Here is a 288358-nt window from a genome sequence, read left to right on the forward strand (position 1 = left end):
TTTTTCTTAATAAAGTATAAAAATTACCTAAGAGATCAGAATGCTACATGTCAAGTCCTAAATAGGATGGTTTGTATCTGTGATGAAATCGAAGCCCCAAACAGATGTGAGGATGGAAATGCTGACATAGTGGGGCAGGCTGAATCTCAGAAGAGGGTGATGGTTCAAGTGTGACAGGAGCCTGGAGTAGACGGCCTTAAAACAAAGAGACTTCTGCAGCTACTGGCAAAAGGTTAAGCAGTAAGACCCTATCTTTCCTGTTTAAGGGAGAAGTCCTCACTACCTTCTAATCAACCCCACAGTCCAGCTCCAAAGAACATGGACACCCGGTTTCAAACCCTGTAAGGACATCATGAAGCATTCCCTGATCCCCATCCCGATTCTGCCTAGCAAGGCCCCACACATCTTCAAGAGCCAACCTTATGCCCATCCCTCCATCCCCGCTCGTAGGCTCTCTCCTTTAAGCCCTAGGCACTGTGTTTCTTTATTTCTGACTTTTGGCCTCCGTTTTGAGTATGTATTTGTCTTATCCTCACCCTTCTGCCCAGAGAGCAACTTGAGTAAACGACTGCACGTTGTCCTCTACACCCACAAACCAGGTGCCATGTAAATATTTGCTGAATATTTTTTAAAGTCAATGTTTTATTTTAGAACAGTTTTGGATTTACAGAAAAATTGGGAAGATAGTATAGAGAGTTCCTATACACCCCACACCCAGTTTCCCCTATTCTTAACATCTTATATGAGTACAGTATGTCTGCCCAGTTAATGAACCAATATTGAACATTATTATAAACTAAAATTGGCCAGGTGTGGTGGCTCATGCCTATAATCCCAACACTTTGAGAAGCTGAGACAGGAGGATCACTTGAGCCCAGGAGTTTCAGAACAGCCTGGGCAATATAGGGAGATCTTATCTCTAAAAATTAAAAAAGTAATAATAGGCCGGGCGCGGTGGCTCAAGCCTGTAATCCCAGCACTTTGGGAGGCCGAGACGGGCGGATCACGAGGTCAGGAGATCGAGACCATCCTGGCTAACACGGTGAAATCCCGTCTCTACTAAAAAACTACAAAAACTAGCCGGGCGAGGTGGCGGCGCCTGTAGTCCCAGCTACCCGGGAGGCTGAGGCAGGAGAATGGCGTGAACCTGGGAGGCGGAGCTTGCAGTGAGCTGAGATCCGGCCACAGCACTCCAGCCTGGGTGACAGAGCGAGACTCCGTCTCAAAAAAAAAAAAAATAATAAATAAATAAATAAATAATAATAATAAGTATTAACTAAAATCTATACCTAGAATCTTAATTTCTACCTTCCTTCTTCAGAAGCCCATCCAGGATACTGTATTACATTTAGTAATCGTGTTGCAGTTTCTCAGACTTTGCTTGTTTGAGATAGAATTCACATACCATAAAATCCACCCTTTTAAAGTGTACAACTCTGTGATTTTTCACTATATTCACAAAGTTGTACAACCAGTAGCATTATCTAATTCTAGGACATTTTCATCTCCCCTAAAAGAAACTCCACCTTGGCCGGGTGCGGTGGCTCACACTTGTAATCCCAGCACTTCAGGAGGCTGAGGCAGGCGGATCACGAGGTCAGGAGATCGAGACCATCCTGGCTAACACGGTGAAACCCCATCTCTACTAAAAATACAAAAAATTAGCCGGGCGTGGTGGTGGGCACCTGTAGTCCCAGCTACTCGGGAGGCTGAGGCAGGAGAATGGCGTGAACCCAGGAGGCAGAGCTTGCAGTGAGCCAAGATTGCACCACTGCACTCCAGCCTGGGCAACACAGCGCGACTCCATCTCAAAAAAAAAAAAAAGAAACTCCACCTGTTAGCTGTCACTGCCCTTTCCCTCCTCCCAGCAGCTTCGGGCACCACTAATAATACCTTGTCTTTATGGATTTGCCTGTGCTGGACATTTCACACAATTGGAATCACACATTATGTGTCCTTTTGTGTCTGGCTTCTTTCACTTAGCATAACATTTTCAAATTTCATTCACCTTGTAGCATGAATTAGTACCTCATTCCTTTTTACGGCTGCATAATGTTTCACTATATGGATAAACTGCATTTTGTTTATCCATTCATCAACTGAAGGACATTTAGGTTGTTCCATGTTGGGACTGTTATGAATAATACTGCCATGACATTCGTGGGCAAGTTTTTGCATAAACATAATGTTTTCATTTCTTTTGGATGTACTTAGGAGTGCAATTGCTGGGTCATTTGGTAACTCTATGCTTAACTTTTGGAGAAAATGCTAGTTTTCTAAGTGGCTGCATCATTTTATATTCCCACCAGCAATGTTAGGAGGGTTCCAATTTTTCCACATCCTCACCGACACTTGTTGTTGTTGTTTTTCTTACAGCCATCCTAGTAGGTGTGAAGTGGTATCTCCTTGTAGTTTTGATTTGCATTTTTTAAACGACTACTGATGTTGAGCATTTTCTCATGGGCTTATTGGTTAGCTATACAACTTCTTTGGATAAATGTCTGTTCAAATCCTTTGCCCATTTAAATATTGTCTTTTTTCTTGTGAAATCAAAGTTATTTTCACATTCTGAATACTAGATTCTTCACATATGTGATTTGCAAATATTTTCTCTCATTTTGGGAGTTGGGTTTGTACTTTCTTATTTTTCTTTATAATGACTTTATTGAAATATAATCCACATGCCATGTAATTCACTCATTAAAATGTAACAATTTGGTTGTTTTTAGTATTTTCAGAGTTATACAACCATCACCATCATTTTCTTAATAGTGTCCTTTGAAGCACAGAAGTTACTAATTTTGATGAGGTCCAATTTACCAACTTTTCTCTGGTTGCTTGTGCTTTTGGTGTCATATTCAAGAAACTACTGCCTAATCCAACAACATAAGGATTTACTCCTATGTTTTCTTCTAATAGTCTAATTTTACCTCTTATATTTAGGTCTATGATCCATGTTGAGTTCAATTTTGCATATGGTGTGAGGTATGGATCCATCTTCATTCTTTTGCTTGTGAATATCTAGTTGTCTCAGAACCATTTGTTGAAAATATTATTTTCCCCATTGAATTATCTTGGCACCCTTTTCAAAAATCAATGGCCTGGCCGGGCGCAGTGGCTCACGCCTGTAATCCCAGCACTTTAGGAGGCCCAGGTGGGCAGATCATGAGGTCAGGAGATTGAGATCATCCTGGCTAATACAGTGAAACCCCATCTCTACTAAAAATGCAAAAAATTAGTTGGGCATGGTGGCGGATGACTGTAGTCCTAGCTACTTAGGAGGCCGAGGCAGGAGAATAGCATGAACCCAGGAGGCACAGAGCTTGCAGTGAGCTGAGATTGTGCCACTGCACTCCAACCTGGGTGACTCCGCCTCAAAAAAAAAAAAAAAAAATCAATGGCCCATAATACATGCATGGGTTTATTTCTAGACTTTTGATTCTATTTCATTGATCTAAATATTTGTTCTTATGCCAGTACCACACGGTCTTGATTTCTAAAGCTTGTAGTAAGTTTGAAATCAGAAAGTGTTAGTCCTCCAAATTGGTTCTTCTTTTTCAAGATTATTTGGGCTATTCTGGAACCCTTACAATTTTATATAAATGTTAGAATCATCTTGCCAGTTTCCACAAAAGACTGAGCTAGGGTTTTGATAGAGATTGCATAGAATATGTAGATTAATGTGGGGATTACTGCCATCATAACAATATTGTCTTCCAATCCACCGACATAAGATGTCTTCATATTTATTTAGGTTTTCTATAATTTATTTCAGTGATGTTTTGCAGTGGGGTCAATCCCCAACTGAGCCTTTAAATGACTTCACTTTAGCCCTGGTTGTCACTTTGAAGCCTTTTGAGAGACCCTGAGTGAAAGGAGTCAGCTAACTGCCTCCATATTCCTGACCTACGAAAACTGTGAGACAATAAATGTTGCTGTTTGAAGCTACAATGTTTTGAGGTAATGTTATACAGCAGGAGATAATGAAGACAACCAGGAATATTCCCCTCCTAACTTTCCACCTCTCCAACTCCTTTGAGTCTTCAGTTCTCAGATTTAAATGTTGATTCCTCAGGGATGACTTTCCCTTTCCCTGACAATCTCCCCCATACCAGCAGGCCTCTGATAATACATTCTAACAGCATCCTCTTCTTCTCTTTTGCAGCACTCATCACCATGGCAATTTGTTCATAATATGAGTATTTGTTTCATGCCTGTCTTCCCTCAAGACTGTCAGTTCCATAACTGAGCAGGCTATATTTATTTCATCCACACTGAATTCCCAGCACCTAATGTGGTGCCTAGCACAGAGTGGGGACATAGTAATTGTAGAATAAAAAATGTAAACTTAAGAATGAATTAATAAATAAATACATCTAAGCCTCATAGTTCAGAAAGGAGGGAGAGAAAAGCCTAGTAAAGATAGTTACAAAAGTCTCATAATTCCAGGATTTTCTTTTTAAAAAATACTTATTAAACGGGCCGGGCGCAGTGGCTCATGCCTGTAATCCCAGCACTTTGGGAGGCTGAGGCAGGCGGATCACGAGGTCAGATCATCGAGACGATCCTGGCTAACACAGTGAAACCCTGTCTCTACTAAAAATACAAAAAATTAGCCAGACGTGGTGGCTGGTGCCTGTAGTCCTAGCTATTTGGGAGGCTGAGGCAGGAGAATGACGTAAACCCGGGAGGCGGAGCTTGCAATGAGTCGAGATGGCGCCACTGCACTCCAGCCTGGGCGACACAGTGAGACTCCATCTTAAAAAAAAAAAAAAGACTTTTTAAACAAAACAGGAGGTGCAGTGGCTCACACCTATAATCCCAGCACTTTGGGAGGCCAAGGCAGGCAGATTGCTTGAGCTTAGGAGTTCGAGACCAGCCTGGGAAACATGGTGAGACTCTGTCTCTGCAAAAAATACAAAAATTAGCTGGGTGTGGTGGTATGTGCCTGTGGTCCCAGCTACTCAGGAGGCTAAGGTGGGAGGGTCACCTGAGTCCAGGAGGTGGAGGCTACAGGGAGCCATGAATGTGCCACTGTACTCGAGGCTGGGAGCCTCTTTGACAGAGCGAGACTCTGTCTCAAAAAACAAACAAAAAAACCATGTCAACATATTCTAGTTAAAAATTTGTTATAACAGAGTTTATTATAATCTAATTCTTCACTTTAAAAAAAAGGCCAACCAGGGTTAGCCGATAGTCCAGGAGTTGACGTGGGTAATAAAGGATGAGAGGGTAAAGACAGAGTGCATGTTTAAAAAGGCTGCCCCAATATCAACAGGCTGGAATTGATGTTCCTCTGCCCTGGTTATTGAATCTGGGAAAGGTGTCCAGTTTTTCTATGAAACTGAATGCCAAAAGGAGGATGTTGGAGTCTGAGGATAAACCTGTGGCCTGGCAAATTTAGTCCCATCGTTTCAGGTGACTAAATTCTGTACCCTTACAAGACTTTTAAAATGATAGTATTATATAATCAACAGCTCTGTATTCCATCTAGCGAATTCGTTTTATTAGTGATTCTTTATCTTCACTGCCTACCAGATAACATCCAACTCACTCCCTAGCTGGATGTCTAGGACTCTGCTGACCTTTCAGGCCTGCCTACTGCAGACACCATGCTCTTGGCACTCCGCAGTCACAGGGTCCACTTTCCCAACTCTGTGCCTTTGCAAGCGCTCTTCCTCTAACTGCAAGTTCCCTTTCAGTACCACCGAATCCCTCCAAAGCTAAGTTCAAATCAGAACTCTCTTGCTGCCCTCAGAATTGACTGCTCCATGGCTCTTTTTGAGGCACTTTGTGTGTTTATCACTTCTGTGGCTAATAATATATTTAATATTATATTGTGATGATGTATTTTATTTATCTTCTCTGCTACATAGACCTGGAGGATATTGTCTTTGTCTTCATCTTTTTTCCTACATAGCATAGTACATGGCTCTGGATGGAATAGGGGCTTAATATATATTTTTTGTTGAATGAAAGAATGAATGTTAAAAGGCTTCTAAATGAATCTGATATAGTTTAAATCCCAATGTCAGTAATAACAATAATAATATAGTCATAGAAAGAAATTAAAGTTAAAAAGTATTAATTTGCCTTTTTGATTATGAAGTTCTGTTTTCCCGTGTACCAAAGAAGACATCTCATAAGGCAAAAATGAACTTAGAAATGAACAAACAAGACCAGGTGCAGTGGCTCACACCTGTAATCCCAGCACTTTGGGAGGCCGAGGTAGGCAGATCATTTGTGGTCAGGAGTTGGAGATTAGTCTGGCTAACATGGTGAAACCCTCTCTCTACTAAAAATACAAAAAAATTAGCCAGGCATGGTGGCGCACACCTGTGATCACAGCTACTTAGGCTAAAGCAGGAGAATCGCTTGACCAAGGTGGAGGTTGCAGTGAGCCGAGATCACATCACTGCTCTCCAGCCTGGGCTACAGAGCAAGACTCTTGTCTAAAAAAAAAAAAAAAAAAAAAAAAAAATTCGAAAAATAAACAAACAGAATGTTCCTTCACTAGTACACTAGAGCACTGACTAAATGTTCTAATACATTACTCTTAGTAGTCACATAGAGCTCAAATAAATAAATAAACAATAAAGTAAACTACTAAAAATAGGAAAATGAGCTTTTCAAGAGCTTTCAGGAATTCTTTGTCTGCTGTTCAACTTTTAACCAGACAATCTGAAAAATTTTTAAAGCTTAATAATAACGAATAACCATCTTCTATAAAGTCAAAGTAGTTTACTTGAGATACGGGGACTTATCACAGAAATGGAATGTACCAGGTTACTTAGGGCATGATGTTTGAGAGGACAGTGTCCTCATGACCAAGTCCAGTGTATCCTGAATCCTTGTGTTATTTGTCTCCATCAGGGAAGGATGTCTCCCAAATGATTTTGTGTTTTCTTCTGGATCAAGGGGGTGAAGCGTATGGGGGTTGAATAGACATCGAGGCTCCCCCAAGATGCCAACTCTGTGAAAAGAATTATTGGGACAGCTGAAGTGGCGAGGCCAAAGACTGATGTGGAGAGTTGCGACTGTGATTGTGGTTGTGTGTGTGTATGTACACTAAAGCTAAGATACACTCTCTCCCTTTTTAAAAACTTTCCCTGTTTCCATGAACTACTACTGTAGTCTAATATATGAGTCCAAAAGTAAATCCTTAGCAAGATTTTGTAGTAGGGCTTCCCACATTTCTCAAAAATGATTCTACTAACAGAAAAACCTCAGCCTTAAAAAAATTCAGTTACAGGGCCAGGCGCGGTGGTACACACCTATAATCCCAGCACTTTGGGCGGCCGAGGCGGGCAGATCACCTCAGGTCAGGAGTTTGAGACCAGCCTGACCAACATGGAGAAACCCCATCTCTGCTAAAAATACAAAATTAGCCAGGCGTGGTGGCGTATGCCTGTAATCCCAGCTACTCAGGAGGCTGAGGCAGGAGAATCACTTGAACTCAGGAGGCAGAGGTTGAAGTGAGCCAAGATTGTGTCATTGCACTCCAGCCTGTGCAACAAAAGAGGGACTCTGTCTCAAAAAAATAATAATAATAATAAATAAATCAGTTACTCACTCCTCGAAACTAGAACTATTTGGAGTCTAGCACCACTTTCTAGCAATTTTTTTTCTGGTCTAGATAGGTGTACCTCAAGATTCTCTAGAAAGGAAACTAGAAGGGGCCGGGCGCGGTGGCTCAAGCCTGTAATCCCAGCACTTTGGGAGGCCGAGACGGGCGGATCACGAGGTCAGGAGATCGAAACCACCCTGGCCAATACGGTGAAACCCTGTCTCTACTTAAAAATACAAAAAACTAGCCGGGCGACGAGGTGGGCGCCTGTAGTCCCAGCTACTCGGGAGGCTGAGGCAGGAGAATGGCGTAAACCCAGGAGGCGGAGCTTGCAGTGAGCTGAGATCCGGCCACTGCACTCCAGCCTGGGTGGCAGAGCAAGACTCCTTCTCAAAAAAAAAAAAAAAAAAAAAAAAAAAAAAAGAAAGGAAACTAGAAGGGCAGCAGGGCAAAAGTAAGAAAACGGGGGCTGTCATCATGGCTCAGTTCCCTGGCAGAGGGCCCCTGCCCCTTCCAGCCCCACCTGGGATGCCACCTCAAGGCACTGTTTCTCTTGCTAAGCCACTTACACTGGCATGGGCACAGAGTCCAGAGTTCCCACATGCTTTTGCATCTCAGCTGGGAACCTGACGTCTACTTGATGATACTTTTTCTCAAAGACGTTTTGAGCTTTTTCTCTGAGAGATGGCAGCAGAGTAGACATGACTGGAGAACGCATGTTGATGGCTTTTTTAATTGCTGGGCGTTTTGCCATCATTCTTCTGTCGGGGAGGAAGGTGACATTTAGGTCATACAACCCTGTTTTCTAGAAATGTTCTTGAGGCCAAGTGCAGTGGCTCATCCCTGTAATCCCAACCCTTTCAGAGGTCAAGACGGGAGGATCACTTAAGCCCAGGAGTTCGAGACCAGCCAGGGCAACATAGCAAGACCCCCATCTCTACAAAAAATTTAAAAAATTAGCCAGGCGAGACAGCATGCCCACAGTCCTAGCTATAGGAGGATCACTTGAGCCTAGGAGGTTGAGGCTGCAGTGAACTATGATCATGCCACTGCCTTCCAGCATGGGTGACGGAATGAGATGCTGTCTGAAAAAAAGAAGAGGAGGCCGGGCGCGGTGGCTCACACCTGTAATCCCAGCACTTTGGGAGGCTGAGGCATGTGAATCACCTGAGGTTAGGAGTTCGAGACTAGCTTGACCAACATGGTGAAACTCCGTCTCTACTAAAAACACAAAAAATTAGCCAGGCGTGGTGGGGCATGTCTGTAATACCAGCTACTTGGGAGGCTGAGACAGGAGAATTGCTTGAACCAGGAGTTGGAGGTTGCAGTGAGCCAAGCTTGTGCCACTGCACTCCAGCCTTGGCAACAGAGCAAGATTCTGTCTCAAAAAAATAAAATAAAATAAAATAGAGGAGAAAAAAGAAAAGAAAAGAAAGGAAAGGAAGAAAGGAAGAAAAGAAATATCCTTGAGCATAGGAAAGTCAAAAGGTCATACCTGAACTGAACAAAAGTCATGCGTTTCTTTTCCCCTCCTGATTCCTCATCTTCACGCCTCCTGCGAGGAATGTTGAACATATTGGTACGAAAGAGTCTCCCTACTTCTTCTTCAATCTCTGTCAAGTGTTGACGTCGGAAGACAATCCAAGCCACATATGTACAGAAAGTGTAAAAGGACTACAACAAAAGATAGACAAGAATCACAATCCTCAGCTATGAAATGGAAAACTCCCACCTGTCTGTGTAACACAGCTAAGCAGACACAAACCCAGATGACCCAATTTCCCAATATCCCTGAAACACTGTGCAAAATTACACATGTACTCACTTTTGCACGAGGAAAATCAGACCAACAATTTAAGGTATAGCACATAGCTTGTTAGCATCCTTTTTAGAAAGGATAGTCGCTAAAAATAAGTGTCTGACAATTGTCATTGGTTGTTGGTATAAATTGTTTCATATCAAAAAGCACCAAAACATAAGTGACTCACCTCAAAGAACTTCCAGTCTTTCTGTGTATCTGATATTTTCTCCCTGTAACATAACAAGTCACAACTATAGGTTGAGAGGGAAGTTCAATCTTTCAGGGACCTAGTCCTTATCTTCCTCTAAAGTTAGGGTCATTATCTTGGCCCCAAGATTATTTTCAGCTACACAAATGCTATCAAAAGGCCTGGATAAAGAGTCTCAATACTTTCTTCTTCAACTTCCTATGTTACCCAGATCAAAATCCCTAGAATGGTAAAAAGTTAATCGATATAAATTTGGGGTAAACAAACCAGTGAGGAAATGTATTCTTCCAAAGACTTCTAGAAATTTGAGTGTTGGGGAGGTAAGGAGAGTGGAAAGGTGATAAAGAGGAAGCAGAGAACTAGAAGATAAGGCTGCAATAAAGAAAAGGAAAATAATTAGCAAACAATAGTTATGGCTATTGGGTACAAAAAGAAACAGAAACAAAATCCACAAAGATCTATGCCAAAACAACCAATAGACTGAGAACAGTAGTGTGCTCCTCCTTTTGATGGGCATGGGCAAACCTGAGTCTTCTCTCTTACCAGGAGTCCTTGGAACACAAATTCAATGTTAAGAATACTATACTTGGCCAGGCGCAGTGGCTCATGCCTGTAATCTCAGCACTTTGGGAGGCCGAAGTGGGAGGATCACTTAAGGCCAGGAGTTTGAGACCAGCCTGGCCAACATGGTGATACCTTGTCTCTACTAAAAATACAAAAATTGGCTGGGTGTGGTGGTGAGCACCTCTAATCTCAGCTACTCAGGAGGCTGAGGCAGGAGAATTGCTTGAACCTGGGAGGCAGAAGTTGCAGTAAGCCGAGATTGTGCCACTGCATCCCAGCCTGGGTGACAGAGCAAGACTCCATCTCAAAAAGAAAAAAAAAACATACTAAACTGGCATGGGCATAATTAGTGAACATGGCCTCCCCTCCTAACAATTCTGATTCTGACTCCCAGCATTAGGAAACCAGACCTGGTCTGGGGAGCCGTTGAGAGTTGATTGAGGGGGCTATGCATCTGCAGTCACTCGATCAGTCACGGCGGCCAAGGCCAGACCCTGGACATTTCAAGGCTGATCCTGGTTTTGCTTCTTTTTTAAGACAGAGCTGGAGTGCGGTAGTGTGATCATAGCTCACTACAGCCTCAACCTTTTGGGCTCAAGCAATCCTCCCACCTGCCAATCCTCCCACCAGACTGTAGGAGTTCAGGATGGTTCTGGAGAGCCTGGTACCCACCTCAGCCTCACAAGAAGCTGGGACCACAGGTATATACCACCACACTGGCTATTTTTTTTTTCTTTGATACAGGGTCTCACTCTGTCACCCAGGCTGAAGCACAGTGGCATGATCACGGCTCACGGCAGCCCTGACCTCCCCAGCCTCAGGTGATCCTCCCACCTCAGCCTCCCAAGTAGCTGGGACTAAGGCACACGCCACCATGACCAGCTAATTTTTGTATTTTTTGTAGAGACGGGGTTTCACATATTGGCCAGGCTGGTCTCGAACTCCTGAGCTCAAGCTATCCACCCATCTCACCGTCCCAAATTGCTGGGATTACAGGCATGAGCCAAGGTACCCGACCTGCTTCTGCTTTTGTTGGAGCCTTCCTTGGAGGAACTGTGACTCTGAGGATTGGCCTTGGTACCAGGCTCTCCAGAACCATCCTGAACTCCCACAGTCTGGGAAAGATGACCCAAACCTCACAGGACCTTCAGCCTTCTCACAAGGACTTCCTGGTCTGAATGGGCCCAAACTAGCCCTTCACTTGGGGGATGAGGCCGAAGAGGTGGTTACTGGGGCCTGCCCCTCCCCTCCTACAGACTCTCTTCATTATATATTGGTTTCTTCATGTGCAAGTCTTCAGTAAAGAACTGCGGCAATAGCAATTACAGTGAACATGGATTAAGTATGGAGTATGTGCCAGGTACCACGCTAAGCCCTTTACATGTATGATCATATCTAGTTTTCATAACATCCTGCACCATGCTAAGCCCTTTACATGTGTTATCATATCTGGTCTTCATAACATCCCTACGGTATAGTCAACATTATTATTCCCAATTCTCAACTGAGGAAACTGAAGTTGAGACGTAAGTCCAAAGACATATATTTAATTAGGGGCAGATCCTGTACTAAAAATCAGGCCTGTCAGATACCCACATCTGTCCTCATAACTGGAATGTGAGGAGAATAAGCTTTTTTCTTTAAAATAGTTTGCAGAGAAACATATTGAACAACAGAGCTCAGCGGAAACTTTTCGGAGCAACCCTCAGCATTTCTCTTCTGTGCCACCTGAGGCCTCCACCTGAGGGGTGTGCTGATGTGAAATTTCTGCCCTTTCAAAGCTCCTCTTCCGTAACCAACTGTAAATCTTCTGCCAGCTGAAACCAGAGACCATGAACACCTGCCAAGCTGAAGCAAGAAAACCAGCCAAAGTCTGTTTTGGGAATAAAGTCAGCTTGCATTCTGGGAGATCTAGAGCAGAGCTCACATCAGCACAAGGCAAACCAGCACCATCTTAGCACGGTTTTGAAATGAGAGTGATTGCCCAGGAAACACACTTTCCTTTTCTTTCTGGGTTCTTTTTTTAGACATTAGAAGAGAAGGTAAGGCTGGGCGCAGTGGCTTACGCCTTAATCCCAGCACTTTGGGAGGCCGAGGCAGGTGGGTCACCTGAGGTCAGGAGTTTGAGACCAGTCTGACCAACATGGAGAAACCCCATCTCTACTAAAAATACAAAATTAGCCGAGCGTGGTGGCAGTTGCCTGTAATCACATCTACTCAGGAGGCTGAGTCAGGGAGAATTGCTTGAACCCAGGAGGTGGAGGTTGCAGTGAGCCAAGATCACATCACTGCACTGCAACCTGGGTGACAGAGCAAGATTCCATCTCAAAAAAAGACAAAAAAAAAAAAAAAAAGAAAGAAGAAGAGAAGGTAACATGAACCTCTTTCCACTTTCTCAAGTTGCCATACACATTGGAACTCTTTCTCTCTTTTTTTTTTTCTTTTTTTTTTGAGACGGACTTTCACTCTTGTTGCCCAGGCTGGAGTGCAATGGCACGATCTTGGCTCACCACAACCTCCGCCTTCCAGGTTCAGACGATTCTCCTGCCTCAGCGTCCCAAGTAGCTGGGATTACAGACATGCACCACCATGCCCAGCTAATTTTGTATTTTTAGTAGAGATGGGGTTTCTCCATGTTGTTTAGGCTGGTCTCGAACTCCTGACCTCAGGTGATCCACCTGCCTCGGCCTCCCAAAGTGCTGGGATTACAGGTGTGAGCCATGGTGCCTGGCCTAACTCTTTCTCTCTTAAGCAAACTGATGTAACCCATGCTGCAAAAATTAAGTACAGAATGTCATGGGTTTCTTCTTACCATTCTGATTTAGCCCTGCATATGAAATAGAAATGTGCCCAGGAAATGGGTGCATACAATGAATACATTTGGGGACTTCAAAGTTAAAAGCTCGACAAATTTATTTCTAGCTGGTATATTTTGAGTTGTTTTCCTGTCTTTTTTGGTATTTTATAATTTTTATATTAAGTACATATACTTAAATTGATTATAAATTTAAAATTTTATTGATTATAAAATAACAAAATTGGCTGGGCATGATGGCTCACACCTGTAATTCTAGCACTTTGGGGGGCCAAGGCAGGAGGATCACTTGAGCTCAGGAGTTCAAGACCAGCCTGGGCAAGATGGCAAAACCCGATCTCTACAAAAAAATACAGAAAAAAAAAAAAAAGCTGGGAGTGGTGGCACACACCTTGTAGTCCCAGCTACTTGTGGGGCCAGGTGAGAGCATTGCTTGAGAACAGGAAGTTGAGGCTGCAGTGAGCCGAGATAGTGCCACTGCACTCTAGCCTGGGTGACAAAGTGAGATTCCATCTCAAAAAAATAAAAAATAAAAATAAATTTAATTTAATTTAAAAAAATTAAAATAACAAAATTTAAGCCTCCCAAAATTGTCTGCAAATAGAAATGGGGTTTAAACAATACATTCCATGGAAATATAATACAAGTCATAAACGTAATTTTAAATTTTCTAGTAGCCACGGTGAACAGAAACAAGTGAAGCTAATTTAATAATATATTTTATCCAAACCCCCCAAAACATTATCATTTCAATATAGAAGCAATATTTCTAAAGTACTGAGATGTTTTATTCATTTTTAGACTTTCTGTGTACAGTGCTTATTTTTCACTTACAGTATGTTTCAATTTGGACTATCTACATTTCAAAGTGCTCAACAGCCACACGTGGCAAGTGGCCACCATGCTGGTGAGCACGGATGCCATGCATTCCATGTTTGAGGACACAACCCAAAGGAAAGAGGGGAAAGCCAGCCTGGTAGTAAATCTAGAGATTTTTAGTGGCCTGTTATGATGTTTTCTTTTTTTTTTTTTTTTTTGAGACGGAGTCTTGCTCTGTCGCCCAGGCTGTGGTGCTGTGGCCGGATCTTGGCTCACAGCAAGCTCCGCCTCCAGGGTTTATGCCATTCTCCTGCCTCAGCCTCCCGAGTAGCTGGGACTACAGGTGCCCGCCACCTCGCCCGGCTAGTTTTTTGTATTTTTTAGTAGAGACAGGGTTTCACCATATTAGCCAGGATGGCCTCGATCTCCTGACCTCATGATCTGCCCATCTCGGCCTCCCAAAGTGCTGGGATTACAGGCTTGAGCCACCGCGCCCAGCCGATGCTTTCTTATTCCTTCTTGCTAACTTAGATTCTTGGCTCCAAATCAAAATGAAGAAAGTATATTTTATGATTTGTCATTCCTAAAGGGAAACAAAGTTTAGTCCCAGACTTCTGGGCTGGGAAGAAAAAAAGTTGTGCTCCCCTACTTGCCCCTGTACCTGCTGCTGTAGGTACAATCAGGTTTCAATGAAGGGCAAGGTCTGCTCTATACAAGCCAGTATCAAAGGGATGTATTTTAGGGGAGGGGAAAGAGGCTTTGGTGCAGCATGTGACGGGGGGTAAAGGTAGAGTAGAATAGGGCTTAGGGATAATTTATACACCTGAGTTTCAAAAAGACTCCCGTTTTCCCCGTCAGCCCCACCGCTAGCCTCTCTGGTCGCCCATCAAGTGACAGCTGCACTGAGAACAGTGGAAGAAGGTATAAATGCTAGGGTCGAGGTGGGGGTGGAGCCAGCATTGGCTATCACCAAAGAAAAGATCTAACTATGGCATGTGCCTGCCACCAAGGAGGTTTTCATATCTTAACTTGGAAAACACAGAGAACTTTTATTGAACATGTTCATCAAAATTCTGCCAAAGCTTTTGGGATGTCAGGGTCCCTCAGACATTTAAAGGCACATGCTTCTACTTCTCAAGAGACATGAAAGCACTAAATTAACAGCACCTAAACTGCTGGTTCTACTAAAATCTTTAATCCTAGAGATAAATAGCATAACGTGTTGTAGTCCAATATTAAGTGTGCATGAGACAAAACAGGGACCAACCCCCCTACACTTAGGGATCTGCCACCCCACCCCCACCCCCAAACATGGAAATAAAGGAAAGCCTTGAGTTCCTTGAAGGGAAATTCCAGGCACCTAGCTAGCTCTGAGAAGTAAATGAGCAACTTGATAAGCAAGAAGGTAACAGTAGCTTAAAAGACAGCCAAGGAAGTTAGAGTCACAAGATGTTTGGTTCTCTATATAAAGTAAAAATAACATTTTAACATACGTCCCTGCGTTGTTTTTTAGAAACTCAGACCCCCACCAAATGGGTCCACTGGCATGTAGACCTCAGATTAGGGGAGATTAAGGACTGAACTCTGACTGCATTCATTGTTCTAAAGTTCTTCCTGAGAGGCCTAGAAGAAGTCATGTTCACGAGCCAGACCTAACACATCTTCCTACAGACCCCAAGTTTTTTAAACAAAGTTGCTCTACCTTAACCAAATCAGAAAATCTTTGAATCTGCTTATGACCTGTAAGGCCCCGCTTCAAAATATCCTGCCTTTTTAGTCCAAACCAATATATAACCTCCATGTATTGATTTACAATTTTGCCTGTAACTTCTGCTTTCCTAAAATTTACTCCTGCCTTTAAAAACCCCTGCTTGCAAGCCATCAGAGAGGTCAGGTCTTAAGCGAGAGCTGCCTGATTCTACTTGCTTGGCGACCTGCAAATAAACGCTCTCCTTTCTCCTGATATTACAAACCATGGTGTGAATGTTTCACCTGACTGCATCAGGCAAGCAGACCCCAGTTCACTTCGGTAACACATATCTGAGAGAGAAAAATCAGAAAATACACACGCAAATATTAGCTTACTGAAATCGGAAAGAAGTGAAATGTTAAAATGAGTTAATTACCATAACTGGCAAAAACATTGTCCTCATCTCCTTCTACGTAAAAGCCACCAAAAGAACAATATAAACTTCTGAATCATGGCAAAAACGTGTTCCAGTCTGTCTTCTATGTCCTTTGTTCAGCGTCTGACCTGTATGGAATTTGTTATGTGGGTGGTGAGATCTACGCTCATTCTTCTATAAACTGCTATCCAGCAGGCAGAGGAAACGTGGATTATGTCGCACACAGTGGAAAAATGACCAGCACCATCTGGAAATGAGCTAGTGCTAAACAGAGGCCATCACCTACTTTCAAACATATGCGTTCCTTTAAAGGTTTATGTAAAAATTGCCTTGGAAAAAGTACAATTACTTCAGTGGAGGTTCTATGCTGAGAACTAAAAAATATTATAAATTCTCTAATTGTGGTATAATTGTTTATAGTTTGCTTTTTATCGCAACATTAGTTTGCAATGTATATGTGTTTTTAAAGATTAAACATTAAGTATGAGAAATTAAAAAAAAAATTTTTTTTTGAGGCAGGGTGTTGTTCGGTCACCCAAGCTAGCGTGCAACAGCACGATCACGATACATTGCAGCCTCAAGCTCCCTGGCTCAAGCAGTTCTCCCAGCTCAGCCTCCCAGGTGTCTGGAAATACAGGCATGCACCACCATGCCCAGCTAATTTTTTAATTTTTTTCTGGAGAGAGGATCTCACTGTGTTGCCCGGGCTGGTCTTGAACTCCTGGGCTCAAGTGATTTTCCTGCCTCAGTCTCCCAAAGTGCTGGGATTACAGGCATGAGCCACTGTGCCTGGCGAAAATCATTTCTTAAGAGCAGGTTTTTGTTTTGTTTGTTTTTTTGTTTATTTGAGATGGAGTCTCACTCTTCCCCCAGGCTGGAGTGCAGTGACGCGATCTCGGCTCACTGCAAGCTCCGCCTCCCAGGTTCACACCATTCTCCTGCCTCAGCTTCCCGAGTAGCTGGGACTACTAGCGCACGCCGCCACGCCTGGCTAACTTTTTGTATTTTCAGTAGAGACGGGGCTTCACCACGTTATCCAGGATGGTCTCGATCTCCTGACCTCGTGATCTGCCTGCCTCGGCCTCCCAAAGTGCTGGGATTACAGGAGTGAGTCACCGTGCCCAGCCCAAGAGCAGGTTTTTTAACTTTAAATCCTAGTTTTCTAACTAGAAGTGACACTTTAAAGACAAAAGAAATCAGTGTCAATAGTGATGTTGTAAATGATTGAGTAGGAAATTGTAAAGATGACTGTAATTTTATCATAATGCTTTTCTTAAAAACTTTGTCAAGGGAAAACACTACTTATTTCTAAACAATGAAGTCTACAGCAAGCTGAACCTCCACCAACAGCCCTAGACACTGGCAAAAGCTTCCTGTTTTTGGATCACAGAAAGGTATTTTTGATGCTGAAACATCCCCAGCTTCTAAGTATCTCTATGTTATATCTACTACTATATCCCACTCATCAGAGATATTAAATGTAACAATTCCATTATTTTATATATGCTCTTGTCCTTTTGGGTTTCTTTTTTCTTTTAATTTTAGGTTTGGGGGTACATGTGAAGTCTTGTTAAATAGATAAACACAAGTCACGGGGGATTGTTGTACATATTATCACATCACTCAGGTATTAAGCTCAGTACACAATACTTATCTTTTCTGCTCCTCTCCCTCCTCCTACCCTTCCCACCTTAAGTGGACCCCAGTGTCTGTTGCTTCTTTCTTTGTGTTCATAAGTTCTTATCATTTAGCTCCCACTTATAAATAAATGAGAACATGCAGTATTTGGTTTTCCGCTCCTGTGCTAGTTTGCTAAGGATAATAGCCTCCAGCTCTATCCATGTTCCCACAGAAGGCATGATCTCATTCTTTTTTATAGCTACAGAATATTCCAAGGTATAAACATACCACCTTTTCTTTATCCAGTGTGTCACTGTTGGGCATTTAGGTTGATTCCATTGATTCCATGTGTTTGCTATTGTGAACAGTGCTGCAATGAACATTCACATGCATATGTCTTTATGGTAGAATGCTTTACATTCCTCTGGGTATATACCCAGTAATGGGAATGCTGGGTCAAATGGTAGTTCTGCTTTTAGCTCTTGAGGAATCGCCACACTGCTTTCCACAGTGGTTGAACTCATTTACACTCCCACCAACAGTGTATAAGGGTTCCCTTTTTTCTGCAACCTCGCCAGCATCTGTTATTTTTTGACTTTTTAATAATGGCCATTCTGACTGGTGTGAAATAGTATCTCATTGTGGTTTTTATTTTTTACTGTAACCCACAGAAAGAAATATATTTAATAGAGTCCCCAATACACACTGAAACAAAAGCCTCCTAAAACAATACTTACTTTTACTTTTTATGATGTACTCTGATTTTTAAAGTTCTAGTCTATTCTCTTCAAGACTTACTAAATTGATTTCGAGATCCATTAATGTGTTGTAACTTGTACTTTGAAAAACATTGGTTTAGGAACATTATTGTAAGAAAGAACAACAGGCTGTAGAAAGCTGAATGCATAAAAGACGAGGACTGACTGTACTTTTAAAAGACACAAAAAGCGCGGTGGTGCATACCTGTAATCCCAGCACTTTGGGAGGCCGAGGTGGGTGGATTACCTGAGGTCAGGAGTTCAAGACTAGCCTGACTAACATGGTGAAACCCTGTCTCTACTAAATACAAAAAATTAGCCAGGCGTGATGGCAGAGGTTGCAGTGAGCCAAGATTGCACCATTGCACTCCAGCTTGGGCAACAAGAGTGAAACTCCGTCTCAAAAAAAAAAAAGTCCAGTTGTGGTGGCTCACGCCTGTAATCCCAACACTTTGGGAGGTCAAGGCAGGCGGATCACGAGGTCAGGAGATAGAGACCATCCTGGCTAACATGGTGAAACTCCATCTCTACTAAAAATACAAAAAATTAGGGCATGATGACGGGCGCCTGTAGTCCCAGCTACTTGAGAGGCTGAGGCAGGAGAATGGCGTGAACCCAGGAAGGGGAGCTTGCAGTGAGCTGAGATTACGCCACCGCACTCCAGCCTGGGCGACAGAGTGAGACTCCGTCTCAAAAAAAAAAAAAAAAAAAATAGTAATCATGGCAGCAAAGCTTAAAAATGCTATGATGTTGGATATGTTATCAGAAGCAGACACCAAGACAGGACTAGACATGAGATTTATTGGAGAAAACGATGGTGACAGAAAATGAGAGAACTGGAGAAGGCAAGGAGCGCCGTCACACCTCACTGCATGTCTGACCCTGTGAGAGAGGAAAGGCAGGAGGGCCTGGGTAGGAAGGAACTCAGACAGTGGCAAAGCTCTAGGAAAGTTTTGACCAGGCCAAAGGGGAGTCCTCGAGCTGAAGCTGTCAGTCAGAGGAGTCCCGCAACTGTGAGGAATGGGCCTGCTGCACTCAGACACTGGCAGGAGGCAGTCTATGGGAATGGTGCAATGGGCTGAATGTTTGTGTTCTCCCAAAATTCATATGTTGAAATCCTAACTCCCAGTGTGATGGTGTCAGGATGTGAGGCCTTTGGAAGTAATTAAGTCATGAACATAGAGCCCTTATATATGAATTAGTGTTCTAGAAAAGAGACCCCAGAAAGCTCTGTCATCTTCTTTCTGCCATGTTGAGGATACAATGAGAAGCTGGCAGTCTGCAACCTAGAAGAGGGCCCTCACCAGAGCCTGACCATGCTGGTATACTGATCTTAGACCTGCAGCCTATAGAACTGTGAGAAATATATTTCTGTTGTTTATAAGCCACCCTGTCTATGGTTCTTGGCTATAGCAACCCAAACAGGCTAAAACATATGGCCTCAGTGCAGACCTGGTGGTGGATTCAGGTGCAACAGCTGGGGCCACTGCTCAGTTACACTCCCTGAGTGCCACATTTTCATGGTCCCATGCTGGAAAGCAGAACCAAACTTGTCAACTCCATAAAAGAACTGCAGCAGCAAAAACTTGAAACCTGCAGAACGGAAGTAGTAGAATAAAGAATGGGTGTTGTCAGGGATACACATTAAGAGTGTATTCCCAAGTCATGAAAAATCACACACACATGGTGAATCGAATCACACAGATGGTGGGCCTTGGAAGTGGATCGAGGACATCTACTACTATAGAAACAGGGGTGTGAAAGAAGAGAAATGGCCAACAATGCCAAGAAACAACCAAAAATCAAAGAAAGTGAGCCTGAACTGAAAGTATATCGATGCAAACATCAATAAATATCAAGTTCCAGCTGAGAGAAACTTCATATGTATATCTGTTTTTTAACTTTATAAACTAATATAGCTCCTTATGAATAGCCAAGAAGAAATTAGAGAATATATGCCTGTGTCCCTCAGACCCTGGGTAACTTGGAAAAAAATCTACCCAACTAAAGAATGAATTAGGGCCGAGTGCCGTGGCTCATGCCTGTAATCCCAGCACTTTGGGAGGCTGAGGTGGGTGGATCACCTGAGGTCAGGAGTTTGAGACCAGCCTGACCGATATGATGAAACCCCATCTCTACTAAAAATACAAAAATTAGCCAGGCTTGGTGGTGTGTGCCTGTAATCCCAGCTACTCAGGAGGCTGTCAGGAGAATTGCTTGAACCCAGGAGGCAGAGGTTGCAGCGAGCAGAGATCGTGCCACTGTACTTCAGCCTGGGCGACGGAGCAAGACTCCATCTCAAAAAAAAAGACTGAATTAGCCAAATACAGTCTCTGTCCTGCCTTTTCTTTTCGTAGGTAGGCAGAAAAGATTGGAACATCCAGAAAAAGTGAAAAAAGAAAAAAAAATTGCAACCACATCTCATATTTGTAAAGTTAATTATATGGGAGGGTAGAAATTGATGCTCAAATGCAAGACATTAAAACATGGATTAAGCAAAACTTTTAGTAAGAGTTGGGTAATAAGAAAAAATAAACTGGAAAAACAGGGTAAGAACAGCAAAATATAAACACAGAATTTCATGAAGCATTTTCAATTACCAAGACTAACCCAAAAAAGGGACCTCAAGTTATGTTTTTCCATTTATCTTTTGTCATAGCAACATGTGTTCTTGAATAAGACTCTTAAAATTTACACATGATCTATCACATTTAAATGTGCATACTATTTGACTCAGGAATTCTAGTTTAAGGAATTTATCTTTAGGACAAACTAGCAACTTATCTCAAATAGGCAAAATGTCCAGATAGAACATTTCCAAAGATAAGAGGAGTGACTCTTGTTATCAGACGTTAAGTCACACCCTTTCCTGCCTGGCTCCCACCTATGCTCCTCAGTCAAGTGTCCCTGAGGGACACTCCTCACTCTCCTGCTACGGGTTCCCATTATCTGTCTATGCCGCTATTGTACTGATCAGCAATCTCTGCTTTCCTTACTTGATCACTCCTCCATTAGACTGTACACACTCCTTGAAGACTGTATGTTCTTTGCACCCTAGCACCTGGCACCATAACTACCACATAACAGGCACTCAACGTGAGTTGAATAAATTAAAGAAAAATATCAACCATATAGTTCTGTACTTATAACAGAAAAACTGATCAATAAAACTCAATAGGAATTCCCCAAATTGGGTTAAAATATTAGAAAAATTCAACACCTAATAAATAAGAAATGTTACAGAATGTGGAGACTAAAATCACTAAGTATTGGAAAGTTGGATATTAGTAAAGACAAAATGTCTTAAGATTCATAACTCTTCTTATATGTTGTAACAAATCTCAAATAGATCAAAGATCAGCATTTTTTTAAAAACCTTTTTGTTTAAAACTAGGAAAGAAAGGTAAATAGTTTAACCTAGGAATGGCAAGAACTTGCATGACTCTCGAGTAGCATCAGAAACAAGGTAGACGTATTCAAATAAATAAAAATGTGAAACATTTCCCTAATATGTAAAAACATAAATACCAAAAAGAAAGCAACAAACGAGAAATACAAATGACCAATCCTTGCTAGGGATACATATTTTAAAATTATACAAATTTTCGGCTGAGCACAGTGGCTCATGCCTGTAATCCCTGCACTTTCGGAGGCCAAGGCAGGCAGATCACTTGAGCCCAGAAGTTTGAAACCAGCCTTGGCAACATGGAGGAACCCTATCTCTACTAAAAATAGAAAAATTAGCTGGGCATGGTGGTGCACATCTGTAGCCCCAGCTACTCAGGAGGCTGAGGTGAGAGGATCACCTGAGCCCGGAATACAGAGGTTGCAGTGAGCTGAGATCACACATTGTCACTACACTCTAGCCTGGGCCACAGAGCAAGACCTGTCTCAAAAAAAAAAAACAAACTTATACAAATTCCCAGTCTCCATTTAATAGATGGTTAAAACTTAAATGAACAGGCAGGCAGCAAATTATTTTACACAGAAAGACCACAGCCTCCACCATCATAAAAGATACTCAGTCAAAGCCAGGCTCAGTGGCTCACGCCTGCAATCCCAGCACTTTGGGAGGCCGAGGTGGGAGGATCACCTGAGGTCAGGAGATTGAGATCAGCCTGACCAACATGGTAAAACCCTATCTCTACTAAAAATACAAAAATTAGCCGGGCGTGGTAGCAGCACCTGTAATCCCAGCTACTCAGGAGGCTGAGGCAGGAGAATTAGTACCCAGGAGGCAGAGGTTGCAGTGAGCCAAGATCGTGCCATTACACTACAGACTAGGGGGACAAGATTGAGACTTCGTCAAAAATAAAAAAAAGATACTCAAATAAAACATCTTTAAGCTTTTTATATACCTTTAAACTATCAAAAATATTAAAGTAATAAAATCCAACGCAACCAGATATACGTACTGCTGATGGTAATACAAAATGTCTTAACCTTCTTAGAGAACAATCTAGCAGTATGTATCAAGAGCTACAAGACTGTTTGTGGCCTTCTAGGTAAATATACTGTGGAAAATAAGCCACAAGGAAATAGTCCAAATGAACAAAGCAGTTTGTATAAAGCTATTCAATGCAGAAATATTATAACACACAAAAACTAAAATTATGCAAATGTACACAAAAAGAGTGGTTAAGCAAATATGTATGTTACATAACAGAATCCTATTCAAAGTGGTAAGTGAAATCATATAATCAGAATAATAAGAGAAAGTACCCCAGAAATACAGAATACAAAAATGTACATACCAACAACTGTGTAAGTATGCTCATTAACAAAGCTGGTCTTTGAAAATGTGGAGAATGTAGAAAGAGACACATCATATACTAGGTTCTTTTCCTATGGAGGGGAAAATTATTTTCCTATAGGGGAAAAAAGCTGTTCTGGCTGACATGGTGTAGATCTGGGGCCTGTTGTGAAACTCAGAGAAGGAGATTCTGAGTTAAGGGTTGATGCTTTCGACCTTGTGATCCCAAACCTGTGATGAGACTCCTCTTTAAGTTTTAATTACAGTGGTGTAAAAATAGTCATCCTAAGGTAAAAACGATCTTCCCACAAAAAACCATCTTAGAATCCACACCTCAGCAGCTCCTACTTATTGTTGCTGCTGCAAAATAAGCAGTGAAAGGGTAGGGAGACACCTAATCCCTCTGCACTACCAGCCCCACAAGGCCTCCTGCCCAAGGGAGCCAAGTCTGGCAGCAAGAGCCCTTCATGGTTGAGAGCAAGATTTCACTGAGAGACCATGTCATTCAATCTCAAGCAGTGGAAAGTTTTAAAAATATCAGCTGAGATTCTGAGATTTCTTCCACATGCACTTCGCTCTCTCAAAGGAGACATTACAAGGGTTTGGGACAGATTCTCACCTGAGCCCAATTACTCTGGACAACAGAAAAAGGAACATTTTCTCAAGTTAACCAAAGCCAAATGGAAGCATCTTAAGGGTGTGGGTCTATGATGGAGTGATGATCTAATGAAGTGTAAATGTGTGCTTACTTTCCACAGCACATGTGATGTTTATCCGGCATTGCCAAGCCCAGCACAAGGATACAGTACTTCTGCGCCAAGTACCTCTGTGCTGCTTCTAATTCACTTAAAACCAATTCCATTTCTTTTTTCTCTACAAGGCCTCTGATGGGGGAGACAAAAAAAAGAGAATTTGGGTTAATTTTCATAAATGCCTATATTAACTAGCAAAAAGTCAGAATTATAAACTTTTTTTTTCTTTTAAGACAAGGTCTTGCTCTGCTACCTAGGCTGGAGTGCAGTGGTGCAATCATAATTCACTGCAGCCTCAACCTCCAGGGCTCAAGCAATCCTCCTGCCTCAGCCTGCTAAGTAGCTGGGACTATAGGCACACACCACCATGCCTATCTAATCTTTTTTTATTTTGTGTAGAGGCAGGGTCTCACTATGTTGTCCAGGTTGATCTTGAACTCCTGGACTCAAGTGATCCTCCTCTTGGCCTCCCAAAGTGTTGGGATGGCAGCGTGAGCCAGTGTGCCCAGCCATAAACTATTTTGAAAGAAATACAAGTGAGTCAACAGACTTCACTTACCAATGAGTTTATTTTATTTATTTATTTATTTATTTATATTATTATTATACTTTAAGTTCTAGGGTACATGTGCATAACGTGCAGGTTTGTTACATATGTATACTTGTGCCATGTTGGTGTGCTGCACCCATCAACTCGTCAGCACCCATCAACTCGTCATTTACATCAGGTATAATTCCCAATGCAATTCCTCCCCCCTCCCCCCAAGTTTATTTTATTTAAGCAGTGATATAGGAAAATCCTTAAAGTCCCTTCGTATTTAATCAATGGAATCAGCATCTCAAGTTTACGGTGTATTTTTGCTTTTTTTTTTTTTTTTTTTGAGACAGAGTCTCGCTGTGTCACCCAAGCTGGAGTGCAGTGGCATGCTCTTGGCTCATTGTAACCTCCACCTCCCGGTTCAGAGAATTATCCTGCCTCAGCCTCCCGAGTAACTGGGATTACAGGTGCCTGCCACCATGCCTGGCTAATTTTTGTATCTTTAGTAGAGACGGGGTTTCGTCATGTTGGCCAGGCTGGTCTCAAACTCCTGATCTCAAGTGATCCACCCACCTTGGCCTCCCAAAGTGCTGGGATTACAGACATGAACCACCACGCCCAGCCTATTTTTGCTTTTTTATTAGATTATACTTCATGTTATGTACCCTCAATTTTATATGCAGGTAGTCCTAATTTATACAGAACAGCTCAACTAACAAATTATCTATACTGGTTGCTGAGGCAGTTAGCAGCCTACTTTCCTGCTATTTTCCTAAAACAACCGTGGAGGCTATGTACCTCAGCTTCCCCTGTGTTCTCTATGTCACTACTGAGTTTGGGGGCTCAGCATGTGAACAAGGACCACCTCTCAGTTCTGAGTGTAGTTGTGTTTACTAAGGAGGCATCTGTGGACTACTACTCTGGGAACTGTGGCATCAATTACAATAACACTGCTTCCCTGTGAAACCAGCCGCAGTTCCAATTGAATTGCAAATGAACTTTCTCAAAGACAAACTGTTCTTAGGTTACAGCATGTCTGAAGCCAAAATTTAAGTTTCTGCTGTACAATACAGTAGGAAACAATATTGCTGATGATACATTCCAACATTATTGAAAAGTAAGTTGTACTCTTATTGAAAAGTGAGGTGTCACTAGACACCAAATGATATTTACTCTAAACAGGGACAAATGACTGCCCCTTCTGATATAACCATTAGACTGACTCCATGAAGATATGCCATGAGGGGAAGGGGGTGTATTTAAGGATAATATAAACATTTCAAAGCAGAAAATGTTATCACATGTGATGAAAAGGCTTATGAGTCATTGGAATAAAATGGATTTCTGGAATAAAGTGAGCTCCAATGTTAAGTGCCCAAATGCCATATAACCCAAACACACCCCTCCAGACGCACCCCAGTGGCCACACCCCTGTGCCTGTTTCCTTCAGCAGCCCCACCCTCACTGGTCACCCTGCTCTGCCAGAGCTGCCAGTAGCTAATATTCTTCTTTTGCTGTAGAAAACAACTAAATCAAACTACAACCACCAAGGAATGCCTTGAAGCTTTTAGGCCAATGCTTTTCAAGCTTTTTTTTTTTTTTTTGAGACAGAGTCTCGCTCTGTCGCCCAGGCTGGAGTGCAGTGGCGCAATCTCGGCTCACTGCAAGCTCCGCCTCCCGGGTTTATACCATTCTCCTGCCTCAGCTTCCCGAGTAGCTGGGACTACTGGCGCACGCCGCCACGCCTGGCTAACTTTTTGTATTTTCAGTAGAGACGGGGCTTCACCACGTTATCCAGGATGGTCTCGATCTCCTGACCTCGTGATCCGCCCGTCTCGGCCTCCCAAAGTGCTGGGATTACAGGCTTGAGCCACCGCGCCCGGCCGCTTCTCAAGTTTTAATAAACCTATGAATTATGAAAGAATCACTGGGGATACTTGCTAAAAGTACAAATTCCCAGTGCAATCCTCTCTCCAAGATTCTGGCTCAGGAGTCTGGGTCTAGCCCAGGAAATTTAAAATAATCTTCCCAAATGATTCCAAGGCAAGCGGTCCCTAGACCACATATGCACATATACGTAAAGGACTGATGTGTTGAAATGGAAAAAAAGGAAAAAGCTATGAAAAAAAAAATACTCAAGAGAAGCTAACCTATATACAAAACTCCAGGCAGAGGTGGCCTGCTTGCACCACATTTCTGTGTCTGGAAACCATTCCCCCATACTGTTTTCATCTAATTTTGTAAAACTGCCTTAAATACAAACCCAGTTAGTGGTTCATTTTTAAAGCACATTCTTTAAAAATGCAAACAATAATGCTGACAAAATTTTGCTGAAATGGATGTGCTTATGCATTGCTTGTAAAAGAAAATTGGCATAATCCTTTGGGAAAAAAACTGAAAATAATTTCAAGAGCCATAGAAATTATTATAAATTTTGATCCAATATCATCTCTCCTGGAAATTTATTCTTTTAAAAAAATCATCCAAAATTAGGAGGAAATTTTTATGCATGAGGACATTCAATGCAATCATTATTTATATATCAGAAAAACTAGAAATTGCCAAAATATATAAAATAGAAGGTGATATGGTTTGACTATGTCCCCACCCAAATCTCATCTTAAATTGTAGCTCCCATAATTCCCATGTGTCATGGGAGGGACCCAGTGGGAGGTAACTGAACATGGTGGCAGGTCTTTCCCGTGCTGTTCTCATGATAGTGAATAAGTCTTATGAGATCCGATGGTTTTATAAGGGGTGTTCCCCTGTGCACGCTCTCTTGCCCGCCACTATGTAAGAAGTGCCGTTGCTCCTCATTTGCCTTCCACCATTATTGTGAGGCCTCCCCAGCCATGTGGAACTGTGAATCCATTAAACCTCTTTCCTTTATAAATTACCCAGTTGGGTATGTCTTTCCTTTATAAATTACCCAGTTGGGTAATTTCCTTTATAAATTACCCAGTTGGGTATGTCACCATGAGAACAGACTAATACAGAAGGATAAAGGGAGCAGCAATACAGTCAGATATTGTTTAAGGACTTGATGCTAATTAACCTAACTTATGAGTGAGTCTCCCACAAGATGTAGCCCAGGCATCAAAATCTTTACCCTTAACCACTACAATATACTGCCTCTTAGTAGGTAAGTCAATGCACACACATTGGCTTGATGGAAAACTATGCTACCATTAAAAATTATAATTATGAAGATTATAATAACTTGAAAGTACATATGATATTATGTTTAAAAGTACATACAGGCTGGGCACAGTGGCTCAGGCCTATAATCCCAGCACTTTGGGAGGCTGACGTGGGTGGATGACCTGAGGTCAGGAGTTCAAGGTCAGCCTGGCCAACATGGTGAAACCCTATCCCTACCAAAAATATAAAAAATTAGCCAGCCATGGTGGCACATGCCTGTAATGTCAGCTACTCAGGAGGCGGAGGCAGGAGAACCACTTGAACCCAGGAGGTGGAGGTTGCAGTGAGCCGAGATTGTGCCACTGCCCTCCAGCTTGGTTGATTGAGCAATACTCTGCCTCAAACAAACAGACAGTACACACATAATTGTTCAGAAGCTAAAAATTCTAATTATGGACAGATAAACTCTGGAAAACAGTGCAGTTGACTGGTGGGAAGTGCTGGGCATGTTGTGCAGTGGTTCAGGCACAAGCCTTAGAGTTAAACAGACCTGGGTTCTAACATCAGTTCCACCTAGGAACTATAATGTAATCTCCTAGGTATAGTACGTAATCCCCAACAAACTATTTAACCTCTGTGAGCCTTAATTTCTTCACCTGTAAAACAGGGATAAGACTTCTTCTTCTGGAAGTAGGGCTTTTAATCACCTGACATCATCTAAGTATATCTTTGCCATCCATCTTCACCCTTTTCTGCTTTCCTCTCATGGCTGTAGGCTTTCTTCCCAAGTGCCATGCACTGGGTTAAGAAACACCGTCTCATCTACTTCTGTATAATAACTCTGTGAATTAAATGCTATTACTATCCCTATGCTCTATCTTGGTATTTGAAATCAATTTTTTTCTTCTGTGCAGATACCTCAATGCAATCAACATTTAATTCTATTATAGTAAGTAAACCAACTGACCACAGGAAGCCTGAAAATAAAGAGTTGTAATTTTTATTTTTAGAATCACACCATAAAATCCGTACTTTTTTTTTTTTTTTAAGGCGGAGTCTCGCTCTGTCCACCAGGCTGGAGTGCAATGGTGCCATCTCGGCTCACTGTAACCTCTGCCTCCCAGGTTCAAGCGATTCTCTTGCCTCAGCCTCCTGAGGAGCTGGGATTACAGGCGTGTGCCACCATGTCCAGCTAATTTTTGCATTTTTAGTAGAGATGGGGTTTCACCATGTTGGTCAGGCTGGTCTCGAACTCCTGACCTTGTGATCCACCCATCTCAGCCTCCCAAAGTGTTGGGATTACAGGCGTGAGCCACCACGCCCGGCCAAAATTCATACTTTTAAGGCTTTGATTGGTTTGTTTTTGTCAATCTGAGTAAATGATTCCTTCTACAGAACAGTCTACCTTATACCACTGTGTTCTAGTATGTTTGTTTGCATCTTTAACTAGAAAACCTGTCTTATTATCCATTCTTATCAATTAAGAAAGTAGGCCAGGCATGGTGGCTCACACCTGTAATCCTAGCACTTTGGGAGGCTGGGGTAGGCAGATCACCTGATGTCACGAGTTCGAGACCAGACTGGCCAACATGGTGAAACCCCATGTCTATTAAAAATACAAAAATTAGCTGGGCGTGGTGGTGGGCACCTGTAATCCCAGCTACTCAGGAGGCTGAGTTGGGAAAATCGCTTGAACCTGGGAGGTGGAGGTTGCAGTGAGCCGAGAGTGCACCACTGCACCCCAGCCTGGGTGGCAGAGCGAGACTCCATCTCAAAAAAAAAAAAAAGAAAAAAATTAAACAAATCTTTTTGCTAGATTAGCAATAAGCCTCAGAAGAGGAAATACCATAAAAAATATAATAAGCCAACATGCCAAAAATGTCTAATAAGCTTCTATTTGGAAATAGAAGAATCTTCAAACCTTCTAAGTCCACAGCTGGCTTTAAACCCTTTTGCTTGCTACCATAGAAACATTTCATGCTCTGGCTGCCCTGTTGTGAAATACAGTCCCAAAATAACACTGATGTTGTATATTATGATGGTTTTACAGGAACAAGAGTTTTTAAATTATTTATTTGGTTCTTTACAAAACTGCCATCCAGATACATTTATTCCGTCCATAAGATGTTTTTCCAACTGCTTGACTGTATACAGGGTTTTGTGTTTTGAAAACATCCTGCAGCAACAAGTTAATTACTCTACCCAGCATTCCTAACAGCTAAATCATTGGGTTGGTTCCACACTTACTGGGGAGGGCAGCCTGGCACGTGGAAAGTTCCATGGTTTGCAAAAGGTCACCAAGGCTGAGAGGCATTGTTCTGCTCTGTACTCTGAGTTCCCAGATTCTTGCCCTGGTGTACACCTCTGTGCCACTTCTGCCTAAAGCTAAAGCATTTAAATTCTTTATAAGTAGCCTAAGAAACCTTGGATTTTTTCCTGTGATGTGGAATGCCACTTTGGCCAAATCTATGAATTTTTTTAATTCTTAGATGTTTTTTAATTGGATGCTTACAAGCCCTTTAGCAAGAACTTTGTAAGCATAAAAAGCACACAAACAACAACTATATCTGCACCATTCAAGATGGCTGCCACTAGCCACATGTGGCTACTGAGAATGTGTCTAGTATGAATTGAGACATATTATAGGTATAAACTAGATACCAGACTTACTACAAAAAAGTAACATATCTCATTAATAACTTCCTAATATCAACTTCTGTTGCAATGATAATATTTTTGCATCATTGGGTTAAACAAAAGATACTATTAAAATTAATTTCACGTGTATCTTTTTACATTTTTAAGATATGTTTACCAGAAATTTTAAATTACATACATGGCTTTCATTATCTCATTATTGTGCAATGCTAGTCTGTATCAGTTGGAATATTTTATTACTGGAATACACATATAAATTATCCAGTGAGCTTTAAAAACTGACACACTCTTCCCATGTAAAATGTCTCAGTATGTCTCAAAGATTTAAAAATTTCCATCATCTCTTTATCCTAGACAAAAGTTACTTTTAATACTGGCAGTGAAAAAAACTCTAAAGTACACTATAAAATCTTACTTACACCATATAGCTTTTGGGTTTCTTTTCCAGTGAGTTTTTTTCCAAGTAACGAGCTAAGTAGTACAATAATGCCATGAGGAAATTATCAAGATTCTTATTCCTATGGGGATATTTGAAACAACAAAAAGAGTCAATGCTAACCTACTTCAAACATAAGATTTCTCATAAAAAAAAAATTGAGTACACAACACAAGAATAAATAGAAAACCATGTTATCATGCCTATCAAAGAACTAATTTACCACTTAAAATTCTATCTACTATATATTTAAAGATTTAAGAAATCTAGCTTTTGTAAGTAAAATTTTTGGAGAGGTCAGACACTAAATTCTTATAGTTGTGCTTACTAATTAATTTTCATTTTTAAAAAGTTATTATACAACATATTTCCATTGTTTAAAAAATATAGAGAAATGTATCAAGTAAAAAGTTCTCTCCTCCTACATCTGTCACCATCCTACTCCCTAGTGGTTACCACTATTAAGAGTTTGGTATGGGCCAGGCACAGTGGCTCATGCCTGTAATCCCAGCACTTTGGGAGGCCAAGGCAGGTGGATCACTTGAGGTCAGGAGTTCGAGACCAGCCTGGTGAAATCCCATCTCTACTAAAAATTACAAGAATTAGCTGGGCGTGGTGGTGCATCCCTGTAATCCCAGCTAGTTGGGAGGCTGAGGCAGGAGAATCGCTTGAACCCAGGAGGTGGAGGTTGCAGTGAGCTGAGATTGTGCCACTGCACTCCAACCTGGGCAAAAGAGCGAGACTCCATCTCAAAAAAAAAAAAAGAGTTTGGTATGAATCCTTTCTAAACTTTCTAAAACATAGACAATCACATATAACATCCTCCTCATCCTCCTCCACCAACATATACACATGTATAAGATTACATGCCTTAAAAATGTTTTTTGGTGGCCAGGCGTGGTGGCTTATGCCTGTAATCCCAGCACTTTGGGAGGCCAAGGCGGGTGGATCACGAGGTCAGGAGATTGAGACCATCCTGGCTAACACAGTGAAACCTCGTCTCTACTAAAAATACAAAAAAAAATTAGCTGGGCGTGGTGGTGGGAGCCTGTAGTCCCAGCTACTCGGGAGGCTGAGGCAGGAAAATGGCATGAACCCGGGAGGCGGAGCTTGCAGTGAGCCGAGATCGTACCACTGCACGCCAGCCTGGGCAACAGAGCCAGACTCTGTCTCAAAAAAAAAAAAATGTTTTTTGGTAATAAGTGGGGTAATACTATATATACAATTCTTTGCAACTTGCTTTTGTCACTTCTCTGTGTAGCATAGACCTCTTTCTATGATATTATATGTAGATTTTCTTCATTCTTTTAAAGAGCTGAATAGAATATTCTATACTTCATATGTAACTGTCTTCTATTGTGGGTAGTTTTTTAAAAAAAATATTATAGACAGAAGTGAAATTGCTACCACAGAGTGTATGTGCCTCGCTCTCTGAAAAGGCTGCACTGATTGACAATGCTGTCTCATTTGTTTTTTAACTAGAAGTCACTGTTTTCTTTCTAAATATTTTTTCAAGACTTTTGCTGCCTTCTTTGTGGCCCCAAATGGAAATTATTTCTCCGGCACTGCTTTCTTGAACTATACCTAAAGAGCAGGATGAGGGTGAGCATTACAGATTTTCTTTTCAAGATATTAATAACTCCCTGTCTCAGGTTGGGTTTCCCCAGCAACAGACACTGGGCCAAAGACTTTAAAGTGAACAGTTTAGTTGGAAGTGATCTCAGGAAACATCAGTAGGAAAGTGGGGAAATGAGGCAGGAAAGGAAGCCAACAAAGAGGGTGTTAACAAGTAAGTGGAGCTCAGTCCTGTGGGGACTCTGGGAGACAGTGTAGAAAACATCTCAAGAATTTACCTACCAACTCCTCCTCCAGCAGGGCATTGAATAAGGGCTGCTTCTAGGGCACTGATTCCCTAGCTCTGAGCTTGCCCTGCAGTCAGGCTGAGTGTGTGCCTGTGGTGGAATGAAGCCTTCAGGCGGAGTCTCAGGCAGTTGCCACAAGCAGCCTGCATGTGTATGCTGAGGGAATGGGGAGGGGTGCAAATGGCATCAGGCACCCAACTCTCACTGAGCGTTCGTGGTGCAGGGGCCACGTGAGGCACAGCCACGCACAGCCATACAAAGAGGACACAATTACACAATTACTTCCCAATTTTGTAGCTGAGGAGACTGAGGCTTAGAAAGGTCAAGAAACGGTCACGCCTGTAATCCCAGCACTTTGGGAGGCCGAGGCGGGTGGATCACGAAGTCAGGAGATCGAGACCATCCTGGCTAACACGGTGAAACCCCGTCTCTACTAAAAGATACAAAAAACTTACCGGGCATGGTGGTGGGCGCCTGTAGTTCCAGCTACTCGGGAGGCTGAGGCAGGAGAACGGTGTGAACCCGAGGGGGCGGAGCACCACTGCACTCCAGCCTGGGCGACAGAGCAAGACTCTGTCTCATAAATAAATAAATAAATGTCAAGAAACTCACCCAGAGTCACACACCTAGCACATCCTGGGGCTGCCAAACATAACTAGTAGAGAAAAGTGATCTTCAGTAAATGGGTAGATCTTTTTTTTTTTTTTTGAGAGGGAGTCTCACTCTGTCGCCCAGGCTGGAGTGCAATGGCACAATCTTGGCTCACCGCAACCTCTGTCTCCCAGGTTCAAGCAATTCTCCTGCCTCAGCCTCCCAACTAGCTGGGATTACAGGCGTGTGCCACCATGCCTGGCTAATGTTTGTATTTTTTTTTTTTCTGAGATGGAGTCTTGCTCTGTCACCCAGGCTGGAGTGCATTGGCGCAATCTTAGCTCACTGCAGCCTCCGCCTCCCAGGTTCAAGTGATTCTCCTGCCTTCAGCCTCCAAGTAGCTGGGATTACAGGCGCCCACCGCCACGCCCGGCTGATTTTTGTATTTTTAGTAGGGATGGGGTTTCACCACGTTGGCTAGTCTGGTCTCGAACTCCTGACCTTGTGATCGCCTGCCTCAGCCTCCCAAAGTGTTGGGATTACAGGCGTGAGCCACCGCACCCAGTCAGCAAATGGGTATATCCTTTAACTATTATATAAAAATAGCACAGTCCATGTGAGACACTGACAGCATGCTCTCCATACTACTTGCCCTGGGATTTTATTTGGGGTTTCTATGATTTCTGGCTTCCTCTCTCCAACTCTTTGGTCGAAGTCTTTGTGACTAGGATGGCTTGCATAGAGCCAGTCTCACACTCTTCCTCTAAAAATCAGATTTGTCATCACTTATCAGATGAAGTCACTGAAAAATAAAGGATAAAAAATCTAAAATGCCTCATAAGCAATATATACCTCATAAATGTTGTAAAAGAACAGATCCGCTGCATCTCAGTATCTTGTAGCAAAAGCAAAGCAACAACTGAAAAGAGGAAATGGACAACTGAGAGAGGGACAAAGAGCTGCCTTAGAGAGTCACACAAGATATGTTTACATATGGATGTTGTATATAGATGGGTGGATGTTTATGTACGGATAGATGAATGGATGTTTATGTATGCATGTACAGATGAATGTTTATGTATGGATAAAGAAACAGTTACTCACATTTAACATCATCCAGTGTAATGGTGCCCTGTTGACCTCGTTTCTCTAAAGCTTTAGCTGACTTATCATCTCTTGCAGCAAGTCTTTTATCTGTCAACCTGTTTTGGAATATAACAGTTGCCAGTAGTGGTTTAATATATTTTAGTTGTATTCAATCTATCCTGAGATGCAGAAAGCATTTATTAAAAAGTAATAAGAGCCTGAGTGTCATACATGGGTTTTGTTTGATGTAAGATCATTTTGGAATGCTTTTTATTAAACATTTTATTTACTATGTTAAGGCAAAAGGGATGTTCACTGCCTGATATAAAATGTTTATACAAATACCATCCAAAATAGATCATTTATATCATCTGTTCTGGTGTACCTATCATTTTCAAACTTTAAAAAACTGTAAAAAGTTGAAGATGTAGGCCGGGCGCAGTGGCTCAAGCCTGTAATCCCAGCACTTTGGGAGGCCGAGATGGGCGGATCACGAGGTCAGGAGATCGAGACCATCCTGGCTAACACGGTGAAACCTCGTCTCTACTAAAAAATACAAAAAGCTAGCCGGGCGAGGTGGTGGGCGTCTGTAGTCCCAGCTACTCGGGAGGCTGAGGCAGGAGAATGGCGTAAAACTGGGAGGCGGAGCTTGCAGTGAGCTGAGATCTGGCCACTGCACTCCAGCCCGGGTGACAGAGCGAGACTCCGTCTCAAAAAAAAAAAAAAAGTTGAAGATGTGCTAACAGCCAGGTTAACAGAATACATTTATCGGGACTATTGTAATTCCCACCATAATTCTGAAATAGTGCATGTTCTTTCTTTGATGGGTATTCGCATTGCAAACTAGAATAATAGAAATGGTATTTTCGTAGTTTGTAAAGGCTGAAGCCATGCCACTGAGAGATGCTATCAGCAACTCCGGCATGACTGGGAAGTTAATCTACCTGTCTGAAGCTGGACCATCAATTTCTGCAAAGTGAACTGCTTTGCCTTTCTTTCCTTTTTCCTTGACTTCTACTGCAGGTGTAAAACTGCAATAAAAATGAGATAATTAGGCACTTCACCTTTTCCAGGGGAAAACAAGTCAAATCATATCATAGCTCATAATCTTTGGACTAGCATATATTATCAGCAGAGGCTGAAGAGAATCTGAGACACAGCAGTGTTCAATTCATATATTTACATATGGAACACTTATCTAGAGAAAAATTAAAACTTCAGACTTTACATTCAGCCTCTAACCATCAGCAGTCTCTAGAATACCACCACACACAGAGTATCTGAAAAATCTTGTAGCAACTTCGTAAGAAAGAGAAAGCTCTTGGCAAGTTTGAAAAGATTATTTATTGAGGTACTTGTTATATGACAAGTGCTTTCAGGCACAATCTCATTTAACCCTCATGGAAACTCTAACACAAAATATGATCACCATCTTTACATACAAGAAAAATGGAAACTTAAAAAGAAATTAAGTGACTTGACTAAAATAACAGCAACTGGCAAAGTCACGACTGGTGCCTAGGTTTTTAGCCACAGAGCCGAGTGCTGAGCCACCAGGCAATCCTGCCTCCCAAACAGCAATCTCAGTATTCACTGCTGTGGACTCTTCTAAAGGCCTCAGCCATCTCCATCTCCAGGTGGGTTTCAGGACCTTTTATTTAACTCAGAGTTTCTCAGCGTGTTGTACGAGCACTACTAAGCCGTAATGAGTTTGACTAACACAGGAACCCAATTAAGTAACAAACAAATCCATACTGACGATCTACTATGTGTTAGGAATTGCTATGACATTGGAAATAAGATGGTTTCTGATCAGAGCCATTGAACAGACTTTCGAGAGTCTCAGCAAATGCTAACAGAAAAACAGAGAAAAGTGTTTTGAAGACTAACAGGACGAGGTTCCTGCCTTATAGATAGTACAGTTTCTGGGAGAACTGTGGTGTCTGTCAAACCCATTGTAGGTTATAACAATGCCACATTGATAACACAATGCAGAAATTTACCCTCTGCCCAAAGTTATGTGTCCCTCTGTTAAGCTGAGATGCAGATGCAGTACTAGAAGCACTTCCCCTTAACTTTATTCATTCTCTAAAGACGAATATCAATCATGACAACTTTATTATTTCCTTGGCAAATCCCACAAATAAATTTTGTTAAAGAAATACCTCCTCATGAGAGTAATAAAGTCAGCTTGGTACCTTCTTCTTCTTCCAGGAGTTTCTCCAACTGCCTGGCAATATTCATGTTGTAGGTTAGTTCCTAAAAGCACGTACACAATATTACCTCAAGAGAATGATCTTTTTTAAATTATTCCACTGTTTTGTTTTGTTTTTTTTAAGATGACTGGCACCAAGTTGGCCAGTGATGATTTCTAAGCTTTTCATTCTTTCTGGTGCTGCTCTTATCACCGGTCTCCAAGAAATGGGTATTCATGGGGCGGGGTGTGCTAAAATACTGGAGGAGGAGGTGTGCAGGGAAAAAGAAATGGAAAGATACCAAATGTTGATGGTGGCCACCTCCAGAGAGGGGTGGGGGATCAGACGGAACAAGAAGGAGAGAGGGTAATGAGGAGATCTCAATTTCACATCTGTATACGTCTGCATCATTTGAATTTTTTATGAAAATGTATTACCTGCATAACTTTTCAAAACACTGATATACAGACTAAAGAAATCCCAGGTACTCCCAGCTCTCTCCTGGGTTTCTCTTCTCTAGAAGATGAGAGAAGGTAGAAACACCAAATCTAAGTTAATGTCAAATAAAATTGTGTCTCCTCCCCCTTTTCTCGGCCCATCACTATAATTCAAAGTTTCTTGCTATACTAGTTTGCCTGAGATGTTCTGAGACAAGAAAGCCTTAAAATAAGAAATTTGAAAGGATACATTTGGGACTATCTTATTTATATAGATCAGGTCTATGAACTAAGTCAGATGAACTTGGAACTATAAAACCATAAAATTGGCCAGGCTTGGTGGCTCACACCTGTAATCCAAGCACTCTGGGAGGAAGCTGAGTCCAGGGCATCGCTTGAGCCCAGGAGCTTGAGACCAGCCTGGGCAACATAGTGAAACCCTATCTCTACTAAAAATACAAAAAAATTTTAGTTGGGTGTGGTGGTAGGTGCCTGTGTTCCCAGCAACATGGGAGGCTGGGATGGGAGGATTGCCTGAGTCCAGAAAGTGGAGATTGCAGTGAGCTGAGATTGCACCACTGAACTCTAGCCAGCCTGGGTGACAGAGTGAGGCCCTATCTAAAAATAAATAAAAAAGTAAGGCTGTGCGCGGTGGCTCACGCCTGTAATCCCAACATTTTGGGAGGCCGAGGCAGGTGGATCACCTGAGGTTGGGAGTTTGAGACCAGCCTAACCAACATGGAGAAACCCCATCTCTACTAAAAATACAAAATTAGCCAGGCGTGGTGGCTCATGCCTGTAATCCCAGCTACCTGGGAGGTTGAGGCAGGATAATCGCTTGAATCCGGGAGGCGGAGGTTGCAGTGAGCCGAGATCATACCATTACACTCCAGCCTGGGCAACAAGAGTGAAACTCCGTCTCAAAAAAATAATAGTAATAAAATGAAATAAAAAATAAAATCATAAAATCATAGAATTTGGGGGTTATTAGAAGTAAAAAATATCATCTAGTATAATGCTGTCATTTTACTGATGGAGAACTAGGGCTTGGAGAGGTTGACCCATGTCCCAGTGTTAGAAACTGGTAGGTAGTGCCTGCCAGTAAATAGTCTGGCATTTACTGCTAAGCTTTTAGTCTTTATGCTCTGACCTCTGGACACACCTTCTCTACTTCACACTTGTCTGAGTGGCTTTCACTTCATTGAAGTCATTCTCTACCTTGGCCAGTGAGACAGGTTCCACTTTGGGAGTGAGTGCTCTGCTATAGCCCTAAAGCAGCCTATGCTCAATGCATTTGGACTCACCAAGAAGCAACAGTAGTAATAACTGAATTTTTTTGGGGGGGGGGACTGAGTCTCACTCTGTCACCTAGGCTGGAGTGGCACGATCTCAGTTCACTGCACCCTCTTCATCCCTGCCTCAGCCTTCCAAGTAGCTGGGATTACAGGTGCCTGCCACCACATCCTGCTAATTTTTGTATTTTCAGTAGAGAAGGGGTTTCACCATGTTGGCCAGGCTGGTCTCGAACTCCTGACCTCAAGTGATCCGTCCATCTTGGCCTCCCAAAGTGCTGGGGTTACAGGCGTGGGCCATCACACCCAGCCAATAATTGAAAATTGCACTGTGAATTGAACCTCTGATTGGTGCCCAAACCACAGTCTGGGCTAGCTAGCCTGTACCCTCCTACTCCCTCCAGAGTACAAGGTGGATGTAATTTCCTAATATTACAATATATTCATGTCATTCCCCTTGCCCTGAAGTAAACAGGAAAGCAATTCATATTTTCTCTCTAGAATCCATCACGTAAATGCAGAGGGCTTTTGGCTTCCACACAAGTTAGACCTCTTTGATGGTTCTCACAGAGTCTTCTCTCAGGCCATGACGAAAGAGTAGGGTTTCCTCGGTTTTATGTCCTCAGGGGAGTCCATGACCTTGGCAACGATTCAGGCAGACTGCTGGTTCCCTCCCAGCTTTGGAATAGGGGCACTTGAAGCAAGAAGGTAAAGGATAACAGGTACTATGTGAGAGAGAAAAGTCTGCCTCATGGGCCAACCTAGATGATGCCTGTGAGTAAAGGTGTTATCTCTTTACCAAATAAGAAATGGGCATGCATGCTGATTAACTATACCAGCACCCTCATTTACTTCTCACGAGGCATTATTATTTCATTTTATAGATTAAGGAGCTGAGAATTATTGAGGCTGAGTAACTTGACAACTGATAACCATCTAGTAAGGGGCAGAGCTAGGATGTGAACCATTCTCCACTGCTCTTCCTTAACTACCTCTTAAGAAATAATGGCCACCCTTTCCCTGGCATTTCTTGCATGGAGGTTATGGGTATCTGTTGTATTCTGATAGCCATCCCCATCAGGGTATAATCTGCAAAAGTAAGGCAAGACTTGCCTATGAATAGGGAGCCAGGTTGTCTCTAAGGGTAAGATTTCCCGTTGTCATTTGACCAGGAGAGAGGCCAGGGAGTTCAAGCTGGGGGAGGGGAAAGGAATCATCTTTTCTTGATCTGAACTTCAGAATACCTAGAAGTCTAGCACTCCTCTTGGCTAGTGGTATAGAAGCTGGCCTACCCCAGGTGGAAGAGAACTAAAACCTCAGAACTTTCAGGGTCTTAAGTTGATGGGATAAAACTTGAATGCCCCCGAGATCAAGATGTTACTTTGTGAAACAGATTATCTGGATTCAGGACACTCCATTTTCCTCCCCTCTCTCTGGCTACAATTTATTGGTCTCCTTCTAAAGCTCCTTTTCTGAGGAATGTTCCTTCCCTAAATGAGGGCCCTCTCAGAACTCCATATGGTTATTCTTCTCATTCCCTCTGAATAATTCCATCTACTTCACTAGCACCAATAACACACAAATTTATATTCAAGGCTCAGATCTTTCTGCACACTTATAAAGTGACACATCAGTCTATTGAACACCATCAATCAGCTGTCTTAGAAGCATCTCAAACTCAGTCTGTTCAAAATAAACACATTCCCCCTTAACCGTGTATGCCCGCCTCCTGTTTCCCCCATCTCAGTAAATAAATACCACCATCAAACCAGGTGCTCACGCCGGAAAATGGTGTCTTCCTTGATTCCTCCATCACCCTCACCCCTCATGGCTCACTAATCACTAAATTCTTTAATATCTTTTTTTTTAAGTTTTTAAACTTTTTCTTTGCATATTAAAAAAAAATGTGCATTCCGATAATTAAAATCATTTGAACTAAAAAAAAAATGACACTCTGATTAAACTGCATTACAGCCTGCAGGACACCTTGGGCCAGCTTGGTTTTACTCTAGATTTCACTGTCGTCCCACCCCCACTTCTTCCACCCCACTTCTTCCTTCACCAACATGCAAGTTCTTTCCTTCCCTGCCAGCCAGATAGACAGATGGGAGAGGCAGGCACGACCTTCGTTGTCAGTAGTTCTTTGATGTGAAAGGGGCAGCACAGTCATTTAAACTTGATCCAACCTCTTTGCATCTTACAAAGTTAAACAGCTAAAAGAAGTAAAATAAGAAGGCAATGCTTGTGGAATGTACAGTGCATATTGGCGGCATACGCCTCATTACGATTCGCCTGCTTGCTTCTCCTGTTCAATCATTTCTTTGGATGGCAGTGGATTTTTCTCTTGCGTCTCTGTCTTCTTCAGTTTCAACTTATTGAATTTCTCGATCTCAGCCATATCGGGTTTGTCAGACATGGTTGCGGAGGAAAAGCGTAGCGAGGCGCATGAGAACGAGTGAAGTCTGGTCTGCGCAGTGGCCACCACCGAGTTTCTCTTTAATATCTTTTTAAGCTACTTCCCTCTCTTTCCATTGCTACCATCCTAATTTTAGCCATCTGTCAACTGAATTTCTGCAATTGTTTCTTAACTGATCTCCTTGCCTTCAGTCTTGTCTCCCCCAAAACAATTTTCCATCTTTTAGCCAGTCATTTTTCTTTTTCTTTTTTTTTCTTGAGATAGGGTCTCACTGTCGCTTAGGCTGGAGTACAGTGGTGCCATCATGGTCACTACAGACTCAACCTCCAGGGTCCAGATGATTCTCCCACTTCAGCCTCTCAAATAGCTGGGACTACAGGTGTGCACCACCATGCCTGGCTAATTTTTGTACTTTTTGGTAGAGATAGGGTTTTGCCATGTTGCCCAGGCTGGTCTCAAACTCTTGAGCTCAGGCCATCTGCCTGCCTTGGTCTCCCAAAGCGCTGGGATTACAGGTGTGAGCCACTGTGCCTGGCCCAGCCATTTTTCTAAGACGTGGTTCCTTTTTTTTTTTTTTTGAGACAGATTCTAGCTTTGTTGCCCAGGCTGGAGTACAACAGCGTGATCTCGGCTCACTGCAACCTCCGCCTCCCAGGTTCAAGCGATTCTCCTGCCTCAGGCCTTCCAAGTAGCTGGGACTGCAGGCGGGTACCACCATGCCCAGCTAATTTTTGTATTTTCACTAGAGATGGGGTTTTGCCATTTTGGCCAGGCTGGTCTTGAACTCGTGACCTCAGGTATTTCCTTGCCTTGGCCTCCCAAAGTGCTGGGATTACAGGCGTGAGCCACCGTACCCGGGCCTAAGATACAATTCTAATCACAGGTAACTTCTCTGCTTTGATGACTCCCCTGTGCCATCTAAATAAAGTTCTAATTCCTCACCATGGTATACAAGAGCTTTTATAATCTGGCCCTGGTTTAAATCTACTTCATCTGGGACCGTATACCCAGTCCAATGAACCACCTGGAGTCCCCACATTATGGCCCATGCGCTTGCAGGTCTGGGCTTTGCCCGTGTTCCTTCTCCCTAGAATGCACTCTCTTCCTCCCCAGTCAAATGGCCCTTTAACTTGCCAATTCCTATTTTTCCTCAGGTTGTAGCTTAGATATCACCTCCCTTGGGAAGCCTTCTCTGTCTCCTCTGTCCACTGGACTTCAGGAAATCCAGGTCCCATATCTGGATCAGGCCACTTTGGTGAATACAACTTTCCTCAGCCCTGGTGCCCAGCCCAGTGTGGCAGTGGCAGCAATTCCTGGTAAGCGAGCCCCAAGCAGAGCAGCAATCTCAGGGAAAAAGAGTTCGGTTCAACAGCACCGCTAACAAAAGACTCTCTTTTTGATTGTAGCCTAGAAGGGTCTGGTTTCTTTTCAGTAAGAAGGGCAGCATGGATATCCCTGCCTGTACCTCCAAATGCCCAAGCTGTCTGCATTACCTCCTTCCCACCACTCAGTGGAAAAGCTGCGGCTCTCTCTTCCAACCCTGATCTCTGATCTTGATCCCAGTACCACCTTCCTTTCTCTGTCTATTCATTTTTTCTGCCATAACAAAATCACTTAAGATTTTCCTACCTTTAAATCAAAACAAACAAAAATCCCCAAAACCTTGCCTTACTCCCAGATCCACTAAAGGCTACTATGTCTTTCTTTCCTTCATTCACCGGTAAACCTACTGATGAGAGTAATCTATCTTGGGCCGGGCACGGTGGCTCACGCCTGTAATCCCAGCACTTTGGGAGGCCGAGGCGGGCGGATCACCTGAGGTCAGGAGTTTGAGACCAACCTGGCCAACATGGTAAAACCCCATCTGTACTAAAAATACAAAAATTAGCCAGCCGTGGTGCCACGTGCCTGTAATTCCAGCTACTCAAGAAGCTGAGGCAAGAGAATTGCTTGAACCCGGGATGGGGAAGTTGCAGTGAGCTGAGATTGTACCACTGCACTCTAGCCTGGGGCAACAGAGTGAGACTCCATTTCAAAAAAAAAAAAAGACAAAACGAACAAAAAAAACAAGCGTACTCTATTTTGGGGGTTTTGTTTGTTTGTTTTTTGAGGCAGGGTCCAACTCTGTTGCCCAGGCTGGAGTACAGTGGCAGGATTATGGCTCACTGCAGCCTCAACTTTCTGGGCTCAAGTGATCCTCCCACCTCAGCCTCCCAAGTATTTGGAACCACAGGCACGCACTACCATGCTCAGCTAATTCTGTCCATCTTCGGGAGAGACAGGGTCTTGCTATGTTGCCCAGGCTGGTCTCAAACTCCTGGGATCAAGTGACCCTCAACCTCGGCCTTTCAAAGTGTTGAGATTATAGGAGTGAGCCACCACACCCGGCTAAGTACTCTATTTTTGCTAGTTTTTCATCTTTATCTCAGATTCTCACCTGTAACTACTGTCATCTGATGTATACCCTACAGCCTTCCTGAAGCTGCTTCTCACCTAGTCCCTAGAGATCCCTAATTTGTTAAATCCACAGGCCTCTGCAGTATTTGCCCTCCTCAGAACTCTCCAGCCTGTGACACTGCTGATCCCTCCTTGCCCAATCCTCTTTCTTGGAGAACCTTCTTTTGCCCCTGAGGCCTATCTGTATCAGGGTTTTTCCTCTGATCTTTCTAATCATTCTTTCTCTTTCTCTCTCTTTTCTTTTTTTTTGATACAGAGTCTCACTCTGTCGCCCAGGCTGGAGTGCAGTGGCACAATCTCAGCTAACTGCAACCTCTGCCGCCTGGGTTCAAGCGATTCTCCTGCCTCAGCCTCCTGAGTACCTGGGATTACAGGCGCCCACCACCGCACTTGGCTAATTTTTACATTTTTAGTAGAGACAGGGTTTTACCATCTCAAACTCCTGACTTCATGATCCACCACCTAGGCCTCCCAAAGTGGTGGGATTACAGGCGTGAGACACCACCCCCGGCCCATTCTTTCTCTGTCTTTGGCCAATTCCTCTTTCTTTGCCTGTCCCCTATTCTTGAGAGCAGTATGAAGATATCGATCAAAGGCTTAAAATGTGTACAATAATTAAGACATATATCAAGCCAATTGTAATGTACAAACCTTATTTTAAAGACTGATTGAAACAAACTTAAAAAATATCAGACAACAGGGGACATTTGAATACCGACTGAATATAATTGAATATATGATATTAAGGAATTACCATTTGTATTTTTAGGTATATAAATAGTAATTCAGTTGTATTCTCCTCCTCCCCCTCTCTGTCCCCCTCCTCCTTCTCTTTCTCCTTCTTCTTCTAATTTTATATATTGGGACTCCCAACCTACATCGGTTGTGTTTTCTAAGATAGTGCTTATTTTTTGAGATACATACTGAAATATCTACAGATGATATGATGCCTAAGATTTGCTTCAAAATAATTGAGGAGTGGGGTAGACAGAGGTATAGATGTGAAATTGACTTTAATTTGGTACTTGTTGATGCTCTGTTATGGGTCGGTTGGGGTTCATTACAACATCTTCCCTACCTTTATATATTTGAAATCTTCTAATATAAAAAGTTGTAAGTGACCAGGCATGGTGGCTCACACTTGTAACCCTAGTACTTTGGGAGGCTGAGACAGGAAGATTGCTTGAGCTCAGGAGTTCCAGACCAGCCTGGGCAACATGGCGAAACCCCATCTCTACAAAAAAAATACAAAAAAATTAGCTGGGCCTGGTGGCATGTCCCTATAGTTTCAGCTGTTTGCTGGGGGGCAGCAGGTGGGCGTGGTGGGGGCTGAAGTGGGAGGATCATTTGACCAGGAGGTCAAGGCTGCACTGAGCCAAGATCATGCCATGGTACTCCAGCTTACGTGACAAAGTAAGACCCTGTCTCTAAAATTCTAAAATAAAATAAAAAGTTTTAAATGTTTACACACACATACACATACACACACAGACACACACATTTTGGAGATTGGGTCTTACTCTATCACCCAGGCTGGAGCACAGTGGCGCAGTCATGACTCACCACAGCCTCAATCCTCCCACCTCAGCATCCCAGGTAGCTGGGACTACAGGTGCATACCACCAGGCCTAGCTAATTAAAAAAAAAAAAAAAAATTTGTGGTAACAGAGGTCTCACTATGTTGCCCAGGCTGGTCTCAAACTACTGGGCTCAAGCAATCCTCCCACTTCAGCCTCCCAAAGTGCTAAGATTGAAGATGTGAGCCACCACAGCCAGCCTATTTATACTTTTTTTTTAAGTTTTTAAAATAATGCTGCAAGAAAAATAAAATTGACAACAAAATCAAACCTGCAGGGCAGGGTACCGTGGCTCATGCCTACAATCCCAGCACTTTGGAAGCATGAGGCAGGCAGATCGCTTGAGTTCAGGAGTTTGAGACCAGCCTGGCAACATGGTAAAACCCTGTCTCTACAAAAATACAAAATTTAGCCAGACACAGTGGCATCTGCCTGTAGTCCCAGCTACTTGGAAGGTTAAGGGAGAATTGCTTGAGCCTGGGAGGCAGAGGCTGCAGTGAGCCTGGGCAATGGGAGTGAACCCCTGCCTCAAAAAAAAAAAAATGAACCTGAACCTACAAAGACTTCAGATTTTGGAATTATCAGTCACAAAATGTAAAGTAAATGTAACCAGTATGTTGAAAACACAAAATAAAAATAACATGGTAACTCTTAACATTGGTGCACTGGTGGTCTTTGGGTATACAACTGTGGTAGAATCTTCACTTTCTGCTTTGTACATTTATATACTTGTTTTTCAGTAGATGTGTACAATTTTTTAATGAGGAAAAAGATATGAAATGATGGAAATGCAGAATGTTAAGAGAGTGTGTGTGTGTAGAAAGAGAGAGAGGGGAATATCAGAAGAAGATTTGGAAAGCTATATATGTATACCATAAGATATTAACAGTTACTTGCTGGGTGGGACTGTGCTTTGTTTTTGCTTATTAGTATTTTGCAATTTTTTTTTTTAAGAGACAGGGTCTTGCTATGTTGTTCAGACTGCAGTACAGCAGCTGATGCTATTCCCAGGTGTGATCACGGCACAATATAACCTCAAATTCCTAGTCTCAAGCAATCCTGTCCCCTCAACCTCCCAACTTACTGGGACTACAGGCACTCACTGATGTTTTTAACCCTTTTCCTATTTAGAAAAAAAAAAAGTGTAGCTCACTGCCAGCATTCATTTAATTTTACATAAACACCCTCTTTGAGGCTGAAGCAAATTTGACTGATTCTCCATGTGAAAATAAAATATTAAACTATTCTTAGAGTTATTTCTCAACAGAACTAACATCAGAATCATCTCAATCATCAGAATCGTCTATTTCAGAATAATCATATTCATCAATTGAATCTTTGGCTAACAACTGTTCGAGAACGATGTTAACATCATGTGTAGGAATGCTACGTTTTCTAGGATTTGAAATTGTCAGCAATAGACAATTACTATATTTCGTAAGTGGTAATACCACTAAAAACTGAATGCTATAAACAGAATGTCTTTTGTTTCCAAAGTCAATATACTAGAACAATGAGAAAATAATAAGGAAAGTGAGATATTTCATGGCAAAGTTATCTCGGGGTAAACGCTGTAGCTGCAATCGCCACTGGAGAGTATTCTCTAGGCAAACAAGAAAATGGTTAAATAGTATGATTTTAAAAAATATTTCATAATTTTTTTAAGAAGGTATTTCCTAGGGTTCTGGCCTCAATCATTACACTTCCCACTCTAATTTTGCACTTGCCTTTCTCTTAAGGGCCAAACTCCTGCCTACTGGATTCTTACCCTGGGGTTCTATTGGCAGGCACCTTGAATAGTATGCATTTAAAAAAATAAGCTTGTTGCCCTTTACCCACTCCACACACTTACTGGCTCTCCCCACCCCTGCTTATCTCTCCATTCGCCTGCCAGAGCTCATCTGGGTCCTAGTCACCTCCCTCTTGGATTGCTGCGTAATTGTCTTGTCTGCCTAGTTCTAATCTTGCCCTGCTAGGTGTGAGAGCAGTCACTGAACACACCTGCTACCTCTGCAGCTTCCATCCCTACCACCGTCTACTTTCAACTACCTCTGCCTCAGCCCTGCCCCTTCACTACCAACTGGAGTAACATAAGTCCCCAGTAGCACTGTCTGTGACAGAAAAAGCATGTTCCAGTTAAAGAGTCCTCTCTGACTTCAAACCTATCTGTTAAAATTTGTGATGAAGCCAGGTGCGGTGGCTCACACCTGTAATCCCAGCACTTGGGGAGGCCAAGGCGGGCAGATCACCTGAGGTCGGGAGTTCGAGACCAGCCTGACCAACATGGAGAGATCCCCTCTCTACTAAAAATACAAAATTAGCTGGGTGTGGTGGCGCATGCCAGTAATCCCAGCTACTCGGGAGGCTGAGGCAAGAGAATTGCTTGAACCCAGCAGGCGGAAGTTGCCGTGAGCCAGGACCGCGCCATTGCCAACTTGGGCAACAAGAGAGGGACTCCGTCTCAAACAAACAAACAAAAAAATTGTGATGGAATATACTCAGACTTTAACAGGGAACCAATACCTATATTTCCAACGAATCCAAATACCAACTCTGACCTAAAATATACAAGGGTCTGCCTTCCTCTACCTGAGCAGGTAGATACCCAAGGTAATCCTAATACTATAAGGCTCACCACATTAAGTTACTTAAACACAAAGCAGCTCTACCAAAAACGGGCTGGCTCACCCCCATCTGTTCTTCATAATATTCCTTTTCCACCTCCTTTAATGGCCCCCCAGTTTGTGTACTCCACATAGTCTGGGGTTTGGAGTATTTTATTTTTATTTTTATTTTTTGAGTTATAACTTACACGTAGTAAAGTGCATAAATCTTAAAGTGTGCAGCTTGATGAATTTTTTCATATGTATATACCCACAAAGCTATCACCCAGATCAACATATAGACCATTTCTATCACCTCAGAAGGTTTCCTTATACTGTCTCCCACTGCTACCAGTTGATAACCCCCTAAAGGTGACCACTATTTACTTACTCTTATCATTAAAGTTATTTTTTGCCTACTTGTTAAAACTTTTATACAAATGTAATCATGCAATATTTACATTTTAGGGTCTGGCCTCTTTTGCTCATGTTTTTATATTTTGTCACATAACCTACATTTTAAATCATAACATCATATAGCTATTCTCCAAAATTAGTGGAAATCAAATCAAGCCACAGTTTAAGAACAATTTGGTAACAAACAAAAAGAAACTTTAGTTTATGAATATGAATATTTTACAGATATGAAAGATGATATGAAACTGATAGCCGCGAACTTATTAGTAGGCTCAAATATGAAATAGCACCATTTGGGGTGGGTCGTCAGATTAGCACTGAAAATTAGTTTGAAAAATACTGTCGGCCGGGCGCGGTGGCTCAAGCCTGTAATCCCAGCACTTTGGGAGGCCGAGACGGGCGGATCACGAGGTCAGGAGATCGAGACCATCCTGGCTAACACTGTGAAACCCCGTCTCTACTAAAAATAAAATACAAAAAACTAGCCGGGCGAGGTGGCGGCGCCTGTAGTCCCAGCTACTCGGGAGGCTGAGGCAGGAGAATGGCGGGAACCCGGGAGGCGGAGCTTGCAGTGAGCTGAGATCCGGCCACTGCACTCCAGTCCCGGCGACAGAGCGAGACTCCGTCTCAAAAAAAAAAAAAAAAAAAAAGAAAAATACTGTCAGCCAGTGCAGTGGCTCACGCCTGTAGTCCCAGCACTTTGGGAGGCTTAGGAGGGTGGATCACTTGGGCCCAGGAGTTCGAGACCAGCCTGGGCAACATGGTGAAAACCTGTCTCTACTAAAAATACAAAAAACAAGCCTGGCATGGTCTTATGGGGACTAGGCTGAGATGGGAGAATCACCTAAGCCTGGGAAGTCGAGGCTATAGTGAGCCAAGATCATGCCACTGTCCACCAGCCTGGACAACAAGAGTGAGACTCTATCTCAAAAAAAAAAAAAAATTGGCATTTAATATTTATATACACATTCTCTTGTGCTTTAACATGTATTTTGACTCCTGTAACTATCTTGTCTGTCTAATCCAAAGCTATCTCACTGTCTATCTCACACTCACTGAGGGTGATGTTTCAGGAGCCACTGGACAGAATCTTCTGCGGCAAACCTGAGAAAGAAAACTGAAATTACTGCTTTGAAGTGATGGGTTACTCAGAAATACTCAAATATATATTCTATAAAATGTAAACTTTTGATTTTGACTGTAATAAAATGTTAAGCCTTTGAATTATTGTTTAATTATGTCATTATATTTATAATGTAACTATAAACTACTAGTGTAAATATATATGTCTGCTTAGCTAACTCCTTTCCTGACCTCCAGCCCCATTTGTCCAACAGCCCAAGACATATTAATGTGAACAAGTCATAGCAACCTGAAACACACGGCCAGTTTTGTCATGCTATTTATTTGTTTATTTTTGAGATGGAGTCTCTCTCTGTCGCCCAGGCTGGAGTGCAGTGGCTCAATCTTGGCTCACTGTAACCTCCGCTTCCCAGGTTCCAGCAATTCTCCTGTCTCAGCCTCCCAAGTAGCTGGGATTACAGGCTCCCACCATCACGCCCAGCTAATTTTTGTATTTTTAGTAGAGGTGGGGTTTCACCATGTTGGCCAGGCTGGTCTCAAACTCCTGACCTCAAGTGATCTGCCCGCCTCAGTCTCCCAAAGTGCTGGGATTACAAGCGTGAGCCACCAAACCGGCCGCCAGTTTTGTCACTTTAATGCTGTTATATGGGTGAAGGGCAATCCCAGGCACCTGATTACCCAAGTCAGACACAACTAGGAGCCAATCTAAACACTTGCTTTTCCCTCTCCCTTCACATCCAATCCCCACATCCTATCTAAACATCCTGTCAATCTTATCTCTTAAGTATTTCTTAGTCCTTTGCCTTTCTATTTTTACCAACATGGAGTTAATTCTAACTCTCGCTATTGGTTACTTATATAATTATCTGTAATCCTACAACTGGCCTTCTAATTGATCACCTGCATCTATTCTTCCTCTGTTTGAATCTAGCAGATTCTTTGAACATGCTCAATAAATATTTATTGAGTACCCACTTAAGAAGTTCTGTAGATGGCTCCAGAGACCTGAAGATGCATAAGACAGTTCCTGCCACTGAGGGGCTTACTGTCTAGTTGAGGGAGACAGTGAGTACATGAAAAGGGCTTTGGCATTAGACAAATCTTGGTTCAAACTATCAGTTCTGCTACTTACTGGCTGTATGACTTTGGTTCAGTTGCTTAATCTCCCTGAGCCTTGTTTCTTCATCTATAAAATGAGGACATTAATGTTCACTTTCCACAGTTGTTTTAAGAATTGGAAAAATAGGCCGGGCGCGGTGGCTCAAGCCTGTAATCCTAGCACTTTGGGAGGCCGAGACGGGCGGATCACGAGGTCAGGAGATCAAGACCATCCTGGCTAACACGGTGAAACCCCGTCTCTACTAAAAACTACAAAAAACTAGCCGGGCGAGGTGGCAGACGCCTGTAGTCCCAGCTACTCGGGAGGCTGAGGCAGGAGAATGGCGTGAGCCCGGGAGGCGGAGCTTGCAGTGAGCTGAGATCCGGCCACTGCACTCCAGCCTGGGTGACAGAGCGAGACTCCGTCTCAAAAAAAAAAAAAAAGAATTGGAAAAATAGGCAAATATCTGGCATATAATCAGTGCCCAATAGATAGTGTCTAGTATTAGTTTAGCTATACACTTGTAAGAGTCAGTGTCTTCTTAACAGAGATTAGAATCAGTTTTTCCTAATTTAGTAATTTTATCTTGTGAGATTCACCATCTATTGCAGCAGGTATAATATGGTCCCATTAATGTAAAACTGTATTTCTCTAACTCAAAAAGGCAATTTTATAAAGCAATCAAAAATATGGACTCTGTAAATCAAACAGACCTACATTTAAACAATCTTAGTCACCTCTGAGCTGTGTGATTGGGCTAAGTCACTTAATTTTCCTCAAATCGCTGAACCCTTTGAAACCTCAGTTTCTTCATCTATAAACTGGTTAACAGGCAGCTGTTTCAAAGAGTTGGTAAACTGGTTAGCACAGTATCTGGTCCATATGAAGCAGCTGATAAGTGTTCAGAGAAAGGCCGTTCACTGAAATGATTGTCTCCAGATGGTGAGGTTTCACTGGGTATTTATCCTTTATACTCTTCTGTGTTGCTTTTTTTCCCCCCAGGCACATGTAATTTTTATAAAAACTCTTAATAAAGTGTTGTTAAAATTTACCTTCTGAATTCAAGAGTTCTGGTTTCATCTTTCCAGTACCACATCCCTAATCGTAATCCCAACTGCTGTAAAACGAAATGATTGCAGCAAAATTAAAAGCTCAATTTACAATCCATATGCCACAACAAACCTTTAACAATAATTCCTACTTACTAACACACCTTTTAAGTAATAAAAAGTAAACAAAAAACAATGGTTCCTACTAGTTCCTCTTTACACGTCCAATAACAGTGTAGAATCCTAAAGTGTTAAACTTGAAGCTAGGATTTTATCCCTTTGATTTTAGGTGTGGTTTTAGTAAAAAGGCAGGAAGGAGGGAGAGGGAGAAAGGAAGGGAGGAAAGTAGGAAAAGAGGAAAGAAGAAGAGGAGGAAGGGAAGGGCAAAAGGAAGGAAGGAAATTGAGGCTACATATAGCTCATCATAGCAATTTACCAATTAATTGGAATTCAGACAACAAACTGATGCCCAGCGCAACCTCAGCTGCCTAGTTCTGGAGCCTTCCGGGCTCCAACACTGAGCCTGCCCTTCACAGGCAGTGGCAAAAAGTAAGTACACCCTTTTCACCAGTGGAAGCTAGCACCCCACCATCCTTTCTACCCAGAGCAGGGCTGCTTCCCCCGCAGTAGGTATCCTTATTTTGCAGCCAACCAATTAAGAGGTGGTGAGGTGGGATTTCGTAAATATCTAACTACCTGCGCAGGGAGCCAGAATTCAATTCTGACCATCTGTCAAAAACACCAGAGGTTGTTTTTTTTTTCCAGGCAAATATGGCCAGGTGTCTTTGAGAACGGCCAGCCCGGGACGAAGGCCACGACCCGCCTCTGGAGGAGGGCGAGGGGCGCGGCGCCGAGAGCCGGTTGGGGGCAGCAGGGCCTGCCTTGCTCCCAGCCCCGATATGGGGGCGACCAAGGCTGCACTTACATCCATTAAGTAAGGCGTCTGCCCACCTAACCGCTTCCTCCTCGCATAAAACTCGGGCACCCGGTACATGGCCTCGCCCTGGCCGCCACACGGCGTCGCCGAGGATACCGCCCGCAGGCGCCTGCACCCGGCGGCCAGGGGCACGCAGCGGGGCGGGGCGTCGCTTCCGTCCTCGGCCGCGCGGGCTGCGGCCGCACGCAGGCTTCTCCCGCGATTTCCAAAGCCCAGCCTGGTGCCCTGTTTCCCAGTCTTAAAAGCCGTGGCGACTTATTGGCCTATCCATTGAAAAGCCGCCCAGGGCATAATGCTTCATGGCATTCCAACCGTAAACTTCATGAAGTTATTCACTTTACTGTTTTTTTTTTTTTTTTTTTTTTTTGAGACGGAGTCTCGCTCTGTCGCCCGGGCTGGAGTGCAGTGGCCGGATCTCAGCTCACTGAAAGCTCTGCCTCCCGGGTTTACGCCATTCTCCTGCCTCAGCCTCCCAAGTAGCTGGGACTACAGGCGCCAGCCACCTCGCCCGGCTAGCTTTTTTTTGTACTTTTTTAGTAGAGACAGGGTTTCACCGTGTTAGCCAGGATGGTCTCGAACTCCTGACCTCGTGATCCGCCCGTCTCGGCCTCCCAAAGTGCTGGGATTACAGGCTTGAGCCACCGCGCCCGGCCTCACTTTACTGTTTTAATTGGAGTAACTACATTCAGTCCTAAGGGAAGAAAGATCCATTTCTTCCAAACTTTCGTGATTAGCACTATTATTAAGTTCAAATCCAGGATGAACCTAGGTTTATGGGGAGAGCAGGGCTTTGAGGTGGGGAAGCAGGGTAGCCTCGTGGAAGAGAACCTGGGTACGGAAATAAGAACAGTTGTGCTGCTTAACGAGCTGTGGAAACTAGGACAAGACTACTCTGATCCTGCTTCTGAAAACATCAAATCAGGGGTTATGTGGATTTTTAAGGAGTGGTGTGTATAAAGCACCAGTCTTAAGTACTCAAAATTAGTGTTGCTCAAAAATAAAGAACCTTGCTTAGTGTCAATGGGTATTCAATTGATGTTTTTACATTTACACTTTTCAAATCATATGTCTTGTAATTCCTTCTTGCAACTGAGTTGATAATGCTGATTCTGGTTTTTTTTTTTTCCTCCCAGCTCTGAGTGAGCAATGCTAGATGATGCAACATGATTGGGAATGCCTAGTATATTCTTTTGTATCACCACAGCATAATTGGCATGAGAGGCTCGTAAGTAGTGGGTATATACTCCCATAAACTTTTAAATTATGTCAGTAGGCATCCCACTGCTTCTTCTATACCCACCCTCCCAGTCTCACTGCTTGGTAATACACAATCTCTGGCTACAGCAATTAAATAGTAATCATCTAGATTCATGTTCTGCTCACTTGAGTCCATTCTAGCAGCTGTTCATTTGGTCCAGATATATGGAAACCCACCTATATACTGGCTGCAGACAAGGCTTTCTTACTACATGATGACACGCTTGAAAAGGAGAATATCTCATATGCCGAGAGCTTTTCACCAAGTAGCGAACATAACTTGGGGTGGACAGGACAGGGAAATAATGAGGTAAAGCTCCAGAAAAGATGAAGAAAGACCAAGGAATCTGGATGGCATCCAATCACTACACAATCATTATCGGGAAGACCACACTAATGGTCAGTAAACCTCTTCAGTTCATCCCAGTAATATGTGGAGAAGTGCTGATAGAAAACTTAAGATCTATATATCTTATCACAGAATAAACTTAGGATGTCTAATGTACAAAACTTAGGTAAAAATAAAAGTTGAGAGTCCAAAACAATATCTACTTAAAAATTAAAGGAGAATTTATTTCGCATGTGATAGAGGGACATAATATTTAAAGGAAAGTTTCAGTAACTCTGAAGGGACAATCTTATACTTCTCTATCACTTTACCCCAAACAAAAGCAGGAAGAAAAGATTGTTTTTACATCTCTAAATCATTACAGTACTTATTTTAAAAAGTGACCCACCCATTTCCTAAGGTACATTTTTCACCAATTAGGTTTCTTTTTAAATGACATTAGAAACTCACAACTAAAACTGGAAATAGGATTTTCCCTTTAAAGAAAAAAACACAATTGATGATATTTAAAGTAGGGATGAAAGTACTTTCTAAATATTTGATAACTCCAAGTGTCCTGTGAGGGAATTTTTTTTTGCCTAATTAAGAGAACCTTAAGGTCATATAACTATCTAAGAGCATATAACTAAATTGCTAGTCCCAGATTTTAGGTCCAAGACATTAACTGAATATAATACATGCTAATTCTATAAAACAGATAATGGACAGATTTTTTTTTTTTTTTTTTTTTTGAGACAGAGTCTTGCTCTGTCACCCAGGTTGGAGAGAGGTGGCACAATCAATCTCAGCTCACTGCAAGCTCTGCCTCCCGGGTTCACGCCATTCTCCTGCCTCAGTCTCCTGAGTAGCTGGGACTACAGGCACCCCCACCACGTCCAGCTAATTTTTTGTATCTTTTAGTAGAGACGGGTTTCATCATGTTAGCCAGGATGGTCTCGATCTCCTGACCTCGTGATTCGCCTGCCTCAGCCTCCCAAAGTGCTGGGATTACAGACATGAGCCACCAAGCCCAGCCAATGGACAAGGTTTTATAATTCTACCTTTAAAAATTAACTTTCCGGCCGGGCGCGGTGGCTCAAGCCTGTAATCCCAGCACTTTGGGAGGCCGAGACGGGCGGATCACGAGGTCAGGAGATCGAGACCATCCTGGCTAACACGGTGAAACCCCGTCTCTACTAAAAATACAAAAACTAGCCGGGCGAGGTGGCGGGCGCCTGTAGTCCCAGCTACTCGGGAGGCTGAGGCAGGAGAATGGGGTAAACCCGGGAGGCGGAGCTTGCAGTGAGCTGAGATCTGGCCACTGCACTCCAGTCCGGTCGACAGAGCAAGACTCCGCCTCAAAAAAAAAAAAAAAAAAAAAAAAATTAACTTTCCACAGAAGAAAACAGCAATGCAAAATTTTGAATTAGCAACTCCTTTAAAATTTTTTTTTTTTTTCTGACACTATACATCTGGAGATGGCAGCTCCTGTTTTTTTGTTTGTTCGTTTGTTTTGTTTTGAGACAGGGTCTCACTCTGTCGCCCAGGCTGGAGTACGGTAGTATGATCTCCGCTCACTGCAACCTCTGCCTCCCAGGCTCAAGCGATTCTCCTGCCTCAGCCTCTCGAGTAGCTGGGACTACAGGGGCATGCCACCATGCCTGGCTGATTTTTGTATTTTTAGTAGAGACAAGGTTTCACCATGTTGGCCAGCCTGGTCTCAAACTCCTGACTTCAAGTGATCTGCCCACTTCAGCCTCCCAAAGTACTGGGATTATAGGCGTGAGCCACCACGCTGGGCGAGCAGCTCCATTTTTGATTGTTTATTTACTAAACCTTCAATTAACAGACAACCTAATCTACACTGAAAGACCGGGGAAGAAAGGGCCTATGACATCTTGGTATGTTCTAAGGGAAAGACGTTTCAACATTAAGCATCACCCTATTAAATTTCAGAAATGCATATACCCTAAAATATTTCCATTTCAAAAGCTGTATCAAGCTATATCAAGGCCGGGTGCGGTGGTTCAGGCCTGTGATCCCAGCACTTTGGGAGGCTGAGGCGGGCGGATGACCTGAGGTCAGGAGTTCGAGACCAGCCTGGCCAACATGGTGAAACCCCGTCTCTACTAAAAATACAAAAATTAGCCAGGCGTGGTGGCAGGTGCCTGTAATCCCAGCAGCTCCAGAGGCTGAGTTTGAACTGCTTTGAATTGCTTGAACCCAGGAGGCGGAGGTTGCAGTAAGCAGAGATTGTTCCACTGTACTCCAGTCTGGGTGACAGAAAAAGACTCTGACTCAAAAAAAAAAAAAAAAAAAAATGGCTATATCGAGAATAAACACTGGGGCCAGGCATGGTGAGTCAGGCCTGTAATCCCAGTACTTTGGGAAGCCAAGGCGGGCAGATCACTTCAGGTCAGGAGCTCCAGACCAGCCTGGTCAACATGGTGAAACCCTGTCTTTACTACATAGTCCCAGCTATTCAGGAGGCTGAGGTGGGAGAATCACTTGAACCCGGGAGGCAGAGGTTGCAGTGAGTCATCGCACCATTGCACTCCAGCCTGGGTAACAGAGCAACACTCTGTCTCAAAAAAAAAGAATAAATACTGGGCTTTTGCCAGGTGCAGTGGCTCATGCCTGTAATCCCAGCACTTGGGGAGGCTAAGGCGGGCAGATCACCTGAGGTTGGGAGTTTGAGACCAGCCTGACAAACATGGAGAAACTCCATCTCTACTAAAGATACAAAATTAGCCGGGCGTGGTGGTGCGTGCCTGTAATCCCAGCTATTCGGTAGGCTGAAGCAGGAGAATTGCTTGAACCCAGGAGGCGAAGGTTGCAGTGAGCCGAGATCAAGTCATTGCACTCTAGCCTGGGCAACAAGAGTGAAACTCTGTCTCAAAGAAAAAAAAAAGAATTTTAGATAAGTGCCTGTCGGAGAAATGTACTTCCTCCATCCCTTAACACATACTCTCGCTCGCTCTCTCTCTCTCTATATATATATTGAATTTGCTTTAGTCATGACCTCTAGTCCCCAACATAACCCACTACTTAGTTCAAATGATACTAGTTATTCCCTAAACTGTAATTCAGCCGCATCCTAACATCAAGTACTTTTCCACTGTTATTTGACTATGGCTGATCTAACATCTGCAAAGGAGTTCCCAGGAGTTATCAGGTTACCAGTTTCAACTGACCCCTGGAAAGTGAATGGCTACTTTGGTGGCTTTATCTTAGTAATATGCAAATCTAGGTAAATTTGAAAAGAGAGAATTAAATAAGAAACACTCTCAAGAATGCCAGGAGTTTTACAAATTACTTTTCAAAATAGAAAATGAGGTATCTGCCCAGATTGATGTTAGTATTATAGCAAGTTACCGGAGGCCAGGCCGTAGGATCAAAAACTACCAGTGGTCATTTTCTGATACTTTAGAAACCAATCTCTTAAGTGAGGTCTAAAATGAGTCATACCAAACTACATTTACAGAAGGACTCCATTATATTTTGAAGTTAGAGTAAGGAATGAACACTTTCAACAAATAAAGGACTAATAAAAGGGTGACAGAAGGGGTACTTGGTAAAACTCACAGTAAACGTCACTCTAAAGCTACAATTAACCTGATTTTGTAGTACCATAGTAGTTTGTCACATATTTATGCCTGTAGTCCATGAAACACCATTAAATGCTCATTGCTGAAAAATTTCCACCAATGTAACACCAGCACTGATAAATTGGAGTTACCTTTAGCTTTTCACAGTATAAAAAGCAGTTTCCTTTAAAAAAAAAAAAAGGTTTTTAAGTTTATTTTGAAGCAATTTCACTGTTGGCTATTTATCTTCCTCCCCTCTACCCAAATGAAGCTTGCTAAAAAGGAAAATAAAAAACAAAAAAAAAACCTTATCTGTACTTAAGCGTCAACTCTTGTATGAAAGGGCCATTACCAAAGGCCAATATTCTTAGGCTAACTTCTTACCTAGTTTTAAAATTATTACTCATTCCATTATTCATAAAATTAATCTCTCTGAATGACATAGATGGGTCCACTACTAAATTGAAGATAAAGCTTTCATAACTTGTCTTATGAGCAACATGAAGCAAACCTATATCATTTGGAAAGATATCAAAATGTCTATGTGCAGTAAAAACATTAGGTTAACTAAGCATTTTCCTATTGGTTTTACTGAATTTCTCCCAAGTTCTCCTTAAAGAAAGTAAGAAAAGAGTAGTCATGTCATTTCACTAAAAAATAAAAATGAATTCCTTTCTCTGAAGGATGTGAATTTTAAAGATTAAGTCCAGGATAGTGGATCACCAAAGGGTTGCAATATTCCTATCTATAACAATCTCAAATTGGATATGGAGGAAAATGGACAAGTTGTATATTAACAAAATACAAGACTATCTAGTACAGTTTACCTTTTAAAAAAGAAATCTATTGTAGTGATTTAAGGCAAGTATTGCAAAAGCATTATGATCCCCAAACCAGAAAAAAAAAAACATAATAATCTGTGTTTCCCTACCCAAGTAATTCTAACTGCAGGAAACATGTTATTAGAATTTGCCATAGCTCAGAAGTTGAGCTGTTTTACTAGAAAATTAAACAAGTTTGACTAAATTTATACTCACTACTAAATCACTTGAAAGTTTGCCTGCTGTCTCTTGTTTCAGGCTTCTGTATGTCACAAAATTAACTTGTTTCCATACTTTCTTTGGCAATTATAAGACAACTTCTGCCCAGCTTTTGTTAAAGGCTCATTTTACACTTAACCCCAGAATATAGCTCATATTTTCCTGGAATATTCAGGTGAATTTTCATTTAGACACTTAAGTTGTAGGAGTTTGGGTACACTAGGAAGACCCCCAGTCAGGTTTCTGTATTTAAGGGTGGGTGAAGTTTACCCAGATTCTTTCCCCCTTAAGTTGTTGGAATTCAAGGCAGCACCCTCATCTGGGAATTAAACAAGATTGGTCAGATAAATTTCACATCATACTAATATCTTAAAAGACTAATATGGGTAAAATATAAAGGAAGGAAAATTGAAAACTCCAAGACAGTAACTTTGAGATCAATTTCAGCTTTACTTTACATTGCATTTATGCATTTGTTTGCAAAAAGTATACCTGTCCTTAACAGTACTGCAATGTTCACTTTAGTTTTAAAGTAGTACATAAAAATAAACAATTTAAGCTCCTATATATTTTATTTCCAAGCTTCTATAGAACAAGTGTGCAAACTTCAGGTTTCTCATCTCAAACGAATCTCCATGCATAAACTAATCAAAAATGCTCAAGTCAGCAAACACGCAAAATGCATTAAAGAGAAACCTCAAATAATGTTTTTAAAAAACAAACTTTGGAACTAACCTTTTATAATTAAACTAAGTTGTTGCACCTCTCCTTTCATTTGCATATACCAAAGACTTCCAACAATAGATCTCGTACTTGGCACAAGGACATTTCAAAGAAACAAACAAAAAAAAAGAGAGAGAGAGAAAGGCAAAGAGGTTTACGCTGACTTGAGTTCAAGCTTAGTCCACTTCTTCGATGGTCGGTCCCCCGGAGGCTCCTGAACCGCCGCCGCCGCTGCCGCCGCCAGGACCACCTTGGTAAAGTTTGCTGATGATGGGGTTGCAAACTCTTTCGAGCTCTTTCTGCTTGTGTTCATACTCATCTTTCTCTGCCATCTGGTTTCGGTCGAGCCAGTTGATCACCTCCTGACACTTGTCGAGTATCTTGTTTTTGTCCTGCTCGCTAATCTTGCCCCTCAGTTTCTCGTCTTCCACTGTCTGCTTGATGTTGTAGGTATAGGACTCCAGGGCGTTTTTGGCCGCGACTCGGTCGCGATTCGCCTCATCTTCCGATTTGTACCGCTCCGCCTCCTGCACCATTCGGTCAATGTCGTCCTTGCTCAGACGACCTTTGTCGTTGGTGATGGTGATTTTGTTTTCCTTACCGGTGCTCTTGTCGGCGGCGGTAACGTTAAGGATGCCATTGGCGTCAATGTCGAAGGTGACCTCGATCTGGGGGACCCCGCGAGGTGCAGGGGGAATCCCGGTCAGGTCGAACTTGCCCAACAGGTTATTGTCCTTGGTCATGGCCCGTTCGCCCTCGTATACCTGCACCAGCACGCTGCTCTGGTTGTCCGAGTAGGTGGTGAAGGTCTGCGTCTGCTTGGTGGGGATCGTGGTGTTCCTCTTGATGAGTGGGGTCATGACACCGCCAGCTGTCTCGATGCCCAGCGACAACGGGGTCACGTCAAGTAGCAGCAGGTCCTGCACATTCTCCGATTTGTCGCCGATGAGGATGGCCGCCTGCACCGCGGCGCCATAGGCCACTGCCTCGTCGGGGTTGATGCTCTTGTTCAGCTCCTTGCCGTTGAAGAAATCCTGCAGCAGCTTCTGGATCTTGGGGATACGAGTGGAGCCGCCCACCAGCACGATCTCCTGGATCTGGCCCTTGTCCAGCTTGGCGTCGCGCAGCGCCTTCTCCACCGGCTCCAGGGTCCCGCGAAAGAGGTCGGCATTGAGCTCCTCGAAGCGGGCGCGGGTGATGGACGTATAGAAGTCCACGCCCTCGTAGAGCGAGTCGATCTCGATGCTCGCCTGCGTGGACGAGCTCAGGGTGCGCTTGGCGCGCTCACAGGCGGTGCGCAGCCGCCTCACGGCGCGCTTGTTAGGCCCAATGTCCTTCTTGTGCTTGCGCTTGAACTCCTCCGCCAGGTGGCTCACCATACGGTTGTCGAAGTCCTCACCGCCCAGGTGAGTGTCGCCGGCCGTGGACTTCACCTCGAAGATGCCGTCCTCGATGGTCAGGATGGACACGTCGAAGGTGCCACCGCCCAGGTCAAAGATGAGCACGTTCTTCTCGCCGCCCGCGCAGCCCTTCTTGTCCAGGCCGTAGGCGATGGCCGCCGCCGTGGGCTCGTTGATGATGCGCAGCACATTGAGCCCCGTGATGGTGCCAGCGTCCTTGGTGGCCTGGCGCTGCGAGTCGTTGAAATAGGCGGGGACCGTTATGACCGCGCTGTGCACCTTGCCCCCCAGGTAGGCTTCTGCGATCTCCTTCATCTTCGTGAGGACCATGGAGGATATCTCCTCTGGGAAGAAGGTCTTGGTCTCCCCCTTGTACTCCACTTGCACTTTGGGCTTGCCTCCCTCGCTCACCACCCGGAATGGCCAGTGTTTCATATCCGACTGCACTGTGGCATCCTCGAACTTCCGTCCAATAAGCCTCTTGGCGTCGAAGATGGTGTTGGTGGGGTTCATGGCCACCTGGTTCTTGGCGGCGTCGCCGATGAGGCGTTCGGTGTCCGTGAAGGCCACGTAGCTAGGGGTGGTGCGGTTGCCCTGGTCGTTGGCGATGATCTCCACCTTGCCATGTTGGAAGACCCCCACGCACGAGTAGGTGGTGCCCAGGTCGATGCCGATAGCCGGGCCACGGGCAGACATCCTGACTGAAAGGCGAACGACGTTAGGATGGGGAAACCAGGGAGATGAACTCCGCGGAGTTAACTAACGGTCACCTCCCACCAGACACCACGGACACTACCAACAACTCTCAGCACCCCGCGCCCAGTTCCCGGTTCTTATAGCCGCCTCTGGGAGCTCCCAGACCCAATCCGCTCCCGGGACCGCCCTCACAAACTCTTCCAGCTCCACCACAGGCTTGCCTGGGTCGGAGTGACTGGCCCGTGGCCCAACAGATTTCAAGTTGGACGAGAGGCGGGACTCCGGCCCCAGCCAGGAGACAGAGGGGCGGCCGTTATGTAAATGAGGTTCCTCCCCGACTCTCGGCCGCCTGGCCGCGGCGCCTCGCGCGCCTCCTGCTGCTGGCGGGCGTTAGGCGCGCGTTCCCAGAGCCAGGTGTACGCGCTTTTTCGCTGTGTTTGCCCTAGCCGATGGGCATCGGATTGGCAGGGCACGCGACCAATGAGCAGCGCGGACTGAGGCGTGGCACGGGGAGGAGGCGTGGAAGGGAAGCCGGGTGAGGAAAGCCCCCGGGAGGGTTCGCTCAATTCCTGAGACTTTAAATGCAGTTCAGTGCTAGGGTGCCGACTCGCTGAGCACGCAGGGGCGGAGGAACTCATTCTGAGTTGGTTGCACCGAAGAAATACGGCTCGAGCAGCTTGTTTTCCCCGCGCCGTCCAAGGGGAGGGAATAGGGAGTTGGCGTGGCTGGGGTGGGGGGTGAGGGCGGATCCCTTGGACGGGGATAAAAGACAAAGTTTGAACCAGCGGTCGGCCTCCTGGGATTTTACGGTGCGTGCTTCGCTGAGTCTCAGTGGTTGTGAGCACTCGATTAAAACTGCCTGGCTGGGGCCGGGCGCGGTGGCTCACGGCTGTAATCCTAGCCTTTGGGAGGCCTAGGCGGGCGGATCACAAGGTTAAGAGATCGAGACCATCCTGGCTAACATGGTGAAACCCGTCTCTACTGAAAATACAAAAATTAGCTGGGCGTGGTGGCACGTGCCTGTAGTCTCAGCTACTCGGGAGGCTGAGGCAGGAGAATCGCTGGAACCCGGGAGGCGGAGGTTGCAATGAGCCGAGATCGCGCCACTACACTCCAGCCTGGGTGACTGAGCAAGACTCCGTCTCAAAAACAACAACAACAAAACAAACAAAAAAAAGCCCCACTGCCTGGCGGGCGGAGAGAACCTGAGCCCAGGGCGAGGCCGACCGTTTTCCCGCGCCGCCTGAGGGCGGCTGGAGGGACGGCAGACGGGTGTGGCGGCGACTCGTCCTCCGAGGAGCCTGCATTTAAACCCTTCCTGCCTCACTCTTCCTTTTTCCTGTTTGTCCTGCCGCTTTGAACTCTGGTTTCGCCTTCCTGTTCGTTCCATTGCTTATTTTAGGTCGCAAGTGCTTTATCCACTGCTTTGAGTTCTTGACTGGAAAACCTGTAATATAATCAGTCAAAACCCACACGTTGAAACACCATAAAGTCAGTCAGTCGCGGTCACCCTGGCACACAGGCAGTTGTGATCGTGACCTAGTTATGTTTCTGACTCCGCTCAATGCAATGGAATGATTTTCTTTGGCTGTGCTGAGGTTACTATTGAAGCCATAAACCCTCCGAGAAGATAGATGAAAAGGAGCGCGATTCACTTCCTCCTGTTTAACACGAATGTGAGGACAGGTCTGGAAAATACCCTGGTACCAGGTGATAATCTGTAGAAGCAGGCTCCCATATAAATGGGCTCCTGCACGGGCCCGGAGGCTCATGCCTGTAGTTTCAGCACTTTAAAAGGCCGCGGCAGGTGGATCACTTGATGTCAGGAGTTCCGAGGCCAGCCTGGCCAACATGGCGAAACCCCGTCTCTACTAAAAATACAAAAATTAGCTGGGCGTGGTGGCACGCGCCCTGTAGTCCCAGCTACTTGGGAGGCGGTGAGTCGAGATCGCGCCACTGCACACCAGCCTGGGCGACAGAACGAGACTTCGTCTCAAAAAAATAAAATAAAATAAATGGTCTCCAGGAGGATGCAAAGACAGCGATCACTTTACATAATATTTATGGGGAGGCTGGGGATGTTCCTCCATCAAGCCTGAACGGGTACCTACTACATGGCAGTAAAAAGCCAAATGACATGGCCTGGTCTTCAGAGGTAGAGAGTCTAATAAAGCGGTAAACATAATTTAGGAGAAGCGCTGAAAGCAAAGCGCCATGGGAACACAGGGAGCACAACCAGGCTGAGGGAAAAGTGCGTTGCTGAGGGCGACCTGGAAGAGGTGACATGCCTGAGCCGGGAGCTGAAGTTCGCCAGCAAAGAATAGGAAAGTCATTCTTTACATAGATTGTGTATGGGCAAAGATGAGAGCAGTGTTTGCTGGGGAACTAGGATTTCTGTACAGAAAATTAGTGTCACTAGAAGGGAGGGATACAGGCAAGCAATAGGCTCTTCGGGTGGATAGAATACATCTCAGAGCTTTTTGGGCCATGGCCTTTTTCCTGAGGCTTTGGGCTGGGAGCACCATCCTTTAAAGCAGGCTAGTGATGTGCAGCCATGTAAAAGCTGTATGAAATGGCGCTCAAGAAAAGCTTTTGTCAACCCAGAAGTTATCTGTGACCAAAAAGTAACGTTGACAGAATTCTATAAAGTCAGTCAATGAACATTTAAGATTATTTTATGTAGTGGTGTATATCATTTCCAGTTTTTAAGAACATAATTTGCTATTAATCGGTTAGTGTCATCAGTTAGTACTAGTTTTACCCATAATTCCTATCCTCTTTTCCATGAATTTGAAAAAATTTCAAAAAAGGAGACCTTTTAAAGAAAATACTAGGAAGGCCGGGCACGGTGGCTCATGCCTGTAATCCCAGCACTTTGGGAGGCCAAGGTGGGTGGATCACGAGGTCAGGAGTTCAAGACCAACCTGGCCAACATGGTGAAACCCTGTCTCTACTAAAAATACAAAAATTAGCCAGGCATGGTGGCGGGCACCTGTAATCCCAGCTACTTGGGAGGCTGAGGCAGAGAATTGCTTGAACCCGGGAGGTGGAGGTTCCAGTGAGCTGAGATCACACCACTGCACTCCAGCCTGGGCAACAGAGCAAGACTGTCTCAAAAAAAAAGAAAAAAAATATTGGGAAAACAAGGATAAAACCCAGACTTTTCTAATTGAAATTGTCATGAATTGTGAGTACAGATCTCTTGATTTTATTCTTGGAAATTCTTGTCTTTTGTGTAGTTTCGGGATGGGGGGGGTATTTGTTTGTTTGTTTGTTTTTTGAGACAGAGTCTTGTTCTGTCTCCCAGGCTGGAGTGCAGTGGCTCCACTGCAACCTCTGCCTCCTGGGTCCAAGAGATTCTCATGCCTCACCCTCCCAGATAGCTGGGTTACTTATGTGCACCAGCACGCCCGTCTAATTTTTGTATTTTCGGTAGAGACAGGGTTTCACTATGTTTGCCAGGCTAGTCTTGAACCCCTGACTTTAAATTGTCTGCCCATCTTGGCCTCCCAACATGCTGGCATTACAGGCCTGAGTTTTTCTTTTCTCTTTTCTTTTCTTTTCTTTTATAGAAAAGAGGGAATTAGTGGGCTGGAAGCAATGCATATTCTTTGTAGAACTGATGATATATGACTTAGAGATACAGTCTCAGCTACAACTGAAACAAAGAATGTGAGAAACACAGATTCTTTAGATCTCTTGCATTCAGTCAGCCCTCACACACTTACCTCAAGCAAACCAAGATTGCAAAAGAGCAAGCAGGCCAGGGTTCTCACATAGAAACACTAAAATTAGAGCTTCAGAGGAATAGTTTCTTTTGCACAGTAACTGTGCTACCTCTGTGCCCAATTACAAACACATCTTGCAATCTGACTGCCACATTCATCTTTAACACAGCTTTCTGAAACCACAGTAGCAATTATACCCGCATTTTCATTAGCAGTGTAGATTTTTTTCTGCTCTAATTTATGTTTCATATGTTCCATAGTTTAAGTGGCATCCTAAGCTTTTCCCAAAAAATACACTGTATTTGTATTTTGGGTTTTTTGTTTTTTTTTAAATTCGTTTGTTTGTTTTAAGAGACAGGGACTTGCTCTGTCACCCAGGCTGGAATGCAGTGGCAGGCTCACAGCTTGCACAAGCGATCCTCCCACCTCAGCCTCTGGAGTAGTTAGGACTACAGGCATGTACCACCATGCCCCGCTAATTTTTGTATTTTTGTAGAGATGGGGTTTTGCCATGTTGGTCAGGCTGATCTCGAACTCCTGAGCTCAAACTGTCCACCAGCCTCAGCCTCCCAAAGTGCTGGGATTACAGTAGTGAGCCACCGCACTTGGCCAATATTTTTTCTTTACATTAAATATGATCATGCCTTTTATTTAGCATTACTCATCATGGGATTTATTCTAAGGAATTAATAGAAAATGCAGGTAGTATTATTTATGTTAATGATAATAGAAAGGAAATGGTTTAAATATCCAAAATTAAGAGATTACCTAAATTATAGTGCATGCATATGATGAATTCTTACGCAGCCGTAAACATGGTTTACAAGATTTTTAAAGACATGGGAAAATTTTCTTGGTATAATTAAGTGAACAAAATATATGAAACTTGTATCTTCTTATATGCTTCTTATATGTAGGATAATCTTTTTTTTTTTTTTTTTTGAGACGGAGTCTCGCTCTGTCGCCCAGGCTGGAGTGCAGTGGCCAGATCTCAGCTCACTGCAAGCTCCGCCTCCCGGGTTCCCGCCATTCTCCTGCCTCAGCCTCCCGAGTAGCTGGGACTACAGGTGCCCGCCACCTCGCCCGGCTAGTTTTTTTTGTATTTTTTAGTAGAGACGGGGTTTCACCGTGTTAGCCAGGATGGTCTCGATCTCCTGACCTCGTGATCCGCCCGTCTCGGCCTCCCAAAGTGCTGGGATTACAGGCTTGAGCCACCGCGCCCGGCCATATGTAGGATAATCTTATATAGATTTAAAATGCATCAAAATTGGTTATCTAGAAGGTAGAATTATCAGTAATTTTTCTAAGTTTCCTTACTGTACTTTTACAATTGATTTTGAGAACTTCACTATTAACAGCTATATTAGTCCATTTTCACACTGCTGATAAAGACACCCAAGACTGGGTAATTTATAAAGGAAAAAGAGGTTTAGTGGACTCACAGTTCCATGTGGCTGGGGAGGCCTCACAATCATGGCAGAAGGCAAAAGTCACATCTTACATGGCAGCAGGCAAGAGAGAATGAGAACCAAGCAAAAGGGTTTCCCCTTATAAAACCATCAGATCTTGCTCCTGGACACGCCCAAGGGCTGTGGTACCGTCCTGCTTTCCAGTCCTTGCAAGGGCTGAAAGGCGTACCAGTATTTCAGCAAGGCCTGGGAACCCCACACAGCCACACCAAACCCTACGTCTGCTCCAAGGGGTGAAAGTTCGAGTGGAGGGGCCGACAGGCCAGCCGAGGCTACAAAAACTCACCTTGGATCCTACTCTCTTATTAAAAAGATTTTAGATGCTGAAAAAAAGAAAAAATCAGATCTTACTCACTACCACCAGTTACATGGCAGCAGGCAAGAGAGAATGAGAACCAAGCGAAAGGGGTTTCCCCTTATAAAAACCATCAGCTCTTACTACCACAAGAATAATATGGGAGAAACCTCCCCCATGATTCAATTATCTTTCACCAGGTCCCTCCCACAACACATGGGAATTATGGGAGCTACAATTCAAGGTGAGATTTGGGTGGGGACACAGCCAAACCATATCAACAGTTGAAACAAAGTTTATTAGTCTTACATAGAAATTATTACTGATTTTCAACAAGTGAACTCTCTCTTTGGCAGATTATAAATACTAGGGTGTTTTAAAGTATTTTTTAAATCCAAAGACTAAGGCTCCACAAGATTAAATGGTGGGAAAAACAAGAGCTTTAACATATGTCAAATCCTCTGTAATTAATTCCTAGCACCCAGAAGAGTGCCTGGAAAGCAGTAGTAACTCACTAGCTTAGTATTTATTAAAAGTGACCTGAGACACATTATTTAACAAAAATACTGAAAATAATAACTTCATTTTTTTCTTTATAGTAGGAAGATACTCTGCCTACCTCTTATATTTCTGTACTAAATGACACTGCAGAGACCAAAAGTTGAAACAAAGTCATATCTGAAAATATTTGTACTAGAGATACAAAGGTGAATAAGATATGGCCTAAAACTATGTGCCTGGGTATTAGACCTGCCCTAAGGAGACTGAGCAATAATAAATTTTTGCAGAATTACTAGGGAAAAAAATGCCAAACTCTTGAATTTTCCTAAAATCCTCTCAATCTCTACCCAGGCACAACCTTCACAAGGGTTGTAGTAGATTTTCTTGAGGAGATAATGTTGGCCTGAAGAAAAGATGGAATAACAGCCTCTCATTTGAGGGCCCTTGAGCAAACTGAAGTTCAACTAATGATTATCTTTAAGATCTCTATAAATACTGCCATTTTATAATTCTTACAAAGTGCTGTGTCCTAAAATATTTCTTCACCTATCACTACAGGAAAAATCTTGCCATTTGTTTCTTTAAGTCTTAAAAAATTCAGTCTTGGAGTTACAGTTAAGCTGTAGATACACAGTAGGCTGGGGTAAGACATTTCCATGCCTGGTATGGAAGGGTAAGAGACCTGAACCTGGAAGGCTTTTTCCAGAAGAGAAGTTAATCTATGACAATAGCAGACAAATTGTACCTACTTCAGCTTTTAGTGCTAACCGTATAGACCCTTGTGGAAGAGACTGAAATAATCTGGAAGAAGTGAGGCTGTCCTATACTTGGAGAATCAGATTCAATATGCAATTATTGTTAATACTTATTTAATTCTTAAACTGAAAAAAAAAATGAATTATACTGGCAAATAAGTTATTTCTCTGAACAGTAAATTGTGTTTGTTATTTGAAAAATGAATTAAGCCTCCGAAAGAGCTGAACACTTTATCAATGGATATTTATAAATAATTATTTCTTTGTGTATTAAGAAGGAAACCCAGGCCAGATGCAGTGGCTCATACCTGTAATCCCAGCACTTGGGAGACCAAGGCAGGAGGATGACTTGAACCCAGGAGTTCAAGACCAACCTGGGCAACACAGGGAGACCCCTTCTCTACAAAAAATTTTAAAAATTAGCAGGCATCATGGTGGGAATCTATAGTCCTAGCTACTAGGATGGCTAAGGTGGGAGGATCCCTTGAACCCAGGAGTCTGAGGTTACAGCGAGCTATAATCTTGCCACTACTTTCCAGGCTGAGTAACAGATCATTCTTCTATATTGAAAGAAATCAGGATCTGGCAATAAGAATTTTAGTTAATTCTCTTTGTGCACATCTTAAGCTACCTGAGAACATCATACTTAGCTATATCAGATACTTATTATTGTGGTATTAGAGGATGGAAGGAGTTAATAATTTTCAAAACTAGTAATTTTTTTAAATGGCCAGATTGAAAAAAATACAGTATAAATAAAAGTAATATACAGACAATTTAACTTTGGAATATAGAGGAAGAAATTTTATTAGGTAAAAACAATGGATTAAAAAAGTAACAAAAGTACTTTAACCCAATAATTCCATTTTATACTGTATACTAAAATACAGAAAATAATCACATTGTAGAATGCATTTATACCATTTATAATTATTATAATTCATTACATTTATAGTTAGTACAGTCAAAATTTAAGCCATTTTTATTTAGTAAATCTAATTCCACCAGTCAATCAAAAATTATTTGTTGATTTATTACTACTTTGATCTGGCACCTTTAATTATTGGTAATATTCTTTTATTTTTCTTTTTCCTACTTATGTTTAGAAGTCTGCAGTTCTGTATACCTCCTCATGTTCCCAAAAGAGATTAACTCTAGGGTTTTTTAGACTCTCTAACACTTCCCTAGGCTTATTTGTTTTATTTCTCTTAAAGCAGTTGAATTCACATGTATTTGAACACTATAGTGGGTTTTTCTCTTCTTTCTACCCACTATCACATTGCAATTAACGCTTAGATTTTCACTTGGTATAATTATTAGAATGAATATTCAAGTTATCCTACTTTATAGTGAGGGTTTTTTAAATTATGTAACTTCTGTACATACTATTAAGAATACTGCAAATCTCTGTGCTTCTTGTTAAAACATTGGAATAAATAGTCATAAAAATAAGCATTTCTCAAAATATATAACATCTTGATATTGCAGAAGAAACAAAATAATCATAAGGAATTGGTGGGGGGAGTGGGGAGGGATAGCATTAGGAGATGTACCTAATGTAAATGACGAGTTAATGGGTGCAGCACACCAACATGGCACATGTCTACATACATAACAAACCTGCACGTTGTGCACATGTACCCTAGAACTTAAAGTATAATAATAAATAAATAAATTTTTAAAAAGTAAGTGTTCAGCAGAAGAAAGTAAAAAGAAAATAATCATAAGGAATTGGGTATGTAAACAGAAAGAAGTAAAACTACAAGTATATTCAGAATAAGGAAATAAAATGCATATGGTTAAGTAATGTGTATATGTGCATATATATGTATAAAACAAAGCATTTATAGCCAGGCTAAAATCTCACCAAATATTTAACTTCTCCATTAAAGATTTTTAAAAACCTGTTAACCATCGTTTCATTGAATACTTAAATTTTATCTTGAAATTTGAAAGCCGAGAAGCATAGTTTATACATAAATATTGAGAATAAGTATTTTAACAGAAACTAATTCTGCCTTATTAGGTTATATTGCCAAGTTCAGAAAAAAATAATGTGTCTGATTTGTGGAAATCTACTACTATTGAAGTAATACCACTTCTGTTCTCCTTCAAGTTAACAGATTTAAAAAAGGAGTTTCATTAATATAAATGATCAAGATTGTGATTGGCATTTACAGTGGAAAAGGAAGAAGGGCAAGTGTTTTACTATAGTGAGTAATAACCAAATTATCCTGTTAAAATATTGGTCTTAAATTTTTTTTCTCTGTACCCATTACTTCTTACACTCTAAACTACAGATTTTTGGTGTAACTTTTTAAGTTGCCTAAGTACATTTCGTAATATTTAAGCTACAATTCTAGTGATTTTAAGTTTAGAATTATTTATATCTATATAAATAGATTTGTGATTATGTCTCTTTATATTTGCAGTAGCCTAACAACCCCTTTTATTTTAGAAAGACCCTCGAAGATAATTAGCATATAAAGTTTTATTTTAGTATAGCTGTAACCACTGATGTTGTATGAATTTTCTAGTTACTTTTCTTTAGCAGATTTACACAAATATTAGAGAGTCACCATGAATCAATTTTGTTACAACAAAGTGATTCCAAAGTGATCTTTACTGAGTTTTCTTGGATCTTTGCAACTGGAACTTTTTGGGCTGATGAAGTTTGTCAGGAAGACAGAAAAGATGGTGCCACTTCAGATCTGATATTCCTGGGTCTGCACTTAAAGATTATCTGTTGAAGATTGATTCTTCCCCATGTCCTCTCCAAATTCAGATCTTTCACTTCTCCACAGGTTTAGAAGGCCCTATTTCACCACTGCCACACAGAAAAAGACAAAACTCAAGAAAAATAATATTACAAGTTGACTGCTCTACAAGATACAACATAATTCTTAGATCAGAATTTCTTGGCTTTGGCACTAGGCCAACACACTGTTAACAGAACAGAACATGGAAACACAAGCATAGCCCCTAGAATTTAAATTAATTACTTCTTGAATGTAACTTGTACCGTTCAAATATAAGATGTTCTTATTAATCTATCAGTAGGACATATAAATATATAACATAAAAAAAGATAGGGGTCAGACAAGTAGAGGAAAGTAGGGAGGAAGGAAGCAGTTAAGAAGTGTTTTCCTTCAAATAAAATAATTTTACAATGTACTTTAACAAATCTCTGATTGAAACATAAATCTAACAATTTTTTTTAAAGTTCATATTCTTTTTACTGTCTTCAGCCACTCTGCAAATGAAAATGAAGCATACACACACATACAAATACACACACAAAAGAAGAGGAGGGGTTTTTCTGCAAATTCCTAGGCTTATAAGCCTCCTAACCTGCCCTAGTGATTCTGAGTAAAATTGTATTTTTGGCAACAGTGCTTTGCCCTCATAATAAGATTCTTAATTTAAAAAAATTTTTTTAATAAAATAAATTCTCTCTTAAGATGTTTTGCTCACATCAGGGAACATAAGCTTTTGAAAAAAAAAGATGGTTCATAATCTGGATGCTTAGAATTAATGTTTCTATTATCTAAGAATGAGCGCTCCTGATTGTGTTTGATATGAGAAGTTGGTTTAAGGAGAATAAAAACACGTTAACTTTTTAAGTAAGTGGGGGCTTTGTAAGCTGTATAACTGTTCCTTCCTCAAATAGGAGAAAACAAACTGCAAATTTTCTCACATAAAATTATTAATATCCCTGACTCTGATATGAAATAATCTTTTAAATTTCAGTCATCCTTTGGCCCTAGACATTCCTGTGTTTTCACTTAATACAATAATGATTAGTACATTGATACGTTCAGTTCAGAGCCAAGTATTTAATTGTAATCTTCATACTATCTTTTTTGGTCAGCAATTGAGATGGATAATGAGAAATTATAATGGCTTTCTGTCCCTTAGTGCTCTGTGGTGGATTTTGATGGAAAGAATGACCAATTTTGACACTACTAATTGACTTCAGTGATTTGGTTCTCCTGAATAAGGAAACAATTTAAGTAGGATTTGAACTTCTTAATGCTAAATTCAACCAATTGTGTGCATATAAATGTAAGTGGTATTGTTTGATCAAAATTAACATTAATTTTTTGTTTGTTTGTTTGAGATGGAGTCTGTCTCCCACGCTGGAGTACAGTGGCACGATATCAGCTCAGTGCAACCTCCATCTCCCAAGTTCAAGCGGTTCTCCTGCCTCAGCCTCTGGAGTAGGTGAGACTACAGGCATGCACCACCACTCCTGGCTAATTATTTGTGTTTTTAGTAGAGGAGTTTCATCAGGTTAGCCAGGCTGGTCTCGAACTCCTGACCTCAGGTGATTCACCTGCCTCGCCCTCTCAAAGTGCTGGGATTACAGGTGTGAGCCACCTGAGCCACTGCTTCCGGCCAGAATTGGCATTAACTTACAAGCTGCTATTGTTGTTTAGTTTATATTTAACGCTTAAATGATTATATAGACATTGTCCACGGAATCTTCACCATGCCATTCTTCTGTTCTCACTTGAAAAGTGACATTTGGTAGATGGTAGCCAGATCATTAAAGCAGTAGGTTTAACATAGTAGTATAGAAATCAGGTAATAGATGCATAAAGTTAAAATAATATTAAATTGAGGGAGATTGTTTCACTTAAACCATTAAATAACCTTTTTAAAAATTTGCTGCTAGGTTAGGGTGGTTATGCAGCTATGTGTCATTTCCTGAAATTATCTTTCATTTGTTTTATGAGTAAAACTGTCTCTGTAAGTTTACCCTAGAAATCCATAGGTATTTTGGGAAATTGAATTCTAAGTGGCTAGATTAACTAACTTTTGTTTTTAGGCAAACTTAGATTGCTCTATAAATCTTAATCAAATCAATCACATATGGTAACTGGGGGAGGGGGTTATTCTGTTTAGTAGCCAAAGATATGATGAATTTATTTGTTTTTATTTTTTGAGACAGGGTCTCACTCTGTTGCCCAGGCTGGAGTGCAGTGACACAACCACGGCTCACTGTGGCCTCGACCTCCCAGGCTCAAGCAATTCTCTCACCATAGACTCCCAAGTAACTGGGACTACAGGCATGCACCACCATGCCCAGCTAATTTTTAAATTTTTGTAGAGATGGGTTTCGCTGTGTTGCCAGGGTTGGTCTCAAACTCCTGGGCTTAAGCAATCCTCCCAACTCAGCCTCTCAAAGTGCTGGGATTATGGGTGTGAGCCACCGTGCCTGGCTAAAATGATGAATTTCTTATCCACATCATCTGTTAAGGCAAAAAGAGGAAACTGGTTATTCTGTTATCCTGCTTTTTCTTGGGAATATTTATTTTCAAATGATTTCAGTCCTTCAACTCAACAGTCTCATAACCAATAAAAGGAAATGGAGATTGGTGGGAGATTAAAACATAAAGTACAGGAATAGGGAAAATAAGGGAGGAAAAAGTCACAGACATAGAAATGTGGAAGTTGAATTCAAATTAATTTTTAATTGAGCACCTACTATGGGCCCCTCAAGATGGCTGACAGTACCACTAACTGTTTTAAATGAAGGAAAATCAAAAAATAACAGCATTTAATATTTATTTCTAAAACATCATTCTTAATCAACCATTTAAATAAAGTTTTGTTTTCCACTCACATGTTTTCACATTATTCAGCATGTTACTTGGGTACCCACTATTACTAGCCACCTTACCAGGCACAGCAGATGACAGATGAACAAGGAGCACAGTCTCAAAGGAGCTTTATCACATGTGTTCCTAGGCTGAAAGGCCCTTCTTTATACTTCTTGGTAGGTGGAGTACAGGAATGTAGAAGTCAGAAACCTAGGTTCAAACTCCAGTTCTAATATATATAGTTTCTGTGTGATTTAGCAAAAATAATCTATCTGAACCTCAGTCCCCCATCTGGAAAATTAGTATGATACTTACCTCACAAGGCTGTAGGGATTAATTAAAATTATGTATGTAGAGCACTTCACGGAGTATAGAGAGTGCTAAATAAATGGATGCTGAGGTTATTGAGAGCCCTAGGATGGATGGATCATGGGTTCCCAAATATGGGATGCAATTTCAAGTTCTTAACACCAAATATAACCCTACTTGCTTTAGTTTCCTGGCATTCATGCTATCATCCCCAGTTTAGTGCACCTCAGGTTATCAAGGATGTGGGAGGGATTCTACAAGCATATGTTCCCCCAGAGCTTTTTGGTACCCTGCAATCCTAGAAGTTGTTGATGCTAGGATGTCTAGAGAGCACAGGCCATTTGTCACTGAGAAGCATTTTTTTTTTTTTTTTTTTGAGACAGAGTCTCGCTGTGTCGCCCAGGCTGGAGTGCAGTGGTGCGATCTCGGCTCACCGCAAGCTCCGCTTCCTGGGTTCAAGCGATTCTCCTGCCTCAGCCTCCCGAGTAGCTGGGACTACAGGTGCCCGCCATCACGCCAGGCTAATTTTTGTATTTTTAGTAGAGACGGGGTTTCATCATGTTGGCCAGGCTGGTCTCGATCTCCTGACCTCAAGTGATCCGCTCGCCTCTGCCTCCCAAAGTGCTGGGATTACGGGCGTGAGCCACCGTGCCCGGCCGAGAAGCATATGTTACAAAGGAGATGGGAGTAGTAAGGAAAGTTGAGGAACTGATCAAAATAGATGAATGTCAAAAAAAAAAAAAGGTTTTAACTTTTAATTCATGATAAAAACCCAGTTAAAATTAAGTATACCAGATTTCTTTATTTTCAACCATGTGTGCACATACACTCAGATTTTTTTCTTTTGGTAGTGATTTGGCTTTTTGTTAACAATGACACAAGTTTTATGTTTAATTTAAATACTACAACGGTTAAACTGGTTTTGGGGGAGATTTTCCAGAAATGTATTAAATACGAAGTTCCTTAACTACTGACTTAGAGGGAATAAGTATTGTTTAACCAGGGAAAAAGTTGTCAACAACCACCAGCTTCTCTTCCTACTTTTTTAGAATATAAAAGATAATATCTAAATTATTTTTTCCTCTCTCATCACTTACAAAAATCTCAATTATTTAGGCATATCCTTGGCATGTTCATAAAATTGTTCCATTAGGCATTCCATAATTATAATAATATTATTTTTAATCCCTACTCATTTCACCTATAATTTTCAAATGTTTGATTTTTATTCAATTTTTATATCCTGTTCATATATTTTTTAGCGATAGTAAAATGATTTTTCATGTGTATTAATTTTTTTCTTTTTTTTTGAGATGGAGTCTTGCTCTGTTGCCCAGGCTGGAGTGCAGTGGCATGATCTCATCTCACTGCAACCTCCACTTCCCAAGTTTAAGAGTTTCTCCTACCTTGGCCTCCCAAGTAGCTGGGATTACAGGTGCACGCCACCATGCCCGGCCAATTTTTTTTTTTTTTTTTGAGACGGAGTCTCGCTCTGTCACTCAGGCTGGAGTGCAGTGGTGTGATCTTGGCTCACTGCAACCTCCACCTCCTGGGTTCAAGCAATTCTCCTGCCTCAGCCTCCTAAGTAGCTGGGATTACAGGCATGCACCAGCATGCCCAGCTAATTTTTTTGTATTTTTAGTAGACATGGGGTTTCACCATGTTCGCCAGGCTGGTCTCGAACTCCTGACCTCGTGATCCACCCACCTCAGCCTCCCAAAGCGCTGGGATTACAGGCTTGAGCCACTGTGCCTTGCTTAATTTTTATATTTTTAGTAGAGATGGGGTTTCGCCATGTTGACCAGACTGGTCTCGAACTCTTGACCTCAGGTGATCCACCCACCTTGGCCTCCCAAAATGCTGGTGTCCAGCCTCTACTTTTCCTTTTAATTAGTGTCTTGACTGCTCTAGCAAACTTTTTTTTTTTAAAATAATTAGCCCCTCTGGAATTCTTTCTTCTAATTGAATTTTTGTCCATATTCAAACTGTTAGTTACACATTAAACATTTGCCATATACCATTTAACCCATGTGTGTCATTTCTAATTTTTTTCAGAGATGGAGTCTCACTCTGTCACAGGCTGGAGTGTAATGGCATGATCATAGCTCACTGCTGCCTTGAACTCCTGGGCTCTACTGATCCTCTCACCTCAGCCTCCTGAGTAGCTGGGGACTACAGGTGCATGCCACCATGCCCTGCTAATTAAACACTTTTTTTTTTTTAGAGATAGGGTCTTGTTATGTTGCCCAGGCTAGTCTGGAACTCCTGAACTCAAGTGATCCTCCTGCCTCAGCCTCCTAAGTAGCTGGAACTACAGATGCAAACCACCACACCTGGCCTCTCTGAATATTTTTACCTTAAAAACATGAGGGAGATGAAGACACATTTCTGAGTCCTAATCCACTGCTGCCTTGGTTGTGCTTTATTAATTTCTGAGATTCTTAGTCCTGTTGACTAAGTAATCATAGAACATGCAAGTTCTATTGTACTATAATTGATGGCAAACTTGCGAACCATTCCTCTGGGTTTTCTTGCTGTGTAGAATAAAAGGGCCAAAGCAAAAGAGTCTCAGTGTTCATGAGACAGAAAGAGAATTTGATTCCACTATCTATCTCTGTAGCTTCTCCTTTCATTTTTAGATTTGGAACCTAAATACCTAAGTTACAAAGGCAGAAGATCTGGCAGCTTCTACAAACTTGTTTCATTATCTTCACACCCAGGGAGGGCAAGAAGCAACAGCAAGGAATGACAGCTCTGCAGCTCTGCCCCAGGAGAGGAAGGAGATATGAAGGAACTGGGTTGGAGAACTGGGCTGGAGAAAAGTGCTGGATATTTTTCATTCTCCCTAATTTTAAAAAGCAAGTAGTCTTTAAGTTAACTTTTTGCCTTGATAAGGATGACTGTACATTCTACTTTAGAGAAGCCTGTGCTTCCCTGTAGCTAGTTCCAAAACAAAAAAGTATGTTCTGTGAAACATGAAACTCAGAAAAAAAACATTAAGGTGGCCAGGCGCGGTGGCTCACACCTATAATCCCAGCACTTTGGGAGGCTGAAGTGGGTGGATCACAAGGTCAGGAGTTCAAGACCAACCTGGCCAAGACAGTGAAACCCCGTCTCTACTAAAAATACAAAAATTAGCCGGGCGTGGTGGCGTGCGCCTGTAATCCCAGCTACTCAGGAGGCTGAGGCGCAGAACTGCTTGATTCTGGGAGGTGAAGGTTGCAGTGAGCCAAGAAGTATGAGCAACTGAGTGAGACTCCGTCTCAAAAAATAAATAAATAAATAAAAAATAAATTGAGGTATGGCTTTCTAAAACTATAAACATCTCAGTCATGTAAAATTAGTAAAGTTTATATATTTGCTTGCTAATTGTTAGCTGTTAGTACATGTCAAAACACTAAATTAAGCCCCCTTCCTAATGGAATAGATTATCCTTTCTTCAAAGACTGGTAGTATTTAGAAAAAGCCCTATTCTTTAATGATGGGAAAAGCCACTGCAAGAAAAATGTTGATGAGTCACAAAAAAAGTGATCTCAAAGAAAATTATGTCCATTATGATACTATACACTGTAGTTTGGAAACTTGGTTTATCTGATCTCTTTATACTACTCTCTGATGGTCTCTGGGTTAGAGAACTTTTATCTGGTTCCTATCAGTAATATACATACCACATTTCATTTTAAGTTGGATTTCAAATTTAATTACTTGATAAACTATTGTATCTAAGTAAGAGTAAGATGAATCACTTTTCCTGCTTTTGCTGTTAAAGTTTTAATTTTTGTGTGTATTCTACCCCTGTCCCCTGCCTATTTCCCATTATTTGAATTCTGCACTTGGTTCCTGTGCTGTTCCTATCCTTACTTAACACTTCAACATATCCCCACAAATCTCTGAGCTCACATTGTGCTCTAATGCTTTCAACTAAATCTGTACTCGCCAGTATGTCTCTCAGTTCTTTTGGCAACTTGTTCTTTTATGTAAATTGTATACAAAATATGATTTGCATACTTTAAATATGATGTGAACAAAAAGAGCAATGCTGTCAAATTAGTGTTCAGAATCACAAATTTATATATATATATATATTTTTTTTTTTTTTTTTTTGAGGCGGAGTCTCGCTCTGTCGCCCGGACTGGAGTGCAGTGGCCGGATCTCAGCTCACTGCAAGCTCCGCCTCCCGGGTTTACGCCATTCTCCTGCCTCAGCCTCCCGAGTAGCTGGGACTACAGGCGCCCGCCACCTCACCCGGCTAGTTTTTGTATTTTTAGTAGAGACGGGGTTTCACCGTGTTAGCCAGGATGGTCTCGATCTCCTGACCTCGTGATCCGCCCGTCTCGGCCTCCCAAAGTGCTGGGATTACAGGCTTGAGCCACCGCGCCCGGCACAAATTTATATTTTTAAAATTAGGAGTTAATTAAAATCCCTTTCATTATGAAAAGGGTACTACATTGTAAGTAACTCACATTAAAAGGCATTCTATTCAATAGATGTGTTTATTGTGGGTCAGTTTTGCCAATGTTTTAATTCACATGTAATTATGTAGACCCTGTGTCAGCAACAACTAACAATACTACTACTTTAACTGAAAAAACGATAAACTGTTTCCATTGATATACTCTGTGATTATTTTATAATCCTCGTTTTATAGTCTTTTACAGAAAAAAATGATAATGGCGATAAACTGCAATTTGCCACATTTCCTCCAAATCTTAAGACAGTATAAAACACAAGACATTTTTTTGTGCACTCTACTTTTATAGAACAACCAGGTTTATAATTGATCTCTTTATTTTATTAGATTTATCAATATACATGGAAGCTTTCTCAAATCTCAAAGTTCCAAAAGTACGTAATTGTAAAAAATCATTTTTTCCTTTAGATGTCATATTCTTAGAGAGCTATTAAAGTCTATTTATAAACAAAAATAATTGATAAACTAACACACTTTAGAAATCAGAATATTTTAAATTAAAATATTTTTAATGAATACAAGATATGTCTTTTTAATTAACTATCATAGTTAAATTTAATATCACAAAACAAAATGACTTATCCTCACTAATTTTTCAAGTGAGGTAAAGCCATTGGAATTTACACTTAATATAAGTTTTAAATGTGATAATTAAATGATAATATTTTATCAATTATAGGAAATATTCATTTATAAAAATTTCCTCAGGTCCATCAATCTTTTTAGGCCAAGTTTGAGCCCATGTCAACCTTAAAGGTTAGATTCAGTGCACCTAACTTGCCTAATAAGCTTGTCAATTTAAGAATGTGAATCTCATTAATAAGGGGGAATAAAGAGTAGTTAACTCACTAGAAGTGAATGGGATAGTTTCAAATAATTACTTAAAGAATTTTAAAAATTTAAACAGAAATGGTCAATGATTCTGGGTTTAAAATTTCACATGATAACCTTAAAAAAAAGAAAAAAAAACCCACATAGAAATAGTGAAGTCATCACCTTATTGATGAAAAACTAAAGTTTAATAGTCATTGAATGGGTAACAACCACTTGTAGTCTACATTTAAAAAGTAATTTTAATCATAGCTAAGAAAAACTAAAAACAAATAATTCTATTAAGAAACAACAAAAATGATAAACATTTAATACCTAAATGTAGATACTTAAAATCCTAACAAAAATATTAAAGTTAAAAGGGCCTTGAAATTTGTTTCTAACAAATCATCTTATATAATCAATTCCTAAATAGCTCATATCCTTTGCTTTGGTGTTTTACCTGCTATCACCTAAACATTAGTACAGTAGAAAATCACTTAGGTTCTTTTCAAATGCTTGGCATTATAATGTGATCTCATATCTTTCCTCAAATTAAATTTTGCTCCACATATTCCACATGTATACAGATGAACATCCATGTGCTGCTCCAACTGTTCATTATTTGGGAATATCTGAAAGCAGACCTGGCATATAGTCTCACCAGCAGATAAATGAGAAATCATATGCCGTACATGGTCATGTTTTCTGAAGTTTCCTTGATCACAAATGGAACAGACATACCTGGCCATGCCTTTGTGCATATCATTGTGCAGTCGCAACTGACGCTCTCTTAAAAACTGCTTTCCACATGTTTGACAAACAAACTGTTTTTCCTTAGTATGAACAGTATAGTGTTCTCTTAAGTGACACCGCTGATAAAATCCTTTTCCACACAGATTACAAAAATGCTTTCGTCTATGATCTCTTTCATTTTCTTCCATGATGGCACTCTTAAACATATCTTGATCTAAGCAGCTAGACATATGTTCAACCACTAGATTTTCAGTTTCAAAACGCTGGCCACAATTAGGACATCGAAAAGGGCAGGCAGAATGTTTAAATAACTGCTTTTTTTGGATACTGTTTATCTGGTAATGACTGTCCCTAAAATCATCTAGCATTTCAACAAACATATCTCTTATTTCAGACTGCTCATCAGGATTCTCTTCCAAGTCCATTTTCTCCTCAGTATTTCCTAACCCATTCATGGTCAGATCTTGGGGCTCACCGCATCGCTGAGCATGTTCCTGAAGCTGCCTACCCTTTACAAGTATTTGTCCACATTTACCACATGCACAGATATTTTCAATGTGTTTGGCTAAGTAATGAGATGACAGGTCTTCCTCGGTTATTGTAAGTCCACACAGCTCACAGGATGCGTTTTCAGTATCCTCTTGTACTGGACTGCTGTTGTTAGGGGGCCTCATATTCTCTAAACCACCTCTTTCATCAGCACTTACTGACATTCGAGGTTTTAGAGTTTTCCTACCACTTTTTTTTATGCTGACATCTTCTTCAACATAGTATCTATAAAATGGCTCTTCAGGTTCATCTTCTAATTCATCATTGTCAGTGGATTCATTACAGTCTTTATCAGTAACTTTAATAATGTTAAAGTCTTTCAGTTCATCTGTAGGAATATCTTCTGGCTCCATCTTAATAATAATCCTTTTCCTCTCAGCAGCTCTGCTTTTCTCTTCGCCAGCTATTTCAGACTCCACTGCACTACTTTTTCTGCTTCCAGTGGTTGAAGTTGAATCATCAGCAGCCTGGCTTGTGTCTCCTCTGTATTTGTCCGTCTGTACAGAAAATGTTTTAGAAGAATCTTTTTCACTAAATTCAGCTTTGATGTTACTGTCTTTTCCATCTCTAATATCTACTATTCTATGGTAAGATCTCGTGTTTTGGTATAAATGTCTGTTAGTACAGGTCAGCACATGCTCATCTAACAATTTTTCACAGCTAAAACCAAATCCACAGCTATCACAGGTAAAACTCCGCCCAAAGCGTCTTGACACACGTTCTTTTGGAGTAGATAATTTGGACACGGAACTTTTTTTACATACATCAAATAGTGGCTCTGGAAAATTACCTAATTGTAAAGACTCTTCATCAGGCTCTCTATTATGTGGTGTATTTACTGTTGAACTTGGCTCTGCACACCACCTGTTGGCTTCATTGCCATTTCGAGCCACAGTATCTTCATACATTCTTACCCCAAATATCATTTTGCTGTTCTGTTTGCTGGAAGCAGAAGAGGAACATTTTGAACTAGAACAATCTGCATCTTGGATGTCTTCTAAACAATCAGGAACGTTGTACAGCTGTAGGTAGTTCATTGCCACTTTAAACTGCTCAAAACTGGAGGGAGCTGTCATAATTTTTCCTAAATACATAAATTGCAAAATGAGATCAAAACATTCTGCACTAATTTTCATGTTGCTGAGATTCAGTTGTGCAGTACTATGCTGATGGTTCATGAAAAACATTCTAAAATAGGAGCTACAGGCAGCTAGAACTGCCTTGTGTGCTTGAAAGTAAATGTCATCAATTGCAATACAACAGTCACAGAGAAAACCCCATTCTCTTTGGTTGTTTAGCTGTTGAAGTACGTAGCTGCTGTGGCTGGGCTTTGCCATCTTCTATTAATTAGACACCTATGTAAAACAAAAATATTAAAGTCAGACAAGATATAGAAAAGCACTGGAAAAAAGTAATTGTTATCATGATTTGTGACTTGCATGACTTTGCTATTACAATCAAGAAATTAAGAGCTTTCCATTCTAATATAGTAAAACTCAACAATATATACTTGAATCATTATTTAAATCTGAAGATGAAGACATCCAGCCATTTATTCAGGTTTTTCAAATTGAACAAAGGCATCAAAAGCAAAAGACAGTTTTAGTTTCATTACAACTCTTGGGGGGAACATGTACACTAAATTTGAACAGAAAGAAAGACATTTATTTAAAAATACTTGAAGGAGGCCAAGTTTGTGGCTCATGCCTGTAATCCCAACACTTTGGGAGGCTGAGGCAGGAGGACTGCTTGAGCTCAGGAGTTTGAGACCAGCCTGGGCAATAGTGTGAGACCTCATCTCTACAAAAAAGTTTAAAAAATTAACCAGGTGTGGTGGCATCACCTGTAGTCCCAGTTACTTGGGAGGCTAAAGTGGAAGGATCACTTAAGCCCGACAGGTAGAGGCTGGGCTGTAGTGAGCTGTGTCGCGCCACTGCACTCCAGTCTGGATGACAGAGCAAGACTCTGTCTCAAAAAAAAAAAAGAAAAGAAAAAAAGAAACTCTTTAAGGATATGAGTAATTAAAGTAAATAAAACAGCAACTTAAACTGAAAGTTAACAATTAGATTGTAAAGTATTAAAAACTTACTAGATGATTAATACTAAGGAACTATTGCTCATTTTTTAAGTGTGAGAAAGGTATTTTGATTGTGTTAAAAAGAATCCTTATCTTTCGGATATACATACTTTAGTATTTACAGATGAAATTATATATCTGAGATATGCTTAAAAATAAATGGGGTGGGTGTGGGCAGCAATAGATGATACAAGATTGGCCACGTGTTGCTAAAATAATCTATTTTAAAAACCCTATTAAGCCTGGGCAACATAGCAAGACCTCGCCTTAAAAAAAAAAAAAAAAATTTGCCCGGCATGATGATGCGCCTGTAGTCCCAACTACTGGGGAGACTGATGCAGGAGGATGTCTTGAGCCCAGGATTTTGAGGTTGCTGTGAGCCATGATTGCGCACCACTGTACTCCAGCTTGGGTGACAGAGCGAGACTCTGTCCCAAAAATAAAAATTTTAAAAACCTTATTAGGGCCAGGCACGGTGGCTCACACCTGTAATCCCAGCACTTTGGGAGGCCGAGGCAGGTGGATCACGAGGTCAGGAGATCGAGACCATCCTGGCTAACACAGTGAAACCCCGTCTCTACTAAAAATAGAAAAAAAATCAGCCAGGCGTGGTGGCGGGCACCTGTATTCCCAGCCACCGGGAGGCTGAGGTGGGAGAATGGTGTAAACCCAGGAGGTGGAGCTTGCAGTGAGCCAAGATCATGCCACTGCACTCCATCCTGGGCGACAGAGCGAGACTCCATCTCAAAAACAAAACAGAAAAACCTTATTAGATTATATAGAAATGGCACCAAACAAATAAGTTGGATTAGTGCCTTTGTCTTTTCTTGAATTATCAGAGAAGCAATAGGTCTACAGAGTTAGAATGTGTCTCATGTTGCTCAACATGCTTTTCATGGTATAAGGAAGCATGGGTTTATTTGAGAAGGTATTTTATTTATCCTGAGAGTGTAAAGTTTTCTTCCTTTTTTTTTTTTAAGCAGGGTCTCGCCCTGTTACCTAGGCTGGAGTGCAGTGGCATGATCATAGCTAACTGCAGCCTCAATCTCCCATGCTCAAGCAATCCTCCCGCATCCAGAGTAGCTGGGACTACAGGTGCATGCCGCCACATCCAGGTTTTTTTTTTTTTTTTTGAGACAGAGTCTCACTCTGTTGCCCAGGCTGGAGTGCAGTGGCCGGATCTCAGCTCACTGCAAGCTCTGCCTCCCGGGTTTATGCCATTCTCCTGCCTCAGCCTCCCGAGTAGCTGGGACTACAGGCACCCGCCACCTCGTCCGGCTAGTTGTTTGTATTTTTTAGTAGAGACGGAGTTTCACCATGTTAGCCAGGATGGTCTCGATCTCCTGACCTCGTGATCCGCCCATCTCGGCCTCCCAAAGGTCTGGGATTACAGGCTTGAGCCACCGCGCCCGGCCTTTTTTAAATTTTTTTAGTAAAGACAAGGTCTTGCTATGTTGTCCAGGCTGGTCTTGAACTCCTGAGTTCAAGCGATCCTCCTGCCTCGGGCTTCCAAAGTGCTGGGATTGTGGGTGTGAGCCACTGCACCTGGCCTCTTCTATTTTTTTGTTTTTTTTTAATTGTTAAAAGAAAAAAGTAAGGCTGGGCACGGTGGTTCATGCCTGTAATCCCAGCACTTTGGGAGGCTGAGGTGGGCAGATCACCTGAGGTCAGGAGTTCGAGACCAGCCAGGTCAACATGGTGAAAACGTGTCTCTACTAAAAATTTAAAAAAGTTAGCCAGGCGTGATAGTGGGTGCCTGTAATCCCAGCTACTTGGGAGGATGAGGTGGGAGAATCGCTTGAACCCAGGAGGCGGAGGTTGCAGGGAGCAGAGATTACGCCACTGCACTCCAGCCTGGGCAACAAGAACCAGACTCCATCTCCAAAAAAAAAAAAAAAAAAAAAAGCAAAAAAATCAAACATAGAAGCGTATAGAATAAAAACATACCTCAGGTCACATACCTCTTTTCAGAGGTAACCCTTTCAAACACTCTGGATTATATACCTTCAGATCTGTTGAGATGCACATGTACATAGTTAGCATATACAGTACCTATGAGATGCCAGGCACATAGTTTTGTTTTTGTTGTGTTTTTTAACCTAAATGGTATCATACTATATATACCTGTCTGCAACTAGTTTTCTTCACTTAACATTAGACTTAATATTAGTGGGCATTTAAATATTTTTAGTATAGGGAGCTGACTTTGGATAAGGAAGAAAGGAGAGGAAATATTAAAAGCACTCAAAATCCTATCAAACTATAAAGTTAAAATAAGATCAAATTTTAGCCTCAATTTTTAATCCATATACATAAAGCTTCAGAATCTATCTTCTACTTAAAAATAAGTTCCTATGCAATTTGACTGAACTTAAAAAGAACACGTAACAAGCTGTTCAGAGAAATGTTCACTCTTCAAGCTCTGTAGTAGTAATTTAAGGGTATCTAAGTTTACGTACTTCTACTTACTTTTTATCCATTCCTCACAGATCATATATGGGTCACACACCCCTTTTACTACCTATATGCTCATCCTGCCACCTCTAAGACATAAAGTTCCATAGCCAGAAATATGGGACTGGTGAAATGAAGATGGCTTATGATGAAACCTGCTACCTTCTTAAAATTGCAACCACTGCACCTTTTCTGGAAGCCAGATCAAGTTTCAAGTAGGTATTTCAAACCTCTGTAACTCAGGTATCTGTAAAAAGCTGTGAGGAATCATGTTCAGCATGTATCTAGATACAAAAAGCAATGTATGCACAAATATACTCATTAATGCATTACTTCTAATTTGAATGCCTAGTAAGAAAAGGAGTTGTTAAGGTAAATAAATCTATGCCCCAGAATTCACTGTCACATGGCAGTGAATTAAAAATTATATTTCTGAATGGAAACTACAGAAGTGGGAAAAATGTTCAAGATGGAGAGCCAAATAAACAAACACAGGATACAAAATTATGTTAGAATTATATAAAACAAATCCACGCCACAACCTTATTCAAAAGGTGGGGGGAAAAAGATGAAAAAAATACACAAAAATGTTGATCCAAGCCCGTTTTAAGTAGGATGAAATTTCTATGTCTATAGTCATTTTTGTAGGATTCAGAGAGACATTTAATAATCAACCATAGAGTAAGAGCCAGAGGGATAGGTATTATTTCCAAAAAACCAAAACTTTCTATTAATAAGAGTAGTTCAAGAATGAAACAAACTTGTTTGGAGAATGAGTACCCATATTAAAGCAGGAACAGGATGCTACTGAGGACAGTAGAGTAGTGAAAAGAGCATGGGCCTGGGATCAGACAGACCTAGCTTCTTATCTAGCTTTCCCACTTTTGGGAACTTGCTTATCCTCATTGACTCTAAGTTTCCTGAACTGTGAAGGTAGGAATAACAATACCTCAAATACAATGTCATATATGAGGATTCACAGAGGCAATGTGTAAAATGTATGGTGCTTGGCATGTAATAATGAAAGTAACAGTGGATGTTGTAATGATGGCGATGCTTATTTAAGCATCAGGATAAGTTTGACTTGATAACCTTAAAATTTCCTTCCAAATAAGAGTCTATTAGAAAGCCAGTAGTTAATCTATAAAAACTTTCAAGTATTAAATAGTTCAGGCTTGAAATAATGATATAAAGAGCGCAGAAGTTCCAAGGACCCTTTCTTATCTAGATGAACAGCAGTTTTATCATCAGCAACCAAAATTAATACAACTACATAGAAGATCAATATGTAGGCATATCTATAGCTATAGTCACAATTCAATTGAGTAAAAATACATATTCTTTTATTAACATAAAGCACTAAAACAAATAAGAGCACTTATAGCATTTTAATGCACATTTATTCATTCAACAAACATTTATTGAGTACCTTTGGTATACCAGGCACTGTATAAAGTATTGATCATCAGCAGTAGCACAAATATTCTGTAATATCAAGGAAACTTCATTTGAGGAAGTTTTACTTTTCCTAAATCAGTGATTCCATTCAACATGTATTCTGTAAAGTGCCCACTCTACAGAAGAAGGCATCATGCTGTAGTAGAAAGAACAAGTGCTCTGGGTCAGACACATCACAGTGTGAATCCCATTGCCTCCATGTTTATACTCCTATGTTCCCCCTATAGAGCTGGAAGCTGAACAAATGAAAGCTGAACAAATGCTGTGTCTAATTTTTAATTCTAACACAAGTTTTTAGGCTGACCTAGAATTGTAGTTTAAGTAACATTATTATGCAAATGTCCAAGTTCTGAGTAAAACTGATTTTAGGCAGAGTAACTTATAATAGCAATCATTCACACATTAGCACCAGCAACTGTGTCCTTGTTACACCTCATTCAGAAAAGTTTTCTTCTTTTTTCTTAAATTTTAATTATTATTATTATTTTTTTGAGACAGGGTCTTACTCTGTTACCCAGGTTGGCATGCCATCACAGCTCACTGGGCTCAAGCAATCCTCCCACCTCGCACCTTCTGAATAGCTAGCACTACAGGCATATGCCCCCAGGACTGGCTAATTTTTGTGTATTTTTTGTAGAGATGAGGTCTTGCTATGTTGCCCAGGCTGGTCTCGAATTCCTGGGCTCAAGCAATCCTCCCACCTCAGTCTCCCAAAGTGCTGGGATTACAGGTATAAGCCACTGTGCCCAGCCCAGAAAGGCTTTAAAAAGGATTAATACACCAAAAAGAGGCAGAGGCATATGGGGCAGGGGAGGAGGGATCTAAATTCCTGTGAGACTTTTAGCTTATCTCTTGAAGATAATTTTTTCATTAAAAATTTTTGAGGCCAGGCACAGTGGCTCACACCTGTAATCCCAGCACTTCGGGAGGTCAAGGCGGGTGGATCACGAGGTCAGGAAATCGAGACCATCCTGGCTAACACGGTGAAACTCCGTCTCTACTAAAGGCACGAAAAATTAGTCAGGCGTGGTGGCAGGTGCCTGTAGTCCCAGCTACTCGGGAGGCTGAGGGAGGAGAATAGCGGGAACCCAGGAGGCAGAGCTTGTCAATCTAGTCTTATTTGATAAATGTGTTCCCTAAGTTATACTGTGTAAGCTATTTCAGTAAATTTCTCACTGACATAGTAAGATTTCAGAAATATTTTTCCTCATTGCTAGATCTGTTAAATTGGAAATAACAGTTTTGCTAAAGTTTCTTTTACTCCAGCCTTGGTAAATGATAATTTAAGGATCTATAAACAAGCATATTCAATGAATAAAGAAGTAACTTAAAGGAATTTTAAAGTGTTTCTGTGAGGCAAATAATCACCCTTTAAATTGTGTCATAGACTTGCAGCACCAATGAGGCATTTGAAGAAGATTTGCTTAGTCTCAGTGAAAGTCTAGAGAGCCTAGCATCACAGTCCCAATTCAGCACCCCAATCTCTGACTGACTTACAATTACCTCTGGATCTCAAGGAAGATTTATGTATGTTTCCTTTTACCTATTTCTATGTCTTATAGGTCGAATGTATGTATGCATATGGATTTGAGGATTACAGAGTATTTTAAAAGTCGAAAATGTAATGAAAGGATTCTTACATTTTAACATCAGAATATCAGAATGTATTGAATACTCATAATGTTCCTAACACTGGATAAAGCATTGAAATGGAGGGTGGAGAAGGATGGTGTACAATAGAGATAACTGTATATGAGGAATTAAATTTGAAACCAAGAAACAATTTGAGGAGTTTAATAAACTATATTGAGGCCGGGTGCGGTGGCTCATACCTGTAATCCCAGCACTTTGGGAGGCTGAGGTGGGTGGATCACCTGAGGTCAGGAGTTCAAGACCAGCCTGGCCAACATGATGAAACCCCGTCTTTACAAAAATACAAAAATCAGCTGGGCATGATAGCGGATGCCTGGAACCCCAGCTACTCGGGGGGTGCTGAGGCAGGAGAATCACTTGAACCTGGGAGGCAGAGGTTGCAGTGAGCTGAGATTGAGCCACTGCACTCCAGCCTGGGCAACAGAGCAAGACTCCATCTCAAAAATAAAAATAAAAATAACTATACTGAATAAAGTTCAGCAAGGGTTTAGAAGAAAAGCATTAATTATACCAAAATAGTAGGCTTTAGGAAGGATGCAGGATTTGAGTAAAGCCTTGATGAATGAGTAGGATAAACTGAAAGCAAGGGTGAGGCATTTCAAGTATTTATATAGATGTGTATGTAAATAGTTGAGGAGGGTACACAGCAGCTTGGCTGGATATGTAATGGGAGGGAAGGTATATTTGCTTTACTGGACTGGTAGATGAAGGTTATCAAAGTAGAGTAAATGACAACTGTAATATAATAATAATGTGAATAGCTAACATTTATTATTTCTTACTATATGCCAGGCTCTATCCCAGGCAGATGTATAGGGAGATGTATATATCTCTCACACATACATTACATATATACACATATGGATATATGCAATATATGTGTGTGCATATCTCACACACATATATTGCATATATACACGTATGGATATATATACATGTATGTGTGTATATGTGCATATATGTGTATGTATGCATATATAGGTATCATTTTGTGTATGTATGCATATGTAAGATTCATTTTAGCATTTAATCCTCATAACAAACCCCACAAAGTAGATGCTGCTATAAGACACATTTTCAAGATTAAATAACAGAGGCATACAGTGTTATATAACCTTTGTAATATCACAAAGAGAGGACTTCGTGGGATTAGAACACAGGCAATGACTCTAGAGCCCAAGATCATGACCTTAAAGATTTTGCCATCTATAAAAATAACGTCACATTGGCAAAATTCTTTCCTAGAATACCATCTTGCAGGGTATAGAGTCCAATCTCTATTACATTCTCTTGGTTTCTCCTTGAAACTTCCAGGAATAACCAGTTGTAGAGGCTCCCAAAGATAAGAGATTTTATTTCAATGCATTTAAGTGACAAATATGATCAAGTTTAGAAAATTTTATTCACTATCTGCACTAGTGGCTGTGCATTAGACTCCAAATTCAGTACTTAGTACGGGAAGTTCTGCAATTATAACTGGGTTATATCCTAAAACTTTATTTTTAATTTATTTGAAACTTGAAATACACTCCCACAGAAACAATCATATAAATGGTGGCTTAGTTTTATACCCACATCTTAAAGACATAATGGAGCTGTATATTAAGCCTAACAGTGCAGTAGTATTACTTGTATCATTAGCACTGACAAGAGATCCAAGGAGCAGTGTGATATAGCAATGCCTACTGTACTGAAGCCTCAAAGACAGGGACAAGGCTTAATGGCCTTTGTGTTCCTTGTGCCTAGCACACTCTTCCCACATAGTTGACACTTAATACGTGCTTGTCAAGTGAAGGAAATAAAAAAGAACCCAGAGAGCATATACTGTTTGTTTGAATACAAACTCTACCACTAGGTTTAGCTATGCGGGAACTTCTTTACTTCTTTAAGCCCATTTTTTCATCTATAAAATTGGGATAATCATACTTCTCACAGGACTCTTACATAAATTAGAGATGACAAATGTTTCTTTGCCTTTTCAATCCAAGCACAGTACAATTTTTAAAAAATTAATGTCATAATTATAGTTTATAGAATTTTATGAAATGATCAAGTTCAACCCACTGCTTTACAGATCAAAAAGCAAACTGAGGCCCTAAGAGATTAAGTGGTATGTTCAAAGTCACATTTAGTTTTAGTGGCTGTCAGGATAAGACCTTGGTTTCCTCAATCCTGGTCTAGGGCTCTTCATACTACTCTAACTGCAGCCTACACATATAGCATCACCTGGCTGGCTGTTTTCTCCTCTGAAACAATTATGTTTTGCTGAAATACAGTAGTTGTTCAATTTGCAAGAGTTGTTTGCATCTACACAAAATGGCCTCAGATCAGACTGTTATGCTTTTGGAGATTGTGCTTTGTTGGCTGGTTAGTATTTTTCTGTCTCTTTACTTGCAAGCCAACAACTGTCACTTCCTAAAGGTGTGCTGATCTCCTGTGGCCCACCATTTCAATCTCTTCTTGGCTATGAAATTAGACAAAAACTCATTGAAAATTGAATCTACATATCCATTCATCCTAAAGAGGGAGCACAGCATCTTCTGAAGACCTAGGGAAATGCTCATAAGATGTAAAGTTTTAATTCCTGAATTTTGTTGACAGGCGATCAAATTTCCTTCCTCTTTTGCATCAGGCCAAAGCACTGGATAGCTGAGGTTGCCAACCATATAACTTACAAATAAGTGAGATGTTCCTGTAGTTCAGCTGAATTATAGTTCTAAGAAATGAACTTATCCACACAGAAAGCAGAAGGAACACAGTGGCTTCTGGAATATTCCCCTCTCCCTCCAGAAGTAGAGGAGGAAAAGTACATTTTAATCCATTCATGCTAAAGAGGCAGCACAGCATCTTCTGACCACCAGAGGGCACTGTGTAAACAGTAGGCTCTTTCAGCCAAATGTGCTTCACCAGGAAATCCCTTATTGCCCATAGCATTCGAATTCTTAGGGTTCGTTTTGTAGGACTTTTTTTTTTTTTTTTTTGAGACGGAGTCTGGCTCTTTCGCTCAGGCTGGAGTGCGGTGGCCGGATCTCAGCTCACTGCAAGCTCCGCCTTCCAAGTTTACGCCATTCTCCTGCCTCCGCCTCCCAAGTAGCTGGGACTACCTCGTCGCCTGGCTAGTTTTTTGTATTCTTTAGTAGAGACGGGATTTCACCTTATTAGCCAGGATGGTCTCGATCTCCTGACCTTGTGATCCGCCCGTCTCGGCCTCCCAAAGTACTGGGATTACAGGCTTGAGCCACCGCTCCCGGCCGTTTTGTAGGACTTCTATTTGAATGTACTAATTCTGTGGAATCAGATTTTGTCTGGAATTCACTTAAAAATGCCCCTCCCCCATATTCTGTCTCAGCTGCCACCACTATGTACCAATCACCTAGACTACTTGGGAGCTACCTAGAACCTCTCCCTCATAATCAACCATTAAGTGTTGCCAATTTTCCCATTAAATATTTCTCAAATATGCCCTTCTACTCCATCCCTATCTTTCCTGTTCTCGTAAGGCCTCTATTATCACTCCTGAGTTATTAAAATAGGCTCCTCGGCCGGGCGCGGTGGCTCAAGCCTATAATCCCAGCACTTTGGGAGGCCGAGACGGGCGGATCACGAGGTCAGGAGATTGAGACCATCCTGGCTAACATGGTGAAACCCCATCTCTACTAAAAATACAAAAAACTAGCCGGGCGACGAGGCGGGCGCCTGTAGTCCTAGCTACTCGGGAGGCTGAGGCAGGAGAATGGCGTGAACCCGGGAGGCGGAGCTTGCAGTGAGCTGAGATCCAGCCACTGCACTCCAGCCTGGGCGGCAGAGCGAGACTCCGTCTCAAAAATAAATAAATAAATAAAATAAAATAAAATAAAATAGGCTCCTCAACCAGTCCCTCAAATCCTTCACTCTCAGGTAATTTTTTCCTTCCAAGAGCAATGCCATTTTGAAGATGATTCATGAAGAAGAAAAATCATATCACACTATTCTACCATGGTTCCCCTCACATATCCTCAGGCTAAAGTATAAAATCATTATTGAGGCATACAAAGCCCCCCATGCCCACCCATCTAGTCTTATATGTTTAGCTAGTGCCTGCTTCCAAACTTCATGTTCAAGCAACATAAAACTGCTTGTCACCACCTTCACCCTCCTCCACACACACTCAGCATACTTCATGAATTTCTTACCTCCCCTCCAGTTTTACTCATACCGATAAGTTCTTTGGGTCTGAACCTCCCACGTATCATTTAAAAATCAGTTTATCAACTCCTGTAGAAAGCCTTTGTAACACCTTCCTCTCCCACTATTTTAGGTTTTGATCTCATTGTGTATTATTTCTTTATTTTGCACTTTTTACACTGTATTTTAATAATCAGAACAGCTACATAAAGTAGGCATTAAAGCACAAACTAACCAGACTGCCTGGGTTCAAATTCTGGCTCTGCCACTTATTGTGTGACCTTGAGTAGGTTGCTTAGTCAATTTGTGCTTCACTTCTGTCATCTAAGAAGGGATGGTAATCCTTTCTACCTCTTAAGAGTTATTGTTAAGTAGTATCTCTCATGGAGTAAATGCTAAATAAGAATTGGTTATAATTATGTGTTGGTCTCCCCCACGAGATTGTGAACAACTTTGAGACAAGGATTTTGGCTTTTTCATTTCTCTGGAATATTAAGTATTCAGTAAATGTTACTGAACGAATAACTGGTGAGGCAGCTCTATGATGATGGGAGGGATTACCCAGTTTCCTTCTTTGGGCAGATTCCATACATTTTTTTTTCTTCAGACGAAGTCTCGCTCTGTCGCCTAGGCTGGAGTGCAGTGGCGCAATCTCAGTTCACTGCAAGCTCCGCTTCCCGGGTTCACACCATTCTCCTGCCTCAGCCTCCTGAGCAGCTGGGGACTACAGGCGCCCACCACCATGACCACACCTGGCTAATATTTTTCTGTATTTTTAGTAGAGACGGGAGTTTCACCATGCTGGCCAGGTTGGTCTCGATCTCCTGACCTTGTGATCCGCCTGTCTCAGCCTCCCAAAGTGCTGGGATTATAGGCGTGAGCCACCACGCCCAGCCAGATCCTACACATTTTTTTAAAAATTGTATTGTTTCCAATTTTGTGACGCCAGTTTTAATTCAAACCAAAATCCTGAAAACATCACAATCATATAATTAAACTTCAACAAAATAAAACCAATAAAAAGTATCATAAAATGTATGTTCATTCTAAGAAACTTAACTCTATTTTTAAGCCTTAAGATTCCCCCTCATCCCAAATAACCTAATACCCCAAAAGCCTTGCCATTTCACACATGCTGTTCCTTTCCTTAGAACCTTTTCAATGTCTAGCTCACCCTGTTTGGGAAGTTTTTTTTCTTTTCTTTTCTTTTTTTTTTTGAGACAGGGTCTGGCTCTGTCATCCAGGCTGGGGTGCAATGGGGCAATTTCGGCTCACTGCAACCTCCGCCTCCCAGGCTCAAGCGTTTCTCCCACCTCAGTCTCTCGAATAGCTGGGAGTTAGCACCACGCCCAGCTAACTTTTGTGTTGTTTGTAGAGACAGGGTTTCGCCATGTTGGCCACGCTGGTCTCAAACTCCTGAGATCAAACAATCCAACTGCCTAGGCCTCCCAAGGTGCTGGGATTACAGGGGACAGTCATTGTGCCTGGCCTCTTTGGGAAGTTTTTTCTGATCTTAGGGTGAGGCAGATGCCTCTCTTCTGTGCTGCCAAAACAGCCTATACATACAACTATATGGTACCAATAATGCATCATCCAAACTGTGATGCTCTATTACCACACTTAAGGCAGGTATTGCAATTATCTGGCTCCCCGGCTTTACTGTAAGCTCCTTGACACCAGGGCAGTATCTCATTCATTACTAAATGTCTGACATTTAGTTGATATTTGATGAGTTTTTGAATGAATACATGTTTAAACACAGAAGTTTTATTTTGCTTATCAATTTTTTGTTTATTTCAATCATGGCAACTTTTATACAGTGGTTGAAAATTTACAAAGCATTTTCCCATATATTAATACAACTGATCTCACAACCACCCTGAGATAGGTATTTTTATTATCCTCATTTTGTAAATGAAACAGGTTCAGTGGTTGACTTCCCCGAAACGGCTTATCTTCTAAGTAGAAGCTGAGACTCTTGATTCAAAGCCCTAAGTTTCAGTTTGTGTAAACCAGACAACACTCTTCTAAATATGACTATTAGCTGAAGTGCCCCTTTGGAACATTCTAAGCCTCCCTGAGTCACCTTTTTCACGAATCTAAAAGCTCTCATCATTCTCTCACTGCCCCATCTTGCAGGAAGAAGGTCCTGTCCCTTCCCTAAATCCCCTTCCATCTGCTAACTCCCCACTGTCCACCAGAGCATGCCTCTTCTAATACTTCAAAGTGGGGATGGAGCTCTTCAGTTATCTCTAAAAAGGACTGCATGCATCTCATATAGACAAAAGAAAATCTGGTTAATAATTCTTTAATCTTCACATTTTATTTTGAAAACATTTTAAATTCAAAGACAGAGTAGTATAAAAACCACCCATGTCCCCAACAGCCTCAAATAACCGATGTTGTAATTAACTTTCTATGTACTATTTTGGGGTTCTGTTTTTAGATCATCATCAACTTCTTCACAGTTCTTTTTTTTTTTTTTTTTTTTTTGAGGCGGAGTCTCGCTCTGTCGCCCGGGCTGGAGTGCAGTGGCCGGATCTCAGCTCACTGCAAGCTCCGCCTCCCGGGTTTACGCCATTCTCCTGCCTCAGCTCCCAAGTAGCTGGACTACAGGCGCCCGCCACCTAGCCCGGCTAGTTTTTTTTTTTTTTTTTTTTTTTGTATTTTTAGTAGAGACGGGGTTTCACCATGTTAGCCAGGATGGTCTCGATCTCCTGACCTCGTGATCCGCCCGTCTCGGCTCCCAAAGTGCTGGGATTACAGGCTTGAGCCACCGCACCCGGCCTCTTCAGAGTTCATTCTTTTTTTTTTTTTTTTTTTTGAGACGGAGTCTGGCTCTGTCGCCTGGGCTGGAGTACAGTGGCCGGATCTCAGCTCACTGCAGGCTCTGCCTCCCGGGTTCACGCCATTCTCCTGCTCAGCCTCCGAGTAGCTGGGACTACAGGCGCCCGCCACTCGCCCGGCTAGTTTTTTTTGTATTTTTTTAGTAGAGACGAGGTTTCACTGTGTTAGCCAGGATGGTCTCGATCTCCTGACCTCGTGATCCGCCCGTCTCGCCTCCCAAAGTGCTGGGATTACAGGCTTGAGCCATCGCGCCCGGCCAGAGTTCATTCTTTTTTTTTTTTTTTTTTTTTTTTGAGACGGAGTCTCGCTCTGTCGCCCAGGCTAGAGTGCAGTGGCCGGATCTCAGCTCACTGCAAGCTCCACCTCCCGGATTTACGCCATTCTCCTGCCTCAGCCTCCCGAGTAGCTGGGACTACAGGCGCCCACCACTTCGCCCGGCTAGTTTTTTTTGTATTTTTAGTAGAGACGGGGTTTCACCGTGTTAGCCAGGATGGTCTCGATCTCCTGACCTTGTGATCCGCCCGTCTCGGCCTCCCAAAGTGCTGGGATTACAGGCTTGAGCCACCGCGCCCGGCCAGTTCATTCTTAAATACACATCTAAGGAGTGAGTCCCTGCCGCTTCCTCTACAATATCAGTCTCTTCCATGCCACATCTGAAAACAGCAGTCATTGACCCTTCTTTCTTCTAATTTCCTTTCCATATGTTCAGCATGCAATCTTTGGTGCTGATCAAGAGGAACCCCATCGTATATCAGCATAGGGATATACTGGCAATGGTCTTCATGGTAAGTATACCTACTCCTTCCTAATTATAAATTATGAAACTATAAAGCTGAGGGTTTGCTTTTGTTTTGATGTGTTTGGCTGCTGTAAATCAATCCATCAGAGGCTGGGCAACACCATTAACATAAACATAGTATGAAAAATAGCCCACCATGACACGGTAAATATTTAATAAGGACAAACCTAAACTAGCAGCCCAGTTACTTAATCAAATAATTTTAAATCAGCCCAATGCAAAACACTCCCCTTTCCTTTACTTGGCAATTCTTACCAACCTGAGTAATGTGAATAGAGAACATGAGTCCATGAATCACCACAGGCCATCCCCAGGCAGAGTGAGGGACACACAGCAGCACAGCTGTAATCAGGTTTTAAACAAGGAATTGACTGTACACAGTGATTATCTCTGGGGAGTGGGAGTCAAAATGACTTTCATTTTTGTATTTTATGTACTTCAATACAGGCTGAATTTTTACAAAGAGCATGGATTTTATAATAAAAAATTACTTACATTTTGAGAAAAAAGACATGAATAACCCTTAATTTGGTTCACATAAGAATATGCGAAAAAAAAATTTCACCATTTTAGCATGAGATACTAGCACGGAAGAAAATGTCAGGAGAAAACATTCTGTAGAGACCAAAGTGACCTCTCAAGAAGATGTTTCTCAAATATATCTCAATTTTTTGGGAAGACAACAGATTGCAGCTTATTAACAAAAATCTACGGGAATTTTTCTGTATTTCTGTACCAACAGTTTCCTTCCCTTTGCACCAGAAGGTGAAGAGCAAAGGCTTAGTGCTTTTCCTGGCTAGAGGGCAAGTCTGAAAGCAGGTACTTCTTTTCTCCTGCACATTAGAAAGGGAAATGATGCTACAAATAAAACGAGATACTCTTAAAAAGGTCCATGAACTATATCTTCCCCAGAGCCTGGCAAAAGAGAATGAGGAAGCAGTACAAAAATTTAGAAGTGTTAAAGTGAGATCAAAGCACAAGGTCAAGAGCAAGTGGCTGTGACTGTGCTCATGCCCTGCTAAGGCCCTGGTTAAATATGGTTTCTCTTTTCTCTGACAACGATACACCAGTCCTTTCCCCACAAAAAAACCAAAAAAGTAGGCCATCATATTAGGAGTGGGAAGAATAGAAAGGCTTCAGGAAAGACTGCTCAACCCGAGTTATTCAATACCATGAAAATGTGGTATTAATGGAGAAAGCCTGCTCATAAAATGAATGTAAGAGGTTAACTGAAGGCTCTACTGTAGACGTTGTGTTTACTAACCTTTGTAAAAGCATTTCACCTCCACTATGCTTCAGTTTCCTGGTTTTTGTTGTTGCTGTTGTTTGTTTTTTGGAGAGGGAGTCTCACTCTTGTTGCCCAGGCTGGAGTGCAGTGGCGCGATCTCCGCTCACTGCAACCTCCGCCTCCCGGGTTCAAGCGATTCTCCTGCATCCGCCTTCTCAGTAGCTGGGATTACAGGCACCCGCCACTACGCCAGGCTAAATTTTGTACTTTTAGGAGAAATGGGGTTTCGCCGTGTTGGCCAGGCTGGTCTTGAACTCCTGACCTCGGGTGATCCACCCGCCTCAGCATTTGGGATTACAGGCGTGCGCCACTGCGCCCGGCCCAGTTTCCTGTTTCCTTAAGAGGAGTAAGCCCCTTTGTAGCTCCCAAAGTCATCCAGTTATTATTGAGACTTTATTAGATATCCAGCAAGTGATTCAAAAGCAAAGTTTTGAGGTTCTGAGCAAATGATGGCCAGCCATCATTCAAGCCTCATCTTTTTGTACTCAATTTTCCCCGTTTCTCCACATCATATCTATTTGCACTGATAACAGTTCATGGAATCTAATTTCTCCATTTCAAAGAAGACTGTGATTGCTCTGTAGATTACGAGAACTGCATCCTTCACCAAATCTGCTTCAGAGTGCCTCCAACTTCAACTCAAGACACTGATCCTAGGTTGCCTCAAAAAGCCTCGGACCATTCCTTGGGTTCGAGTGTCAAAGGGAACACTGTTCTTCTAGTGATACATACCGTATGGAAATACACTAACACCAATGAAGGATCTGCGTGCACCGCCACACTGAAACTCGATTTAAGAACATTATCACACACATACAAATGTCCTATCCCCGGAAAACGTCAAGGATTTTCATCAACCTCTTCCTGATGCGCCCAATTTAGAAAATGTCATGTCAACCCTTCAGATCATGTACACGCGTTGCTTAGGTAGAAAGGGAGACTGGGTGGGGTGGCTGAGCTCAGACCTTGCCTACATAGTTTAGTAGTAAACGACTCCCGATCTGCATCCAACATATTTACCGAACTTCTAGTAAGCGCCCACCGCTGCAAGCGAAATCACTTCCTTCCCAGGAAACAGATCTTTTCCACTTAAAATTCCCCAACTCAGACCTTCCACTTTTTACTGAACAAAAAGCGTGTGTGCCTGCGAGAGGGGGTGGGAAACAGCGTAGCAAGAATTTACACGGCTCTTACGCCTCCTCCCTCGGAGCGCGCCCAAGTCTGCAGCCTCGGGCTCCGGGACACTTCCCCTCCCACCCGCCGCGGAGCCGCAGCTGTAAGTTGAGAGAAGCGGGCTCCAGGCACGTCAATCAACCGGGTTCTCCCGCCTCCCGTCTACACCTCCCCTCCCCCCTCGAAAAAAATAAAGGCAGAGAAAGAAAGAAAAGAAGGTAACTAATTTGGGAACTAGTCTCCGTAAGGGCTTTGCCTCCGACTCAGGGAGGCCGCACGCCCGGGACCTGACGCGCCGGCAACAAGCAGGCGGCCTGGCAGCCGCCCGTCACCGGGTCCTTGCAACGCGTCCGCCGCGCTCCGGCTCCCCGCACGGTTCGGCGCCGCTCTGGCCCCGCACTCCGCCAGGCCCGCGGCCCGTCGCCCTCCGGCCCGGGCCAAAGTTGCGCAAATAGCCCCACAACTGGCAAATACTTACCAGCCGCAGCAGGAACCAGAGCTGCGGAGATTTTAGGGAGTTTAAGGCAAATCAGCCACGGCAAAGGCGGGCGGAGGCGAAGGGGCCGCGAGCTGCAGTGGCAGTGGCGGCGGCGCGCGGCGCTCGGCGCTCGGGTTGGGCTGCGCGGAGAGGCTCTGGCTCTGCCAGGGACTGTGCTGCAACAAAGGACTTCCGCTGCCGCACAGCCGCGCCTGCCGCACCGCACTGAGCCGGCCCCGCTTACGCGGCGACTCCGGGTCTGCCCACCAGTTCGCTGCGGCGTCCGCCAGCCTTCCCCTCCCTCTCGCCCGCCCACCCACTCTGCCGCTGGCTGCTAGGGGCACCCGCGGTCGCCTGTTTGTTGCAACAAGTTTCTGCGTCGGGCTCCGAGGAGGCTGGCGCAACCCGCACCGCGGGGGCAGTCGCGGCAGCGGCGGCTTGACCACCCCTCTCGCCCCTCTCTCAAGGGTAGGCTTGGGACCTCCTCCTCCTCCTGTTTGCACAGCTGGATGTGACGGGGCTCCTCCCGACTCCCCAGGGCAGGATGCGCGGCTGTTTTCCCACTCTGTCCAGATGTCAGACCCCTGCCCCGTTGGGCCCAGCAGCTGGGCCGTCCCTCGCGGCCCGCCTCGAGTGTTTCGGCAACCTCGCTCTGTCCCGTCGGTTCAGGGTCTAGTCCCCGCGCTCCCCCCAACCCACCTTCCGTGGGCCTGTCCGCCTCTGGCCCTGAGTCACTTCCCTCGCCATGCCCCACCTCGCCCAGTCAGCCTCTCCACCCAGGCTCCCGCGGCTCGGCCTCCCTGGCCCCGAGCCCTCATCCCTTCCCCAGCGAACACGCGGGCGCATCCTTCCCCACCCCCACCTTCACCCCAGAACTGAGGGGGTGCCTGTGCTTTTGCACACCCTGGGGAAAGTCCCCGGGTCACGCGGTTGTTTGTGGGGAGCCTGTGACTCTCGGCTCGTCCCTGTGCTTCCGCCTACAGAGTCACGACTGCGAATTGTAGCGGCAGCGCTCAGAGCGCGGGCCGACCCCAGCCCGGCTGCGGGCGGGAGGGCGCGCACATGCGCACGTACGCACGCACGCGCGCACGCACACCCTGGCCCTGGCGCCCCTCGTTCCCCTGCTACCAGACACGCGATCACGTGGGGCCATCGCGGGCTGCCGGCGCGGGAAGCCGCGCGAGAGCCAGCCGCGGGGTGCGTGAGCCGGCTCCACCGCTTGCTGTGCGCGGCTTGGGAGCCCGCCCCTCCTGCACGGAGGAGTCGGCTTGCCGCCGCGGGGGCATCTGGGTAAGCGATGCGGCCCAGCCCTTGTGGGCTGCCCGGGTCTCAGTCCCTCCAGCCGCGAGCCGCCCAGGGCGGCGGCCTGCAGCTGCACCGGTCGCGGAACAGATGCAAGTAGCTGGGGAGAGGGGTGTTTTTGGTCCCATTGAGGTGTCAGGCAGGGCACAGGAGGAAAATACATCCGCGAGTGAGCGCTGGGCCGACAATACCCAGAACCACCCTTTGCTGCTCCTAGGAGCGGCCGCCGGGGCCTGATTCAGGGTGGCACACTGGGTGCCGCGAAGGTGCGGAGCCGTCCCTGCTGCGGGTCCGGGTGCGACCCCTAGCAGGAAATCCCAATAGGCCTGCGGCCTCCCCCCGGGTGGCGCCCACCCCTCTTACGAGCGGGCGACTTTCCAGATGCTGCGAGGACGCTGCGGCTAGTGTTTCCACTCCCAGCTTGTGATTACCTAGTTTCTAGGGCAAGAAGACTTCCCCCCCGCCCTCATAATTTATTTTCTATCTTCAAATTATGTTTATCTTGTTCTAAGCAAATCCGGTTTTTCTTTTTGAAGCTTGACCCATCACCGCCTTCTCTGGCACTCATTATTTAGAGTAATCAGGTGTTATCAGTTGCAGAGGCAGCGCATAGCACAGCGTAGTACCTGGAACCTGACAGCACCTAGCATGTTTCAGCAGTCAGCGCCCGGGTCTCCCCAAGGGATTAAGTTTGGCATTCTTTCTCTTGAGACTCAAGTTCGTCTGGCAGAGCTGTTGATCCTCTCACAAGATACTGTCAAGTGTGTAGAGTACACTTTGGAATCTCAAATTTTAGAGCTGAGCGGTGCCTTACAGAAAATCTGTTGATCATCACAGAGAAGACACCAGGCCTAAAGAGCGTGATGTAACTAGAGCTAGCTACACCTCTTGATAGCTAAGACTCCAAGGCTCCAGATACCTTGGTGATTGCACTCTCCACCATGCCAGGACCGCAGTGCCAGTTTACCCCACTCACCTGTAGAGAATGTATCCGGCGGAGGTCATTATACTTGGCTTGATTCAGATTATGGAGAAATCAGGCATCGCCATTGTGTGGGTTTGATAGTATTTCTAGGTGAGGTAGGCCGCCTATGGTGTATTTTTGGAACTAAAAGACTTCACCCCTCAGCCACCCCTGAAAATTTCATTGCTGTTCTCTTCAAGAATAACCATTATTTGCAGCATTGGTTGCTTCCTTATGTTAAGGCATCAAAGTCTTCTTTAACAATCTTCATATATTTTAGTTAAGGGTAAATCATGAATCCGTTACCGGACATCAGCTCCTTAACAGGGAACAGAACACTGATGGGATACGACATGGAATAGATTAGTTCTGAGAGCTGGCAATCAATGAAATACCAAGGTATGGTCAGGAAGAAAGCAGAGAGGAACCCACATAACCTGCTACACCTTTTTTGTCCAGTCCTACCTTGAATGTCTTATTTGCATGTAGTAGAGATGGATTCTGCTCAAGTTGGCCGCTGTTTACTGAATACTTGCAGTGGGCGAAGTATCATACTAGCTGCTTTCATAGATGAACTTTGTATCTTTACCAAAAAGGAGATGGTACTGTCTTCATGTTAGAAGCCTGAGGAAACAGGCCATTACCTGAGCTGTGGTGATATAGTCATTTGCAGTAGAATTTAAGCCTAGATCGCTTATCTCTCAAGTCCAATCAGTGCTCTTTTGCATTATGTCTTGCTCCTGTTTCAGCCAGGAAGGGAATGAGAGAATCGCCTGTGGCTGATTTATTGGCGCCTGTGGTTGCCCAGAGAGGCCAAGCAGGACTTTCAGCTGCCCTCTATGCCTTACAAAGTGGAGCTGTGAGCTTCCACCCTATCTCCTGAGGGGAATGTGAAGGAGCCAGGCTGTCTAGCTGGGGAGGAGGGGCCCAAGTGCCTTGGCCGTAAAATATCCTAGCCAGGGCTGTGCTGGGAAGTGTTGCATAATGCCCTCCCCACCACTGAACCAAAGTGATTTATTTACTATGGACCGTAGGTGGTGCCTGACCAACTTGTCCGTTTTAGCAATAATAGGGCCAGAAAAGAGTTGGGGGTTTTATGTTATTGCACGGTTTTTCCTTGTTTTAAAAAAGCAGTGCAGGTGCTCTTATCTTGATAAGTTATAAAGTGCTTCTTTCTACACCACTTCCTGTGCCCCTTTTCTGCATATTTATTCCAAATAGCATGTGAACTTCAGTCATTTAAGGAGAGAAAGCTAAGAAAATACTGCTCCAGTTTATTAGCACAGGCTATGGAGACAGACCTGGCTTGTTATCTCCGCTTTATACCATTTGTTGATTGTGTGTCCTAAGCATAGGATTTTTCCTGATTTGTAAAATGGAAATGAAAATAATACATTAGTCATCACAGTGAGGATTTTAAGAGATAATGTATATACAGCACTTAGCACAAGGCCTTGCATATAGTATTTATTATAATAATAGGTTTTGAAAATAACCAGAATAGTAGTATTCTCCCTAAGAAAGGAAAGATACTGCCATTTGAACCTGCTTAGGGATAGAGGAGGAAGAAGAAAGTGTTTGAAGCAAACACCAGTTTCAGGATTATTGATTAAATTTATTTATACTTCTGGTTTATTTATTTATTTATTTTAGACAGAGTCTACCTCTGTCACCCAGGCTGGAGTACAGTGGCGTAATTTTGGCTCACTGCTGCCTCCGCCTCCTGCGTTCAAGCTATTCTCTGGCCTCAGCCTCCCAAGTAGCTGGGATTACAGGCGCCTGCCACCACACCTGGCTAATTTTTGTATTTTTAGTAGAGACGGGGTTTGGCCATGTTGGCCAGGCTGGTCTTGAACTCCTGACCTCAAGTGATCCACGCACCTTGGCCTCCCAAAGTGCTGGGATTACAGGTGTGAGCCACTGTGCTTGGCCCATATTTTCTTTATCCATTTGATTATCCATGGACATTTGAGTTTTCCCCCTTATTGGCAGTTCTTCTGCCTCAGCCTCCCAAGTAGCTGGGATTACAGGTGTCTGCCGCCATGCCCAACTAATTTTTGTATGTTTAGTAGAGACAGAATTTCACCATATTGGCCAGGCTGGTCTTGAACTCTGACCTCAGGTGATCCGCCCTCCTCGGCCTCCTAAAGTGCTGGGATTACAGGCATTTATTTACACTTCTACTTTCCCTTTGCTAACAGGAATTTTCTCTTTTTTTTTTTTTTTTTTGTGCTTTATTGGGAGAAAAAGTACTTAGAGTTTTCAGTTATTTTTGATATTTTTCTAATTCGTTTTTTCTCTGGTTACAAATCAGTCATGCATGGATGTTTTGTTTTTCCTGAACTCTCCAGGCACTTTAAGCAAAGGGTTTTATTAGCCCACTTGAGTAATGTGTTCATGGGAGTACAGTTCCATTGCGAAAGAAGTATTGGTTTACCTGTATCCAGAAGTTTTAGTTACTCTTGTCTGTACTGTATTCTAGGTCTGTACTAGCATTGTAATTTTCCAGCTTTCTCCTGTCCTTTTGAGTAACTTATTTTTTCTTTTAGAAATTTGGTCTGTCTTTAATGGACTAAGAAGAATCTTTTCCTTTCTTTCTCCGGGTTCTGATTTTTTTTAAAGGTCTGTTAACAATTTGTGCTCACTGTTGTTAGTTTTCTTGTGTGCTTGGCCTTATCAGGCATCCTACAATGTCATGTTGGTTAGATGGGAGTTAGAAATGCTTGTAGGTTGCCTATGTCTGCCAACAGGCAGGAGGCGCCAAGCTAACGTTTCCCAGGTCCATTAAAGGTTTCTAGAGCATAACTACTCTTCCTGTATCATCTACCACCTCCACTTCATACCCTCTTTGCTAACATTCTCAGTATATCTTAATAAGCAGATGTCTGGAATTACAGCAGATTTTACTCAAACAGTATTTTCAGATTTGGAATTTCTATATCACTTTTAGATGTTATAAAATCCAATCTAGGTGTAATGGAGTAATAGAGTAAATATTTCTTTTTCCTAAGTACTATTTGAAAAGAAATCTGAAAATAGTGTGTTCCTCTACCTCCCCACCCATGCCCATCCTGCCAGTTTAGGAGCACTTTTGTTTCTTTTTTTCTTTTCTTTTTTTTTTTTTTTGAGACGGAGTTTCACTTTTGTTGCCCAGAGTGGAGTGCAGTGGTGTGATCTCAGCTCACCGCAACCTCCGCCTCCTGGGTTCAAGCGATTCTCCCACCTCAGCCTCCCGAGCAGTGGGATTACAGGCATGTGCCACCTCGCCGGGCTAATTTTGTATTTTTAGTAGAGACGGGGTTTCTTCATGTTGGTCAGGCTGGTCTCGAACTCCCGACCTCAGATAATCCACCTGCCTCAGCCTCTCAAAGTGCTGGGAGTGAACCACTGTGCCCGGCCATGGAGCACTTTTGTTTCTTAATCTGGCCAGTTTTTTTTTTTTTTTTTGGAGGCAGAGTCTCACTCTGTCGCCCAGGCTGGAGTGCAGTGGTATGATCTCGGCTCACTGCAAGCTCCGCCTCCTGGGTTCATGCCATTCTCCTGCCTCAGCCTCCCGAGTAGCTGGGAATACAGGTGCCCGCCACCATGCCTGGCTACTTTTTTTTTTTTTTTTTTTTTTTTTTTTTTTTTTTTTTGAGACAGAGTCTCGCTCTGTCGCCCAGGCTGGAGTGCTGTGGCCGGATCTCAGCTCACTGCAAGCTCCGCCTCCCGGGTTTATGCCATTCTCCTGCCTCACCTCCCGAGTAGCTGGGACTACAGGCGCCCGCCGCTTCGCCCGCTATTTTGTATTTTTAGTAGAGACGGGGTTTCACCATGTTAGCCAGGATGGTCTGGATCTCCTGACCTCGTGATCCGCCCGTCTCGGCCTCCCAAAGTGCTGGGATTACAGGCTTGAGCCACCGCGCCCGGCCGCCTGGCTACTTTTTAAAATATTTTTAGTAGAATTGGGATTTCACTGCGTTAGCCAGGATGGTCTTGATCTCCTGACCTTGTTATCTGCCCGCCTCGGCCTCCCAAAGTGCTGGGATTACAGACGTGAGCCACCGCGCCTGGCCAATCTGGCCAATATTTTAAGGTTACAATTAGAATTACAGTTATTGATATTTGTTCATTTAATGTAGTCAACATAATTTTCACACTTTGAATGCTCTCAAGGAATTGTTTATTTATAGAGACTAGTATAAAGTTGTTCTATCTTAGTTTGAACTAATCCAGAGTTACTACAATCTAGAAAGTAAAGAAGGTTTTTTTTTTTTTCTTTTTGAGACGGAGTCTTGCTCTGTCGCCCAGGCTGGAGTGCAGCGGCCGGATCTCAGCTCACTGCAAGCTCCGCCTCCCCAGTAGCTGGGACTACAGGCGCCCGCCACCTCGCCCCGCTAGTTTTTTATATTTTTTTAGCAGAGAGCGGGTTTCACTGTGTTAGCCAGGATGGTCTCCATCTTCTGACCTCGTGATCCGCCCATCTCGGCCTCTCAAAGTGCTGGGATTACAGGTTTGAGCCACCGCGCCCGGCCAGAAGGTTTTTTTAATAGTCTCTTAAATATCACTGTGATTGTAGAGTGTGAAATAATTTCTTGGGTTTCCTTGGTCCCCTGTTCCTTTGAGGCAGTGGTTCTTAACTGAGGTGTCACGTTAGAATCACCTGGGAAGCTTTTTAAAAAAAGAATCTGGCTGAGAACAGTGGCCCACGCCTGTAATCCCAGCACTTTGGGAGACCAAGGCAGGTGGATCACCTGAGGTCAGGAGTTCGAGACCAGCCTGGCCAACGTGGCAAAACCCCCGTCTCCACAAAAATACAAAAATTAGCCAGATGTGGTGGTGGGCGCCTGTAGTCCCAGCTACTCGGGAGGCTGAGGCAGAGAGAAGCACTTGAATCCAGGAGGCGGAGGTTAAATTGAGTTACATCGCGCCGCTGTACTCCAGTCTGGGTGACAGAGCGACACTCTGTCTTAAAAAAAAAAAAAAGAATCTGTGCCTCACCCCTAGGAATTCAATTCTGTTTGGGCTAAGCCTGGGTTGGGACTCAGACATCAATACAGCTCTTCATAGAAGGTTTTACAGTATAGTCAGCAATAAGAACCTCTGTTTCAGGATAAAATGATTTCTACAAACATTCTTTCATTCTCTAGGTAATTAAATGTCACACCTCTACAGTCATGTGAAAGTTCCATTAAAAAAGTTAGTCGCGGCCGGGCGCGGTGGCTCAAGCCTGTAATCCCAGCACTTTGGGAGGCCGAGACGGGCGGATCACGAGGTCAGGAGATCGAGACCATCCTGGCTAACAGGGTGAAACCCCGTCTCTACTAAAAATACAAAAAACTAGCCGGGCGAGGTGGCGGGCGCCTGTAGTCCCAGCTACTCCGGAGGCTGAGGCAGGAGAATGGCGTAAAACCCGGGAGGCGGAGCTTGCGTGAGCTGAGATCCGGCCACTGCACTCCAGCCCGGGCGAAAGAGCAAGACTCCGTCTCAAAAAAAAAAAAAAAAAAAAAAAAAAAAAAAGTTAGTCGCTATATAAAGTCTTTTATCATATGGCACTTGAAATATTTTGCTTTTGCCTTTGTATTTATAGCCGTGAGTAAGTAGCTCAAAAAAGCTGTACATATTCCTCTGCCAACTTTCCTATCTCCTTGTCTGAATGATAATTCATCATAAAGTCTCGGTGGTAAGCATTGACAGAGAAAATATCTAAGACTGTTTTCCTACAGAAACATCATCTTGCTCTTTTTGTTCCTTTTTATTAAAGATTCTTACAGCTTGAGAGAATGAAGAGCTGTGTAGTCCAGGATATCAGTCTGGCTACCATAGATCTGAGAGTCCAGTCTAGTACAGTAGATTTTTTTAAATACATAAGAATCAAAGATATATATTGAATATCAAGCCAGCTTTAAACAAACAGATACTAGTATAAAGTTGTTCCATCTTAATTTGAAGTAATCCAGAGTTACTACAATCTAGAAGGTAAAGAAGGTTTTTGTAATCTCTTAAATATCAATGCTAAACATATACTTTGATAACAGATAAAACTTTTAAAAATGTAGCACTCTTACATTTTGATTCTAGTATTTATAAGTATAATAAAATGATACATTATTTTTCCATAATTTCTCTCACATCTTAAAATTCTCACCAGAAAGTCTCAAATGTAACTTCTAAGCTCTTTCTATATTCATGGGAAACTTTAGCTTTTTCACATACTAGAGAAAATAAAATAGATGGTCAAAGAATGATGAGTAAAGGCTATGCAAAAAGTCTAGCTAATAGTTTGCAAAGTAGGTTGTATTAGAAAATGTTCTAATAACTTTGCACTGAAATGGGGCTATTGATTTGAAGTAATCTGATATATTACAACATCAAAGGTCTCCTGTTATGCAAAACAAGTTTGAACGCACCTCATGTGTACTTGGTGTTTTTTTTTTTTTAAATAGATTTTGTTTCATTTTATACACTTGAAAAGTTTACTCCCTTATTTGATTCAACATATTTGCAAAATCTGCCAACAGTATAAATGTTGAAAGTTCTAGATGGGGTTTTGAAGAAAGGGCCCTGGGTTTAAAGTCAGTCTTGAGGTATTACCAGCACCATTTAATTGCTAGTTGTTTGACTTCAGGTATGTTTCCTGCCTTCTCTGAGCCTGTGGTTCCCAACCATAAAATAGAACTGATAGTACCTGCTCTACTACCTCATAAGATTTAAAAGAAAAAAAAAAAAGAAAAAAAGATAGTGTAGGGCAGTGGTTCTCAAAGTGTGTGGTCCAAGGAGCCACTGAAGATTTCATGGGTCAATAAGGATCTCCCTTATGTAAGAACAGATTCTCAATATACTCGAACCAAAACAACGTATGACAACAGATTGAATGCAGAATCAGATGAGAGTCCAGCTGTATCTGTTAAAGCCAGGTATTAAAGAGGATTGTAAAATGTAAATTAATACCACTCTTCTCACTTATTTTTGAAAGTTTTTTTTAGGAAAAAATATGTTAATATGTAATGGGTTTATTGCTATTTTAAATAAATATTTTAAAGTCTTTTAATTTTGAATATAGTAAATATTGGCAAATATAAACAGCAGCTCTTCATAATCTGTAATACTTTTTTTTTGAGACAGAGTCTTGCTCGGTAGCCCAAGCTCGACTGCAGTAGTGTGATCTTGGCTCACTGCAACCTCCTCCTCCCAGGTCCCAGTTCAAGCAGTTCTCCTGCCTCAGCCTCCCAAGTAGCTGGGATTACAGGCACACGCCACCATGCCCAGCTATTTTTTTTTTTTTTTTTTTTTTTGTATTTTTAGTAGAGATGGGGTTTCACCATGTTGCCAGGCCGGTCTTGAACTCCTGACCTTGTGATCCGCCCACCTTGGCCTCCCAAAGTGCTGGGATTACAGGTGTGAGCCACTGCACCCAGCCTGTAATACTTTTTTTAAAAAGTGTAAGTGGGGCCGGGCGCGGTGGCTCAAGCCTGTAATCCCAGCACTTTGGGAGACCGAGACGGGCGGATCACGAGGTCAGGAGATCGAGACCATCCTGGCTAATACGGTGAAACCCCGTCTCTACTAAAAAATACAAAAAACTAGCTGGGCGAGGTGGCGGGCGCCTGTAGTCCCAGCTACTCGGGAGGCTGAGGCAGGAGAATGGTGTAAACCCGGGAGGCGGAGCTTGCAGTGAGCTGAGATCCGGCCACTGCACTCCAGCCTGGGCGACAGAGCGAGACTCCGTCTCAAAAAAAAAAAAAAAAAAAAAAAAGTGTAAGTGGATCGTGAGACCACAGGTTTTTAGAACTGCTGATAAACAGTAATGGTTGAGTAGGGCTGCTCCGCCTATGGAGTAGCCATTCTTTTATTTATTTTCTAATAAATTGCTTTCATTTAAAAAAAAACAAAATGTTGGAGGAGGGGGCAATGGTTGAATAGTTCCTATCAGGACAATTTCCTGCAGATAAATACAAACTTGATAATTTTTTTTTTTTTTTCCCTTTTGAGATGGAGTTTCGCTCTTGTTGCTCAGGCTGGAGTGCAGTGGCACGATCTCAGCTTACCGCAACCTCCACCTCCCGGGTTCAAGCAACTCAGCTCCCTCAGCCTCTGGAGTAGCTGGTATTACAGGCATGCGCCACCACACCTGGCTAATTTTGTATTTTTAGTAGAAACGGGATTTCTCCATGTTGATCAGGCTGGTCTCGAACTTCTGACCTCAGGTGATCTGCCCACCTCTGCCTCCCAAAGTGCTGGGATTACAGGCGTGAGCCACTGTGCCCAGCTGATGAAAGTTTTAAAAATTACTAGATGGCATTTGAGAATTACAGAAACTAGATTGAGGTCTGCAATTGGAAGAGAAGAACAGCAGTGAATAAACTTCCGTTTTTATGGCTTTTAGACTGGCATAGGTCCCAGCTGGTGATATGAAGAGGTGGCTACAACTGTAATAACAACCTGTAATCTCTCTAAAAGAAATGGAGACAGAGCTCACGGTGATCACGCAGCTGGAAAGTGCAGGAGAAAATCCTAGAAAGAATGTTGGAGTGGCAGAACCCCAAACACTGTTTATAAACTCTGCTTGAATTTCTTGCAAACCCCTGAACTGTACATGTGTGGAGCAGCCTCCAAACAGCACACTTAAGGCTAGAGGAGCAGAGATTTTAGCTGCCGTCCACCACAGGGTAGGCAGAACTTGGAGTTTAAGTCTAGCTGAGGTAATTGTCTGCAAAAACAAAAACATAAACCCTCTTTGGAAGAATATTACAGAATCTAGAGTCATTTGTATTAATCACAATATCTAGGCTATAATCCAGAAACCATCACCCTCATCAGTGGAGACTGACCCCACAATGAGCCAAAGGTTGCATTTAGCAGAGAAAATTTAAAGCAGCTGTTATAACTATGCTCAAGGATGTAAAGCAAAATAATGTTGTATATGTGAACAAATAGGAAATCTCAGCAGAGAACTAGAAACTTTAAAAAAGAACAAAATGAAAATTTTACATCTGAAAATACAGTATCTGAAACAAAAATCTTGAATAGATTTAACAGAGCAGATATGACAGATAAGTCATTTAATTTGAGGATAGATTAATAGAAATTATCTAATCTGAAGTAGATAAATTATTGTATATGAAAGTTCTGTGTCACCTTCAGTGCTCTATGTAACTTTCAGAGTTTATTACTCCAGGTTTCTTTCATATGTAAAAGGAAGAGGTGCATTTGGGTCTTCTTCTGATCTGAAGCTCCCTTAATGTCCTGTCCTGTCATGTCTGTGTCTAGGCTTTTTACCCTCTGGTTTCTTTATTTTTATTTTTATTTTTTTGAGACAGAATCTCGCTCTGTTGCCTAGGCTGGAGTGCAATGCATCTCAGCTCACTGCAACCTCTGCCTCCTGGGTTCAAGTGATTCTTCGGCCTCAACCTCCCAAGTAGCTGGGATTACAGGCATGTGCCACCACACCCAGCTAATTTTTGTATTTTGAGTAGAGGCAGGGTCTCACCATGTTGTCCAGGCTGGTCTCAAACTCCTGGCCTCAAGTGGTCCACTCACCTTGTCCTCCCAAAGTGCTGGGATTACAGGCGTGGGCCACTGTGCTTGGCCTAGCCTCTGGTTTCTAATATCCCCTGCAGTGAGATATTTGGCCCTTGCTGCTTTCCTGTGCTATTGTCAGAGGTCACCAGGAATCTTTTGGTCATTACACTCGACATGTTTGTAATGGGCCTCACCCCCATGTTTCTCTTCAGTTATTTTGCACCATTGCCACCTCCTTTCTGCAAGGTCATTGCTTTTCCTCAATGATGATGTTTTCTTATTTCTCCTTCTCTGTCTTATTGTGTCTTTTCTGTTTTCCAAAGATTCATTCTTAGCTTTTTTCCCTCTTATTTCATCCTACTTTTTAGTCTACTTTATTATTTTCATACTTGGTTATTTCAGCCTTGTCATTTTAGAGGCCTCTTCTCCCTCTCTGGCTCTGCTCTCTCTAGAGCCCAGTCCTGCTTCTTGTCTCTGCTGATCAGTAAACATTTCTCTTAGATATCCGGTAAACATTTGGAGCTCAGGGTGTCTGAGGTGAAACCTCTATTCTTCTTCTTTTTTTTTTTTTTTTTTTTGAGGTGGAACTCGCTCTTGTTGCCCAGGCTGGAGTGCAATGGCATGATCTTGGCTCACTGCAACCTCTGCTTCCCGGGCTCAAGCGGCTCTCCTGCCTCAGCCTCCCGAGTAGCTGGGATTACAGGCACCTGCCACCACATCTGGCTAATTTTTTGTATTTTTAGTAGAGACGGGGTTTCACCATGTTGACCATGGCTGGTCTCGAACTCCTGACCTCAGGTGATCTGCCCGCCTCGGCCTTCCAAAGTGCCGGGATTACAGGTGTGAGCCACCGCGCCCGGCCTTTTTTTTTTTTTGAGGTGGGAGCCTCTTATCAAGCCAGTTTCTGTACTACTTCTCTAATGTTCTGGGACTCTGCCTTTATATCAACACCTAGCACATGGCAGTTACTCTGAAAATGTGATCTGAAGGAATGGATGAATTCTTCTGTTTACCCAAGCTGGAATTCTGAGACTCACCTTTGATTTGATCTCTGTGGTGACCACATCCAGTCTGTTGCCAAGACATGTCAGTTTTGTGTCTAATGTATCTCTTGTATTCCTTCCTCCATTCCCACCACGATTACTTTGATATCATAGCAGGCTTCTAGCCAGTCTTTTCTTTCTCCATGCCTTTTCCCTTGCTAATATTTTTTATATGTTGCTATTAGAGCAGTCTTGACTCACGCCTAATGATGGTGATGATGATAATGCCTAGTATTTATTAAGCACTTACTATGGGCCCACTGTTTCTAAGTGCATTATATCATTAAATTCAAATAACCTTTAAGTTAGATACTGTCATTATCCATATTTTATAAGTGAAATGGAGACCCAGAGAGTTAAGTATCTTGCCAAGACCATGCAGCTAGTAAATGGCAGAGCTAAAATTTTAAGCTGTCTGATTTTAGTTCAAGCTTTAACTACCACGCTCTGTTCTCCCTCCCACAGAGTAAGGTAAACTGATCATGCTGTTCTTACTCAAACGTCTTACATAGTTGATTTCAAACACGATACTACTTTTTAGTCTTATATTCAGTATCCTTTGTGAGCTGACCACATCTCATTATTTCTGTTACTTTGTTTTTTTTTTTTCTATGCCAGACTGAATCCTTCTGTTATCTAAATATTCATATTCTTCCCAGTAATTTTATTCATTTTATTTTTTTTCTGCCTGGCCTTCTTTCCCATCGAGTTGCCTGTGTTTATCTCCCTCTGATAGCATGTTCTCTAACTGCTCTATGCTACTAAATGCATTTATTTCATATTATAATTATGGTTTGATGTTTTATCTTTCCTGTGAGCCTGTAATCTTGAGTGTAACATCTGTCATATTTTTCTGTCTCCACGCCTTGTACAATGCACGCTTTTATATATTTTTCTTTATTAAATTGCTCTTCAAAAAATCTGTTGAATAAGTGAAGAATTTAACTATTACCCATAGACCATTAACCATAAGATTCCCATATGGGTGGCTTATTAGTGTGCTATGTCTCATTTCCCTGTGGTTCAGTAGTTCATTATACTACATAATGGGAAGAACTGGTGAAAATGTTTATGATCCGAGGGTTTGGTGTTTTTTTGTTTTTGTTTTTGTTTTTTTTGAGACAATTTATCAGGCTAATTTAAGATACTTCCATTTGAACCTTTTCACTGATTCTAAGACACGTTTTTCACATGCTGAAATTGTCAATATAGATTTTTATTTTGTTAGGCTTGGCACGGTGGCTCATGCCTGTAATGCTAGCACTTTAGGAGGCCAAGGTGGGCAGATCACCTGAGGTCAGGAGTTCGAGACCAGCCTGGCCATCTGTGAAATCCCATCTCTACTAAAAATACAAAAATTAGCTGGACATGGTGGTGGGCACCTGTAATGCCAGCTACTTGGGAGGCTGAGGCAGGAGACTCACTTAAACCTGGGAGGAGGAGGTTGCAGTGAGCTGAGATGGAGCCATTGCACTCCAGCCTGGTCAACAAGATCAGAACTTCGTCTCAAATAATAATAATAATAATAATAATAAAACTTGGGGATTATTCCACATCAGTACATTAAATATGTAGTTTTAATAGATTCTGTCTTTTTTTTTTTTTTTTTTTTGAGACGGAGTCTTGCTCTATCATCCAGGCTAGAGTACAGTGGCGCGATCTTGGCTCACTGCAAGCTCCACCTCCCGGGTTCACGCCATTCTCCTGCCTCAGCCTCCCAAGTAGCCGGGACTACAGGCACCCGCCACCATGCCCAGCTAATTTTTTGCATTTTTAGTAGAGATGGGGTTTCACTGTGTTAGCAAGGATGATCTCAATCTCCTGACCTCGTGATCCGCCCGCCTCGGCCTCCCAGAGTGCTGGGATTACAGGCATGAGCCACCGTACGTGGCTTTTTTTTTTTTTTTTTTGAGACAGGGTCTCGCTCTGCCACCCAGGCTGAAGTGCAGTGGCATCATCATGGCTCACTATAGCCTCGATCTTCCTGGCTCAAGCTGTCCTCCTGACTCAGCCACCCAAGTAGCTGGGACTAAGGCATGTACCACCATGCCTGGCTAATTTTTGACACATAGGAAGCACTATGAAATGTTAGCTATATTTATTAGATTACTGATCACTTAGCTGTCTACTGCCCAAGCCACTGCCAGTCTCCAGACGGCGAACCCCGCATTCCATCACTGACCTCCTTAGACGTTGGTGTGATTGGCTGGTGTGGAAACCTCATTCTCTTTTTCAGTGTCTGCTCTTTCAAAGGATATTCTCCTGGCCACCCAGTGATGCCCTTTTTACTACAGCTACCAGGGCTCTCTCCACAGTAGGGTAGAGAAGATGATGTAGTCTCGCACCTGCCTGAAACCAGGGCACTTCTGAATGTCTTTGCTGCTTATACTCGGCTTCTCGGCCAGAATTCTGCATATTCTTCCTCATATAGGCTCCCCTGACAGTTGTTCCACCTTGCCTTCTACTTCCTTTGGGAACCTACATTCTAATGTGCATCTGAATCCAGATGAGATCAGGGTTTAAGTTCTTTCTTTTTTGTTTTGTTTTTTTTTTTGGTTTTTTGTTTTGTTTTGTTTTTTTGAGACAGTCTCACTGTTTCCCAGGCTGGAGTGCAGTGGTGTGATCACAGCTCACTGCAGCCTTGACCTCCCAGGCTTAAGTGATCCTCTTGCCTCAGGCCCCCAAGTAGCTGGGAGTACAGGTGCATGCCACCATACCCAGCTAATTGTTTTATTTTTTGTGGAGTTGAGGTTTCACTAGATTGCTCAGGCTGGTCTCGAATACCTGGGCTCAAGCGACCCTCCTGCCTCATCTTCCCAAGGTGCTGGGATTACAGGCATGAGCCACTGCGCCGGCTTAAGTTCTTTCTCATGAGGCTCTTGGGCCACAAGTAAATTGGGGATGTGGCTTGACATCTATTTTAAGGGTTCCTGAGCTACTGTGACTGATAAGTCCCCCAAACATTTGATGAGAGGTGGGAGGCCAGTATCCCCTAAGTACCAGAGGATCCCTGAGGAGGAGTGACATCTCTAGCTCAGCCAGGATACCCTGTTATGTTATTAACATTTATAGCTAACATCAAGTAGCAGTTTCCATTGCAACATGATTTTCACATAAGTTATCTCATTTAACTCTGAGGCAGGAATCAGTATCTCATTTTCATTTTTCTAATGAGGAAACAAGATTAGAAACATTGTGTTCACATAGATGGAAAAGGACAGGTCTGTCTTCATGTGTCACTCATACCAAGCTATCTTCTTATTAGAGGAAAAAGGGTCATATTTTATGGTTCAGCAGAGTTTATATCAGTTGTCATAATGGAGGAATTTAGTGTTAGCCGTGTTTGCAGTGAAAGTACTAGGATGGAAAACTTGAATAATTTCATTTAAATTAGGTCTCCTTGTTACTCTGTAGGTTTGTGTGAACTGTAGACAATTTTGTGTTAATAAAAAGTAATGCGTATATACATACACACCTATATATATTTATCTTGTCCTTTTTTCAGAACCACAATGGACACTGCCAGCCATAGCCTTGTTCTTCTCCAACAACTGAATATGCAGCGAGAATTTGGTTTTCTGTGTGATTGCACAGTTGCAATTGGAGATGTTTACTTCAAAGCCCACAGAGCGGTGCTTGCCGCTTTCTCTAACTATTTCAAGATGATATTTATTCACCAAACAAGGTAAGGATGTGTTTTTGTAAATAAGAATTTTTAATATTGTGATTTATATAAGCCTTATTATAATATCATTTTGGAAATTCTTTGTTACGGAGTCACCCTAAGAAGTAAAATTATAATTTTTTCTTTTTTTTTTTTTTTTGGAGACGGAGTCTTGCTCTGTCACCCAGGCTGAAGTGCAATGGCGCAATGTCAGCTCACTGCAACTTCCGCCGCCCAGGTTCAAGCGATTTTCCTGCCTCAGCCTCCTGAGTACCTGGGATTACAGGCGTGTGCCACCACGCCTGGCTAATTTTTGTATTTTTAGTAGAGGTAGGGTTTCACCATGTTGGTCAGACTGATCTCGAACCCCTGACCTCAGGTGATTTGCCTGCCTCAGCCTCCCAAAGTGTTGGGATTACAGGCGTGAGCCACCGTGCCTGGCTAAATTATAATAATTTTTTATACATTAGTAATTAAACTCAGTGGGTAGGCCTTAGTGGAAAATAAGAATGAAACTAAGAATAGCTAAAATTGGCCGGTCGCCGTGGCTCACATCTGTAATCCCAGCACTTTGGGAGGCCAGGTGGGCAGATCACAAGGTCAGGAGTTCGAGACCAGGCTGGCCAATATGGTGAAACCCTGTCTCTACTAAAAATACAAAAATTAGCCAGGCGTGGTGGGCGGCTGTAGTCCCAGCTACTCGGGAGGCTAAGGCAGGAGAATCGCTTGTACCTGGGAGGTGGAGGTTGCAGTGAGCCGAGATCGTGCCACTGCGTTGCAGCCTGGGTGACAGAGCAAGACTCGGTCTCAAAAAAAAAAAAAAAGAATAGCGAAAATGTACTGAAGGCTTATCCCATACCCAAGCACTAAGTATGTGCCCTGTAATGTAAATTCTACTGCTCTCCCTATTTTAGGGAAAGGAAAACTGAGACTGAGTTAAGTAACTTGCCCATGCAAGATTATACAGCCAATAAGTTTGATACAGATTTGTCTGAAGCTATGTCTATGCTTTTAGTCACTAAGCTGTTAATTTTTATTTCATGTAACACTTTTGTTTTATTATTTTTTATTTTTTTTTGAGATGAAGTCTAGCTCTGTCGCCCAGGCTGGACTGCAGTGGTGCGATCTCGGCACACTGCAACCTCCACCACCCAGGTTCAAGCAGTTCTCTTGCCTCAGCCTTCCAAGTAGCTGGGACTATAGGTGTGTGCCGCCACGCCTGGCTAATTTTTGTATTTTTTTAGTAAAGATGGGGTTTCACTATGTTGGCCAGGCTGAACTCGAACTCTTGACATCAGGTGATCTGCCCGCATTGGCCTTCCAAATTGCTGGGATTACAGGCGTGAGCCACCGCACCCAGGCTCATATAACACTTTCATAGCAAAGTTTCAGTATCATAATTCTACCTGCCATATGGTCTGTATTACAGTTTAAGGGTCACTTGTTTCAAATATTTTTTCAAAATTACTTTGCTTTTCCATATTTGGGTTACTCCAGCATATTAGGTATGTAGGGAGGGGGAAGGAAAGTGGTATTCAGATTCTAACCTTTTGGTAGAGTACTTTTATTCCATCCTAGATTGAAAGTGACAGAACACTCTATGTTTTTTTTAAAGAACCTTACTTGAAATAGGAGTTCATCCTCAATTATACATTGTAATTGTTTTTGTTTTTGTTTTTTTTGAAGACAGAGTTTCGCTCTTGTTGCCCAGGCTGGAGTGCAATGGTGCAATCTCGGCTCACTGTAACCTCTGCCTCCTGGGTTCAAGTGATTCTCCTGCCTCAGCCTCCTGAGTTAACTGGGATTACAGGCATGTGCCACCACGCCCTGATAATTTTGTGGTTTTAGTAGAGACGGGGTTTCTCCATGTTGGTCAGGCTGGTCTAGAACTCCCAACCTCAGGTGATCCACCCGCCTCGGCCTCCCAAAGTGCTGGGATTATAGACGTGAGTCACCACGCCCGGCCTTAATTGTTAATTCATTCAAATATTTATTGAATAAGTATTCAATATGTCAGGCTCTGTGCTATACCTCAGTGTATTAATCCGTTCTCACGCTGCTATAAGGACGTACCTGAGACTGGGGTTTTTTTTCTTCTTTTTTTTTTTTGATACAGAGTCTCACTCTGTCCCCCAGGCTGGAGTGTAATGGTGTGATTTCGGCTCACTACAAGCTCCGACTCCTAGGTTCAGGTGATTCTTGTGAGCCTCCGAATAGCTGGGATTACAGGTGTGTACCACCACACCCAACTAATTTGTGTATTTTTTGTAGAGACAGGGTTTCATCACGTTGCCCAGGCTGGTCTTGAGCTACTGACCTCAGGTGATCCACCTGCTTCAGCCTCCCAAAGTGCTGGGATTACAGGCATGAGCCATTGCACCTGGCCCGAGACTAGGTAGTTTAAAAAGGAAAGTGATTTAATTGACTCACAATTCCTCAGGGCTTGATAGGCCTCAGGAAACTTACAGTCATGGCAGGAGAGGAAGCAAACACTTCCTTCTTCACATGGTGTCAGGAAGAGGAAGAATGAGAGCCAGGTGAAGGGGGAAGCCACTTATAAAACCATCAGATCTCGTGAGAACTTACTATCATGAGAATAGCATGGAGGAACCACCCCCATGATTCAGTTACCTCACATCAGGTCCCTCCCACCACACGTGGGAATTATGGGAATTACGATTGAAGATGAGAGTTGAGTGGGAACACAGTCAAACCGTATCACCCGTAACAGGTAAGTTATAATCTCTGTCTTTGAGCAATTCATAGTCTGATAAGTAATGTGTATAAAGCAAATAGTTGTGCTGTAATTGACCCTTCTGTGCCTTCATTTCCTTATCTATAAAATGTTTGAATAGTATACTCACCCCATGAGTACTGAGAAGATTAAATGGATTAATAATATTGAAATGCTTAGAATAAAGTTTTGCACTGTTAGCTACTGTTACTATTAATAATAATGCCTTAAGTCTGTCATAGAAGTGTATACAAGATAGAGTAAGGTTTCAGTGGCCCTATTTTGAGAAGGTTGGAACGGGCTTTACAGAGACCCTGGATCTTGAAGAATCAGAAGGAGTTTTTCAGATGTTGTAATAGGACTCAAGAATGTGCATCATAGGCAGAGGGAAAAAATGGCATGAAAACATATACAGATATATGAACCAGGCCAGCACATTCAGACCACAGAGTAGATCGGAATGGTTGAAACATACAGCACAAAGTGGAGAGGAGATTGGAGTGGGAACAAGTAATGGGCAACTTTTTCTGGCAAATGAAGGAGTTTCTTATCTGACCTAAGTGTCAGTGTAGATTACTCTCACTATATTGGAAATGCCACCTTCAGAGCAGTCTCTTGAGAGCTGTGAGTTGGTTCAGCTCTCAATGCACCTGTTATGTGCTTGCTAAACTGAACCCGGGTGATACAAAGGTAGGCGTGCTATGTGGTATCTCTGTATTGAGCAACTAAAAATCATATTATTAGAACCCTGAACTGATATTTTTAAAAGCCCTGCCACAAACCATGTTAGTGGGTGGGTTAGAGCCAAGAGTGGAACCCAGTAGAGGAAGAGGGAAGTCCTAAGGTATCAAGACTAAAGCAATGGATTGCCAGCATACTGCCACCCAGAGCAACCTGATGCACTGACATAAACTTCTGCTGCAGGAAACGTAAGTCCATTCACAGATTTCATTGTTCCTTGATAGCAACATTTCCTTCAGGTTGTCTCTATTCTAATTTTGCAGGGATATGTCTGATTTCTTACATACTTATTTCCATCTATTACTTGAATTCTAGATTCATATGTAAAAATTGAAATTTGAGATTATTTTTAAGCTTTTCAAAATTATACCTGTATTCATTGTGATTTATTTATTTATTTTTATTTTTAATTATTTGAGACAGGGTCTGGCTCTGTTGCCCAGGCTGGAGTGCAGTGGCAGGATCCTAGCTCACTGCAACCTCTGCTTCCTGGACTCAAGTGTTCCTTCCATGTTAGCCTCCCAAGTAGCTTGGACTATAGGTGCATGCCACCACGATTGGCTAATTTTTTGTTTGTTTGTTTTGTATTTTTGTAGAGACAGGATTTTGTTGTGTTGCCTAGGTTGATCTTGAACTCCTGAGCTCAAGTGATCCACCTGCCTCAGCCTCCCAAAGTGCTGGGATTACAGGCATAAACCACCATGCCTGGCCCCTCATTTGTGATTTAAAGAACACATATATGAATATATTTGGGAAGCCAAAATAAGATTAGCATTTAGATTTTAAATATTATCAATTTCAATAGATTCTTTTTTTTTTTGAGACAGACTCTCGTTCTGTTGCCCAGGCTGAAGTGCAGTGATGTGATCTCAGCTCACTGCAGCCTCCACCTCCCAGGTTCAAGCAATTTTCCTGCTTCAGCCTCCCTAGTATCTAGGACCACAGGTGTGTGCCACCACACCCAACTAGTTTTTTGTAATTTTAGTAGAGACGGGGTTTCACCATGTTGGTCAGGCTTGTCTTTAACTGAGATGATCCACCTGCTTTGGCCTCCCAAAGTGCTGGAATTACAGGTGTGAGCCACCGCACCTGGCCAATTTCAATAGATTATTTCAACAGTTTTAAGATATTTTTGTTGTGGCTATAAACATGTAAAATTTGCCATTTTAACCATTTTTAATTATACAATGCAGTGGTGATAATCACCTTCACAATGTTGTACAACCATTATTACAGTCTATTTCCAAAACTTTTTTATCACCCCAAACAGAAACTTTGTACCCGTTAAGCAGTAATGCCCCATCTCACCCTCTCAACCCCTGGAAACCGCTAATTTACTTTCTATCTCTATGGCTTTGCCTATTCTAGATATTTTATACAATACTCGTCCTTTTGTGTCTGTCTTATTTTACTTAGCATGATATTTTCGGGGTTCTCCACGTTGTAGCAGGTATCAGAACTTCCTTCTTTTATGGTTGAATAATATTCCGTTGTATGTGTAGGCCATCTTGTGTTTATCCACTCATCTTTTGGTGGACACTCAGTTTCTTTCTACCTTTTGGCTACTGTAGTAATGTTGCAGTGAACATTGGCATACAGGTATCTGTTTTGAGTCCCTGTTTTTAGTTCTTTTGATTGTTTACTCGATAGACTGTTAAATTCCTTAAGAGCAGGGTACCTATTTTATTCATCAGTTTTCTACCCCTGGCATCTAGTATAGTGCATATCACTTAGGAGTCATTCAATTAACGTTGAACTAATCAGAATGTGACTGTGTTTCCTAACTTTAGGCAGCAGATTGAATACAGGAAGACTTTTTGGTAGGCATAAAGTTGGTATAAAATGAAAGTTTAAGCCTGTGTTGCCATGTTTTATAAGGCAGATTGCTAAGTTTGAACTTCTTAGGAAGAAATTACTTTAGTCTCAGACTATGCTGTTAGCTGAAAGGTGAACTAGGTTGTGTTTCATTTCTTGTGGGTCTGTTTTTGTTTTTAACAGTGAATGCATAAAAATACAGCCAACTGACATCCAACCTGACATATTCAGCTATTTGTTGCATATTATGTACACGGGGAAAGGGCCAAAGCAGATTGTGGATCATAGTCGTTTGGAGGAAGGGATTCGATTTCTTCACGCCGACTACCTTTCTCACATTGCAACTGAAATGAATCAAGTGTTCTCACCGGAGACTGTGCAGTCCTCAAATTTATATGGCATTCAGATCTCAACAACCCAAAAAACAGTTGTGAAACAAGGACTGGAGGTCAAAGAAGCTCCTTCTAGCAATAGTGGAAACAGAGCTGCTGTCCAGGGTGACCACCCCCAGTTACAGCTGTCTCTTGCTATTGGTCTGGATGATGGCACTGCAGACCAGCAGAGGGCCCATCCTGTCACCCAGGCTCTGGAGGAGCACCAGAAGCCCCCAGTTTCCATCAAGCAGGAGAGATGTGACCCAGAATCTGTGATCTCCCAGAGCCACCCCTCACCCTCATCAGAGGTGACAGGCCCCACTTCTACTGAAAACAGTATTAAAATACACTTATGCCATTACTGTGGGGAACGTTTTGATTCCCGTAGTAACCTAAGGCAACATCTCCATACACATGTGTCTGGATCCCTGCCATTCGGTGTCCCTGCTTCCATTCTGGAAAGCAATGACCTTGGTGAAGTGCATCCCCTTATGAAAACAGCGAGGCCCTTGAATGCCACAGGCTCAGCTCCTTCATTGTTAAGGAGAATGAACAGCAGCCAGACCACACCAACCGGGATACCACAGAGCCTTTGCAGATCAGTCAAGTATCTTTGATCTCCAAAGACGCAGAGCCAGTAGAATTAAACTGTAATTTTTCTTTTTCAAGGAAAAGAAAAATGAGCTGTACCATCTGTGGTCATAAATTCCCTCGAAAGAGCCAATTGTTGGAACACATGTATACACACAAAGGTAAATCTTACAGATACAACCAATGCCAAAGGTTTGGTAATGCATTGGCCCAGAGATTTCAGCCATACTGTGACAACTGGTCTGATGTCTCCCTGAAAAGTTCTTGCTTGTCACAAGAACACTTAGACTTGCCTTGTGCCTTAGAGTCAGAGCTTACACAAGAAAATGTGGATGCTATCCTAGTTGAGTAGCAGCTTCTCTTTCAGAATTTTTATACCAATTCTGAAAAAGAAAATTCGCATAGCATTTTTTATTCATTAATTATTTTCCTCCTCGTTTCGTTGACTTTTTTTCTTCACAGCTTATCCATGGTTTTAAGGTTGTATATATTAGATCTTCATGTGGCTGTTAAAATGTAACATTCAGTTACTACTGTGAACTTTTCACAAATGAAATTACAATTTAGAAATCAGAAACCAATGTAGAAATATGGAAACTTTAAATAGTTATTTATAGAATTTCTAAGTTTTTCCAGTTACAGAATCAGTAAAATCAAATTGAATATAAAGTAAATTAAATCTGTTTTAAAGCATATTCTAAACTATCACTTCTGCCTACATTTCATGTGAATTCACTCCTACAAGGATTATTTTTAAATATTTTCTTCCATATAGGAAATTAATACTTATTTTAATGCATAACTATATGTTATACATATGTTATAATGTATAAAAATTTATTTTAAGATATACCACATCATGAGTAGTTTTATTTTTTAACAACTAGCTCCACAACATCTTACCTACATGGCTTCTTTTTACTTTTTAATATTGAGTATACCTCTTTTTTTTTTCTTTTTTTTGAGACAGAGTCTCCCTCTGTCGCCTAGGCTGGAGTGCAGTGGCGTGATCCCGGCTCACTGCAAGCTCCGCCTCCGGGTGCACGCCATTCTGCCTCAGCCTCCTGAGTAGCTGGGACTACAGGCGCCCACCAGCACGCCCAGCTAACTTTTTTGTATTTTTTTAATAGAGACGGGGTTTCACCGTGTTAGCCAGGATGATCTTGATCTCTTGACCTCGTGATCCACCCGCCTCGGCCTCCCAAAGTGCTGGGATTACAGACATGGTATACCTCATTTTTAATAAAAAACAGTTAAGAAAGGGAGAAGAGTCAGAGAGAAATTTAAAAATCTTTAAGAAACAGTAAGATATACACACATAGATAAATAAGCATGCAGAGACAGAGACTGAGCTAGAACTACATTGACTAAAAACCCCAGGGTTGTTACCTTGGTGTATAGTGTTTTCTTAGACAGCTTAAAAAGCAATTTGAGATTTTTATGACCAGAGGTTTACATGAGTTGAAAGAGAAAGATGATAAAATGTAAATCATCTTTCTACCCTCAATGTCAGAGGATTTTGGGGGCTTCCTGGGTTGATATTAATTTTCTAAAAACCACTTGAAAAAGTAATTTTTCAGTGGCACAGTTTTTACTTTTTTCCTGATCCATAAAGCCAGCAAAGTAGATACATTCAGTGTTCTATAACTGCATTTAAAATCCATGATGTTAGCTTTCCCTCTATAAATCTACTTAACTCTCTTTTATAATGGTGACACTTACAAAGCTAAAACCCCAGGAGAGTTAAAGTTGATGGAATAAATTACAGATTCCCCGGCTCTATATACCTGGGAAATAGCTGGTTAAGCTTCACCACAAAGGATAGATCTAAATTGTTTCTGAAATATTTAAATTTCAAACACTGCATAGTCAAGGATAATAAAACAGACATATTTTTTTGCCCTCTTGTTAAATTCTAAGCTTCACAGGCATTTGAGTACATCTAAAAAATTTGGTTTGTGAGCCTTAGAATTTAACCACTTACAAAACTCTTGAGCTCCCTCCACTTCCGAGGATATTTCCTGACACCTTCAACAGCATCAGTGTTCAGTCAGGAGGGAGCTCAAAGAGTAATCCAGCTAATTCTAAGGACACAAAGGTTTTCTCTAGATAAACAGTTTAGGTAAATTACAAAGTGGTAAGTTTTTCTTGAGGATTGAATGAAGAAAAAACTACTGGATATTGTGTAAGGCAGTTGAGTCTCTGCCTTAGACAAGTGAGTAAAGGCTCCTATGGTCAAGACTGATGTGTGTTGAGAGCAAATCTATTTATAAGATCAATTGTATTGGGAGTAATTAAAACAAGTGTATTACTCTTTGGGGTCAGAACTCAGAACTTCATCTAATCTTAAACTTTTTTCTACCAATTCACTTAGGCAACTATTCAAATTTGTACTTCCCTCAAAGATTTCATCTCATTGGAAGAACACAAGTATTAACATTTATTTTTTGTATTTTAGGCTAGTTAGGATATATTTCCTAGCCTTCTTCAATTCAAATTCTATTGTTCTTATTAAGATAATTTTTCTCCTCTGTATTCTTCCCTATTTGCCCACTCATTATTATTATTTTTTATTATTATTATTTTTTAACGAGTTTCGCCCTTGTTGCCCAGGCTGGAGTGCAATGGTGCAATATCAGCTCACTGCAACCTCTGCCACCTGGGTTCAAGCGATTCTCCTGTCTTAGCCTCCCAAGTAGCTGGGATTACAGACATGCACCACTACACCCAGCTAATTTTGTATTTTTAGCAGAGACGGGGTTTCACCATCTTGGTCAGGCTGATCTGGAACTCCTGACCTCAGGTGATCCACCAGCCTCAGCCTCCCAAAGTTCTGGGATTACAGGTGTGAGCCACCGTGCCCAGCCCACTCATTATTCTTTGACGCAGGAAATCCTTGTATATAGCTAAAGGGTGGAGGTAGAGTTGTATATGGATGATGGGATAAGACAGCAAGCACATCAGGGCAGAGTATGGAGAAATGGTAAGAGTTTGTTAGCAGCTGATTGGCCGTGATAGACAACACTGATTTAAAGCAGAAATATATCTGTTTGTTGAGAGTTAAGAAAATAGTGGTTAACTGTATTTCTATTCTTTTTTTTTGAGACGGAGTCGCGATCTGTGGCCCAGGCTGGAGTGCAGTGGCCAGATCTCAGCTCACTGCAAGCTCCGCCTCCCGGGTTTACGCCATTCTCCTGCCTCAGCCTCCCGAGTAGCTGGGACTACAGGCGCCCGCCACCTCGCCCGGCTAGTTTTTTGTATTTTTTTAGTAGAGACGGGGTTTCACCATGTTAGCCAGGATGGTCTCGATCTCCTGACCTCGTGATCCACCCACCTCGGCCTCCCAAAGTGCTGGGATTACAGGCTTGAGCCACTGCGCCTGGCCTGTATTTCTATTCATATAGTTCCTTTTAATATTAGGAATTCAAAGCAAATGCTCTTTCCTTGTTCCTTATAACATTCATTCTGTTTAGGAAGTGGGAAAATATCAACTTCATTTTATAGAAAAAAAGTCCCAAAAGCTGAATTCCAGAGATGCAGTAAATAGTGGTATGGGACTGACCCCCAGTTTTTGTTGTTGTTGTTGTTTTCATTTATGCTGCAGGGTTTTTTTTTTGTTTTTGTTTTTGTTTTGAGACGGAGTCTCACTGTGTCACCAGGTTACAGTGCAGTGGTGCTATCTCGGCTCACTGCAACCTCCGCCTCCTGGATCCAAGCAATTCTTTTGCCTCAGCCTCCTGAGCACATGCCACCACGCCCAGCTAATTTTTATATTTTTAGTAGAGACAGGGTTTCGCCATGTTGGCCAGGATGGTCTTGAGCTCCTGAGCTTGTGATCTGCCCACCTTGGCCTCAGATTATAGGCATGAGCCACCGTCGCCTGGCTCTGCAGGCATTTTTTAAAGTAACTGTCATATGCCTAACACTGTGCCCTGAGTATTATTTTTTAAAGATGTGATTGCTCACTGAGAAAATTTGCTTTGTATTTTAGAAGTTCTTCCAGCTAGGCCAGGTGTGGTGGCTCACGCCTGTAATCCCAGCACTTTGGGAGGCCGATGCGGGCGGATCATGAGGTCAGGAGATCAAAACCATCCTGGCTAATGCAGTGAAACCCTAGTAAATACAAAAAATTAGCCGGATGTGGTGGTGGGCACCTGTAATCCCAGCTACTCGGGAGGCTGAGGCAGGGGAATAGCTTGAACCCAGGAGGCAGAGGTTGCAGTGAGCTGAGATCGCACCACTGCACTCCAGCCTGGGTGACAGAGCTGAGATTCCATCTCAAAAAAAAAAAGTTCTTCCAGCTAAAACCTTTATTTTTGACTACATCTCCACAAAATGGAGCCATACAGTTAGCCAGTATCCTAATAATATAGTGCAGTTTGCATAATGATTACCAAGCTTGAAACTGGAAATATCATATGTACTTTCATCTGTGTATGAGGCAGATACTAAACAAACATTTTCCCCGTGAGTCAGCTTAAAATTTTTCCTTCTTTCGAAATCTTACACAGTTGTTTTCTGGAGAAAAATAGAGACTGTTTTAGTAATTGTTCTTATTAGCATATCATCAGAACTGAGCACAGTCTGCCTTATAAGAAAATAAGAATTTTTTTATTTATAACTCTTGAGATTGTTAATTCTTGCTTTTCCTGATTTTCCATCTGTAAAGTGAGTGTAAGCAATACCTACCTCACAGGGGTGTTGTGAGGATTCATATTAAATGTGTTAAGTTCTCTCAGTATTATTGATTAAAACCAACCATATAAACGACATTTATTCTTTAGCTAGACCTATTTTTTTTTTTTTTTTTTTTTTGAGACAGAGTGTTGCTCTGTCCCCCAGGCTGGAGTGCAGTGGCCGGATCTCAGCTCACTGCAAGCTCCGCCTCCCAGGTTTACGCCATTCTCCTGCCTCAGCCTCCCGAGTAGCTGGGACTACAGGCGCCCGCCACCGCCCCCGGCTACTTCTTTTGTATTTTTTAGTAGAGACGGAGTTTCACCGTGTTAGCCAGGATGGTCTCAATCTCCTGACCTCCTGATCCGCCTGTCTCGGCCTCCCAAAGTGCTGGGATTACAGGCTTGAGCCACCGCGCCTGGCTTAGCTAGACCTATTAACTTTAGTATTTCAGCCTATAAATTCTATAATGTTCTTAAAAGCGGTAATGTACTATCTAATATTCAATAACTAATTGACAGAACTCTTATTGTTATTTTTTACAAATAACTCTAGAAACAATACTGTTGCTAGAATTCCTGTTCTACTGTAATTTAATCATCACTGTTTCCTTTTAGCCTTCAGTAAGGAGGATATTAGTTCTTTGGCATTATTGGGAATAAAACTTCGTCAATTTCAGCTTGATTGAATGTTCTCCCAAATATATTGTTTACACAAAGGAAAAGGAACAAAAACAATAAAGAAATACGTTTATTTATTTTATTTTTTTTGAGATGGAGTCTCACTCTGTTGCCCAGGCTGGAGTGCAGTGGTGCAATCTTGGTTCTCTGCAACCTCCACCTCCCAAGTTCAAGCGATTCTTCTGCCTCAGCCTCCCGAGTAGCTGGGACTATAGGCGCATGCCACCACTCCCAGCTAATTTTTGTATTTTTAGTGGAGACGGGGTTTCACCATGTTGGCCAGGCTAGTTTCGAACTCCTGACCTTGTGATCCACCCACCTCAGCCTCCCAAAGTGCTGGGATTGCAGGTGTGAGCCACCAGGCCCAGCCCATTTTTATTTCTTTGATGTAGATGATCTAAATAGTAGATGAGGACAGGAAATGGGTTGAAGGTAATAACATAGTATTATTAGAAAAGTCTTCACTGAAAACTGAAGGAAATACATATTAATCATGGAAAAACATAGTGTGAAAAATGTGTAATTTCATTAACGTTTGTGCAGGCACATTCTTGATGTTGTGAGTCAGATACTTGATAAATGTCCATTTTTTGTAGTAATTGATGTAAAAATGGGCCATGCGAAGAATTTTCATAATGTAATTTGTGTCTTTATATGTTTTGAACTACATATAGATCTGTGACACTTAAATTATTAATTTTTAATTTCTTAAGAGTGAAGTCTGTAAATGATTATTCTCTGCTGTACTTCTGTGTTTGTATGGTTGGACATTTTGAAAACTGGTGAGATTACACAATCCCAAACCTGGATGTCTTAAATATAAGGAATTACAAACTGTGATTTTTGTCTTGAAGACCTGGAAGAATTCATTGTGTTTCAGTATGTATTTGTACTGCACTTGATTAATTAGTAAGTATTGCTCTGGTGCAATTGACATTAACTGGCATCAGCTCCTCTATTTTGTGCTAAATAAAGTCATTTAGTCAGAATGGATCAAATATAACCTTATACTTTAAAATAAACTTAGATTATAAAAACTTGTTCAATAAAAAAGACTCACTGAAAAAATCTTCAAAGTACATGTAACATAGCAAATACAGGAGACCAAAATCAACAATACATTGTGTGGCTAAACTCATCCACCTAATGTACTGTGAATTTGCTTTAGAAACATTCTTTTAGAAAGTTGTGTATCAGCCAGGCATGGTGGCTCATGCCTGTAATCCCAGCACTTTGGAAGGCCAAGGCCCAGGAGTTCGAGAACAGCCTGGGCAATATAGTGAGACCTCATCTCTGCCAAAAATTTTGGCCACAGGTGGTGGCTCACGCCTGTAATCCCAGCACTTTGGGAGGCTGAGGCGGGTGGATCACCGGAGGTCAGGAGTTCAAGACCAGCCTGGCCAACATGGCGAAACCCTGTCTCTACTAAAAATACAAAAATAAGCTGGGCTTGGTGGTGCGCGTCTGTAGTCCCAGCTACTTGGGAGGCTGGGACAGGAGAATTATTTGAACCCGGGAGGTGGAGGTTGCACTGAGCCAAGATCGTGCCATTGCACTCCAGCCTGGGCGACATAGTGAGACTCTGTCTCAAAAAAAAAACAAAAAAAACAGGTGCGGTGGCTCACACCTGTAATCCTAGCACTTTGGGAGGCCAAGGTGGGCAGATCACAAGGTCAGGAGTTTTTTTTTTTTTTTTTTTTTTTTTTTTTTTTTTGAGACGGAGTCTCGCTCTGCCGCCCAGGCTAGAGTGCAGTGGCCGGATCTCAGCTCACTGCAAGCTCCACCTCCCGGGTTTACGCCATTCTCCTGCCTCAGCCTCCCGAGTAGCTGGGACTACAAGCGCCCGCCACCTCGCCCGGCTAGTTTTTTGTATTTTTTAGTAGAGACGGGGTTTCACCGTGTTAGCCAGGAGGGTCTCGATCTCCTGACCTCGTGATCCACCCGTCTCGGCCTCCCAAAGTGCTGGGATTGCAGGTGTGAGCCACCAGGCCCAGCCCATTTTTATTTCTTTGATGTAGATGATCTAAATAGTAGATGAGGACAGGAAATGGGTTGAAGGTAATAACATAGTATTATTAGAAAAGTCTTCACTGAAAACTGAAGGAAATACATATTAATCATGGAAAAACATAGTGTGAAAAATGTGTAATTTCATTAACGTTTGTGCAGGCACATTCTTGATGTTGTGAGTCAGATACTTGATAAATGTCCATTTTTTGTAGTAATTGATGTAAAAATGGGCCATGCGAAGAATTTTCATAATGTAATTTGTGTCTTTATATGTTTTGAACTACATATAGATCTGTGACACTTAAATTATTAATTTTTAATTTCTTAAGAGTGAAGTCTGTAAATGATTATTCTCTGCTGTACTTCTGTGTTTGTATGGTTGGACATTTTGAAAACTGGTGAGATTACACAATCCCAAACCTGGATGTCTTAAATATAAGGAATTACAAACTGTGATTTTTGTCTTGAAGACCTGGAAGAATTCATTGTGTTTCAGTATGTATTTGTACTGCACTTGATTAATTAGTAAGTATTGCTCTGGTGCAATTGACATTAACTGGCATCAGCTCCTCTATTTTGTGCTAAATAAAGTCATTTAGTCAGAATGGATCAAATATAACCTTATACTTTAAAATAAACTTAGATTATAAAAACTTGTTCAATAAAAAAGACTCACTGAAAAAATCTTCAAAGTACATGTAACATAGCAAATACAGGAGACCAAAATCAACAATACATTGTGTGGCTAAACTCATCCACCTAATGTACTGTGAATTTGCTTTAGAAACATTCTTTTAGAAAGTTGTGTATCAGCCAGGCATGGTGGCTCATGCCTGTAATCCCAGCACTTTGGAAGGCCAAGGCCCAGGAGTTCGAGAACAGCCTGGGCAATATAGTGAGACCTCATCTCTGCCAAAAATTTTGGCCACAGGTGGTGGCTCACGCCTGTAATCCCAGCACTTTGGGAGGCTGAGGCGGGTGGATCACCGGAGGTCAGGAGTTCAAGACCAGCCTGGCCAACATGGCGAAACCCTGTCTCTACTAAAAATACAAAAATAAGCTGGGCTTGGTGGTGCGCGTCTGTAGTCCCAGCTACTTGGGAGGCTGGGACAGGAGAATTATTTGAACCCGGGAGGTGGAGGTTGCACTGAGCCAAGATCGTGCCATTGCACTCCAGCCTGGGCGACATAGTGAGACTCTGTCTCAAAAAAAAAACAAAAAAAAAACAGGTGCGGTGGCTCACACCTGTAATCCTAGCACTTTGGGAGGCCAAGGTGGGCAGATCACAAGGTCAGGAGTTTTTTTTTTTTTTTTTTTTTTTTTTTTTTTGAGACGGAGTCTCGCTCTGCCGCCCAGGCTAGAGTGCAGTGGCCGGATCTCAGCTCACTGCAAGCTCCGCCTCCCGGGTTTACGCCATTCTCCTGCCTCAGCCTCCCGAGTAGCTGGGACTACAGGCGCCCGCCACCTCGCCCGGCTAGTTTTTTGTATTTTTTAGTAGAGACGGGGTTTCACCGTGTTAGCCAGGAGGGTCTCGATCTCCTGACCTCGTGATCCACCCGTCTCGGCCTCCCAAAGTGCTGGGATTACAGGCTTGAGCCACCGCGCCCGGCCAAGGTCAGGAGATTGACACCATCCTGGACAACATGGTGAAACCCCATCTCTAATAAAATACAAAAAATTAGCTGGGTGTGGTGGCCCGTGCAGGTAGTCCCAGCTACTAGGGAGGCTGAGGCAGGAGAACTGCTTGAACCCAGGAGGCAGAGGTTGCAGTGAGCCAAGATTGTGCCACTGCACTCCACCTGGCGACAGAGCAAGACTCCGTCTCAAAAAAAAAAAAAGTTGTGTATCCTCTAGTTGGAATGGAAAAATGGAAACAATGAATTTCATTTATTTTATCAAGACAAATTAATATGACTTAATCAAAAGTTTATTAGCTCAGCTTGTAGAATGTGTTCTTATTTTACATCAGTGTTTGCCAAATGTTGTGTTCCTGGTGTTGAGGTAAGTAGTCTTTGTACTGGGTAACATTTTGGAGATGTGATGCAAAAAATGCATTCATGGGCCTAATTCTTACCAACCATAATCTGTGGTTTTTTTTTTTTTTTTTTTTTGAGACGGAGTCTTGCTCTGTCGCCCAGGCTGGAGTGCAGTGGCCGGATCTCAGCTCACTGCAAGCTCTGCCTCCCGGGTTTACGCTATTCTCCTGCCTCAGCCTCCGGAGTAGCTGGGACTACAGGCACCCGCCACCTCGCCCGGCTAGTTTTTTTGTATTTTTTAGTAGAGACGGGGTTTCACCGTGTTAGCCAGGATGGTCTCGATCTCCTGACCTCATGATTCGCCCGTCTCGGCCTCCCAAAGTGCTGGGATTACAGGCTTGAGCCACCGCGCCCGGCCTCATAATCTGTGTTAATAGAAAATTGATGTCCTAATCAAATGCTTTCTAACTGCCGTCTCTGGAAAGAAAGGTAGTATCTCGTCATTTCCCAGAAGTTTCTTGCTTTGCTGCTTTTTTTTTCTTTTTTGAGATGGATTCTTGCTCTGTTGCCTAGGCTAGAGTGCAGTGGAGTGATCTCAGCTCACTGCAACCTCCGCATCCCAGGTTCAAGCTATTCTCCTGCCTCAGCCTCCTGAGTAGCTGAGATTACAGGTGCGTGCCACTACGCCTGGCTAATTTTTTGTATTTTTAGTAGAGACAGCGTTTCACCATGTTGGCCAGGCTGGTCTCGAACTCCTGACCTTGTGATTTGCCTGCCTCAGCATCCCAAAGTGCTGGGATTACAAGGCATGAGCCACCATGCCCAGCTGCTGCTTTCTTCTCTATTTACAGTCTACTGTGTCGCCTTTTGCCCCCAGTAACATGATGCACAATAGTAGTTCTCAACCGAGGTATATTAGTCAGGATTCTCCAGAAAAAGAAAGAAACAACAGGTAGAACTAAGAGAGAGAAAGAGATTGATTGGTTACAAGGAATTGGTTCATGCAATATGGAGGCTGAGAAGTCCCAAGATCTGCAGTTGGCAGGCTGAGAGCCAGGGGAGTCAGTGATGTTCCAGTCTGAATTTGAAGACCTGAGAACCAGGAGAGTTTATGGCGTAAGTTCCAGTCCAAAAGCTGGCAGGCCTGAAACTCAAGAAGAGCTGATCTTTCCATTTGGGTCCAAAGGGAGGAAAAGACCAATAATTGCAGCTCAAGCAGTCAGGCCAGAGAAGGTCTCTTTTTTTATTCTATTCTGGCCTTCAACTGATTGAATGAGAGCCACGCACATCAGGGAGGGTGATCTTCTTTACTCAGTCTACTGATTCAGATTTTATCTCCCTCCAGAACACCCTCACAGACACACCCAGAATAATATTTGACTAACTATTGGGGCACCCCATGGCCCAGTCATTTGGACACAAAATTAACCATTACACAGGGCTATCCCCCCACCATAGAGACATTTGACGATGTGGAGACGTTTTTGGTTGTCACAGTTGGGTGGGCAGTGAGGGAGGCTGCTGCTGGCATCTAGTAGGTGGAGGCCAGGGATGCTGCTAAACATCTCAGTGCAGAGGACAGCCCCCCACAATAAAGAATATGTACCTCAAAATGTCATTAGAGCTGAGGTTGACCAACCCTTCTAAGACCTTAAAGTAAGTTTTGTGATGGTTGTCAGGAATAAAATAATACAAAGAAACCTAATTTGGGGGATTTCTATCCTAGTCATGTTTAGAGTAAGTATTGGAGTATGAGATGTGTTCAGAATTAAATTCTATTTGTATTATCCTTGATCCCAGCTTTTAAAAGATAAAAATGTGATTATTAAAAAGGAAAAAATGTGATTATTAAAAATCAGAGATGTATTAATCAGCAAGACAGTGTTGAAACTATTCATATAATGTTTCAACTAAATAATTGTGTCTCCAAAGAGGTCTCTTCATGAAATTGAGATTGTAGGTTATAATTTCTGTAAATTTTTAATCTGGCCAAAAGGTGGCACCAGTGTACCTTTAAAAAGTTCATTATACTTGAATTCAGCATTACTATTAATAGTAAATATTATTTAGGGCTTAGCTACTTTTGGATCATGCTTTATAGAGTCAAGACTAATGAGAATTTTCTTAAAATTTCATAAGGTACTGCAGTATCTTGACATCCTTCTCTAATCAAGATGCCTCTGATTTACATGTACATATCTCAGCAGATAACTTTTTAAAATATCACATTATTGTGATACATTGAGCATTTCTGAAGATTTTTCCAAGTCATTAACTGTGAGGCCTTGGAATTTGGGCTCTTCTAATCAGGCATCACACTCAGTTTTTGGTGTTCTGCCTGGTCAAGACATAGATTGAAGGACATTTGAGTAAATACACTCCCTTGCTTCTTTCTTGCCTTTTGTTCATTTTTTTGTACATCCACAATCTATGAGGTAGGCCAGTATGTTACCTACTGAAATTTACTTTATTTTCCAACTATGGTTCAACAACTGACTTTCTTCTCTCATACTTTCCAACCCATTCCATTCTGAATAAGAAGTTTTTGTTTGTTTGTTTTAATTATACTTTAAGTTCTAGTGTTCATGTGCACAACGTGCAGGTTTGTTACATATGTATACTTGTGCCATGTTGGGGTGCTGCACCCATCAATTCGTCAGCACCTATCAACTCGTCATTTACATCAGGTATAACTCCCAATGCAATCCCTCCCCCCTCCCCCCAAGTTAAGAGTTTTCTTACCTTCAACTCTTCGTACCTTCCAATACTGAGTGAATACAATCTGCCTCCCCCTTCATTTCTGATTACAATATTATTCTCATCATCCTAGGACTTCGTACCTAATCACCAATTGCTTCTCCTAAGTTTATTTTATAGCTGATAAGCCACCTTGGAAAATGAACCCACTCTCCCTCAGATACATTCTCTTCCACTGTTTATACAAGTTTGAAACTTTTTTCATTGAAACAATTTGGTGATATTGTATCAAAATAATAAAGTGTTAAGCTACTGGAACACCATGGTGGCCTTTCATGTCAGATGCCTGAAGGAATTACAGTGCTCCAAGAGAGATTCTCTGTACAACTGGTGTGTCCCTACTATCCTGGAAACAGGAGAGGCCTGTGCCAGGAGGGAGGCTGGAGAAGATGGCTCTCACCCACTGTGGTCGTCATCCCTTGTCTGGTCTGTGTTATTACCAAGTTTCAGGAGGTTCCCTGTCAGATTTTTGTGCATCTAGCAGGCCTTTGAGGAATGGGATCTTGTGCATTTAGCTCTGCCACATTTTTTCTGTAGTGGAAGCCATATGAAACTTAGTTCAGACCATATGCGGTAATTAAAAAAATTTTTTGAACTGGCATTTATGAACTACCATATAGGGACGAAAACCTGAAGAACCTGGAGTGGTTCTGTAGAAAGTGAAGTCACACCGGTTACTTTTTGAAGGCGAAAATATATTTGCAAAGGCAAGGGGAGAGGTTTTACAATGCAGATCAAAGATTCGAGAGGAGTGAATCTCAACAATATTCCTAGCTGACCAGTTCTCATTTCCCAACATTGCTCTTTTTTCACATGTGTGCAGTCTGGTGGTGTGAGCTCAGTGGTTTCTGTCTTCTCTATCACAGTATTTTAAAGTCTATGAGGAAAGACATACAAAGGAAAGATTCCTTTTTTTAAATCTTAAATATCTCCTATTTCACTATCAACATACCACAGTTTTGCTGCTCTCTCAAGCTGCTGGCTACACTCAGAGTCACTATGATGGCCATGCAGACAGTATACAACACAGTGCTGGGGTGCCTCAATTGAATGAAGGCTTCTCCCAAAGTTGTGCTGTGCTGATGACACAGCTGTGCATGACAGCCTTGCGTTTCTTTATCCTGGTTTAAACACTGGGTTTAAGAAGCCCTTATTTTGAATTTCTGCAGCAAGTAGCAGTTTTCACTGATAAAGTCAGGATTAAACTAAGACAAGTGGTATAGAAATCAGAATAAGATTTAAAATTACCCATAGGTGACACAACTAATGTCTTGGTCAAAATTGGTAGAACTTGTATTAAAAGGACGGATTTTGCTGTATGTAAATTATACCTCAATGAGAAAAAGATTCATACCACTCAGAAAAATATAAGTCTTAGAGTTTGATGAACCCTAATGATTATCATTATTCACTGTTAATCCTTCAGGAAAAACACAACAGCCAGATGCTGAGGGTTTTTTAAAGAATTCTAAACAAATTCACCCTGAAATCAGGACAATTACTGATAAGGCCATTTAGGGTCCATTTGGATAAAAGATAAAAAAGGTTGACTTTTTTTTACCTGAATTGAGTCGTGACCAATTGTTTTGGCATTCTCTGCATCTCAGCCATATAGAGTACAAGGCAGTTCTAAGTCATTCTGTCAGGAGGATAGAAATACTCTAGTTTTGAAAGAACTGTTTAAACAGAAGTGATATTCTAAAGTTCTTACGCTGCAAATGGCCATTCCATATGGAACCTTTGCATTGTAATTTATAGATATTTGATTAGCAGCAATGCATGCCTGAAGCTGCATTGTGATGGTGATTTCATCACAGATGTGGTACAGAAACCCACGTGTAGCCATACTAACCAGACCTTTCTGTGACCTAACAGCTTAGATGTCAGACTAGGGATTGGGGAATAAAAGGTTCGGTTACAAGTGTACAAATGACTGCATCTGCTTCGGTGTCACCTTGTGCTCCCTATTTCCCAGGAGTGCAGAAATGGAAGGCCTGGGTCCTAAGACCACAAGTACAGCTGTGAAAAGTGTATAATCCTTCTCCCATAGTAGCACTGTCAGATCAAGGCCAAAAGTTCTTTTTGAGTTTCACCACAAAGCAAGTGGTGGGGAAAGTGCATCTAGTCTTGCTAATGTCCTGAAACTGGGGGACACTGCTCCCATTGTTATGATAGGGTGGAGTTTACAGAGACAATTTTAAGGCTGGGAGTTGCCCAGGCTCGGCGCCACACTGTCCTCTCCTCACCTAGGTTTCCCTGCACTGCTCATTGTGCCCACACCCAGTTTTGCAGAGGACTTTCTGTGAATGTGTAGTGTACAAACACGCATACTCTCTTTCCTAAGCTCAGGAACTTAACCTTCAGTAAGCTTAAGCTTTCAGAAAGGAAAAAAGAAAGAAAGGTAGGTATTCACAAAAGGGCTGGGGACTCCAGACGTCAGCATTAAAGGTAGGTCTAAAAAGGGATCAGCAGAATTGCCTGTGAGGACAAGTTTTGTGAAGTGTAGTGTATCTTTTTTTTTTTTTTTAAACCAAGAAGATGAGATTTAATAAAACTTTTTTTTTGGCGACAGAGTCTCGCTTTGTCGCCCAGGCTGGAGTACAGTGGCATGATCTTGGCTCACTGTAAGCCCCGCCTCCTGGGTTCATGCCATTCTCCTGCCTCAGCCTCCTGAGTAGCTGGGACTACAGGCACATGCTGCCACGCCCGGCTAATTTTTTGTATTTTCAGTAGAGACGGGGGTTTCACGGTGTTAGCCAGGATGGTCTCGATCTCCTGACCTTGTGATCCGCCCACCTCGGCCTCCCAAAGTGCTGGGATTACAGGCGTGAGCCACCGCGCCGAACCATAAAACTTTTAAAAAGCCTGCAAAATGTGAAATATTAGCTACGCTATTACCGTGTTTGTACATTAAGAAGGCATTTTGCTTTGAAGCCAGGTTTAGTTTTACGACTTTTAAGGTGATAGTTTTAAATTGGTCCCAAGATTTGGAAAGTACAGTCCTTCCTAGAGCCTGATTGTTATCACTGGGCTGTGGTTACGAAAAGATAGGGTGTTAACATTACCAAAATGAAATCAGTGCCTTAGTAAATACAGAACTTTTTAAACACCCACCTTTAGTACGTACCATCTGAATAATTCTAGCATTTTCACATTGATTAGTCATTTGAAAAATCATAAAGATTATTAACAATTCATAGGTTAATGCAGAAAAGACAACTAATGAGTATAGCAAGAGATGAAAACAGTGTGTTTTTGTCAAATTCACAAATGTCATCAAATTCACAACTGCCCTTTTGGTTGAATTAGTTCAACGTTTTAGGTGTTTTTATTTCTCTTGCTGAAGGACTGTTTTAGGAGTGTTATTGTGAAATCTCTGTCCAATTTCCAATTAGCAGAGTAGAACTTTTGGTAGTGCAAACTCAGTAAGTTCCATCAATGTGATCTTTGTAGTTTTAGGAAATGAACATAGTTTGCCCACAGTTCTTTTAAAAGATCTGAATAAACAAACATGAGTCAATATAACATTTATTTTGTATTAATAATCAGTACATAAATTAATTCAACTTAAAACGTTTTTTCTACAGAGTATTATTTAATATTATCATCTGATCCACAGTAATTTAGTACTAATTTTAATGAGAAAAAATTGAAACTTTTACTTTCATAATAGCTCATCCACTTAACATTTTTACAAAGAACTACTATAAATATGTAACACTATGCAGGCTTTTTTCTACACCTAGTCACAAATCAAAAAATGAGCATACTGTTTATTTAAAAATGGAACACTTTCAAACTGCTGCTGTATTCAGATCACCACCTTCCCCACACCAAAATGAATTGCTCTCTCTGTGTACTCCCGTCTATGGCACTCATGTTGCAGCATTATCCATGGCTCTTTGCCTTAACCCCAACCCAGTTTCTGTTGTCACTGCTCCCTAGGTTGAGCTCTTGGAGAGCAGGGAGCCTGTCCCCCTTATCAAATAGTGTTAGGTATGAGTTATGCCTAATACGTGTGTTGAATTAAATTGAATTTAATTAGGTCACCTGCATTTTATGTAGCTTCCTTCTAATTTTTGTAACTAAGGAGCATTACAAATTTTCTTTTCAAAAATGTACCATAAAATATACCATGGATTGAAATTTTGAATTATGTATAAGAGACTTCATGTTACCCAATAAAACATCATAGGAATTTGAACCTAAATAACTCTAAATCCTAAATGAGGATTTTTTTTTTAATGCAGAAATGGCAGGCAGAAAAATCAAATCCTGCTGTATTGAGTATCAGATGAAATTAGAAAGTTGACTACATATTTCAATAAAGTTGACATTAAAAGGATCTTTTTAAACAATGGGATTCTAAAGCCTGACAATTATTTTTAAAATTCTGTTGTAAACCTCTAAAAACATTCTTAACTATAAAAAATAAGGCAACTTGAAGTTAGAAATTTATGGATGAAGTTAATGCTGGACTGCATACACCAAATGTGCCCTCATGATCCATATCTTTAATGCCTTTAGCAAGCCTGTTCACACATACTGGTGAAATAACAATCTCTCAGAAGTAAATAAAATAGATTCTAAGACTCCACTAAATAGTAGACCAAGTAAGATCATCACAAACTTCATGCTGTCAAACACATTACCTTGAAGGAAAATTATGCAGACAGCTTTTCTGAAGAACTCCATTTTGTGCCACATGCTTATTATTCTTTGAGGTGGAGGAGGTGGCAGGGAACATAATTTCTGTTTGAAAGTTCTTTTGTTTTCTGCTACCTTTACTTCGGGTACTATTTTTATATCCTATAAAGTGCTTTGAAAAAATGTTAAGTGAATAGTGCTACATAAAATAGAGGAGAATTTTCACCTTCTCTGGGTTGTAAGAAGCAAAGTGAATAATACTTGACTCTTAAAAGAGGGATGATAATATGCTGAAAAAGTTAACAAGTATCCAATAATCCCCGTCCCCAACCCCCAGCCTTGTAAAATTCTGGGTTCAAAGAGAAACTTAATTTTGGCTAATAAATAAACATTCATTAAAAGCAGAATTTATACCACAGCAAATGTAAATGAAAATTCATGTGGTGTTCCTAATTATTATTTTAATGTCATTAAATGGACATGAATTGAACCAGAACCTATTTATATTCACTTAATGTTTGCATATAAGGTCAAATTGCTTAAATACTATTACAAGAAAAATATTTTATGACTTTGAAGCCATCTGATTTCTGCATATTTCTATAACAATAAAACAATTTGAATCACCTTAGAATTCACTGTAATAGGATTTGGCCATGTAGCACATATAATCTGATTGAGACCAATTAATTTCTGAATTCCTTTTTCTAACTGAAATCGTACTTAATTCAACAGCTATTCTCAATAGAAAAACAGAAACCACTTAAGAATGAATGCAAGTAAAATACACGTCTCATCATAAAAACAATCAATACATTCTAACCAAAAATATATATTAAACCACAGTGAAAAAAGTAAAAACCTAGCATTAGATAAAATTTTACTTTCTTAACCAAAAAATTCAATACACATATTTACCATTTATCTGTTTCTTTTAAAATCCCCCAAAATATTTTCAATAATGGTAAGTGCTATACTTTTTGCTTGTTCATGAGATTACTAAACATTTACAATGCAAGTGTATTGGCTTGGAGGCATCCTTGCAGTAAATGAGGACAGGATTCTTCAGTACACTGTAAAATGCACCAACCTTATCAGGTTTTTAAAATTGTTCACTTTTAAATATGATAATTGGTAGCTGTCCAAGTCCATTAGCACCATATATAGTGAGTTAAATAGTGTTTTCAGAGAAGATGACTTCGTCTTTTTTTTTTTTATGTTTAAAAGTTGTACAATTAAAAGAAATTGACTTCTTGGGTCATGTGTTTTGAATGATACACTTTTCATCTTGCTAAATTGAAGGATTTTCCCCCCCAAGATTATAAGTGTGAAGGTAGAAAATCTGGGGGAAATATTTTTGCACTTCAGCAAATAATCTTGCTAATAATATCCATGATTTGGTTCAATTTCAAAGTCAGATTAGTTTCTTTTGATAGAGGTCTCAATATGTATTTACAGAAAGAAACGAAGCTGATTCTGTAGGACAAAGTAGCAAATACTTTCTATATGCAATCCATACACAATGCAAGAATTCACCCAGATCATTTAAAATCATCTAATTTGCATTCTTTCCTCCACGTGGAGCTCTTGAACAAATACCTTGCATCTCATACTTCATCTTTATTACTTCATCTGTTTCAAGTAGTAACACAATCACTCAATTTACACCATGGGGGAATACACACTTTGAATCCTAACCTGTGAGGTAGGGAAGTGCATTGTGGTATTATGGCCATTTCACACAAGGAAAGATTGAAATAGGATTACTTTTTCAAAAAATATGGCAATCATTGATGAGATCAGATGCTTCCCTTTCAATATGTAAATAAAAATGCAAATAAGCCCTTCTCATTTTTGTAAAGTATATCTGGATTGAAAATAGTGATGAAGGCCGGGTGCAGTGGTTCACGACTGTAATCCCAGCACTTTGGGAGGCCGAGGCGGGAGGATCACGAGGTCAGGAGATTGAGACCATCCTGGCTAACACGGTGAAACCCCGTCTCTACTAAAAATACAAAAAATTAGCCGAGTGTGGTAGTAGGCGCCTGTAGTCCCAGCTACTTGGGAGGCTGAGGCAGGAGAATGTCATGAACCCAGAAGGTGGACCTTGCAGTGAGTCGAGATCACGCCACTGCACTCCAGCCTGGGTGACACAGCAAGACGCCGTCTCAAAAAAAGAAAAGAAAAGAAAATAGTGATGAAAAAGTTAATTTTCAATATCCATGTAAAATGCTTTTTACTGGTTTCTCTCAACACACAGACAGGAAGTAATACTGACATTTAAATTATAATGTGCTTTAACTTTTCACTTTCTATTCACCCACATTCATGGCTTATTTTTTGGCCAAAAATAATATTTGCACTAGATTATTAGGATTTTCCAGGACCATTACTACCAGCCTGGCTTTGAATCTACTCTCCCCTCTTTGGAGAGAGGTTGATGAATACGGCTCTTAAAGAAGTAATTCTGCAAGATGAATCCTATATTATCTGTGATAATTTACTTGGGAATTTTCCCTTCTTCTGGATGAAGAATAATATTCCCCTTGTTTTGTTTTTGCTGTTTCATTTTTTAACTTTTCACAGATAAATCCATGCAGAAATGGATATATACAGATCTGTTGAGGCAGAAAGAAGAGAAGGAAAAACCCACTCCTTGTTTCTACACTTTTGCGCTTAGTAACAATTTGCCTGATTGAAGGATTTGTGAATGGTTCTCCTTTTTTTGTTTTTTCTTTTTTGAGATGGAGTCTTGCTCTGGTGCCCAGACTGGAGTGCAGTGGTGCAATGTTGGCTCACTGCAACCTCCACCTTTCGGGTTCAAGCAATTCTCCTGCCTCGGCCTCCCAAGTAGCTGGGATTACAGGCGCGCGCCACCACGCCCGGCGAATTTTTGTATTTTCAGTAGAGACAGGGTTTCACCACATTGGCCAGGCTGGTCTCAAACTCCTGATCTTAGCTGATCCACCCTCCTTGGCCTCCAAAGTGCTGGGATTATAGGTGTGAGCCACCGCACCTGGCCAAATAGCTCTTATAAGGGACTTAAGACTAGAAAACCACTCACGTTTAATTTCAATATGCGTATTCTGCACACTGTCTGCTGAAATTGGGAAAATGCAATGTATTTTTTGAGTTAAGCCTACTGCTTAGGAATGTAACAATTACAAATCACATTCACAAAAGTAGCTCACCTTATTCACCATTTTAAACAACATATATATGCACTGTAAAAAATAAGTTTTTAAAAACTCAATGTGATGTTAGCCTATACACAGCTGAATTATCAAAAGGAAACCAGACTTTGTTATATCAGAGGTCATTAAAAAGCTTATGGCATACCATAAGTGCTCAATAAATACATCTTCCTCCCCCAAAGCACTCCAATCTCCATATGCCGTTTTAGCAACTCCCTGTATGTTATGTCACTTTATACTGCAATCTGTGCTGACTTCCTCCAATCCAGAAGTGACTGCATTTCAGTGGTAGAGTTTTATAAACTTGACTTAATCTTTAGCACTTCTGCGCTGGAATTGTACCTTTTAAGTTCTAGAGATGATAAATCTCTCATTTGTTACTGAGTAAGAAATGCCACAAATGTATAAAAGAATTCTTCATTAAGCTTGTTTTTTCTGCCATGACTCTGGAGAGTAAGTCACTGTAGAAGATTGTTTATTTTATTATCATCAGAGGCCATTTCATTAACCAGCTGTTCTATTGACAACTGAATAGCATTCTTGACGAGAGAAGAGGCTGTTTCAATTAAGAGTGTTTCATATTGTTCTGAAGTTCTATCCTCAAAACCATTATCATTAGCAAAAACCCCTACTTGCTCATTTTCAGTTGAAATTAAGAATTGCTTAGGGACATTTTTTGATTTCTTAACATCAAATTCACTGATTTCAGTGTCTGTAATAATAATAGCAATTGGCTCTATTCGTTTGCTTTCTTCTAATTTGGATTTCTCTTCAGTGATCCCATTTTCTTTAAAATCTGATTCTTGGCTCAATTCAGTATCTTTTGGCTTAGTTTCTTCAGCTACAATCTCTCTACTTTCATAGTCTTTCCCATTTGGTGCACTTTTTAGGATATTGTTACTGGCTTCTTCCACAATTTGTTGAGCTGGGATTGCAGGTAAAGGTGGAACATCAGAAAGTACTGTTTGCTGATGGTCTGTTTCTGAAGTTTCAAGTGGGCCTGCTTGCTGGGGTTGAACATCTTGTTTTTCCTTGACCGTTTCAATTTCTTCAAGGATTAGAGTTCCCGTTTGAATAGCAGAATGCCCGTCATCTAATCCAAGTTCTACTGAAATCACTTTCTCTCCAGAAGTTATGCTATTGCTCACATTTGATTCACAGACTTCATCACCATCTTTCCGTGAGATGCCTTCACTTAGATCCTGGGTTGACTTAGCCTTTGTTGCCTGATCATTTGATGGGGTCTGTGTTTGTATATCCAAAATTTCAGCTTCTTCCTGGACTTTGATGCTGCAGTCTGAGTCTTCTATAATTTTGGAATGATTACTCCTTTTTGGCCCTCTTGGGAATTTTATGCAGGGAATCTTAAGTCTAGATTTTGCCTTTTTCTTAGAAAGATCAACATCCTCAGCGTTTATTGCAGGTTGCACTTCAGCCTCCAATGGCTTTTGCTGCTTTGAAGACTCTGACCTTTTCCTGCGTGTTACAAGATGTTTGAGTGAGGCCCAGGCCCCCCGTGGGGGCTCTGGCTGATCAGAAGCTCCTGCTTCTTGGGGACACTTCCTTGCCACATCAGCAGCTTCAGAGCCAACTTTGGGCTTCCATGCTTTGGCTGCTTTCTTTCTTCTCTTGAAGCAAAGCATGGATGCCTTTTCCTTCTGTCTTTCAGCCCCAGGACTACCTTCTGCTGATCTCTTCTCATCCTTGTTTTCTACATGAATTTCTGAAACTGTGGTTTCCATTTTTACACTGTACTCTTATTCTCTAGAAAACTATATTCTCTCTTCCTTAGCAGCCTTTTGTGACAAAAAGATGGGCAAAAATGTCACACTAGGTAAAATTTCGTCCAGGCATATTCATACCTTTCATCTTACTCCATACAGTTGTTTCAGGTGATTTCTCTAGTATAGAAATGCCCAGTTTCTCTATTGCTTGTAATTTCTCTCTTTAATTTCTTGATGAAAGCCCTTTCTTGAATACATTTTTGCTTTATTTAAAGATCAACCTGATGAGAGAAAAGAAAGTGGTATTTTATTTCACTATGAGCCTATTATTTTCTATGGAGACTATTTCAGCTGAATGTATAAGATTCTACCAGGCATATTTTCCATATAATAAGGAAATGACTGGAGAATAAACGTTGGGGTTTACTTTGGCCCTATTAAAGAGTTCAATGTGATTCTATTGTTTTATCCTCTTTGTTGAAACTTCATTTTGGATTACCCTGCAAGTCTGATATTATTAGTTCTTTAGTTGTGTTGTCTGTGTGAATTGCTTATGACTCTAAAGTGCAAATTAAGCAAACAACAGGAAGAACAAAAAATGAAGTGCAGGATGAAAAACAAGCTAATGTATTTTTTGTCACACTCAATAAATAATTTTAAAGCTGCAAAGGACTTTAGAGATTATTTGAGATTACTCAAATCCAGCCAGATGACGAAACTGAACTCCAGAGGGGAGCAATTGTCTTGTTAAAAGCCATGCAGCTAGATAAGGTCATAGCCAGAGTTAGAACTAGAGACTTTGACTCTCTAGTTTTTCCATTATAACATAAGGTTTCTGTTCTAAAAATGTATGTTCCATCAAGGAAGTGCTACTTTTCATACATATTCTTAGGAAAATTTAGCATTACTGTCATTTCCCACTCTTAAATTAGTTGTATAATTTTGACATTTTCATTTAAGTACTGTATTTGCTGTATCACATGTTTCCACCATAATCTGCACATAGTTGGAGGTCAGTAAGAGTAATAATAGCTGACATTTATTGAGCAATTCTTGGGTATTAGGCAGTGCACACACTTTTACATACATCTCTAATCCTCACCACAATATTACAAAGATGGTGGTATCACCATCTACAGATGAAGCAATTTGGCTGAGATTAGGGCAGAGCTGTTAACAGCTCAAATGAAACACAAGATTGCTTGTTGCTTAAAGCTTATGTTCTGAAACTGGGCTTTAAGAGTTTCATCAGAAAATGAATTGTTTGGAGATACTAATCTGCAGTATATTCATTAGTAAAAAAATTTAAAATTTAATTAATGGTCATTTAATCATAAGGCACTTATCAACTCATAATTGAACCAAGAGTAGTCTGAGTTCTTGTTATTTGAAAACCAAGCTTTTGAAATTCTTTATATTTTGTTTTTTTGGTTCAGGAACGAATTTAACAGCCAAAAATAAGTTGACAAACTATGCAATTGGCAAACTGTTAGATAATACAAAGGTGTATTGAAAATTTAATCCTCAGAATGGTATGATGGCACCAAAGAATGGAAATGGGAGGTGATTATCTAATAAAGATCCTATGAATTTTAGTGGGTGGATGCCCTAAAATAAGCAAAGGGACTCATTCTTTATATTGTTTTTATGTAAATCCTTCACTGAAGTTTCATCTGGGTAACCCATAATTTTATGAACTGTAGAAAGAACTGGAACCCTGAAAATCAGTTTATGATCTAAGTAAATATTTTCTTAGGTTGGGTGTTTCATACTGTATGCCTCTAACAGAAAGATAAAGTCATTCTAGAACAATGACGGAACTAAAATATGAACATTTGACAGTGTTTCTCCTCACATTTATGTTTCAGTGAGCACTAGAACCTCAGCTGATAACTCTGTTTAAATCTTCTCACCTCTTTTGAGTTTTCAGCACCTGAGCACTTTTGTTAAGCAGAGACTGTATTACCACATAATAGAAATATTGAAATGAGTTCAGGAGTGTATAATTTGAAACTAACCTGGATTGCGCAAAGACAATGGTTTGAGAAGCTCGCTTGAATGTGTCTCACACACTAGAAATAAAACGAATGCTCAAACAGAAACTTAACTGAAGGGGGAAAATAATGCAGTCTGTAGACATTAAAACTTTGCAGAATGTCAGACTGCAAATTATTCGCTCTTAACCAGCAAGGGTAGCTTTATCGCCTCAGGAAATCTTAAAGTCCCTGTGCTCATTTCCTGATAGAATTTCAAGTCTCATGTCACAGAAAACACTCCCTTTCCTTTTTCCCTTGAGCAGCAAAGAACATCCACTACCCGAGGAAAGCAATGCATCTTTCTCAGCACCAGATATGGACCACGAAGCTTCCTCCTGGAGGAAGGAATCTCGAATTCTGGCTTGACGCCCCTTATGGCAGGAGACAGAGCGCAGGATAAAGTACTCAAAAAGGAAAATGCCGGGGGCGTGGAACAGATAACCCAGCTTCAAGCTGTCTGCAGAATTATAATGTAATGGCCAGAAACCCAAAATCACATTTACCAAAGAGGGATAAAGAAGGAAAAAAGCCACCGGCAACCCATGCTTCTAAGACAAGCTGTAACGCGAAGGTGATAGTGGGCAGACCTGATGAGGGTCGTCCTGGCCGCGGATTTCTGCGGACAAGCGACCTCCCGCGTTCTTACTCCCAGCACCTCAGGGGGCTCACATTCCCCATGGCCAGTGGGCACCTCTTGCCCACTCCGCGGTCCGCTGACCGGACACTGCCCCCCGACCCTCCTCTCCAGCAGGCTCCCCGCCCTGCCTTTACTCACGTAGGACGTCGGGGTCCTTGGCCAACACTGCTCCCAAGGTGGCGGCGCGCTCGCGGGGCCCTGCGCCCAGGCCTCCAGGGAGCCGCGGTCGCATCCGGAGCAAGGCGCCCTCTGCAGAGCCCGCCGCCGGGTGCGCCCCCTCCCCACCGCGCGGGGACAGACAGCCCGCAGCGCCAATGCGAGCGGAGCGGAGCCGAGCGGGCGGGCAGGCAGGGGCGGGGCGACCGCGGGAGGCGGGGGGCGGCACGGACGCCGGGACCCACCTGCAGCAGCAGCCTGCCTGCCGCGGGGAAGGCCACCATGCTCCGCCCGGGCGCCAATCTCCGCCGCCAGACCACATCAGCGCCAAGGCAGGGACCGTGAGAGAGAGAGCCAGCTGAAGGCTTGGGGCGGGGTGGGGGGCGGAGGGAAGGCGGGGGGCGGCCAGGGCAATGAACCCCGCGTTTCTGAGACGCTAAATGGTGAGGTCCGGTTTCAAATTATAGACAGTCCTGTTACACATGTCCTCTCCTCCCCCTCAGAATATTTAAAGACAAGGCAGACATCGCATTTTAAAAGCAGGATTCAAAACTGTGTATAGAATAGCGAGGTCATTTTTGTTTGAAGCGAAAATTACATATATAAATGGAAACAGAAAGAAACCCGACTTTCTCAGGAGCGACTTGAGTATAAGATCATCGTAGGCCGGACGCGGTGGCTCAAGCTAATCCCAGCACTTTGGGAGGCCGAGACGGGCGGATCAAGAGATCAGGAGATTGAGACCATCCTGGCTAACACGGTGAAACTCCGTCTCTACTAAAAAATACAAAAAAAGTAACCCGGGGCGGTGGCGGGCGCCTGTAGTCCCAGCTACTCGGGAGGCTGAGGCAGGAGAATGGCGTAAACCCGGGAGGCGGAGCTTGCAGTGAGCTGAGATCCGGCCACTGCACTCCAGCCTGGGCGACAGAGCGAGACTCCGTCTCAAAAAAAAAAAAAAAAATCATCGTGGTTCATCGCCAAACAGGCTCTCAGACCTTTGGCTCCCAGTGGGAAGCAGGTGGAGGTGATTCGTGCAGAACTTTGGCCTGCAGGAGCAGCTGCATCTCTATGCGCACAAGGCGAGAAAGGCACAGGAACCCAGCTCCATTCATCTTATATCTTACATAGTTCCAAAAATAAGTTGAGGTAGCTTACAAGTTACCCATGATTCCCTTCAGGACATTCCCTATGAGGGCATTCCTGGGAGCTCCAGCTGTAAAATCTAGTAGGATCCATCACAATCCCAGCCTCCTCCTCAGGCCCCCACAGCATAGCATCCAGATGAAGAACCTGGTAAGGTAGAGTGAGGAACTACTGAAAAGCAGCCGCGTTCATCTCCTTTCTTCAACCGGATCACGATCTTAGGGAGTGTAAATGTCAGGTGTCCATTTTTGTATGTTTTTCTGGAAATGTTTTATATTTGTAAGATTCCGTAGTTTCCACATAGGCTTATCAAGGAAAGAACTCTTGGGACACAAAAGCAAAGCCAAATATAAACTGTCAAGATCTTAAATTTACAGATAAAAGAGGCAAGAGTTGTAAAACAGGAAAATCCACAAGCATCTAGTTTAGTTGTAATTAAGAATTCAGGGCTGGGTGCAGTGGCTCACACCTGTAATCCCGGCACTTTGGGAAGCCAAGGTAGGAGGATGGCTTGAGTCCAAGAGTTTGAGACCAGCCTTGGTAACGTAGGGAGACAAAAAAATTTTAAAAATTAGCTGGGCATGGTGGTGCACATATGGTCCCAGTTACTCAGGAGCTCAGGAGGCTGAGACAGGAGGATCACTTGGGCCCAGAAGGTCAAGGCTGCTGTAAGCCACTATTTCACCACTGCACGCCAGCCTGGGCAACAAAGTGAGACCCTGTCTCAAAAGAAAAAAAAAAAAAAAAATTCAGTCAGCGTTCTTCACTCAGCAAACACGTCTATGAAAATGGTCTTCGTATCTCTCTATGGGTTGCTAGCCCTACTTGTTGCCAGTGTTGAACTTTAAGCCAAAAGAAATACATTATACTCATAAGCAATTGAGAACTATTCTTTATTGAGATCCAAGGTATCTCAAAACTAGCAGTCCTGGGAGTTTGCAAGAGTTTCAGGCAAAAAATATGAGCTTATTTAAGTGAAGACAGGGTAGTATAGCTGTCTTATTTTTATTTTTGAGACAGGGTCTTGCTCTGTTGCCCAGGCTGGAGTGCAGTGGTATAATCCCTGGTTCAAGCAATCCTCCCACCTCAGCCTCCCATGCAGCTGGGACCACAGGTATGCGACCAAATGCCCAGGTTCTTCTTTTTTTTTCTTTGTAGAGATGGGGGTCTCCCTATGTTGCCCAGGCTGGTCTTGAACTCCTGAGCTCAAGCAATTCTCCTGCCTTGATCTCCTGAAGTGCTAAGATTACAAGTGTGAGCCACTATGCCTGGCCTTCACTTGCCTTTCTTTTAAACAAAATTAGTAAAAGGGAACTGAAAGGCAGTTTGAGGTAAGAGGTGAATTTATTTAGTATTTAAAGGGCAAATTCAGACAGACTTCCTTAAGGTATATTACAAACAAGTCATCCCTGATCTCCACCAACACACATACACACACAGAGTCACTCACACATAGTATAGTACTATAACATAGTGCACCATGGTTTTTCTTTAGAATATGACTAGAACTCAATGCTATATCTGTGTGTGTGTTTAATGTATCCAGTACCTCATGCATGAAAGAAACCTGTCATTCCTGAATTCAGGTAAGTGACAATGAAGGCTGTTTAAGCTATTGCCCATATCATTGTCTACTACCCCATTAGTAGCTTTTCATTATATAACAGGAAATAGGCTATAAATATATTTCTCCAATCTGATGAGAAATTATCCAGACTATAACTTATCATGTTAATATCACCAGATACAGTGTGCCAGTAAAATAGCTTACATATTTATCTGAGCAATACTCTACTGATCTTACCATTTCTCCCATCTTGATCTCTGCCTACCCACTGCCTGGGCCTACAGCTACCAAAAATGACTTATAACTCCTTGTTAATAGCTCTTACATTTCAGAGGCCTTCTGGAAGTAAGCCCTTCAACCCCGTTCCCTGGGACACTATTGAATGAACCTGAGGCTCCAAGTCTCTGGTGGTTTCATCTGTTCCTGGCACCATGAGGGTTGCACAGAGTCAACACAAACTCAGTAGTAATACTGTTGCAATCTGTTTAATGTGGCAGCACATAAATGCTATCTCTTTTGAATTAAGACTGTATGTACATCTTCAATGCACAGAAACAGCCTCTGAAGTGAGATCACAGAATGTACAATTTGTTTATCAGTAATGTTACTAATATGGGGAAGGAAGGCATTAGCAGCCCAGAGAAGAGAAAGGGACGGGAAAGCCACTCTCTGGAGGGACTCTTAGCACCAAGGTAAAGGCACTAGACCTTCTCTGCCAGCACATGCTAATAGTTACCCCAAGCACGAATGCTTCTCTAGGTCTTTTTTATTTTGACAGAGGGTCTTGCTTTGTTGTGCAGGCTGGAGTGCAATGGCTCAGTCATAGCTCACTGTGGCCTCCAACTCCTGGGCTCAAGCAAACCTCTCACATCAGTCTCCCAAGCAGCTAGGACTATAAGCGTGCACCACACACTCAGCGGAATTTTGGGGTTTTGTTTTTTGTAGAGATGGAGTCTGACTTGTCCAGGTTAGTCTTGAACTCCTGGGCTCAAGTGATCCTCCTGCCTCAGCAGCCTGGACAAGACAGTGAGACCCCATCTCTACAAAAAACAAAACTCCAAAACTCAGCTGAGTGTGGTGGGATTACAGGTGTGAGCCACCATGCCCAGCCCCTACCAGTATTGAGGATTTAAACCCACGTAGTTTTTGGCAATATAAGAAAACCTAAATCCTTTAAGATGATCTTTAAGTAACCATATCTAACAAGACTGCATCCTTCTCTTGTCTATAAAATTAATTCCCAGCAAATCCCATTCCAGGTGAAGTTTCATAGGACATTTAAGAAATGTACTAGAAAGCAGTCGGGCACAGTGGTTCACACCTATAATCCCAGCACTTTGGGAGGCCAAGGTGGGAGGATCACTTGAGGCCAGGAGTTTGAGACCAGCCTGGCCAACATGGCAAAACCCCATCTCTACTGAAAATACAAAAAGTTAGCCAGGCATGGTGGTGCAAACCTGTAATCCCAGCTACTTGGGAGGCTGAGGCGGGAGAATCGCTTGAACCTAGGAGACAGAGGTTGTAGTGAGCCGAGATCACGCCACTACACTCCAGCCTGGGCAACAAAGCACAACTCTTGTCACCCCCGGCAGAAAAAAAAAAGTACCAGAAGCAATAACTGTGCAAACAGGGCCTGGATGATGCTTTGCAACGGGAACTGACAAGTGCTTACAATGTGCCAGGCCCTGTACAAAGCATCTTAGATGATGTGTTTGAGTAATTCCAGAACCGCCCTCACGAGGTAGGTACCAACAGTGCTCCTATTTCCATGGTGAGGATGTGAAGGCAGGGAGGTGGGTGAGGCTCTACGCCATAGAGCTGGGGCTCTGCATTGTGACCCCTTTGCCATATGCCTCTCAAGGCACTGCTTCATTTCTGTGGACTGTAAAATTGACTGTATTACAACATTGATGTGGACCTAGGGAATTAAAAATAATAAAACCAAGGTCACTGGGAAAAATACTGCTCTGCCAACATCAGCAGGGTTTAGCACTGGCACCAGTGAGATGCAGCATCCTCTGGAAGGATCCAGTGGAGGAAGACAGAGGGGAAAAGGGAAGGAAACAAATGGGAGAGGAAGAACAGAGATAGAAGATAAAGAACAAGAAGAGAAGGAAAAATATTTTCTTTTTTTTTTGTTTAAACAGAGTCTAGCTCTGTCTCCCAGGCTGGAGTGTAGCAGCATGATCCTAGCTCACTACAGCCTCTGACTCCTGGGTTCAAGCAATTCTTGTGCCTCAGCCTCCCAAGTAGCTGGGATTATAGGTGTCTGCCACCACATCCAGCTAATTTTTTGTATTTTTGGTAGAGACAGGGTTTTACCATGTTGGTCAAGCTGGTCTTGAACTCCGGACCTCAAGTGATCCGCCCACCTAGGCCTCCCAAAGTGCTGGGATTATGGGCATGAGCCACCACCACGGCCAGCCAGAAGAGGAGGAAAAAGATATTAGGTTGGTGCAAAAGTAATTGTGGTTTTTACCAACCTAATGTTTTAGGAAAAAGAAAGTCTGGGTCAGGCATGGCGGCTCATGCCTACAATCCCAGCTACTTGGGAGGCTGAGGCAGGAGAATCGCTTGAACCCAGGAGATGGAGATTGCAGTGAGCCGAGATCGCGCCACTGTACTCCAGCCTGGATGACAGAGACACTGTCTCAAAAAAAAAAAAAAGAAAAAAAAGGAAGTCTGTAGGGAAGGGTAGAGCCCAGGCATTTAGAAGAAACTCAATGAATACTTGCTGCACCAACAGAGGCGAGGCTCACCTAAGGCTCGTGCTGTATGACCATCCTTCTTGAGAACTCTAAACATAGAGAGTGCTAAAGCTGTGACAGAAATGGGAATTCCAAGGAAGTTCAGGCAAAAACTTGTGTAAGCAATACTTCCTCAGGGTAGAAAAACAAAATTCAACAACATAGAAAGGTATAAGATAAAAAGGTAAGTCATCAGCTTCCAACCCGACCCTCTCAGGAGGTCCCCTGAATTATGTGTCCTCTCAGAAATACATAAGCATGCATACGTTTCCCTCTAAACACAACAGTATCATAAAAGGCACACTGCAACTTGCATCTTCAGCCCAAGGGACAAATGAGCTCACAAAGGATGGCAGAGACCTGTGGCACAGTCTGTTAAGGCTGTAATTCATATTGCAACACCAAGATGGCAAAATTATTTCCTTTTATTCTGTGGAACGTCACTAAAGTAAATAGACATGTGCATAATTTATGTTAATTTATACATGATGAGAATTAAGGCTGAAAATGACTTCCGGGGAAACTCCTACTGTTAGTTTCTGGGCAGGGGCTGACTTCTCTTGGCTTCCTTATACTTCCTAACTCCTAGTGGGCCTGAATAGACACTGGCCAGACTTTCAAAGTAGCTTCTTGAAGATGGATGAGGATCTGGAAGGAAAAACAAACAAGAAATAAATGTTTTCTCTAAGCACTGAAATGTTTCCTGTTCCTTCCATACTGCACCATTACCCACTCACATTGCCAAAGTTGTTAACATTTACATCCTTTCCCGCCACCAGCTCTTATAGGACATGTCCATAAATGGACTTGAATAGTGTTCTAGCATCAAACTACAGTTTGCTTCTACTTGGACCTTAACTTTCTCAAATAATGCAAGAGCTTTTGTTTTGTACTATGACCATTTGATATCCTTGTCTTTTCTAGCTTTTTCTAGTCTTTCTCAGGTGCTTCCCCAACCTGTTTCACACTGGATTTGTAACTCGAGGTCATTTGCATGCTTGTCAGAATGCCCCTTCACTAATGTCCAAATGAGGCTTCAGTTTCCCAAAACTCATGTCTTCCTTTTTTCTTGGTTAATTCCTCATTTTGCCAAGTACATTGCTAAATAACTTCTTAGGAAGAGATGTGGGGCGGCAAACCCTTGCATGTCTGAAAACATCCAGATAGATTTGGTTAGGTGTGAGCACATGTTGAAAGTCATCTTCCCTGTGACCTTACAGGACACTCCTCCATTGTCTAAAAGCTTCTTATTACCAATAAGACGGGTGTTAAGTCTAGTTCTCATTTTTTTCATAGGCAAGCCACTTTTTTATTCTCTGGAGAAAGATGTTAGGATTTTCACGTTTGACATTTTTGAAATTTCAACAGGACGTGTCTAAGAATATAAGTGCACACTGCAGCTTTCTTCTTCAGCCCCAAGGACCTGCCTAAGGAGAGACACATCCTGTTGAAATTTCAAAAATATCAAACAATGCAACGTCACTCACTGCAGTTGGTACTCAGGGCCCTTTCACCTAAGGCCCTAAGAACTTCCAGATTGGTCCTATTTCCTTCTATTTTCTATTATACTTCCTAAGACATTTACTAACTCTTGCCTTCTAACTCCCTATTCAGAGTATATAGACCGTCAGCTGTTCCTGACCTGCAATGTGTCATCAACTCTGAACCCCAAGCCTCCTGGGGCTTCAGCAGAGGGAGTCTAATGCCTCCTGTAGTTTCCTCTGTAGTTTATTGGACAGCAGTTTTCTCTCCTACACTGTCAACCTGTGACAAGCCATGCTGCGCTTCTTCCAAAAATGTGTTGAAATATAAATATTTCAACTCATTGGTTATTGCCAACTCTCATTCCTATCCCCTCTCCCCTCAGGGAAGTCTGAAAAGAAATGTTTTGAAAGCATTAGAATGTGAATTTTTATAGCGTCAGTTTGAGCTCTATAATTCATAAATAAGCTACATAAGGAAAAAAGCAAAATTCTTACCCAGTAACAACTTACCTGTTTAGAATAATCCATTCACCTGTTGTGTTTCAGGGTTCAAATCAATATCATAAAAACAGGGCCGGGTGGGGAGTCCAGGCATTGTGCTCATCTAGGATGTAAAAAAGCATTACAAATAAACTAAAGCTGGGCACAGTGGCTCACACCTGTAATACCAGGCTGAGGTGGGAGGATCGCTTGAGGCCAGGAGTTCTAAACCACCTTGGGCCACATGGTGAGATCCCCACCTCTACAGAAAATAAAAAATTAGCTGGGTATGATGGCATGTGCCTGTAGTTCCAGCTACTTGGGATGCTAAGGCAGGAGGATTGCTTGAGGCTAGGAGATTGAGGCCATAGTAAGCCATGATCATCCCATTGCCTGGGTGACAGAGTGAGGCCATGTCTAAAATAAACGTAAAGTTATCTTTACTTTCACTTTTCCTTCAGAAAGAAAGCCCAAGGCACAAAGATAGAACATCAGTTTATAGTTGTCAATAAAGTGGGTATTCTTCTTGTTACATATTAAAAATCAAGTCACTAATCCTGTTAAAAAACTCAGACTTAGAAACTGATCCCAGGCGGGCATGGTGGCTCATGCCTATAATCCCAGCACTTTGGGAGGCCGAGGCAGGTGGATCACCTGAGTTCAGGAATTCAAGACCAGCCTGACCAACATGGTGAAATCCGGTCTCTACTAAAAATACAAAAATTAGCTGGGCATGGTGGCGTGTGCCTGTAATCACAGCTACTCGGGAGGCTGAGGCATGAAAATTGTTTGAACCTGGGAGGCAGAGGTTGCAGTGAGCCGAGATTGTGCCACTGCACTCCAGCCTGGGTGACAGAGCGAGACTCCATCTCAAAAAAAAAAAAAAGAAATCGATTCCTCATGTCCTTCTGCAAACCAAATTGCCAGCCTTGTCTGTCATCTTCCATGTGGTCACAAGCAGTAGCAGGAGGTGTTTCCACCTTCACCTTACAAGAGTGAGTGCTGGGGAGTGGAGAAGTTGCTCGCTCACCTTCTCAGCTCATGCTTTGCAAGACCAAAAGGAGGTGCGGGGCTTGTCTGCTTTTAAATTTTGTTTTATTCAGTCTTGCTAGCTGGGCTGCCCATGTGATTTTTGCTTCAGCAACACGACGATAGGAGTTAGTATCCTTTAACTTGGGCCAAGACACTTTTGTACATAATCTAGACGGTTTTATAATCACTATTCTTACTGGCCCAAAATGGCCTTCTAAAACTAAACTTGTAATGCTTACAAATTATATTTGTACTCACTGCTTTTCGAAAGACTCAGCTTTGACAAATTCTTTTTTTTTTTTTTTTTTTTTGAGACAGAGTCTCGCTCTGTCGCCCAGGCTGGAGTGCAGTGGCTGGATCTCAGCTCACTGCAAGCTCCGCCTCCCGGGTTTACGCCATTCTCCTGCCTCAGCCTCCCGAGTAGCTGGGACTACAGGCGCCCGCCACCTCGCCCGGCTAGTTTTTTGTATTTTTTTTTGGAGAGACGGGGTTTCACCGTGTTCGCCAGGATGGTCTCGATCTCCTGACCTTGTGATCCGCCCGTCTCGGCCTCCCAAAGTGCTGGGATTACAGGCTTGAGCCACCACGCCCGGCCGACAAATTTCTACTTAGATGCAAATATGTATGGCTTGCAAGTGAAAACTCAGTATATTTTTATCTGTAACAATGTCCTATATAATGAATACACACAAGTTCCAAATTAAATCTAGACAGGAAAACAGCTTAGGTTACTTCTAAAACTTAACTATAAAAAGGTTATTAAAAAACAGTGAGTCATCTTCTGTAACACAAAACATCGTCAATACTTTAGAAAACCTCATTCTGACTGACTTCTTAGTACCAGTCAATATTCCCCAAAACACATTATAGGGATCTGACAACTGGTTTATATTCTCATGTCGTGTAAGAGGTAAGGAGGTGCTAGGTGTGAGACAAGTAGGAGAAAGGAAAGGATGGGTCCTTAGACCCAGCAGAAAAACCAGAAGATGACATTATAAAGATAAAAGACACATGCCCATTGTTGTAGACATACATGTACATGTCAGCAGAAAACCCTAAAGATGGTTCCACAAACAGTGATGAGTAGGATTTTTGATATTTTCACTAGTTCCTCAAGAGGATTTTCCCTCCTAAACACTGGTCACTGATAATCAGAAAATATACAAAAAAAGAAAATATTATGTGTACACACATGTATGAACCTAGATATAAAGTTCTGAAAAGAAGCCATCACACTTTGAATTAATATAGAAAATATTCAAATAATCTGAGTCCTGTTAAGGCCCCAACGGCAACTGGAAGGTATTAGAATAATGATTAAACCATTTGATCATGTGTGGAAACATCTTGGTCCAACTTAAAGTTGAAGGCCTCTGCCGCATACTTTGTTCTAAATGAGAAAGTCTTGAGTTGGGCAGGCTGTGTCTCTCTCCACCTTACAGCCTGACTCTTACCAGCCTGGCTGCTTCCAGATTTGCTTTCACCTCTCCTGTTATCCTTCTCTTCATGTGAAGATCAAAAGTGACAAGAAAGAGTACAGCTACCCCTCTTTCAGCTGGTAGTTGCTGACAACTTCTCCAAAAAGAACACCACATATTTCTGCAGTATTCAAGGTGCTGGGTAAAAATGGTGGAACATTCCTACCAAAGGGGATTTCTACAAATCCTGGAGACTGATGTACATCATAGCAAAGCTAAGCCTCCTGCTCTCTAGAGGGCTAAGGAGGCAGTGAGATGCAGGCATTTGTGCTAAGCACCACTGTGATGTGATGATGTTGCCCTACAGTGTGAGCTGAGGGCAGCAGGGCTCTCACCTTTCATAATTTGCCCAAAGCCAAGATCTGAAGAGGTGAAAATGGATTCAGCTCTAATGTCCTATGTTTTCAACTCTATAATGCCACCTCCTACCACTTTCTTACTATACTGAAAGAATGACATAAATGCAAAAGGAGATATGTTGGTTTCTTTTCCATGTGTGTTGGTTTAGTTTAATATTTCAATCCTATATTGCATGGCAGTATAATCTGTAGATATAGGATACGGGGCAGATTTAGGGGATAACCTAGATTCAGGATCCATGTTAACCTTGGAACAATGTCAGCCCAAACTATAATTATGTCCTTAAGCATCCCTCCCCTCTGCTTCCCAGTTGGCAATATTCTTCCTTGAATATGCATAAAATCTGTAAGATAAGAAAGCACTGGATACCTCATTCACCTTGAAGTGTAAATAAGCAACCTCACCTTTCATATCTCAAGGGTCCCATTTGCATTTTTTAATGGGGAAATTCCTTACTCAAAAATAATAAACCCGCTGAATTTCAGGCATAAGTTCTAGGCCTGTCAGCAAGACCCTGGGGGTATAAAACCTCTGTCCCTACCTCCTAGAGCTGTTGTGGGACTGAGTTAATCTATGTAAGGCTCTCAATAAACATTAACTGTGACTATGTTAGCACTACCCCAGCCTATCAACTGGGATCATCCTAGATTCAGTGAAGGGCATACTGCCCCTGGGAAACAGAATTTTTTATTCAGTATGAGTAGTCATGGCATCATTCTTGAATTGACACCAAGATGGTCCACAGCAAGAGCTATATAGGTCCTGCTTTATAGCTTATGATCCACAGCAATCATAACAGGCCTGATTCCAATTTTCTTCTGTGCAGCGAATTCTGCTCACTTGGCATTTGCTTGACGGTTTCAGCAACACACTTCAGACAAGAAGTGCAGATGCGCCCGCTCCTCCCTTGCAGCACACACTTACCGTTCCTACTAAGGGGTACAGAAAACCAGCCCCAACGCTGGCACGGATGTCACGAATGGGCAGAACGAAGCCTGTAGGGACACCTTTTTGCTCTGGGTTGTGAGACAAAGACAAGTGTGTTTTAGCCATGCAGATGGGGAGATTCCCAAAGCCCTGGGGAAAGAAGGGAAGACAAATGAAAAGATGACAACACAGCAATGACCATCTGGGCCCTGTGATCACATGGATTCTTCCTTCCATTTATTTGAAACATCCAACTCCCTTTATATGCATCTCTACCTTGCTGTCCTCCAGCTTATTTATTATGCCAAAAAAAAAAGAACTCTGTTGAGTGAAGCAGTTATGTACTCACAACTGTAGTCCACAAGTGAATATTTTATTTCCATCTATGGAAATAACATAAAACCAATTTAAAATAACAGTTTGGAGTAGATATGAGAATAAAATTGGAGAGGGTCAGGTGCAGTGGCTCATGACTGTAAATTCCAGCACTTTGGGAGACTGAGACGGGTAGACTGCTTGAGCCTAGGAGTTCAAGACCAGCCTGGGCAACATGGCGAAACTCCATCCCTACAAAAAACACAAAAATTAGGCAGGTGTGGTGGTGTGTGCCTGTAGGCCCAGCTACTCAGGAGGCTGAGGTGGGAGGATCGCTTGAGCCTAGGAGTCAGAGGCTGCAGTGAGCTGAAATTGTACCACTGCACTCTAGCCTGGGCAATGGAGCCAGACCTTGTCTCAAACAAAAAAACAAAAACTGGAGACATTCTCAATATTTTGATAAGACATTCTGTATTTCCTCATGGATTTCTACACATTCATATACCGCCTATGGGTAAATAAAGAACCAGGGACTGTGCCGCCTAATCCAAACCCAGTATTTCAGAGGAGAGAAGGCTGCCACCCACAGAAGTGAAGCAATGGGTACTTGCCAGGGCTGGGAGGACCCAGAGATTGTGACTCCAGGCCTGCTTTGCAAAGAGTTGAAAAGACAAACTAACCAAAAATCTACCTGCTTTGTGTAGACTTCAGCTTTGTGTTGAGCTTCGGGGAGTAATTCAATGTCATCTGCTCCATAGATCTTCTGTGCAATGATCCTGATTTTATCCTCGACTGGGAGCTAAAGCACAAGAAAGAGATGGTGACACCATGACTGGACACATGTGAGGACATTTAACCAGGACATAGCCACATTCTAGGTCAGAGTCCCTAAAAGGGGCAGAAGATGGTTTTTACATAAATATATATATATATAAGCAAATAGTTTGAGGTTGACTGGGTTAAGAACACTTTCTCTTTCCTGTTTTTTTTTTTTTTTTTGAGATGGAATTCCAGCCAGGCTGGAGTGCAATAGCGCGATCTCAGTTCACTGCAACCTCTGCCTCCCGGGTTCAAGCGATTCACCTGCCTCAGCCTCCCGAGTAGCTGGGATTATTGGCATGCACCACCAAGCCCAGCTAATTTTGTATTTTTAGTAGAGAGAGAGTTTCTCCATGTTGGTCAGGCTGGTCTCGAACTCCCAACCTCAGGTGATCTGCCCGCCTTGGCATCCCAAAGTGCTGGGATTACAGGTGTGAGCCACCTCGCCCGGCCAGGAACACTTTCTTTTAATATCAAGCCTCAGATTTTATAAGTGAAAATGTCCCACAGAGGTAAAGTTTTTATATCTATATATGCATACATATATATATACATACATATATATAGACATAGATACATACACACATGTATTAATATATATTAAGTAAGGTTTTATGTTAAGTACATATTTAAAATCTCTTGCTAAGTACATCATAAACAGGATTGCTGACTACCCAAGAATAATTATTTCTTCATAAATAAAAAGTAGATGTTCGGGCTGGGTATGGTGGCTCATCCCTATAATCCCAGCACTTTGGGAGGAGGCCAAGGCAGGAGGATCACTTGAGCCTAGGAGTTTGAAACCAGCCTGGGCAACATGGCAACACGCTGTCTCTTTAAAAAATAAAAATTTTTAAATAATAAAAATTAAAAAGTAGATGTCCTAATACTGGAGATCAGTCCTGTCAAACCAGATCTGGGGACACTGTTTATGAAGTAAGACAACCAATGTCCATCTACATAATTCCCAGTTTGTATATGAAAGGCAGATGCTACCTTTAATACAATTGATTAAGTGCAAGCACCAGGAATTAGGAAATAGTCATGAAAGCAAAATCACCTAGGTATTGGAAAAAACAACCCAGTGATCTACATGATCAACACGCATTGGGTGCGTCCACTTTCTGTGGCACCTGAAGCAAACAGTGCAGTGGACAGAGACCAGTGATCTGGCTGGTGAGGGCTCAGTCCCATGGGCTGTTTCCTCTGGGGCAAAGCCTTCAGAGAAGTGGAGCTGGTTTCTTAAATGCTGTGTAGACTAGTTCAGGGCATTAAGATTCAGAGAGAACAGCATAGGGAGAGGTTGCCTAAAGGAAATGAGAAGGGAAGCTACTCATGGGTAATTTGGATGAGGAAATTACAAAAATTAGGCAATATATCTGGCTTTATACTCCCTAGCAACTAAAGCTAAAAGAACATATTAGGCAAAGTTTTATTTATTTATTTATTTATTTATTTATTTGAGACAGAGTTTTGCACTCGTTGCCCAGGCTGGAGTGCAATGGCGTCATCTCAGTTCACTGCAACCTCTGTCTCCCGGGTTCAAGCGATTCTCCTGCCTCAGCCTCCCAAGTAGCTGGGATCACAGGCATGTGCTACCACGCTTGGCTAATTTTATATTTTTAGTAGAGACGGAGTTTCACCATTTTGGTCAGGCTGGTCTTGAACTCCTGACCTTAGGTGATCCACCGCCTCAGCCTCCCAAAGTGCTGGGATTACAGGCGTGACCACAGCGCCCAGCCAAGTTTTGTTTTTAAAAGGAGCAATAATCTATATCTATAAAAACAAAAATTTCCTTTTGAACTAAACAGTGATAATTTATGAAGGGGGTTTGTATAATGGACATGAATAAAGTGCATCTTCAATAAGGACTTTATAAAGATGAAACAGATTATTTTCATATGCATCTCATAACTGGAGCTCTATAAATGCCAAGGCACATTTAGAACTTCTGAAGCAAAAGCACTTTGGTTGAAGGGTGATTTAAGACTAGCAGACGCTGAGTAAGATAAAAAGTGGCAGCCTCCTGTTTGCCAGAATGGATAAAAGTTGCAAGTAGAAATGGGTTCTAAAGTCCAAATGTCCCTGCTCTTCCAGGTCTCCTGCTAGTTTTCAAGGACTGGGTTTCCAGTCTTGGGTGCTATGCATGGGAGCGTGGAGAGGGTGCCTATAAATGCTTTGCATTTGTGTACAAATTTGTGTTTATGGCATTTTTCTAAAAAGATATTGCTGAACAGATTTTAAAACTTGTCTATAAAACCAAAGTTCAACAGGAGAATATCAATGTCAATGTTAATTAACTGTAAGTGTATTATATCTGCAAGGAGCAAAGACAAATAAGAGAACACTAAAACCCAAGAGTAATAAGTTTATTCCTTCTGGTTTTTCAGGGCTATTTTTGAAAGTCTATGATTATCTATTAAAAACCAAGCCAGGCCAGGCACAGTGGCTCATGCCTATAATCCCAGCACTTTGGGAGGCTGAGGCAGGAGGATCACTTGAGCCCAGGAGTTCAAGACCAGCCTGAGCAATATAGGGAGACCCAGTCACTACAAGAAAAATAAAATAAAACAAACTTTTTTTTTTTGAGACGAAGTTTCGCACTTGTTGCCCAGGCTAGAGTGGGTGCAGTGGTGCGATCTCAGCTCATTGCAACCTCCACCTCCCAGGTTCAAGCGATTCTCCTGCCTCAACCTTCCAAGTAGCTGGGATTACAGCTACCTGCCACCATGCCCAGCTAATTTTTTTTATTTTTAGTAGAGATGGGGTTTCACCATGTTGGCCAGGCTGGTCTCCAACTCCTGACCTTAGGTGATCCACCCGCCTCGGCCTCCCAAAGTGCTGGGATTACAGGGGCGAGCCACTGCGCCCGGCCAATAAAACAAATTAGCCAGGCTTGGTAGTACATGTCTGTCGTCCCACCTACTCAGGAGGCTGAGGTGGGAGGACCACTTGGGCCCAGGAGGTTGAGGCCGCAGTGTGCCATGATTGTACCACTGCACTCCAGCCTGAGCAACAGAGCAAGATGCTGTCTTAAAACAAAAAACAAACAAACAAACAAACAAAAACCAAGCCAAAAACTAGCCTAGAGAATAGGAAAATTAACTGCAGCATATATCTCATATTCCTAACAAAGTTTCCAATTGTTGTTTCCATACTACTCAATGTCAAATCACATCCTGAAATACATTGGACAGATAAATGAAAACAAAACACAACCCTATAATAAGAACAACCTTTTCCTGAACTAACTTTATTGTATCATAAACAGGGCTCTACTTAGACCAGGTGTAATTTAATTTGCTTAGTGATGGAAAAAATGATGAAGCTTCCTGGAGTACTTTGGTTTTGCATGTGAGGACCCTGAAATTGAGGCAGCACCTTACTGGGAAGTGAGCTTGGGGGCACATTTCTTTCCCTCATTACTGAAAAGCCATCAGAAAAATTTTGTAAGCTCGATGCAGCCCCTTACCAATCTGCTACATGGTTGGTGCCTTGTGTTAAAGGCTACAGTGAATTACATATTTGGTCTATACGTAACCTTCTCTTCTGCCACCTGTACTTTGACCCTTTTCAAAGTTAGGATATGAGCAATGGTTACCCCTCCACCCTGGGGTATTCCTGCTTAAATCCCCTCTGTAAGTGAGCAATGGCATATGTTTATAAGAAGGCTATCTGGGTGGACGCAGTGGCTCACGCCTGTAATCCCAGCACTTTGGGAGGCTGAGGTGGGTGGATCACGAGGTCAGGAGTTCGAGACCAGCCTGGCCAAGATGGTGAAACCCCGTCTCTACTAAAAAAATAAAAAAATTAGCCGGGCACGGTGGCAGACGCCGGTAATCCCACCTACTCGGGAGGCTGAGGCAGGAGAATCACTTGAACCCAGGAGGCAGAGGTTGCAGTGAGCTGAGATCATGCCTCTGTACTCTAGCCTGGGCAAAAGAGCAAGACTCTGTCTCAAAAATAAAAAGAAGGCTGTCTACAGGTCGTAGTCCAGGCTGTGGCTGTGTAACTCACCTACGTGGGAATCAAACCACAAGGCTGAAGCTGCCAAGCATGGGGCTCTAATAGAAGTAGCCACACAGAAATTTCATTGTGCCCTTTTCATCTTTTTTCTTTTTTTTGCAAACAGCAAATCACCCACCTTGAGGTCATAAAGGAGCTGGAAGCTGCTGGGTGCTTGTGCTGCTCTCTGGACGGCCTGAGCCAGGGCTAAGGCACCCTGGCCCCCTTCTGCCCAGTGAGTGCACTTCACGGCATCAAAAGCCCCATGTTCTCTGGAAAGGCGGCTGATGAGGTCCAGCTCAGCCTCTGTGTCTGTCCTGTAAAGGAAGCACTTCATATGAAAGCATGGAAAATAGCTGGAGAGACACAGTCTGTCTTCTTTTTGCCATTAAACCTCATGTGAATCACCCACGGATAAACGAACACTAACTAAGAAATTCAGCCTGGGTTTGAATCTCAGGTCTGAAACTTATGAGCTGGTGACTTTTGGCCAGTTACCTAAGCTTTATGTGCCTCAATTTCCACCTGGGTAATATGAGAATAATCACAGCACTTATTTCATTGGGACATCATGAGACTCAGATGGTAAATCCATGTAAAGTACTTGGAAAATTCCCAGCACTCCACAAGGAATCAGTAAATATTAGCTTTTAAGAATTCTGCTGGCTGGGCACGGTGGCTCACGCCTATAATTCCAGCACTTTGGGAGCCTGAGGTGGGAGGATCACGAGGTCAGGAGATCGAGACCATCCTGGCTAACACGGTGAAACCCCATCTCTACTAAAAATACAAACAATTAGCCAGGCGTGGTGGCAGGCGCCTGTAGTCCCAGCTACTTGGGAGGCTGAGGCAGGAGAATGGCATGAACCTGGGAGGTGGAGCTTGCAGTGAGCGGAGATCCAGCCACTGCACTCCAGCCTGGGCGAGAGAGAGAGACTTGGTCTCAAAAAAAAAGAAGAATTTTGGTTCCCATGTGGTGAGGCCATTATAACAAAACCCTGACCACCAGTGCAATACCTAAACAACCCACACAAGTTCTTGCATGACCCCTTCCAGTGTAATATGCCCAATTCTTTGTCAAGACAACATCCCACCAGATCTAGTAAAATAATGGAACACTATAGGCCTATGACCTTCTGTTAGCATAAAAGGCCTCTAAAGTTGAAAAAGGAACACCGAACTTCAGGCTTGTGTGTTACTTCCCCCAGTGGAAAGGAAAAGGGCCCACAGGAGCTGAATCTGACTTTGGGACCCTCGGTGGGTGAGGTGGTGAGCCCGCTGTGATGTACACAGTGCCTGTCATGGTGCTGGCTAAAACCGCAGGCTATAACTAATAGCAGTAACTGAAAAACAAAATAAAGCTAAAAGCAGTGCTGTACAATCAGCTCCAGGAGATTTTCCACATTCATCCTTTTCTCTTACACTCTACACTTACTTGAATGCATTCACGGCCACTACTACTGGAATTCCAAACATTCTGGCATTTTCAACTTGTTTCTTCAAGTTACTGAAGCCTTTTTCAACCAGCTCCAGGTTCTATAAAAACAACAGTGAAAGGTCTATGAGATCAGAGAGTTGAAAACCACTGCAGGTTCTTCTTCAAAGGCAAACAACCTCCTTGAGCCAGCAGCTACTCACTGTCAGGACAAGGAGGCCAAGAAAGAAGAGAAGGACCCTTGGTGTATTTCTTCCAGTGCAGTGAGTGGATGCTATGGAGGACTGCAGCTTTCACTCCAGCCTATGACACTAGAGTAGTGCTTGTTTCCCAGCCTTCGAGAAAAAAAGTGCTGGTATATTTGCTGTCATTATGCCATAACATTATAGCTTATTTGCTGTTTGAAAGGAGTTAGTTACCCTTACCCAAATTATATTTACAAATTGTGTTTTTAGATTTTATGTATTCGTAGGGGTATGATAATACAAATTGACTCTACTCGGCACAGCACAGACCCTTCCATCAGAAGACAGAGTCTAACAGCATAGTGGCTGGCACAGAAGAGGTATTCATTATATGGCTGCCGTAAACACTGCTAGGAAATATGAAGTAACCAGTGATGTTTTCAAAGGTTTTAATGAACTCGGCTGTGAATGAAGGCAAGAAATAAGATAAATACTGTCTTTAGGAATCAGGCCAGTGGCTGGGCCCAGTGGCTCACACTTGTAATCCTAGGACTTTGGGAGGCCAAGGCAGGAGAATCCACTTGAGCCCAAGAGTTTGAGATGAGCCTAAGAAACATAACAAGACCCCATCTCTACAACTGAAAAGTTAATGAAAAAAAAAAAAAAAAAGGCCAGGTCTGGTGGGGTGGCTCACACCTGTCATCCCAGCACTTTGGGGGGGACAAAGTGGGTGGATCACAAGGTCAAGAGATTGAGACTATACTGGCCAACATTGTGAAACCACGTATCTACTAAAAATATAAACATTAGCTAGGTGTGGTGGTGGGCACCTGTAGTCCCAGGTACTTGGGAGGCTGAGGGAGGAGAATCACTTGAACCCCAAAGGCGGAGGTTGCAGTGAGCCAAGATTACACCACTGCACTCCAGCCTGGCGAAAGAGCAAGAGCCCAAGAGTTAGAGGCTGCAGCTATGATCACGCCTATGATCTCCAGCCTAGGTGACAGAGTGAGACCCTGTCTGTCAAAAAAAAACAAAAACCAGCCAGGCGCGGTGGCTCACGCGGTCAGGAGATCGAGACCATTCTGGCTAACATGGTGAAACCCCGTCTCTAATAAAAATACAAAAAAATTAGCCAGACGTGGTGGCAGACGCCTGTAGTCCCAGCTACTTGGGAGGCTGAGGCAGGAGAATGGCGTGAACCCGGGAGGCGGAGCTTGCAGTGAGCCGAGATTGCGCCACTGCACTCCAGCCTGGGTGACAGAGCAAGACTCCGTCTCAAAAAACAAAAAACAAAACAAAACAAAAAAAACAAAAACCAAGTACTACAAACTAAAGGGAAGCAATTAAGGACATGTACCTTTAAGTATGTTTACTGCAGCCCTGCTCGTAGCATTGGAAAATTATAAACATAAATCTCCTCCAAGGGGGACTGGGCCAATGAATTACAATACATACACTCAATGAATATTTATCATGCAGATGTTATGAAGGTGAGACCCATCTGTGTTAACATGGAACCTGTCCAAGATGTACTAAAGGTGCAAAACCATGGAGAGCTTAATTATTCCATTTTAGGACAAACACAAAAATACATGTGTATAATTCATGATAATTTTTTAAATGTTGAGAAATAGGCTCTGAACTGGTAAGGGGACTCAACTCACATACATTATATTCTTGTAATGTTTGTTTATTATTTTTTACAAAGGGTATATTACTATTGTAGGCTTAACAATACATTAAATATTTTAAAAATAAAAATCTTATAAAAATACATATACTGAATCATGAGCAAAACCCAGCAGTAATGTTTGTGGATACCAAAAGAGCAGAAATGGGTAGGATGAAAGGTGGAAAACAACTAGATTCATTACAAATATGATTTATGCTTTTTTTCCTTTAATAATTGAAAACTGAGATTATGATTTATTTGAGCTTCTAAAGAACACTGCTAATTCTTTATATGAAAATCAATTAATATGTAAGGCTGATCAAGAACAGTTTTAAATAAGCAGAATTTCTTAAATGAAGACACCAGCTGGGCCAGCTAGGGGCAGTCACTGTAATTAGACACAGGAAAGGCTGTGGGGTGGCAGGAGGGCCAGAACTGTGAATTCCCCTCCTACGCGTGAATCAGACAAATGACCATAAAAGGCAAACCATAACTCAGAAGACAGGCAGACTCAAGGTACCAGCAATTTTTTTCTAGCCAGTTTTGAAATACTTCATTTGGGGCCTGAACATTGACCCTGTATTGCTTGATAATTTAAAAGCCTTCCAAAAAGGCAGAAAAATTGAATTAGCAGTGACAGCAGGTGACCTTGCCACCTTATCTGATGGCCTGTCTCTCCTGTAACCACCCCAAACTGGCTTTAGAGATGTTTCTTTGATGGTAAATGACATAAATATGAAAAGGTTTGAGCTCACAGTTGTTCTCTAGCTTCCTGTTTGATGCTATAAATATCCAGGAAGCTTTGTCTAGAAAAACCACCAGAATCCTGACCATATATCTTGGCCCTTTAATATCGATTTAAATCTGGAGAGGAGAAGCCATTTCAAAAAAGGTCTCTACTTGTTTCTGATCTGAACGGCATTTGGAACTTACCCAGCCAATGCAGGGAAGACAATGGAAGGGAACTGCTATTACTCTAGGACAGGGTTTCTCAGCCTCACACTCCTGACATTTGAGCTGGATAATGTTGTAGGGGGCTATCCTGTGCATTAAAGGATGTTTAGCCAGCATCCCTGTTTCTACGCACTAGATCCTAGTAGCACTCCTCACCTCCAGTTGTAATAATAAAAAAAGTCTCTAGACATTGCCAAATGTCCCCGGGGTCAAAATCAGCTGTTGAGCAGCAACCACTGGTCTAGGACAGTGGCTTATTGACACCCTATGTAGGACAATTCTGTTTTGTGAGGCGCATCTTCCCTATCTACTCATTTAATGTAACTACTCAGCACACTGCAGGCCTTTTGGCACCCTGCACCCTGGGTCACAGCAATAACCCATTCATTTCCACACGGGCCAGGTGGAGAAATGCTGATTCAAGGTGTGATGCTTTCTAGGACACGTGATGAGAAATAACTGAGGTTACCTCCTCTATGTAAGCCTTGGGAAGAGGCAGTCCAGCAGTGACCTGAAAGGAAAAGAAACAAGGGTCAGAGGCATTTCCTATTTAAATCTTCTAGCTTAAAACGGTGCTTGTCATGTGTTAAAGGCAAGAGGCTGCAATGCTTGCAGACTGTACAGCAGTATAAGATTTCCTGCCCTAAGGACTTAGGGCATGTGACCAATCACACAGCACAGACAAAAACGACTGCTCTGAGCAGCGTGGAAGACCTCTATGACCTGAATTAAGGAGGTGAGAAGGACCGGATCGATGGTGGGAGAAGTGGAAAGGGGTGTACCCTAGGCAGATGCAGTGACTCATCGAGTGAAGGCCATAGCAGTGGAGTTGGGAATGAAGGGGAGCGTGGGGAAAGAGGAAGCGATCGGGCCTGCGGAAGTCACCCTGGGATGTCTGTCGATGGAGCCTGTGATGAGCCCTGCTGTGGTTTCATGAGCTGGCCCACAATGCCAACCCAGCATTGGTAGAGCTGAACCATGGTACAGGGTCAATACAAACAAGAGGGAAAACAATACAGAAGGATTTTCTTTCTCTTTTATAGAATATATCTAAAGGATGGAGGTGTCTGGTGCCACCCTCCGCCTCAACGCCCCCCAGCCCCCAGTCTTGATCTATGCCATGGCTCAGCCCTGTTGCATCCACAGAATTGAGCAAGTGGGTGAAGGTGTCCATTTCATGGGTCCCACCATGGGCAGTGGATAGTGATTAGGAAGCTCCGTCCTCTCCCATTGCAGTGAGACCATGGTGCTCCAACTCCACATGCCTCCATGTGGAGGCAGAGCAAGAAGCAAGGACCTTACATGTAGCTTCCCGTCAGCAAGGTAATGGGAGCAGGACGCCTACTCTCTTGACAGAGCCATATGTGCAAATGTTCCCTTCCATGCACAGCATTATAGGACATTATCCTGACTGTGAGGTCAGGAGGAAGCAAGGAAAGGAGGTGAGATGGTGTGAGGGTGAGTGAGGGGTGTAAGAGAGAGGAATGCTAGTTGTGACTGGGGGAAAAAAAGGGAGTATATTCTGCGCTACTAGCAGAAAGGGGTGTGCTGGGTTGGGAGTGCCTTTGGCACTCAGGGATAATTAAGACTGGATAGGGGTGCTGGGATTGTTATGGCCGCATTCCCAGTGTGCTCTGGGGACCCAATCCTTTGAAGGGGTCCATGAGGTCAAAACTATTTCCATAAGATTCCGTAACATCTTATGGCCCTTTTACTCTCATTATCATCCTCTCACTGGGCATATAATGGACTTTTCCAAAGGTTATGAGACATGTGATGTCACAACAGATTAAGTGCTATCTTCAATTAAGCCAGACCCAGAGAAGATCTGAAAAATGGACAATGCCTAAATTTCATTGGGAAAAGATAGTGCATTTTCATGTTTACAAAGTTATTTATGTTAACATGTAATTCAGTTTTAATTTCTAATGTGGTAAATATCAATAGCTATAACCCACATGAACAAAAGCTCCTTTAGGCCCTCAATAACTGTCAAGAGTGTAAAGAGGTTCTGAGGCCAAAACAGAGAACTGCTACATTAGAACAAACCCTGACCAAAAGAAATTTGATTTTTATCCTGTAGGTGAGGGAGGCCTTATTTCCTAAGTTACAATACAAGCTCCTGGTGGACAGGAATTTAATGGTTTTTCAAATGATTTCAGAAAACTAGCACCATGTCTTTTCATGTAGGACCTAAATAAAAGGTGTTAAAATACTAGGATAAAAAGTAGAGTAGTAGGAATTTCTAAGCAGTAAGAATTCAGAGAAATACAATATTCAGGCTGGAGGTGAGAATGAGTCAGTCTTCACCTGTTTCTCTGTTACCCAGGGCAGCCCTGGGCAGATCTGCCATTCTCCTCTCCCCCGCTCCCTCCCTAGGCTGTGGAGGCCCTGTCTAGCATGAACTACTCAAGAAGGGGCTGACCTCTGTCTCAGCTAACTGGTTTGGTTGGCTGGTTGCCAGTGTCACTATACAGAGGGATGCAGATTTAAAAAGAACAGTCTGAACGTAAAACAGATTTTTGTGGGGCTAGCCAAGCACATGGCCTTGGAAGAGTTTAGATGTTGTCAGATGTCCTCCGAAAGGTAGGCCAGGCAGCCAATTTTGGCCCTCTTAAAATGCTGAGCGCTGACGGTGCCTGTGAGTGATAAGGCAGCCAACACAAGGGCTGTCTGCCCGTCCCTTGCTTTTGCTGCCTATTCATCACGAGGATAAAAGCAGCTCAATGAAGAAACAGGCAGAAGTCATCCAACTTCCTTTCGGCCGTCAGCACACTGCTGATAATCAGACACTTCAACCCACTGCTCACCGTGGGACCGCCCCCGTGCATCTTGAGAGCTCTGACAGTGGCAACAAGCACCACCACGTGAGGGCGGAGGCCGGAATACCGGCATTTGATGTTAAAAAACTTTTCCATTCCAATGTCTGCTCCAAATCCCGCTTCCGTCACTGTAAGGAAGAAAGCAACAGTAAAAATGCCATCCCAATTCCCCTGATGTTAAAAGAAATATACAGTCTATTCACTGGTTTTGCAAAAACACTAACCTACAAACCCTTCTGGTCCAACAAGCTTCAGTGCGATCTGGTCTGCAAGGATGGAGGAATTGCCGTGTGCGATGTTGGCAAATGGGCCAGCATGGACAAACACTGGAGTGCCCTGTGGAAACCAGGACACCATGAGCTGAGCTGCCAATCCTGCTTCAAAGTGGGATCACACACTCAAGAATACGCAATTGATTTAGAATCAGAAGGAAAAATACTTCCCAGAGGGAAAATACAAAGTCATCTCTTTTATTTTAGTAACCTCCCAGTCACAGGTGTGAGGAAGAATGAGAAGAAAGAGATGAGCAAGTGGAGAAGGTCTCGACTACCCAGGTTAAGTGTGCTTTATAACCACTCTGCTCTGACTATCCAAAACCAGTTCAAGAAGGCAGGAGTCACTCTGCTCACCTCCAATGTCTGCATGAGATTGGGCTTGATTGCATCCTTCATAAGCACTGTCAATGCACCACTCACCCCCTACGAAACAAATGTGTGCAGCATCAACTCCCACCAGCAAAAAAACCCAACCTTCTGAAACCAACATTTGACATTCTAGGCTTACCCGTGTTAGCCATCTTGGACCAATTGATACTTTCACCTGAATCAGACCATTCATGGTTTCTTTCTGGATATGCTAGGAAGTTGCCAATTATTTATTTATTTATTTATTTATTTTGAGACAGAGTCTCGCTCTGTTGCCCAGGCTGGAGTGCTGTGGCGCAATCTCGACTCACTGCAAGCTCCACCTCCTGAATTCATGCCATTCTCCTGCCTCAGTCTCTCAAGTAGCTGGGACTACAGGCACCCGCCACCACGCCCGGCTAATTTTTTTGTATTTTTAGTAGAGACAGGGAGGGTTTCACTGTGTTAGCCAGGATGGTCTCGATCTCCTGACCTTGTGATCCACCTGCCTTGGCCTCCCAAAGTGCTGGGATTACAGGCGTGAGCCACCGCGCCCAGCCAAAGTTGCCAGATAGAATAAAAATGACATTCACATGTAATTTCTGGAAAAACATGTGACTCTGGAAACAAGCATCTTTATCAAGTTCTGCTGCTGACTGATGTGAGAAATCCATTCTAGACTCGTTTAAAGCATAGCAATGCTTGTTCCTAGAGTACTCAGTTATTTGTAACTCTGGTATCTGGGCAGAAATTTCTATAAATACCAAACTCAATATGTGTCTTCCAAAGCTGAAACTGCAATATTACGCAAGAGTTCAATACCAACTTTTAACATCAGGTCACTCTATTAAGCCATCAAAGTGTAGCTGAACTAACTAGCAACAAAGATAAAGCAATGGTACTCTTGATGTTCTCTGCAAATTGAAGTCATACACCCACTTTTAGAGATGCCCACAGGATGAAGATGTTACTCAAATCACCTGGACTTGTGATCTATTACTAAAGCATACTACCTATTATTCACTCTGATGTACTTTTTAAACATTTCATAATTATCTTGCAATTAGCAAAATAGGATTGAATTGATGAGTTAACTGCAATGTCTTAAGTAAAGCATTAAATTTTGTTATTAATAACTGCTGAAAGACCCTAGGACAACAGACACAGATATGTCGCCAAGCCTGGCATGCCTGGGTACCCACCAGATCTTCAGCACTGACGGGCTCCCCTTTCTTACTGGATGCCACCACCATTTTGCCCAGTCTCTCTCTCATGTCTTCTAGAGAAGTGGTGAGAGCCAGCACAGCCATAATTTCACTGGCCACAGAGATATCAAACTGGGCCTGTGGGCAGGGAACAGAGGCACTAGCAAAAACTGTGTGTTAAACCAGAAGTGTGAATTGCAAGTGATCCTTTTTTACATCTGAGGCTTAAACAAATAGCTTAAAAGGATAGAATAACAGAATACTACCCAAAATATTTAATGAACATAATCCTCTAATAGCAAAAAATATTAATTATTCCAAGACCCTGAGTTGTCAATTTTTTTTTTGTTTAGACAGAGTCTCATTCTGTCATCCAGGCTGGAGTGCAGTGGCACAATCTCAGCTCAATGCAACGTCCACCTCCTGGGTTCAGGCAATTCTCGCACCTCAGCCTCCCAAGTAGCTGGGATTACAGGCGCGTGCCACCATGTCCAGCTAATTTTTGTATTTTTTTAGTAGAGACGGGGTTTAGCTAGACTGATCTCGAACTCCTGACCTCAAGTGATACGCCCGCCTCAGCCTCCCAAAGTGCTGGGATTACAGGCGTGAGCCACCACACCCAGCCCTGAGTTGTCAATGTTTTAAAATAAATGTTATAGTAGGACCAAAAAGCTATGATTTTACCATGGCCGCTTATAATCATGCGCTTATTGTTTTCTTCATATACAAGGGAACAATATGGTACCTCTTAAACCAAGGAGATATACAGTGAAATGGCTACAAAAAAGAAGCAATTTTAATCAATTTCTATGCAAGGATATTCACTTGGGGCTCTCCACCTCCAGGAAAAAATGCTGGGGGAAAAACACACAGGTGACACATGGGATTTATTGCAAAAGCTGTCAGGAGTGCTCAATGCCACACACCTACTCACTTCCATTTTAAAAGGGAGAAGGCAGAACAACACCTGGCAGTATCAATCGTATGAGAGAGGATGGAGGAGGAGAAAAGCAGCAAGATCGAGTGCCTCTGAACTAATTTCCTTGGAAAGGGACAAATTGTTACCGTCCGTGTGTGACCCTTCTCCGTTGGAGCCTGTCCAATCGTGATCTTCCTCAGGAATCTATCATTGGTATCCAACACTATAGCAGACAGGCAAAATATAGAATGATTTTGAGTAAAAGGACCACAAAGTTAAAAGAAGCAGCAGAATTTTAAAGCAATAAGTCTAATTGCATGATTGTCTATCAATATTTGATTTCAAAATGGATGGCAAAGCTAGAATATGTGTTAAGAAATGATGTTCATATACCATAAATACACAGGAGTTATTTTTAAAGCAAAGGAATGTGGAGTGGCTTGGTTTTATTCCATCTAGAGAATTCAAACAGTTAACTAGAAATCTGGAATCTATTTTAAAGCATATTCTACTTATAAGAAAAACAGAGCAGTCTACATTTTTTCAAAAGACTGAGGTTTGTGTTGTTGTTCTGTGGGATGATGACTCATTGACTTTCCACCACCGTAAGAAACACAGGAGCTATCAAATCAGGGCAAGTGCAAATATCTTTTGAAACATGCTGGGTGCCAGTCCTGGTCTGGAAGTTTAGGAAACATAGCACACTTAGCAGAGATAATTTCTATTCTGATGACAGAATATCTATCCAATTGTATAACCACGAAAAACATGGCAAAGATCAAGCAACTAACCAACTAACGACCTCCCAGGACTAACTACTGTTAACATTTTAGTGTACCCTCAGTTCTGGTTTTTTGTATGTGTAGTGTAATAGGAAATATATTTGACCTTTGCCATGGGTTCCTGACACAAGGCTCATAGAGCTCTTGGAATTCCAAGGGTGATAGAAGTGTCTTATTCATTACAAACTCCTTTTGATCACACCTGAGTTTATGGTAATAAGTGACTTATGGTAGTTCTCCTAGACAGCCTCAGGAAAGGACTGGTCACCAAAAAGAACAAATGATTAGAGGACTGGAACTTTCAGTCCTACCCACCAACCTCTGGGTAAGGTATTAGGGGTGTATATTACTCTTGAACAGGCCGAGCGTGGTGGCTCATGCCTATAATCCCAGCACTTTGGGAGGCAAAGGTGGGCAGATCACCTGAGGTCAAGAGTTTGAGACCAGCCTGACCAACATGGAGAAACCCTGTCTCTACCAAAAATACAAAATTAGCCGGGCGTGGTGGCACATGCCTGTTAATCCCAGCTACTCAGGAGGTTGAGGCAGGAGAATCGTTTGAACCTGGGAAGCAGAGGTTGCAGTGAGCTGAGATCACTCCATCGCACTCCAGCCTGGGCAACAAGAACGAAACTCTGTCTCAAAAAAAAAAAAAAAAAAATCCTGAACATGATTTGATGAGCCTCCAGGCTGGTGAACATATCCAGGTGCTGGGAGAGTGATGCACCCTATGCTTCTCTTCCATCTGGTTGTTTCTGAGCTGTATCCTTTATAATAAACCATAAACACAAGTGAAATGCTTCTCTGAGTTCTGTGAACCATTCTAGGAAATGAACCTGAGCAGGGGGTTGTGTGGACCCTCCAGTTTATAACCAGTTGGTCAGAAGCACAGGTGACAACCTGGACTTGCGATTCGTGTCTGAAGTGGGGCAGTCTTGTAGGACTAAGCCCTTTACCTGTAGGATCTGCTCCAGACAGTTAGTATCCGAATTGAGTTAAATCACAGGATACTCAGTCAATATCCACTGGAGAAGTAAAAGTTGAATTGTTGTGGAAGAGAAAAACTACCCATCTGGTGTCAGAAGTGAGGTACTGAGAGTACTATGAGTATGGAGAGGAAACAGGAGTTGACATTTCAGTATCAAATGCCAAACAATATCAAAGAAACACAAAATGAAATTGATCCATATTCCTATTAATAACATCATTGTTGATGGCTGAATATGTTTTAGAATTTTAGAGTTTTTCATCTTAGAGATTGGTGAAAAAGTGTGAGGATGTGAGAAGCTCACAGAGTACAAATTTGCCTATATATTTTGTGGGTTTTTTTTCCTTTCAAGATGTTTTCTATTTCAAAATTAAAATAATTTCAAAGTAAAACACACACACACACAATGAACAAAAAAACCCAGTTCATACTCTAAATGAGTCAAGGAGGAGAAGCATTTTTAAGACACTTGATAATATGCCAAATTATTTTCCATAAAGACTATCATAATTTCATACCAAAAGCAGTGTCTTATATAGCAATCAGACACACACACACGCCCCACTCTTACTGTAATGTGTTGTTAGAGCCAACCCTTATTTTTCAAAAGAAAAAAGTATCAGGTTTCATGTAACTAATATTTCTGTAAAATATAGCCAGTCAATAGGTATGACTACCTCTAGTTTCTTAGAAAACATGAATGAGACACGGAGCAAAAGAAAAGTAAATCGGATACTAAATCTTCAAAATGGACTTTTAGCTTATTCCTTATAAAATATTATACCATTTGTCTAAAGCTATTGAAGCAAAGGCAGAGAAATTCCTGTGTGGTTTTAGACATTAAGAGTGTCATCTAAAAAATGCCATTAGCTAGCAACAGTTACTGAGTCAAGGAAAATCACAAAAACAGTCAATAAATTGGCCTTCAGCTGCATTCTGCATGAGTGGATGAAGATTCCTTCTCAATAGTGATACAGAATAGAAAGCTGCATTATTGATGCAAAGTAAAATCTAAGCTACACTAGTTGTGCATTGAGAAAAGTAATATATGGCAGTGAAGCCAGGCAACCTACTTACTAAATTGGTAAGTAATTAAACCTTGAAGGCTACCTAATATGTTATAAGAGAATTTAATAAAATGAGGTAAAAAAATGATTAGGTAGGCCGGGTGCAGTGGCTCATGCCTATAATCCCAGCACTTTGGGAGACCAAGGCGGGCAGATCATGAGGTCAGGAGATTGAGACCATCCTGGCTAACACAGTGAAACCCCGTTCCTACTAAAAATACAAAAAATTAGCCGGGTGAGGTGGCGGGCGCCTGTAGTCCCAGCTACTTGGGAGGCTGAGGCAAGAGAATGGTGTGAACTTGGGAGGCGGAGTTTGCAGTGAGCCGAGATTGTGCCCAGCCTGGGCGACAGAGGGAGACTCTGTCCCAAAAAAAAAAAAAAAAAAAAAAAATTTTGGTAAGCTAGAGAACTACAGAAAAAATCAAGTCATTTATGCCACACAAGAGTTCTAAGAATAAAGGTCACACATGATTCAAGAAGTGATTAAACATAATTTCTCTACTTCATGACACCAAAACTTTTTGCATAAAATTAAATTTGTAAAATGTTATTTTTGGTTTAACTACCCTAATTTCAGTCAACACTGAATAGCCAGCAAAATGTTCGACCAATCCAACGAACAGAGACTTGATGACAGCTAATAAGGAGAGACACTGAGAGGTGGCAAGAAAAAGAAATAATGTCACCGTCTTAGTCATGCCTTAGCCGGTAAAATACCAGCATGGAAGCTTCTGAGCCTCACATTTTAACAACTCTTCTGGAGGGTGTGAGGTGTGCAATATAATCAAAACAAACGGCATTTGTATACTGCTCTGGTACCTCTTTGCCAAGTTATGGTTTCTGGATCAATGTCCAGTCTTGCAAATCTGTTTATCTCTTCCTCTGTCAGTGTGGTAGGGTCAGTCTTTTCAATGCCTAGTCTCTGAAAGGGTAGGAAAATGAAAACATAAAATAAGACAAATAGAAGCACAATAAATGTAAAACCAAAATTTTGATCCCTAGCTCTAAATGGGATCCCCTCTAGGAAATGCAAACCATCTTGAATTCAGAAGGAAAACCTGTGAAAGCTGGGGGTTATTTCCCACTGTCAACCTAAAAAAAGACATTACAAAAAATTATCTCCAAGTAGGTTGAGTTTATTCAGGAATGAGAGATGAGGATTATAACTTGGGATGCCACAAATATGCCTAGTGAGGGAAGGGAAGCTTTTACTAGCAATGAAGGAGAGCTTTGGCTGGGTGTGGTGGCTCACGCCTGTAATCCCAGCACTTTGGGAGGCCGAGATGGGCAGATCACCTGAGGTCAGGAGTTCGAGCTCAGCCTGGCCAACATGGTGAAACCCTGTCTCTACTAAAAAATACACAAATTAGCTGGGCATGGTGGTGGGTGACTGTAATCCCAGCTACTTGGGAGACTGAGGCAGGAGAACTGCTTGAACCCAGGAGGTAGAGGTTGCAGTAAGCCGAGATCGTGCCACTGCACTCCAGCCTGGGTGAGACTTCATCTCAAAAAAAAAAAAAAAGAGAGAGAGAGAGCTTCACGTAGTCTGCTTAGAAACAGAGTTCAGGTTGAGGCTACAGTGAGCCATGATTGTGCCACTGCACTATAGCCTGGGTGAAAGAGCAAGACCCTGTCTCAAATAAAAAATAAAATAAAATAAAAAATACAGAATTCATCACTCCCAGAAGCTCAAAGCAGAGTTGTCAATTCATTGGTGCAGCTGCCATTACTGGGAAAGCGTCCTTTCAAGAGCATCTTATCTGAATTACTCCCATCCTAAAGAATGTCTAGTGGTAAGTCTTGTCATGGAAACATAAGTATACATTTGAAACATGCAAGCTGTGCAAAGCAGGAGATGTGTGAAGGATGTGAAGGGATTTCTTGTGGGGTTTTATTAAGTCATTGGAAACAATTTTTGCTCTTTCTTTTTGAGACGAGGTCTCATTCTGTCACTTAGGCTAGATTATAGTGACCCAATCATAGCTCACTGCAACCTTGAACTTTTGGGTTCAAGGGATGCTCCTGCCTTAGCCTCCTGAGTAGCTGGGTGTAACTACAGGTGCATGCCATCACACCTGGCTCATTTTAAAAATTTTTTGTAGAGACGAGGTTTTGCTTCATTGCTCAGGCTGGTCTCGAACTCCTGGGCTCAAGTCATCCTCCTGCCTTGGCCTCCCAAAGTGCTGGGATTACAGGCCTTGCAAACAGTTCTTATCACAGACATGTAAGTGTGAGCCTCCTCTTCTTCGTGTCTTCCCAGCCCTGTTTTTTCTGGGTCTGACAAAAGTGATTTTATCCCAATATCTGCAAATTCATATTACACACGTACAAAGGTATTATTAACATGTTTGTCCCTATAACTGAGCAGCAGATTTCCCTAAGCCTAGACCTAAATAATCATACTATCATAGTGACCAAGAAGTGTTGTAAAACACAAGTCCAATTTTTTTTTTTTTTTGAGACAGAGTCTAGCTCTGTCACCCAGGTGGGAGTGCAGTGGGGCATCCTCAGCTCACTGCAACTTCCGCCTCCCGGGTTCAAGCGATTCTCCTGCATCAGTCTCTTGAATAGCTGGGACTACAGGCATGCAGCTGCATGCCCAGCTAATTTTGTATTTTTAGTAGAGACAGGGTTTCACCATGTTGGTCAAGCTGGTCTCAAACTCCTGACCTCAGGTGATCCGCTTGCCTCGGCTGCCCAAAGTGCTGGGATTACAGGTGTGAGCCACCATGCCCAGCCTTCTCATCTCTTAAAAAAAAAAAAAAGAAAAGAAAAGAAAAAAGCTGGGCTCAGCGGTTCATGCATGTAATCCCAGCACTTTGGTATGTCAAGGTGGGCACATCGCTTGAGCCCAGGAGCTTGAGACCAGCCTGGGCAACACGGCAAAACCCAGTCTCTACACAATATATAAAAATCTCGGCATGGTGGTACCTGGCTGTAGTCTCAGCTACCTAGTTGGCTGAGGTGGGAGAATCACTTGAGTCCTGGAGATCTAGGCTGTAGTGAGATGTGATTGCACCACTGCAATCCAGCCTGGGTGACAGAGTAAAACCTTGCTCATGCCTGTAATCCCAGCACTATGGGAGGCCAAGGCAGGTGGATCACCTGAGGTCAGGAGTTCGAGACCAGCCTGGCCAACATGGTGAAACCCTGTCTCTACTAAACATACCAAAATTAGCTGGACATGGTAGGCAGGTACCTGTAACCCCAGCTATTCAGGAGGCTGAGGCAGGAGAACTGCTTGAACCTGGGAGGTGGAGGTTGCAGTGAGCTGATATCACGCCATTGCACTCCAGCCTGGGAGATGGAGTGAGACTCTGTCTTAAACAAACAAACAAAACCAATACATTTTTGAAAAATTAAAAAACAGTAAACAAAAACAAAAAATCCCTTGTGGCCAAACATGGTGGCTCACGCCAGTAATCCCAACACTTTGGGAGGCTGAGGCAGGACCATCGCTTGAAACCAGGAGTTTGAGACCAGCCTGGGCAACATGGTGTGACAAGGTCTCTACAAAAAATAAAGTAAAAAATTAGCCAGGTGTGGTGGTGTGTGCACCTATAGTCCTAGGTACTCAGGAGGCTAAGGTGAGAGGATTGCTTGAACCTGGAAGGTGGAAGCTTTAGTGAGCTGTGATTGTGCCTCTGCACTCCAGCATGGGTACAGAGAGAGACCCTATCTCAAAAAAGAAAACAAAAAACAAAACAAAACACCTCTCTTTTGCTATTCCTTTACGGTCATACCCTCGCTTCATCCACAACGTTAGCATCTATTGATCTGTTCCCTAGCACTATAATTTTCTCTTATTGAGAATATCATACAAATGGAGTCATGCAATATGCAAGCTTTTGAGACTGGCTTCTTTTGCCCAGCATAAATTCATCCAAGTTGTTGTTTGTATCAATAGCTCATTTATTTTTATTGTATGGATGTACCAGTTTGTTTATTTATTCATCCACTGAAAGACATTTAGATTAGTCCCAGTTTTGGGAAATTATTAATAGAGCTGCTAAAAACATTAATGTACAGATTTTTATGTGAACAGAGATTTATTTTGGGTGAGATTTCTGGGTCAGGTGGTATGGTGTATGCTTACTAACTGTATATTTGTTACAGAAATTCAAATAACATATAGATATAACCACGCTTCTAACTGTTTAACACAGACCCTTATCTATTCAGGGGAAGGCAAGTATTATTTTACAGACGAGTAAACAGAGAAGTCATTTAACAAATTTGCTTAAGGTCCCAATGATGCAAACTCCAAAGGCTGCTACGCTGCCACAATGGCATCCTGACTCTTGTTCATGTTATAAAGGAAGTGTCGTTTTTTTCTTAGCTGAGAGCAGGTTGTCAGTGTTCTATTTATTCCACACTAGCCCCTTCTAATCTATAGATAAATGAGAAATAACATCTACCATCAATCTTTGCTATGTATATCACGACTTTAAGACTATGATTACTGATGTAACTTCATCTAAAATAGGCTACTCCAAGAAGACTTTTATGTCCTAATCAATGATCAGATTCTAGATTCCACACAATATAAAAAATGAGGAAGAAAAAAAGCTTACCTTTAACCTTCGGATTTGGATATCAGAGAACTTTCTCACTCCATTTACTGATGGCACCAAACGATTAAAGAGAGCCTTAAAGAAAAGAAAGGGGCTTTAAAATGAGAGGAACCCCATTGCCTTGCTACCTGCATCCTCAGCACCCAAGAGACCAACACTAATTCAGATGGTTCAATACTTTCAAAAGTGTTCAATGGGATTCATGGGGCTTTGGCATCCTACCTTGTCTGTCTGGGTCAGTTCATGAAATATCCGAGCATCAATGGCCGCAGCAACGAGGTTATTAGCTGCAGTGATGGCATGGATGTCACCTGTGAGATGGAGATTAAACTACAAAAGAACAGAAGCCACATTAGTCTCCCAGCTGCTCTGTATCTTTCCAACTTTCATTCTATTGCAAAGCTCAATCCCTATTTTAAAGCCAATGGAATACTGAAGGCAGCCCAGCTAGTGGACAAACACCCAATACAGGGAGTTCTTGAAAACATAAATGACTGGCTGGGCATGGTGGCTCACAACTATAATACTAGCACTTTGGGAGGCTGAGGTGGGCAGATCACTTGAGGCCAGCAGTTCAAGACTCCCCTGGGCAACATGGTGAAACCCCACTTCTACTAAAAACACAAAAATTAGCCAAGTGTGGTGGCGCACACCTGTAATCCCAGTTACCTGGATGGCTGAGACAGGAGAACCTGGGAGGCGGAGGTTGCAGTGACCCAAGATCACACCACTGCACTCCAGCCTGGGCCACAGAGGGAGACTTTGTCTCAAAAAAAAAAAGAAAACGGGCCAGGCGGAGTGGCTCAAGCCTGTAATCCCAGCACTTTGGGAGGCCGAGACGGACGGATCACGAGGTCAGGAAATCGAGACCATCCTGGCTAACACGGTGAAACCCCGTCTCTACTAAAAAATACAAAAAACTAGCCGGGCGAGGTGGCGGGCGCCTGTAGTCCCAGCTACTCGGGAGGCTGAGGCAGGAGAATGGCGTAAACCCGGGAGGTGGAGCTTGCAGTGAGCCGAGATCGTGCCATTGCACTCCAGCTCTGGGCAACAGAGCAAGACTCCGTCTTGGGGGAAAAAAGGCATCTAATTCAGCCAAAGAGAAAAAAGAAAAAAAAAGGATCTAATTCAGCCAAATCCCAAAATACTTTACCTCTTCCATAGGAATGACCTGGGAGTAACCTCCTCCTGCAGCGCCACCTAGGGGACAGGTCAAGGGTAGGGACTCAGTTAAGCATGCTTCTCCAATGACAGAAATCAAATAAATGCGAATGCATTATTGCAACTACTAAGCACATGTATTTATTTACCTTTTACAATCATTTGGACAGTTTTGATCAAGTGTTTTCTAATACTAAGTAGTTTCTCAATTGAAATTTGAGTTTCAATGACAAAACCATGAACAAATATATACCTACTCATTATCTTTAGAAATAGGTTCCTTGTGATTACCGGCATTTGTTAAAACACCCAGCTGACAGTTACATAAAGGCAAACCTGTTCAATTTCCTACTCTCATAAAGCTTCTTTGGCTTTTAAAACAGAAATATTTAAAGTACATACACCTAACACAAAGACTGAAATTTTTCCTAAATAGAGATATATTTCCTAAATAGATTAGGCTGTTAGAAAGCAGCCTGATTGCTAGATTTATACTTGGATTACAGGTTGAGTATCCCTTATTTAAAATGCTTGGATTTGGGTTTTGGATTTGGGTTTTTGTTTTTCAGATGTTGGAATATTTGCATCATCATGATCCAGCATCCCAAATCCACGACTTAAAATCTGAAATGATCCAATGAGCATATCCTTTGAGCATCGTGTCAGCACTCAAAAAGTTTAGAATTCTGGAGCCTTTCAGATTTCAGGTTTCTAGATTTCTGATGCTCAATCTGTATTAGCCAAAAGCCAGTTAAAAATGTCCAGGACACCAAGCATGGCTGCTCATGCCTGTAATCCTAGCCTGGGAGATCAAGGCTGCAGTGAGTTATGATCATGCCACTGCACTCCAGCCTGAGCTGGGACTCCAGACAGAACAAGACAGTGTCTCAAAAATGTCCAGGTTATCATGTTATCAGTGCAATAAATGTAAATCAGATATATATATATATATATATTTTTTTTAGACAGAGTCTCATACTGTCTCACAGGCTGGAGGGTAATGGGTTGGGATTACAGGCACGTACCACCATGCCCAGCTAATTTTTGTGTTTTTAATAGAGACAGGGTTTGCCATGTTGGCCTGGCTGGTCTCGAACTCCTGGCCTCAAGTAATACACCTACCTTGACCTCCCAAAGTGCTGGGATTTCAGGCATGAGCCACTTCACCCAGCCCAGAGATTTATTAATATGTATTTCATTTTTGTGAGGCAGAGACCGTGCAGTGAGGCAATTTGCAATAAGAGTAAAAGGAAAATAAAGAGTTCAATAAGCAGAATAAGGAATAGCTCATGCTGAAGTTGAAAGGGGGTTAAGACAAGCTCAAGAGCAGAACTAAGTGATTACATTTATAAAACAGGTGGAAGAGTGGGCTGGGAACGGTGGCTCACGCCTATAATCCCAGCACATTGGGAGGCCGAGGCAGGCAGATCACAAGGTCAGGAGTTCAAGACCAGCCTGGCCAACATAGTGAAACCCTATCTCTACTAAAAACACAAAAATTAGCCAGACATGGTGGCACGCACCTGTAGTCCCAACTACTCGGGAGGCTGGGGCAGGAGAATCACTTGAAACCAGGAGGCGGAGGTTGTAGTGAGCCAAGATCATGCCACTGCACTCCAGTCTGGGCAACACAGCAAGACTCCACCTCCAAAAAAAAAAAAGAAGGTGGAAGGGTGAAGGTGTACGCGGTGTCAACATTTGGAATAATTGCTAAAACAAGCAAAATGTGATACCCTGTCACCAAGCAGAGAAAGCTCACTCTAAGAACCTATCATAATTAATAAAAATTATTTTAATTAAGATAGCAGCTTGGCATGGTGGCTCATGCCTATAGTCCTAGCAATTTGGAAGGCTGAGACAGGCAGATCACTTGAGGTTAGAAGTTCAAGACCAGCCTGGCCAAAATGGTGAAACCCCATCTCTACCAAAAATATAAAAATTAGCCAGGCGTGGTCGTGCACACCTGTAATCCCAGCTACTTGGGAGGCTGTGGCAGAAGAATCTCTTGAACCCAGAAGATGGAGAGGTTGCAGTGTGCTGAGATCGCACCACTGCATTCCAACCTGGGCGACAGAGTGAGTGAGACTCTGTCTCAAAAAAAAAAAAAACAAAAAAAACACATGTTCGTAGTACCGCAGCAATAAAAATCTGAGGGTAAAGTATGAGTATAGTACTAGTTTAGAGCTTGAAATAGACGTGGAAGAATCACTCTGGTACTTAATACAGGTGCCTTTGACCAAGTCACCTCTGAAGTCCCAGTTGCTGCTATTGTAAAATGGTGACAATACTATCTTGTACTGGATGATAAAATAATACGCAAAAACTGGTCAGCACAATATCTGGCACAACGCATATATTCAATAAGGGTAGGCTTTTCTTATTTCCAGCAAAGTGAAACATCTGTGGGTCATTGTCTCTAGAGTGTCCGTAAGATGATCAGTAGCTATGATAACCTTTATTGTTACTGTGGCAGTGGACTATGAGGGTCAAATAAAACCACCCCCAGCTACATATCACCCATCCCAGAGAATCCCTGTGCAGTGGCAAACAGTGACAGCAGGAGCTGGGGAGATCCAATGACAGCCTTCATCAAAAGCATAGTCACAGTGGTTTGTGAGAATGACATTTCTGGTGCTGAAATGAGTCAAAACCTCATAAGTATCATAGGTCACGTGGGCCTGGGAGGACTGAAGGAGAAGCAAGTCCCCTGTCATCACCCACGGTCCAGTCTCACTAGTACCTTTTATTCCAAAGGTGGGACCCTGAGACGGCTGTCGCACACATGCAAAGACGTTCTGGTAGAGATGGGCACCAAGGGCTTGCACTAGCCCGATTGTAGTTGTGCTTTTCCCTTCTCCCAGGGGTGTTGGAGTTATTCTTCAAGACAAAAGCAAAAGAGAAAAAGGTTTAAAGAATTAAGTGAAGTGTATCTGAATCACTAAGTCACACCTAGCAGACCCTAGAGAATGACTCGTAATCTAAAGATTAAGAAAAACAAAGTGAGGCATAGCAGTATATGCCTGTAGTCCCAGCTATACAGGAGGCTGAGGTAAGAGGATCACTTGAGCCCAGGAGTTCCAAGCTACAGTAAGCTATGACTGCACCACTGCACTCCAGCCTGGGCAACAGAGCAAAACTCCATCTCTTAAAGAAAAAAAAAGAAAGAAAAGACAAAGAAAAAGAAAGACAAAAGCCCTGAAAGACATCTTTTTCAAGAGTCTTAGTTGTAATTTCCAAAAAACTTTAAATTAAGAAAAAAAAATTCCTGTATTTTAGCTCTTCTTGCTGTAAGAAGCAAATATACTTTATCTTGTAGAGACACAGCTATAATTTTAATTTCTCATTTTATATTCTCAAAAACTAGCTTTTTAATATAACCTCAGCCCAGCAATAAAAGTGAGTGCTTAGTAGATCCATTGAATTAATGAATTTTGGGTTCAAAAAGGTGATTCTGGCCGGGTGCGGTGGCTCACGCCTGTAATCCCAGCACTTTGGGAGGCCGAGGTGGGTGGATCACAAGGTCAGGAGTTCGAGACCAGTCTGGCCAACATAGTGAAACACAGTCTCTACTAAAAATACAAAAATTAGCTGGGCGTAGTGGCTCACACCTGTAGCCCAGCTACTCAGGATGCTAAGGCAAGAGAATCGCTTGAACTCGGGAGACAGAGGTTGTGGTGAGCCAAGATCATGCCACTGCACTCCAGCCTGGGCAACAGAGCGAGACTCCATCTCAAAAACAACAACAACAGCAACAACAACAACAAAAGGTGATTCTACCTTAAGACCGGGTTTTAAGACCAAACTCTTCCACTTACCAGATGGATAACCTTGACCAATTTTCTCATCTGTGATTATCATCTATTCTTACCTACCTCTCAGGATTGCTGTAAGGACCAAATGAGATCACATATGGGTGAAAATGCTAAAATCAAATTAAAGGCACCTCTACATACATGTGCAAAGTGCAAATGCAACGCCTGGTATGAACAATCAGGACTGATAGGAAGATTTGGATGGCAACATGAATAAAAACCATACCCAGTCACCACCACGTATTTCCCATCAGGCCGGTGCCTCAGGCGCTCTAGTGCTGACAGCAGAACTTTGGCCTTTGTTTCACCATATAATTCTACCTCTTCAGACAGCAGACCAATTTCTCGAGCCAGCTTACCAATGGGCTTCAGTTTACAAGATCGTGATATATCAATGTCACTTTGGAAATATAGAAAATAGGTATTAATGTCTATCCACTGAGTTTAATTAATCCCACAGTAGTAACAAGCCCCCAACCCAACCCCAACCACCGATGGCACCTTCAGAGGGAGCATATGTGCACCCACAGTATCTTTCAACTAAAAACGAACAATTCACGAAGTTTTAAATCAGTAAAATTTTATTTTTACCTTGGAACAGGTGTCTTGAGGTTAAGGTTGTTATACTGAATCATCCACTTTCCTGGCTTAAATTTCTCCAGGAAACGCTTGGCACTCTCTACTGTGCTCTAAACAAAATGAAATAAATGAAACTTAGAAGAGGTGGTTATTTTAATCCTTACCTCAGTTTCAAGCTCCAGGTCACTCCAGTTCAATCACAAAATGAACTGCTTCACACCCACTTATTACCATCCTTCCATCTGAGGTCAGAGTCAACAGGCACCTAACATGCTTTGGGGCTGCATGCCTGGCCCCTGTCAGCTGGTGCATGTTAGAAAGGCAAAGCAGGTCAGGCGCAGTGGCTCACACCTGTAATCCCAGCACTTTGGAAGGCCGAGGTGAGTGGATCACCTGAGTTTGGGAGTTTGAGACCAGCCCGACCAACGTGGAGAAATCCCCATCTCTACTAAAAATACAAAACTCGCCGGGCATGGTGGCGCACACCTGTAATCCCAGCTACTCAGGAGGCTGAGGCAGGAGAATCAGTTGAACCCGGGAGGCAGAAGTTGCAGTGAGCTCAGATCGCACCATTGCACTCCAGCTTGGGCAACAAGAGAAAAACTCCGTCTCAAAAAAAAAAAAGAAAAAGAAAAAGAAAGGGAAGGCACACCAAAACAGACCTGGCCAAACCAGGGTGATTGCACTTTTCTTCTTTCAAAGTTATCATATTCCAAAAGAGATTGGAATTATGCCATCCCTACTTTCCTCTATTAATGTGCCTGATCTTATTTCTCTGTTCTTCCCTTCCCTTTTTCTCAATAAATTCACATCTTTATACTTAACTTCTGAGTAGGTTTTTGACATTTCTACTTGGGGAGAAAGGCAGCCAAAACTCAATCAGCTTTTCAGAACTCTTTTTTTTTTTTTTTTTTTTTTTGAGGCGGAGTCTCGCTCTGTCGCCCAGACTGGAGTGCAGTGGCGCAATCTCGGCTCACTGCAAGCTCCGCCTCCCGGGTTCACGCCATTCTCCTGCCTCAGCCTCCCGAGTAGCTGGGACTACAGGCGCCCGCCACCTCGCCCGGCTAGTTTTTTGTATTTTTAGTAGAGACGGGGTTTCACCATGTTAGCCAGGATGGTCTCGATCTCCTGACCTCGTGATCCGCCCGTCTCGGCCTCTTATAGAAACTTTTATTCACAAGTACCTGCATGAGCATTGCAACCGTCATGGGCCCTACGCCGCCAGGAACAGGAGTGATGAAGCTCGCCCTCTCTTTGGCCTCGTCGTATGCCACATCACCCACAACTTTTCTCCCATTTGTTTTATCATCTGGTCAAGTGGGGAGAAATCAAAGCTAAGTCTCAGAATTAATCCTGGTGATCAGTTACGACAAAAACTCAGCAGAATTTTAGGGTGTGTAAGTCCCATCAGGCTCCAGTGCCTACTTAACTTAAAAGCTATGGAATGACAGACGCTTGCTATTTCTTAGGGAGAAAATTATTTTACCTGCAAAAATTCACAAGATGCATAAGTGGTTTTTCAGAACCTGGAGAATCCTTCTGTAGTCTCAGGTGGCAAATAAAATGCCAACTGTTTTTTATTCTTAAAACCAACTACCCAGTATATAATGAGCACCCTTTAAAATGTTAATTTGCCAAAGCCTACAAAGGAAATTTTTTGGGTGCACAAAGCTCCAACTCTGTCACAGCTGCCAGATATCGTTTCTACAGCAACTGTCAGCATTTTGTGAGCTCCATGTGTGAGCTGGAGGAACAATTCGACATCCAATTCCAAAGATACAGCTACTTAAATGTATGCTAAAGGCAAAGGATATAATTACACTTCCCTTAAAAGGACACAAGAACAACTACAAATCTTACCAGCAGAGAATAGCTATTCAAGAGAACAAAACCCAGTGATGCATCATTGCTCACTCACACAAAGAACATCCTACACTTGGCTTCAGTGCACTTCCAGGAGGGGCTGGGGGCGGGCCTAGACCTCGAAGCAATAAGGCTCCCAGGATGCATCTGGTAGTCGTAGCGACATCACCATTTCTCTCTGATCAGATCGCCACAACTGAGAAGCTCCAAGGTGGAGGCAAGAAGCCAGAATTAAGAGATTAGCAGGCACTTTGGGAGGCCGAGGCGGGCGGATCACAAGGTCAGGAGATCGAGACCATCTTGGCTAACACTGTGAAACCCCGTCTCTACTAAAAATACAAAAAAATTAGCCGGGCGAGATGGCGGGCACCTGTAGTCCCAGCTACTCGGGAGGCTGAGGCAGGAGAATGGCATGAACCCGGGGGGCGGAGCTTGCAGTGAGCGGGGATCACGCCACTGCACTCCAGCCTAGGCGACAGAGGGACACTCCGTCTCAAAAAAATAAATAAATAAATAAATAAAAAGAGATTAGCTGTAGCATCAGTTCTTTTACTAAAAGTTAGGGCCAGGCATGGTGGCTCACACCTGTAATGCCAGCACTTTGGGAGGCCAAGGTGGGTGGATCACCTGAGGTCAGGAGTTTGAGACCAGCCTGGCCAACATGGTGAAACCCTGTCTCTACTAAAAATATTTTAAAAAATCAGCTGGGGGTGGTGGCAGGCACCTGTAATCCCAGCTACTCAGAGGCTGAGGCAGGAGACTCAGGAGTCAGGAACCCAGGAGGCAGAGGTTGCAGTGAGCATTGCACTCCAGCCTGGGCAACAAGAGCGAAATTCCAGCTCAAAAAAAAGTTAGTTCTGCAGCTCCTGTGGGCTCCATATTAATCTGAAGTCCAAAATGCAAAGAAGGCTTAACACTACCTATCACAAGTTTGCTGAGGGCAAAATGAGAAAATGTGTACATTACTGAAGTTGAAAAAGCAACCTCCAAATGCAAGAGTTTCTCTTTCCACCACAGATACGTAAGATATTTTTTATATGGAGTAAAAGGAGCTGGTAAACACAACTGATTGGGATGGTTTCAGGTTTCTAGAAGATTATAAAGCAGCAAACTATGGCAGAACATTTTCTCTCACAGCCCCTAGACTCATTTCAAAATGCCAAGGAAATATAGATAGAGGTTTGCCCTCTGTACAAGTTTCAATAGTCTTCACATGTAGTTAGCTTGAAATACCTGCTGCATCTATTTCTGTGTGTTAATGTTAGTCATTTTCATTTTCCCACAGATAAGAGACACATATCTTGACTACACGAGTAAACGCAGCACTGGATGAGTTCAGTTTTGCTCCTAAACCAAATACTGTCAGGGTTGACGAGGCACTGCTAAATACGCAGTGCTTCGTGGATAGGATGATGTGGTCAGTGGAAAAAGTGACCACTGCTCAAACTAAGTATATGACCTCAGTAATGAGCAAACATTTTGGTTATCTGACCCCAGCCCCAGAATTTCTCTTTCCTTGCCAAATTACATGTACAAAATTCAACTAAAGATCCAGCTGAGCCCTGACTCTTTTACATTTAATTTGGGGACCCTAATAATAGAGGCCAGTCCAGAAGCAGCTACACTGGATAGGCTGAGACTGGATTGGAGTAGGGTGGGGAATCTGTTCCCTCTTTTTAACCCTTTCAAATAAAACACGATTGATTTGGCCCTTCTCAAATTATCTTTAGTAAGCCAAGCAGGAAGAACACTTTTATGTGTTTCTCTGGCCAATATTTTCTGCCCTGCACTTGAATCTTTAAAAATATTCCTTCTTTGGAAAAGGTATACACACCTTGATTCACTCTTAATTTGGCAAGTGACTTACAATGTTATCCCTGAGTGGACCATGCAAACTATTTAAGTAATTAAAATATGAACCAAGAAGTAGCTCGGTGGTAGAATATGTTGCTTCTAAAATGAACATATGCACATATCAGTCTTTAGGTCCTGCAGCCCATTTGCTGGTCTATAACTGAGGGATTCTGCCATCCTTTGGGGGACACAATAACATTCAGCTTTATCAACATTCATTTGCCTATATGCAAATTACCAGTAAAAACACTGTTGACCAGGAGGGAAGATACTGCTTTGATTTTATTCATATTTTACTGTCTATGTAAGAAATTAATGTGAACAGGATGGCAAGTTTCATGTTTAAGTCAACATTTCCTACCTATCTGCAAGACTCCAGATCCCCACCCAGGTTTTTCTTCTCCATCTCTCACATGTAATCCAAAAAAAAAAAAATGCCAAAAGCAGAAATATGTTACAGAAGATGCAAGGTTTTAAACAGACTGAGCTTGAATGTCATATCGCAAGTATTCAAAGTGAGGAGTTGTAGGAGAGCAATTTCTTTATCGCCTGTTAGATAATTACACTACAAGAAAATGAGTGATCAATTATGAGCTACTGTCTTAAAAGCACGGTGGGGAGAGTGGGAGGGAGGTTAAAAACGGTGAAGGCTTGACAGTGACTAATGTTCCTGGCAGCTCAGCGTCTACATCTGAAACTTGAGATGGGAAGGGAGAAAAAAGACTATTCTTGCTATAACTCCCTTCAACAATTCAACAGATATGAGTGCCAGTGGTCAGATGGCAGGAGGCTGGATGTGGCGCCACAGTGACCACTGCCCTTGAGGAGCTATCTAGGTAGGAGAGCACAGGATGCCACACGTGAGACACATACAGTAAAAGATACAATACACATGTTCCATGGGAGAGGAGGGAGGGACAGAAGGAAAGATCATCCCTTGATAAGGGGAAATCAAACAAGGTTTGGAAGGAATAACAGACATGACAGGGAGGAAGAAGCTGAAGGTGAAGGTCAAGTTGAACCTTATTCAGTTGTGCAGCCCAAGGCCTGGCATTGTGCTTGATACACAATAGTTGCTCAGTTAAAGATAGTTCCTTTCTTGAATCTATGAGGACGCATACAAGTTTTGCCGTATTGTTCTGTGAAGTTTTCTGTTTGAAAGAATAGCCCACTCCACTAAGAATGCAGGGATGGGAACTACAAAGGACAAATGAGGCATCTGCAGGGAAAAGAAAGTGGTCCACTTTACAAGTTGAAGACAGGTATTCACCACACGCAAGTGAGATCACAGGCTGCAGAGGTCACTGAAATTAGTGTGAGGCTAAGGAGTCTGGCAAGTAAGAAGGAAGAGGCTCAGAGGTCCATGCCCAAAGGTGAACATGGCAAGGCGAGAGCATGGGGATAGATCTGAGTGGGAAGCAGCGGGAGGGAGGGAGGGACACCTGCAAGGAAGTTATCACAGCCTGTCAGCTGAGAAGGTAACACTCAGTGGTGACACTGAGAACAGAGGAGACAGAAAACAATTCCTAATATTTAGAGACTGATCCAATATAGGGAATGCTTGAGAGGGAAACTAAAAGGCTTCAGACCTGTGGGAAGGGAGAATGGTGATACTAACCAAAAGACGGGAGTAAGGGGTAACTGGGGGATGAGGATGCCAAGTATAGTTATGGACATGATTAAAAGGCTAGATTTATCCTCTCAGCCTAGAAAAAAACCCAGGTCAAATATCTTCTTGTAAAGCCTTCCTCTGGGCAGAATGAGTCCCTCTTCTGGACTCTCATAGCACTTTGCAATGATTATACTGTATTTTAAACCCATCCAACAACTTTGCTAAAATAAAGGGTGATCTCTACATGAAGATAAAGTGATATATCCCTCCTGCCCTCCCTCTCACTTTCTCCCTGGACAAAGTCATCTTGGAAGCTGTACAGCACATGATTAAAATCACAGGCTCTGGCACCAGGCAGACCTGCCTGCAAGTGGCACCTCTTCTATTTACTAAGTGTGCACCCTTGGGCTAGTCAGTCTCCCTAAACCTTAGTACTACAAGCATAAAATTAGAGACAAGCTTCTCTCTCAGGCTTCATTTGATGACCTAGACACCATCCTCAACACCAGAAGCCACCTTCCTCCTCCAGCAATACTCACCTGGGACGTAATTGATTCCACAGTCAATGACTATTGCCCCAGGTTTGATCCACTCCCCTTTAACCATTTCAGGCTGACCAGCTGCAACCACCAGGATGTCACCTTTATTTACCTAGGGGGTAGGGGATTTGGACATCAGAAATGAAATAATGAAATACACACCAAAAAAACCCAGAAATGAAAAGGACATCCCTGAGCTTTGTATTAAATTCTTAACTTTCATAAGATACTGGGTTAAGGCCTCAAATGTAAGCCATACACTGTTTCTGACAGCCCTTCACATGCCATGCTCATTTCTACACATGCCAAAGAGCCCCCTTTCACCAGCCATTTTACCCAATAGGGAAATCAGTGTGAACCTGCAAGGCAGAAGGGCAAACAGGCTTGGGGCCCTGTGTGTTATAATGTCCAGACACTGCTTCTTCTCGTACAGAATATGGGGCTACCACCGTCCACAAAGCACTACTTTGGGAGGATTAAAAGAGAAGGTACTAGACCTCTCTCCTGCTCTCTCCCCGCATTTAAGAGACTGCACTGTCAACAGGCACGTGTGCATGTATGCATTCTTGGGCTCAGGAATCTGATGCAGGGATCTAGAACAAGCTGCCGTAGATATTAGCAGACTACTGCCCACAACTGCCTCTGGAGCACCTCCACTCTGAGGCCACCACTTTTACACACATGGGATCTGGCTGCCAGAGGTCAGTCTGAGTGCCTGTACTGCTAATCCCTGTCCACCACGAGGCAGACTAAGGTAGAAAGTACTTGGTGAGAGGCCAGGCATGTTGGGTCACGCCTGTAATCCCAGCACTTTAGGAAGGTGAACCAGGAGGATCGCTTGAGCCCAGGAGTTTGAGTCCAGCCTGGGCAACGCAGTGAGACCCTTGTCGCTACACAAAGCTTAAAAATTAGCCAGGCATGGTGGTACATGCCTGTAGTCCCAGATACTCAGAAGGTTGATGCAGGAGGATCACTCAAGCCCAGGAGTTCAAAGCTGCAGTGGGCTCTGATGGACTGCCACTGCACTCTAGCCTAGGCAACAGAGCAAGACTCTGTCTCTAAAGAAAAAAGACAAAGGCCGGGCGTGGTGGCTCATACCTGTAATCCCAGTACTTTGGGAGGCGGAGGCAGGTGGATCACCTGAGGTCAGGAGTTCAAGACCAGCCTGACCAACATGGAGAAACCCTGTCTCTACTAAAAATACAAAATTAGCCAGGTGTGGTGGCACATGCCTGTAATCCTAGCTACTCAGGAGGCTGAGGCAGGAGAATCGCTTGAACCCAGGGGGCAGAGGTTGCAGTGAGCTGAGATCGCACCATTGCACTCCAGCCTGGGCAACAGGAGTGAAACTCCATCTCAAAAAAAAAAAAAAAGAAAGAAAGAAAAAAGAAAAGAGAAATTACACAGAACAAACTCTGTATAAACTTGGACACGCTTTTAATTTTATGGTTTTTTTAAAATAATTAATTAATTTTTTTTTTGAGACAGGGTCTTGCTCTGTAGCCCAGGCTGGAGTGCAGTGGTGTGATCATGGCTTCTGCAGCCTCGACCTCCTGGGCTCAAGCAATCCTCTTGCCTCAAACTCCCAAGTAGCTGGGACTACAGGCATGTGCCCACCACATCTGGCTAATTTTTAATTTTTTTGCAGAGAAAGTGTCTCACTATGTTGCCCAGGCTGGTCTCAAAAACTCTTGAGCTCAAACAATCCTCCTGCCTCAGCCTCCCAAAGTGTTGGGACTACAGGTGTGAGCCACCCCGCTCAGACTTTAATTTGAATTTCCTTTTTCATCTTGTAAAAATGAGATGATGGGGTTAAATGAGGTCATGAGTATAAAGGACATGGCAGTATCTGGCACTTAGTGTGTGAAGAGAACACCCACCCTCCCCACCGTAACACCTTCACCTCTCCCCTGGACTCCCTACCTCCTCATCCAGATTGGCAGTCTTGGAGTGGCAGGTGGTCACTGTGGCATTGTTCCACAGAAGCAAGTCATGCATCGGGGCCCCGACAATTTTACTGCGCCCGACCACCACAGCATGCCTTCCGGCAATCGGCACCCCTGAAAGAAAAGCCAGCCTGCATCAGAGCTGGAGGATAGAAGCTGCCTTCATTCACACGCCACGTGGAGAATTTAGAATAACTGCACAAAAACAGGTTCTTAACATCAAACAGAAACCTTCCCAAAAACATTCCTTCTTTGGCAATAATATTCTCAACTCTAGAGTTTCAGCTATAAATTGGGACTTGTACATGTGTCCTTCTTGCCGTGGGTTTTTGGGAGCAGCTTAAGCCAAGATCATTCATTGAGTCACAGGGGAGTGGGAAGAAAACCTACACTCAAAGAAAAAAGAAACCCTGACATACAGCTGATCAGCCATACGGAAGAAGATACCAGATTAAATTACATGGGAAAAACAGTTAAAACAAATAGGGTGTATGTAACAGGTTGGAGAGATGTGTAGGAAATTAGATTAGTATCAGTAATTCTTTCCAAATTTGGTAAGTTTGTTTATACAGTTCCTCACCCAAATTTCTCTTTTGGCTTAGGGCCTGAGCCACAGGGTTACTTGCAGGGAAGCGGTAAAGGGGAAATGTAACTGTGGCAGCAAGCTTTCTTTTTGCCATCACAGCATCCATTTTTCTGGCAATATACCAATGTCCTTTTTAGGGCTGACTCATACTCTACTAAAGACGGCCTGAGTGAGTACCCAGTAGTAGACAGGTGACCATATTTCTTCCCTCAGCTGATAAGATCCAATCCCATGACTGTTAGGCTTGAGGATGGAACCAGGCTGTAGGTGTTTGTGGCCACAAAGTGGAGCCCGAGAATGAGCTGTCCACAAAGAAGAAAGCAGAGAGAAGTTGACAACTTCATCAGAGTCCTCAGGGCAGTCAAGGCTGAGGGCAGTGGACCCTTGGTCAAGGCAGGTAGGGTTTAAATTGTGCTTCTTGTATAAAATCATTTTTTTCAGGAAGAGATAAACTCTTATAATAATGTTAACATCATGAACATCTAGAAGTAAGGACCACAAAGTTTTAAAAGGTAACTTTCTATACTTTTTAAGGATTCAGCAGAAGAGTTAAAGCTGCATCAGGGCAAATGGTAGCATCACTGTCAATAAGAGGCAGTGTGAGGCCTTCAGGTGCTGTCCTCGTGGGATTTTTTTTTTTTTTAAGCAAGGCACTACAATGTTTGCTAAATATGCTGAAGAATATACATTTAACTGTAGAAATGAACTGTCAAAGCTTATGGCTTGACCTTTTCTTGCCAACTACAGAAGATTTTCATTTATGCTGGTCAAAACTTTCCACTTGAAACTTCTGACCTACTTCTTTTTACCAGGACCCATTTCCTTGTAAAAAATAACCTCTGCTAAAAGTACTCATAATGAAATTAAAATAGCAAGGTGCTAACTAGTAACGGGACAATATGGCCAACTGTACAGGAGACCCATTTCCAGCCATCTGTCGAGTCCTGGAACTACTGCGGAGATTCAGTGCCCATTTTGGGGGTGGGGGGAGGTGGGACTTTTCACTTCGTATCCTTTTAAACTATCCAAATTTTTATTACTGTATAGGTTATTTTTCGCAAAAAATAAATTGCTTTCAACTCAGATAACTCTGAATTCAAATCCTGGTTCCACTGTCTCCCAGACAAGTTACTTGCTCTCTCTGAGCTGGGTTTTGTTTGTTTGTTTTAGAGACAGAGTCTCACTCTGTTGCCCAGGCTGGAGTGCAGTGGGGTGATCTTAGCTCACTGCAACCTCCTCCTCCTGGGTTCAAGCAATCCTCCCATGTCTGCCTCCCAAATAGCTGGGAGTACAGGTGCACGCCACCCTGCCTGGATAATTTTTTTCTATTTTTAGTAGAGACAGGGTTTCACCATGCTGACCAGGCTGGTCTCGAACTCCTGACCTCAGGTGATCTGCCCGCTTCGGCCTCCCAAAGTGCTGGGATTACAGGCGTGAGCCGCCGTGCCTGGCCTGAGCCTATTCTCTTAGCAGTGGAACAGTAACAGTACCTACTTCATAGAGTTTCTGAGAAAATTGAGAGAAAATTTAGGTAACATCCTTACTAGACAGGCCCTTCTGCCAATCAAGTCCATTTATTTATGGCCCACTATGTACCTCCTCTATGCCACCACGTGTCAAGACCAGGCTTCAGGAAATGATGCTTTCTTGTTGTTTGGTTTGTTGCTTTTACCTGTCTCTTTGATGAGTTCCAAGCATCCCTTAGGCGTACAAGGAATGAAACAGTCCTTGAGGTCACCTCTAGCAAGTTTCCCAGCATTGATGCTGGTCAATCTAAAAAAAAGTGATGGAAATAAGAAGGAAATAAAGGCAATTAGGTGTCTTTACTCTTTAGAAACATTTATGCTGTATTCCGCAAATAGAAACATATTATAAATGAAAGCATGCAATGAGACATAGGAAGCCAAGCCACACTTACCCATCCACATCCTTCTCGGGTGCAATAGCATTGATCACTTCTTCAGTGTTAATGGAATTCTCTGAATCAAAAGGTAGCTGCACTAAGAACCCGTGTATAGTAGAGTCTTCATTCAAAGATGTAACGTACTTGATCACCTAAAATACCACATATAATTTGTATATCACATAGAAATCAAAAGGTAGGAAGAAACACTTTTCAAGGCAAAAATTAGGTTGCCCTATTTCCCCCCAACAGTTTAATTATAGTTCTTTCAGAATGTACCTTCCCCTTGACTCCTGAGCAGAACATCTGTACTTAACATAGAATGCATCCCCTAGGTGTCTGGTAAGAAGTCCATCAAATAAAAGAGCTAAATGGCTGGGCGAGGTGGCTCATGCCTGTAATCCCAGCACTTTGGGAGGCCAAGTCAGGAGGATTACTTGAACCCAGGTGTTCAAGACCAGCCTGGGCAACACAGTGAAATGTGATCTCTACAAAAATTTTTAAAAATTAGGGCCAGGGGCTGGGTGCAGTGGCTCACGCCTGTAATCCCAGCACTTTGGGAGGCTGAGGTGGGTGGATCACCTGAGCTCGGGAGTTCAAGACTAGCTTAGCCAACATAGTAAAACCCTGTCTCTACTAAAAATACAAAATTAGCCAGGTATGGTGGCACATGCCTGTAATCCCAGCTACTCGGGAGGCTGAGGCAGGAGAATCGCTTGAACCCAGGAGGCGGAGGTTGCAGTGAACTGAGATCGTGCCACTGCACTCCAGTGGTGAGCTGAGATTGTGCCATTGTACTCCAGCTGGGGCAACAATAGTGAAACTCCATCTCAAAAAAAAAAAAAATTAGGGCCCGGTGCAGTGGCTCACACCTGTCATCCCAGCACTTTGGGAGGCCGAGGTGGGCCTCCCAAAATATAGAAAATTATTTTCTATAATTTGCACCGTACAATACAATAGCAGTTACTAAATCACCTGAAGCCAGGAGTTTGAAACCAGCCTGGCCAACATGGTGAAACTCTGTCTCTACAAAAATACAAAAAATAAGCCAGGCATGGTGGCATGTGCCTGTAGTCCCAGCCTCTCAGGAGACTGAGGCATGAGAATCGCTTGAACCCAGGAAGCGGAGGTTGCAGTGAGCTGAGATCGTGCCACTGCTCTCCAGCCTGGGCAAAAGAGCAAGACTCTGTCTCAAAAAAAAAAAAAAAAAAAAAAAGGGCCAGGTGTGGTAGCTCACGCCTATAATCCCAGAACTTTGGGAGGCTTGGGTGGGCAGATCACTTGAAGTCAGGAGTTTGAGACCAGCCTGGGCAATATGGGCAACTAAAAATACAAAAATTAGGTGGGTGTGGTGGCACATGCCTGTAGTCACAGCTACTCAGGAGGCTGAGGCACAAGAATCGCTTGAACCCAGGAGGTGGAGGTTGCAGTGAGCCAAGATCACACCATTGCACTCTAGCCTGGGTGACAAGAGTAAAACCCTGTCTTAAAAAAAAAAAAAAATTAGCTGGGCATGGGGGCTCATGCCTATAGTCCCAGCTGCTCAAGAGGCTGAGGTGGGAGGATCACTTGAGCTTAGGAGGTTGAGGCTACAATGAGCTATGACCACACCACTGTGCTCCAGCTGGGGCAACAGAGTGCAACCCTGTCTCTAAAAATACAATACAATAAAATAAAAAGAGCTAAGAACTCTAATAACTTATTACAGCAATAATACCCATGTTACAATCATCCAAATCAAGATGTAGAGCAGCAATGTCCAATCATCTTTTTTGTGATGGCGGAAATTTTCTGTAATTTGCACCTTACAATACAATAGCAGCTACTGAATCCTTGCAAAGTGGCTAGTACAACCAAGGAAGTGAATTTTTAATTTTTTTTTTTTTTTGAGACGGAGTGTCGCTCTGCCGCCCAGGCTGGAGTGCAGTGGCCGGATCTCAGCTCACTGCAAGCTCCACCTCTTGGGTTTACGCCATTCTCCTGCCTCAGCCTCCCGAGTAGCTGGGACTACAGGTGCCCGCCACCTCGCCCGGCTAGTTTTTTGTATTTTTTAGTAGAGACGGGGTTTCACCATGTTAGCCAGGATGGTCTCGATCTCCTGACCTCGTGATCCGCCCGTCTCGGCCTCCCAAAGTGCTGGGATTACAGGCTTGAGCCACCGCGCCCGGCCGTGAATTTTTAATTTTATGTCATTTTAATTAAATTCAAATAGCCTCATGGGCCTAGTGGCTCCCATACTGGACAGCACATATATGGAACATTGCTATAACCTTAAGAAGTAGCTTTATCCTTCCACTCCTTTAGCGTTAATCTCCCACCTACAGGCAACCACAGTTCTGACTTTAATCACCACTAATTTGTTCTGCCTATTCCTAAACCTCATATAAAAGGAATACATATTTGGTTTTTTAGAATGCAGATAATTACAGGCCAAGGATCAGTTTTAATAAACACAACAGATGATTTGGAAGCAAACAGTACTGCAGTCACACTTTGAGAACCAAATATTCCTCCCCTAGGACTGCACCATCTCCTTTATGGGAGTCTGTGAAGAAAGAATACCTGGAGGTGCTGGGCATGGTGGTGGCTCACGCCTGTAATCCCAGCACTTTGGGAGACCGAGGCGGTTGAATCACCTAAGGTCAGGAGTTCGAGACCAGTCTGGCCAGTGAGGTGAAACCCCGTCTCTATTAAAAATATAAAAATTAGGCCAGGCGCGGTGGCTCAAGCCTGTAATTCCAGCACTTTGGGAGCCCGAGACGGGCGGATCACGAGGTCAGGAGATCAAGACCATCCTGGCTAATACGGTGAAACCCTGTCTCTACTTAAAAATACAAAAAACTAGCCGGGCGACGAGGCGGGCGCCTGTAGTCCCAGCTACTCGGGAGGCTGAGGCAGGAGAATGGCGTGAACCCAGGAGGCGGAGCTTGCAGTGAGCTGAGATCCGGCCACAGCACTCCAGCCCGGGCGACAGAGCGAGACTCCGTCTCAACAACAACAACAAAAAATATATATATATATAAATAATATATATATTTTTATATATATTATATATAAATAATATATATATTTTTATATATATTATATATAAATAATATATATTTTTATATATAATATATATATATAATATATATATATTTATATATAATATATATATATAATATATAAATTAGCCAGGCGATGTGGTACGCGCCTGTAATCCCAGCTACTTGGGAGGCTGAGGCAGGAGAATCGCTTGAACCGGGGAGGCAGAGGTTGCAGGGAGTCGAGATCGTGCCATTGCTCTCTAGCCTGGGCGACAAGAGCGAAACTATCTCAAAAAAAAAAAAAAAAAAGTACCTGGAGGTCTTGGGTAAATGTGTCAGTCCCCAAAGTCCCCCTAAACCAAAACCAGAGAGGAAACCACTTCAGCTTCCCTCTTCACAATCAACGCATAAAAACTCACCTCAGATTCTGTGGTTGTTCTTGGTAACTTAATGTGAGTGGCTTTGATCCCAATCTGCAAAACGGACATTAAAAGCAGGTAAATGGCAAGACAACTTGAGATATTGAACCATTTCTTTTACAGACATGACTAACAAACAAGAAGGTGTTGGTCATCATTTCACCCTTATACGTTCTGAAGAATGAGTCCCTCACTTCAACCCATTCATCATTCGCTGGTTAATTGCCACCACGGCACTTCAGCAATGTCACGCTTGCTATTCCTTGAGAAAGGAAATTAAATCTTGGGACCCCAAATTCATTAAGTCAAAGGGAAAAGCCAAGCTGGGAACTGGGTCATGCAAATCTGCCTCCCCCTTTTTGGTTCCTAAATAAGATGTTACAAGATGAAAAGCTACATGCCTCCCCCATATTTTGCCCACAAGGAAATTCCTAGTGAGCTGCAAGATCTTTATGATGTTTCTGTTAAAATTTCACCATGGCAATGTAAATCGATAGCTTGTCTTTACAGGCGCAGCCACCCCCAGCCCACCAGACACAAATGTATATCTGATTGTTCCCCTGCCCCATTTTGTCTATGTTATCTTACGTAAAATGCAGATTGCCTGCATTTTTCCTCAGCCCCACTTGTCTATATCATCTTTTTTCGGGGGGGATGGAGTTTCACTCTCATTGCCCAAGCTGGAGTGCAATGGCATGATCTCAGCTCACCGCAACCTCCGCCTCCCAGGTTCAAGCGATTCTCCTGCCTCAGCCTCCCAAGTAGCTGGGATTACAGGCATGCGCTACCATACCTGGCTCATTTTTTGTATTTTTAGTATAGATGGGGTTTCTCCATGTTTCTCAGGCTGGTATCGAACTCCTGAGCTCAGGTGATCCACCTGCCTCAGCCTCTCAAAGTATTGGGATTACAGGCATGAGCCACGGTGTCCGACTGTCTATGTCATCTTATGTAAAAAATGCAGATTCACTGAGCCAAAGTCATGAATGACTATTTTTCCCTACCCACCTCTTACATGAAAATTGTGTACTTCTCAATAACCTGTCCTTTCCTCTTTAAATTTGGAGAACTCGAAATCATCTTTAGAGAAAGGTATAGACCTGTCTCCCAGGTGTGTCTTTAATTTTGGCAAATAGATCTCCTAAAATGATTGAGCCTTGTCTCGTCACTTTTCTCAATTGATATCCTGCTCTTTGGGAAGAAAATCATTAAAGAGAAAACAAAAACTCAAGGGCAAAGCAGAGGTCACAGGTCTGACGCACCCATTTCTGACTTGCAAAATAGATAAACTAATGTCTCCTGTGGGTGATAAAAGTTTACACAGGGAGGAACAAAAAGGGCAAGGGGTAATTGATAGGACCCAGGTGGAGGTGGGGGAGGGTGATGGCACGGCTGTTCTGGCTTACCTCTTCAGCAGCCTTCAGCTTCACTTTTATATAAAGATTGGAATCATCTCTGTTGCCAATCTAGAATAATAAATGCATGCAAATCAGATGATTAGGGAAAGGCAAAGTGCACAGAAAAGCTTCTACAATTTTAGTTTTAATAAAAGAAATGTTTAATCATGCAACTCTTGTTGCAGAGAACTTACAGGAGTATAGGGAGGCTGTGGGGGCAGGAGGGATTATGTGAACACAGATGGTATTACAGCCCCTCCTCTAAACAAGGCCCACGTGGTTCCCACTGCAAAACCCCAAACAGAAAGTAGAGGATATCTGCATCTGCATGGGAAACTAAGCAAGGATGCTGCAGGCCTACCAGAAACCTGTGGGATTTCTGCTGCCATACCAAAAAAACAGAGTATGGAGGGCTGAGAAACTGTCATCAGGCAAGAAAAATGCCTGAGAGGCAGGAGCACCCAGAGGGCACATTCCACACCCTCTCCCCCACCCCCAGGGGCAATGGAAAGCTCCCTGGCTCCTCCACACAGAGAATAGAAAGGAGGGTGGAAGGACCTCACTCTAGTTTACACTGAATAAACAGCCAGGCAAGACAAAGGGCAATCTGCTGGCCCCAACACAGAGAGAAGGCTGGGTGCAGTGACTCAGGTCTGTAATCCCTGCACTTTGGGAGGCCAAGGGAGGAGGATCATTTCAATCCAGGAGTTTGAGACCAGCCTGGGCAACATAGCCAGACACCCATCTTTACAAAAAATTAGCCAGGCGTGGTGGTGCACGCCTGTAGTCCCAGCACTCGGGAGGCCAAGGTGGGAGGATTACTTGAGCTCAGGAGTTTTGCCATGATTGCACCAGTGCACAGTGAGTCATGATATTGTGCCTGGGCAGCCTGAGCAATAGAGAGACCTTGTCTCTTAAAAAAAAAAAAGAGGGAGAAACTTGTAGTGCAGAGGCCAAATCCTTTGAACCACCATGCTGTGTCTCACTATGTTCCCTTTGTTTCTTTAACCATGAACATATTTATAGTTTATCATTATAACCATTTATTTGTAAAATTTTATTTTACTAATATTTTTTCATGCTCCAGTGGTTGGTATTTCTCCTTTAAGGTTGATATATGCTACCATAAGTTGTGTTTCTCCCAAAATTACAGAGGGTATCACAGAAGGAAAGGTGGTAGGTCCCTTCATATCAAAGATAACTGAAGCATAGCTCCTTTTAACAGGACCATGGCAAAGAAAGAAGCCAGCTTTTGTAACAGAGGATTTTCTGACCTTGTCATATTGATGCTATTACTGGACGCTCCCCTCAGATCTCAGGACATGGCCGGAATCTTAGCTTCAGTTGTCCCTTATACAGACAGTTCTCAGTTTTGTTGTGCTAATTTGAATTGCAAGAGCCAGAAGAGTCCTTTGAGGGGAATTCTACTTTTTAATGGGTTATTTGTATCTAAGTACATTAGATGCTTCCCGTAGGGACTTCCCTAGACTTTTAGTGCCTCTCATGTTTCCTCTTTGGTCACTTTCTATGTATGTTCTTTGCCCCACCACCCAACCCTTACTGGTGCAGTTACCAGATTTGATACATTCTGGAATTTTTAGATCAAAGTAGGAAAGGAGGTGGTTCTAAATAAAAAAAAGTATTTTTTTTTTTTTTACAATTTCATTCATATTTATACCTACAACTAGTTATTTAGTCTTAACTCTGAGATTAAATTGTTTTATCACTTGCTGCCAGTCCTTTTTAAGCCACACCTTCTCTGTTCTAGAGTTTATCTTCATTCATGTTTCAGGTAAGTGAAATGTAACTATAAGTCACTTTTCCAGGAAAGGTAGGTGGACATTTTTCTAAGTCCGCATAACTGAAAATATTTTTCTGCTGTCCCTTGCACTTGACTGGCCTTGGTGGATTTGGAGTGACAGTATTTTCCTTCAGAGATGTTGTCTTTGGCATCTAATGTCACACAGGAGAAGTCTGAAGTCTCTCGCTGTTGTTGTTCCTTTATATGTAACTGTTTTTCTGCCTGAATATTTCTGGAGGAGTTTGTCTAAAACACTAAAACTACAACCAGTTCCAGAAAGAAAACTTAATAGTTACAGTTATGAGCATATGTCAAAGTTTTATTGGAAAAGACATCTAAAAAGCCAATTCAAAGAGTCACTTTTAGTATAGGTTTTATTTATTTATTTATTTATTATTTTTGAGACATGGTCTCACTCTGCCACCCATTCCTAGAGTACAGTAGCATGATCATGGCTCATGGCAGCCTGCAACTCCTAGGCTCAAGCAATCCTCCCACCTCAACTTCCCAAGTAGCCAGTACTACAGGCACACGCCACCACACCCAGCCGATTTTTGTATTTTTTGTAGAAATGGGGTTTCACTATTGCCCAGGCTGGTCTCAAACACCTGGGCTTAAGCAATCTTCCTGCCTCAGCCTGCCAAAGTGCTAGGTAGGCATGAGCCACCCCACTTGGCATTTTATAGGGAAGAGTGGCTATAGAACCATTGATAGACTAAGAAGCAAAACAAATGTTTAAAGAACATGTATTCTGTCCGGGCGCGGTGGCTCACGCCTGTAATCCCAGCACTTTGGGAGGCCAAGGCCGGTAGATCATCTGAGGTCAGGAGTTCGAAACTAGCCTGGTTAAGATGGTGAAACCCCATCTCTGTTAAAAATACAAATATTAGCCAGGTGTGATGGCGTGCACCTGTAATCCCAGCAACTTGGGAAGCTGAGGCAGGAGAATCCCTTGAACCCAGGAGGGAGAGGTTGCAGTGAGCCAAGATCATGCCATTGCACTCCAGTCTGGGTGACAAGAGTAAAACTCTATCTCAAAAAAAAAAAAAAATGCTGATTTCTTCCTTGAAGGTGGCTGAGTATTACATCATCCAAAAGATCCTATTCTAGAACAGGTTAGGGACACTTTTTTTATACCAGGAGTCTGCAAACGGTTTCTGTAGAGGGGCAGGTGGTATATGTTTTAGGCTTTATGGGACACATACCCTGTCACAGCGGCTGCTGCTATTGCTTTTTTAACTCTTTATAAACTGGGCAGCATTTGGATATGGGCCACAGTTTACTAATCCATGTTCTACACCATAAGATATCTTGGGTATTGGTCTACTGGTTCATTTTTCTTTCTGTTTCAGAAACCTTATGAAGATACAGTCTAGTTGAGTTTATTAACTGTATTGTTTCTGTCCATGTATTTTGTGAAGACTGAATGAGTTACTATACATAAAGCACTCTGAATAGTTCCCAAATACTGTTAAAAATCAGTTTTTTGGCCAGGTGCGGTGGCTCATGCCTATACTCCCAGCACTTTGGAAGGCCAGGGTGAGTGGATCGCTTGAGCCCAGGAGTTAGAGACCAGCCTGGGCAACATATCGAAACCCCATCTCTACAAAAAATACAAAAATTAGCTGGGCATGGTGGTGTGCCTGTAGTTCCAGCTAACTTGGGAGGCTAAGGTGGGATGATCCCCTGGGGGACAGGGGAGGGCAGAGGTTGCAGTGAGCAGAGATCACAACACTGCACTCCAGCCTGCATGACAGAACAAGATTCTAACTCAAAAAAAAAAAATAGAGAGAGAAATACTAATGAGGCTATATGGGGCTAAGGCTGTATTTCTATCACCTTAGCATAAATTTTTTTTTTTTTTTAACGGGAAAAAGTCTTGCTCTGTCACCCAGGCTGGAATGCAGTGACACGATTACAGCTCATTGCAGCCTCAACCTCGGGGCTTGAGCAATCCTCCCACCCCAGCCTCCCCAGGAGTGGGGACTACAGGCAAGCACCACCACACCAGCTAATTTTTTTATTTTTTTGGAGACAAAGTCTCTCTATGTTGCCCAAGCTGGTCTCAAACTCCTGGGCTCAAGCAAGCCGCTCACCTTGGCCTCCTAAAGTGCTGGGATTACAGGCGTGAGCCACCATGCTTAGTCCATTAGTATCCCTGGATACTATGAAAATGAAAAGTCAAGTCTTAATTTCCTATAAATATTCAGTTATTTAGGAAGTTACTCATCCATTTTATTTAAAAAAAAGAAAACTCAACTTTTAAATATATACTTGGGCCAGATCATGAATGTTCTTGAATGCATTGCTAAGGAATTAGAAAAACAAAGGGGAAGAACAAGTGGGTTTCGGAGACAGACCTAGGTTCATTTCCCAGACTCAGTCCCTTCCTGACTGGCTTTGGGCACGCTACCCAAGATCTTTGAGCATGAGTTATCATGGGTATAAGGGGCCATCTCCTACCTTGTAGGGTAGTATAAAACATAGAACAATTAGAAATATAAACAAATCATTTGAACTATTGTAAACACTCTATATAAGTAGTACAGGTTTAAGATCCCTAACTCAAAAATCCAAAATCGGTCAGGTGCAGTGGCTCGGCACTTTGGGAGGCCGAGGCAGGCAGATCACGTGAGCTCAGTTTGAGACTAGCCTGGGCAATATGGAGAAACTCTGTTGCAAATACTAAAATTAACTGGATGCCTGTAGTCCTAGCTACTTGGGATGCTGAGACGGGAGGATAGCTTGAGCCTGGGAGATCCAGGCTGCAATGAACTGTGATCACACCCCTGCACCCCAGCCTGGACAACAGAGTGAGACCCTGTCTCAAAAAAAAAAAAAAAAAAAAAACACAAATCCAAAATGCTCCAAAATCAGAAACTTTGAGCACTGACAATGCCAAAAGTAGAAAATTCCACACCTGGCCTCATGTGATGGCTTACAGTCAAAACACAGTTAAAAGTACATTTCATGCACAATATTATTAAAAATATATAAAATTGGCCGGGCACAGTGGCTCATGTCTGTAATCTCAGCACTTTGAGAGGTCAGGGCAGAAAGAGAAAGCCATGTTGTAGAGGGCACACTGTGCCAGGCTCAGTGCTATGTGCTTTCCCAGAGGAATTTAAATTCTAGGCCAGGTGTGGAGGCTCATGCCTGTAATCCCAGCACTTTGGGAGGCCGGGGCAGGCGGATCACTTGAGGTCAGGAGTTTGAGACCAGCCTGGCCAACATGGTGAAACCCCATCTCAACTAAAAATACAAAAATTAGCCAGGTGTAGTGGCACACACCTGTAATACCAGCTACTCGGGAGGCTGAGGCAGGAGAATCACTTGAACCTGGGAGGCGGAGGTTGTAGTGCGCCCAGATCGTGCCATTGCACTCCAGCCTGGGCGACAAGAGCAAAACTCCCTCTCAAAATATATATACATATATAAATATATAGTGTATATATTATAAATATAATATATAATATATAAAATAAAATGTATATATAAATAAATATATGTGTGTACATATATGTGTGTATACACATGTACATATATGTGTGTATAGATACACACACTTATATAAAATTACCTTCAGTCTACAAGTATAAGGTATATAACGAAACATAAATAAATTTTGCTTTAGAATTGGATCTCATCCCTATGTATATACAGATTCCAAAATCTAAAACACTCTCGTCCCAAGTATTTCAGATAAGGGATACTCAACTTGTACTATCATTCTGGTAAAGGAGAGTGAGTGTGGCTGGATAGATTGTGATCAGACTTGCATTTTAACAAGGGCTGAAATTGCCGTCAAGAGGACAGACAGGAGGTATCTAGATAGAACCCCCAAATCATTAAGCAGGTAACTATAGTGGCCCCAGGGTTGGGAGCAGTAGGAATCAAGGGGAGGCAACAGATTCCAAGAGTTGATGAGAGGCAGAATCAACAGGACAATAGCCCCTAACTGGATGCAGGGAGTGAGGAAGAGAGCTCAGTAAGGAGATGGCCTCAGGCTTCTGGCTCACAGCATGTGGGAAGATGGTGGTGCCAGCACCAGAGTGAAAAAGACTAGAGGTCTGAGGCAGGGAGATGTGATTACAACATATTACATAAATCTTGTATCACAGAAAGCTGTTGACTCTGGTGCTAAAGTACAAAATTAAAAGATTCTACCACTTTTTTTTATCAGCAAGGACATGAGACTAGCTGTAGAACAGTGTTTATGTAATAAAAACATTTGTCATCAATAAATGTAAAAAACAAGGTTGGAAGTTAATTTTTAAAATGGGGGGAAAAAAACCAATATTTCTTTAAAAAGGGTATACTTCTTGCCTATGACATTTACTCCTTCTACAACAAACAATTTGCAAAAATAAGCCAAGATATAACCAGTCACCAAATGTACCAGTATACACCCACAACATATACTTTTGATTCTTAGTAATTTGCAAAAAAGGGAAAATCCACCACAGCAGAGAACATGCCAGGCAGAGAGTGACAGGCCTTCTGTGCTTTTCTTCTCAGCTAAGCCCTTTTAGACAAACAGCAGAGGAGAGAAGGATATTTAAGTAGTATTCACTTTGACTTTTTTTTTTTTTTTTTTTTTGAGACAGTCTTAGGCTGGAGTACAGCGGCGCGATCTCGGCTCACTCCAACCCCCGTCCCCCGGGGTTCAAGCGATTCTCCTGCCTCAGCCTCCTGAGTAGCTGTGATCACAGGTGTGTACCACTACACCTGGCTAATTTTTATATTTTGAGTAGAGATGAGGGTTCACCACGTTGGCTAGGCTGGTCTCAAACTCCTGACCTCAAGTGATCCACCAGCCTTAGCCTCCCAAAGTGCTGGGATTACAGGCGTGAGCCACCGCACCATGCCTACTTTGACATTCTTGATGAACAAGGGATAGAAACTTAGCAAGGGATTAAATGATGTATTGGAGACATACATATAGATTGTAAGGGAGATTATGTCCAAGTTGGGTAAAACTCTGAAGGGAGTTTCAAATGAAAGCTTTGAGTTTCCTGTCATCCAAATCAAGACTGCAAACATTCCTTCATACATTTGTCCATAAAAATATTTATTGAATACCTCCCTACTGAGTGAATCTGGAGCTCAGGGAAGAAACTCTGGATAGAAACCTAAATTTGGAAGTATTCGCTCAGGAAGCTATGGGACTGGGTGAGGTCACTTAGGGAAAGAATAAGACAGGGAAGAGACCTCAAGGGTGAGTCCCAAGGCATTCAAATGGTTTAGGTATTAGGGTGATGAGCAACAACAAGCAAAGGCGACTCCAAGGAGGGAAGGAAACCAGTGGTGTCCCAGATCAAGAGCCTGGAGCTCAGAAGAGATCTAGATTTAGAAGTCACTGGCCTGATAGATGAAACTGCCTAAAATAATGGTTCTGAAAGTGTGGCCCACACACTCTTTAGGGACCCCAAGACCTTTTGAAAGATTTATTTGGGCCAGGCTAGTTTCATTATAATACCACTACAATGCTGTTTGCATTTTTAATTGTGTTAACATCTGTACTGATGGTGCAAAAGCAATGGTGTGTAAGACTATTAGTGAACCAGCACAAATCAAGACAATGGCTTTGGCCTAGTTGTCAAGGTATCCTTTGCTACCACACACACTCAGTAAAACTAGATGCCAGTTTCACTAGGATGGCCCTTGATAAAGAAACATACATTATTAATTTTCTTAACTTGGCCAAGCACAGTGGCTCATGCTGTAATCCCAGGACTTTGGGAGACCAAGGTGGGAAGATCACTTTGAGCCCAGGAGTTCGAGATCAGCCGGAGCAACAAGGCGAAAAACCATCTCTACAAAAAAATACAAAAAATTAAGGCCGGGCACAGTGGCTCATGCCTGTAATCTCAGTACTTTAGGAAGCTGAGACAGGAGGATCACTTTGAATCCCGGTGTTCGAGACCAGCTTGGGCAAAAAGGCAAAAAAATCTCTACAAAAAAATACAAAAAATTAAGGCTGGGTGCAATGGCTTACACCTGTCATCTCAGCACTTTGGGAGGCTGAGGCGGGTGGATCACCTGAGGTCAGGGGTTCAAGACCAGCCTGGCCAATGTGGTGAAACCCTTTCTCTACTAAAATTACAAAAATTAGCTGGGTGTGGCACCTGTAATCCCAGCTACTCGGGAGGTTGAGGCATGAGAATCACTTGAATCCAGGAGGCAAAGGTTTCAGTGAGCTGAGATCACACCACTACATTCCAACCTGGGGGATAGAGCAAGACTCTGTCTCAAAAAATAATAATAATAATAATAATTAGCAGGGCGTGATGGCAGGCACCTGTAATCCCAGCTACTCAGGAGGCTAAGGCAATAGAACTGCATGAACCTGGGAGGTGGAGGCTGCAGTAAGCCAAGATTGCACCACTGCACTCCAGCCTAGGCGATAAAACAAGACTCGGTCTCAAAAAAAAATTAGGCATGGTGATGTATGCCTGTAATCCCAGCTACTCTGGAGACTGAGTGGGAGGATCACTTACTTACTTGAGCCTGGGAGATGGAGGTTGCAGTGAACCAAGATTGTGCCACTGTACCACTGTATTGAGTAAATATATATATATCTCAACTCTTGAGTGCATGTGTTTTTAATAGTCTATGTAAGGAATTGGGAAGCACTCATAATGCACTTCTGCTATATACAGAAGTACAGTGGTTGTGGTTGTTACTAAAGTATTTGTGCTTTTTTGTTTGTTTGTTTGAGACAGGGTCTCACTCTGTCACCCAAGCTGGAGTACAGTGGCATGAATACAACTCCCTGCAGCCTTGACTTCCTGGGCTCAAGTGATCCTCCTGCCTCCCTCTCATGTAGCTGGGACCACAGGTCTGTACTACCACTCCTGGCTCATTTTTTAATTTTTTTGTAGAGATGGGGTCTCACTTTGTTGTGCAGGCTGCACTTGTGCTTTTTTGCCTTGTTAGCTGAAACAGATGCATTTTTATATGGAACACCATCTTTACTTGAAATAACAACTGACAAGCAATGATTATTCAGGCTTGAGTATCTGACAAATATTTTCTCAAAAATGAATAAAGTGAGCCTGGTATTTCCAGAGAAACAATTAATTGTATTTGTTGCCAATGATAAAATGTGAGTTTTTGGGTGAAAGTTAAAATTTTTTATCCACCCCTGTGAGCTTGACAGCTTCTCAATACTTGAAAACTTCTCTGATGAGCTTGGTGATGTTAATGATTCCAATTCTTTCATATTGCATAATGAAATGTTAACATTTGGAAGATCTGCATAATTCAGGGAACTATTATTTTCCAAATGAGGAACAAAGGATGTTACAAAACCATGCATGCGGTAAATATTCATTCCAAATGTAACATTTTGATGTAACAAAGTATGCAAGTCTGAGAAGATGTAACAAAGTATCAAAGTTCACTGACGGCGTTTCAGATTCTACATTGCAACTAATCTTTTAAAACTTTACTTACTGAGTCCTGGTACAACATCAAAGAAAAATACCCACAATTACCTGGAAAGACTATTTAAAAAGTTCTTCCCTTTTACAGCTACACATCTGTATGAAGCCAAATTTTCTCCATATATTTCAATCAAACCAGCACATAGCAAAAGACTGAATGCAGAGGCAGATAAGACTCCAGCTCTCTTCTATTAAGTCATACAGGAAAGAGGTGTGTACAAATATAAAATAATGCCTCTTTTCACTAAATTTTGTTTTTAAAAAAGTTATTACTCCATAAAATGTTATGTTAACATATAATAAATGAGCTTACTATTGGCATTTTTAAATGAATAAACATTTTTAAAACTTCCTAATTTCTCTCTCTCTTTTTTTTTTTTTGAGACAGAATCTCTGTCACCTAGACTGGAGTACAGTGGCACAATCTTGGCTCACTGCAACCTCCACCTCCCGGGTTCAAGTGATTCTCCTGCCTTAGCCTCCTGAGTAGCTGGGATTACAGGCGCCCACCACCACACCCAGCTAATTTTTGTATTTTTAATAAACATGGGGTTTCACCATGTTGGCCAGGCTGGTCTCAAACTCCTGACCTCAGGTGATCTGCCCACCTTGGCCTCCCAAAGTACTGGATTACAGTCATAAGCAACCGTGCCTGGCCAAAACTTCCTAATTTCTAATACAGTAAACATTAATGGATAAATCTGTATAAACAATAGCTCCTTGAGGTCTTACATCTTTAAGAGTGTAAAGGTGGCCAAGTACAGTGGCTCACGCCTATAATGCAAAGCAGGCAGAGGCAGGAGGACTGCTTGAAGCCAGGAGTTCAATGCTACAGTGAGTTATGATTGCACTGCTACATTCCACCCTGGTAACAGAGTAAGACCTTGTCTCTCAAAAGTAAATAAATAAATACATTAAATTAAAGGAAAAAAAAGATTGTAAAGGGGCCCTACTAAGACCAAAAGTTAAGAGACACTGGCGGAGAGAAAGGGTATCCACAGAGAAGAGCAGAGGGCCGGGATATGCCAACATTTAGAAACTGAGCCAAAGAGGGGGAACCTGTCAAGAGAGACTGAAAAGGCATGAGCTTACACAACAGCCAAAAAAAAAAAAAGGAAAGGAAAGTAGAGGGAGAGGTGTGAAATGATATTGAGAAATCAAGCAAAGACAACATTAATGGAAATATACTATCATAATACCTGTAATATTGCCAGGCCTGGTATGAAACCAGGTACTTCCTCCTTCAACTGAGTGACTTGATTTTTCAGTCTCGCCCTTATTTGCCTAGAGAAAAAGGAAAGGGTGGAGTTAATATTGAATGTTCCAAGCACAGATAAATGATGCAGATTATTAGACGTATTTCTCTTTTATTTGTTTGTTTATTAACACAGGGTCTCGCTCTGTCACCCAGGCTGGGAGTACAGTAGCACAATCAAGGCTCACTGCAGCCTCGACCTCCTGGGCTCAAGTGATCCTTTCGCCCCAGCCTCCTGAGTAGCTGGGACTTTACAGGTGTGTGCCACCATACCTGGCTAATTTTTGTACTTTTGGTAGAGATGGGGTTTCACCATTGCCCAAGCTGGTCTTGATTTCCTGGGCTCAAGCGATCTACGACCTCGGCCTCCGAAAGTGCTGGGATTACAAGTGTGAGCCACTGCACCGGGCCTGTATTTCTCTCTCTCTCTCTCTCTCTCTCTTTTTTTTTTTTAGACGAAGTTTCACTCTCACTGCCCAGGCTGGAGTGTAATGGCACGATCTTGGCTTACCACAACCTCCATCTCCCAGGTTATTCTCCTGCCTCAGCCTCCCAAGTAGCTGGGATTACAGGTATGCGCCACCACGCCCAGCTAATTTTGTATTTATAGTAAACACAGAGTTTGTCTACGTTGGTCAGGTTGGTCTCAAACTCCCGACCTCAGGTGATCCCCCCACCTCGGCCTCCCAAAGTGCTGGGATTATAGGCATGAGCCACTGAGCCCGGCTTGTATTTCTCTTTTAAAAAATCAAAAATAATGGCCAGGAGCAGGCAATGGTTCATGCCTGTAATCTCAGTACTTTGGGAGACTAAGGCAAGAGGATTGCTTTAGAACAGGAGTTTAAGACTATCCTGGGCAACATAGTGAGACCCCATCTCTACAAAAAATAAAAAATTAGCTGGGAGTGGTGGCAGGCACCTATAGTCCCAGCTACTCAGGAGGCTGTGGCAGGAGGATGGGTGGAACCCAGGAGGTTGAGGCTGCAGTGAGCTATGATGGTGCCATTGCACTCCAGCCTGGATGATAGAGCAAGACTGTCTCCAAAAAAAATAAAATAAAATAAAAACACCAGTGAATAGACATTATCTGGTTTAATATATACAGGAACTTCCCATCAATTTTCCAGGCCACAAGTAGACATGGATCTGTTTCTTTTTTTTCTTTTTCTTTTTTTTTTTTTTTGAGATGGGGACTTGCTCTTGCCCAGGCTAGAGTGCAATGGTGCGATATCTGCTCACTGCAACCTCCGCCTCCTGGGTTCAAGCGATTTTGCTGCCTCAGCCTCCGGAGTAGCTGAGATTACAGGCGCGTGCCACCATGCCCAGCTAATTTTTGTATTTTTAGTAGAGATGGGGTTTCACCATGTTGGTCAGGCTGGTCTCGAACTCCTGACCTCGTCATCCACCCATCTCAGCCTCCCAACGTGCTGGGATTACAGGTGTGAGCCACCATTCCCGTCCACGTGGATCTTTTCTAACTCCTACTGACACTAACTGACCAAAGGATTCAGGGATAATTGAAAATGTATTAGTTGATGGCATTCAAAATCATACAGTAAATAAATGAAAACTTAGACCAACACTTCTGGAAACTGCTGATCCTCATCTTTTTTCACATTTCCACTCTCCAGGTGCTGTCATGAAAAAATTTTACAGGAACAAACTCAAACACACCCCTTTTGCTCAACCTACACTAGTAAGATTACCACAGGGCATCCACATAAGGTTGAATGATAAATCAATGAATCCCCCTCCAAATTCAGCATAAACTTACAAATTATATTCTACTTCACAAAGGAATTTTCCTTACAAAGAATTTAACACAAGGTTAAAAGTATAACCTCCTGCAGTCTCCTTATTAGAGTGAAAAAAAGTATAACCTCTTGCAAAACTAAGACGATCAATTTACCAACATACAGCTTCTCAACTGTCAGGCCTCTGAGCCCAAGCCAAGCCCATCGCATCCCCTGTGACTTGCACGTATATGCCCAGATGGCCTGAAATAACTAAATCACAAAAAGAAGTGCAAATGCCCTGCCCCGCCTTAACCAATGACATTCCACCACAAAAGAAGTGAAAATGGCCCAGTATCTTGTGAAATTCCTTTTCCTGGCTCATCCTGGCTCAAAAAGCTCCCCCACTGAGCACCTTGTAACCCCCACTCCTGCCCGCCAGAGAACAACCCCCCTTTGACTGTAATTTTCCTTTACCTGCCCAAATCCTATAAAACGGCCCCACACTTATCTGGCCCCACACTCATCTCCCTTCGCTGACTCTCTTTTCGGACTCAGCCCGCCTGCACCCAGGTGATTAAAAAGGTTTATTGCTCACACAAAGCCTGTTTGGTGGTCTCTTCACACGGATGCGCATGACATCAATAATACACTAGGATGTCAAGTAAATGAAATTACATCCATAAATAAATATCTGAATAGCTCAACCTTGCCCAGTTATGATATATGATACAACGTTCAACTTGAACAAGCTCTGTCCCTCTTGGAAAACCAGTTTTGTCATTTGTCACATGGACATTCACAAACAGCTCTTCCCTCATTCTAATTTGGTTACTCTCAGCTCCACTTCTTCACACGTCACAAAAACTGACATAAACAGGCACACAAGAAATAGATTATTTGGACTGGCCTAGTAAACATCAAGAATGTTGAATGGTATAAGAAAGAAGTCATACCCAAGATTTCCAATTTTTATTTATTTTGATTTATTTATTTTATTTTATTTTATTTTTTGGAACAGGGTCTGGCTCTATCGCCCAGGCTGGAGTGCAGTGGCACAATCACAGCTTACTGCAACCTCCACCTTCTGGGCTCAAGCCATCCTCCCACTTCAGCCTCCCAAGTAGCTGGGACTATAGGTGCACACCACCACACTCAGCTAATTTTTGTATTTTTTGTAGAGATGGGGTTTTGCCATGTTGCCCAGGCTGATCTTGAACTCCTGACTGAGCTCAAGTGATCCTCCCACCTTGGCCTCCCAAAAATGCTGGGATTACAGGTATGAGCCACTGCACCCAGCTCAAAATTTATTTCTAGTTAATGACCTTGTTTTTTCAAATCAGTATTCTCAACAATAATATAGCTCAAAAGAAGAGACCGTTGGATTTTTTTTTTTTTAACTGGGATTAGACCTGGATAGAGACCACAGTTCGCTCTGAGACAAGAGAACAGGGAATACTGCAGTGTTCACACCCCAGCAGTTCCAGCCCTAGCTGCTCCCCTGAATGACAATCAGATGTGGTGCTGGGCATAGCCCAATACCCCTACACAGTCATCCAGGCGCTCTTTGGTCCAAAGTCTTATATAATCATTCTTGCTGAAATCCATTATAAATTCCAATTCACTGTTTAACATCATGGCTCAATTTTAAATGTTTAACATGTTACAACAGAGGAAAAAAACACATTGCTAAAATATAACCTTTAACTCTTATTATGGATACAGAAAAATGAGTAAATAAAAATAAAATATAACGTGGACATTTCAACAGAAGCTATATGGTAGGCAAAGGAGGCAGCATGAAATGTACATGATTAAAATAAGGCTGCCTTTAGACAACAAAAATGCTGAAATGTGCCACAAGCTTAGAGTAGTTCTCAAATAATTCTCAAAAGGCACAGGGAAAACAACTTTAGTAACTGATCAGAGAAGCAGCAAAAACATTCACCTTCAAAATACAGGGCTTTGAGCCAGGCGTGTTAGCTCACGCCTATAATCCCAGCACTTTGGGAGGCGGAGGCGGGCAGATCACGAGGTCAGGAGTTTGAGACCAGCCTGGCCAATATGGTGAAACCCCGTCTCTACTAAAAAATACAAAAAATTAGGCAGGCGTAGTGGCGCACGCCTGTAGTCTCGGCTACTCAGGAGGCTGAGGCAGGAGAATTGCTTGAACCCGGGAGGTGGAGCTTGCAGTGAGCAGAGATCCTACCACTGCGCTCCAGCCTGGGTGACCCACTGAGACTCCGTTTCAAAACAAACAAACAACAACAACAAAAAACAGGGCTTCTTCTAAAAACAAAACAAAACAAAAAAACAGGTTGTCAGGACTCTGAGCCCAAGCCAAGCCATCACATCCCCTGTGACTTGCACGTATATGGTATACGCCCAGATGGCCTGAAGTAACTGAAGAATCACAAAAGAAGTGCAAATACCCTGCCTGGCCTTAACTGATGACATTCCACCACAAAAGTGAAAATGGCCGGTCCTTGCCTTAAGTGATGATATTATCTTGTGAAATTCCTTTTCCTGGCTCATCCTGGCTCAAAAAGCTCCCCCACTGAGCACCTTGTGACCCCTACTCCTGCCTGCCAGAGAACATCCCCCCTTTGACTGTAATTTTCCTTTACCTACCCAAATCCTATAAAACGGCCCCACACTTATCTCCCTGGGCTGACTCTCGTTTGGGACTCAGCCAGCCTGCACCCAGGTGACATAAATAGCCATGTTGCTCACACAAAGCCTGTTTGGTGGTCTCTTCACATGGATGCGCGTGACACAGGTCTTCTTCTAAACAAGGGCACAATTTATCCCCCTGCCCCAATAGATTACTGTTACAAGATTTTTTTTTTTTTTTTTTTTTTTTTTGAGACGGAGTCTCGCTCTGTCGCCCAGGCTGGAGTGCAGTGGCGCGATCTCCGCTCACCACAAGCTCCGCCTCCCGGGTTCACGCAGTTCTCCTGCCTCAGCCTCCGGAGTAGCTGGGACTACGGGCGCCCACAGCCACGCCCGGCTAAATTTTTGTATTTTTTGTAGAGACGGGGTTTCACTGTGTTAGCCAGGATGGTCTCTGTCTTCTGACCTCGTGATCCGCCCACCTCGGCCTCCCAAAGTGCTGGGATTACAGGCGTGAGCCAGGACACCCAGCTGTTATAAGATTTTTAAAATGCAGAACGCAAATGTTTTACTTAATATGTTTTATTCCCATTTTGTTTATATGTTGATTTATTTCATTTGTTCATTAACAATTTTCATACTGCTAAAAAATACTTCGGCCGGGCACGGGGGCTCAAGCCTGTAATCCCAGCACTTTGGGAGGCTGAGGCAGGTGGATCACCTGAGCTCGGGAGTTTGACACAGCCTGAGCGGTGAAACCCCTGTCTCTACTAAAAATACAAAAAAAAATTAGCCGGGCATGGTGGCGCATGCCGGTAGTCCCAGCTACTCGGGAGGCTGAGGCAGGAGAATCGCTTGAACCCGGGAGGCAGAAGTTGCTGTGAGCCAAGATTGCGCCACTGCCCTCCAGCCTAGGCAACAAGAGCGAAACTCCATCTCGGAAAAAAAACAAAAACAAAAACAAAAACCTTCAAAAAATGTTTAAAAACTTAATATGTAGTTCCTTGTAAAAATAATTGTGATTGTGAGGCCACCTAGTGTTCCAAGAAATACATGTATTTCAAATTCATAGTCATTCAAGTCAAATTAAAACACTAAATTAACCTTCTCGTTGAAAGAAAACTGATTTTCACCTATCACTAATATAGCAAAAGCTATATTATATCAGTATACAAGACAGTCAATTGATAATAGTACTATTATCACACTGAGAATATTTACCAAAAAATTGTCATAATTTAGCCCAAACATTTACCAAATTTGACAGGTATCTCAAATACATATTTGAAAGCTTAATGTGAGGAAACTATTTTATGCTTCATTGGAAGTTTACAATGTAAAGTTCTTCCATCCAATTTTCTCTAACTCAAAGCCCTAAGAAAGCAAAAGTAAACTGCTTGATATTTATGACATGAAAATAAGTCAGAATAGTGTAAAATTTTAATGAATCCTATAATTCTTAGTAAGGGTAAAGACCATCATTAATCCACACGCACAGTGACACAATAACTCACGTTAAGCTTCTGAATCAGGGTTTTTCAGTCTCAGCACCACTGACATTTGGACCAGATCATCCTTTGTTATGGGAACTCTCCAGTGCACTGCGGGATGCTCGGCATCAGTCCTGGCTTCTACCGCTAGATGCCAATAGGACACCCCTTCCCTGTATGACAGTCCAAAAGACTCCAGGCATGCCCAATGCCCTGAGGTAGAGGGAGTAAAAACTGCCCCATTTGACAACCTCTGATCTAGTGCAATAAATGGACTGGGTTGGATTGGTGAAGGCTTTATAAAATTTAGTATTTTAAAAGTGGACCGTTAAGTTCATTCAGAAAAAGGTCTCAAAGAGAAAAGCATCTTCAGAGTCCTGGTACAGGCAACCAAGTGTGGTAGGATTCCTGAACAATGAGGTCCCACCTCCCCCACCCCCACCCACTCAAGGATGAAGGGGGCAGGCAGCATCTACTCAGATCCAACGAATTGGTGGCATGAAGAATAGACAGCATAGTATTGCTAAACTTTTCATACCTTTCAAAAAGTCAGGCATCCAGATTTTTATGTGTAACTACAGGTATAAATGTGTTGGGAAGTAATCTAATGTTGTAAAGTAATAAATGTGTTGGGAAGTAATCTAATTCTGTAAGCCAAACAAAAAACATTTGGCCTCTCTAGGCCACAATTTTATCACCTTCTGCCAGTAGCAAGAGTTTTGAGACAAGACAGGGTTGGCTCTGAGTACGAGGATCTGTAAGAAGCTATGTATGAGGATCTGTAAGAAGCTATGCTTAACTATATGTCAACAAAGGAGAGGTGATACCAGCAGGCTGCTGGTGAGAACAGGCAGACCCCTAATTCTAACTCTGAGAATTAGTCTCACCATTGGAGGATTACCTAACCATAGATCTGGCCACTAGAGCTGACTAGGGCTCCAATGAACAACTCTAGGTCCCTTGCAGGCCTCTGGAACATCAGAGGGGAATGTAGAGAGAATGGAGGAGGTAAGGGTTCTCCACTTGGAGGGAAGAACCTGCCAAGAGCTCATAATGAGAAAAGCCTCACAAGGACCTGGCCTTCCTGCTTTTCAAAAAGACTAAAGAAAACCTTAGGTAGAAAAGGTTAGGTCTAAAAGGCTGCTAACTAAGGAGGGGCTGGTATTTGGGCACCTAAACCCAAAGATCACTTATCATGTTAAGTCATTCATTGCAGTCAAGATTAAGATTAAGTTCCTGACAGGCTCTGGCAAAACCTTTCACAGAAATGCTCCCTTATCTCCTGGGACCTCTCAATCATCAGATACCAAGCAGTCCATCTCCTGTCCAGGCTTGTGGTGAGGGGCAAAAAAAAAAAAAAAAAAAAGGCTAAGCCAGCAAAGTAAGTAAGTCTGACCTGTCTCTAACCAGTCAAAATTGGACTATAACCTCAAAAATGACTTTTTGAAAAGAATCTGTTTGGATGCTTCCCAACCAGACTGACGGGTGGAATGATTTCCTTACAATGCAAAGGCCTCAGGGAGAATCAAAGTCAGGGTGTCTCCTGCTGGGGTGTAGAAGTTTGCAATTCCTTCTAGCAAGCCAATGACAAGCCCATGGCAGGGAAAGAAATGCACCATCGAGCCTCTGCCACCAACCTTAGAACACCTGCGCAAGTCACTTAGCTTCTGGCTAAAGTGTCATAAACTGCAAAACTGAAGGGAAGGGTAGTAGCTGAGTGTCTGAGGATTCTTGACTGTGGCACCTTTAGCCACCCACTTCTTCGAGGTCAAGGATTTACAAGGCGCCAGAAGCTGCTTTTTGGTCAATTAAGGGGAGCAAAGGAGAGCCAACTGCACAGTGCAGGGGTAATGGGGGCCTTCTGCACTGTGGATGGGATGTCACAGAAGCTTGTTTTGAGAGTCTTACATTCTTTTAATCCTTGGGGCAACCTCAGGAAGTAGACAGTTCTCATCATCCCTATTGCACAGAGAGGAAAGTGAGGCTAACTTTTCCAAGGCCACACAAGCAGTCCCTGCCCACTAACCTCTATTCTACCAACCTCTACTGAGTCAATTAGAGGAGAAGGGAGCCATTTCCCTCCACTCCAAGGACCCTCTTCTGTGCTAGGCCAGCTTTCCTTCTAGAAGATTCTTCATGAAAATAGGGAATGTAACAGGGAACCATACACCTCTGCTCAGAACCCCACTACCCAAATCCCAAACTGCCTGATCCCAACCCCCCTGATGGACAAGGACAGACACTTATTTGCAAACCACATCCCCAATCAGGTGCCATGACCATAGCAGTTGGCTGCCAGCTCAGGGCTCTGCTGCTACCTGCCCAACAGCCTGGCTGGAGTCCTAGCTGAAGGTCCCAGCCTCTCTGGAACTCTGACCTCTCCTGCACAGGCTTCCAGAAGCAATCCAGCTATGACAGTCAAGGTTCCATGTAACTTTTGAGCAACCTGCACTTTGGAGTTCATTACAGGTAAAAAAAAAAATTTTTTTTTTTTTTTTGAGATGGAGTTTTGCTCTTGTTGCCCAGACTGGAGTGCAATGGTGCCATCTCGGCTCACTGCAACCTCCTCCTCCCAGGTTCAAGCCATTCTCCTGCCTCAGCCTCTGGCGTAGCTGGGATTACAGACATGTGCCACCACGCCCGGCTAATTTTGTATTTTTACTAGAGACGGGGTTTCACCAAGTTAGTCAGGCTGGTCTCCAACTCCTGAACTTAGGTGATCCACCTGCCTTGGCCTCCCAAAGTCCTAGGATTACAGGCATGAGCCACCACGCCCTGTCCAGGCAAATCTTTTTAAGCATAAAAGGGCCTACATGTATTTAATCTACAAGACAAATTAAAAGCCTTATCCATGTTAACTCAGTAACCAAGAAGACATGCCCTTCACTATGGCAAGCAAATTATTTTTACAAAAACAGTTCTTCTAGCCCTGTAGCTAAAATGTACAGCCAAGGTTCCAAACTTTTATCTTTGATTACTAGGATAAATTCTAATTTTAAGTCTCAAGATTATAAGCCAGCTCCCAAAGGTACAGGCTGGATAAAGACACACATAACTTTTTTATTCAATGAGTACTTTCTAAGTACCTATTTACTAAAACTTACCGTGTACCAACGACTTCTCTAAATGCTTTATAGGTATTAACTCATTTAATTCTAACAACCTTATGAGTTAGGTGACATTACTACTCCAATATACAGAAGCTAAGGCACAGAGGTAAATTGCATGACCCAGTGATGCACAGAGAAGAAGGAAGCACCATGCTTAGGCTCTGGAGCTACCATCCACAGCGAGCTTACAAACATACCCAACTTGCCCTGCACTTGGCCGGCAAACACTCGCAGCACCTACTCAAACCATCTGCCTCTTCACAACCAGTCTCTTTAGAAAGGAGACTTAATCAAGAAAAATGCCACCAATGGAGACAGCAGGCTGAATTATAGCAAATTAAGGGAAGGGAAAACCAAAGAAATCATATAACTGTAGTAAGCCCCACTTTGAAAGGCGTACTTACAGAACAACTATGCTTTCTTGTCTACAAAGTAAGGTGGGTCTTCCAACACTATCTAATACACATCCTTCTCCCACTTTGCATAATCTTTTAAAAGACTTTAAGGCCGGGCGCGGTGGCTCAAGCCTGTAATCCCAGCACTTTGGGAGGCCGAGACGGGCGGATCACGAGGTCAGGAGATCGAGACCATCCTGGCTAACATGGTGAAACCCCGTCTCTACTAAAAAATACAAAAAACTAGCCGGGCAAGGTGGCGGGCGCCTGTCATCCCAGCTACTCGGGAGGCTGAGGCAGGAGAATGGCATAAACCCGGGAGGCAGAGCTTGCAGTGAGCTGAGATCCGGCCACTGCACTCCAGCCTGGGCGACAGAGCGAGACTCCGTCTCAAAAAAAAAAAAAAGACTTTAAAAGTCTTTTAAAAGACTTCTGCCCAGGGCAGGGTCAAGTTCCTCTACTCAGGAGCCTCTACTCAGCTTCTCACAGGGCCATTGCCATTGACCCCCAAAGCAGTAATTTACTAACTGGTGAGGACAAAGGTCCATGGCACAGGCTGTGTTTTTGGTCAGGAGCTATTTCCCCCACAAAATTGGCAGGCTTATGGCTCCACCTCCTTCACGTCTTTGCCCGTAAGTCACTTTTACAAAGACTATGACTCCCATATTTAAAATTGCAGCCACCAAGCCACAGAAATTCCTGTCCCTCTTTTCTGCTCTGGTGTTCTCTTTGTGCTTCCCACCAGCTCACAATGTGTTTCACCTATTTCAACGTCTGTCTCTACCCATCAGTATGTAAATTTCATGAGGGTAGGGATTTGGGTCGTTCACTGTTAAGAGTCTCAGAGCTTTGAAGATTGCCTGGCTTAGAGGACACACACAGCTATTTGCTGAGTAAGTGAATAAATACCCACAAAGAACGGATACTTGTCTCTATCTCTCAGACCTTCCCCCAGTTGTCAAATTCAGGCTGCAACCTTAGAATTCCCCGTGAGGAAGAAATGGGGCTTTTACTTCCAAAGAAAGATAATTTGGCAACTAAATCCATCATGTAAGTACCCAGTTTCCCACAGAGTAGAGCAGGTAGAGAAGGAATCTGGAATGCTGAACTCTGTCAATGTTCGGGATCCCAGGAAGGTATAAAAGGAGAGTAACAGAAGAGGACGAAAGTCAGGGATAGCATTCTCAGCAGGGTGGGAAACATGGTAATGAGAGGAAGACTATAAAGAAAAAGCAAAGCGCTGGGCGCAGTGACTCACGCCTGTAATCTTAGCACTTTAGGAGGCCAAGGCAGACAGATCACTTGAGGTCAGGAGTTCAAGACCAGCCTGACCAACATGGTGAAACCTGAGGTCAGGAGTTCAAGACCAGCCTGACAAACATGGTGAAACCCCGTCTCTACTAAAAATACAAAAATTAGGCCGGGCGCGGTGGCTCAAGCCTGTAATCCCAGCACTTTGGGAGGCCGAGACGGGTGGATCACGAGGTCAGGAGATCGAGACCATCCTGGCTAACACGGTGAAACCCCGTCTCTACTAAAAAATACAAAAAAACTAGCCGGGCGAGGTGGTGGGCGCCTGTAGTCCCAGCTACTCCGGAGGCTGAGGCAGAATAGCATGAACCCGGGAGGCGGAGCTTGCAGTGAGCTGAGATCCGGCCACTGCACTCCAGCCTGGGCGACAGAGCGAGACTCCGTCTCAAAAAAAAAAAAAATAGCCGGGCATGGTAGTACATGCCCGTAGTCCCAGCTACCTGGGAGGCTGAGGCGGGAGAATCATTTGAACCCAGGAGACGGAGGTTACAGTGAGACAACATCGTGCCATTGCACTCCAGCCTGAACAACAGAGCGAGACCCTGTCTGGAAAAAAAAAAAAAGAAAGAAAGAAAAGCTTATGAAATTCCTTTTAGCAAGTAGTAAGTGCTGGTTAGAATGAAAAACATCATATACTGAGTGAAGACATTAGTTTTAGTTGAGCCATTGCCATTCACCCTTGGACAAATCACACCGCTTTTCTGGTCTCCAATGATTTCCTAATCCGCAGGATGGAATGCGGGAAGTGGGCTGGATTTTTAAGAAATTCTAGGACTGGTGCGGTGGCTCACGCCTGTAATCCCAGCATTTTGGGAGGCCGAGGTGGGTGGATCATGGGGGGTCAAGAGTTAGAGACCAGCCTGACCAACATGGTGAAAGCCCGTCTCTACTAAAAATACAAAAATTAGCCAGGCGGGGTGGCACACGCCTGTAATCTCAGCTACTCGGGAGGCTGAGGCAGGAGAATCACTTGAACCTGAGAGGTGGAGGTTGCAGTGAGCCAAGATTGTGCCACTGCACTCCAGCCTGGGCAACAAGAGTGAAACTCTGTCTCAAACAAACAAACAAACTAGCTGGACATGGTGGCACGCCTGTAATCCCAATTACTTGGGAGGCTGAGGCAGAAGAATCGCTTGAACCCAGGAGGGAGAGGTTGCAGTGATCTGAGATCACGCCACTGCACTCCAGTCTGGGTGACAAGAGTGAAACTCCATCTCAAAAAAAAAAAAAAAAAAATTAGCTCGGCGTGATGGCAGGCACCTGTAATCCCAGCTACTCGGGAGGCTGATGTGTGAGAGAGAATTGCTTGAACACAGGAGGCAGAGGTTGCGGTGAGCCAAATTGGACACAGCAAGACTTCATCTCAAAAAAAAAAAAAAATAGATCTTAAGGCAGCAGCTACCATGTGTAAAAAAAAAAAAAAAGATAATGAATCATATATACATTAATTACTGATCATTAATACAACATATATTGAATACTTATTATGTGCCAGGAAGAATTCTAAATGATCATCTGTTAGGAACCCCTTTAATTATACTGACATCCCAGTGACCTAGACATGACTTTTACTTAACATCTGAGGAAAACTTTGGCACAGAGAGGTTAATTAATTTGCTTAAAACCACACAAGTAGTAAGGCACGAAAGAGGGTTTCTAGGTGTTTAGGATATAGACAAAAATAAGACAATACATGTATTTGCCCTTATGGAGTTGATAAACATATTTAATTTACTCTCCAATCAACCAAAGCATATTCAGTGAGCACCTGTTCTCAGTGCCGGAAGGTGCATTATAGTTGCAGTAAATTATCTACACTGTTATTATGCGCTGAATTATCTCTTCACAGTCCTTCTAAAAGGAAGATTTTTATATCAAAAAAAAAAGCCACTGGAAAAGGAAGTTCGAATACAGGCAAACAAAAAAGAAAAGTCAAGCAGAAATATAGTTTAGCAAGCCACATTTGAAAAGCACTAAGCAATAAGTATTGTGATTTCTTTTTTTTTTTTTAGACAGAGTTTCGCTCTTGTTGCCCAGGCTGGAATGCAAAGGCGCACCTCGCTCACTGCAACCTCCGCCCCACCCCCAGCCCCGGGTTCAAGCGATTCTCCTGCCTCAGCCTTCCAAGTAGCTGGGATTACAGGTACCTGCCACCACACTTGGCTAATCTTTTGTATTTTTGGTAGAGATGGGGTTTCACCATGTTGGATAGGCTGGTCTTGAGCTCCAGACCTCAGGTGATCCACCCGCCTTGGCTTCCCAAAGTGCTGGAATTACAGGCATGAGACACTGGGCCCAGCCTTTTCACCACCAATGACTTTGTAATTCACTCAAAAACCTCTATTACAAAGTTAGGAGTTACAGGACAATTACAATTTAGTAACTGCTGTGACTGGCAACAGTTACTTAAATAACTGGTGATGTGAAAGGTCCCAAGAGCAAACTCAGTAAGGTCACACAGAATATATCTTTCCCTCCTTCCTCTACTAGAGGGAATGTATCTTTCCCTCTTCCTTCTACTCTCATTTTTCCTCACCAGTCACCTCCCAGACAAAAAGCTGCCAGTGTTACTTCCTGGGAGTAAAGATGGCAACGATACCCACTAATTAAGCAATCAGATGTCCCGCAAGGGTGGAACTGGCAGAGGTCAAGTGAACTGCAGAATATTCTCAGGACTCAGGAGCCAAATTAAGTTTCAAGTAACTCTAGGACCAGGGCACAGAGATGGCTGTTAGAGAGAAGCACGAGATTGAAGAGAAAGGAAAAATGTATTAGATTTCACTTAGCATATGATAAGACCATGATATAATGGGAAAAGCTATGAGCTGGAAGGACCCTCTGTCATTATGAGCCTTGTGGTCTTGTCAAGCCTTGTCACCTCACTAGTCTCCATCTACTCACCTCCAAATTAACGGGAACTAAGTAGGTTGGATTTCTGAGTTCTGACTAGGGGGTCTCCAGGAAGCCGCAACTACCCTCTCTCTCGGCAGAAAGTCACCAGCAGCTGCGCGTTTGGGAGTATAGTCGGCACAGGACTTTTCCCCAAAGCACAGGAGCCAGCGGCTTACAGCCACTAAGCAGTCCACTTGCAAACGCAGGTTGTGCTTGGGATCTCCTTTGGCTGCAGGTCTTCCGGCACTATGGGCCTAACTCTTTCGTTACAAGTGTCCCTCCCGCAAAAAATGGGTCCGGGGGACCTGTACACCCTCAGAGCCCTCGTCCACAGCCCCACACTCAACAACAATGTCAGGTGCTTACGCGGAGATCTCCTTTCCGTTCAGGATTTCTGCTGGCGCCATAGCCTTTATTAGTCCGCTGCCCACGATGGACACCACCAATATCGAGGTTCCAGTACCTCCGCAGCCAAGCAGGACAGCCCAACCCACGTGCTTAGGGACTGGCCGGGGCGGGGGGATCACACTACTGCGCCTGCGCCCCTGCCAGCTTCTTGGCAGACGCGGCGGCGCATGCGCAGCCCGGAAGGCCCTGCGTCCCTTAACCAGCTGAGAGCTAAAGGGTCGGGGCCTGAGGGACGGAAGAGAGAGGGGAAGATGAAGAAAATCGGTGATGAATGGCTGGCGGATATAATTGGCGGAAAGAAAGAGCCAGTCCACAGTGCGCCTTTGCATTCGGCGGGAAACCCGGCCGAAGACTAAGCTGGAAAGGACTCCGGTACCCGGCCCCAATTCCAGCCAATCAGGGAGTAGAGTTACGGGGCGGGGCTGGGGCGTGACAGTCTCGCGGGAGACAGTTTGGCGGGTTCGGGAGGCGCTTCTCCAGTATCCGCCCAGTCTTTGGGGGAAGCGGTGGCGGGGTCTCAATCGCCTGGCTTCCAGGGAGTTTTGGGCGGGTCCCCACGCTGGAGCGTGGCGGGCGCTGGACTCGACCGCACATGTGAAACTGGAGAGCTTGGCGCGCCTTCATACTTTGTCACACACCTACGCCACCAGACTGGGGTCGGGCCCCTCCGCGTTCTGCTCTGGAGGGCCTGGGTCTGGGCCCAGTACCGGGCTTTTAGAATCTCCTCAGCTGAATCTGACGCTCAGCCCTCGGTGAAGCGCAGCCCGCTGTTTCAGGCCCCTCCGAGCTGGAAGGAGTGTCATAGCTGGGGCGCTCATGGCCTCCTCGGTGTTGGGGTCACCCCGGGTTTGCCAGGGCTCAGGGAGGGTTGTAGTCTAGATTTTGTCACCCCCACGTCCCCGCCCCGCAGCAGGTCTGGGGTTGGAGAATCCACGCGGGCTTCATAAGCTAGATGCCATTTGGCCCTCGAGGAGGGATGCTCCCTCCCCTTAGGCGTCCACGCTGGAGAAGGAATAAGATGGGCGATTGCCTGGGGAGCCTGACAGGGCGACGGCAGCTGGGATACTGGAAAGGACTGGCCCCTTGAGTTACTGAGTCGGATGAATGTAGCTGCTGTGCTGGAGGAACCGCGCTCAGGTTACAGTCATCCCAGTATGGTCCTGAAGATGCGTGGTTCAGGTCACTTAGGACTTGACCAGATACCGGGTTTCTTTTACAGGCTGTTTCTGATGGTGGCCTGTTTCAACTAATAGCAGAGCTCATCTAAAACTTTTTTTTTTTTTTTTCTGAGACAGAGTCTTACTCTGTCGCCCAGGATGGAGTGCAGTGGCGATTTTGGCTCACTGCAGCCTCCGCTTCCTGGGTTCAATCTGTTCTCTGCCTCAGCTTCCCGAGTAGCTGGGATTACAGGCGCCACCTAGTTAGCCCGCCACCACGCCGGGCTAATTTTTGTATTTTTAGTAGAGAGAGGGTTTCACCATCTTGGCCAGGCTGGTCTTGAACTCCTGACCTTGTGATCCACCGGCTCGGCCTCCCAGAGTGCTGGGATTACAGGCGTGAGCCACCGCACCTGGCCTAAAACTGATTTTTTATTAATTTGGGGGCTTTTAGTATTTTTTTCTTATTTCTAAATTCTGAGGTTATTTATAGTAGCCCCATATATGGGATTAGATAATCTCGTGATTTTCTATTTCTGGTAATTATTTCTTATATATATATATTGTTTTTGTTTTTTGTTTGTTTGTTTTTGAGACAGAGTCTCGCTATGTCACTCCGGCTGGAGTGCAGTGGCAGGATCTCCGGTCTTTGTAGCCTCTGCCTCCTGGGTTCAAATGATCCTCCCACCTCAGCCCCCAGTAGCTTGGACCACAGGCGCCTGCCACCATGCCAGCTAACTTTTCCATTTTTGATAGAGTTGGGGTTTCACTATGTTGACCAGACTGGTCTTGATCTCAAGAGATTAGTCTGCCTCGGCCTCCCAAAATGCCAGGATAATGGGCATGAGCCAGCGTGCGTGGCCTTAAAGTTACTATTCTTCAAGTTTGCACAAGTGATATGTTAAAGGCACAGACTTAGTAATATAATGATGTTATAATAATAACCCTAAAACACACTGTCTCGCGTTGTACCTAAACAGATGAAATTAAGAAGAAAATTGAAGGAAATGTTTCTGGTAAATTGCAGATAGTGAATCTTTTGTCTTATACTACCAAATAGATATTGACTATTCCAGCTTTCTTATTTGTTGAGGAAGATGGCAGAAACCCCATTTTTTTTTTTTTTTTTTTTTTTTGAGACGGAGTCTTGCTCTTTCGCCCGGGCTGGAGTGCAGTGGCCGGATCTCAGCTCACTGCAAGCTCCGCCTCCCGGGTTTTACGCCATTCTCCTGCCTCAGCCTCCGGAGTAGCTGGGACTACAGGCGCCCGCCACCTCGCCCGGCTAGTTTTTTGTATTTTTAGTAGAGACGGGGTTTCACCGTGTTAGCCAGGATGGTCTCGATCTCCTGACCTCGTGATCCGCCCGTCTCGGCCTCCCAAAGTGCTGGGATTACAGGCTTGAGCCACCGCGCCCGGCAGAAACCCCATTTTACAGAGAGGGTTAGACTTTGAAGGATAACACCCAAAGCTGCATAGTTGTAGCTGGTATAGGCCCCAAATCTGATGTTTCATCTCTAAATCTACTGCCTTTACCATCTCAACAGGCTGGGTTTTGACAGTATGTATGTATGAGTTGCAAAAATCATTCATTCATGGAGCAAATAATTATTGAGTGGCCACTATGCCAACAGCACTGCTGTTAGATGCTAGCGATACCCCAGTAAACCAGCAAAATTTCTGCTCTTAGTTCATATTCTGGTAGAGGAGACAATGATCAAGTAAAGAAATACATAGGCTAATTTTAGAGATGATGACATGCTATGTTTTAAAAATAGGCAAGCTAAGAGTATAGGCAGTGATGCTGGGAGGTGGGAGAGTGTTGTCTCAGAAATGTGCTAAGAGAGATTTCTTTGGGCATCCGACCTGAGCAGAAACCTTAATGAAGAGAGGAACTTGGAATGTAAAAGAAAGAAAGCAAGGATTTGCTTTGAGCACCTGGATAGATGGGATTGCCATTCACTGAGGTGAAATAAGGTAAAATGTAGAAGGACTAGGTTTTGGGGTTAAGATTATGAATTCAAGGCTGGGTGTGGTGGCTTACACCTGTAATCCTAGCACTTTGGTTGGCCGAGGCAGGTGGATCACCTGAGGCCAGGAGTTCAAGACCAGCCTGGCCAACATGGTGAAACCCCGTCTCTACTAAAAATACAAAAATTAGCTGGTCATGGTGGCAAGTGCCTGTAATCCCAGCTACATGGGAGGCTGTGAGACAAGAATTGCTTGAATCCAGGAGGTGGAGGTTGTGGTGAGCTGATATTGCACAACTGCAGTCCAGCCTCAGTAACAGAGTGAGACTCTGTCTCAAAAAAAAAAGGATTATGAATTCGGCTTTAGACATTTTTAGATTTAGACATCCAAATGGAGAGAAGATATTTAAATCCATGAGACTGAACGAGATCCAACCAAGGGAATTAGTGTAGGTAGAAAGAGGACCAAAGACTAACACCTAGAACCTTTCAGTGTTCAGAATGCAAGGAGACAGGAGGAACCTAGAAGGAAGATTGCAAAGGAGAATCCACTTTGGGAGACCAAATATAGGAAGGTCACTTGAATCCAGGAGTTTGTAGAACAGCCTGAGCAACATAGCAAGACCCTGTCTCTACAAAAATAAAAACTAAAAAAACTTGCCTGTAATCCAAGTACTTTGGAGGCCGAGGTGGGCGGATCAGCTGAGGTCAGGAGTTCGAGACCAACTTGGCCAACACAGTGAAACCCTATCTCTACTAAAAATATAAAAATTAGCCGGGTGCGATGGCTGGTGCCTATAATCTCAGCTACTCGGGAGGCCGAGGCGGGAGAATCCGTTGAACCCGGGAGGCAGAGGTTGCAGTAAGCGAAGATTGTGCCACTTCACTCCAACCTGGGAGACAGAGCAAGACTCCATCTCAAATTAATTAATTAAAATTTTAAAAATTAGCTGGGCGTGGTGGCACGTGCCTATGGTCCCAGTTACTCAGAAGGCTGACATGGGAGGATCCTGTGAGCCTAGAAGTTGGAGACTTCAGTAAGCTATACTCATCCCACTGCACTCCAACCTAGGCAACAGAGCAAGACCCTGTCTCTTAAAAGGAAAGGAGAGTCCAGAGTGTTCTAAGGAAAACACCAAGGGCATCCCACCTTAGAAGACAAGTGAAGAGGCCTGGCATGGTGTCACACCTATAATCCCAGCACTTTGGGAGGCCGAGGCAGGCGGATCACTTGAGGTCAGGAGTTCGAGACTGGCCTGACAAACATGGCGAAACCCCTGTCTCTACTAAAAATACAAAAACTAGCCAGGTGTGGTAGTGCACGCCTGTAATCCCAGTTCCTAGGGAGGCTGAGGCAGGAGAATTGCTTGAACTCAGCGGGCAGAGATTGCAGTGAGCCGAGATCGTGCCACTGCACTCCAGCCTGAGCGACAGAGTAAGACTCTGTCTTAAAAAAAAAAAAAAACAGGGGCCGGGCGCGGTGGCTCAAGCCTGTAATCCCAGCACTTTGGGAGGCCGAGACGGGCGGATCACGAGGTCAGGAAATCGAGACCATCCTGGCTAATACGGTGAAACCCTGTCTCTACTTAAAAATACAAAAACTAGCCGGGCGACGAGGCGGGCGCCTGTAGTCCCAGCTACTCGGGAGGCTGAGGCAGGAGAATGGCGTAAACCCGGGAGGCGGAGCTTGCAGTGAGCTGAGATCCGGCCACTGCACTCCAGCCTGGGTGGCAGAGCAAGACTCCGTCTCAAAAAAAAAAAAAAAAAGAAAAAAAAAAGAAAACAAGTGAAGAATGTGTTTCATGGAAAAAGGGGTAATTAATTCTGTCAACTGTTGCAAATTGGTCAAATAGAGAATGAAAATCAATCTTTCACAGAGAATAGAAGGACAAAATATTTTTACCTAAATACTTATAAAGGCAGTTGCTAGAAAAAATGTTTACTTTTTGCAGAGGCCCCATTTTTACAGCCTTTTTGAGGGGTAATTTGATAATATCTATGAAAATAGCCAGTCGCGCGATCTCGGCTCACTGAAATCTCTGCCTCCCGGGTTCAAGCAAGTCTCCTGCCTCAGCCTCCTGAGTAGCTGGGACTGCAGGCGGCGCCACTACGCCCAGCTAATTTTTGTACTTTTAGTAGAGACAGGGTTTCACCATGTTGGCCAGGATGGTCTCAATCTCTTGAACTCGTGATCTGCCTGCCTTGGCCTCCCAAAGTGCTGGGATTGGTACAGGTGTGAACCACCATGCCTGGCCCGGAAGTTTTAAATTTGTATTTTCTTTGACATTATAATTATACTTCCAGGAATTTTTTTTTTTAACAGGATTTTACTCTGTCGCCCAGGCTAGAGTGCAGTAACACAATCATAGCTCACTGCAACCTTGAACTCCTGGGCTCAAGTGATCTTCCTGAGTAGTTGGGACTATAGACACATGTCACCACCCCTGACGCCAGCCTCCGTAATTGCTGAGGCAGTTCCTTTTTTTGAGATGGGATCTTACTCTCTCACCCAGACTGGAATGCAGTGGTACGATCATGGCTTACTGCAACTTCAAACCTGGGCATAAGTGATGCTCCTGACTCAGCCTTCTGAGTAGTGGGTACCACAGGGACATACCACCATGCCCAGCTAATTTTTAAAATTTTTTTTGTAAATACAAGGTCTCACTTTGTTGTCCAGGATGGTCTTGAGTTGCTGGGCTCAAGCAATCCTTCCACCTCAGCCTCCCAAGGTGCTGGGATTATAGGCATGAGCCACTGTTCCCAGCCAAAAGTTAGAGATAATTGCATGGCATCTTAAAGTACTGAAAGAAAAAATACTGACAACCCAGAATCTATGCTCAGTGAAATTATCCTTCAGAATTGAAGATGAAATAAACATGATTTCAGAAGAAAAAAAAAGAAAACATTTATTGTCAGAAGAACTACACTATTAAGAAACACACCAGGCAATTTTTCAGGATGAAGGAAAATGATCCTTAGTGGCTACAGAGAACTGTAGGGTAGAATAAGGAGTAAAGAAAGGGTAAATAGAAATTCGTACTGACAGTTAATTTAAAAAATTCTATACAATTTATAATATATGAAAAAGTAAAATATATATCAAAAGTACAAGGGCAAGAAATGGTAGATGAAGTTATGCTATCATAAATATTTTATTTAGGGGGTACCACAAAAGTATTAAAGTAGAATGTAATAGACCGGGCATGGTGGCTCACACCTGTAATCCGAGTACTTTGGGAGGCTGAGGAGGGTGGATCACTTGAGGTCAAGAGTTCAAGATCAGCCTGGCCAACATAGTGAAACCCACCTCTACTAAAATTACAAAAATTAGCCAGGTATGGTGGCACGCATCTGTAATCCAAGCTACTTGGGATGCTGAAGCACAAGAATAGCTTGCACCTGGGAGGCAGAGGTTGCAGTGAGCCAAGATGGTGCCACTGCACTCCAGCCTGGGCAGCAGAGTGAGACTCTCAAAAAAAAAAAAAAAGAAAGAAAAAATAAAAAAGTAGAATGTAATAAATCAAATATGCATTATGTAATCACAAAATCCAGCTTAACAACTAAACAATAATTTAAAAGATATTAAAAACTTAATATGGAAGAAAAATGAAATTAAAAACTTTATTAATCCAAGGCCAGACGCAGTGGCTCATGCCTTTATGCCTGTAATCCCAGCACTTTGGGAGGCCGAGCCGGGTGGACCACTTGAGGCCAGGAGTTCCAGACCAGCCTGGCCAACATGATGAAACCCCATCTCTACTAAAAATACCTGGGCAAAGTAGAGCATGCCTGGCCAGGTGCAATGGCTCATGCCTGTAATCCCAGCACTTTGGGAGGCCAAGACGGGCGGATCAGGAGGTCAGGAGATTGAAACCATCCTGGCCAACATGGTGAAACCCCGTCTCTACTAAAAATACAAAAATTAACTAGGCGTGGTGGCACATACCTGTAATTCCAGCTTCTGGGGAGGCTGAGGCAGGAGAATTGTTTGAACCAGGGAATCAGGTTGCAGTGAGCAGCGATTGCGCTACTGCGTTCCAGCCTGGGCAACAGAGTGAGACTCCCTCTCAAAAAATAAACGAACAAACAAAAACTTTATTAATCCAAATTAAAGTGGTAGAGTAGTAGTAAAGGAACAGAGAATAGATGGGAAAAACAATAAATAACATGATAAACCCGACAATTTCAATAATTACTTTAAAGATAGATGGCATTTTAACTGCCCAGTGGGTTCACGTTGCCCGCTGCCTAGACAGAGACGATTTCTCAAGACAGGGCGATTGCAATAGGGAAAGATAAATTCACACAGAGCTGGCTGTGCGGGAGACCAGAGTGTTATTATTACTCAAATCTGTATCCACAGAGCATTCTGCCTTCAGAGTTTTTAAGGACAACATGGTGGGTGGGAGGAAGCCAGTGAACCATGAGTACTGATTGGTCAGAGATGAAATCATAGGGAATGGAAGCTGTCTTCTTGAGCTGAGTCAATTCCTGGGTGGAGACTACAAGATCAGATAAGCCAGTTTATGGTGGTGCCAGCTGACCCATCAAGTGCAGGGTCTGCAAAATATCTCAAGTACTGATCTTAGGAGCAGTTTAGGGAGGGTCAGAATCTTGTAGCCCCCAGCTGCATGACTCCTAAACCATAATTTCTAATCTTGTGGCTAAGGTTAGTCCTACCAAGACAATCTAATCTCCAGGCAAGAAGGAGGTCTGCTTTGGGAAAGGGCTGTTGTCTTTGTTTTAAACTATAAACTATAAAGTAAGTTTCTCCCAAAGTTAGTTCAGCCTACACCCAGGAATGCACAAGGACAGTTTGGAGGTTAGAAACAAGATGGAGTCAGTTAAGTTAGATCTCTTTCACTGTCTCAGGCATAGTTTTGCACAGGCGGTTTCAGTATAGTCATTTCAGTACAAGACAAGATTTTTTAAAAAAGAAAACTAATGCTTAGCATTTTCAAGAAACATACTGTAGGCCGGGCACAGTGGTTCACTCCTGTAATCCCAGCACCTTGGGAGGCTGAGGCGGGCGGATCACAAGGTTGGAGATCAAGACCATCCTGGCTAACACGGTGAAACCCCGTCTCTACTAAAAATACAAAAAAATTAGCCAGGCCTGGTGGCGGGTGCCTGCAGTCCCAGCTACTCAGGAGGCTGAGGCAGGAGAATGGCATGAACCCAGGAGGCGGAGCTTGCAATGAGTTGTGATTGCACCACTGCACTCCAGCCTGGGTGACAGAGCAAGACTCCGTCTCAAATTAAAAAAAGAAGGAAATATACTGTAGCCAGATGCCACCTATAGTCCCAGATACTTGGGAGGCTGAGGCAGGAGGATAGCTTGGGACCAGTTTGAGACCAGCCTGAGCAACATAGCAAGACCCTGTCTCCAAAATTTAAAAACGTTTAAAAAGAGATATATTTTATATATAACAACACAGAAAGATGTTATTAATTTTTTTTTTTTTTTTTTTTTTTTTTTGGAGACGGAGTCTGGCTCTGTCTCCCAGGCTGGAGTGCAGTGGCCGGATCTCAGCTCAGTGCAAGCTCCGCCTCCCGGGTTTACGCCATTCTCCTGCCTCAGCCTCTGAAGTAGCTGGGACTACAGGCGCCCGCCACCTCGCCCGGCTAGTTTTTTGTATTTTAAGTAGAGACGGGGTTTCACCGTGTTAGCCAGGATGGTCTCGATCTCCTTACCTCGTGATCCGCCCGTCTAGGCCTCCCAAAGTGCTGGGATTACAGGCTTGAGCCACCGCGCCCAGCCTCCTGTCATATTTTCAATGGAAACAGAATGATTAGAAAAGTGCAGCGGAAAGGTTGGGGAAAAGAAATGTGACTTCTTTCACTTATACTTTCACAGTATTGAAATTGTTATTTAAATTGTATTCTATAACCATAATTAAGTCTTTATAAGCTTTTCTTTTTTTTTTTTTTTTTTGAGATGGAGTCTTGCTCTGTCGCCCAGGCTGGAGTGCAGTGGCCGGATCTCAGCTCACTGCAAGCTCCGCCTCCCGGGTTCACGGTATTCTCCTGCCTCAGCCTCCGGAGTAGCTGGGACTACAGGCACCTGCCACCTCGCCTGGCTAGTTTTTTTGTATTTTTTAGTAGAGACGGAGTTTCACCGTGTTAGCCAGGATGGTCTCGATCTCCTGACCTCGTGATCCGCCTCCCAAAGTGCTGGGATTACAGGCTTGAGCCACCGCGCCCGGCCTAAGCTTTTCACTTAATGATCTTAGCATTCATTGACGATCTTTGAATTTTTTTTTTTTTTTTTTTTTTTGAGACGGAATTTCGCTCTGTCGCCTAGGCTGAAGCGCAGTGGCGTGATTTCGGCTCACTGCAAGCTCCGCCTTTCAAGTTCACACCATTCTGCCGCCTCAGCCTCCCGAGTAGCTGGGACTACAGGCGCCCACCACCAAGCCTGGATAATTTTTTGTATTTTTAGTAGAGACAGGGTTTCACCGTGTTAACCAGAATGGTCTAGATCTCCTGACCTCGTGATTTGCCCGCCTCGGTCTCCCAAAGTCCTGGGATTACAGACGTGAGCCACCGCGCCCGGCCGGTCTTTGCCTGAATCTTATTTCAAAAGGCAAGGCATTTCAAAACGCTGATTTTTAAAATTTCTATCATTTCTTATACATTTATTACCTCACACTTTTCTGTAATGAGTTTACCCTTATCAAATGGGACTCTGGTTAGCTGCCCCTCTAAGCTAATTTTCTTGTGTTCTCGAAGCAGTTTCTCCATAACGTAATTTCAATACCTCTTGCTGTTCTAGTTTGCTCTTCTGAGTATGTCCTTGTCTTACTTATGTGACTGACTCTTTCTTTTTTTTTTTTTTTGAGATGGAGTTTCTCTCTTGTCACCCAGGCAGGAGTGCAATGGTGACATCTCTGCTCACTGCAACCTCCGCCTCCTGATTTCAAGCCGTTCTCCTATCTCAGCCTCCCAAGTAACTGGGATTACAGGCACCCACCACCACACCCAGCTAATTTTTGTATTTTTAGTAGAGACGTTGGTCAGATTGGTCTCGAACTCCTGACCTCAGGCGATCCACCTGCCTTGGCCCCACAAAGTGCTGGGATTACAGGCATGGGCCATGGTGCCCAGCTGTGACTAACTCATTCCATTGAGGGTCTTTTCTCCTGAAGTTTTGTGCTATTTTATATTTCAAAAGAAGGGGAATAGATGTCTCAGTATTAAATTTCAAACAGGAAGTTTAATCTGTATATTGGCTTATTTAGGATAAGAGTGAAGCTATCCTGGCCAAGAACTTTGAGAGAGACACCACTTTTCAGTCTGAAGGACCAAAAAATGAGTAGAAAATTTGGAATAAATGTCAACAAGATTTGAACCCTAAAGAAAAACAAGCATCTGAATTAGACCTCCATATTCATTCAGCTGGGAAACTAAAACTGTGCAGTCCCAATATCAGAATTTCCTTGGTCACTTGGCTACTGTGTGACAGTATTCTTCTGCATGACGGCATTGTCTCTCTACCAACTACAGAGGAGGCTGGTAAAGAGAGGATTCGGAAAATTGGTGCAAATAAGAAATCTTGGAAATCTGTAAGTATATAGATATAAAAGTTATTCTTTCCAATTTGATTCTTTTATGATGTAGACTTTAATATTAGTCGATTTAGGAAACTCTGTGGCTCTGAATTATAGTTATAATTCTATTTTTACTATTACAGTGAAAGAAGAGAAGAGGCTGTTCATTATTATATTGGAGGTAGTGCAGCATGTTTATTAAGAGCGTGGAGCCCCAGCATGAAGCCTAGCTCTGCCATTTGCCAGCTGTGTGCTCTTGGGCAGATTACTTATCCTGTCTGTGCCTCATTTTCATTTGTGACGTGGGGGACGGTGTGTAGTTCCCACCTCACAGAGTGATTGCAGAGTTAACACATGATAAATGCTTAGTTTAGTATAAGTTCAATAAAAATCAAAATGGGCCGGGTGTGGTGGCTCACGCCTGTAATCCCAGCACTTTGGGAGGCCGAGACGGGAGGATCACGAGGTCAGGAGATCGAGAACATCCTGGCTAACACGGTGAAACCCCATCTCTACTAAAAATACAAATGTTAACTGGGCATGGTGATGTGCACCTCTAATCTCAGCTACTTGGGAGGCTGAGGCAGGAGAATCACTTGAACCAGGGAGGTGGAGGTTGCAGTGAGCTGAGATTGTGGCACTGCACTCCAGCCTGGGCAACAGAGCTAGACTCTGTCTCAAAAATAAATAAATAAATATACATTTTACTAGTTTATTTTGGTTTATATATAATGAATATATATAGTATGTTTATTAAATCTGCACCCTACTTTCTCTTTTCCCTTCTTAAGTTAATGTGCTTTTTTTTGTCTTTTGTTTTTAAATCGGAAAAGGAGTAAGTACTATTAAATGTTTCTCTGGCCGGGCGCGGTGGCTCAAGCCTGTAATCCCAGCACTTTGGGAGGCCGAGACGGGCGGATCACGAGGTCAGGAGATCGAGACCATCCTGGCTAATACGGTGAAACCCTGTCTCTACTTAAAAAAATACAAAAAACTAGCCGGGCGACGAGGCGGGCGCCTGTAGTCCCAGCTACTCGGGAGGCTGAGGCAGGAGAATGGCGTAAACCCGGGAGGTGGAGCTTGCAGTGAGCTGAGATCGGCCACTGTACTCCAGCCTGGGTGGCAGAGCAAGACTCCGTCTCAAAAAAAAAAAAAAAAAAAAAAAAAAAAATGTTTCTGTAGCTTGTCCAATAGATTTTTATAAGAAATGTTGTTTTCACTATGTTCTATGTATTTTTGTAATTTTAGTGTTGATTTCCATTTTTTGAACTGAAGGTATTTAGAATTTTTGCTTGTTTGTTTTTGTTTTTGGGACAGAGTTTCACTCTTTTTTTTTTTTTTTTTTTTTTTTTTTTTTTTTTTTTTTTTTTTGAGACGAGTCTCGCTCTGCCACCCAGGCTGGAGTGCAATGGCCGGATCTCAGCTCACTGCAAGCTCCGCCTCCCGGGTTTACGCTATTCTCTGCCTCAGCCTCCCGAGTAGCTGGGACTACAGGCGCCGCTACCTCGCCGGCTAGTTTTTTGTATTCTTTTAGTAGAGACGAGGTTTCACCGTGTTAGCCAGGATGGTCTCGATCTCCTGACCTCGTGATCCGCCCGTCCGGCCTCCCAAAGTGCTGGGATTACAGGCTTGAGCCACCGCGCCGGCCGAGTTTCACTCTTGCTGCCCAGGCTGGAGTGCAGTGGTGCAATCTCGGCTCACTGCAACCTCCGCCTCCTCCCAGGTTCAAGCAATTCTCCTGCTTCAGCCTCCCTAGTAGCTGGGATTACAGGTGCGCACCACCATACCCAGCAAATTTTTGTATTTTTAGCAGAGACAGGGTTTCATCACCTTGGCCAGGCTGGTCTCAAACTCCTGACCTCAAGTGATCCACCTGCCTCGGCCTCCCAAAGTGCTGGGATTACAGGCGTGAGCCACTGCACCCAGCCTAGAATTTTTTTTAACCTTTACACACACACACACACACCACACACACACACACACACATTTCATAATCAAATATACCAAGAGTATTTTATTGAAAAGGAGCAGCCCTCTTCTGTACTTCTCTTTTTTCCCAGAGGGAGCTCTTTTTAACTCTTTTAGCTGTTTCTGGTAGTAACTTCCATTTTCCTAAATAATTTTAAACCACCTTATCTTGAGTTATCTATATTAGACATATTGTTGATTTCCTGTTATCTGATAGATGAAATTTCATCTCTCTTTTTTTTTTTTTTTTTTTTTGAGACAGAATTTCATTCTTATCACCCAGGTTGGAGTGCAGTGGCACAATCTCGGCTCACTGCAACCTCCGCCTTCCGGGTTCAAGTGATTCTCCTGCCTCAGCCTCCCAAGTAGCTGGGATTACAGGCATGCATCACCAGGCCTAGCTAATTTTGTATTTTTAGTAGAGACGGGGGTTCCTCCATGTTGGTCAGGCTGGTCTCGAACTCCCGACCTCAGGTGATCTGCCTGCCTTGCCCTCCCAAAGTACTGGGATTATAAGAGTGAGCCACTGCGCCCAGTCTGAAATTTCATCTCTCTTATACCACTTTCCTACCTGCTCCTTTCTCATCTTCCCAATATGGTTATATTGATATTTTAAGCTAAATGCATAATCAGCATTTACATTACCATGATACTAAATGTTTACAGAAGCGTGAAGTACTATATTCTTGGTACATTTTCTTTATTGTATTGCATTTTATTTTTCCTGTAGCTAATACCTTCCTTATATTTTCATACATTTAATTTTCAGCATTCATTTATTAAGGTTTTTTCCTGCCCAAATCTGTATCAGATGATCCTTTAGTCTGTAAAAATCTCCCATTTTTTCTCTCCCAAAGTTCTTCATTCCCTTGCTTCAGTCTGGATTTTGCTCTGTGGGCCTGGGCACATCTATGATCCTGTGACTTTCCTTCTCTAATCTCCTGGTTAGGTTTCATTGTTTGCCAAATCACATTTCTTCCTCTTTTTTGGTTTCCTTTCTTATTTTACTGGAACACATCCTCCAATGGCTTCCTAAGAAATGGTGCCTTGTAGAGAGACATTTTTTGAGGTCCTTGTGTGAATGACAATGTCTTTGAATCATCATACTCAATTGATAGCTGGGTTTAGACTTTATTTTCAAACATAGACTCCATTGTCTTCTAGTCTCTAGGATTGTTATTGAGAAAAATGTGCCATTTTGATTCTTGTTCCTTAATACGTTATTTTAGTTCTTTTAATTGATTAAAACATTTACTACACTTTTTTTGTAATAACATTTTAGATAACTAATTTTTTTCTCATGATTAAATTAATTCAGCTGGACATGGTGGCTCACGTCCGTAATTCCAGCACTTAGGGAGGCTGAGGTGGGTGGATAGCTGGAGCCCAGGAATTTTAGATCAGCCTGGACAGCATGGCAACACCCCGTCTCTACAAAATATTCAAAAACTAGCCAGGCGTGGTACACACCTGTAGTCCCACCTACTGGGGAGGCTGAGGTGGGAGGATGGGTTGAGAATGGGAGGTCGAGGCTGCAGTGTGTTGTGATTGCACCACTGCACTCTAGCCTGAGCAACAGAGTGAGACCCTGTCTCAAAAAATAAAAAGATCATGTGTATTAGTGAAGATTTGTAAAGTAGAAAATAATAGAAATAAAATTGAAATCACCAGTACTGCCACCATTTTGCTATAACTAATATTAAATATAGGTACATTTCCCTCTGGTTATTTTCCATGTATATTTTTATCATAATCGAGTTATGCATAGTTTTTCTTAATCCTACTTTTTTCATTGACTACATCATTGTTATTTTTTCTTTTTTCTTTTTTTTTTTTTTGAGACGGAGTCTCGCTGTGTCGCCCAGGCTGGAGTGCAGTGGCGCGATCTCGGCTCACTGCAAGCTCTGCCTCCCGGGTTCACGCCATTCTCCCGCCTCAGCCTCCGAGTAGCTGGGACTACAGGCGCCCGCCACCACGCCCGGCTAATTTTTTGTATTTTTTTTAGTAGAGACGGGGTTTCACCATGTTAGCCAGGATGGTCTCGATCTCCTGACCTCGTGATCCGCCCGCCTCGGCCTCCCAAAGTGCTGGGATTACAGGCTTGAGCCACCGCGCGCGGCCTATTTTTTCTTAATAAATATTTTTGAAAACCTAATTTCTGGGGAATAATCTATTATGTAATAATTTTTCTTTTTTGACATTTGCATTGTTTCAGTTTTTTCTATTATGAATAATGTTGTAAAGAATATTTTTGTGGGCCAGGTGCGGTGGCTCACGCCTGTAATCTCAGCACTTTGGGAGGCCAAGGTGGGCGGATCACCTGAGGTCAGGAGTTTGAGACCAGCCTGACCAACATGGTGAAACCCTGTCTCTACTAAAAATAAAAAAATTAGCGAGGCATGGTGACAGGTGCCTGTAATTCCAGTTACTAGGCTGAGACTGGGGAATCACTTGAACCCAGGAGGCGGAGATTGCAGTTAGCCAAGATTATGCCATTGCACTCCAACCTGGGCCACAAGAGCAAATCTCTCAGATATTCAAAAAGAATATCTGAATATCTTTGTGGCCGGGTGCAGTGGCTCGCGCTTGTAATACCAGCACTTTGGGTGAGCAAGGCAGGAGAATTACTTGAGCCCAGGAATTTGAGGAAAAAAAAAAAAAAGCTGGGTGTGCACACCCTGTAGTCCCAGCTACTCCAGAGGTTGAGATGGGAGGATCACCTGAGCCTGGGAGGTCGAGCCTGCAGTGAGCTGTGATAACGCCACTGCATTCCAGCATGGGCGACAGAGCAAGACCCTAACTTAAAAAATAAAATAAAATAAAGAATATCTTTGTGTGAATCTTTTTTTTTCCACCCCCCGAGACGGAGTTTCACTCCTTCGCCCAGGCTGGAGTGCAGTGGCGCAATCTCGGCTCACTGCAACCTCTGCCTTCAATCAACCCTCAAGCAATTCTCTTGCCTCAGCCTCTCCAGTAGCTGGGATTACAGGCACCTGCCACCACGCCCAGTTAACTTTTGTACTTTTAGTAGAGATGGGGTTTCACCATGTTGGCCATGGTCTCGAACTCCTGACCTCATGATCTGCCCACCTTGGCCTCCCAAAGTGCTGGGATTACAGGCGTAAGCCACCGTGCCCGGCCCATGTGTGAATTTATCCACATGTTTGATTATTTCTTTATAATACATTCCTAGAAAAGTTGAACTAATCTATACTACTGCTTGGTACTTATAAAATCTATTTCATTGTACCCTTGGTAGTCCTGAGTCATCACTTTTATTGTCATATTTTATTTTCCTGATTATTTTAATAATGCATATTTATGGTGAAAAATATTTTACTTATGGAAGTATTGTTAAATCTGCAGTGTGTTAGTCTGGAGTGGATGTGGTATTATGCTAGTGCAGAATAACATCTTAAAGCACAATTTTTTATTTCAATACTGTTTTTTTTTTTTTTGAGACGGAGTCTCGCTCTGCCGCCCAGGCTGGAGTGCAGTGGCCGGATCTCAGCTCACTGCAAGCTCCGCCTCCCAGGTTCACGCCATTCTCCTGCCTCAGCCTCCCGAGTAGCTGGGACTACAGGCGTCCGCCACCTCGCCCGGCTAGTTTTTTTTTGTATTTTTTTTAGTAGAGACGGGGTTTCACCATGTTAGCCAGGATGGTCTCGATCTCCTGACCTCGTGATCCAACCGTCTCGGCCTCCCAAAGTGCTGGGATTACAGGCTTGAGCCACCGCGCCCGGCCTTCAATACTGTTGATTTCTGCAAAGGAAAACTCAGGGACTAAGCATTCCCAGATAGACAAGCTTAGCAAGAAGTTCAGAAAGCTAGAGAAAGACAACATGCAACAAAGGTTATTGAATATTTGGCGGAATTTGCAGATTGCCACAATGCAAAAATTGGAGAAGAAAATTCAGAAACTTCAGAAACAGCTCAGTGATTTGAAATTGTCAAATAAAAATATGAAAACCCAGCTGACAAAAGTAAATGTCCTTAAAGTAAGTAAAGGAAGTGAGGCTTTCAGAAATTCACTTAAGCTTTGGTCTTTTACCATTTTAGCAGCATGCTGTTCATTGAAGTAAAAAAAAAAATTAATATTAAAATTATTTTACATACATACAAAGAATATATATAATATTAAAGCATATAGAATAAAATTGGAATTGGAATTCACCACTCATTTTAAGAAACAAATATTACCAGGCCGGGCGCGGTGGCTCAAGCCTGTAATCCCAGCACTTTGGGAGGCCGAGACGGGCGGATCACGAAGTCAGGAGATCGAGACCATCCTGGCTAACACGGTGAAACCCCGTCTCTACTAAAAATACAAAAAACTAGCCGGGCGTGGTGGCGGGCGCCTCTAGTCCCAGCTACTCGGGAGGCTGAGGCAGGAGAATGGCCTAAACCCGGGAGGCGGAGCTTGCAGTGAGCTGAGATCCGGCCACTGCACTCCAGCCTGGGCGACAGAGCAAGACTCCGTCTCAAAAAAACAAAAAAAAAGAAAAAGAAACAAATATTACCAATACAATTGAAACCCCCATATATCCATATATCCTTCTCCTTATTTCTCAGTGATAGTTGGTATTCTAAGTGTTATGATTACAAATCCCTTGTTTTTTGTTTTATTATTAGTATTATTATTCTTTTTGAGATGGAGTCTTGCTGTGTCACCCAGACTGGAGTGCAGCAGCATGATCTTGGCTCACTGCAACCTCTGCCTTCCAGGTTCAAGCAATCCTCCCATCTCAGCCTCCCAAGTAGCTGGGAATACAGGCGTCCGCCACTATGCCCAGCTAATTTTTGTATTTTTAGTAGAAACAGGGTTTCACCACGTTGGCCAGACTGGTCTCACACTCCCGACCTCAAGTGATCTGCCTGCCTTGGCCTCCCAAAGTGCTGGGATTACAAGTGTGAGCCACCACACCCAGCCTGTTTTTTGTTTTAGTTTTACTTGTGTCCCTTATTGGGGTAATAGTTAAAAGTTATAGTCATTTTGGGGGCTCTTCTTTAGACCTTCTCCATATCAAGCTTCAGTTATGCTATTTCAAAAATTATGCCTTAAGCCAAACAGGCACTAAATAACTGATCAAATGATATGCCAGTTTATCAGCAATATTTCTCTTACTGAAATGCCAGTTATGTTCTGTTTTTCTGTATTTGATTAATGTAGGGCTTTAAGACCTTTGAGGATGCAGGAAACATGTTAAGACTATTTAAATCCCAAGTGGCCAGTTAATAAAAGTGCTAAGTAATAGTTATTGATGAGCACGATGGTGGGGAAATGTCTTAGTTTAGAAATTATGTAATGTTTTTCTTTTCCATATATCTCTCTCTTCACAAAAAAAGAAAGAAAAGGAAAGGATGCAAGAGTTATCATAACTGTTATTTAGAAGAGATCTAATCATACTTATCTCCTTCCTTTCCCCCATCTTACATGCTGTCACAGGACAAAACAATTGAAAGCCTCAGGCAATCTTTAGCAAATGTTGAAACGATGAAAGAGAAGGTAGTTGTGAAAACAGAAAACTTGAAAACTGCGTTAGACTCTGCAGAGCAAGAGGCAAGATCAGACAAAGAAAAGACCCAGCAGATGTTAGGTACTGTCACTTCTGAGCCCCCCACAGCAAAGAGCACACCTGAAGAAGTATCAGGACAAGAACAAGAGGTTTTTTTTTTTTAAACAATAAAATTAAAATTAATTTAGTTGAAGTGATAAACACCCATGCCTACTTAGACTGTAACTAACTGGACAAAAGGGAATATTGGCTTATGGAATCAAAGATGAGTTAAACAATCTAACCTCCAGGGAGATGGAGATGCACCTGGGCCCCAGGATCAGCACCTGGAACCTACAAACCCTTTCTCAGCCGAGCGCGGTGGCTCATGCTTGTAATCCCAGCACTTTGGGAGGCCGAGGTGGGCAGATCACGAGGTCAGGAGATCGAGACCATCCTGGCTAACACGGTGAAACCCCATCTCTACTAAAAATACAAAAAATTAGCCAGGTGTGGTGGCGGGCGCCTGTAGTCCCAGCTACTCGGGAGGCTGAGGCAGGAGAATGGCGTGAACCCGGGAGGCGGAGCTTGCAGTGAGCCGAGATCATGCCACAGCACTCCAGCCTGGCCGACAGAGCGAAACTCCGCCTCAAAAAAAAAAAAAAAAAAAACCCTTTCTCATGGTCGCTTCTTGGCATCTATGTGTCAGCTCATCCATCTGACTGCTGGTTGCTTTTCTCCATGACAGGAAACATGGTCACTGGCAACCATAGAGATTTATATGGAGTTTCTTGACAGGACAGAGAATCCCAAGAAAGGGTCTTATTGGCCCAGTTTAGGTCAAGTGTTTATCCCTGCTAAACCCACAGTGGCTAGGGATTGGATATATGATTATTTTATATACTCTAACCAGTGACCAGGAGGGTAGAGTTCTATGACATCATGTGTCATCATGTGAAGCTCAGGGGAAACCATATGTGTCATTTTCTGTGTCACTGTCTAAGAGAATAGAGTAGTGCTTCTAAACTTGCTTAGATTTTCACTATACTTATAAAGCAAATATTTTGAGAGAAATTTTTTTTTTTTTTTGAGACGGAGTCTCTCTGTCACCCAGGCTGGAGTGCAGTGGCCGGATCTCAGCTCACTGCAAACTCCGCCTCCCGGGTTTACGCCATTCTTCTGCCTCAGCCTCCTGAGTAGCTGGGACTACAGGCGCCCGCCACCTCGCCTGGCTAGTTGGATTTTTTTGTATTTTTAGTAGAGACGGAGTTTCAACGTGTTAGCCAGGATGGTCTCAATCTCCTGACCTCGTGATCTGCCCGTCTTGGTGTCCCAAAGTGCTGGGATTACAGGCTTGAGCCACCGCGCCCAGTCTTGAGAGAATTTTTAAAAGGCTAACTGATCATTAAGGGCAATTTTTAAATTATATGTCACATCTCCATATATTAGTTGCTTAGGAAACTTATACCTTAAGATATGCTTAAAACATAAAGTCATGATATTAGCATTTCCCTTTTTTCTCTCCTTAACAGCCTCGACCTCCTGAGCTAAAAGCAATCCTCTCACCACAGCCTTCTGAGTAGCTGGGGCTACAAGCGTGCCACCACCACACCCGACTAATTTTTGTATGTTTCGTAGAGACAGGGTTTCACCATGTTGCCCAGGCTGGTCTCAAACTCCTGTGCTCAAGCAATTCTCCTGCCTTGACTTCCCAAAGTGCTGGGATTACAGGTGTGAGCCACCGTGTCCAGTTCTTTATTTTCAGTCAAATCTGTTTTCCTTTGGTCACCTTGTAGTTCACTCTTCACTTTTTAGATGATTTTGTGTTTTCTCGCCGGAGTTAAACTCTCACATCTAGGTATCTTGGACATCTTTTTTGTTCATTTCTATTCTGAATTATTACATTTCTGATTCAAAATAAAGTTTTTCCCCCATTCTTGTAAATCCTTTTAAAATTGATATTTAATTTTTTTCAGGGTGTTGTGTCAAATATGAGTTCTGTGTTTCATGGCTGTTTTTTGTTGTTGTTGTTGTTGTTGTTTGTATTTGTTTTTTTTGAGATGGAGTTTTGCTCGTGTTGCCCAGGCTGGAGTGCAGTGGCATGATCTTGGCTCACTGCAATCTCTGCCTCCTGGGTTCAAGTAATTCTCCTGCCTCAACCTCCCAAGTAGCTGGGATTACAGGCGGCGCTACCATGCCCGACTAATTTTTGTATTTTTAGTAGAGACGGGGTTTCACCATGTTGGCCAGGCTGGTCTTGAACTCCTGACCTCAGGTGATCCAACTTCCTTGGCCTCCCAAAGTGTTAGGATTACAGGCGTGAGCCACCATGCCCGGCCAATGGCTGTCTTTTGGGAGTATTTCTTTTTTTTTTTTCTTCATCACCTGAATGGTTTAGATGATAGTGCGTTTTTCTTTTCTTCTTAATTTTATGTGAATATAATTTGCTATTTCTGTATTCATTTTCAAATTCCTTGAACTGCTCTGGTCTTCAGCATAGCTGGTAACCTCAGGGTAGCTGGAGGGTACTTTAGGGTAGCTGGAGGCAGGGCTTACTCACTAGGTTCCTTAGCTCAATACCACCCTCTTCTGTTGGCACAATGAGTACAGTTTCTAAAGTTTACTAGATCAAGCCTTTCATTTTGGGAGTGAGGTATGATGTCTGATTCTGTAATACTGTCTCATTTGCATAAACTTCTTAATTTCCACTGTTTGCTTTTTGCTTTTCCTTTATTACCAACCCTCTAAGGAACACCTCACCCAACTACCTCCCTCTCCCCTCAGAAACCTTGCCCCTACAACTGCCATTTTTGGTCTCATGTGCTTCCAAGAGCCTTGCTTTTCTTTCATTTGTCAGTGTTCTGATCCACCAGATCTCAGATTTGTTCTCGGTATTTCACCATTTATGAACTGTCTTGTTTCTAGGGGTAAGGTTGTCTGTGTTCTATACCGGTGAAAATTAGCTGCACCTTCCTCTGCAGCAGCCTCTGCTGGTTTAGAATATTTATTTCCCCACTTACATGCAAATTGAAGTTTGTGGTATTCTCTAGTTTTGCTTTAGGCATGATTTACAGGTAGTTTTTATTTGATCTATGTGTTGATCACTATGGTTTTTGAAGGATGGGTAGAGAAATGTGTATTTAGGGGATTCAGCAAATCGGAAGTCCAAAATGTAATTACCTTATGGATGAAAAATAACAAAATAAGCAGCAATAAAATTAAGTTTACTCTATAAAAGTGTAAAAACAAGAAAAAATTGGCCGGGCGCGGTGGCTCAAGCCTGTAATCCCAGCACTTTGGGAGGCCGAGACGGGCGGATCACCAGGTCAGGAGATCGAGACCATCCTGGCTAACATGGTGAAACCCCATCTCTACTAAAAAATACAAAAAAGTAGCCGGGTGAGGTGGTGGGCGCCTGTAGTCCCAACTACTCAGGAGGCTGAGGCAGGAGAATGGCATAAACCCGGGAGGCAGAGCTTGCAGTGAGCTGAGATCCGGCCACTGCACTCCAGCCTGGGCGACAGAGCGAGACTCCATCTCAAAAAAAAAAAAAAAAAAAAAAACCAAGAAAAAATTTAAATGCAAAGGAAATTTTAAATAGAGTTATTGTAATAGAAGAGACCATTTTTCTAGCTTAAAAATACTGTTGGAAAGTAGAATATATTATATTTAATAATGTTTGATAAGACTAAATTTCTAGTATCAATTCTTTGTACATAATACATGGGTGACCCAAACTAATAACATATCTTTATTTCTGTAATTTTTTTGTAGCTCAGTGACTTTCAAGAAACTATTCTCAGCTACTCAGGAGGTTGAGGTGGAGGTTGCAGTGAGCTGAGATCGCGCCATTGCGCTTTAGCCTGGGTGACGGAGTGAGACTCTGTCTCAAAAAATAATAAATAAATAAAATTGAAAATTTAAAATAAAAATGGAAACTGCTCACCTTTCGAGGTAGTTTTAGATGCACCCAAGATATCCTCTGTGGGAACAAGTCAGAAGCTGGACAGGCCTGTGGGAGTCAATGCCTGTTTCAGAGAGCTCTTCAGCATGGGAGGGCTGAGGTTATATTGGACCTTACAGAAGTAACATTTTGGAATGAAATAATTATCTTGAATACTCATTCAAGGGATACATGAGAATCACTTTCCAAATGGCCACAGCCATGATTCCCAAACTGTGTGCCAAGGCACACTGGTGCACTGGAAGGATCTCAGCATGCCATGGAATATTTTGATTTTATTTATTTATTTATTTATTATTTATTTATTGAGGCGGAGTCTCGCTGTGTCACCCAGGCTGGAGTGCAGTGACGTAATCTCGGCTCACTGCAACCTCCGCCTCCCGGGTTCAAGTGATTCTCCTGTCTCAGCCTCCTGAGTAGCTGGAACTATAGGCGCCTGCCACCACGCCCAGCTAATTTTTGTATTTTTAGTAGAGACGGGGTGAAGGGGTGGCCTGCCCCTCCACACCTGTGGGCGTTTCTTGTTAGCTGGAACGAAAGACTTGAGAAAAGAAATGAGACACAAAGTATAGAGACAGAAAAACTGGGCCCAGGGGAACGGCGCTCAGCATACAGAGGACCTGGTCTCTGAGTTCCCTCAGTATTTATTGTTCCCTCCGGCACTGGTCTCTGAGTTCCCTCAGTATTTATTGACCATTATCTTTACCATCTCGGAAAAGGGGAAGTGGCAGGATAATAGGATCATAGTAGGGAGAAGGTCAGCAGAAAGACATGAATAAAGATCTCTGTGACAGGAATAAGTTTAAGGAAAAGTGCTGTGCCTTGATATGCATATGCAAACATCTCCATAAACATTTTTAGTGCATAAAGAGCAGCATCGCCGCTAGCAAATCCCACCTTCAGCCCTAAGGCGGTTTTCTCCTATCTCAGTAAATAGAACAAACAATCGGGTTTTACACCGAGAGACTGTTCCATTGCCCAGGGAAGAGCAGGAGACAGATGCCTTTCTCTATCTCAACTACCCAGAGGCCTTCTTTCCTCTTATACTAATCCTCCTCAGCACAGACCCTTCACGGGTGTCAGGCTGGGGGACGATCGTCTTTCCCTTCCCACGAGGCCATATTTCAGACTATCACATGGGGAGAAACCTTGGACAATACCTAGCTTTCCTAGGCAGAGGTCCCTGCGACCTTCCGCAGTGTATGTGTCCCTGGGTACTTGAGATTAAGAGAATGGTGATGACTTTTAACAAGCATGCTGCCTTCAGGCACTTGTTTAACAGAGCACATCCTGCACAGCCCCAAATCCACTAAACCTTGAGTCACCACAGCACATGTCTCTTGCAAGGACAGGGTTGCGGGTAGGGTCACAGATTAACAGCATCTCGAATACAGAACAAAATGGAGTCTCTTATGTCTACTTTTTATATAGACACAGTAACAGTCTGATCTTTCTTTCTTTTCCCCCACAACGGGTGTTTCATCTTGTTGGTCAGGCTGGTCTCGAACTCCTGACCTCCGGTGATCCACCCGCCTCAACTTCCCAAAGTGTTGGAATTACAGGCATGAGCCACCACGCCCAGCCTGAATATTTTGATTTTAAAGGGAAACACTGTAATATTTGACATCTGTCAGGAGGGTACATGAATACTAGCTTCAACATTAGATCACCCTTCATTCTTTTTCTTTTTTTTTTTTTGAGATGGAGTCTGGCTCTGTCGCCCAGGCTAGAGTGCGGTGGCCGGATCTCAGCTCACTGCAAGCTCCGCCTCCCAGGTTTACGCCATTCTCCTGCCTCCGCCTCCCAAGTAGCTGGGACTACAGGCGCCCACCTCGTCGCCTGGCTAGTTTTTTGTATTTTTTTTTTTTTTATTATTATACTTTAAGTTCTAGGGTACATGTGCATAACGTGCAGGTTTGTTACATATGTATACTTATGCCATGTTGGTGTGCTGCACCCATCAACTCGTTAGCACCCATCAAGTCATCATTTATATCATGTATAACTCCCCAATGCAATCCCTCCCTCCTCCCCCCTCCCCATGATAGGCCCCAGTGTGTGATGTTCCCCTTCCCGAGTCCAAGTGATCTCATTGTTCAGTTCCCACCTATGAGTGAGAACATGCGGTGTTTGGTTTTCTCTTCTTGTGATAGTTTGCTAAGAATGATGGTTTCCAGCTGCATCCATGTCCCTACAAAGGACGCAAACTCATCCTTTTTTATGGCTGCATAGTATTCCATGGTGTATATGTGCCACATTTTCTTAATCCAGTCTGTCACAGATGGACATTTGGGTTGATTCCAAGTCTTTGCTATTGTGAATAGTGCCACAATAAACATACGTGTGCATGTGTCTTTGTAGTAGAATAACTTATAATCCTTTGGGTATATACCCAGTAGTGGGATGGCTGGGTCATATGGTACATCTAGTTCTAGATCCTTGAGGAATCGCCATACTGTTTTCCATAATGGTTGAACTAGTTTACAATCCCACCAACAGTGTAAAAGTGTTCCTATTTCTCCACATCCTCTCCAACACCTGTTGTTTCCTGACTTCTTAATGATTGCCATTCTAACTGGTGTGAGATGGTATCTCATTGTGGTTTTGATTTGCATTTCTCTGATGGCCAGTGATGATGAGCATTTTTTTATGTGTCTGTTGGCTGTATGAATGTCTTCTTTTGAGAAATGTCTGTTCATATCCTTTCCCCACTTTTTGATGGGGTTGTTTGTTTTTTTCTTGTATATTTGTTTGAGTTCTTTGTAGATTCTGGATATTAGCCCTTTGTCAGATGAGTAGGTTGCAAAAATTTTCTCCCATTCTGTAGGTTGCCTGTTCACTCTGATGGTAGTTTCTTTTGCTGTGCAAAAGCTCTTTAGTTTAATTAGATCCCATTTGTCGATTTTGGCTTTTGCTGCCGTTGCTTTTGGTGTTTTAGACATGAAGTCCTTGCCCATGCCTATGTCCTGAATGGTACTACCTAGATTTTCTTCTAGGGTTTTTATGGTATTAGGTCTAACATTTAAGTCTCTAATCCATCTTGAATTAATCTTCGTATAAGGGGTAAGGAAAGGATCCAGTTTCAGCTTTCTACTTATGGCTAGCCAATTTTCCCAGCACCATTTATTAAATAGGGAATCCTTTCCCCATTTCTTGTTTCTCTCAGGTTTGTCAAAGATCAGATGGCTGTAGAAAATACCTAGGAATCCAGCTTACAAGGGATGTCAAGGACCTCTTCAAGGAGAACTACAAACCACTGCTCAGTGAAATAAAAGAGGACACAAACAAATGGAAGAACATACCATGCTCATGGATAGGAAGAATCAATATCGTGAAAATGGCCATACTGCCCAAGGTGATTTATAGATTCAATGCCATCCCCATCAAGCTACCAATGACTTTCTTCACAGAATTGGAAAAAACTGCTTTAAAGTTCATATGGAACCAAAAAAGAGCCCGCATTGCCAAGACAATCCTAAGTCAAAAGGACAAAGCTGGAGGCATCACGCTACCTGACTTCAAACTATACTACAAGGCTACAGTAACCAAAACAGCATGGTACTGGTACCACAACAGAGATATAGACCAATGGAACAGAACAGAGTCCTCAGAAGTTTTTTGTATTCTTTAGTAGAGACGGGGTTTCACCGTATTAGCCAGGATGGTCTCGATCTCCTGACCTTGTGATCCGCCCGTCTCAGCCTCCCAAAGTGCTGGGATTACAGGCTTGAGCCACCGCGCCCGGCCCCACCCTTCATTCTTTTTGATGACATATCTTTGTGATAGAAACTGCCCAAGTCTTCTCAGGATTTATATATTTGTTGCCGAGTGAACCTCAGTAGTTAGTGGTATCACTACTAAAGAAGCTGTCTTGCAGACTTGGGGAAGGAGGCTCTTTCCCCAGATTCTAGGATCCCTGGCTGCAATGTAAGAAATTTGCTTATCCTTCCTCTCAATAATATCACCAGCCTAGCAAAAGAGGAAAGGTGAGGGACACCCTGCCCAGAGCCTCCACTTGCAGCCCAGCCTGCTCAAGCTGTGAGAACCACCTTATTCAGAATTTCCCCAGGGCCACGACCCAAGGTTCATCTGCCTGCTGCAGCCTTAGCACACAGCAGCCTGGCCATGAACCAGGCAGATCCTCTCCTCCCTCCAGGACACCCTTCTCTCGGGAAATGGAGGCCCTACCAGCTCCTACAGCCAAGCTCTCCATAAAGGCCAAGGTGTTAAGGCGGGCCAGTTTCTGAAAGCGCCACCTTCTGAGCATATTAAAGAAAAATCTCTTGTAGAAACAAAGATGCCTTAGGGTTAATGCTCCTTTATGAATTGTGTTAGTAGGAACTGGTTGTTCAGTTATGGCACAGTGCAAGATGTTAGCTGTGTTAACTCTGAGCAAACAGGGGAGATCCTCAAGTACCTGGAACACTCTTTCCTAGAAAAGGTTTTAATCGTGTGGCCAAATCACTGCCACACTCTAATGGTAAGAATTGGATTTAGATTTAAGGCTTTAGATAAACAATTCTCAACCTTCAAGATGCAATGAAATGGCTTAAGGACATTTTTTTCCTAGGCCTATCCAGAGATTCCAGTTCAGTTTGTGGTATGAGGCCGAAGTATGGATATTTTTTTCAAAGCTCCTTAAATATATAAATCGATACAATTACTTTGGAAAACTGGCAGTGTATGAGTTTTCTGTTGCTGCTGTAACAAATTATCATAAACTTTGTGGCTAAAAAATACAAATTTATTATCTTTTGGTTCTAGAGGTCCCACTGGGCTAAAATTAAGGTGTCAACAGGGTGTGTTCCTTCTGGAAAGGGGAAAATCCATTTCTTTGCCTTTTCCAACTTCTAGAGGTTGCCCACATTCTTGCCTCATTGCCTCCTTCCTCCATCTTTAAAATTAGTAGGAATTGATCAGGCCTGTCCAGTCTTTCTCATAACTACTATTTTCTGGTTCTTTTTTTTTTTTGAGACGGAGTCTGGCTCTGTCGCCCAGGCTGGAGTGCAGTGGCCGGGTCTCAGCTCACTGCAAGCTCCGCCTCCCGGGTTTATGCCATTCTCCTGCCTCAGCCTTCCGGGTAGCTGGGACTACAGGCGCCCGCCGCCACGCCCAGCTAGTTTTTTGTATTTTTTAGTAGAGACGGGGTTTCACCATGTTAGCCAGGATGGTCTCAATCTCCTGACCTCGTGATCCACCCGTCTCGGCCTCCCAAAGTGCTGGGATTACAGGCTTGAGCCACTGCGCCCGGTGTTATTTTCTGGTTCTTTATCTGATTCTACAATTTATCTGCTTCTCCTTCTCTTGCCTCCCTCTTCTCTATTTTTAATGACCCTCGTGATTAAGTTGGGCCCACCTGGACGATCCAGAATGCTCTCCCTATTTTAAGGTCACCTCTTGGCAAACTCTGTAAACTTAATTGTCTTTTGCCATGTAACAGAATATACTCATAGGTTCCAGGGATTAGGACAAGGATATTTTGGGAGAGCCATTATTTTGCCTGCTGTAGTTAGCATCTACTAAAATTGAATACATGCATGCCTTATGAAGACGTAGTCCCACTTCTACATAGGTGTTAGAAGCAAATTTTTCAGTGCTGCACAATAAAAGAAAATAGCACTCAAATATAAATTTTCTCAGCAAGGCAAATTTACTCCTGCAGGACAGTGCCTCTCATAGGTCTGGTTGCCACGAGAGCACACACAAACAAAGGAAAGAAGGGGATTTTATTATCTCTAATGCAGCTTGTCCCTGTTACTGCGTCTTGCCTCCATTGGCTGGAGTTGGACTGCACAATCTAAGCTGAACGTGGTTAGCTAACTTGAAAAGTGCAGAAATAGGGTTACACTGGTGGGAAGGCGGGAAGATCAGTTTTTTGGGGAAAGCTGTTACAGCAGGGAGGGGGTGATTTCTTGGCTGTCATGCCTGAGCACAGCAGGGCGGGACGGGCTGATAGATTGGGGGGCAAGATTACTTTAGACAAAGAACAGGGAAATAAGACTTCAGGACAGACAGTACAAAGAAGTAAAGACCTCTTGGAGAAGAACACCTCGTTTGTAACAAAGTGAAACTCTTTGAAGAGGAACTGTCTAAAATCTGTGTATGTATTCTTTTTTTATTTTTTAATTTTTAAATTATTTTTATTTTCATTTTTGAGTTGGCGTCTTGCTCTGTGGCCCAGGCTGGAGTGCAATGGCGTGATCTTAGCTCACTGCAACCTCTGCCTCCTGGGTTCAAGCGATTCTCCTGCCTCAGTCTCCAGAGTAGCTGGGACTACAGGCACCTGCCACCACGCCCAGCTAATTTTTATATTTTTAATAGAGATGGGGTTTCACCATGTTGCCCAGGATGTTCTTGATCTCTTGACCTCGTGACCCCCCCACCTCGGCCTCCCAAAGTGCTGGGATTACAGGCGTGAGCCACCGCACCCAGCCTTATTATTTTGTTTGAGACAGAGTTTCGCTCTTGTTGCCCAGGCTGGAGTGCTATGGCACAATCTTGACTCACTGCAACGTCTGCCTCCCAGGTTCAAGTGATTCTCCTGCCTCAGCCTCCCGAGTAGCTGGGATTACAGGCATGTGCCACTACACCCAGCTAATTTTTTGTATTATTAGTAGAGATGGGGTTTCTCAATGTTGGTCAGGCTGATCTCGAGCTCCTGACCTCAGGTGATCTGCCTGCCTCGGCCTCCCAAAGTGCTGGGATTACAGGCCTGAGGTACCTCGCCTGGCCAGAAATGTGTATATATTCTATACAAAGACATGCACAAGATTACTAACGATGGCACTGTTCATAATTGCCCCAGACTGGAAACTACCCAAATGAAAAATGGTGGCTTAAGTATGGTAATCACATCCATTAGTTAATCATTTGATCTCCTTTGGGGTTGGACAGGGAGAGGTCAACTAGAATGCTGAATTTCCTCAGGGGCCAAACTAGAAAGTAACTCTAGGCCGGGTGCGGTGGCTCAAGCCTGTAATCCCAGCACTTTGGGAGGCCGAGACGGGCGGATCACGAGGTCAGGAGATCGATACCATCCTGGCTAACACGGTGAAACCCCGTCTCTACTAAAAAAAATACAAAAAAAACTAGCCGGGCGAGGTGGCAGGCGCCTGTAGTCTTAGCTACTCGGGAGGCTGAGGCAGGAGAATGGTGTGAACCTGGGAGGCGGAGCTTGCAGTGAGCTGAGATCCAGCCACTGCACTCCAGCCTGGGCAACACAGCAAGACTCCGTCTCAAAAAAACAAAAAAAGTAACTCTAGGGGCTGGGCATCGTGGCTCACGCCTGTAACCCCAGCACTTTGGGAGGCCAAGGTGGGTGGATCACCTGAGTTCGGGAGTTCAAGACCAACCTGACCAACATGGAGAAACCCTGTCTCTACTAAAAATACAAAATTAGCCAGGGGTGGTGGCGCATGCCTGTAAATTCCAGCAACTCGGGAGGCTGAGGCAGGAGAATTGCTTGAACCTGGGAGATGGAGGTTGCTATGAGCCGAGATCGTGGTATTGCACTCCAGCTGGGCAACAAGAGTGAAACTCTGTCTCAAAAAAAAAAAAAAAGAGAGAGAGAGAAAAGAAAGTAACTCTAGGACCAGGACTGGGAGATGGTCAATAGGGGAGAGCATAGAGTTCCACTAAGCAAATGGTAATATACTAACATAGTGGAGAAAGCAATGGGCTTGTAAGGGGAATTTGGTTCTTGAACATCCGTCACTAACCAGTCTTGTAACCCTTGATCAAGTCTTGTCACCTCACTAAACTCGAATTTTCTTTATCTCAAAACTAGAAAGAAATCGTGGCCTGGATTTTTGAATTATGGGGTTGCAGGCAGCCACAAACAAGTAGGCTGGCAGAAACGTTTTCTGGTCAAATAAAGGAGTCTGTTGCCCCAGAACAGGAGTCAGGGGCACAGCCACCAGGAAAATTCTGCCTGGGGCCCCATTCCTCAGCTGCATGGCACCTGTCTTCAGGCGTGGCAGGCTGAGATCTGCCTCCTTGCTCTCTGCCTATCCCGCTGGGCCCCTCCCCTACAAGTGTCCGCTTCTATAAAGAGGGACCATTACGGCCTGTACATCGTACTTCAGGTCCCCTCCTGTGGTCCAACATTCCCTAGGGGCAAGTGCAACAGTTTACGCGGAGACCACTTTTCTGTGCAGCCCAACTTATGGTGCGCGTTCCACCTCAACCTGGTGCTTCCAACAGCTCAGGAGACCGCGCTACAGCGCCTGCGCCCCTCTGAATACTGCAGGGTGTGCGAGGTCCTTAAAGGAAAAGAAAGTGAGGGCGGGGACAGAGGGAGGGGACTTCAACGTAGGGAGCTGCTGGTGCTACACTGCCGGCAGGAGAGGACTAGGAAAACGTGGAGGAAGTCGGTGATGACTGGCTGGAGCGGATGTTTAGCGGGTGAAAAGAGCCGGGCCAGAGCGCACCTTTCCATGCGGCTAGCAACTCGCCTGAAGACTGGCTGAAACCGACGCCGGAACCCGCCCTATTCGAGCCAATCAGGGAGCGCAGCAGGGGGGCGGGGCGGTCTCGCGGGAGCGAGGAGAGTTTCGTGGGTTCGGGTGGCGAGTCTCGTGGCTGCCCCCTAGCTCAGGGGACGCGGTGCAGGACTGTGAGGACGCCCGGCTTCCAGGGAGTAATGGGTGGGTCCCCGCGCGGGAGCGTGGCGGGCGCTGGACTCGACAGCACATGTGGAACTGGAGAGCTTGGCTCGCCTTGCCTTCCGACTTTGTCACACACCTACGCCACCAGACTGGGGTCGGGCCTCTCAGCATTCTACTCTGGAGGGCCTGGGTCTGGGCCCAGTACCGGGCTTTTAGAATCTCCTCAGCTGAATCTGACGCTCAGCCCTCGGTGAAGCGCAGCCCGCTGTTTCAGGCCCCGCCCCAGCTGGAAGGAGTGTCAGAGCTGGAGCGCGCGTGGCTCCCTCGGTGTCGGGGTCACCCCGGGGTTGCCAGGGCTCAGGGAGGGTCGTAGTCTAGATTTTGTCATCCCCACGTCCCCGCCCCGCAGCAGGTCTGGGGTTGGAGAATCCACGCGGGCTTCATAAGCTAGATGCCATTTGACCCTCGAGGAGGGATGCTCCCTCCCCTTAGGCGTCCACGCCGGAGAGGGAATAAGATGGGAGATTGCCTGGGGAGCCTGACAGGGCGACGGCAGCTGGGATGCTGGAAAGGACTGGCCCCTTGAGTTACTGAGTCCGATGAATGTGCCTGTTGTGCTGGAGGAACCGCGCTCAGGTTACAGTCATCCCAGTATGGTCCTGAAGATGCGTGGTTCAGGTCACCTAGGACTTGACCAGATACCGGGTTTCTTTTACAGGCTGTTTCTGACGGTGGCCTGTTTCAACTAATGGCAGAGCTCATCTAAAACAGATTTTTAAAAAAAAATTGGGGGGTTTTAGTATTTTTATCTTATTTCTAAATTCTGAGGATATTTTATAGTAGTCCTATATATGGAATTATATAATCTCTTTTGTTTACAGTTTTATCAAGTTAATGTACATACCATAACGTTCACCCATTTTAATTGATTAAATGATTTTTAGCATATTTACAGAGTGGTGCAACCATCAGCATAATAGAATTAAGGAATCTGGTGATTTTTTTTTTTTTTTTTTTTTTTGGACGGAATCTTGCTCTGTCATCTAGGCGGGAGTGCAGTGGCGTGATCTCGGCTCACTGCAACTTCCACTTCCCGGGTTCAAGCCATTCTCCTACCTCAGCCTCCTCAGTAGCTGGGACTACAGGCGCCCGCCATCACGCCCAGCTAATTTTTTGTATTTTTAGTAGAGACGTGGTTTCACCGTGTTAGCCGGGATGGTCTCGATCTTCTGACCTCGTGATCCGCCCACCTTGGCCTCTCAAAGTGCTGGGATTACAGGCGTGAGCCACCGCGCCGGGCCGATTTTTTGTTTTTTTTCTGGTAATTGCTTTTACTATTCTCAAAGTTTGCACAAGTGGATATTTTAGAGGTACAGTGTAATATAAGAGCTTCTGAAAATGTCCACTTAAGTTGTTTTATACCTGAGCAAGTGAAATTAAGAAGGGAATTGAAGCAGATATTCCTGGTAAGTTGTAGGGAGTGAAACTTTTGTCTTTTGTAAGACCAAATAGATACTGACCATTTCAACTGGTTTTTATGCTGAGGAAATGCATAAATCCCATTTTATAGATGATGAAATCGGCTTTGAAGGATAAGTTGCCTACAGCTGCATACCTGTGCCTGGGCTAGGCCCCAAACCCGGATGCTTTATCTCTTAGTTTGTTACCCTTGCTACCTCAACAGCTTGGTTTTCAGCTATAGTACTGATGTGTGTGACCAGTACAAGCCACACATTTACTGAGCAAAGAATTATTGAGTGCCACTGTGTGCCAAGAACACTGCTATAGGTGCTAGAGATATTAGTGAATCAGATACCGTAGTGAACTGTTCCTGCCCTCAGCTCATCTATGATGACAATGGGCATCATTGTCAAGTAAAGAAATATATAGTTGGCCGGGCGCGGTGGCTCAAGCCTGTAATCCCAGCACTTTGGGAGGCCGAGACGGGCGGATCACGAGGTCAGGAGATCGAGACCATCCTGGCTAACACGGTGAAACCCCGTCTCTACTAAAAAATACAAAAAAAAATTAGCCGGGCGAGGTGGCGGGCGCCTGTAGTCCAGCTACTCGGGAGGCTGAGGCAGGAGAATGGCGTGAACCCGGGAGGCGGAGCTTGCCGTGAGCTGAGATCCGGCCACTGCACTCCAGCCTGGGCGGCAGAGCCAGACTCCGTCTCAAAAAAAAAAAAAAAAAAAAAAAAAAAGAAATATATAGTTTTAGAGATTGATCTTTTTTTTTTTAAATAGATAAAAGGGCAAGGAATGGTAGTGGGAGGCAGAATCTGATGAGAAACATCTGAATGAAGAGGAAGTTAGGATATAAGAAAGCAAGCAAGGGTTTGATTTGAGCAAGCGCAAAGATAAGAGTTGTGATTTACTGAGTTGAAATAAAATGATACTGCAAGGACCAGGTTTTGGTGGTACAATCATAAGTTCGGCTTTAAATGTTTTTAAATACCTTTTAATGCCATATGGCATCCATCCAAGTGGACATATGGCATTTAAATTCATGAGATTGGATGAGATCCCACCAAAGGAATAGGTTTAGGTAGAGACAACCAAAGACTGATGCGTAGGACACTTCAGTGTTTAGAATTCAAGGAGATGAGGAGGAAACAGGAGGGAAGATTGAAAAGGAGAGTCCAGTGTGTTATGAGGAAAACCACAAGAGCATGCTACCTTACAAGACAGGTAAAAAACGTGTTCTGTGAAAGAAGGAGGAATTAACTGTTAAATGTTACAGACTGATCAAATAAAATGAAGACTGAGAATGGCCTGTTTGTAAGAAAATAAAAATACATAAAATCTTTTGATAGAAATATTTATACATGAAGTTAGTAAGGAAACAGTATTTACTCCTTTTTGCAGAAGTGTAAATTTTTACAACCATTTGTGTGTGTGTGTTTTTAGTAGAGACGGGGTTTCACCATGTTGGTCAGGCTGGTCTTGAACTCCTGACCTCGTGATCCACCCACCTCGGCCTCCCAAAGTGCTGGGGTTACAGGCGTGAGCCACTGTGCCCGGCCTGCCACCATTTGGAAGGGCAGTTTGACATTATCTATAACTTAAAATTGTGTTTCCATTGATAATTTCACCTGTGGAAGTTTATCCTACAAAAATACTAATATGTGCACACAAATATATATGTGTAAAAGTGTTTATTACAGAATGTACACATATATATGTATAAATATGTTGTCCAGGAACAGTGGCTCATGTCTGTAAACCCAGCACTTTGGGAGGCCAAGGTGGATGGATCACCTGAGGTCAGGAGTTCGGACCAGCCTGGCCAACGTGGTGAAACCCCATCTCTATTAAAAATACACAGACACAAGTTAGCTGGGTGTGGTGGCGGATGCCTGTAATCCCAGCTACTTGGGAGGCTGAGGCAGGAGAATCACTTGAACCTGGGAGGTGGAGGTTGCAGTGAGTCGAGATCACACCACTGTACCTCCAGCCTGGGTGACAGTGCGAGACTTTGTCTCAAAAAAACAAAACCAAAAAAAAGTGTTTATCATAGCATTGTTTACAGCTGTAGAAAGGTACAAATTTGTATCAAGATGGATGCAGTTGTTAAAGGGAAGCTATAAATGTATGGATATGGGAAATAGCTGCTATAGACTGAATTGTGTCCCCTGAACTTTCATATGTTGAAGCCCTTACCCTGAATGTGATGGTGTTTGGAGGCAGGGCCTTTGGGAGGTAATTTGGTTTAGATGAGGTCATGCAGATGGGGTCCCCAAGATGGGAGTAGTGTCCTTATGCAAAGAAGAAGGGAGACCAGAGCTTGCTGCTTCTGGCATTTGAGGATGTGGTGAGAAGGCAGCCATTTGCAAATGAGGAAGAGTCCTTACCAGGAACTGAATTGGCTGTCACCTTGATCTTGGTCTTTCCAGGTTCCACAGCCAGATATGAATGTCTGTTTTTAAAGTCACTCAGCCTGTGCTATTAATATTTTGTTATAGCAGCCCAAGCTAAGACAGATAGCTTTGTTAAATGATAAAGTCAGGGTATCTAATAGAATGCATGATAACCCCATTTATCTTAATGTATCACAGGAGGCCTTTCTAGTCACACTAACAAAAGTTACTCCCTGTGTGCCTTCCCTGATCACTGTTACATTATGCTAACACTTTAGGTAATACAGCACTTATTACCTAAAGGTATTTTATTAATTTTTATACATGTTTACTGTCCTGTCACAGTAGAAGGTAAGCTCTAAAAGAGGTTTGCCTCGCTTGTTTATATCCCCAGTGCTAGGTATATATTACTTTAGGAAAAATCATTATTTATTAAAAATATTATTTTAGGAAAAAACCCTACACAAACAGTATTCCTGTGGTGGTTTTAAAATAAAACCACAGGCTGGGCGTGGTAGCTCATGCCTGTAATCCCAGCACTTTGGGAGGCCGAGGCAGGCGGATCACCTGAGGTCAGGAGTTTGGGACCAACTTGGCCAACATGGTGAAACCTTGTCTCTACTAAAAATACAAAAGTTAGCCGGGCCTGGTGGCACATGCCTTTAATCCCAGCTACTTGGGAGGCCAACACAGGAGAATCACTTGAACCCAGGAGGCGGAGGTTGCAGTGAGCTGAGATTGTTCCATTGCACTGTAGTCTGGGCAACAAGAGGGAAACTTTGTCTCAAAAAAATAAAATAAGGCCACCATTTCTTTGATACTCTTTCCTTCCAAAGGTGGTGGCTAATTCCCCTCTTCTTGAGTGTAGGCTGGATTTAATGACTTGCTTCTAATGAGTAGAATATGGCCAATGTGGAGGTATGTCAATAGGTCATGACTTCCTTTTTGTTCTGTCCTTCGATCATTCACTCTGAAGTAAAGCAGCTGCCATGTCATGAGGACATATCAAACAGTGCTATGGAAAGGCACATTTGGTGAGAAATAGGCCTACTCCCAACAGCCAGGGAAGAACTGAAGCCTTCTGTGAGCATGTGAATGAGCCACCTGAGAAGTGTATTTATCATCCTCAATCAGTGTCTCAAAAGAGGCCCTTACCTGAATCCCTCAACAAAGCCACTTTTGGATTCCTTTCGGATAATACATGTTTGCTCTGTAAGCTACTAAGTTTGGTGGTAGAATGAGAAGACTGAACACACTCTCCTTTAGGACACATCATAGAGCAAAACAGGCATGGCACAAAGCAGCATACACTTAATGTTCTTTTCTACTAGGAATTATAGAATTCATTGTTGGTACAATTTACTTTTTTAAAAAACAATTTTTATGCTGATTAGCATAAAGTACTGTATTCCAAGCTATATGTGCTAATTTGATTTTATTTTTAAAATGTATTGAACACTGGAACATACAGATTTGAAAGATTTGACTTTAATATATATTTATATATAAAATATCATGATTTTGAAATAATGAATCTTTTAAATTTAAAATTATAAATAAGTTTTAAAACGCTTTCTATTGAGGTAAAGAATCCTCAAAACAAACTTCTCATATGATATGGTTTGGCTGTGTCCCCACCCAAATCTCATCTTGAATTGTAGCTCCCATAATTCCCACATGTTGTAGGAGGGACCCAGTGGGAGATAATTGAATCATGGGAAGCAGTTTCCTCCATATTGTTCTCATCATAGTGAATAAGTCTCATGGGATCTGATGGTTTTATTAGGGGTTTCCCCTCTTGTTTGGCTCTCATTCTACCTTGCCTGCTGCCGTGTAAGATGTGTTTTTCACCTGCCATGATTGTGAGACCTCCCCAGCCATGTAGAACTGTGAGTCCATTAAACCTCTTTTTCTTTATAAATTACCCAGTCTTGGGTATATCTTTATCAGCAGTGTGAAAATGAACTAATACATTATTAAAGAAATTTCATTTCAAAAGTTGAAGTCTGAACTAAAAAACTACAAAGAAAATAATGTTTAATAGCCATCCCAGATAATGTCCCTGAAATAGGATGTCAAGGATCTAGAGGAACATATTGTATCTTTAACCAGAATTAAGTCTGAAAAACAAGTATTCAGAGTCTTAAAAGAGGCAAGCAGGACTTAATGGAATGAATTATAAAACTAAAGTAGAAAATTCTAGTTTATTTTTGAAACATGTCTCTGATCATAAGCGCACAGACAGCATATGAGCTCCATGCTCCTGATTGATCAGAGTTGAATCTCACGGAATTTTACTTATTGCCTGGTCTAACATTATTACAATTTTTCATTATAAGACTTGTGATTATCAAGGTCAGGAGGTTGAGACCATCCTGGCTAACATGGTGAAATACCGTCTCTACTGAAAAATACAAAAAATTATCTGGGCGTGGTGGCGGGCACCTGTAGTCCCAGCTACTTGGGAGGCTGAGGTGGGAGAATGGTGTGAACTGAGATCGCGCCACTGCACTCCAGCCTGGGCGACAGAGCAAGACTCCATCTCAATAAAAAAAGACTTGTGATTATCTGGTCAATGTGTATAGAGAGGAGATGTTTGATCATATACAGTACTCTTGTTGATAGCAGGAGAAAAGATAGTCATTAATTTATCCTCTTATAATAAGAGTAATATTTAAGAAAGCCACAAAATATGAAAAGCTTTTCTATCCAGATTTACATTCGGTTGTAGACCATCTTTATTCTGTTTTTACTGTATGTTAGACCAATTGATAGCTTTCATTTTCCTCTGGGGTTTGCATTTCCCAGATCACTTTTAAAAGGAAAACATAGGAGCCTGAAACTGAAGTGGGAAACAAGTATTTACTCAAACTAAGAGATTAAACTCAGTAGCCAGCAACAAGACATCAAGGTGTGTGTGTGTTTTCTGGTTGTGCAGATATTGTCTAAAATAAGATGGCTGAAAAGTTCAAGTGAAAAAGTAATTAAATCAATTCATCAACCATAGCCATAATGATGTATAACAGGTGATCAGGCATAGCAAACGCTTCAGGATAATTTCATTTTAAAAATTTTATTTCTTTGTCCTTTTCATCTTCTAAATTCAGCAAGTCTCAAATAAGACTACAGAGTGAGGCTCTAGGGACCATCAGTTTTTGTCTTTAGTGCTGAAATGGTGGCTGAGTGACACACCATGATATTTTTTCTCAATATTTCATCATTCTACCAGTGTTGGAAAAGGGAGAGAAGGACTCTTTGAAGGAGACTTTGTGCAAAGGATTATTTTATTTTATTTTATTTTTGAGACAGAGTCTCGCTCTGTCGCCCAGGCTAGAGTGCAATGGCACTATCTCAGCTCATGCAACCTCCACCTCCTGGGCTCAAGGGATTCTCCTGCCTTAGCCTCCTTAGTAGCTGAGATTACAGGTGTGCGCCACCACACTCAGCTAATTTTTTGTATTTTTCATAGAGAAAGGGTGTCACCATGTTGGTCAGGCTGGTCTTGAACTCCTGACCTGATTTGCCTGCCTTGGCCTCCCAAAGTGCTGGGATTACAGGTGTGAGCCACTGCACCCAGCTGCAAAGGATCTTTTTATATCATGTCTGGTTCCCAGTCCTTTGTCTATCCTTCTTGTACAGTGTGGGCTGAGTTGACTGAGATTTTTAGGCCCAGGGCTTCTTGCTTGTTCTATATTGAGAAAAGTATGTCAAAATATCCATCATTGATTAAGGATTTGTCTGTTTATTTATTTCTATCAAAATTTATTTTTTAATTTTGAAGTTATTTGCATACAAATTGAGGATTTTTATCTTTCTATTGAATTGCCCCTTTTATCATTATGAAATCTCACTTATTTCATGTAATACTTTTTGCCCTACAGTCTAGGTTGTCTGATATTAACATAACTAAATAAGGCCAGGCGCAGTGGCTCAAGCCTGTAATCCCAGCACTTTAGGAGGCCAAGACGGGCGGATCACGAGGTCAGGAGATCGAGACCATCCTGGCTAACACGGTGAAACCCCGTCTCTACTAAAAACTACAAAAAACAACTAGCCGGGCGACGTGGCGGCGCCTGTAGTCCCAGCTACCCGGGAGGCTGAGGCAGGAGAATGGCGTGAACCCGGGAGGCGGAGCTTGCAGTGAGCTGAGATCAGGCCACAGCACTCCAGCCTGGGTGACAGAGCGAGACTCCGTCTCAAAAAAAAAAAAAAAAAAAAAAAACATAACAAACATAACTAAATAATATTTCTTAAATTAGATTGCATGGTATGTATTTTTCCCTTTTCACTTTCAATGTTTCTATGTGATTAAAGTACGTCTCTTGTAAACAGCATATAATTAAGTTTTGTTTTTTAATCTAGTCTTACAATCTTTGTCTTTTAATTGGAATGTTTAGGCTATTTACATTAAATTCTGATATAGTTGGATTTAAGTCCACCATACTGCTACTTACTGTGTTTTTTTTTCTCTTCTGGTCTTTGTTCTTATAGTAATTTGTTTTTTATTATTTGTTATTTTTTAATTTTTTTATTTTTTTCTGTAGAGACAGAGTCTTCCTCTGTCACCCAGGCTGGAGTGCAGTGGCATGATCTTGACTAACTGCAACTTATGCCTCCTGGGTTCAAGCGATTCTCCTGCCTTAGCCTCCTGAGTATCCGGGATTACAGGTGGCTGCTACCGTACCCAGCTAATTTTTTTTGTATTTTTAGTAAAGACGGGGTTCACCATGTTGGCCAGGGCTGGTCTCAAACCCTGACCTCGTAATCTGCTTGCCTCGGCCTCTCAAAGTGCTGGGATTACAAGTGTGAACCACTGTGCCTGGCCGTGATGATTATTTTTTTTTTTTTTTTTTTTTTTTTTTGCAGAGTCTCGCTCTGTCGCCAGACTGGAGTGCAGTGGCCAGATCTCAGCTCACTGCAAACTCCGCCTCCCGGGTTCACGCCATTCTCCTGCCTCAGCCTCCCGAGTAGCTGGGACTACAGGTGCCCACCACCGCACCCGGCTAGTTTTTTGTATTTTTTAGTAGAGACGGGGTTTCACCATGTTAGCCAGGATGGTCTCGATCTCCTGACCTCGTGATCCGCCCGTCTCGGCCTCCCAAAGTGCTGGGATTACAGGCTTGAGCCACCGCGCCCGGCCTTTTATACCTTTAAAACTTCTTCCCAAAATTAAAATCTTGTGATAGTTTACCTTCATTTAACAACCCCAATCTACTGTATATTTTTACCATGTATTTACTTTTACATATGTTATTTTTTTTTTTTTTTTTTTTTTTGAGGAGGGGTCTCGCTCTGTCGCCCGGACTGGAGTGCAGTGGCCGGATCTCAGCTCACTGCAAGCTCCGCCTCCTGGGTTTACGCCATTCTCCTGCCTCAGCCTCCCTAGTAGCTGGGACTACAGGCGCCTGCCACCTCGCCCGGCTAGTTTTTGTATTTTTAGTAGAGACGGGGTTTCACCGTGTTAGCCAGGATGGTCTCGATCTCCTGACCTCGTGATCCGCCCGTCTCGGCCTCCCAAAGTGCTGGGATTACAGGCTTGAGCCACCGCGCCCGGCCTACATATGTTATAAATGTCATAAAATGTTTTTATTATTGTCATTATTAATTGCCATTATTTATTTCTATTTTCCTGCATAATGATCTGTCTTGGTGCTTTTTTTCCTTCTTATGATTCCATGCTTCTAATATGAGATCATTTTCTCTAAACCTGAAGAATTCCATTTAATGTTTCTTTTTCTTTTCTTTGTGTGTGTGTGTGTGTGTGTGTGTGTGTGTGTGTGTGTGTATGTGATGGAGTTTTGCTCTTGTTGCCCAGGCTGGAGTGCAATGGCACAATCTCGGCTCACTGCAACCTCTGTCTCCAGGGTTCAAGCGATTCTCCTGCCTCAGCTTCCCAAGTAGCTGGGATTACAGATGTGTGCCACGACACCTGGCTAGTTTTTGTATTTTTAGTAGAGACGGGGACTCACCATGTTGGCCAGGCTGGTCTTGAACTCCTGACCTCAGGTGATCCACCTGCCTTGGCCTCCCAAGGTGCTGGGACTATGGTGTGAGCTACCATGCCCAGCCTCCATTTAGTGTTTCTTTTTTTTTTTTTTTTTTTTTTTGAGACGGAGTCTCGCTCTATTGCCCAGGCTGGAGTGCAGTGGCCGGATCTCAGCTCACTGCAAGCTCCGCCTCCCAGGTTTACGCCATTCTCCTGCCTCAGCCTCCCGAGTAGCTGGGACTACAGGCGCCCGCCACCACGCCCGGCTAGTTTTTTGTATTTTTTAGTAGAGACGGGGTTTCACGGTGTTAGCCAGGATGGTATCGATCTCCTGACCTCGTGATCCGCCCGTCTCGGCCTCCCAAAGTGCTGGGATTACAGGCTTGAGCCACCGCGCCTGGCCCATTTAGTGTTTCTTATAGTGCACTTCTCATGACGGTAAATACCTTCAGTTAGTTTGTTTTCTGAAAACATCCTTATTTAATGTTAAGTTTTGAATGCTTTTTTCACTGGGTAGTAGATTTCTGGGTTAGCAGTATTTGCTTTCAGTACACTAAAAATGTCATTCTTTTATTTTCTGGATGCCTTAGCATCTGTTAAAAGGTGAGCCATCAGGCTGGGTATGGTAATTCATGCCTGTAATCCCAGCACTTTGGGAGGCCAAGGCAGGTGGATCATCTGAGCTCAGGAGTTCGAGACCAGTGTGGCCAACATGCTGAAACCCTCTCTCTACTAAAAATACAAAAATTAGCCAGGCGTGGTGGCGGGTGCCTGTAATCCCAGCTACTTGGGAGGCTGAGGCAGAATTGCTTCAACCCAGGAGGCGGAGGTTGCAGTGAGCCGAGATTGCCCTATTGCACTCCAGCCGCAGTGACAAGAGTAAAACTCTGTCTCAACACAAAAACAAAAACAAAAAGGTAAGCTGTCAGTCTTATTGTTGTACCTTTGAAGGTAATATATCTTTTTCCCCCTGGGGCTCCTTATAAGATTTTCTCTGTCTTTAATTATAAACAATTTGACTATGACGTGCTTTGGTATGGCTTTACTTAGAGTTATTATGCTTGAGATTTGCCAGTCTGTGGATTGATACCTGTCATCAGGTTTGGCAATTTTTTGGTCAAAATTTCTCTAATTACATCCTCTCTTTCCTTTTATTCTGGGTCTCCAATTATATGTATGTTAGATATTTTCAGCCTCCTGAGTTACTGGGATTACAGGCGAGTGCCACCATGCGCAGCTAATTTTTATATTTTTAGTAGAGACGGTGTTTCACCATGTTGGCCAGGCTGCTGTTAAACTTCTGACCTCAAGTGATGCACCGCTCCTTGTCCTCCCAAAGTGCTGGGATTACAGACATGAGCCACAGTGCCTGGCCCAAATTATTATAGTTATTTCCAATTCCTTCCCCCTTCTCACATCCCAATTAAAGAATTCCACTCAGGAATTATTGTAGAAGTATTTTAGTCTGTGTGCTATGGTTTGGATACTGTTTGTTTGCCAAGTCTCATGTTGGAATTTGATCACTAATGTTGAAGGTGGAGCCTGGTGGGAGGTGTTTGGGTTGTTAAGGCAGATCTCTTATGAATGGTGTGGTGCCCTTCTAGAAAGAGTAACTAAGTTCTCACTCTTAGTTCCCACAAGAACTCGTTGTTGTAAAGAGCCTTGTACTTACCTCTCCTCTTTCTCTTGCCTTCTCTTTCACCATGTGATCTACACACATTGGCTCCTCTTTGCTGTCTGTCATGAATAGAAGCTTCCTGAGGCCCTCATCCAAAGCAGATGTTGGTGCCATACTTCTAGTACAGTCTGCAGATCTGTGAGCCAAATAAACCTCTTTTCTTTATAAATTACTCAGCCTCAAGTATTCCCTTATAGCAACACAAATGGACTAAGATACCATGTGTAATGTCCTAATCCTTATAATATTATCCTACTACCCAGGCAGATAGTGCTGTCCAAATGTCTTCTTAAAAAGGACGGTTTCTGAAATGACACCCTCTTGGGACTATTTGGAAACTGAACAGTGTTTTCATTAGAAATCTTTTTTTGGGGGAGGGGAGAACAGGGTCTTGCTCTGTCACCTAGGCTAGAGTACAGTGGTGCAATCTCGGCTCACTGCAACCTCTGCCTCCCAGGTTAAAGTGATTCTCCTGCCTCGGCCTCCTGGGTACCTGGGACTACAGGTATGCAACACCACACCCAGCTAATTTTTGTGTTTTTAGTAGAGACAGGTTTCATTATTTATTTATGTTTTTGAGACGAAGTCTCACTCTGATGCCCAAGCTGGAGTGCAGTGGTGTGATCTCGGCTTACCGCAACCTCTACCTCCCAGGTTCAAGCGATTCTCCTGTCTCAGCCTCCTGAGTAACTGTGACTACAGGTGCACGCCACGATGCCCAGCTAATTTTTTTTTTTTTTTTTGTATTTTTAGTAGAGATGGGTTTCACCACATTAGCCAGGCTGGTCTCAAACTCCTGACCTCAGGAGATCCACCCACTTTGGCCTTCCAAAGTGCTGGAATGATAGTCTTGAGCTACTGTGCCCGGCCTTAGAAATATATTTTGACTATACATATATTTTGTTTTTATTTAGTTTTATTTTTTTGAGATGGAGTCTTGCTCTGTTGCCCAGGCTGGAGTGCCATGGTGTGATCTCGGCTCACTGCAATCTCCACCTCCTGGGTTCAAGTAACTCTCCTGCCTCAGCCTCCCAAGTAGCTGGGATTATGGGCATATGCCACCACACCCAGCTAATTTTTGTATTTTTGTTTTTATTTTTGAGGTGGAGTCTCCCTCTGTCGCCCAGGCTGGAGTGCTATGGCATTATCTTGACTCACTGCAACCTCCATCTCCTGGGCTCAAGCAGTTCTGCCTCAGCCTCCCAAGTAGCTGGGATTACAGGTGCCTCTCACCACACCTGGCTAATTTTTGTAGTTTTAGTAGAGATGGGGTTTCACCATGTTGGCCAGGCTGGTCTCGAACTCCTGACCTCAGGTGATCCACTCACTTTGGCCTCCCAAAGTGCTGGGATGACAGGCGTGAGCCACTGTGCCTGGCCTAATTTTGGTACTTTTTGTAGAGATGAGGTTTCACCATGTTGGCCAGGCTGGTCTCGACCTCCTGACCTCAGGTGAGCCACCTGCCTCAGTTTCCCAAAGTGCTGGGATTACAGGCATGAGCCACTGTACCTGGCCGACTATACATATATTTTAAAAGGGGACATTTCTTTTTAATTTTAGAACGGACATTTGAAAATTGTTTGAATTCTTTTAGTCCACTGATATCTTTCAGTCTGTTGACACAAGGTATATCTCGTTGAAAGAGAAAAGGCAGAGTGAAAAAAAGCCATTCTAGATCAATTGGTAGATGCCAACAGATTCACTCCTGTGTGAATATGAAAGGACAAGGAACCATGAATATTTTCATGCTAAAGGTGAGAATAAGTTTTGATTGATTTTTGAAGAAAAACGATTTTTGCTATCTTGTGTAACTCTAGGAGGTAATCAAGAAATGTTAAGTTGTTTGTTGATTCTCTCTCAAAAAGAGGATAGAAGGAAGCCATGGTTCCTTTATACCATGGTTGACTGGGAGCCTTTATGCCTTTCTAATATATGGAGAGAAAATGCAAGTGGGGCCTGAAGGTCTCTGTGGTACTGAAAAGAAAGGTATAGGGGTAATAGGGCTGTGAGAAAGCTGAAAGCTGAGATCATGTTACAGAATAAGATAGCGGAGTTTCAGATTTCTGTTATGGAGCAATTCCTGCTGATGACAAAATCCAGGGTTGTTTTTGGATCTAGGTGTAGGTGGTTGAAGTAGGGTATAAAGGCAGTCGTATGCTGGTAAACCAGCTCTTGAGAAAAAGCACCCAGTTTGAGCATTTGTTGACTTTTGATACCAACATGTCATTGAGCATAGAATTAGATGTGAATAATCAGCTCTTGGGAGCTGGAATGATCTGGCTTTAACAAACACTGAGTGTAGGTGTAGAGCATTAGAATTAAGTAGACACCTGAATCACAAAGCTGTGTTGTTGGATCGATCATCTACTGTGACCCCTGAAATCTTGAATTATGGTATGAGTTGGTATAAAGAGTGTGAGTCCTCAAATCTTCATTGAGTGAAGGAGGGTTGAGGAGTAGTCAGTAGAAAAGAATAAAAAAGAAGAGAAGATTTTATAGAAGTCTGTTGGGGGTAAAATATTGCTGAGGAAGTAGTGGAAGTGTTCTTCAAATACCTTCGACTATAACCACCTTTTTTTTTTTTTGAGACAGAGTTTCGCTCTGTAGCCCAGGCTGGAGTGCAGTGGCGCGATCTCGACCTCGGCTCACTGCAAGCTCCGCATCCCGGGTTCACGCCATTCTCCTGCCTCATCCTCCTGAGTAGCTGGGACTACAGGCGCTCGCTACCGCACCCGGCTAATTTTTTTTTGTATTTTTAGTAGAGACGGGGTTTCACCGTGGTCTCGATCTCTTGACCTCGTGATACGCGCGCCTTGGCCTCCCAAAGTGCTGGGATTACAAGTGTGAGCCACCGCGCCTGGCCCTATAACCACTTTTTAATGTAATCTGTATGTAAAGCAAGGGTCTACATGATCCAGTTTATGTGTGGGCTCCATTTATAAAAGAATATTTCAGTAGTCAAAACTAGTTGAAAGTACAGTTAATCCTTTAATAATTTGGGGTTAGGGGATATTGCCCTCATGCAAAAAAAAAAAAAAAAATGCATATAATTGTTGACTCCTCCCAAACTTAACTACTAATAACCTATTGTTGACTGGAAGACTTACCAGTAATATAAACACTTGACATAACATGTAAAGCTAGAGAAAAGAAAATGTTATTAAGAAAATCATGGCCGGGCGCGGTGACTGAAGCCTGTAATCCCAGCACTTTGGGAGGCTGAGACGGGCGGATCACAAGGTCAGGAGATCGAGACCACCCTGGCTAATACGGTGAAACCCCGTCTCTACTAAAGAATACAAAAGACTAGCTGGGCGACGAGGCGGGCGCCTGTAGTCCCAGCTACTCGGGAGGCGGAGGCAGGAGAATGGCGTGAACCCGGGAGGCAGAGCTTGCGGTGAGCTGAGATCCGGCCACCGCACTCCAGCCTGGGCGAGAGAGCCAGACTCCGTCTCAAAAAAAAAAAAAAAAAAAAAAAAAAGAAAATCATAAGGAAGAAAAAATATATTTACTAATCATTAAGTGGAAGTGGATCATCATAGGTCTTCGTTCTCATCATCTTCATGTTGAGTAGTCTGATGAGGAGGAAGAAAGGAGGGGTTGGTCTTGCTGTCTCCAGGGTAGCAGAAGTAGAAGAAAACCCACGTTATCAGTGGACCCATGCAATTCAAATCGGTCTTCAAGGGTCAACTGTAATTCCAATCTTATTTGCCTTAATTCATTTTCTTAATTTAATAAAAGGCTGAATATTCATAATTTACAATAACACCTTCATTTTCTTCAGTTTTCTCCCTATATCTCTAACATCACATCCTAAACCTTTTTCTCCTATGCCTTACTCTCCATTCTCTTTAAAAAAAACTCTCCCAGATCCAATCTATGCTGCTCATAATTTCTCTTTCCCTCCTCTTTTTTCTACATTCTTTCTGATGCAAATTCATGGAATGAATAATTTTCTCTCCTCTTATTTCCTACTTGTACTTAACGAAAGTCCAGGAACTAAACTTTCGTACTCAGATCCTAGAGCTGCATAAAAGTACAGGAGATTTTGGATGATGTGTGGGTTGGAAATGAAGGTATTACATTCTTTCATTAAGTAATTGAGGATTTCACATGTGGTTAAAATGATGTCAGAGCTAGGCAAGGAAACAGGATTCTCCTGCATTCCTGATAAGAGATTAAATTGGTACAGCTCATTTGGAAATTCATTTGGCAGTATCTCCTATAACCAAAATATATCCCTAAAACCAAAGTATATCCTACCCTGTGACTCAGCAATTCCACTCCATCAACAATTGAATGTAATGAATATGGCTATCAGGTTTCAATATGCTAGTGACATCTGCTACATTGTTATCTCTATTACGGGAGTCTATAATTTTTTAACCTCTGATCTCTTAAAACTTATTTTACAACTTTATTACTCTTTACAAACTAAACTATCATACTATTGTGTATCAGATTCACTTATTTTTAAATTAATTTTTAAATGTCAAGTCTTAATAGTCTTCCTTTAGCCTCTATTTACTGATTTATTGTCACCACAGTGTCACTCTAAACGTAACTGTTAACTATCAGGAAGTATTTCCTTCTTTTTCTATAGAGAACTGAAGATCTTCAGCAGGAAATTCAGATGCTCGCTCAGCAAATGGAACAGCTGTATCAACTTTATGAAGAGGTGTTTGTGAATCATTCCAACTTGAAGAAAAGTATAGGGAACAACAAAAGATCCTTGAAATACCTGGAAGGAAAAATTGCTTTTAATGACATTTTAAAAGATTAGACTATGAAAAAAAGACTTTCCTGAATTATAGATATTATTTTGGGCAATGAAATTGACTTATTCTAATATTAATAACTTTAAATTTATTTGATGTAGAAAGCTGATAAAACTATTTATATTTCACTTAACATTGGAAAAGTGAGGGGAAAAAATCCTTAGAGTTAGGCTTCTAATTTTATCAAAAAGCATGCCCTTTCCCATATTTTCAGTTTTTTCACTATGTACATATTTGATAGATAAAACCATCAATATAGTATGGAAAGTATAGTGTCTTTTATAATCTCTTCTTGTAAGTTACATAACATCACTTCTGCCATATTCTGTTAGTCAAACAGACCAACCAGGTACAATATTGTTGGAGACTGTGTAAGGGTACCAGGTGGTGCAGATCATTGGTGGTCATCTTAAAGTCTGGCTACCACACTCATTTCTTTTACTCACAAACTGAGTGATTTGCTTATTCATTCACTTATTCAATACTTATTGAACAACCACAGATTTTAAAAACAGACTGGGCGCAGTGGCTCACGCCTGTAATCCTAACACTTTGGGAGGCTGAGGTGGGCTGATCACCTGAGGTCAGGAGTTCAAGACCAGCCTGGCCAACATGGAGAAACCCCGTCTCTACTAAAAATACAAAAATTAGCCAGGTGTAGTGACTAACATCTGTAATCCCAGCTACTTGGGAGGTTGAGGCAGGAGAATCGCTTGAACCTGGGAAGTGGAGGTTGCAGTGAGCTGAGATCGCCCCACTGCACTCCAGCTTGGGCGACAGAGCAAGACTGTCTCAAAACAAATAAAATAGGACTTAATGAAGTGAGGTCAACAGTAGCCCATATAGAGTTTAAAGATAAATATATCATCTCATCTAGACTCCACCTCTGCCTTTGAAGATGTATATGGAAATAATACATTGAATGGTTAATCCATGCAAATAAAAATAATCCTTTATTAAGTTTTCTTAAGATTGTACAAAATAACATGTGCTTGACCAGGCATGGTGGCTCACATCTGTAATCCCAACACTCTGGGAGGCCGAGGTGGGCAGATCACTCAAGGTCAGGAGTTTAAGACCAGCCTGGCCAACATGGTAAAGCTCTGTCTCTACTAAAACCACAAAAATTATCTGGGCATGGTGGTGCATGCTGGTGGTCCCAGCTACCTGGGAGGCTGAGGTGGGAGAATCATTTGAACCTGGGAGGCAGAGGTTGCAGTAGGCCAAGATCACACCACTGCACTCCAGCCTGGGCAACAGAGTGAGACCCTGTCTCAAAAAACAAACAAACAACAAAATAACATGTGCTTGCCCCAACACTTAAAGGCATGCTAAACAATTTAAAGAAAATAATAGGGGGGCGGAGCAAGATGGCTGAATAGGAACAGCTCCAGTCTCCAACTCCTGGCGTGAGCAACATAGAAGACCGGTGATTTCTGCATTTTCAACTGAGGTACTGGGGTCATCTCACTGGGGAGTGCCGGACAATCAGTGCTGGTCAGCTGCTGCAGCCCAACCAGCAAGAGCTGAAGCAGGGTGAGGCATTGCCTCACCTGGGAAGCACAAGGGGGAAGGGAATCCCTTTTCCTAGCCAGGTGAACTGAGACACACAACACCTGGAAAATCGGGTAATTCCCACCCCAATACTGCGCTTTAAGCAAATGGGCACACCAGGAGATTATACCCACACCTGGCCGGGAGGGTCCCACGGCCACGGAGCCTCCCTCATTGCTAGCAAAGCAGTCTGCGATCTAACCACAAGACAGCAGTGAGGCTGGGGGAGGGGCGCCCGCCATTGCTGAGGCTTAAGTAGGTAAACAAAGCCGCTGGGAAGCTCGAACTGGGTGGAGCTCACAGCAGCTCAAGGAAACCTGCCTGTCTCTGTAGACTCCACCTCTGGGGACAGGGCACATCTAAAAAACAACAGGGGAAGCAGCAGAGGCCTGTGCAGACCCGAACGACTCTGTCTGACAGCTTTGAAGAGAGCAGTGGATCTCCCAACACGGAGGTTGAGATCTGAGAACAGACAGACTGCCTGCTCAAGTGGGTCCCTGACCCCTGAGTAGCCTAACTGGGAGACATCCCCCACTAGGGGCAATCTGACACCCCACACCTCACAGGGTGGAGTACACCCCTGAGAGGAAGCTTCCAAAGTAAGAATCAGACAGGTACACTCACTGTTCAGCAATATTCTATCTTCTGCAACCTCTGCTGCTGATACCCAGGCAAACAGGTTCTGGAGTGGACCTCAAGCAATCTCCAACAGACCTACAGCTGAGGGTCCTGACTATTAGAAGGAAAACTATCAAACAGGAAGAACACTACCAAAACCCCATCAGTACGTCACCATCATCAAAGACCAGAGACAGATAAAACCACAAAGATGGGGAAGAAGCAGGGCAGAAAAGCTGGAAATTCAAAAAATAAGAGCGCATCTCCCCCTGCAAAGGAGCGCAGCTCATCGCCAGCAACGGATCAAAGCTGGTCAGAGAACGACTTTGACGAGATGAGAGAACAAGGCTTCAGTCCGTCAAACTTCTCAGAGCTAAAGGAGGAATTACATACCCAGCGCAAAGAAACTAAAAATCTTGAAAAAAGAGTGGAAGAATTGATAGCTAGAATAATTAATGCAGAGAAGGTCATAAATGAAATGACAGAGATGAAAACCATGACACGAGAAATATGTGACAAATCCACAAGCTTCAGTAACTGACTTGATCAACTGGAAGAAAGAGTATCAGCGATTGAGGATCAAATGAATGCAATGAAGCGAGAAGAGAAACCAAAAGAAAAAAGAAGAAAAAGAAATGAAAAAGCCTGCAAGAAGTATGGGATTATGTAAAAAGACCAAATCTACATCTGATTGGGGTGCCTGAAAGTGAGGGGGAAAATGGAACCAAGTTGGAAAACACCCTTCAGGATATCATCCAGGAGAACTTCCCCAACCTAGTAGGGCAGGCCAACATTTAAATTCAGGAAATACAGAGAACACCACAAAGATACTCCTCGAGAAGAGCAACTCCAATACACATAATTGCCAGATTCACCAAAGTTGAAATGAGGGAAAAAATCTTAAGGGCAGCCAGAGAGAAAGGTCGGGTTACCCACAAAGGGAAGCCCATCAGACTAACAGCAGAACTCTCGGCAGAAACTCTACAAGCCAGAAGAGAGTGGGGGCCAATATTCAACATTCTTAAAGAAAATAATTTTAAACCCAGAATTTCATATCCAGCCAAACTAAGTTTCATTAGTGAAGGAGAAATAAAATCCTTTACAGATAAGCAAATGCTTAGAGATTTTGTCACCACCAGGCCTGCCTTACAAGAGACCCTGAAGGAAGCCCTAAACATGGAAAGGAGTAACCGGTACCAGCCATTGCAAAAACATGCCAAAATGTAAAGACCATCGAGGCTAGGAAGAAACTGCATCAACTAACGAGCAAAAAAACCAGTTAATATCAAAATGGCAGGATCAAGTTCACACATAACAATATTAACCTTAAATGTTAATGGACTAAATGCTCCAATTAAAAGACACAGACTGGCAAACTGGATAAAGAGTCAAGACCCATCAGTCTGCTGTATTCAGGAGACCCATCTCACATGCAGAGACATACATAGGCTCAAAATAAAGGGATGGAGGAAGATCTACCAAGCAAATGGAGAACAAAAAAAGCTGGGGTTGCAATCCTAGTCTCTGATAAAATAGACTTTAAACCATCAAAGATCAAAAGAGACAAAGAAGGCCATTACATAATGGTAAAGGGATCAATTCAACAGAAGAGCTAACTGTCCTAAATATATATGCACCCAATACAGGAGCACCCAAATTCATAAAGCAAGTCCTTAGAGACTCACAAAGAGACTTAGACTCCCATACAATAATAATGGGAGACTTCAACACTCCACTGTCAACATTAGACAGATCAACGAGACAGAAAGTTAACAAGGATATCCAGGAATTGAACTCATCTCTGCACCAAGCAGACCTAATAGACATCTATAGAACTCTCCACCCCAAATCAACAGAATATACATTCTTCTCAGCACCACATCACACTTATTCCAGAATTGACCACATAATTGGAAGTAAAGCACTCCTCAGCAAATGTACAAGAACAGAAATTATACCAAACTGTCTCTCAGACCACAGTGCAATCAAACTAGAACTCAGGACTAAGAAACTCAATCAAAACTGCTCAACTACATGGAAACTGAACAACCTGCTCCTGAATGACTACTGGGTACATAACGAAATGAAGGCATAAATAAAGATGTTCTTTGAAACCAATGAGAACAAAGATACAACATACCAGAATCTCTGGGACACATTTAAAGCAGTGTGTAGGCGGGGTGCGGTGGCTCAAGCCTGTAATCCCAGCACTTTGGGAGGCCGAGACGGGCGGATCACGAGGTCAGGAGATCGAGACCATCCTGGCTAACACAGTGAAACCCCGTCTCTACTAAAAAATACAAAAAACTAGCCGGGCGTGCTGGCGGGCGCCTGTAGTCCCAGCTACTCGGGAGGCTGAGGCAGGAGAATGGCGGGAACCCGGGAGGCGGAGCTTGCTGTGAGCTGAGATCCGGCCACTGCACTCCAGCCTGGGCGACAGAGCGGGACTCCGTCTCAAAAAATAAAAAAAAATAAAGCAGTGTGTACAGGGAAAATTTATAGCACTAAATGCCCACAAGAGAAAGCTGGAAAGATCTAAAATTGACACTCTAACATCACAATTAAAAGAACTGGAGAAGCAAGAGCAAACACATTCAAAAGCTAGCAGAAGGCAAGAAATAACTAAGATCAGAGCAGAACTGAAGGAGATAGAGACACAAAAAACCCTCCAAAAAATCAATGAATCCAGGAATTGGTTTTTGAAAAAATCAACAAAATTGACAGACTGCTAGCAAGACTAATAAAGAAGAAAAGAGAGAAGAATCAAATAGACGCAATAAAAAATGATAAAGGGGATATCACCACGGACCCCACAGAAATACAAACTACCATCAGAGAATACTATAAACACCTCTATGCAAATCAACTAGAAAATCTAGAAGAAATGGATAATTTCCTGGACACTTACACTCTTCCAAGACTAAACCAGGAAGAAGTTGAATCCCTGAATAGACCAATAGCAGGCTCTGAAATTGAGGCAATAATTAATAGCCTACCAACCAAAAAAAGTCCAGGACCAGATGGATTCACAGCTGAATTCTATCAGAGGTACAAAGAGGAGCGGGTACCATTCCTTCTGAAACTATTCCAATCAATTGAAAAAGAGGGAATCCTCCCTAACTCATTTTATGAGGCCAACATCATCCTGATACCAAAGCCTGGCAGAGACACAACAAAAAAAGAAATTTTAGACCAATATCCCTGAGGAACATCGATGCAAAAATCCTCAATAAAATACTGGCAAACCGGATTCAGCAGCACATCAAAAAGCTTATCCACCATGATCAAGTGGGCTTCATCCCTGGGATGCAAGGCTGGTTCAACATTCGCAAATCAATAAACGTAATCCAGCATATAAACAGAACCAAAGACAAGAACCACATGATTATCTCAATAGATGCAGAAAAGGCTTTTGACAAAATTCAACAGCCCTTCATGCTAAAAACGCTCAATAAATTTGGTATTGATGGAACGTACCTCAAAATAATAAGAGCTATTTATGACAAGCCCACAGCCAATATCATACTGAATGGGCAAAAACTGGAAAAATTCCCTTTGAAAACTGGCACAAGACAGGGATGCCCTCTCTCACCACTCCTATTCAACATAGTGTTGGAAGTTCTGGCTAGGGCAATCAGGCAAGAGAAAGAAATCAAGGGTATCCAGTTAGGAAAAGAAGAAGTCAAATTGTCCCTGTTTGCAGATGACATGATTGTATATTTAGAAAACCCCATTGTCTCAGCCCAAAATCTCCTTAAGCTGATAAGCAACTTCAGCAAAGTCTCAGGATACAAAATCAATGTGCAAAAATCACAAGCATTCTTATACACCAGTAACAAACAGAGAGCCAAATCATGAATGAACTTCCATTCACAATTGCTTCAAAGACAATAAAATACCTAGGAATCCAACTTAGAAGGGATGTAAAGGACCTCTTCAAGGAGAACTACAAACCACTGCTCAGTGAAATAAAAGAGGACACTAACAAATGGAAGAACATACCATGCTGATGGATAGGAAGAATCAATATCGTGAAAATGGCCATACTGCTCAAGGTTATTTATAGATTCAATGCCATCCCCATCAAGCTACCAATGAGTTTCTTTACAGAACTGGAAAAAACGGCTTTAAAGTTCATATGGAACCAAAAAAGAGCCCGCATTGCCAAGACAATCCTAAGTCAAAAGAACAAAGCTGGAGGCATCACACTACCTGACTTCAAACTATGCTACAAGGCTACAGTAACCAAAACAGCATGGTACTGGTACCAAAACAGAGATATAGACCAATGGAACAGAACAGAGTCCTCAGAAATAATACCACACATCTACAGCCATCTGATCTTTGACAAACCTGAGAGAAACAAGAAATGGGGAAAGGACTCCCTATTTGATAAATGGTGCTGGGAAAATTGGCTAGCCATAAATAGAAACCTGAAACTGGATCCTTTCCTTACTCCTTATATGAAAATTAATTCAAGATGGATTAGAGACTTAAATGTTAGACCTAATACCATAAAAACCCTAGAAGAAAACCTAGGTAGTACCATTCAGGACATAGGCATGGGCAAGGACTTCATGTCTAAAACACAAAAGCAATGGCAGCAAAAGCCAAAATTGACAAATGGGATATGATTAAACTAAAGAGCTTCTGCACAGCAAAAGAAACTACTATCAGAGTGAACAGGCAACCTACAGAATGGGAGAAAATTTTTGCAATCTACTCATCTGACAAAGGGCTAATATCCAGAATCTATAAAGAACTCAAACAAATTTACAAGAAAAAAACAAACAACCCCATCAAAAAGTGGGGAAAGGATATGAACAGACATTTCTCAAAAGAAGACATTCATACAGCCAACAGACACATGAAAAAATGCTCATCATCACTGGCCATCAGAGAAATGCAAATCAAAACCACAATGAGATACCATCTCACACCAGTTAGAATGGCAATCATTAAAAAGTCAGGAAACAACAGGTGCTGGAGAGGATGTGGAGAAATAGGAACACTTTTACACTGTTGGTGGATTGTAAACTAGTTCAACCATTATGGAAAACAGTATGGCGATTCCTCAAGGATCTAGAACTAGATGTACCATATGACCCAGCCATCCCACTACTGGGTATATACCGAAAGGATTATAAATCATGCTGCTATAAAGACACATGCACACGTATGTTTATTGCGGCACTATTCACAATAGCAAAGACTTGGAATCAACCCAAATGTCCATCTGTGACAGACTGGATTAAGAAAATGTGGCACATATACATCATGGAATATTATGCAGCCATAAAAAAGGATGAGTTTGCGTCCTTTGTAGGGACATGGATGCAGCTGGAAACCATCATTCTTAGCAAACTATCACAAGAAGAGAAAACCAAACACCGCATGTTCTCACTCATAGGTGGGAACTGAACAATGAGATCACTTGGACTCAGGAAGGGGAACATCACACACGGGGCCTATCATGGGGAGGGGGGGCGGAGGGATTGCATTGGGAGTTATACCTGATATAAATGATGAATTGATGGGTGCTGACGAGTTGCTGGGTGCAGCACACCAGCGTGGCACAAGTATACATATGTAACAAACCTGCACGTTATGCACATGTACCCTAGAACTTAAAGTATAATAATAAAAAAAAAAAAAAAAAATAATAATCTTCTCTCTGCCCATCTCACCTCAGTAACCAATGTTAACCATTCCCATAGTTATGGAAATACGTAAACATATATATATATAAGGGTAATGGTGTCTTCACAAAACTAAGATCATTCTAATAAAAATATTCTGCAACTTCCTCTACTTACTTAGTAGTGCCTCATGGTTGTATCTTAAGTTAAAGGATATAGCTCTTACTTTAATAACTGTATAATATTCTATAGTATGCATGTATCTTAATTTATTCAACCATTTTCCTTTTGAGGGATGATATAATTATTTCTTTTTTTGGTCACTACAAATAATGTGAAAATAAATATCTTTCAACATATATCCTTCCACACTGGTGCGTTTGTTGCTAGAGGATTAATTGACAAATACGAGCTGATAGGGTCACAATGTGTATTTTAAATTCTAATAGCCATTGTCAGATTACTATTTGCAAAAGGATAGAAGCAGTTCATTTAAGAGTAAATCATTCTCCTTTACATCCTGCTAGCATTGAATGCTGTCGTTAGTTGGGTAAAAAAAGGAAAAAAAAAAAACCAAACTACCTCATTATTACTGTGATTTACATTTTACTAGTGAAGGTAAGGATTTTTTTTTTTTTTTTTTTCCTTTCTGTGGACATAGGGTCTTACTGTGTTACCCAGACTGGTCTCAAATCCCTAGATCAAGCTATCCTCCTTTCTCAGCCTCCCAAAGGGCTGAAATTACAGGTGTGAGTCACTGCACTCAGCCAGTAAGCGTCTCTCTTTTTTAAAAAAATAATTTCAGGCCAGGTGCTGTGGCACATGCCTGTAATCCCAGCATTTTGGGAGACCAAGGTGAGTGGATCACCTGAGGTCAGGAGTTCGAGACTAGCCTGGCCAAGATTTCAAAACCCTGTCTCTACCAAAAATACAAAAATTAGCCAGGCGTGATGGTGGGCACCTGCAATCCAGGCTACTCAGGAGGCTGAGGCAGGAGAAGGGCTTGAACCCAGGAGGTGGAGGTTGCAGTGAGCCGAGATCACCCTATTGCACTCCAGCCTGGGTGACAAGAGTGAAACTCTTTCTCAAATAATAATAATAATAATAATTTTAACTTTTATTATAGATTAAGGGGTACATGTGCAAGTTTGTTACATGGGTGTAATGCACGATCCTGAGGTTTGTGATACATCACTAGGTAATGAGCTTAGTACCCAATAGGTGATTTTCCACCCCGTGCCTCCTTTCTCCCATCTGGTAGTTCCTGGCATCTATTGTCCCCCTCTTTATGTTTATGTGTATTCAATATTTAGCTCCCACTTATAAGTGAGAACATGTGATATTTGGCTTTCTGTTCTTGTGTTAATTTGCTTAGGATAATGGCTGCCAGCTCCATCCATGTTGCTGCAAAGGATGTGATCTCATTCTTTTTAATGGCTGATAAGCACCTTTATATATGCCTGTTGACCACTTGGCTTTTCCTTTCTGCAGATTGCCTCCTTCTTCCCATAATTTGGATCTTAGGTGCAGAAGATTATCAATCAAATCAAATTTGATTATCTAATCAAATTTCTTAAATAATGCCTTATCATTCGGGACATAATGGTCCATCTCTTATTTAATTTTATTGTTTTGGTTCCATTCCCCACTTGCATTCCTTATGCCCATAGGTAGTCACTTAAATGTGTTTATGTCTATCAGTTTGTTTATGTGATTAAAAAATCATTATTGGGATATTTACATGCCATAAAATTCACTCATTTAAAGTTTACAATTCAATGACTTTTATTAAGTTAATAAAGTTGTGCAAATGCCACCACAATCCAGGTTTAGAAAATTTCCATCACCCAAAAAAGATTTTTTTTTTTTTTGGCTTCTAGACAGTTAATGCCCTCTTCTATCACTAGTGCCAGGCAACCACCAATCTGCTTTCTGTGTATATGCATTTTCCTTTTTTGGACATTTCATAGAAATAAATAAATTTAATATGCAGTCTTTTGCATCTAGTTTTTAAAATTAGCATTGTTTTTGAGGTCCATCCATGTTGTAGCATTCATTAATACTTTTTTTTTTTTTTAATGGTATTCTATTGTGTGGATATTGTGTGCCACATTAAAAAAAAATACTTTTTTTTTGAAGCGATTTTAGGGTTACAGAAAAATTGAGTAAAAAGTACAGAGATCCCATAAACTTCCTTCCCCATCTTTACAGTAACAAACTTGCATTAGTGTGATAAATTTGTTACAATGAGTTAATATTAATACATTATTATTGTTATCATTATTATTATTTTTATTATTTTGAGGCAGAGTTTCGCTTTTGTTGCCTAGGCCCAGCTAATTTTTGTATTTTTAGTAGAGATGTGTTTTCACCATGTTGGCCAGGCTGGTCTTGAACTCCTGACTGTTTTGTTTTTTCTAAGACCACCAGATCGGGCGCAAAGGAACCAGCGACTAGGCAAGGGTAGGAACAAAACTGCAAGTTTATCTTGGTCACCTAGCTTCAGGGGAAGAAGGTGGGTAAGGAGAGGTCTGTTGGCCTCCGGCAAATGAGGCCCACAGAGTTCCCCCTGCTGCTCTCGGACGGAGTTCTGACAGTCCCAACCGCAGTGGGGAAGCTGGGAAGTCCGCGCGTGGCACTCGTCCGGAGTGGCTTTTCTGGGAGTGGGAGGGCGATAGGCGGGGCACAGGCGTGTCCGGGTCCGGGGGGCGTTCCGCAGGTGCGACCAGGTAAATCTTGGTCTCTTCAGATTGACATCACCTGGCGCATGCCCAGTTGGTCTGCACCTTCCCAGGCGTCGGCTGCATTTTAAAAGTTGGGGGGATGAAGAACCCGGAAGTGCGCCATCTTGCCTCCGTTCGTCCAAACACTGACCTCAGGTGATCTGCCCACCTCAGGCTCCCAAAGTGCTGGGATTACAGGCGTGAGCCACCGTGTCCAACCAATTTTATTAATTTTTCGAAAGAACCAGTTCGTTGTTTCATTGGTTTTTCTCTTATTTTTTTCCTGTTTTCCATTTAATCAATTTTGTTCTTACTTTTATTATTTCCTTCCTTCTGCTTGCTTTGGATTTATTTTGTTCTTATTTTCCTAGGTTATTGATGTGGAAGCTAGGAAGATTATTGATTATTGATTTGAGATTTTCCCTCTTTTCTAATGCACACATTTAGTGCTTTAAATTTCCCTCTTGGCAGTGCTTTAGCTGTGTCCCTCAAGTGTTGATATGTTTTATTTTCATTTTCTTTCAGTTCCATGTATTTTTAAAATTTCCTTCGACCTGTGTTTGATTTAAGAGTACTTGTTTCATTTCCATGTGATTGGAGATTTTCCTGTTATCTGTTACTGGTTTCTAGTTTGATTCCATTGTGGTCAGAGATCACATTCTATATGATTTCAATTCTTGTAAATATTTTGAGGTTTGTTTTAATGCTCAGGATATGGTCTATCTTACTATTTCTTCCATGGACCCTCAAAAGGTTGTGTAGTTTGCTCTTGTAGGATGGAGTATTCTGCAAATGTCAACTAGATTTTGTTGATGCTGGTGTGGTTGAGTTTTTCTATATTCTTGCTGATTATCTATCTCATTCTATCAACTGAGAGAGGAGTTGAATCCTCCAACAATAGTGGATTTTTCTCTTTCTTTTTCTTTCTTTTCTCTTTTTCTCTTTCTCTCTTTCTTTCTTTTCTCCCTCTCTTTCTTTCTTTCTGTTTTTTTTTTTGAGACGGAGTCTCGCTCTGTCGCCCTCGCTGGAGTGCAGTGGCCGGATCTCAGCTCACTGCAAGCTCCGCCTCCCGGGTTTACGCCATTCTCCTGCCTCAGCCTCCGGAGTAGCTGGGACTACAGGCGCCCGCCACCTCACCCGGCTAGATTTTTTGTATTTTTTAAGTAGAGACGGGGTTTCACCGTGTTAGCCAGGATGGTCTCAATCTCCTGACCTCGTGATCCGCCCGTCTCGGCCTCCCAAAGTGCTGGGATTACAGGCTTGAGCCACCGCGCCACCCGGCCTCTGTTTTTGTTTTTGTTTTTTTTTTTTTTTTTGACAGAACCTTGCTGTCGCCCAGGCTGGAGTGCAGTGGCCTGATCTCGGCTCACTGGAACTTCCGCCTCCCAGGTTCAAGTGATTCTCTTGCCTCACTCAGCCTCCTGAGTAGCTGGGACTACAGGTATGCACCACCACATCCAGCTGATTTTTGTATTTTTTATTAGAGATGGGTTTTTGCCATGTTGGCCGGGCTGCTTTCAAACTCCTGACCTCAGGTGATACACCCGCCTTGGCCTCCCAAAGTGCTGGGATTATAGGTATGAGCTATCATGCCTGGCCTTTTTTCTTTCATTTCTATCAGGTTTTGCTTCACATATCTTATAACTTTGTTGTTTGGGGGCATTTGAGATTACTATGTCTTCTTGGTTGATTGACCCTTTTGTTATTACATAATGTCCTTCTCTGTGTCTGGTAATTTTATTTGCTCTGAAGTTTACTTTGTTTGACACTAATATAGCCACTCCTGCTTTCCTTTGATATTTGCATAATATATTTTTTCCATCCTCAAATTCCTTATATTATTATTTGAAGAGTTTCTTATAGATATCATATAGTTAATCATCTTTTAAATCCCCTCTGCTAACTCTGTCTTTTAACTGGCGTATTTATTTTTATTTATTTATTTTTTTCTTTTTGAGATGAAGTCTCCACTCTGTTGCCCAGGCTTGAGTATAGTGATTCTCACTTAGCTCACTGCAACCTCTGCCTCCCGCTCACTTGGTTCACTGCAACCTCTGCCTCCCGGGTTCAAGCGATTCTCCTGCCTCAGCCTCCCAAGTAGCTGGAATTGCAGGCCTGCATCACCACACCCGGATAATTTTTTTGTATTTTTAGTAGAGACTGGCCAGGCTGGTCTTGAACTTTTGACTGTATGGGAACAGACACACAACTCTCCCTCCCAAATAAGCACAACAAAGAGATATAGAAGCAGTCCAAGCCTCTGATAAACTTTCCCACCCTGAATCCTTAAAAACTCTTAGTCTGTAAGAGAATGTGCCTCTGACCTAACTTGGCCAGACGCCCTTCTCAGGTTTGTTTTCTCTAAAATAAACCTGTCTTGACTGGCAAGCCACCTTTCTTTTCTCTCCTCTTTCTTTAATTCCTTCACTGACATTGGTGATCTGCCTGCTTCAGCCTCCCAAAGTGCTACGATTACAGGTGTGAGACGCTGCACCTTGCCTAATTGGTATATCTAGACCATTTACATTTAATGTAATTATTGCTATATTAGGGCTTAAGTCTTCCTTTTCATTTTGTTTGTTTTCTCTGTTTTTTAAATTTCTGTTTTCTTTTGCCTAATTTCATGCTTGTTACTGAAACATTTTTTAGAATTCCATTTTGAATTATTTATAGTTTTTGATGATAAACATATATATTTGGTATAGCTTTTTTAGTGGTTGCTCTAGGTATTACATTTTTTATATATGACTTAATACAGTGTATTGATGTCATTTTACCAGTTTGAGCAAAGTATAGAACTCTTAGCTTCCATTATGTCTCTACTTTTCCCTGTTTATATAATTATCGTAGCTATTTCCTCTTCATACATTTAGAACCACATCATACAGTGTTATAATTTTTGCTTTATCCATCAAGCATAATTTAGAAAACTCAAGAGAAGAAGGAAAGCCTGTTGTATTTACCCACATTTTTGCTCATTATATTTTCTTTCTCCTGATGTTCCAAGATTCCTTCATTTTTAAAAATCATTTTCTTTCTCTTTGGAGAACTTCATTATTTAGTAAGTCTTTTTTTTTTTAATTTTTTTTTTTTTTAGAGATGGGGTATTTCTGTCACCTAGGCTAGAGTGCAGTAGTGTGATCATAGCTCACTGCAGTCTTGAACTCTTGAGCTCAAGCAATCCCACTGCTCAGCCTACCAAATAGCTGGTACTACAGGCATGCGCCACCACACCTGGCTAATTTTTTTTCTTTCTGAGACGGAGTCCCCCTCTTTCACCTAGGCTGGAGTGCAATGGCGTGATCTCGGCTCACTGCAACCTCCACCTCCCAGGTTCAAGCAATTCTCTCACCTCTGCCTCCTGAGTAGCTAGGACTATAGGCACACACCACCACACCTGGCTCATTTTTGTATTTTTAGTAGAGACAGGGTATCACCATGTTGGCCAGGCTGGTCTCAAACTCCTGACCTCTAGTGATCCGCCTGCCTCAGCCTCCCAAAGTGGTGGGATTACAGGCATGAATCACCATCCCCAGTCTGTTGTAGGCTTTTAAAATGTAAAGCAAAATTGTTCTACCAGCAGTGAATCAAACAGTAGGTTTTGAAATGTCAAGAGGCCCAAACATAAATTTAAGTTAGAGTTTTGTAAAGTAATAGAAGTTCTCCTTTGAATGCATTTTAATATATTAATAATTTTCTTTAGTATTGCTTAACCCACTGTAAGCCACTAGGGCTCCATAATTGTTTTGAAATCAACCCTTAAGTTAATATTCTTTCACTGTAATTTCAGCATCCTTAAGTCTTCTAAGCACAGCTGTAAGTTGAAATGATTTCAGAGAACTGTGAGTAAAAATCTAATATGATAAAATGACTCAATTTTGCAGGGAAGGATGTACTAATAATTGACAGAAAATGATCAGGAACATGGAAATAGGAGTAGGTCAGACAGATTGAATTGTTAAGTATTTTGAATGTACTATAAATAAGATATAAATGATATTTTGAAATCAATATGCCATTTTTGTTGTACCTAATAAGGACTTTTAAGGATACAGTCAAGAAGGAGACATGCAACATTACTGTTTGACCCCACTAAAGCAAAGGAAAGTACTGTATGTAAAAGTTCTCTGGCTCAGTGGCTCACGCCTGTAATCCCAGCACTTTGGGAGGCCGAGGTGGGCAGATCACGAGGTCAGGACTTCCAGACCAGCCAGGCCAACATGGTGAAACCCTGTCTCTAATAAAAATACAAAAATTAGCTGGGCGTGGTGGTGGGCACCTGTAATTCCAGCTACTTGGGAGGCTGAGGCAGGAGAATCGCTTGAAACTGGAAGGCTGCAGTTGCAATGAGCCAAGATCGTACCACTGCACTCCAACCTGGGCAATAAGAGAGAAACTCCATCTAAAAAAAAAGTTCTCCAGCATTTTTTGAAAAAGGCAAACTGCACTCATAAAATTTTACCTTTGGTAACATAATCTTTATAGTTACATATTCAATGGAAAGAACAGATTTGATGACAATATTGAGCTTACGAATTAATCAAATTTGAAACTGCTCTATACCCAGAATTGTTTTTGTTTTCGTTTTGTTTGTTTGCTTTTTGAGACGATGTCTTACTTTGTAGCCCAGGCTGGAATGCAGTGGTGCGATCTCAGCTCACTGCAACCTCTGCCTCCCAGGTTCAAGCCATTCTCCTGCCTCAGCCTTCTGAGTAACTGGGATTACAGGTGCCTGCCACCATGCTCTACTAAGTTACGTATTTTTAGTAGAGACGAGCTTTCTTTTTCTTTTTTTAAAAAATTAATTAATTAATTAATTAATTTTTGAGATAGAGTCTCGCTTTGTCGCCCAGGCTGGAGTGCAATGGCATGATCTTGGCTCACTGTGAGCTCCACCTCCCAGGTTCACGCCATTCTCCTGCCTCAGCCTCCTGAGTAGCTGGGACTACAGGTACCTGCCACCACACCTGGCTAATTTTTTTGTATTTTTATTAGAGATGGGGTTTCACCGTGTTAGCCAGGATGGTCTCAATCTCCTGACCTTGTGATCCGTCCACCTCGGTCTCTCAAAGTGCTGGGACTACAGGCGTGAGCTACCATGCCCAGCTTATACCCCATCTTGTTAAGTGAGATGTTAGATCTCCCTCTGTTTAGTTCACTTGACGCAAGATTCTCTACTTTTTTGTTTTTTTTGAGACGGAGTTTCACTCTTGTTGCCCAGGCTTGCAGTGGCACAATCTTGGCTCATTGCAACCTCCGCCTCCCGGGTTCCAGCAATTCTCCTGCCTCAGCCTCCAGAGTAGTTGGGATTACAGGCGCCCGCCACCAATACAATAATTTTTTGTATTTTTAGTAGAGACAGGGTTTCATTACCTTGGCCAGGCTGGTCTCAAACTCCTGACCTCAGGTGATCCACCTGCCTCGGCCTCCCAAAGTGCTGGGATTATAGGCATGAGCCACTGTGCCTGGCCTAATATTCTCTATTACTTGAGAATAAAACAACCTGTTAAAATATCATACCACGGTGTGCTTGGCCTATGTAACATCAGCTTAGATAACATACTCCCTTAAGCAGTAAATGAGTATGAGTTACAGGGGCTCTCCTTGCGTTGTTTTTTTTTTTTTTTTTTTTTTTTTTTTGAGGCGGAGTCTCGCTCTGTCGCCCGGACTGGAGTGCAGTGGCCAGATCTCAGCTCACTGCAAGCTCCGCCTCCTGGGTTTCCGCCATTCTCCTGCCTCAGCCTCCCGAGTAGCTGGGACTACAGGCGCCCGCCACCTCGCCCGGCTAGTTTTTGTATTTTTAGTAGAGACGGGGTTTCACCGTATTAGCCAGGATGGTCTCGAGCTCCTGACCTCGTGATCTGCCCGTCTCGGCCTCCCAAAGTGCTGGGATTACAGGCTTGAGCCACCGCGCCCGGCCTCTCTCCTTGCGTTCTTTAGGGACTCTAGAAATGCCAGATAATTCCACTTTTGTGGTGATAGAAGAATCTGGCAATAATAGCTACCATTTACTGAACAACAACTGCACATCAAGCACTGTGTCATATGCTTTAGGTATGCTATTTAATCCTTACCAAATACCCAGGTATTATTCCTATTTTCCTTTTCTTTTCTTTCTTTTCTCTTCTCTTCTTTTTTCTTTTCTTTCTTTTTTAACAAGTAAAGAAACTGAGGGGGCTGGGTATGGTGGTTCAGGTGTGTAGTCCCAGCATTTTGGGAAGCTGAGGTTGGAGGATCACTTAAGGTCAAGAATTTGAGGTTACAGTGAGCTATGCTAGTGCCACTGTACTCCAGCCTGGGTGACAGAGTAAGACTCTGTCTCTAAAAAATAAATAAAATAAATTTATATCTGTTCAAAAGATAAATGACCTTTTAAACAAACAACATGTAGTATAGAGTTTACTATATAAAATCATAAAAAATAATTAATAAAAAAAGCCAATGTGACCCAATTGATATTTATAGAGCACTCTAACAATAGCAGAATATACATTTTTAAAAGTACCTGTAGAACATTTATCAAAATAGG

General features: G+C 42.8%; 7 protein-coding genes and 2 long non-coding RNA genes across 16 annotated transcripts; 3 read left to right on the top strand and 6 right to left on the bottom strand.

Annotated features, from left to right (window-relative positions):
• Window positions 1-6724: 6724 nt before the first annotated feature.
• PPP1R36 (protein phosphatase 1 regulatory subunit 36) lies at window positions 6725-51942 on the bottom strand. Of its 4 annotated transcripts, XM_033187748.1 has the most exons (12): window positions 51646-51938; window positions 50724-50788; window positions 48546-48593; window positions 35040-35126; window positions 34114-34211; window positions 33862-33928; window positions 30540-30638; window positions 23781-23915; window positions 9556-9598; window positions 9063-9241; window positions 8137-8328; window positions 6725-6973 (listed from the first exon to the last, which is right to left on the bottom strand). In XM_033187748.1, exons 1-12 carry the CDS (start codon window positions 51712-51714, stop codon window positions 6787-6789), a joined length of 1269 nt encoding a protein of 422 aa, XP_033043639.1. In that variant the 5' UTR covers window positions 51715-51938; the 3' UTR covers window positions 6725-6786. The 4 variants fall into 4 exon arrangements, with proteins under 4 accessions (XP_033043639.1, XP_033043640.1, XP_033043642.1 ...); XM_033187749.1 differs by lacking the exon at window positions 30540-30638 and having other exon boundaries at window positions 51646-51937; XM_033187750.1 differs by lacking the exon at window positions 8137-8328 and having other exon boundaries at window positions 6727-6973; window positions 51646-51942.
• On the bottom strand, window positions 39891-40523 carry LOC117069475 (thymosin beta-4-like). The gene has a single exon (XM_033187752.1). It carries the CDS (start codon window positions 40433-40435, stop codon window positions 40301-40303), a length of 135 nt encoding a protein of 44 aa, XP_033043643.1. The 5' UTR covers window positions 40436-40523; the 3' UTR covers window positions 39891-40300.
• A 6357-nt stretch (window positions 51943-58299) lies between the features above and the next one.
• Window positions 58300-60996, bottom strand: HSPA2 (heat shock protein family A (Hsp70) member 2). Its single transcript, XM_033187760.1, has 2 exons — window positions 60910-60996; window positions 58300-60693 (listed from the first exon to the last, which is right to left on the bottom strand). The coding sequence occupies exon 2, from the start codon at window positions 60686-60688 to the stop codon at window positions 58769-58771; it is 1920 nt and encodes a 639-aa protein (XP_033043651.1). The 5' UTR covers window positions 60689-60693; window positions 60910-60996; the 3' UTR covers window positions 58300-58768.
• A 139-nt stretch (window positions 60997-61135) lies between these two features.
• On the top strand, window positions 61136-87541 carry LOC117069482. Its single transcript, XR_004431562.1, has 3 exons — window positions 61136-61223; window positions 84504-84683; window positions 87314-87541. It is a non-coding gene; the product is annotated as an uncharacterized LOC117069482 (long non-coding RNA).
• ZBTB1 (zinc finger and BTB domain containing 1) lies at window positions 69913-100630 on the bottom strand. Of its 4 annotated transcripts, XM_033187759.1 has the most exons (3): window positions 98329-98720; window positions 79377-81292; window positions 69913-70263 (listed from the first exon to the last, which is right to left on the bottom strand). In XM_033187759.1, exons 2-3 carry the CDS (start codon window positions 81272-81274, stop codon window positions 70227-70229), a joined length of 1935 nt encoding a protein of 644 aa, XP_033043650.1. In that variant the 5' UTR covers window positions 81275-81292; window positions 98329-98720; the 3' UTR covers window positions 69913-70226. The 4 variants fall into 4 exon arrangements, with proteins under 4 accessions (XP_033043650.1, XP_033043649.1, XP_033043648.1 ...); XM_033187758.1 differs by lacking the exons at window positions 69913-70263; window positions 98329-98720 and adding an exon at window positions 100607-100630 and having other exon boundaries at window positions 77831-81292; XM_033187757.1 differs by lacking the exons at window positions 69913-70263; window positions 98329-98720 and adding an exon at window positions 96654-96807 and having other exon boundaries at window positions 77831-81292.
• On the top strand, window positions 98862-121912 carry ZBTB25 (zinc finger and BTB domain containing 25). The gene is given in 4 exon segments (XM_033187761.1): window positions 98862-99618; window positions 114644-114823; window positions 120276-120955; window positions 120958-121912. Coding segments are annotated over 4 exon segments (1857 nt in total). The 5' UTR covers window positions 98862-99073; the 3' UTR covers window positions 121410-121912.
• Window positions 121913-136665: 14753 nt separating this feature from the next.
• On the bottom strand, window positions 136666-146024 carry AKAP5 (A-kinase anchoring protein 5). The gene is made up of 2 exons (XM_033187762.1): window positions 145531-146024; window positions 136666-143000 (listed from the first exon to the last, which is right to left on the bottom strand). Exon 2 carries the CDS (start codon window positions 142735-142737, stop codon window positions 141454-141456), a length of 1284 nt encoding a protein of 427 aa, XP_033043653.1. The 5' UTR covers window positions 142738-143000; window positions 145531-146024; the 3' UTR covers window positions 136666-141453.
• Window positions 146025-151410: 5386 nt separating this feature from the next.
• Window positions 151411-224676, bottom strand: MTHFD1 (methylenetetrahydrofolate dehydrogenase, cyclohydrolase and formyltetrahydrofolate synthetase 1). Of its 2 annotated transcripts, XM_033187753.1 has the most exons (28): window positions 224243-224676; window positions 210277-210361; window positions 199838-199897; window positions 198432-198485; window positions 195002-195138; window positions 194756-194856; window positions 192475-192611; window positions 190552-190663; window positions 185868-185992; window positions 184696-184793; window positions 184331-184504; window positions 183033-183169; window positions 180285-180331; window positions 179354-179461; window positions 179132-179206; window positions 175377-175479; window positions 171867-171943; window positions 170799-170939; window positions 169603-169671; window positions 169198-169309; window positions 168962-169101; window positions 166621-166662; window positions 163341-163441; window positions 162045-162222; window positions 157773-157880; window positions 156764-156916; window positions 153000-153093; window positions 151413-151653 (listed from the first exon to the last, which is right to left on the bottom strand). In XM_033187753.1, exons 1-27 carry the CDS (start codon window positions 224611-224613, stop codon window positions 153004-153006), a joined length of 3135 nt encoding a protein of 1044 aa, XP_033043644.1. In that variant the 5' UTR covers window positions 224614-224676; the 3' UTR covers window positions 151413-151653; window positions 153000-153003. The 2 variants fall into 2 exon arrangements, with proteins under 2 accessions (XP_033043645.1, XP_033043644.1); XM_033187754.1 differs by lacking the exon at window positions 210277-210361 and having other exon boundaries at window positions 151411-151653; window positions 224243-224358.
• LOC117069481 lies at window positions 224520-246632 on the top strand. The gene is made up of 3 exons (XR_004431561.1): window positions 224520-224656; window positions 234653-234976; window positions 246199-246632. It is a non-coding gene; the product is annotated as an uncharacterized LOC117069481 (long non-coding RNA).
• Window positions 246633-288358: the final 41726 nt, after the last annotated feature.

This window comes from Trachypithecus francoisi, unplaced genomic scaffold (assembly GCF_009764315.1).
Source record: "Trachypithecus francoisi isolate TF-2019V2 unplaced genomic scaffold, Tfra_2.0 Lachesis_group3, whole genome shotgun sequence".
Classification (NCBI taxonomy): Eukaryota; Metazoa; Chordata; class Mammalia; order Primates; family Cercopithecidae; genus Trachypithecus; species Trachypithecus francoisi.

Excerpts from the sequence above, each read along its gene's own strand:
- LOC117069475 (XM_033187752.1), bottom strand. The coding sequence starts at position 40,435 with ATGTCTGACAAACCCGATATGGCTGAGATCGAGAAATTCAATAAGTTG.
- PPP1R36 (XM_033187748.1), bottom strand. The coding sequence starts at position 51,714 with ATGTACCGGGTGCCCGAGTTTTATGCGAGGAGGAAGCGGTTAGGTGGG. Across the intron at positions 35,127-48,545 it reads CTCCTGAAACATCACCCTCA|TTTTACACCTGCAGTAGAAG; the intron begins GTGAGTGTGAGA and ends TTTTTATTGCAG. Across the intron at positions 30,639-33,861 it reads TCTTTTACAACATTTATGAG|GAATAAGAATCTTGATAATT; the intron begins GTATATATTGCT and ends ATATCCCCATAG.
- HSPA2 (XM_033187760.1), bottom strand. The coding sequence starts at position 60,688 with ATGTCTGCCCGTGGCCCGGCTATCGGCATCGACCTGGGCACCACCTAC.
- ZBTB1 (XM_033187758.1), bottom strand. The coding sequence starts at position 81,274 with ATGGCAAAGCCCAGCCACAGCAGCTACGTACTTCAACAGCTAAACAAC.
- AKAP5 (XM_033187762.1), bottom strand. The coding sequence starts at position 142,737 with ATGGAAACCACAGTTTCAGAAATTCATGTAGAAAACAAGGATGAGAAG.
- MTHFD1 (XM_033187753.1), bottom strand. The coding sequence starts at position 224,613 with ATGCAAAGGCGCACTGTGGACTGGCTCTTTCTTTCCGCCAATTATATC. Across the intron at positions 180,332-183,032 it reads TCCCACCTTTGGAATAAAAG|GTGGCGCTGCAGGAGGAGGT; the intron begins GTACTAGTGAGA and ends CCTGTCCCCTAG. Across the intron at positions 157,881-162,044 it reads AGCTCCTTTATGACCTCAAG|CTCCCAGTCGAGGATAAAAT; the intron begins GTGGGTGATTTG and ends CTTGTGCTTTAG.